Source organism: Aulonocara stuartgranti, assembly GCF_965226115.1.
Source record: "Aulonocara stuartgranti genome assembly, chromosome: 7".
Lineage (NCBI taxonomy): Eukaryota > Metazoa > Chordata > Actinopteri > Cichliformes > Cichlidae > Aulonocara > Aulonocara stuartgranti.
In genome coordinates this window covers 25395135-25680862 of record NC_138945.1, presented here as the reverse complement: position 1 = coordinate 25680862, position 285728 = coordinate 25395135, and the positions used below count along the sequence as shown (strand labels likewise).

General features: G+C 40.2%; 19 protein-coding genes and 1 pseudogene across 36 annotated transcripts in view; 6 read left to right on the top strand and 14 right to left on the bottom strand.

The window, feature by feature from the left end:
• The window catches only part of sftpba (surfactant protein Ba), a 6264-nt gene extending 3029 nt beyond the window's left edge, over window positions 1-3235 (top strand). The window contains exons 4-10 of the mRNA XM_082542746.1: window positions 1412-1534; window positions 1627-1737; window positions 1831-1911; window positions 2060-2243; window positions 2589-2647; window positions 2735-2800; window positions 2885-3235. Coding sequence (XP_082398872.1) covers window positions 1412-1534; window positions 1627-1737; window positions 1831-1911; window positions 2060-2243; window positions 2589-2647; window positions 2735-2791 — 615 coding nt within the window. The 3' untranslated portion in view covers window positions 2792-2800; window positions 2885-3235. The remainder of the gene's footprint in view (window positions 1-1411; window positions 1535-1626; window positions 1738-1830; window positions 1912-2059; window positions 2244-2588; window positions 2648-2734; window positions 2801-2884) is intronic.
• A 184-nt stretch (window positions 3236-3419) lies between these two features.
• mat2aa (methionine adenosyltransferase 2Aa) lies at window positions 3420-12656 on the bottom strand. The gene is made up of 9 exons (XM_082542745.1): window positions 12308-12656; window positions 10525-10602; window positions 10062-10184; window positions 9574-9686; window positions 9309-9452; window positions 7810-8028; window positions 7517-7699; window positions 6725-6858; window positions 3420-6153 (listed from the first exon to the last, which is right to left on the bottom strand). The coding sequence occupies exons 1-9, from the start codon at window positions 12405-12407 to the stop codon at window positions 6051-6053; spliced, it is 1197 nt and encodes a 398-aa protein (XP_082398871.1). The 5' UTR covers window positions 12408-12656; the 3' UTR covers window positions 3420-6050.
• A 5874-nt stretch (window positions 12657-18530) lies between these two features.
• LOC309711036 (serine protease FAM111A-like) lies at window positions 18531-19494 on the top strand. Its single transcript, XM_082541013.1, has one exon. It carries the CDS (start codon window positions 18731-18733, stop codon window positions 19430-19432), a length of 702 nt encoding a protein of 233 aa, XP_082397139.1. The 5' UTR covers window positions 18531-18730; the 3' UTR covers window positions 19433-19494.
• A 618-nt stretch (window positions 19495-20112) lies between these two features.
• On the bottom strand, window positions 20113-33910 carry inpp5ja (inositol polyphosphate-5-phosphatase Ja). The gene is given in 14 exon segments (XM_082541012.1): window positions 20113-21735; window positions 23309-23413; window positions 23489-23554; window positions 23626-23763; window positions 23875-24085; window positions 25405-25514; window positions 25706-25817; window positions 26156-26331; window positions 26755-26871; window positions 26978-27086; window positions 27256-27363; window positions 30794-30954; window positions 30957-31467; window positions 33385-33910. Coding segments are annotated over 14 exon segments (2418 nt in total). The 5' UTR covers window positions 33393-33910; the 3' UTR covers window positions 20113-21249.
• Window positions 33911-34377: 467 nt separating this feature from the next.
• On the bottom strand, window positions 34378-40280 carry smtna (smoothelin a). Of its 2 annotated transcripts, none has more exons than XM_082538774.1 (8): window positions 39922-40280; window positions 39295-39413; window positions 37759-37834; window positions 37515-37643; window positions 37367-37424; window positions 37079-37184; window positions 36814-36965; window positions 34378-36686 (listed from the first exon to the last, which is right to left on the bottom strand). In XM_082538774.1, exons 2-8 carry the CDS (start codon window positions 39376-39378, stop codon window positions 36539-36541), a joined length of 753 nt encoding a protein of 250 aa, XP_082394900.1. In that variant the 5' UTR covers window positions 39379-39413; window positions 39922-40280; the 3' UTR covers window positions 34378-36538. The 2 variants fall into 2 exon arrangements, with proteins under 2 accessions (XP_082394900.1, XP_082394899.1); XM_082538773.1 differs by having other exon boundaries at window positions 39295-39397; window positions 39922-40277.
• A 3537-nt stretch (window positions 40281-43817) lies between these two features.
• slc35e4 (solute carrier family 35 member E4) lies at window positions 43818-51523 on the bottom strand. Of its 5 annotated transcripts, none has more exons than XM_082542270.1 (3): window positions 51007-51523; window positions 49476-50092; window positions 43818-46711 (listed from the first exon to the last, which is right to left on the bottom strand). In XM_082542270.1, the coding sequence occupies exons 2-3, from the start codon at window positions 50071-50073 to the stop codon at window positions 46173-46175; spliced, it is 1137 nt and encodes a 378-aa protein (XP_082398396.1). In that variant the 5' UTR covers window positions 50074-50092; window positions 51007-51523; the 3' UTR covers window positions 43818-46172. The 5 variants fall into 5 exon arrangements, with proteins under 5 accessions (XP_082398396.1, XP_082398399.1, XP_082398398.1 ...); XM_082542273.1 differs by lacking the exon at window positions 51007-51523 and adding an exon at window positions 50777-50993; XM_082542272.1 differs by lacking the exon at window positions 51007-51523 and adding an exon at window positions 50306-50720.
• A 1429-nt stretch (window positions 51524-52952) lies between these two features.
• On the bottom strand, window positions 52953-67522 carry osbp2a (oxysterol binding protein 2a). Its single transcript, XM_082542268.1, has 14 exons — window positions 66261-67522; window positions 65124-65329; window positions 60885-61135; window positions 60580-60748; window positions 59730-59850; window positions 59573-59639; window positions 59353-59490; window positions 59008-59253; window positions 58754-58874; window positions 58520-58623; window positions 57862-57957; window positions 56104-56288; window positions 55776-55993; window positions 52953-55440 (listed from the first exon to the last, which is right to left on the bottom strand). Exons 1-14 carry the CDS (start codon window positions 66419-66421, stop codon window positions 55301-55303), a joined length of 2223 nt encoding a protein of 740 aa, XP_082398394.1. The 5' UTR covers window positions 66422-67522; the 3' UTR covers window positions 52953-55300.
• Window positions 67523-68368: 846 nt separating this feature from the next.
• atp6v0a2a (ATPase H+ transporting V0 subunit a2a) lies at window positions 68369-81362 on the bottom strand. 2 transcript variants are annotated; one of them, XM_082540765.1, is made up of 21 exons: window positions 80959-81362; window positions 80641-80847; window positions 80271-80349; window positions 79978-80075; window positions 77722-77859; window positions 77272-77369; window positions 77025-77151; window positions 76808-76890; window positions 76630-76723; window positions 76347-76559; window positions 75734-75884; window positions 75481-75620; window positions 75238-75395; window positions 75055-75145; window positions 74852-74970; window positions 73003-73213; window positions 72788-72907; window positions 72582-72704; window positions 72208-72325; window positions 71897-72068; window positions 68369-69416 (listed from the first exon to the last, which is right to left on the bottom strand). In XM_082540765.1, the coding sequence occupies exons 2-21, from the start codon at window positions 80749-80751 to the stop codon at window positions 69314-69316; spliced, it is 2547 nt and encodes an 848-aa protein (XP_082396891.1). In that variant the 5' UTR covers window positions 80752-80847; window positions 80959-81362; the 3' UTR covers window positions 68369-69313. The 2 variants fall into 2 exon arrangements, with proteins under 2 accessions (XP_082396891.1, XP_082396890.1); XM_082540764.1 differs by having other exon boundaries at window positions 80641-81362.
• A 1688-nt stretch (window positions 81363-83050) lies between these two features.
• nfkbil1 (nuclear factor of kappa light polypeptide gene enhancer in B-cells inhibitor-like 1) lies at window positions 83051-85540 on the bottom strand. The gene is made up of 4 exons (XM_082542845.1): window positions 85189-85540; window positions 84981-85093; window positions 84184-84295; window positions 83051-84104 (listed from the first exon to the last, which is right to left on the bottom strand). The coding sequence occupies exons 1-4, from the start codon at window positions 85460-85462 to the stop codon at window positions 83515-83517; spliced, it is 1089 nt and encodes a 362-aa protein (XP_082398971.1). The 5' UTR covers window positions 85463-85540; the 3' UTR covers window positions 83051-83514.
• A 10712-nt stretch (window positions 85541-96252) lies between these two features.
• LOC309709869 (apelin receptor B-like) lies at window positions 96253-99369 on the bottom strand. The gene is made up of 3 exons (XM_082538772.1): window positions 99330-99369; window positions 99027-99103; window positions 96253-98245 (listed from the first exon to the last, which is right to left on the bottom strand). The coding sequence occupies exon 3, from the start codon at window positions 98218-98220 to the stop codon at window positions 97156-97158; it is 1065 nt and encodes a 354-aa protein (XP_082394898.1). The 5' UTR covers window positions 98221-98245; window positions 99027-99103; window positions 99330-99369; the 3' UTR covers window positions 96253-97155.
• Window positions 99370-111983: 12614 nt separating this feature from the next.
• On the bottom strand, window positions 111984-127238 carry LOC309710905 (TBC1 domain family member 10A-like). The gene is made up of 9 exons (XM_082540762.1): window positions 126678-127238; window positions 120316-120415; window positions 120112-120219; window positions 118757-118863; window positions 118541-118655; window positions 118276-118341; window positions 117024-117213; window positions 114837-114991; window positions 111984-114661 (listed from the first exon to the last, which is right to left on the bottom strand). Exons 1-9 carry the CDS (start codon window positions 126857-126859, stop codon window positions 114257-114259), a joined length of 1428 nt encoding a protein of 475 aa, XP_082396888.1. The 5' UTR covers window positions 126860-127238; the 3' UTR covers window positions 111984-114256.
• Window positions 127239-129396: 2158 nt separating this feature from the next.
• Window positions 129397-138185, bottom strand: LOC309710906 (protein phosphatase PTC7 homolog). Its single transcript, XM_082540763.1, has 6 exons — window positions 137613-138185; window positions 135282-135461; window positions 134150-134348; window positions 132911-133034; window positions 132692-132821; window positions 129397-131523 (listed from the first exon to the last, which is right to left on the bottom strand). Exons 1-6 carry the CDS (start codon window positions 137812-137814, stop codon window positions 131465-131467), a joined length of 894 nt encoding a protein of 297 aa, XP_082396889.1. The 5' UTR covers window positions 137815-138185; the 3' UTR covers window positions 129397-131464.
• Window positions 138186-141082: 2897 nt separating this feature from the next.
• LOC309709868 (uncharacterized protein) lies at window positions 141083-146026 on the top strand. Its single transcript, XM_082538771.1, has 2 exons — window positions 141083-141216; window positions 141731-146026. Exon 2 carries the CDS (start codon window positions 141735-141737, stop codon window positions 143103-143105), a length of 1371 nt encoding a protein of 456 aa, XP_082394897.1. The 5' UTR covers window positions 141083-141216; window positions 141731-141734; the 3' UTR covers window positions 143106-146026.
• A 2837-nt stretch (window positions 146027-148863) lies between these two features.
• On the bottom strand, window positions 148864-169961 carry LOC309709561 (calsenilin-like). Of its 6 annotated transcripts, none has more exons than XM_082538254.1 (11): window positions 168895-169960; window positions 168572-168719; window positions 166950-167048; window positions 162856-163054; window positions 155057-155181; window positions 150962-151031; window positions 150630-150700; window positions 150439-150546; window positions 150260-150364; window positions 149472-149534; window positions 148864-149378 (listed from the first exon to the last, which is right to left on the bottom strand). In XM_082538254.1, the coding sequence occupies exons 3-11, from the start codon at window positions 166953-166955 to the stop codon at window positions 149331-149333; spliced, it is 795 nt and encodes a 264-aa protein (XP_082394380.1). In that variant the 5' UTR covers window positions 166956-167048; window positions 168572-168719; window positions 168895-169960; the 3' UTR covers window positions 148864-149330. The 6 variants fall into 6 exon arrangements, with proteins under 6 accessions (XP_082394380.1, XP_082394378.1, XP_082394379.1 ...); XM_082538252.1 differs by having other exon boundaries at window positions 168899-169960; XM_082538253.1 differs by having other exon boundaries at window positions 168572-169000; window positions 169706-169960.
• Window positions 169962-172901: 2940 nt separating this feature from the next.
• On the top strand, window positions 172902-180116 carry trim69 (tripartite motif containing 69). Its single transcript, XM_082540380.1, has 6 exons — window positions 172902-176872; window positions 177508-177603; window positions 177807-178040; window positions 178726-178748; window positions 178840-178955; window positions 179083-180116. The coding sequence occupies exons 1-6, from the start codon at window positions 176237-176239 to the stop codon at window positions 179625-179627; spliced, it is 1650 nt and encodes a 549-aa protein (XP_082396506.1). The 5' UTR covers window positions 172902-176236; the 3' UTR covers window positions 179628-180116.
• A 798-nt stretch (window positions 180117-180914) lies between these two features.
• Window positions 180915-208881, bottom strand: LOC309711790 (bone morphogenetic protein 1-like). 5 transcript variants are annotated; one of them, XM_082542247.1, is made up of 21 exons: window positions 208560-208881; window positions 200425-200817; window positions 196886-196987; window positions 196624-196773; window positions 196182-196299; window positions 195671-195849; window positions 195453-195558; window positions 194435-194559; window positions 192592-192707; window positions 189924-190026; window positions 189729-189845; window positions 189464-189609; window positions 188882-189077; window positions 188654-188779; window positions 186311-186474; window positions 185946-186126; window positions 184229-184354; window positions 183719-183846; window positions 183429-183642; window positions 182402-182652; window positions 180915-182311 (listed from the first exon to the last, which is right to left on the bottom strand). In XM_082542247.1, exons 2-21 carry the CDS (start codon window positions 200549-200551, stop codon window positions 182177-182179), a joined length of 2910 nt encoding a protein of 969 aa, XP_082398373.1. In that variant the 5' UTR covers window positions 200552-200817; window positions 208560-208881; the 3' UTR covers window positions 180915-182176. The 5 variants fall into 5 exon arrangements, with proteins under 5 accessions (XP_082398373.1, XP_082398374.1, XP_082398375.1 ...); XM_082542248.1 differs by lacking the exon at window positions 208560-208881 and having other exon boundaries at window positions 186311-186471; window positions 200425-201029; XM_082542249.1 differs by lacking the exon at window positions 208560-208881 and having other exon boundaries at window positions 188750-188779; window positions 200425-201029.
• antxr1b (ANTXR cell adhesion molecule 1b) lies at window positions 202378-220171 on the top strand. The gene is made up of 18 exons (XM_082542252.1): window positions 202378-202910; window positions 205594-205665; window positions 205763-205834; window positions 205941-206022; window positions 206141-206174; window positions 206414-206493; window positions 208345-208413; window positions 209378-209458; window positions 209541-209601; window positions 209960-210058; window positions 212241-212310; window positions 212496-212574; window positions 212837-212932; window positions 213056-213097; window positions 213193-213285; window positions 217072-217236; window positions 217946-218026; window positions 218734-220171. Exons 1-18 carry the CDS (start codon window positions 202711-202713, stop codon window positions 219109-219111), a joined length of 1854 nt encoding a protein of 617 aa, XP_082398378.1. The 5' UTR covers window positions 202378-202710; the 3' UTR covers window positions 219112-220171.
• Window positions 220172-222634: 2463 nt separating this feature from the next.
• LOC309711789 (AP2-associated protein kinase 1-like) lies at window positions 222635-243750 on the bottom strand. 2 transcript variants are annotated; one of them, XM_082542245.1, is made up of 20 exons: window positions 242688-243750; window positions 241320-241438; window positions 240002-240110; window positions 239609-239751; window positions 238380-238501; window positions 237992-238073; window positions 236600-236732; window positions 236394-236497; window positions 236006-236088; window positions 235692-235852; window positions 235080-235201; window positions 234627-234965; window positions 234211-234356; window positions 233939-234114; window positions 233767-233856; window positions 231801-231896; window positions 230760-230867; window positions 230203-230373; window positions 229000-229107; window positions 222635-224446 (listed from the first exon to the last, which is right to left on the bottom strand). In XM_082542245.1, the coding sequence occupies exons 1-20, from the start codon at window positions 242848-242850 to the stop codon at window positions 223767-223769; spliced, it is 3255 nt and encodes a 1084-aa protein (XP_082398371.1). In that variant the 5' UTR covers window positions 242851-243750; the 3' UTR covers window positions 222635-223766. The 2 variants fall into 2 exon arrangements, with proteins under 2 accessions (XP_082398371.1, XP_082398372.1); XM_082542246.1 differs by lacking the exon at window positions 222635-224446 and adding an exon at window positions 224455-228679.
• A 400-nt stretch (window positions 243751-244150) lies between these two features.
• anxa4 (annexin A4) lies at window positions 244151-254470 on the top strand. The gene is made up of 13 exons (XM_082542267.1): window positions 244151-244295; window positions 245336-245385; window positions 246042-246129; window positions 246838-246932; window positions 249098-249211; window positions 249672-249762; window positions 250581-250660; window positions 251440-251496; window positions 251596-251689; window positions 251889-251984; window positions 252342-252400; window positions 253912-254034; window positions 254258-254470. Exons 2-13 carry the CDS (start codon window positions 245377-245379, stop codon window positions 254312-254314), a joined length of 963 nt encoding a protein of 320 aa, XP_082398393.1. The 5' UTR covers window positions 244151-244295; window positions 245336-245376; the 3' UTR covers window positions 254315-254470.
• An 11762-nt stretch (window positions 254471-266232) lies between these two features.
• LOC309711795 (sterile alpha motif domain-containing protein 3-like) lies at window positions 266233-271942 on the bottom strand (annotated as a pseudogene). Its single transcript, XR_014280902.1, has 9 exons — window positions 271787-271942; window positions 269263-269458; window positions 268935-269093; window positions 268689-268776; window positions 268338-268493; window positions 267668-267874; window positions 267232-267403; window positions 267029-267108; window positions 266233-266924 (listed from the first exon to the last, which is right to left on the bottom strand). The product of XR_014280902.1 is annotated as a sterile alpha motif domain-containing protein 3-like (transcript).
• Window positions 271943-285728: the final 13786 nt, after the last annotated feature.

The window sequence follows — 285728 nt, the reverse complement described above, 5'->3', positions numbered from 1 at the left end:
TTTTGTTCTGCTCTCTGTCAAGATGATCCCACACTGCTTCAATAATGCTGAGCTCTGAGAGGCCCATCCATTACCATTAGAGGCAGGCACACTACTGGATAAAATGCATCCCCACACAACAGGAGATGCCAGATGGCTGTAAACACTCACTGTTGGATCGCTTTACTGAGCTCCTCTGAAAATGACTTAAACCCAAAATTTTTCAAATGATGATTCATCACTCCATAAGTCCTGTTGCCACTGATTTTCAGTGTAATTTGGTCAACCTTCTCTTGTTATTTCCCTTCCTTAAGAGTGGCTTCCTGACAACCACCCTGTCCACTCAGACTCAATCTCTTGTTAGGCAATGATGAACACTTATCCTCTATTTGTCCAGTTTCCTGAAACTTTTTACGGACACGCTGCACCTGTCTGCCAACCTTTGATTAGGTTGGTGCAAAAATACTACTAATACTAGGGTTTTGATGCTTGAATGCATCATAGGTCAGTATTAAGTGTCTTAACAAGAAAAGGGTTCCTCAAGACTTTTAAATAGTATTATATAGAGGAAAATATGAAAACATAAATAAAAAGTAACATATGCCTTGTTCTCAACCACTACCACATGACACCATAGTAAACAAGTCTGGGAAAAAAAAAACCCCTGCTACTGTTAGGCACAAATAGAAAACTGAATAGTATTCATTCAGTTCACTTGTTAACTCTGTGACTGTTAAGATTTTGTACTGAAGCTTTATATCCACAACACTGATTCTGGTTTAGGGCCTCACATAGTATTAGTAGGTGGTTAATGAACATGTTGTGATTGGATGAAAGCTAAAGGGGCAGAAGACAGGGGGGCGATCGTGATTGATTGAATCTTTATTTTGAACATGTTGAAAAAGTACAACAAAATAGAATTAAAAGAGACAAATGAACAAAGCAAAACAAAAGGAAAACGAGCAACCAGCGGGGCGATCGTGGCTCAAGAGTTGGGAGTTCGCCTTGTAATTGGAAGGTTGCCAGTTCGAGCCCCAGCTCAGACAGTCTCGGTCGTTGTGTCCTTGGGCAAGACACTTCACCTACCGCCCACTGGTGTTGGCCAGAAGGGCCGATGGCACGATATGGCAGCCTCGCTTCTGTCAGTCTGCCCCAGGGCAGCTGTGGCTACAACTGTAGCTTGCCTTGCCTTCCACTAGTGTGTGAATGGGTGGATGACTGGGTGTGTCAAGCGCTTTGGGGTCCCTAGGGGGGACTAGTAAAAGCACTATACAAATACAGGCCATTTAAATGCATTTTAATAAATCAACAAGTTTATTTATGTAATGTGAAAAAAAAAAAATGCCACACCTGCTCTGCTTACTTAGCTGAAGACAAATGGGGCTACCAGTCTTTAAGTCAATATTCTGACTCACCGCTTTATTCTGCACAGAAAAAGATCATGAATGGCATTGAAAGCGTGTGTGCACTCATGCACGGTCCAGCTGCCAATCTCTGCAAACAAGAGGTGGAGAAGATGTTCCCACTGGCCATCAATTTTGTTACTTCCATCTTGGTAAGTCTGAGAAGTCCAAAACCAGATGCATCCTTGAGTATGGCATTTCTGACACTGAGAAGTCAGTAAACATGTTTTCCTCTCTTCCACAGAAACCAGCGGAGGTGTGCAAAATCCTCGGGCTCTGCAGCTCTTGTGATAAAGAGCAGATGCTCAGCTATTTTGCCCAGGAGGCCCTTCAGGCTGCTGTGACAAGTGATAATGTGAGTATCTGAAGTTTAGAAAGACACATTGCGGGGAGAAAAAAAAAAAAAAAACATTGTGCTGAACTCTTGCCATTTATGTGCCTCAATCAGGTGAAGCCTTCAACCGAATGCTCCTTCTGCACCTTCCTCATCAAGACTTTGGAGGGTTTGCTTCCCAAAGAAAGAACAGAGGTGAAACACGGTTATACCGCACATAAAAACAGTACTTCCTTGTGCTGCACACAGACACTTAAAAGCAATCAGACCACACAGCTGAGAGTAATCACTGCCCGTGTTTTTTTTTTGTTTTGTTTTTTTTAACTCTGCTCCTCTTCTACAGGAAGCAGTGGTCAAGCTGCTGGAAGAGATCTGCCATATTCTGCCGGCCTCCTACCGCAACCAGTGTGAGACTGTGATCGACAAGGTCAGCAGGACAGTGCTGGATGCAATACTGGCTTATGCGACCCCGCAGGCCATCTGTCACCTCATGCACTTCTGTAAAGGGGAAGAATCTCTGCTTGTGGGTCAGTTTGTTCTCCCTTGCTTCTATTGCAGTGATTGTGATCGTTTACTTAATATGTCATATGTTGGACACAAAATCTCCAGAGACCAGGATGTCCAATAATTTGTCTTGTACATGCTTTATATTTAAAAAAAAAGTTTAAGTGCAGACCTAATATGGCATAATTATACATTAGTTACAACTGCATCATTCATGCATTACAGTACTTTTTAGGCCCAGGAACTGAGATTTAAATTTGATGCATCCGTCTAATCTGAAAGCACAAATCAAAGTATACAAAACGTCCCTTTAAAGAATTCTCAGTTAGCAAGTGAACTTTCTTCTATCTCCTGCTTTAAACCTGCAGATCCATGCACTCTGACAACATACAGATGCAGAGACGTCAAGACTGCTCTCAAGTGCGGAGTAAGTAAACCTCTATTACAATGAATTCACCCGTTCAGCTTTCAGACACTGCAGTATTACATGCGACGCATGTCTCACTTTGTGCAGACTCTGTTCTACTGCCACAAATTTGCCTGGAAGCCTCTGAACTACAACACAATCTGAAGGATTAAGGTGGGTGTACATTGATTTCACACAAACTGTAATCAAAGTAAAAAAAACATGCAGTCTCAATAACACAACTTCTTTTCAAAGCAGATCCAATAAGAGTCAGCGTGGTGGACGCAGCAGATATTTCATCGAGCACCAAATCTTCATCAGCAGCATTTTAACAGTATTTCACATCCCAATTTGATTTCTTACTGCATACTGTAATTTTTGCATTATATATTCAGCCTGCACAGAGTTATGAAATGCAGAAAACATTGTGTTTAAGTGTCATCTTTACTCCGCTACTGCTACTTCTTGTAGCAGAGTAAATATTACTGGCTCAGAGTTAGATTTCACTTATTGCCTTTGTGCTTTTTTTTTTTTTTTTAATATACCAACCATTTCTCAAGTTTCCTGTCTCTTCTTTAATAAAGTGTTTTTGTAGTGTTTCCCAGCTGACTTGACAACATATCCTTTGCTGTTAAATAGACTTATGTTTGAGATTTAGAAGTCAAATGAGGTAAAAGTGTTTGAGTCGACTGCTGAATGTAGGGTGGGCAGATATTTTAGTCTTTAGTCATCTTCCTACTTTCAAGTCAGCAGTTTGGAAGAAGTAATAAAGCACAAATAGAGACCGGAAGTGTTCGTCTTTACCACCTCGCAGACAGGATCACTTCTGCTTTATTTAAAAACATGAAAGTGTCATCTACAGCAGCACAGTTTAAAGATGTTGAAGTTAGCCCTTCACATAAAACAAGCACAGCCTGTAAGCACAAAGCAAGGGTGCATTTTATTTCAACAGTTTAAGAGAAAGTCAACAACAAATCACACTCGGAAACGCCAAAGACGGAAACTAGCCTTGGGGTTGTCAGGGTCAAAATGGTAAGTTGTGTACTTTGAGGTAGGGGAAGAGGAAATTTGCAAGAGGAGAAAAGGCACTTTTTTTTTTTTTTACCCCCCATGTTTAGCAACTGCTGGCAGACTTAAATGATTTTAAAAAACAAAAACTGAACAAGGGAGGGAGTGCTCCTCAAACACATCGTCCACAGGAGACATGTAAACAGGCTGGTTTCTCTGTACAACACCAACTACTATTTTCTCCATCTGTGGATGAGCGAGAGGAGACAAAGTTTAAAAAGTAGGTTCCTTAATTTAAATAACCAGTGTGACATTAGCCCGTCAGCCACAGCATCCTGTTATTGTGATTGCATCCTGATGCGTTTGCTGCATGCCTGAAGGAGCACGATGAAAAAATAAAATCTTACCAAACACTGCAACATTAATATATCACTTTAAGCATGCGCCAAGTCTGAATGAACGCAGTCACATAAATGCGACACCTGCATCTCTGTGGGTTGCTCAACTCACAAGACAGCAACCTAGAAATAAATACACTGGACATGGCAAGTTATCCCACCAACTCTTCCACTCGGCGGCAAGATTAAAACAGTCGTCTACAACTGATCTCTCCCTCCCTCTGTCAGAGGTTGTGTGTGAGGGTGCAGATGTCAATAAGCGCAAGTAGTCTTTTGCACAAATGCCAGATATAAAGCCTGCAGGATGACCGTAACTATTGTGGGAGTGTCTGAACAAAGGTGAGGGGAACATTAACCCTCTTTCAGACATGTTTGCCAGATTTGTAGGAGCAATTTAAATCTGTAGTACATGCAACGAGCCACAAGGTGGTGCTACAGGAGTCAGACTAAAAACCCTACTTCACTATAATTTTGGGGAACACAGCACCATCTAGCTGCATGATGCAGGCATATTTTAAACCTGCCAATAACCAACACAGGAACATCCAAATGCTGCAAGCCTGAGTTGAATCAGCATTTAGGTGAGAAGTGCAACAGGAAAAGCATTTAAAGGCAAAAACTCCATAAAAGCCTCAGGTTTGAATCTAGCCAGGGTCTGACAATCACACATACATGAACAATCTAGAGTTTTAGCAAAAAAGTGTATCAGTCTCTTTAAAAGAACAGCAGTTATCTCAGAACAGTTTCTCATGGAAACATTTGATTTGTCACAATCATAGCCCACAATGTATGGCATTAAATATGAATACATCGCTTTAAAAACAAATATTTTAAAAGAAAAGCTTCTTTTACAACTTCTGCATTCGATTAACAGCATCTGTACATGCAATATGCGTTTTAGGTAACCTTAAAACTACTAACTGAAGCTGTGCGGTGCTCACATCTTTGTGATGTAGCTTTACTCTTCATGTTCCACTTTCCCATTGAGTTCAGGCGGGACAAACCAGGATAGGCAACAAGATTGGGAAAAGTTTTCAGAATTTAAAAAATAAAATCGACTTGACAAACATTCAGTTGTCCCTCCTTGCTAGTCAAACTTAGGTCCCACATTCAAACACCATCATAAAATATTTAAGTACGGTGTTTCCATGAGATAAAGGCAGCCCCTGCTTAGAGGTGACGGAGCCCAGGTTTCTCTGTAATACACCCAGACTCTGTCTCGGTAATGCCAAGTACTGTGCCTTCATCTTGGTCAGCAGAACGTTGACACATTTAACATCATTTGTAACATTCACATGGTTTTAAAGCCTACAAAATAAATCGAGGTACAGCCCAACATAACCACGAGATCATAGCAGCTTCTGACTTCTCTGTAAAACGTCAGAAAACACTGGCCTGAAGGGACAGCACAAACAAAAATAGAAATAAATAGAAAACTGTAGCGTTTGACCCATCTTTGCCATCAAGAGGTTTATAAAAAAAAATATACATTTTTTTTTTTTTTAAAAAGGAGTGCAAGTGGAATAGAAGACGTTTCTGTACTGTGTAGTTACCGTCAAGTTAGACAAAACATTTCCACTGATCACTTCTAAAACTACACTGCAGTGAGATTCTGAATTTGAAGGTTGTGGAATACTAGAAGTGTTTTCATTACTGTATGCAAGTATGGTTTTAATATGGAGGTGTCAATAATACCAGATTTGCTGACATACAAATCGGTGCACTCTTTCCATAGGTGTGCCAGGAAACATGATCGCCATTAATTATGCAAAAGAAAAAGAAATGCACCAGAAATTATTTGAATCTGGCCGCAGCGCTTAAACTCTGGTCTTGGCAACTGAACTGAAATAGCCATTTTTTTTCTCTGCAGGGATGTGTACCAACATGTGGATAAAGGGCATTTTGTATGTAGCAAAGGCTGTCAAAGTGTGGCTGTTTGTGAGAGGACGAATTTTAAAAAGGGAGAAGACTGGAAGAAGGATGACAGATACAAGGCCCATTAAACAGGAGGGGGGTGTTCAGTACATCAGCTTCTTTGGCACCTCCCATGAAAAGACGTCACGACCAAAGTGACCGTAAGCTGCTGTGTGCTGGTAGATGGGCTTCTTCAGGTCAAGATCCCTGAAACAAGAATTAAATAGAGTGACTCGCCAGCTAAACATTTCTGCTCTTGGTAGTCGGCATCACAAATGCAGTTTGGTTAAAGGAACGGTTTTAACAACATACAATAGCTGAAACTTGTTGTTTAGAGATGTTAAAAACACAAGATTGTAGAGGAATGTTATATCATATAACTCAAATACACATGCCAATGTTTTACCTCATTAACAGACTAGGTTCCATTTTGAGAGTTTTCTGACATTTAGGCCCCAGACCCCAAGAGAGAGGGAATAACGTCTGATTGGGTGAATGCCAGTTTCACTGCTGAAATATAGAGAAGTAAAACCACCTACTTTGTGCCCAATTTCACCTACCAACTACTTGCCAGCTGGTCAAGGAATCCACATTTTTCTCCGTAGTAACCGTAGGCTGCCAGATGCTCAGACCAGTTTCTAGGCCTGTACAGCTAAGGGCTTAGACTACATGACTAGCTTTTTTATGCCTCTTGTTTAAAACCAAATGACAACGATCCTAATAAAACAGAACTAAAGTGCAGGTTTGGTAGCAAAGACCTGATACTGTCACAGAATACCTGACAATAACTCCTGGACGGAGGTCAAAGTTCTTGTTCACAATGTCCAGCAGCTCCCTTTCACTCTTCTGGGAGGTCCCGTAGTGGAAGATTGAGACAGAGAGGGGATGGGAAACACCAATGGCATAGGATACCTAAAACAATTGTTAATCATAAACACATCATTCAAAAATAATGACAGGAGAGACATTTTAACACCAAAGCACTCCACATGTGCTTTAGTACACTGATTATAGTCAAAAAGCTTCTCCAATTCAATTGTGAGTGTGATGATACAGAGCTGATCATTGCTGCAGTTAAGCCCAGGAATAGTGAGCTTACGGACAAGCTGCAGAGACCAGTTAGAACTGCTCACCACTTGATTTGCTTTCCCAATAGAGCAGCATTGAGAACTTTTTAACTGTAGAGTACATTTTACAACACATACTGTACACACTGATCAACAACTCAAGTCTAGGCAGTCACAGAAAATATTTTCTATGCTCTTAGAAAGCACAGGAATCCAATACCAGCAAATGAAAATCCAGAGCAAGATGCAATGATGCATGTACAATGGTAACAGGTTTTTGCAGACAAATTAAATATGAAAACATTAAAAGGTGATTAAACCAACAAGCAGAATTCAATAGATGACAAGCTGGTGCATGACTGTCTACGGGGAGCTGTAAACACTGCTTTTTGTGAGATGTAAAACCATGAATTTGAGTACCTTCAGTTCTAGAGGCAGCTGAGTTTTAAATCCCATTATATGCAGGTTTTAGATTGAGTAAAACTGATATACTGTGTACTCACCTGGACCAAGACACGCTTGCAGAGCCCAGCTTTTACTAGAGATTTGGCCACCCAACGGGCAGCGTAGGCTGCAGAGCGGTCTACCTTTGTGTAGTCCTTCCCAGAAAAAGCTCCACCGCCATGGGCTCCCCAACCCCCGTAAGTATCGACAATAATCTTACGCCCGGTCAGTCCAGCATCACCCTGCCAGAAGTAAAGGTGGAGGTATTAGTCCATTAAATCTCACTAGAAAGTTTAATGACCTTAGTGTGACAGCATGGCTGCCTTCAAAAGGTTTACAGCTTTTGTTTCACCTGTGGTCCTCCAATGACAAAGCGCCCACTGGGCTGCAGGTGGTAGATTGTCTCATCGTCAAGAAACCCGCTGGGAACCACGGCTTTCACCACCCGCTCCTTCAGAGAGCAACGCATCTCATCCAAACCTACGGCCTCATCGTGTTGCACAGAGATCACAATTGTGTGGACGCGCAGAGGTACCATGGCTCCTCTATCCTGCCTGTACAGAACAGTCACCTGAGGGAGAAAACAAAGACAGGTGATGGCTCCAGCTAGTATGATCACAGGCTTGAACAAACGTAAGCAAAACAGTTTGCAGGAACATCTGCAATAATAATGACATGCATCTGTATTTACCACAAATATTTTCACTGCCTGTGGCTAAAGCATTGATAGTTAATGTGAGGATGTCTTTTAGCTAACAGTATCTTTCCAAAAACAGCATAAAAACCCACAACACAAATCTTCATTTCTTGCAGAGCTCCCAAAATGTAGGACAGACAGTATTGTCCAATTTTATCTGAACTATAAATATAAATTGTATAAAGATGATGTAGCTTCTGTGTTTGAAAAGTGAAACCTGTGCACAAAAGCTTTAAATCTGCAATGTTTTTAAGGTCCACCAGGTGGAGATACCTGCAGCTGGCCTATGGGAGGACTGCTTTCTTTTTTCACATTGCTTTTCTGGTCTTTCTCCTTTAGATAACAGTAGTGGGGAAATGAGGGATTAGGGGGAAAGACATGCAGCAGTGAACCTTTGATTGGAGTTGAACTTGGGCTGTTGCGTTTAGCTTTTCAACACAGTCACCTGCTTACTATGCAAGATAAACTGGTGCACAGGAAAGACTAAGAGTCAACATGTTCAAGTGAGAATGTACTCTTTACAAGTCAGTTTTGTAAACTGTCTTAACACATCCCATCAGAAAGGAGGATAATCCATGGCATGACTTGTCTACCAAGTTGTTAGCCAATGAGTGTGCAGTTTCACAGTCAAACCCTCTCCTCACATCAGGTTTTACAAAAAAAAAAAAAAAAAATTATTTTGAGGCTTCAAAGCTGGACTTCCAGAACTAATGAGTGGCATCATGGTAGCTACATCCACCCATCCAACTTTTACACCGTCTGTGTGAGTGAAACTTTATAAACTGCATCAAAAATGTACAAGAGTCAACAGCAAATGCACCAAAACAGGAACAGAGGGCACCAAGCACTTTAAACACAGAATATAAAATATTACCATTCATTATTTATACACAGTATTAAGATTTCCCTTTTACAGCATGTCAAAGCAGGAACTCAACATTCAAACCACACTTAAATCTGCAAATACTGTCTAAATTATTCAGTACAGTCAGAAATAGGGTTACAGCCAATTACCAACTAACCATAAGTGTACAAACTGAAGAGGAGGAAAAACAAAAGCCGAACAAAGGAAGGAAATAAACAAACTTAGCTTCCACCTACACTTATAACTTAAAGAACTGGCTCCAAACTGTAAATATACTTTGACCACATACCTGAGTCTTGGAATCGGGGCGGAGCCAGGGCAGCTCTCCATTTCTGCGCAATTCAGCCATCTTGGCATTGAGCTTGTGAGCCAGGACAATGGTAAGCGGCATGCACTCCTCTGTCTCATCAGTGGCATACCCAAACATCAGACCCTGCCACAGTTGCAGTCATGTGTCAAATCATTAAATGATTTACCAAATCATTAAAGTACATTACTGCTACATTTCTGGCTTCAGTTACTTGGCTCTAGACAAAATGTAAGAATCAGCTGACCTGATCACCGGCTCCAACATCCTCCTCTTTGCGATCCAGGTGAACGCCCTGGGCAATGTCAGGGGACTGCTGCTCCAAAGCCACCAGCACATTGCAAGTCTTGTAATCAAAGCCTATAAATCCCCCAAAATAAGCCTCAGTAAAATGTTTCAGCTTATCATTATACGTCAAAATAAAGTAGTATTAGGACAAATTTTGCATCTACTGAATTTGTCACTATGTGCAAACAAGATCTGTAGACCAACTATAGTTGATAATAATTTTAAAAAAAAGTTCAAGAATCTTTCAGCCTACGTCCATGATATCAGTGGCATTAAGCCAGAGTGGTGGCACAAGTCTTTTTATGAAAGGGTAATAATCAGACTTCAAGATTTACTGTAATTTTCTCCAAGAGAGAAGAGAGTTACCATTACTTTTCTTTCTTTGGCCTTTTGGATACAACTGCACACATTTGAACCGGAGCTAAACTCACAGCTAGCTGATCTTACCTTTCGAAGAGTCGTTATAGCCAATATGTTTAATTGTGTCCCTGACAACCTTCTGGTAGTCCACATTAGCCCTGGAGGTGATTTCCCCAGCCAACAGGATCATCCCAGTCTTGGCAACAGTTTCTGAGGACAAAAAACAAAACCATATGCAGTGAAAGCAATGAAAATGGCCTGAAGAAAATGCAGTTCATTAACAACTGTTGCCATGTCTGCACCTAAACCCCACCCTAGGGCAGAACTCTGAAAGCACATGATAGATCATTTGAATACAAGCCCCTAAAAACAACATTTTAAGAAAGTACATTTTCAGACTGGTATTGTTTCAGAGATTTGTAACATGCCCAATTTTGCATAGATATGGTTCAACAGTGGATCATGTGCCATAGTTTAAAAAAAAAGAAAAAAGAAAAAAAAAGAAGAAAAAAAAAAAGCCTTTATGGTTGGCCCTGCCTCTTTGACTTACCACATGCTACTTTGGCATCAGGATCTTGTCTGAGGTGTGCATCCAACACGGCATCGCTGATTTGGTCACAGATTTTATCTGTGGAGCAAAATAAGCACAACAGTTTAATGCGATTCCTTAGTTTGGTTGGTAAAATGACGATAACAGCTGATATTTTACTTCATAATTAAATGAATGAAACATTAAATTATGCATATTATAAAAAGCCAAGTCTCAAATTAATAATTACGATCATTAAGAGAAGGTTTTACACTTCTTGCCACTTAAGACTGGATAATGACTAGTTTTCAATCAATTGTAACAAAAGCAAAAATCATTTCAATACAGAACAGATGCAAAGATATTTGTGCTTGCCCTTTCATGATGTAGTTTCCACATTTGATTGCTTGAATGCAAAGAAATTGAAACCCATAGCCTAAACTCCATATCCACATATTTGGAGGCCTTTAACTATAGTATAAGACCAACCATAGTGTGTTGGTCTTCAACTTCAACATTTCCAAAAAACAAATTTTAGAACCGGTGTGACAGGATTTACAAACAGACTATTCAGCTTTCAGGTTGTTGAAGCAGTTTTTCTTCCCTTCTAACTGCAAAGGCTGTAAACGGGACTACTTTGCCCTCAGAGTTGAGCACTAGCCCCTGCAGTGCCTGTATTTAGGAGTACTGGTAAGCCTATTATCTGTTGCAACAGAGCTGTCCCAGTATGAGACTGAGAACTGTAGCACACTGTGTCCCAAGCTGCTCAATAATTCTTCAATTAAAGCATGCAAGACCTCAGTTTTGGCTTCTTGTAAGTCTTTTCACTGAAAAGATTTAACTAGTCTTGTCACAGCGTTTTTAATGATGGCTTAAGTGCTCTAGTAAGCCCTTACAGTGAATTAGCCAACACAAAAGCAGTCCTGCCACAGGCCCGAGCCTCATTAAGCTTATTAAGTTAGGTTTTTGTTTGAGCTGTTTAGGAGAGGTGTCAGTGTGCGACTTGAAAAGTGGCGATAAAGCAGGACAAATCAACTCTCCGACAAATTAAGCATTATTATCTGTCTGAACTTATGATATGATGCAGTGCTAAAAGGTAGCCAAGGGTCCTAAATAAACACAAATTTGCGTGTATTGCCAACACCCCCAACGGGATAAAACATCTGACTGCTGACGGAGAGATGGGGTGGATGTGATTGACAAGCACCAACAGTCCGGGATAACGTGGTGTTAGCATACCAGCTAGCCGCCATGCAGCTAGCATGCAACAGTGACTTTGAGCTTTCAAATAAACTATTCCCTTAACTTCTAAGGAGTATAAATGATTACAGGTAGAGTCTGTAAGGTATGTGGGAAACTTTACATTTTGTATAAACTGTTTAACAGTCCACAAAACAGAAGCCGAGCAGGCCATTCTTTCATTCATGTTTTTTGAGTTAAAACGTTCTAAATATCAGTTTTATTCAGCTTTAGAGTTTAGCCGAAATTAGACTGCTCCAGCCAGTGTAACTTTTAGCCCTTTCCCTTTTAAAACAACCTTTACATTCACTTAAATCACGTCGTGTCCTCTTCTTTGTGTCCCTTTTACTTAATATTCCCTGACTTTACTGTTCAAAAGTAAATTAAACAAGCCACTGAAATTATTATTTCTAGCTTTTCCATAAACTCCACTCAGACATGCCAAGCTAGCAGCGGTACCCAACCTTGTTTGACAGGCTAACAGGATGCTAAGCTAATTATTATGGTCAAGGAGGAGGAGGGAGGAAACTACCTCACAGACAGGGAATGGCACGTTAAAACTTACCGGGGTGTCCTTCTCCAACTGACTCAGAAGAGAAGAGGAAGCAGTCTTCATCGTAAACCGAGCTGCTGTTGTTAATGAAACCGTTCATCTGGTAGTTCATTTTAGCCACTCTTAGCTTACAAGCTAGCCGACTATATACCCACTACACAGCTTTAATAGAAAACCGGGAGACACGTTTTACACCTTCACTAGGGTCACCTGCTTCTCTCACACATACACACGCACACACAAAGCGACAACCACAGTTAAAGTTCAGGGAAAACAGGACGGACCAGACAGCTGAATTTATGGTCTGCACGAATTTCCTCAGACCCCTCAAATCATTGCTCTGCAGCCAATGTTATTGTTGAGCACAGACCATGTGGTGCTCATGGGCGTGTTCATACCAAGAGCTAAACGCCAAATGGCGCTGAAGACAAATTGCTCAAGTGACTCAAGTGAACCCTGAGATCTGCTGCACGCTGTGTTTCGTTGTGTTTAGTATTTGGAAAGCAGTTTCCAACGTTTGTGACAAGATGTTATGGTCTAGAATGTGGAAATACAAAAATAAGAACCCTAATAAACCATGATTGCACTATTAAAATATGTGCCATGAGAGGGATTAATTTATAGCGCGATTGTAAATACGTAAAGGATAAATTTCCACTGTACTGTGTGCAAAGTGTTTTCATTTTTTTTTTATATTTGTACTGAAAACATTATGAGATGTGCAAAGAGAATAGGAAGATGTCAAACAGTTTTTTGGGAAAATTACAATTTTTGTAATACCCTCTGCACACCAGCACAATGGATTTAAATCAAACAATTAACATGTGATTCAAGTAGAGACTTTCAGATTTAATTAAAGGGGTTTAGCAAATGTATTGCATTAACTGTTTAGAAAGTACAGCCACTTTCAGAGGCTCAAATGCAACTGAGCAATTGACTGACAAGCAGTTTCATGGCCATGTGATGTCTTTCCCCCGATAATTCACAAAAAAATTAAGCAGATAAGTTGATTCTAAGCATCCAACCTTTGGTAGCTTTCCACTGGAACACTCAATAAGAGGTCCAAAGGGAAGAATGTGCAAATGAAGACTGAAAAACCAGAGAAACAGCAACAACTTTAGGAAGAAATTCAGTGAGCAGCTCAGCACCACCAAAAGGCCTAAAACATGACAGGAAACAGCTTAAGTGGATGATGACAGAATTGTTTCCATGGTCAAGAAAAACAGATAACAAAACATCTAACATAGTGAAGAAGGAGGAATGTAAATACAAATGGGTTTTAGAACAAGATGCAAACCACTGGTTACACCCAAAAATAGGAAAGTCAGATTAGACTTTGCCAGAAAACATCCAAAAGAGAGCACAGTTCTGGAAAAAACATTATACAGATGAAACCAAAACAAATTTGCACCATAATGATCGTGGAGAAGGAGAGAAACAGCTAATGATCTGAAGCATATCACATTATCTGTCAAACATGTTGGAGTCAATGTTATTGCATGGGCATGTATGGGTACCAGTGAAACTGGGTCACTAGCATTTATTGATAATGTGACCGCTGATAGAAGTAACAGCATGAACTGTGAAGTGTACAAGGCTATACTCGCTACGCATGTTCAGCCATATGCTGCAAAACTGATGACTCAAAGCGACCCAAGAGTTTCACAAGATAAAGAAATGTCTTCAGTGGTGACGCAGTCGCCTGATTTCTGTAATTCTTAATCATATTATGTAATACTATTGTTAAACCCACAAACTGCACTCCAGTCACATCTTGATCCACTTTTAAATCCACCATGTTGGTGTACATAGGCAAAACTACAAGAGATATGTCATTGACCAAAGATCTACTGTACTTTTGGAAGTCAAAGCTTTGCATCTATTTTTTCAATAAGGTGCCACATTTATTATTTGATGCTGAAGAAATTCAAAAGTAATGTTAATGTAATGAGATCACACTCCATGTTTTTGTAATCCCAACTTTAAAAAACGTTATTTGTGTTCTGGGATAGATAGAAGAACTAGAATTAGTGTCATAATCCATTAGATTAATTAATGAATTATTAAGGGACACCAAATAGCTCCAAAATGGTACAGCCACATGAGGGCATCTCACCTTCATTTAGGCAGAACCACATAAGTATATAATGGAAATATATCTTCTCCAATGGTAAAGTGAATTGGAATTAGAGTCCTGTTTTCTAACAATATGCTAACTGATTCAGGATCTGAGATGCAACTCTTATTTGTCTTATTTATTTATCCATTTATTTCAGTTTCACCGTTGTATGGTTAGTCCATCAAGTGCATTTGATCAGCAACATCTGGTTTATACTTACCCTCTTATTTACTATGGAAGCATTAAGTGTGTACTTATTTTTTCACATGACCACAGGTAAAGTTTCTTTTTCATGTGACTTGCTCAGATAAGGATTCCTTTTTTCTTATGCTTTTTCATCATCTTTGGTTTTGGATCTTGGATCTTGTTGGTTAGAGTTCTTAACATTGACTCAACATTGACTTCTTGTTGGACATTCAAAAGAAAGACTTTTTACCTTTTTGAAAACACCTTTTTAAGTCCAGCATGCACTCTACACATACATGCAAAAATATAAGTCGAGTCCACGTCTCTTATGTTTTCTGTTCATGACTGATGGATGGCCAACTACGTGAAAAAATAGGTACCCTGCTTGTGTCAAAATTTGATTGATGGCCCCAGCCTTGACCTTTTGACCCTACCGGAAGTACTCCGGAAGTGTCTTATCGATTCCATATGTGTGACTAATCGCATCCGGTGGAGGAAAAAAGGAGGGGTGGTTCCTGGGGGGATCAGAGAGGGAGGGTTCAGGGGGGTGACGCAGCAGATTTCTGTTGAGTCAGTGCAGTCCACAGACAAACTCATAGTTTGAATTCTGTTTAAATATTATGACAATGTGATCTTGATATCCTTTTTCTCAGAAAAGAACTATTTCTTTTTTTCAATAGTGGATGTATTTTACTTTCTTATATTACAGGCACAATAAAATAAAAACCTTTAAGATTATCTGACTAGTAACGGATTGCATTTTATTTATATATATATATATACATATATATCCAGTGCCTGGGTGGAGGTAAGCGCTTGTAATGACAAAAGAAGGACTTTCTATCTGCTTGTAACCTACAGGCTGCCCACCTCGTATGTGTAAAAAAACCATAAATAACCCTCATGAAAAAAGCGCAGCGCCCGTACTCAGAAATCGGCGCCAAATAATTTTATTAAAACACCCTCGGATGAGGTATTGTGCGGGAAAGACTTTTCTTTGTTTTAGAGTGACTTTTCCGACAGGTTTTCTCATTAGCAGAAACTCTCGACAGACAGAAACTCTAAAAGAAAAAGTTCTTGTTTTACGCACATCAAGGAGGAGTCAACAACCCCTCTAATCGTTATTAGTATTTCTTAATGCCTCCAGCCAAGAAAAGAATTTCATAAAGGCCCCAACTCCTTGTACGTGCAAAATAACCCAGATGACTACGCCAGATGGAAGTATAGCCGGAAGCGTGGCAGGGACTTTCCCTTTGACCTTCATCCTGCTCCATGATCAGCCGTTAAATCTTTCCTCAATATTGCTGTAATGTAACAACAAAGTTAGTTTTTTAAGATCAGACAGTTCCCAAAACATTCCTTACACACCCCCGCAGTCACTGAATTAGCATCTGTGGCACAAATAAGCTTCAGGGACTGACTTGTTTTTTAGAACCGACCTTTGACACTTGGATGTTGGCTTAATTTTTACCCAAAGAGAAATTTGACCCTAATAAAAAAAAAAACACGATACTGTGGTGAATACTTACCTCAACTTTGATGGGTTTTTTCACAGCTATTTATTTTGAAAAAAAGTAAACATGTCACAAGGACACAATGCACATTGCAGAGTACATGAATGGGAAGTAGGAATTCCTCCTCTCTATACTTACACTCCTCCCAAACAAATGTCAAGTCATCATTTCCATATTGTGTGTCCCACTTTTCGAGTTTCATTGAAGTGTATCCAAGTGCACAAGATGTAAAACAATGTATTCGTTTTTTAAGCCCTTCACCGAGTCCCCGTCAAGATGCCGTTCATTTAAGAGACTAATAATTTTTTGAATTTAAATTGTGCTAACTTCAACGCAGTAACATTAAAAATAAAACATATTAGAACTAATTTTTGTCGGACACAAGAACAACTCGAGCATCTTTCTTTCGGGAGCCGAACTAGGGCTTACAAGTTTGCCGTGGCCCTGGGGACCAGTGCGAGGTTGTGCGGCAGATCCTGGCGTGGAGGGTCCAGACACTCCCACAGCGCAGACTTTGCTATCCGCACAGAGCGTTTCTGGTGTGGCTTATGCAAAAGAGACAATACAGCTCCCTGTAAGCATGTCTGTTGTAGCCTGCCCTTTATAAATATCTCTTTGATTATTCAAACAGTGTTTAAATTGTGACTCGTTTGTTATCCAAAAACATTTTATCTATGTTAAAATATACAGATATATATATTTCAAGTTTTTTTTAGCTCAAACAGAGTCTTGAGCATATTCATATAGCAAATCCACATAACCAGTGTGCACCCTAATGTACATCTTTGAACTGTATGTTAATCAGTACATGAAGCGTACCTCTGAAAAGAGTCCATCATTTGGGAATTTACTGATTTGTTTTTTAAACTGCAGTTTTCACAAACTACGGATGATGAAATCCTCTGTATTGTAGAAAATGCCTTTAAACTATCGCTGTTCCTACTTACTGAGTTCCCTAGCTACTTCTTTACTATGTGAATAAACTATTTGAACAAGAAAGGATTTAAAGACACATTCAAGCAAAGGCAAAAAATTTGTAATGAAATTTATGTGACCATTCTTCTGAAATCACAAATTACCGTAGATCATTAATAGGGAACAAAAAAGGAGGATCACATCAGCAATGGGAGACAGAAGTCTTGACACGTGCTTATAACTTAAAACACAAAAAACCCAGTTACAGCTGGTAAGATTTATGGTATAAACCAGACTTTCACAGTCTGCATCTTTACAGGGTTTTTTTCTGCTTTTGTTCACTCCTAGTGTGATTAACATACAACAACCACAAACACAGAGCCCACTAACTATTAGCTGCTTTCCCCCCTAAACAGTCAGTTGACTGAGAGAAATGCAATCCATTATTGTTAACACTGAAGGAGATGTGCTCCATAGTCAGACTTATATTTCCTTAACTTACATCCTCTGTTTAATTCCAACATCCCTTTGATGGAAAATTGGTTAAACCATTGCTCAACTTATGTCTGAATGACGGCAGATAATTCTGATGAAAAGGAAACTGACCCCGTAAGCACTTTGCAGCTGAGTCAAGGGCTCGTGGAAATAAGGTCAGGAGGTGTCCGGTATGAGTGCGCATGCGGCCTGACATTCCATTTGGGGCATCTGACAGACACATTAGTGCAACTCAGGGTGTGAGCAGCAACTCCTGTATGCTAAACATAAGAAAAGTAATGTGTAGTGCTTCTTTTTTTTTTTTTTTTTTTTTTACAACCGAGATTCCAGGGCTCATGCTTGTATGGTTTTCTTTTATTCAAAAACAGGTTAGTTTAGCGATCGTGTAACTGTGTAATTGACCTTTTTACCGGTTTGAGGAGTTGGTTCCCTGGTCCAGATATTTGGGATGGTCAAATACCGAGTCTCCAAATGCAAACAAAAGGATATTTTCTACTTTATATCTTAAATGTGTATAAATGAGATCGGATGATGTCCGATAAAAGTAATAAACAAGAAATGTAAATCAGTTTTTTTAACTTTGCAGACTCATTTACCCACTCCAGTGAAAGCGGTAAAAAAAAAAACGATCATGACTTTAAAGAGATTATGAACAAAATGCAATACATTTTGTTTTTTGCTACATTAACAACTTTTCCAACTCTGATTCTCTGTAGGACCCACACGGACATCAGTTCAGACTGAAATCCAGTTCAGACGGCACACGCAACATGTTCAAGCTTGCACGGAGGCCTTTCAGTAAATATAAGAAGATGGTTAAGGCGAGAGATTGCTATTCTGTCTTTTACATCGGTACAAAGGGAGGACTAAATGCCAAAAAAGACAAAAGTTTTTTTTTTAAATGACGCTTTACAACAGTTCAAGTATCTTTGTGTTTACGGGGAGAAGGGAATAACTGCGGCCGAGGCTCTGAAAAGAGACGGTCGATGACCTGGGCTACTTTGAGCTGGTTAACGAACGTAAGACTGAGTGCACAGACATAATCGATTGTCTGGACAATAAGAAATTCTAGATATGTTTTCCACAGGGAGCAGATACGGAAATAAAAGATGTAGCCATCCCAGGGCAGCAGAAACCTCCACACGCATCAAATAATGCAAAGCGCAGCAGTGGAATGACATCAGTCTTAGATGTAGCACAGCAGAAATGGGCAGCAGCATTGACCGTAAGGAGGTTTACGATCTACTTTGCCAGCAGTATCCGCATCTGAAACGATGGATGGAGAGTAGATTCCCTAAAAATTCTTTTCTGGAAGCACTGAAATACAGGAAGGAGACCTTTGGAAAGAGCCGACAGTCTTTTACTGAAATTCGCAGTGTTATGTTGCTGCTCGAACTGAGCGAGTCAGTTTGTCTCATAACTGGTTCCTTCATAAAGCAAGGCACAGGCTTTGTGCTATTTGACAACTTTGTCTTGACCAACGCCCACTTATTCGACTACTGGGTTAAATCAAACACACCTAACTGGTGTGAATTTTTAAACGTTACTGTGGTCTTTAACTTTGAAGACCAAGAATCAGACAGGAACAACCTCAGCGCTAAGGTGTTCATCGGCAACGATAAGTTAGATTATGTCATACTTAAGCTGGAAACAGAGAAAGTGCCGCCAGGGCTCCTTAAGAGATTTGGACATGTGCCTTCAGGCGGTGAGGCCTGTGTCGTCGGACGCCCAGGAGGAGGAGTGAAAAAAAAAAGAGTCCTACGTGCGTCGTCAGAGAGGCGAGAGAACGCTGAGAATAATGAAAATGTAGAAGACTGCGAGGAATTTTGCAGTCTTTGTGAAATCAATCAGCAGATCAAAAATGACCCGTATGGAAATATCTACGTCACCTACAACACTCTCATGTAGCTACCACGGCTCTTCCGGCTCCCCGGTTTTCGATGCCGACGGACGAGTGTTTGGTCTGCACAGTGGCGGGTTTTTCTATGGGTTTCCGAATCTTAGTGAGAATGTGATTGCGTACGCCTTTCCTCTGCTCACTATATTTGAAAACTATGTGGACAATCTGAAGAAAGACGAGTATGTGGAGGTGTTGGAAAGAGTTGAGGAGGAGGCAAAGGGAAATCCTCACCTAGAAAACATTATAGCCTCTGTTGTGGGGTCAAAGAAAGGCAAACCTGACGCATTGTTGCAGGAAGTTGAAAGTAAAACAGATTCTGAGGAGATCAGTGATGGCTGTGTAGAGACAGAATGATCGCAGTAGTTTGTTTGCCTGTTTTGTACAGACAAGTGTCGAACTCTTTTTTACAAATTTACAAATTACAAATTTACAAATTCTTAGTTTTCACTCGTTATCATTATTATTACGACAAAGGGTATGGGGCTCTTGACAACCATTTTCACTGTTGGTCGATAAATGTTACCATTTTTAGAAAAAACAAGGACAATTTGTTTTGCCCCTACATAGAGACTACACCCGAAAGTCTCTACATGCGTTCTTCTTCCCCACTCTCGCCAAGTGCGAGATAGGTGATTATTGGATCATTGGGCTTCTCCATCTGTATTGTAAGATCTTTACCTTACAATATAAAGCATCTGGAAATGACTTCTTGTGAAGTGGTGTTTTATATATAGAACTGAACTGAATCCAATTAATCGCCAAATTTAAACCCCCAAGTTAAGTGGCAACTTGTATTGCATCTCCCTTTCCTGTGATCCATAATAGTTTGTAAATGACGTATCAAACACACCTTTCCTGTGACCCCGTGACTTTAGTAACATGTTTGGCTGTTAACATTTGCCAGGGGATTGAAGACGAATGCTAATTTTGACCTTTGGTCTTTCAAAGTCTCTCTGAATCAAAATATTGAAGTCCAAGTGGAGTCATGAGTTGTTGTTCACTTAAAGCAGGAATGCAATTAAGATATATCTGAACTGAGGGTTAAGTGAGTTCACACGAATGTACAAACGTATGCTTTTTCTTGACAGCATAATGTCATCCAATAATCTGCATTTGTTAGTTTGCATTTGCTCTTTTATTTGCACAATCGCATAGATGACACAACACAGTTTCCTGGGAGCCAAAGAAACACATTATTAGCCTAAACAGTCACTCAAGGTGCCCTATAGAACAGGGGCTGTATCCACAAAAAGCGATGTTCAAGTTTTCACAGTCACATGTAGATTTCAGATTTGGAATGATTTGGATGCATTGGATTTGTTTTATGAATACAGACCAAGACCTATAGAGTTAAACATTTAAACCATCATGTGTTCCAAAATGAAAGTTTGACATATTTATGGTTTAGCACAAAGGTCTACACAAAACCACTCACACACACACACACACACACACACACACACACACTCTGCTGTTAACTGTGATACCATCAATACTTGTGATCCAAGGTCCTTACTCTGATGCAGAACTGACATATTGACAGCAATATGGATCCATGTAAACATGGATCCATATTGCTGTCAATAACATCTGTTCATATCGGTCACAGGTTTGCTCCAACTTTAGCCTCATATTCTGTATGCTTGTTTACATAATGATATAGCTTATGAGTCTATAAAAGCACTGGGAAAGCAAAGGAATGTTTGCAAACTACATTAGGAGTCAATAAATGCCCTGTGACACTATGAGCACAGTGACACGGGGGTCAGATCAGACTCTGATTTGATGGATATTGCTTTTTTTCCCGCTCATACACAGTCTCATTTTAACTCTTGATCTTCATTTTCTTTGCAGTGTCTGTTTCCCCTGTCTTTCCTATCCGTTTCACCCCTGTGGGGCTAACCTGAGCTGGTCTGGGTTCACCTAGGATAGCAGCAACCAGGGCCTCTGGTGCAGTCACCACACTACCTGGAGACACAGGGCTGCGAGGACTGAGCGGGCTGATGGTGGGAGATGGCACGGCGTCGGGGGACATCAGCCGCTCCTTTTTAGAGCAGGGAGAGCGGCTTCGTGTCTGGCTCTCTTTGGAGCGAGGCCCGAGGCTGAGGCTCTGCAGAGAAGGGAGGGGATTAGATGAAAGAGCAGGAAGTGCAGGGCTGCGACTGCGCCGGTGACGGTGGTGGTGTTTGCCCGCTTTAGGGCTCGGGCTGCGGGAGTTTGGAGCCAGCAGAACAAGAGTGCTGTCATCTTCAGAGCTGACATCGGAGCTCTCGGAGCGACACACGGTGGGACTGTGAACTGGCATGTTGATCTGTTGAGGACAAGACGTATGTCGGCACAACGGTCAATATGCTTTACAAGTAAGTACAATAAGTGCAAGTGAATTAAAAATAATAATTAACTTAAAGATATCAGGCACTTCGTGTCTTTTGACAATCTGCATTTTTGAGCAGATTTTTAATGTTGTGGCCAGGTAAAGTGGGGGTAATTTCACTGCTTGCACAGTGGTAGCAGTTTAATCTCCATATTTTGACTCAGATAAATGAAAAGTAGCAGACATATTAAGAAGTTTTATGATAAAATATTCATGTTTTTCTCTTTGATAAGCCCAGCTGCCTTATTCATGCGTCCTGTTTTGTCAGTCAAACAGTTGGAAATTTGTCAGATATTACTTCACTCTCACAGAGGACAAACAGATCCTGGAAATATTCACATTTAGTGGATAGAATCGGATTTTTTTGCTATTATATTTGCATTTAAATGGCAAATATAATATACAGTTTACTTATATATACAGTATACACTAGCCATGCCATTTATACCTGTTCAACTGCTTATTGATGCAAATATCCAACTAGTCAATCATATGGTAGCAGCTCAGTGCATATAGACGTATAGATATGGTCAAGATGACCTGCTGAAGTTCAAACTGAACATCTGAACTAGGAGGAAAGGTGATTAAAGTTGGTTTGAACATGCTCGTTTCAGTATTTCTGAAACTGCTGATCTATTGGGATTATCCCACACAGCCAGTATGGACTGAAAAAGAGAAAATATCCATAGGAGAGCAACAATAATCCAAATATCCTCTGGTTATGACCAATGCATGTAAAAGATGATCACATATCAATAATGTGAGTGAAGTTGCCCCCCCCTTCTTCAAATCCAACAAAAGTGGTATCAAACGTTCGTGCTGGTTCGTGCTGCTATCATTTTAAAGATATTAATAAAAATTTCTAGAGGTCGTCAGAGGTCAACCAGCCCCCCCACATTAATGGAATCAAACAAAACTGGTATCATTCAACTGTGCTATGTTTGTGCTGGTTTGTGCTGCTGAAATTGTCGTTTGTGCTGCTTCCGTTTTAAAGATATTAACGAAAATGTAAAGGTCAAAAGGTCAACACAGAAAATTTCTTGAATATCTTTAAAATGATAGCAGCACAAACGAAAATCTTTGCAGCAGAAACCAAATTTTTGCAGCACAAACCAGCACAAATGTAGCACAAACGTTTGATACCACTTTTGTTGGATTTTTAGAAGGTGGGGGGGGGGGGCAACTTCACTCACATGTGCACAATATGTCAAACCTTGAAGCAGATGGGCTATGGCAGCAGAACACCACCCTGGGTGCCACTCCTGTCAGCTAAGAACAGGAAACTACGGCTATGTTTCATCAATCTTCAGCAACTGTGTGATTAACTGTGTGATCCTATAATGTCAATATGTACCCAGATTTCAGAGGAATGTTTTGCAGCACCTTGCCCTAACCCTGGTGCTAGGAAGACATACCTAATGAAGTGGCTGATGATTGTACCTGTGTACCTGGATCTGTTCTTGACTAACAGGAATGCATTTGCTTCACGTTGTTCTATAATTCGTGTTACCTGAATTGGTGATGACAATCCAACAATGCTGTTCATGTTATGACTGTAGTAACCCAGGATATATTCACAGTCATCTCTCGGCAAATCCTCCTCTGAGAATGTCACCTGTGGAGAGAAAACCAGACAGAGTATCTCTGAGTTCAGCTCAAAACATATTTGTGAATTTGTGCTAAGGCTCACCTGCGTTGCATGCTCCGCTTTGGCCCACACATACGCCTGATAATCTTTGTGATGTCTGAATCCAACCTGCAGGAAGATAATTGCAGGTGCTGACACTGTGGGAAATATGTGTAATAATTTATAAACTTAAGACTTACCTTGTATATTGCCACCCAGTCCCATGAGCTGCGCTGATAAGTTGATGCAACAGTGAATCTGACTGTAGCATCTGAGGCTTTGCACCATTCCTTGTTTACCTGCAGTTCCACCAGAGGCATATCCACCCTGAATGGGAACTAGGAGATAAGTTATAGATAGTTAGATAAAGCACAACCTAGCAATGTAACAACACAGAGATGTAATTATGGCATGCTTCATCTGAGGTCATATGATAATCATTGTCTCACATGTAGTGAAAACAGGGCAGAAACAGGTTTGTGGTCACTGATGGTGAAACTCATGTGACTGCGATACGCATGCTGTGTCACTTTAGTTGCCCCCCCCAACCACGAGGTCAGGCCACGCTGCAGTGCTGCATTGTGGGTAGGAACTGGTGAACCAGTGCGGCGAAGACGCCATAGGATGCGATCTGTCCAGGCAGGTTTCCTCTTTTTAGCACTGACAGAGAAACAGACACACGGTTATAAGCGGTGGAAACTTTGCTTTTAGACAATAAAATCAACAACCCTGTTTACACTTGGTTTTAAAATGCATTTCAGACATCTGAACACCAACTGGAGAGCTGATAATTCATCATCATTTATACTTGCTACTCCAACCCTAATGCTCACTTCTGTTTACGGCCAAGGTTGATAAGCTGAAGTTGAAAGAGCCCCTCAGTTATCACACACAATAGTTACAAAAATGTTCAGATCTGTTTCAAGAATAAATGCTGTTGTTCCCACAAGGGAAAACGATTGTTGGAAACAGCAAAAGGGTCAAAATTATTATGAAACTTGTGACAATTCTGCCTTATAGATGATTACTTTAAAGATGAGGACCAGGTTTGTGACCACTCACAGTTAATTGCTGTCTTCAAGGTGAGTCAAGATGGCAATACAACGGCATTAGGATGGAGTCAGTCTGTTAGTAGCTTGAGACTGAATGCGGTCAAGTTGGCAAATAGAAGCAGTCTGTTTGTGATGATACAGGAGCTAACTTTGATAAAACTGTGAAAATCACAAATCTGCTGCTTTCTACATGCACAGAAATTCACATTCACTACTTACATTTAGATCCTCATTTGAAACAGAAATTCCATAAATAGTTACATAGTTTCTGCAGGACAGCAACTTTACTGCAAAATGATACATACGCTCAGCTACCTTACTGTTATATAGAAGTCTAACCAGAATACAACCAGTTGAGTCCAGTCCCCCATTGCAAAGAGATCAGACTGATTCAGTTTGATTCTGTTGTGTTGTCAATCTGGTGACAAGTATTTGAAACCCTCCATCAATCTGTATGAGCCGGTCTGACTGGTTGACCGTGACAGTTTGGAGGCAGGTTGCCTCTGATCAGCTGATTTGTGTTATCACCTTGCAATTGAAACTGTTGTCCAGAGGTTAAAAGTGTTGCGTATTCAATCTTTGGACAATCAAATGGCAATCATTTACCAGATGGAACAATAATAATGCAATTACCAGGCAACCACCAATTTTTCCTATAGTCACAAGAAGGTTACAATCCTATTTCTATTCTGGTGTGACTGATTCATAATATGTGTCCGTGCTATTCCACCTGATGAGACTGAGTGGATGTCCTTCAAAGTCAAAGACGACTACACTGATGACACTTTGTGTTATGTCCTTATCAGAGAAACATCCTGACATATTAAAATTTAGGATCATAGTGTGTCTCCACTTGGGATCTGATTGCCCAAGATGCATTTTAAAACCAAGTGTAAACAGGGTCTAGATAGAGATGACTGAACCAACCTGGTATCGTAGGTATGAGTGCCTACATCAAACTTATAAGTAGGTGGGAATTTAAGTTGTCCCTCCATGAAGCCTTCCAGGATGAGCTCTGTGTTTTTAGCCATGTTGAGCTACAGAGTAGGGCAAACATTCCAGAATTATAATATTAGAAATAATTATTATTTAAACACAGGTTTTTGTGCTACAGCTCCCTCTGTTGGTTGTAGTGTCTGATTAAACAGGTGGCATGAAGCCTTCCAGAAAAATCCATCTGTCTCTGTGAATGTGTGAATGCTTTATTAAAATGCTGAAGGTGCCTCACCTGATCCCGCTCCCACAGAAGAGGCAGCTTATTGCTGTCAATGGCACATTTCACCACATGGATATCATAGTCTTCAATACGGAAATTTAAATCCCCAAACCAAAACACGACACTGGGAACAGAATAAAGAGGCCTTTACTTCAGGAAGAGAGCACAGATACAAAGAATAAAACAGTCAATTTACCACTGTAGTGCAGTGTGCCTATGTAGATTCAATTAAAAAAAAATTAACATAAATACATATCATTATTAGCTAAATTAAGCGTGCATGCTAAGGGTTCAAGAGGTTCGATCAAAGCAGGAAACATTTTTTAACAAATATATGTGTGGGATTTGTTCATTGTTATAACTTAATAATAACATCACTTTGTATGGGTGTGCAAAGCTTTTTTCAGTTAATTAGACCTTTTATTAAAAAAAAGAAAAAGAAAAAAAAGAAAAGTCACCCACTCATGGTCTAGTACACCAGTAGCAGCCCCTCCTTCAAACTGCTGCTGCTGCAGGATGCTTTCAAAGTCTTCCATCCTCTGTTCCAGGTTCCTCATGTGAGCTGGCAGGTGACAGTTGAGGAAGCACACGGGGTGGCCGAACATGGTCATCCTTGCACTGACACCGCCTTTATTCCCCTTAAAATGACAGGAAAGGGCGAAGCATGCAGCGTCAAAAGGACCTCTTATGCAGACAAGATTTAAAATTAAACAAACATCAGCGTATATCAACCAGATCTGTGCTCGGGAACAAGGTCGTGTTGTTTTTTTTCCCCAACACTCACAACACCAGAAAGCCAGACAGTCTGCTGCTGCTGCACTGACCTCAAAGAGAAGGAGACTGCACCAGCAGCAGCCAGGGGTGATGCTGACATCAACATGCACAGGAAGGTCACACACTGACATATGCACCCAGGCATGCATGCACCTGCTGGCAGGAGGGAGCACACACACACTATATCTTCCCTTGCTACCCCCAGTGACATGAGCCCACTTCAACTTTTGCAACATCATGAATCTCAGCTGGTTTCAAAGCAGCACTCTGTAATGTGTAGCACGTACCCAGTATCCCCCAAGTCCTGTGCGTGTACTCTGTGTCTGCACACCTCTGAGAAATGGAAGGTGGCAGAATTTAGAGAAAACCAGCAGCAGCACTCCCTGCATTCGCTGGGACGCCACCTGAACACATGAGATGGATGAAAAATAATATATCCATAGCAAAAGAAACTACAATTCTAATGGCACTAAAGGTTATGAAGGACAACAGATTTCACTCCTTACTGACCAAAACATATCCAAAAGGGCTGAGTGTGTCCATGCAAAGCTCACTCCACTGGTCTGAGAAAAGAACATCCTTCAGTCTTTTGTTTATCATGGAGTTGACTTCTTGGAGTCTGGATGGTGCCAGAAAGTAGAGAAATGTCAAAATGAAAATAATAATACTAAAAAAAAGGACAGTGATGGGTAACAGGAGGGGAAGAATCAAAATGAACACAGATGACTGAGTGGGCATTCACGGCTGTCTCTTTGGCACCGCTGAGCCGTGCAGAATTACTTGCTTACCCGATGATAAACATGTCAATGTTCCCATCGGAGACATTTGGTCCAAAGAGAGAAGTGATGTCATCTGGCGGCACAGCTGATCCCACGTTCCATGTGATGATGTACACCCTTTGAAAGGACAGAAACAGTGGAAAAATTGCATGAGTTCTATAGTTTAAGGTAAACAAGGACGTAATCCATGCTGTAATCCTCAGAGAAAGAGCTTTCATAAGGGTTTCTGTGTACAGAAAAAAAGATAAGCACAATTAAGCACCTCTGCATCCCCTGATGATGACTAAGTATTCTGCCTGCCTGTGTGTGTGTGTGTGTGTGTGTGTGTGTGTGTGTGTGTGTGTGTATGTGTGTGTGCATGTGTGATTGTGGATGAGTTATGGCAAAGATAAAAAGAAAGTATGGAGCTAATCATCCTTTGAATTACCAGTTTGATTATTTTGTGCTGAAATATCCAAAATAATTAATTAAGACTCCATCTAACCATCAGTTTCTTTGGTTTGTGATTTTCCTCGGTTAACAGAAACAGTGAGAACCACTGATTCACTTTGCTTTAACGTGAGATCAAGAAAAAGAAACACATCCTGTTTTTCGAACCGCTGGAACCAGCAAGTATTTGGCATTTTTTCCCCAGAAAAAAAAATATTTGAGGTTAAATGGACTCAGTGAATCAGCTTTACACCTCTGCACATTTTGCTTGTCATTATTTGGATATGCAATTTCTGCACTGACAAAATGGTTTTATTAGCAGAGACACACGTTCGGGGTCAAATAATTTATGTAAATAGACATCCTGTTGTTAGTTACAGTGCTTATTTACAGAAATAAAAGCACATCATTAGAGTTAATATTCTGCTCTGCCGATAGCCATTTATTCATAATTTAAAGTGTGCAGATATGATTTGTTGTGAGCTACATTACACCAAAAAAAAAAAAACAAAACAAAAAAACCAGGGAAAAAAAGTGCCTTTGGATGAATTTGAGAGCTGTTAAACTTGGTGTCATCTAAACAGCCTTTGACATCATTTTTTCATTCAGTCCAAAAGATCCAAATATCTCAACATTATTAGACCTTTTTCTTACAAATGTGCCCAACAAATATTAACAAATATTCATCTGTTGCAGAATTTTGTAATTATAACGTGCCATTGCTTGTTTAAGAAACTTAAAATCACCCAAGCTCAAACTGCATTATGTTTTTAAAAGGCGTTTTAAGACATCTGAAGCACAACCTTTAGTTTTACATGTACAATAGTGCTGTGCGATAATGCAAATTTTGACATCGATCTGATTCCAGAAAAATACAGGTGCAGTATTGCAGATACCAGTCCTGATACTTTTGACTTGTAAGGGTAGCTTAAGTAGGGAGATCAGTGTGTCCTAATTTATAATATAAATTATCATCAACCCATAAATTCTAAACACATTTTAATGAAAACTAAATCATTGTGATTTTTTTTTCACAATAATGAGTTAACACATCAAAACAGTGTTTTCAGCATTTCATGTATTTTGAAACTGTTTGGATTTTTTTGACCTGGAATGTAATTGTGGCTTTCTCTAAAGCACTCTAGGCCACCTTCTGTCCATTATTATTATTATTATTATTATTATTATTATTATTATTATTATTATTATTATTATTATTATCAATGGATCCATTTGTTTATAGAACCAATTCTGCTGCTGTAATCTGTAAAGCTTTGAAATCCATTCACCCCCCCAAAAGTGTCAACCACACCTGACGGTATGGATGCTTATCTTGTAAAGCTTGCAGCTGATTTTAATCCTGAGCTTATTAATTACATTTTTCCCATCTGAGTCTGTAGACTAATGTTGTTACTAAAATATGGAAAGCAGCCTGTGTTCTCCTCTTATATAAGACTGGGCACCAATTATTGCCAGTGATATATAAACTTTATACCCTGCCAAATTTCAAGAGTCTGAAATAAACACTCACCTGAAACAATATTTGTCTGACTTAAGTCCTAAGTCAAACTAGGTCTGTTCTCAAATTGGGTTTTAGTACCATAATAGCCAGTGTTTTGGTAACAAATGATATTATTAATTCCCTAAGTAGGACAGAGCATTGTGCTGCTATGTTTTTTTCTGATCTTTCAAATGCATTAGGTTCTGCTTACAATGAGTTGCTGTTAGGCAGATTCAGTGATACTGGTTTGAGTTACAGGGCTTCACTTTATATAGAACACAGTGCCAAACCAAGTTTCCTAAAGAACAGAATACCCCAAGGTTTAGTTTTGGGTCCTGTTTTATTTTCTATTTTTAATTGAGAACATTGGGAAGAATATGCCTCAAGCTAAAGAGCTAACGTGAACCTTTATGCAGATGACACCATCATTTCCTCTTTAGTCATTACGGTGATTTAGGCTGTTTGTGAGTTTCAAACAAGTGATGACTTTTAGGAATTGCGGGCATCACTGAAAGGTTATAATTCATTCACATGCCTAAAAAAACTGAGCTCATGTTGGTTTCTAGAAATCGCTTTCAAATCTTAGACAATGTCGGTCTTTGAACCGTAGGAGAGAAGTATTTGGTTGGATGCCAACTTTCCTTTAGTGCTGAATATTAAGCACTTGGCGAAAAAGCTGAAAGTCAGGCTTGGTTTTTATTATTGAAATAGGGCCTGTATTAATTGATCAATTAAGAAAACATTTGCATAGGCTACACTCTTAAATGTACTTGGTTATGGTGACATTATTTACATGCATGCTGCCACCTCTGCACTTCATTTTTTACATGATGTGTAGTATTTACACTTTATTGTCTGGTACACATCACTGTGTACTTTATAATCTGCTTCCCTGGCCTTCGTTAACCCAAAGGAGACAACCATAATTTATGTACAAAGCCATACTGGGTAAATTCCCTTCTTATCTGTGTAAACTCCTAACCCCTTTAAACAGCTGCTATGATTTGCGTTTCTCTTAGTGGCTCCTTTTTAGGGTACTCAGGATTTTTCTGAACTTGGTAGAACAGTATAGGATACAACAGTATCCCGTTTTGCACCTTGGTCTTGGAATAACCTTCAGAGGACAATTAAGCTGAAAGCTTTTATCTCCCTGGGAGACTTCAGAGCACTCATATATGTTCTTCTGTAACCAAAGACTGCAACTGCTATTCATAAACTGAACTTGATATTTTGTATTGCGTTACTTATTGACTTTGACTTGCTTTACTTTGTATAACATGTAAGCACTGATTTTATAATTTCTAATTTTATAATGGTGTGCCTCCTCAGCCAGGTCTCCTTGTTGAAAAAGATGTATTAATCTCAAGGGACCTTCTAATTAAATAAAGGTTAAATAAATAAATAAACACAACAGAAGTGCCTCTGGGAAATCTACCAACACAATGTGGGCGTTTCACTCTGTCAGTTCAAAAAGCTTTTAGTGAAATTTGCTGCTGTGATTTATGTGATGTGGTCTGGCACACATCAGCTCTCTTATCAGCCCTGACTGAAGGACAGCATCTGTAGCTGTGCTTCAACACAAAATGGGCAAACAGCCACACACATTGTTTCTCTCACCTGAAGTCATTGTTCTCTCCTCCTGGCTTCTCAGACTGAAGCTGGCTCTGTGCTGAGCTTCCAGGTGAGGGGGTCTTCTGGGGCTGAGGGCTGAGGCTGGGCTTGAAGCTTAGGCTGGAGGGCAGGTGAGGTGATGGCTGGCGAGGAGGGGGGGAGGGGGAGGAGGGGATGGTGGTGGTGGTGGTGGAGGAAGGCAGGGGGTGGGGTTCAGGTAAGGCTGGGGGCAATGGGGAGAATGAGGACTGTGAGGAGGCAATGAAGAATCTGTTGGGGAGTGCAGGAGTATGTTTGTACTCTGAGGTCCTGGGATGCAAATAGGGATCAAATCTATCTCGTTGGATGGCTCCACTGAAATTCTGGTTTGCCTTGGTTTATTTCCAAGAGCAGTTGGCCTTGGTCGGCTTATGCATGCCAGTGTTACTGGAGTGGACGCAGGCTTCGTCTGCCCTGACTGCATCTGCTCAGTCCCCCTTTTTGGCATAACGACCACCTGCATGGGATTCAATCCAGACGTTTTCTTGAGCTTTTCCGACTGGCTGCTTAGAGGTGCTTCCTGTGTTTGGAGTTGTGGAGGTAAATCCAGACCAGCTCCAATTAATGAACAGTTTCCAGGCTGTACTTTATGGCCACAAGGGTCCGTGCCAACTTGTTTCTGCGGCAGGCGATCCATCAACCTGTAACATCGTGTTTATGACATTTTTCTTAATGGTGTTTAAAGGAAAAAGAAATCACAGTGATTCTGCTTGCAGAATGTAAAAAAGGCACAAAATTGCAACATTGCTTGTCAGCACACAATTGGAAGAGCAAAAGAAGTGCCTGCAGTGAGTGGAAAATGAGAAAGAGTATTACATTATTTTGAGTACCTGTCCACATCATCCTCCCTTGGCATCACTGATGATGTTATCATGACTAGGCAACTGGGCTAAGGAACTAACTTTAGGCCTGCTGCGTCCTGGATTACACCCTAGCTGCTAAGCACAGTTAATTAGCCCCTGACCCTCTTACAAAGCAAAAGAAAAGATTGTTAGTAGTTATTTAGATAAGGAATAGGGCTGTAATGTGCTTTTAGAGCACACTGCTTTTTGTAATCTCTCACTTTAACATTTGAGTTCAGTCAGAAGGGAAGCAAAGGGGATCGGACACAGCTGCAGATAATGAAGCACATCAGGCAATGTCAACAGATGCTGTGGGTCACAAGCGTAGGTGTCAGTTCCGCTTGAATATTCAGGAGGAGACACATTAACCTGGGGTACGTGTTAGTCCCCTAGGAAATTTGAAGCATTGTACACTTCATTTCCTGCATTCTGGTCATTTTAATGCTCCAATTTGTTTCTTTCTGTTTAGAAATGTCAAAACTAACCCCACAAATAACAATTTACAACAGCCTCCTGGAATATAATGCAGTGAGTCTTTCAGGCTTTTTGTCTCAATTTTGTATATATATATATATATATATATATATATATATATATATATATATATATATATATATATATATATATATATACATTCATAGATAGATATGAGCTCATCTCTGGTGAGTGGACACATATAGGCTGATTTACTCTCCTGCACTCCACTCCTTTGTTTCTGCCTGGATGTTGATGCTTAACAAGTTGACAGTTTGTGCCTTTTCTTTGGAGTAAAGTAAATGCACACCTCTTATTTTTTCACAGATTCACTAATAAATCCACATTCAAAACTTCCTGCACATTTTATACAATCGTTTTTTTCTTGGCTATGTTATTGAGACTTACCGAAAATAACAAATGACACAAACTTAAGGTTATTTAATAAACTAACAACATTTTTAATGTCCTAACATTAAACCTCATCCTCATCATTTCTTTCTGTGCTCCGGCAAATTATCAGAAGTCAAGCTTTGCAGCTTCTGACTGACATCAAAACAGGGTGTGTGTTCGTGGGCTTAGTGGGATTAATTACATTTAGGAGAAAAGATCCAGTGTTGTGAGCTTTGGATATTGCAGGGATAAATAATATTTCCAGAGTAAAAGAATGAAGCATTGCTGAAAAAAAAAAGATTTTAGAAGCATTTTCTCTGATTTTATTTATGGAGTCAAATGTGTTCAACCCTAAAATCTACACCTGTGGTTACATGAAAGAGGATGCCTGACATAAGAAGGACAAGTGCCTCCCTCCATTTTGTTTAAAGTCCTTCCACTCATAAATTATACACCTCTGTTAATAATGAATGACGTTCAAATGAGGACATCTTTGTAACTGAGAAATTCACGTGATCACAGCAATAACCCGTGAAACAGAGCTGTGAGTAATAGCGATCACACAGGTTTGAAGTCAAGAGGAAACTTTTGGAGCTTAAAACCCGGTGCCGGTGGGCCTTTCACATATGCACCCCCCCATGAGGCTGCAAGTCTGAATGACAGCTCCGTTTTAAACAAAGGTAAGAGACTTATAGAAAACAACAACAACAAAAAACGCAGTTTTACAGGTGCAACCAAGACAAACACAAAGACAGCGGCTGTTTCTCCCCTCACACTGACGCTGTGAGGGGAGAAAATTACCTTTCATGCGTTGTTATATTTCCAAGGTGAACGAAAAGGTGAGCTCACACATTCATCAGTCCTCTTCTTCTTCTTTTCTTTTTCTCGCACACTTATGAACGTGAGCTGGCTGTCACAGAGTAAAATCGATGATGTCCGGAGACAGTCTCGTCCGGTCTGCAGGGCTGATGCGACCCGTCGGTACTGTGGATCGTCTTGTCACGGTGCAGCCTGCGCCGCCGCCGGGCTGTCAGGACAGAAAACGGTCACGGTTGATGCGCCCGGACTCTTGCATGTTGATGCCTGTGCCGTGATACAGCAGTTGATTATACCTCATCCTACTTACTATCGCTGCCTCTGGCTACCTCGCGCAGTTCGCCGGTGCAGCTGTGCACTTTGTAGTCAGCATCCCGCCTGCACCTCCTGCACAGCAGTCTTACACCGACCCAGCGCCTCTCTTTCCCTCTCTGTCTTCCCAGCACACAACCTCTCCTTCTCTCTCTCCATCACACATACACCCTAGATAAAAGCATGAACACCAGGGGGTGGGCAGAGCAGGACAGGCAAAACAAAATTCAGCTGCCAAAGTGCAGCCGGCCAGAAATAACTGAGCATCTGTCCTATCACTGACGCATTAATCTGACATTAGTGCGTCACTGATAGCACGAAATGATCCATATGTCAATATTTAAATTTCACTTTGGGCACTGGCAGCTGGTAATATTATGTAATATTATGTACATCACAACAATCCATTAAACGAACAAAATAATAAGCGTTAATAGCAACTGATGGTGTTTATGCCGAGCTTTTTTGTCGAGCCTATCAAGAAACAGAATTTTGATGTATAATGTTTGTGACTTTGCATTTTTTTTAACGTTTGTATTATATTCCTTAATACACACAAGCTTGCGCAGTAAACAACTGCAAAAAGCAACCGTGTCTCAACAGAAAACATATTACCTCAAAAGTACTGTTATTACTGTTTGGGCCAGTAGTAGGGCCAGTCTATACAGTGACAATGCATTCAAACCAAACTGACTACATACAACATTTTCTCTAAAAGAGCATTTAATAAAGCCTTTAATTTTGATTCTTTGCAAGGTATGAAAATTACTCTACAGATTTTGCTGGACTGCATTTAAATGCACATCAGAAAAACTCTTGTGAACATACAAGAGATTCCAGAAAATAAAGTGTGAGGCATCATAAGAAACATAACAGCAAGAAAAAGGGAACATTTGTGATCAGGAGTTTACATCCACGCAGCATGAGCATGAATGTCATGGTAATTTGGGGCTTTTAATGATTTCTTTGTACTGTTCTTTTTCCTGGATGGAAAAAGACTCTAAAAATCAAGAATTGGGTGCACAAGTTTGACTTAATTTTATATTTTTTCTGATCCACACAGATTTAAATATATACCCCACTAATATTTCGTACAGGGATTCTCAGCAAGCTGCTAAGCTTAAGCTTAACAAGCTTCTGCCACAGTTCTGGCTGGATATTTCATCACTCTTCTTGGCAGAACTGGTAGAGTTCATTTACATTAGTTGGTTTCCTTGACTGGACCCGGCTTTTAAGCATAGTCAACAAATTTTCAATAGGGTTGAGATCAGGGCTGTGGGAAAGCCGCTCCAGAAGCTTAGTATAAGCCTGCGTTATCCATTCAAAAACCTGTTTTGATGTGTTTGGGATCACTGTGCTGTTGGAACCATCAACTGTTCAATGATCCACCTGCTGATTTGAGGTGAAGGTGAAAAATTTGGAGGTTGTTCTTCTCCTTCAATATTCCATCCACTTTGTGCAACGTACCAGTACGACTGGCAGCAGAACAGCCTCAGAGCATTATGCTAACACCACCATGCTTAAAAGCTGGTAAGTGTGGAAGCTTTACCTTTACTCCAAACACACCCGTTGTCACTGTAGTCAAATAGCTCTATCTCGGTCTTGTCTGATAATACATTTTCTTCTTCATAAGGCATTTGCCTTGTCCATGTGGGGATCTGCAGACTTCAGTCAAGCTTGAAGGTGTTGATTTTGGAGCAGGGGCTTCTGTCTTGGTCAGCATCCTCTATCTCCATGGCGATGTAAAACACCCTTCAGTGTGGATAGTGATGCTGGTTTTCTCAGCAGTTTCCAGTTTATGGCTTGGCAGGCAGGCTGAGCCTCAGAGGTTCCTGGATTGTTCCTGAAAATGCTGACCAACTTCCTCTCATCTTCTTCCAGATCTATGCAAAGTGGTGACATATCAGAATAACTCGTATTTGTATACAGTTGTTTGAACTGATGATCTTGGAACCTGCAGTTGCTTAGAAATGGCTCAGAAAAACCTTCCTAACTTGTGCAAATTGGCAATTCTCCATCTTTAGACTTTCTCAATATTCTGAGTATTGATCCTATCAAATAAATCCTTTATGCTGCCAGACAAACTACCAGTCGTAGTCAATCATGATCACTAATGAGAAATTAACAGGCCTTGGACTTGTCAAGTTTAAAGACATTGTTGATCATTTGTGGCTTAGGGACAATCCAGAATAAATTCAAACTTGTGTACCCAATTCTGTTTTTTGAAGTTTGTAAAGATGTAGGCTGTACAATCATTCCCTTTCATGGCCCTAAAGTATATATATTAAGTTCTGATCACAAATTTTAAAGGTGAGATAGTCAGAGTTGCAGACAGCCCACGTCTTTTAAACTCCACGCCCCATGTCAAGGCAAATTGTAAACTGTTCATTAAAGTATCCAGCACACCACCAGCTGCTGGAGAAAATGGCATCAGGGAAATGCTTTAGTACCATTTTTATCAATATAACAGTAGGGGGTACAACGCATATAATGGAACTAATATTTATTAAATGGATCTGTAGTGCTTACACTCTCTGGCCCTTAACAGCATCATCATAAAAGTTGTTCCCAGAATCTCCCTGTGACTGTGGGATTAATACACATGTGTAATCTCACTGGAATGTACTGATCCAAAGCGCCAGCTGTCCACTGAGAGCACAGACACCCACAAGCCCCTGCTAACACACACAAACCAATATGAATACTACACATTTGGCACATTCAAGTGATACATGAGCCAGATGTGATCGGAGGCGAGATGTAAATATTTAGTTGAAAAAAAGCACACAACATTGTCCCTTTTGACATCAGCTTTCTGTAATGTGTGTAATATTTGTAAAAACTGTAATCACAGCAACTCCCGAAGTTTCTGAGTCTATGGCCGCTTCTTGGTTTTAACCAGGCCTTTTTCCACCAGACAGCGGTAAAACTCCTGGATATATGTGTACACGCATTTCCAGTCGGGCTCGTTCATCCGGACTAAGTCATCGGCATCCAGCAGAGGGGGGCAGCCTGCCAACCTCCTGCAGAAAGTGCAAATGTCAGTGAAAAATGACTTGAGAGAAACAATGTAAGTGTAAAGTTACTTTGTTATTTATAATTCAAAGCTCGAGTTTTTGCAGATAGGACATATAAGGAAGGAGAGCTCACTCCGCAGTGTTGAAAGCCAGCTGGAAGTTTTCCTTGGGCTTGTTGGGGTTGAGGATGGAGTACTCGAAAGCGTCAGGGAAGAAGCGGTGCACCAGGGCGCAAAAGGCAATGCCGTCTTTCCAGCTGGAGGAGAAGTTCTGAATGTCCACCCCCTGTTTCATACCAGAGCGGGATAAGTTTAGAGGGAAAAGTGGCAGCAAGAGGGACATAAGAGTCCCTCCACGGGGCAATAATTCATAGACAGAGTGAGGTAGGGCATATTTACCTCATATGGCTCTGTTTTGGCCCTGCACCAGTCCAGAAGCATCTGTTTGACATTCTTAGCGTTGGGTGCCGCAGCAGGAGGAGCAGCAGCAGCAGAACTGGCCTTGCTGAGGAGAGGAAACAAAGACACAAAAGTATGGGTCACCTCATCTTTTCACATGGCAAATGCTTTGAGCATTTTCCCGCTCATTGAGCTGAAGCATAATGTCTATATCAAAGAAGCAGATGATTGTTCTTTAATCCCCTTTTTGCAAAAATGTTCATCTACACCGCCTCGCATGTGACTCACCTGCCTCCTGTCCTGTTAAAGGGAGTAGCTGCTGATGGAGATGGCTGGCTGCTTGGTTCTAAAATGATGAAGAGAATTAAAGTGTCAAAATTATTAAAACTGAAGTGTAGGATGATGCATTAACAGACATTAGGGGGTTCACAGTTACTGTTTATTGGCGGCTGCTGGTTCATGGATGCCCTTCCTATGCTAACGGTCCCGCCTGTCGTTCCCGCTTTGCTCAGACCTTGCTGTCTTAGGTTTTGCTGCCTTAACCCTCGCTCCTGCTCCCGTTTTTCTGATGATAGGCAATTTAAAGAAAGAAAAAGGAAAGCAAAGGACCAAATGAGTCATGATTATAGCACTTCCCCTCACTATTTGACAGAGCTGTCAAAGTTTTCCTGAGATTTCACCTCTTTTTTTCTTCAGGAGATCCCTTAATGCAGAACGGATCATCCGTCTCTCTTCAAAATCTGAGGTGTTGTCGAGCTAAAAAGATAATTACAGGTACAGAAACAATATAAAGAAAAAATATTATAAACCACCTTGTAATCCGGTCTTTCAGAATATTTTTATATGACTGCAGGCATGTCTTGTAAATCTAGGCAAAACTGAGGTTACTTGGTCCTAAGTAATGTCATTACTTTGGCTTCCAGTAACACTGTGAGGAATCTTGGAGTCGTTTTTCTGACCAGGATATGTATTCAGCGCGCACATTAAACAAATATGTAGGACTGCTTTTTGTCATCTGTGCAATAATCCAGAGCGATGCTGAAAAACTAGCCCACACATTTGTTACCTCTCAGCTGGACTACTGTGATTCATTATTATCAGACTGTTTTGAAAGCTCCTTAAAAAGCCTTCAATTAATCCAAAGTGTTGCAGTTATTCTCTCAGGAGAGAGAGGGAGATCATATTTAATATTTTGCCCATATTAGCTTCTCATCATTGGCCCAGATTTAAACTAGAAATAAAAGAACTACTAAAAGAATTATTGAACTGAATTTAAAACCATTCTCCGCACATATAAGTGTTTTTGTGGTTCCCAAAAAAGATCATTGTTATGTCAACTGGTAACATGTGATTTAATTAAATTAAGTTAACAACTCAGATCAACCCAACAGATTTAAGTTACAGTTTAAGTTTAAGTTATACAATAAGTGAAACTTAGCATTGTCACTTAACAAAAAAAAAAAAACAAAACAAAAAAAAAGAAACAAGTTAACGAAACAGGTTTTAATTTCAACTTGAATTGAAAGTTGATAGAAATCCCCCCAAAATTTACTAAACTAAAGCAGAAAACTGAGTGAGAATCATTTAAAACATTGCATTACATCAAATACAGTGTAGAGTTTCTAAAAGTAGAGTGGAAGGCAGAGACTTCAGCTATCAGGCCCCTCGCCTGTGGAACCAGCTCCCAGTTTGGATTCAGGAGACAGACACCTTTTCTAGTTTTAAGATGAGGATCACAACAAGCTTATAATGGCAAGCTGGATCAGGTGATCCTTAATTATGTCATAGTTATGCTGCTATAGCCTCAGGATGTTGACTTCCCATGATGAGCACTGAGCGTTTCTTTTCCGCTCACCCGTTTTCATTCTCCTTCTGTTTATTCGCCGCTGCTTTATGTCGTTAAAATTGACCTTCTCGTTCCCATAGTTTGTGTTTTGTCCTGTCTCCCTTTCCTTTCCTTTCCTTTCAACACCCAGCTGGTCATGTCTCTTTGATACTGTAAGACATTTATCTTATAATATAAAGCATCTCGAGGTGACTGTTGTTGTGATTTGGTGCTGTATCAATAAAACTGAATTTAAATGTCAGAAATTACACAGTTTAGAACACACAGGATGGCAAAATGGAAACGAAACAACAATTATCTCACTGCTTTTTCTTTGCATAGATGTGATATGGATAATTTGATTGGCTGAAGCCACCTATAACTCACTCACCATCTTGTTGAGAACATCTTCATCCTCAATAGCAGCCAGTTCTTCGCTGGTTAGCGATGATTTGCCATCAGTTTTTGACTCCATGTCTGACAGGTGAACCTGGCTGTATGATAACAGAGCTGTCCTAACACATACTGACATAATTCTTGACTTTCTGGGTTTTTTAGTTGTTGTTTTTTTAGCAACAACTTCGCCTTAATAATCCAAAGTTAATCACTGACACAGGATTAAAAATACTTGAATTATTTCTGACCAACCAGGCCAGATAGTTCTCACTGTTTACAGTAAAATTAAAGCACAGGTTTTACAGATAGATCTGAAGAATTCGTCTGCATGCAGTCAGTAATTTTAATACAAACTACTCTGTGAGCCTTTGCCGACACAGAAGGACGTCTCAGTTTATCGCAGCAGATGCCTGACTACGGCACAGAGGTGGGAAAAACACGTACAAATATAGTAATGTAGCAAGCATTACTAAAAGAATCTGATAACAGCGTGCAACTATGTGCTGAGACACTGGAAAAATCTAGTACTCATTGACACAACATGGGAAGCACAAAGAAACAAGACTGTGAAAATTAGACTCAGATTAGGGGTTGGCAGCTGCTGAGGTTTGGTGTGACTCACCTGTTTCAGGGTGCGTTTTGTGGTGATCTTTAGGAGTCAGCACGCCTTGCTCCTCTCCCTGCTCCTCCTTTAAAGTTCTCTGGGGAGCTGTGGGAGCTCAGCCCTGCATCACACCTCACACTGCAGCGCTTCGTAAGGATGCATGTTTGGAGAGAGAGTGCAGATTGCTTACACGAACCACCCAAAAAGGGATGAAAGAGGAGGAGGAGGAGAAGAAGAAAGAAACACATCAGGTCCTGGTTCATCCATCTCTGTCACCTTCAGAAGAGTCCCTCCTCCTCTTGTTAGTGGATTCTGGATGATGCCATGTGAAAATTTATGGCGCATAACCTCATATAAACTTTGACCGTGGCTCTACTGGAGTGCTCCAGACGAATCATCGGGGTGGAAAATAAGGAGTTAACAGTGGCAAAAAAAAGTGAGGAGCATTGCCTTATTGAGGCAAAAGTATGACCACTGGACTTTGTTTACAGAAGTCAGAATGTCTTTAAAGGAGGACGGAGTGCAGACACACAGAGACGGATACAAACAAGCGTCTGGGAGAAAACAGCTTAAAAAAATATGCTCAACTTCAGCTGTGACTCTGTTAAGTGTTTGAAAAGTTTTAGAGCCTAAGATATGGTGCCATTAAATCACAAAGCACACAAAGTGCTCCATCCAGTGGTGAGCATGCATAACTGCTTCAAAATGTCCTCGAAGTGAGAAAGCACCAACATGAGGTGGATCTTGAATCAGAAATGAAAATTAGTTCCAACTCTATTCTATCTAAAGAGCTTGGAAAGAAAAGCGTCTGGACTTCTTTGAGTTGCTTGAAGACGTTTCACCTCTCATCCGAGAAGCTTCTTCAGTTCTAAGGGTCAAATGGTGGAGAGTCCCAGATTTAAACCCAGTGGGAGTTTCCCCCCAAAGAGGGACAAAGGACCCCCTGATGATCCTCTACCTAATCACATGAGCCATGAGCCAAGGAGGTACTGGTCCGTGTGTGTGGGCTTCCGGTAAACTGAGGTTGAAGTTTACCGTTTACCATTTGTCTTCTCTTTCTCCAGCTCCTTGGAAGACAGGACCAACTTCACACCCGATCAGATTTGCACACTGTTAGACCTCTGCCTCACCACTACATATTTCAAATACAACGAGGGTTTCTACAGACAAAAACATGGCTGTCACCTATTGTAGCCAACCTTTACATGGAGGAAGTGGAAAGAAAGGCTCTTGGCTCTTTTAAAGGGAGAGTACCCAGCCACTGGTACAGATATGTGGACGACACCTGGGTCAAAATCAAGACACAAGAAGTGGAATCCTTCACTGCTCACATTAACGCTGTGGATAAAAACATCAAGTTCACCAGGGAAGACACAAAGGACAATTGTTTGCCTTTCCTGGACTGCGCTGTGCACATTGAAGAGAATGGCAACCTCAACATCGAAGTTTACCGGAAGCCCACACACACAAGGTCACTCTTTCGAGGATGCCAACGTTCACATTTTGGACAGAGAGGACAGATGGTTTGAAAGAGGAGTGAAAGAAGCCATTTACGTCCACTGTGAGCGACCATCTTTGAACAGAGGCGGTGGTTTACGACACCAACTGTCTGCCATCTATAACCCAGTTTTGCGATCCCTTCCCAGACGCCTTAACGCCCACTCACATCCTGGGCCATCTGACCTCAGGAAATCACATGATAGGGTGGGACCAGGTTTCACAATGAGCTCACCCGAAACCCTGGCTGACTGGGACCCACACCCGCTTACACACCTTGGCTCATGTGATTAGGTAGAGGATCATCAGGGGGTCCTTTGTCCCTCTTTGGGGGGTTACTCCCACTGGGCTTAAATCTGGGACTCTCCACCATTGACCCTTAGAACTGAAGAAGCTTCTCGGATGAGAGGTGAAACGTCTTCAAGCAACTGAAAGAAGTCCAGACGCTTTTCTTTCCAAGCTCCTTAGACTACGATGACCTGGATGACTGAGAACCTTCACAGACTCTATTCTATGAACTGCACATATGTGAAAGTTTCTGAGGACCTTAATGATACTCACCCCCCACTTTGTTAGGTGCACCTCTTTAGCTGCTTATCAATGCAAATATCTAATCAGCCAATCACGTGATAGCAGTCCAGTGTCTTTAGACATGATGAAGACGACCTGCTGAAGTTCAAACCGAGCTTCAGAATCAGGAAGAAAGGCGATAAAAGTTGATATAAGAACATTGTTGGTGGCAGACAGACTAGTCTGAGTATTTCAGAAACTGCTGATCTGCTGGGATTTTCCCATAAATCCATCTCTAGGGTTTACAGAGAACAGTCCAAAAAAAGTAGAAAATATCCAGCGAGTGGCTGTTCTTGGGCAAAAATGCCTTGTGGGTGCCAGAGGAGGAGGGAGAATGGGCAGACTGTTTGAGCTGATAAGAAGGCAACTGTAACAAAAATAACCACTTGTTACAGCCAAGGTATGCAGCAAGGCACCTGTGACTACACATGACATATCAGATCTTTTATCAGATGGGCTACAACAGCAGAAGACCAAACAGGCTGCTACTACTGTGAGTTAAGAACAGGATACTGATGCCACGGCCTCGTCAAACATGGACAACAGCAAATATGGAAAGCGTTGCCTGGTCTGATGAGTCGTGGTTTTGTGTAAACAACATGAAAGCATAGATCTATCCTGACTTGTTTTAATGGTTCAGGCTGCTGCTGCTACCGGTATAACATTTTCTTGGCACATTTTGAGCCACTTCGCACCAACAACACAGCCTACCTGTGTATGGCTGATCACGGCCATCCCCTCATTCACATCATGGATGTTTAGATGACAAACCTGCAGTAACTCTGTTGACTGTCATATCGATAGGAACTAAAATCTCAGAGGAATGTTTACAGCACCTTGTTGAATCTATATCATGAAGAATTAATGCAGTTCTGAAAGGAAAAGGGAGTCTAACACAGTACTAGCAAGGTGTGGCTAATAAAGTATCCAATAAATGTATTTACAATAGTTAAAAATGCTAATGTCTTCTAAGATGTGTGTTAAGAATTCAGTTTAACCTTCCTGCCTTCTTGGGACCTTTTTGTGCCACTGCTATGTGTTAAATGGCTGCCATTTCCACTGTGTTCAGTGGAATATAACCAAACTTGCCACAGGATAGTTTTTACCTGTCAATGTTAATATTCCAGTGTGAATTCCTTAAATCAGCCTAAAATGGCTGAGCAGCAGAAATCCCCACACCCATCACCCTGGGGACCATTTTCTGCCCATTGACTTCCATTATAAACGCTATTTTTCATCCCCAAATTATCATTATATGATTTTATTTTTTCTTCTTTTCTTGGATGTCAATGAAGACTCAGGGCCTTGAAGTTTTAATTTTTAAATTGCAAAAAAAATGCAAAAAAATAATGGCAGGTCAAAATGTATGTTGGTGCCAATCTTTGGTCCATCTAAAGGCCTACTTATAATGACAATCACATATTACTTCAACTGGTTTTTTGTGGAAATATTTAGTTTCGTTTTTTGTTTTTTGGGGCTTATAACACAGGGCGCTCATGTAATAACACTGGGATTTGAAGGGTTAAAACAACGACAATATAATTAAAACTTTACATGAATATTTCAGGGAGAAGTAGTTTTACAAGGTTGGCTAATTTAAAGTGGAATAAAATATGGATATATGGTCTTTTTATGGCGTTTTTGGGCGTGGCTGAGAATGGTCCCTAGGGTAATGGGTGTGAGTTTTTTAAAGGATGGCAGGAGGGTTAAACTCAGTGACCCAACCTAAGCATATAATTACATCAATTACAAAGGATGTGGTTGGTCTCTCTAACCCCATAACAGGAAGGTGGTGTTGAATTCATTTCAGATATGAATGCAGTTTCAAGAACAAGGCAATTCAGAAATGAGGTGTTTGGTTTTGTTATTTTATTATACCAGTCCATTTTTTTTCTTTTCATACATTTGCAGGTCACGTGTACATGGATGAGCCGTATCTTTGCCCGTAAACAAGAAAAACACCTACAGCATTCATCAAAACTGCATTCTCATCTACAGTATGTCCAATTAAGGCATGAGGCAGACATTTCATTCCTGAACCAGTATAGTTTCAACCAGTCATATGACTATAAAATACATAACAAAATAAAATAACTATTTACATCCAACTAACTTTGCAAACAATCAAACACAGTATGCACACAGGAACTGTAGGCTTTTTTTTAAGCGGCGTCTTCGTACCGTGTCAATGCAACAATTGCTTTGTTTTTTTTATCTTCTCCAGACTCATAATCTTCTCAAACATGACAAGAACAAGTAGCCAAACCTGCCAAACAGAGCTGAGACTGTGAAATTAGATCATAAACCTGCAAACCAACTACAGCTTACCGATTATTAAATTGTCAAAATGTATATATGAACTATTTTATCTGTGAGCGATCTCCCTCGCTGTGGTTTCTTTATGACTATTGAAAAGCTGCTTGATCTCAGTCCTATGAACGCAAGGGGGCATAAGTCCTGTTTAAGAGTTGAGGTATTCAGTACAGTAGCCTAAAACCAGTGAAATGATCTGTTGAACATCACTTTTAAATGTGAGTGGTGTTATTAAGAAATATAAAACCAGTAAAACCATACACACTGCAAAAGAAATTAAATGCAACCATTTTCAACTAATCATGGAATTATAAAAGCATCTTACACGTTTTGAGTAATTTTCATGAATGACATCCTTGAAATGTTATTCAGCTGAATCAACATGCGGCGTTGTTTGCTGTTATTCTTACGGTGAAACATGCTGAAAAAACTGGTGTGTCATACTGAGCCTTTTTCCACGCAGGGCTTTGTTGTTTTCATCTTTTGAGAGCTCACACTGTACGTGAGCATTGGTCGTATCTGGTCACTGACAGAACAGGTTTCACAAGACAAAAAAAAAAAAAAAAGCAGAAAAAAAAAAGCTTTAAAGTAAACATTTGGCATACCGTGCATGTAGGAAGGTGTGCAACAAGCATCCGAGGACATTTTGGATGCTTTCTGGAGCAAAAGCATGCAAGCGTCTGCTTTAACACACTCAGACTTTACATGTACACAGCTGCAAGACACTTGAGGACCAAATTCCACAGCATTAAACCCCCTCTGATTATTGCTAAGGCCCTAAAAAATAAATATTTTCTTTCATATAAATATCAGAGGGGGGCTAAAATATGTCATAATAAGATGCTTTTTAAATACTGAGAGTGAAAACGGAACACTTTTTAAAAGAAGTCAGTTTCTCTAAGACGTGCTGGCTTAACAAAGGTTAGGATTTAAGAAGCGACCTTAAAGTACATCTCAAGTCTTTTTTTTTTTTTCCTCCTCAGGTCTTCCAGAGGGAAAAGCCAGCTAAGGTTGAGTGACACTCCTTAGAGACCTTGTGAACCTAATTATCAGTGCGCCGTTGTAAAAGTTGGAAATAATTGGACTAGCTCTACAGAGACCGTCTTTCCAGGTTGGAGCGAGAACAAAATTTAGGCCTGAAGTGGAAAGCCACACTGACATTCCTATAGTAGGACGAAACACAACCTCCTATTAAAAATGTGCTTCAGGAGAGGAAATGTTATGTGGCATTGCACAGAAGTGTCAGCTCTATCCATACTCGTAACTTACCAACACTCACAACAGCAGTGCCTTTGCCTTTATTTAACAAGCTACCCACATTACATGTCTACATAAAAAAGCTGCCAAAAACACCCAGTCCCTTACCACAATAGGGCCGGGAGAGTGTCAGGTAACAGTACCATAAATATAGCTTTTTATTACAAATTGTGCCCGCTCAGATCTGAGGCCCCCCCCCCCAATCTATGAGGCTTTACTGTAGCGGATAATATCCACAACAGACACCCAAAACGTTGATTAAAGCCCTCTGGATACGAGAACATTTTCACAGTGGAGTAGTAAGAGTGACAGTGTGAATACCTGATGAGGTATCAATGAGTTCAGTGTGCTCATGCATGCATATACCGCTATAGGCTATATGTGACACGGATAAGGGCAAAAAAGTTACCTTCATTGTAAACCAAAGAAATATAAATAAATAATAATAATAATAGTACTACTAATGCAAAAAGGCAACTTTTCCTCTCTGCAGACTCCAGTTCTGTGTGAATTGGAGATAAATAAAGTGGCACAGTGAGGAAGTCAAAAAAAATTTTAAAAAACATCTGTCACTGTTGGCGACACTATAGCTGTACAAAGTCACACACTAGGGTACGACTCCTCTTTTCTTTTCAGTCCATTTTGTCTTCCTGTTTTCTGTCTGCGCCCTGATGATGGGGATGATATGTTTTATCAGACGCACTAGCTTTAACCGAGTCTTCTCCACGTGCACTGTGAAAATCCACTCGTACGGAGCCTTTTGCTTTGGCCCTGCGTGCATCCAGGTAGCTAACGATAAATTCTGAGTTCTGATAGATGAGCATGCCAGACAACGTGAGCACTGCGCCGGCACAGCTCAGGGCCGACAGTTCGCTGCCGAAGAGCAGTTGAGACAACAGCAGGTTTCCCACCACGCTAAGGTTGCCGAGGATGTGCAGAGTGACCGCCGAGGTGAGCGTGATGACGCAGCAGCTGGCCAAGTTGTACATGACCGAGCCCAGGCAGCTGAGCAAGATGAAGACCCACAGGTGGCGGTCGTAATGAAGCGGCGACTCAAGCATAGCCCAGTTTTCCAAGGCGAGAGCAGCTATGGCCAAGATGCAAAAACTGGGAATGGACATCAGGTACAGCAGGAACACGGAGTTGATCTTTTCCTCCTGAAGTAAAATACCTATAAAAACAGACAAATGTACACAGCAGTTACAAACAGAACACACTACTTATTCCCATACAGAAAACAGAAAACTAAGCACTGCCCAGCTGTGTCAAAGTAAAGATACTGAGGCACAGCTAGCGGTGTCACAAGCTAAAAAACATGACAGCAGTTCTTTCAATTTAATAGTCCCACACATGCTGTAAGTGCTGGAGATGCTGCACAATAACACCAACGTGGAGCTGCAGGTGCATCAACGGTCTGATGAGACTGGGGACGACAAACCCCCACCCCAGCACATAAAGAGTTTCGTATACAGAAAAGACATGTATACAAATGAAAGTACGCAGAGGCTTTGCAATAGAAAGAGGAAACACTTCAAGCTTATCTAGTCACATCAATGTCCTGATCTGTATTCATTTAGGGAGAATTAGTTTATCTGGTTTACTTTATATTTACATCTGTAATCTCTCTGTGACAGCTACATCTGTTGTAACAGCAATGACACGCACATGCACACGCACACACACTTCAAATGGCTATTACCCTTCAGTCTGTCAAAATGTAATAATGTGTGTTTTAGGCAAGCTGGAAAAGGAAGTCAACACTGAAGTGAAGTTCCTTTAACGACCACTTAAAGCAGTACATTCCAATAGACTCTCATGCCAAAAGTTGCTGAAAATTACAACACTAAACCACATGTTTACAGCCTGATATAACCAGATACATTTCATAGTTTTTATTTTCATAACATCGCAGACAGGTGATGATTATCTGCTGTGCCTCACTGAGCCGGAGCTTTTACACCATGCTTGTGCTGTTCCTACTTTTTGGAACATGTTTAAAAGTCTATTAATGTTTTGGTTTGCTATGAGGTGCAGAGCATCCCAGAAGCTTGTGCATCAGCTGTGGTAATTAATTAGTGCTTTATTAGTCTAATTAGCAAATATCTCTATCAGTGTGTTGCAGCAGAATGCTGTATGGACATAGCATGCTAACAGAGCCTGCTAGCACTAACTGACAGGTTAATGCTCCACTCTCTCGTCCATATTTGGTCAGGTCTGGCTCACGTGACAGGGGCCAAATGCTAACCTAGAGCCTTTAAAATGAGTCCAGTGTGGTAGTTATGTCCAGCCTTTATATACAGTCTATGTAGTTACCATGATGTGTGAGAGCAGCTGCAACAGGCAAAAAAAAAAAAAAAAAAAAATCTGTATTACTGTAACATTCCCCATTACAAAAGATACTTTTGCTACCAATCGATTCAGACATATTTCCTAGCAAAAACACAGGGAGTACTTTCATAACAGCAGGTCCGTGTGATTTTATGTGCGTGTGTGTCCATCAAAAGGAGAGCGAAAAGCACGTCAGAGGTCATTATGCAAATCTCCTTTTTGGGAAATTTGTGTAATATGCCATGATGTCATGGAAAATCAAACACATTACTGTTAAACAACAAAACTCTAAATGCTGAATGTTTTTAAAAAAAAATGCCCTAACAAAGTGTGTCAGAGTACAAAAATAAACTGCTGCAACAACACGCGTAAGAGGCTTAAAATAGCTTCTTGAAACATGAGACAACATCTGAGGGCATAAAACTTTAGCCATGATTAAAAATAAAATGTTCAGGACATCGTTTACATATTACATCCCAAAAGCAAAAGCAGGACCTACATTTTCCTTCCAACATTTAAACAAAGCAACAAGCAAAAAACATCTGCAATTTGTTAAGAAGGGATTTAAAGTGATGACCCTTGAGGTTATGAGCGTGCCTGTACCTCTGCTCCACCAGGAACAGTGTGCAGCATTACATTCCTCTGAGCAACCTGCATGTCTGCTTCTGCAACAGACTAAAGACAGGGCCTCTCTTTATACGTGTGTTTAGAGACTCTTTTTGTCCCTCTCTGACAACCACATTCTTATGAAGACTGATGACGTTGCGGAAGCTAAGCTACCGATCTGTGGCGCAATCGGTTTGCAGCTTTAAAGCAATTTATGTAATGAAAGCTCCAGTGAGAGCTCAGAACATTAGGTGAATGAGTACACCGGACAAATGCAGCGAGGGCAAAAGTTAGTCCACATGACATCAATCTAAGAAAGGAATCTCTCGCATGTTTTTTTTCAACTGAAAGCCATTCATTTTTACCTCATTTAGATAATCCAATCACGAACTTTAAAGGTCTCTTAAGAATCATTTAAGATTTAACAAAGTCAAGCAACAATCTGGCCTTTATTATTATTTTGGGGGCATTTTAGGTCGTTATAGCTAGATAGGAAAGTTAGAGAGTGAGGGACACACAGGACTGCAGAGAAGAACCTGACTGATTTGCAATTCAAAAACTTCTCAGTTTGTGGTGGATTTTCTGAAATGTTGAGTGTACAAAAAGCTTATTCAGTAAATCAAAACCTGAGCAGCAAATGTAAAGAAGATAAAATCATCTTCATAATGAAATTAAAGTTTATATTAGAAACCAAAATAAACATACAACAGATCAGCCAGCCACTGGGGCATACCACAAAAACATGTGTTTATTTATCACGTTCCCCTAGCAACTGAAAAACCAGCCAATGTGCCATTCCGCCTTAATGCTAGGGTGCGTTTATGAACGGAGAAGTGAATCACCAAATTTCTAAGAAGTTCCAGGACCGCAGACGGCTGCAGTGTCTAAAATGCTCCCTGATGTCAATTGGGTTATTGTTTTCTTTAGCAACGGGACAAAACAACATGTCAGCTTCCCAGCATGGCAAAACGGGACAGTGATGCAGAGAAAGTGGTACTCACTCTGCTGGATGGACTTGACTCCTCTCAGCATGGTTGCTGCGAACACAAAGAAGCAGCCAGTTTGATCGAACTGGACCTCTCCCATAATGCTGAAAGAGGCTCCCAGGCAGATGGGCATCATGGCTGTGTATTTGATGATGTGATGCTGCTTGCCTAGGATCAGTGTGGAGATGGCCAGGGTAAAAAGCGGGGTGGTAGTGTATATCATTTGTGCAAATGACAGCTGGACATAGTTCAGACCCATGTTTCCAAAGGCGATGCTGGCACAAAACGTCAGGCTCAACAGGAACACCTTACATTTTGCGCTGGGGGTCAGGTCCTGCTCTCCGACCCCTCTGTGGCGGATCACCTGCAGCTTGATCAGGCCGTAATCCACCACTATGGCTGTCAGCATGTGCAGAGCTGACAGCAGCAGAGGGTACCTGAAGTTGTAAACGGCAAATATCCATTTGTTGAGACTGGAGATGGTGGTGCCGGTCACCAGCCAAACAATGACAGCTGACAGCAGATGGAGCATCTCTGCGGGTGGCCGCCTCCTCCTCCTCCCTGTCTCTTGCAGGGTCGCCTCGCATTTTGAGAAGCCATCGGCGCTGATCATGTTCTTATCATTGTCCTCTCTGCAAGGAAAACACATGTTCAGCTCGCACCTCTCATCTCAATCACAAATGGATGATAAAACCGGCTGAAAGCTGCGAAAATAACCGAGAGGCAGCTCTTTTTACCCACTCTGCGGTGTCAATGTTTCCCAGTAAAAAACAGAAGTGCGTTTTTCAGCACCGCCTATAGACACGTGTTTCTGTTTTACATGACGGCCTGATTGTGTAACACACCCCTGCGTTGGCAATATGACATTATCCAACAGTAAGACAGCCGGAGGAGAGGAGCTCGGGGCGGGCTGGAAAACCGTCCGCGCCTTCCAACACACGACGGGGAATGACTGGATTGGTTATTATTATCCCGACGTGTAGCAAAAGGACCGCAAGTGACGAGCCAGTGAGCTGTAAACACGATGAGGCATGCCGTGTGCCTGTCATTTAAAGCCAATAAGTATTAATCTACACATGAAATCAGGGGAATTATGTTTTTCCCGTTTATGCAGGCTACAAATAGCATCTTTTTCCCAGCTCTGGAGAAGCAGAGCGAGAACCTGACATCAGAAGCGACATATAACGCTAAGTGCAGCGCACTCTGACAACATTTCATTCATGGCCCTGAGCGCTTTAAATTTAACAGTTTTAGCCAAAACAGAGGGGTCGACAGCCTCACACAGTTTAACAGTAATGTGTCTGAAGTTATCTGACCTCTACTGTGGACTGGCACTTGACACCAGACGGCTAAATGCCATTATGCTCATGCTAACGCTAGCTAGTGACTCTAAACCGCAGTGTTAGCTAACAGCAGGTTGTTAGCTACAAGAATATTAAGGAAAAAAGGAAACACCCGTTTATCCTACAGGCTTTGCGACGAGTTAGAAACCAATTAGATACACCTCAGAGATACTTAATTAGAATAGGAGCTTCGCCGCTTTTACCTTGTTCTGACAGCATCCCCAAATCTCCGTCACTCGGTCACCAAACTGTCAGGTTTGTGTCATTGGACGGTTCACTTAAAGGGCAATGCTACTGTTTTTAACTGTGTTTGTGTAGTATGTCATAGACCGGGAGTGTCACGCTCATTTTTAGTTCACGAGCTCCGTCTAGCCCAGCCAGCTTAATCCTAAATGGGTCAGATTGGTTAAGAACTGAGTAATTGAATAAAAATAGTACAGCCTAGGATTAAAAAAAAACCTGTGCACGACAGTAGTGCAATAATAAGTAATATGTACTTTAACTATACCAATCTTAAAAACCGGCTGAAGGTGTATAACAAAAATAATTGTGTAATCTTATGCCTGACAGGAGTGCTCACCAGTCACAGAAAGAAGAGTTGTTGTACAGTTTTATAGAGAACAGTAGGAATGATTCTCACACCTCTCTCACTCTCTGATACCTTGATAGATGGGTATCAGTTCTTTTTGAGTTATTACTCTCGCTATATATGCATATATATAAAGTACAAAGGATAAAATTGAATAGAGTTCCTGTTTGAAAAGCAAATGTGTTTGGCACAGCAGTGCATTCAGACAATGATTGTGCTTGCTGAAGGTGCCGGACAGGATAAGTTAATTAATAAATAACTACAAATTCTGACCTTACGCCTCAAAAATCTGATGCCACCATCTCAATGTTGCAGCAGAAATCAATACCTAACGAAATTTTTTCAGAGCTCTACTGTAAAGTTTGGTGATCCTGTATAAACTGTAGCTTTATTTTCCTGGCTAACAGGAGTGCCACCTTGTGTGCTCTTTTTGCTTCTGTAGCCCATCTGCTCTAACATGTTGTACATTCAGAAATGCCCTTGGGTGCAGCAAGTGGTCATTTGACTTACTGCAGCCTTCCTTTCCCTTTGAAACAGCCTAGCCATTCCCCTCTGACCTCTGGAATTTAAAAGGCATTTTCACCCAGAGAACTGCTGCTAACTTTATATTTATCAGACCATTTTCTGTAAACCCCAGAGATGGCTGTGTGGGAAAGTCCCAGTAGATCAGCAGTTTCTCAAACACTCAGATCAGCTCAGACCAACAACCAGCCACATTCAGAGTCACTTAAAATGTCTTTCTTCCCCATTCTGATTCTTCACCGTGTCATCTTGACCATACATGCATTGAACTGCTGCCAGGGGCTTTAAACTTTAATGCACATGCAATTGCATGATAGTAAATACAGTGAGCATGGAAAAATGTTGAACACTGTTGCATCTGTCAATCACAGGCTGCCCATCATCTGGTTTGTAAAGGATTGCTGATGAAATGAGAAAAATAACTGAAATCAAAATACAAATTTATGTTATCTGCCAAATTTGTAAGAGAGCATCTTTCACTGGGGCTTATGGGTTCAGTTTTATTCTAAAAATCTTGGATCTTGGGTAAGTCTTCAGGATGTACTTGGAAGCATGTTTTTACACCTGTGCATTACTTCAGGTGCTGCTGAATGAGTGAAGGGTTAGTTTGCATGTGCACTTGTAAAATATGCAAATGTCTTTTCCATGACTCATCGTCACCATAGCATTGGTACAACAAAACAATCACACTTGCATGTTTAATATTTTTTTTCTAAAGAAGGTGGAGTTTAGAAATAATGCTTTCAGTTTGTAGGGTAAACCTCGTAAATCCATGTAGTTCATGTACGAGTGACGGCTGAGCACATGAGGAAATTCAGTTATTTACTTTTTATTTATTCTTTTTGAGTAAACAACATTAGTTAAACAACTAATACATTTTTTACATGTTTTTGTAGATCAGGACAGTTGCTTTGGACTCAAGAAAAGCTCCAGACAGAAATACCCACTTTAAAGCATTGTGACAAACTCTGTTTTCTTCTTTATTACCTGTGCTTTGTTTGACAGAAGATTATAAACCACTGGTGTGACAGTAAACGGTTGCACACTGGCAGCTTTAAGTCTTTATTTGAGCTCAAAAATGTAAAATTTCTGAGGCAGTCGGGCACAAAAGGTGTTTCAGTAACAATCCACAAACAGCTAGCTAGGTGAAGAGGCCTAGTGCACAAGCAGTCTAAAACCATGCATAGCTATACTTTGCTGTGGACTTTAAATTATAGAGCATGTCCTGTCAGGTAAACATGACATTGTGCTTTATTTGATCAACATTTCATTGCATCATTTATGTACGCTTATAAACATAAGATTCATTATTTAATTTACCCAACATCTCCTTAGCTGGTATACAATCATGACTTGTTATGTATACATAATAGAGATTAATATATGACAACATGGATGTTAAAGCACTGTATATCTTCTTCAAATGATACTACGATTTTATTTCTAGTATATTCTAGCTATTTACAGGCCAAAACCAAACAGGCAGCCATATTTGTGCATCATGCCCCGCTGTAATAATACACAGTAAACTATAAATAAACAGGTTATAGAGTGTATTTACTACCAATTTACACAAGTGCTTGCCTCCGCACAAAAACGTGAGCAAGTGTAATGTTTTTGAGTGATATGATGAAATAATGTTAATACAACTTAATATTTGGGCTGAATAAAACAATCCCCTGATTGGGGAGTGTTTTGTTTTTTTTAAATCACAAGTGACTGTGCAGGATTTCTTATTGCTAACATAATGCAAATGAACAATTTTTAACATACAAATAACTAATAGAGTCATTTGCAACCATTTTAAGCAAGGGAACAGGTTCATTGGTACTTGCCACAATGGTAAACCCTGATAATGGGTAAATTTAATTTTAAAAACAATTACTCAGTTGAATTTACCTGGAGGTATACCTGCAGAACCGTTTTAATCTGTACAAAATCTTTTTTGTTTCAATGAGGGGGTTACTGGGGAGTTGCTATTCTGTTACATAATTAAGGCTAAAATTGCCACCAGCAGCAATAATATCTCCTGCTGAGGAAAATCCCAAGATTAGCATATTTATACTTACGGTTTTGTTTAAAGATATTTGAAGGGGTACTCTAGGTGCCCTGGGCTGGTTGCCGGTCTGTTGCAGGGCTAACACATGGAAACAGATAACCAACACTCACATTCACCTGCAGCTATTTAACCTTTAATCATCATTTAAAAAGTTAAACTGATGCAGCAACATCCTAAATTTTAGTTCTTGGTAATGGCGGAGCTCCAAAAATCCTGGATCCTACACTGCAACTCGATTTTCCCCTACCTGGTAAACGTTTGCTGCTGGATCCAGACCTTAAAATCAGTCCATTGCAGTTGACTCATTAGGCATTTTGATGTGAAACAGCAGTTTCTCTGGAAGAAAAAGTTAAACCTGTCCAGATGACTGCTGTGGAAGAATGAGTGCGAGTGGGACTAACACTCCTTTCAAGCTGTTTACAAGTGTTAGCAATTGATGAGGGAAGCCCCTGGTGGCAATGAAAATAATATCATGCAATCTAATGAGCTGGCAGTTTTGTCTGATATGAGGCAAAAACCTTTCAGCATCTTCAGCTTAAGCAGACTTTTTTGAATATAGAGTTTTATATAGAGTCCAAGCTGAGATTACACAAATATGTTGTTTTAGTCATTTTCTCACACTCAGGCTCCTCCAGGGTCAGTGAAGACATTATTCAAGTGCTTTCAGTGGGTGTGTGCTGCTCTCTGCTACTGACTTAAATGTAACAGTGACGGAGGTGGACATACTGTAATTTCAAGATTATGGGAGACAAAGCAATTATCTGTAAAAAGATTTGGTGGAGTGACTGTTCTTTAGAGGCCAGTCAGACAATAACTGTTAATCCTTTCAAACTGCAGTTTGTGCAGTTTTGAGAAACAGATTAATAAAGAACACCAAGAAATCATAGGGATTGGTCTTGAAGTCTTCTAGCACAGAAGAAGGCTTTGTCCTGCTAAATTTCTTTTGAAACCCAGCATCACTGGGAGATCTCAGCATGTTGTGCCAGTTTTGAAGAAAATAAGACATCGGTCTTCAGCCTAGAATTATCCCCACACACCTGATCACGTGTACACTAAACTCCCTTTAGTGTACATATTATTCGCAGCTCTTAACTCTCTTATACTGAGGCCATGCATTTTTTTGAAATGCAGATATAACAGAGGAAGAGCAAGTAAATTAGGAACCAGATGTTTTTGTGCTTGAAAATCCCTGGAGAGATTAGCTGTCTCACTCACTCACACATGTACATCCAAACTCATACACACAACTCTCCATCCTTCAGAGTATCCTTAAACCACGAGGAAATGCTCAGCCTGGCTGATGCTGTGGAGCAAGAGGCATGTTGTCCTAAAAGATCTGAGGACACTGGCTCCAGTCTTGTCTTTCTTTGGCCTCCCAGTAGCCGCCTTTGTAGATAAAAATTTTATCGCCTGTCTCGTCTGTCCTCTTCTCAAACCACAGTGGCTGGTAACCCTCAATATCTTGCCCTAAAGACAGAACATATGTGCTCATTTTCAGGATATTGCAAAGTTCTTTCTTCATAGACTCTAAATATTGTAAAATTTGCCAATTACTGCAAGTTTTTGTCAGGTTTTGTCAGCTGTTGACCAAAGCTAAAGATCAATAGTCACTCATTTTATAACAACAGAGCTTTCATCTGTGCTCTTTGTTTCTAAATAAGGAAAAATCTGTTATTGCTATGAGCTCACTGCAAAATAAAGCTCTGAACAGCTGCTCGATATGTGCTGAAGGTTGGCACAAATGATGCAAAAGCCAGAAAAGTCTTTGTCATCACTGTTCTTGTTCATTTCCTTGCACTCACCCTCCTCCAGGGCCTGGTTAGCTTGCGCCCTTCTTTTCCTCTCCAGTCTCTGTCGTTCCTCTAGACGTTGCTTCTGACTGTTGGCTTCATCCCACAGACCAGCCTCCATCAGCCGCTGGTCTGGCCGCAAGCGACTGTCAGTGGGTGCGACGCCCTCTTCTGGCTCATTTAAGGTCAGTGCCAGAGAGGAGAAAAAGTGCATGTTCTCTGCATTTTCTCTGGAGGACGGATTAGAGAACTCAGTGTGACAAAAGATGCAGACCGAGAAGGAGAAATAGCACACCGACACACTCAATCATTAAGATAGAGCACAAAATGTATTACATACGGAAGGGGATATTTCTTCCACAGCAGTTTGGGCGGAAGAGTCTGATAAACCGTCTTTTGTTTCCCTTCGGAGCCTCCGCATCCTTGGCTGCTATCCACTATCTTGGCACTTTCGATTTTGTCATCCCAGGTTCCGGACAGGATGTAATGAGCTGTGCCCTCTCGGTCCTCTACCACTCCTGTCACCTAAAAATAACAAAGAACATAGCACACAAGAAGAGATCAGCCCTCATCGGGGTCTTTAGGTTTTTATTTACTTTCTTTTTTTAAAATCCATTTTAGTTTCAGTTTTTGCTGTTTGAAAATGTCCGACTATGAAACTGCATGTGCACTAGCTAATGACATGCGACTGGGAAGCCATATGAGAATGAGAGCGTGGTTGCATACCACAGAAACAGCATTACTGGGATTTATAAAATATACCTAATTAATATCATTGCCTGTGATAAGAATTTATTTTACCCATGCCCTTACATCCTGCCAGTACCTTAGATGAGCTCCGAAATCATGTGAAAAACAGGTGGACAGCCAGCTTTTCAGATGGGGTCTGCCCGAGTCTGACCCAGCTGATCCTCTTTTATTTCTTCTTCTTTTAATGATCCTGTTTTCCTATTCGTGTTAGTTACTTGTTCTATGTTCTATTATGCCGTGTGAGAGAATACTGATAAGCAGGTTATATAACCTTATTCACTTAAGTGTTTTAATTAAATATGTTTAATCATCTGTTTTGTGTATGACTGTGTTTTTCATATTTGTGATGGTTCGGGGTGTCTGGGGATATCAACGCCCTACCGAAGGGTAGACAGCCTAGAGTGACAGTTGAAGATATTTTCTTTCGGGAGTGATTCAGGAATTTTTTTTAGGAATAGAAAGAAGTTGTCATAACAAGGATGAAGCTGGTTTCTCTCTTTGTGCAAGCAGTCGTTTCCCTCTGATGCATCAGCTCTGGTTAAACCTGACAGCTCAGTCTACTGAGATGTAATTTCCACAACATAAAGTGAAGACACAAATCAGCACTGGAAATTAGTAGAGCTGTTGCTGCTGAACACTGCTGCTTTTCTCCATTAAGGGGGATTTTCGCTGCGTGTTACTGGTTTTAAGGCTGGCAGAAATAGAAAAATAACTCATGGAAAAAGAACCGTGAAAGGCAATTTGGCGTTCCAAAGGGAGATATGCTGCTAGATGGAGTTTTCAGCCATGTGTTTTGGCTCTATGTAACCTCTTGGGTTAGAAGAAAAGGCCTACAGGCCGACTGTAAGACTATATTTTACTTTAATCTCTTCCCAGCTTTCTGGCTGTTGGCTCTTGCTGAGAATATTAATAGAAATATTGCAATCTTTTACTTTTGATATTTCTTTCATCTTTTTTTTAAGCTGTTGTTTGGTTCAACGTACTTAAAATGTGCTTTAAATGTATTTAATTTATCACACATTTTTTGCCACCCCTCCTGAATTTTGCTGCCTTTATGATCTTTAGTGCTTCAACACATCATAGCCCTCAAAGAGAGGTTCTTGTTCTGTTAGTTTGACACTTTGTGCCCTCCTTTTTCTTATTTCTCCAGCTGTAAGGTTGGTAATCCTTGTTTTAAGTAGGTTATCCATTTTTTTCAATATTCAATATTAGTCAATATTAGGAGAAAGTTGTATCTGTTAAAACAGCATTACAGATTCTCTCTAAAGGGCTTGTGTAGCAGTAGACATTCGGCAAATGTAAGACTGAGTTAATGTTGTAGTTGTCTATTAGTTCATCAGAAACTTACTTTGCGTGGGACTTCCCTGGAAAAGTAGCTGTAGGGGGAGAATTTAAGACGACAGGTGTCCTTGGTTGTGGTGTTTACAATGTCAATGTCCCCAGACTGCCAACAAGAAAAAAAACAGATGTGACTTAAAAGTGTACAGTGACTAAAATGACTTTCCTTTATGCTTGGAAAAAAAAGAAAGAAGAAATTTTGCTTTTGTTTGCTGGATGCTTTCCTTATTTCTTAAGGAAATTACTTTCAAATCAGTTGCTGTGGATCCTGTTTAGGCTTACCACTTGTTCAGTTTCCCCAGATTTTTTTAAGGATATGCCAAGTTTCAGCTAATATTGTCACTGTTGGTCCAAAATTATTATTTTCTGCCTGTCGAACTGTGTTATCTATATATTTTTTAATATATTTGACTAAAGAGATTTAGCAAAAACAAATGGAGTACATAGAGATGCAATTTAAATCCCTTCATTCAGGTTGTTTTTTTATCCTGGAGTAATTCATAGGCCCATTTTAACGGAATAAACAAACAAGCATAAAAAATATTCCTCTGAACATGATAAGCTACAAAGACTAGTCCACAAATGAATGACAAAGAATCTAATACATAAAGAAAAAATGTAAAGGACCTTCAGAAAGCTTTGCGAACTGCTGTCCAAGAGGAACACACCTGATCAATCCAGAGCTTCCCTACAATAATATTGTGCACTGTGGAAGTCACTTTGCTCCACACATAGTGGTTTCCACTTGAGTGGAACTGCAGGTGAATGTTTCCTATGGTAAAAAAAAATGCATACAAAACATCACACAGACATTTCAGTGTATTTATAAATCAGATCTCAGATGTAGTAGCATTTGTGCTCATATAAAGTGACTGTCATCGTGAACACTGACTGCTTCTTACCTAACGGCACCACTGAAATATATTTCCCACGAAATTTGCTGTCTATAGTGATATGCTGCCACAGGGTCCATCCTCGCTGTGACGTCACATGGTGGGCAGCAGCTGGTGGGTGATGACTAACCTGAAAGTGAATTGTATCAGCTGGTGTCAGTAGAGCCAATATAAGCACAATATGTTGGGTGTTTGCTCTCCTCTCCATTGTTTATAAAATGTGATCAAAGACGCATAAACGCAGTAATTAAGTGATTCCTTGCCTGCTCACAGATGGAGCGATAACCATACTCATCCAGCCGATCCAGCTCATAAGTCTCCCCCAGCAGAGGGTTGAAAGGCTTGGCTGTGCGATGGACTGTGGTGGAGTAGGAAGAGACAGAAAAGGCAGCCACCAGGCACATCTGCTCCAGGGACGAGTCGCAGCGAGCGGCCCGGTCCAGAAGCTCACTGTACTCCAGATCCTCAGTCAGACGCTGGAGCATCGACAGCGGCTCGTTGAAGTTTACCTGCAATTGCACATTTCATACACATCTAATTAAGTTCCCGCCACATTAAGCTTTGACTAGAGCTCATTAGTGGAGAATGCAGATTTGTCCACTATTTACAGGCATGGGTATCTTCGATAGATCTTTCCCAATGCAATTTTTCATGATGCTCCACAGGTTAAGGGAGTAATTTGGTTTGTCAGGAATACGGCTGCGCCTTGTTCTTCGTAGCTGCATGTGGTTTGCGCCTGAGGTGTCCTGTAGAGAAAAGGACAAGCTAAGATGAATAGGGCTACTCAGTAAAGTGTTTTTCATTAATATCCGTATTCTTGTGACGTACATTCTCATTGTGAGTCCAGTCATTGGGCACGCCTCCACTCATCATACTCTGATTACTTCCTGAGCGCCTAAGTGAAAAAAACAAATATTAAAAACATTCACAAAAATAGCTCAGCGGGTTAGACATACAGTAACTGTGTAGAGATGATGCCTCTCACTTGTGCTCTATGTTACCAGTAGCAGTCACAGTTATGAACGCAGGTGAGTCCTCCATGGCATCGAAGAACTCTGCCTCGTCATTCTCGTCGCTCGCATCTCCCTCCTGGGATCGCGCCACGCCTACGGCAGCAAGCACAGGACAGGTCAGCTGAGAGTCCTGCACATCCTCTACATCCACACAGGAAGTAGCAAATAATGGAGACTAAAAAGACTTGTATGTTTGCTTCAGGTAATAGAACTTTCATTAATACTTGCCTCAAAGCGGTATGAAGAAGTTGTTTAACTATTAGTAGCTTCGTAATGTTTGCTTTGCAGGTTGCTTTTAATTGACATGAGGCATTTCACATAACTAACATATAAAGGTCTTATTTACCTTTATAAATGTTATTTACAGCAGTTAATGATTGTAGGTGTTCTGTGTTCACACTCTGTGCACTGCAAAAAGGCCTTCCATGCTCAGAGACACATACGCACAAGCCCAGGGACGATTAACAAACACTGAAGCTACACTTCAACATCAACATTGGCCGCTTTGTTACTTTTGTGCGCAAAGCTCAGGTTGTAACCATTAACCTGTTAGCATTAGTTATACCAAACAGAAAAAATGTGCTCCCAAAGACTAACATTGATCACAAAAACAGTAAAACATAACAAACTACATCAGAAAAAACAAAAATCACTAAAATAATAGTTTATTTGTTTACTGTAGTTTCTTATGCAGATTGTAGATAAATATGCTTAAAAAAAGGTTAAAGTCTAACTCAAGTAACCTGTCTGTGCACCACCCGTTGAAGAGGCCCATTTGCTCTTCGGTGACACAGGATGTCTGGGAGACAGACAGAGTCTCACCTGTATATGAGGTGGGATTCTCCCTCCAGGCTCTTTCTAAGCTGTTATGCTGTTTGGCTAACTGTTCGATGGTCTCCTCCAGATGGTGACGCTGTTCTCTCTCATGCTGCAGGGCCTTTTGCCACCTCCGACTGTGAGATTCTGCCACGTCCACAAAGTCACGACAAGCCTGAGGTGTGAACACAAAACACATCAAAGAATGCGGGCGGCACCCTCAAGCTCTATTCCCCCTTTGTTAAAAAAAAGCATTTCTGCTAGCCTCCCATTAGAGTGGCTACATACTGGGGGAGAACTGAATGGCTCACATTGATCATAGCATTGGAGGTGATGCGAAAGAGGGTGGCTCGCTCATTAACGGCTTTCACTTTGTCTGTGCTGTCAGTGGATCCACGCAGGTCCTCGAGTTCACTGAGGGAGCGCTGGAGGGCAGCACCATGCTTTCCTATCAGCTCATTACAGGTGCTCAGGTCATCTAGCTTGCTGGCCAGAGTCTTAAGCACCCCTTGGGTTAGAGTACGATCCTCCTGAGGTACTGGGACTTCATCCCCCGAGTCATCTTCAAACACACATGCACAAAAAAAAAAAAAAATAGAGCCAGGACAGAATTTTATTCATTTACTAAAATAGCATCATTAGAGGTTATTACATGTAAACAGAGTGGGTGTTTGTGATGGTGTAGTAAACAGCGCACTGGGATGTAATGGCAGATTGAGAAATGCATTTAAAATTTAGATCGAGACAAGCTGAGAGAGCATTAATGGGGACTGGCTAGAAGAAGATATTAACACTTCACACCCTGATCCACCACAAATCTTCCTCTCTACAACACTGGAAAGCTGTGAATGAACACTGTTGCCCTGGAAACGTAGGTCTGTGCAATCAGGAGGCAAGGCTATTTTTAGAGGAAGAAGGAGAAAAAAAAAGATGACGCACTACCCTTTTCTCCTCTGTCTCCCCCTCACTATCTCTCTCTGTACCCGTTTGCTGGAGTGAGACAAACCATCAGTCTGAAGCTTTAATGGAGGAGTGTAAAGAGACTGGGCTGATTACAAAGCATCATGGAGAGATTTATGACAATGCTTTTACCTGAAAGTATCTCATTTACAGTCCCATTTTCACTTATGGAAAGTTAGGCGTAACAGTTTTTTGTACCTCACTTTGCTTATTTATGTACACACACACACACACACACACACACACACACACACACACACACACACACACACATATATATATATATATATATATATATATATATATATATATATATATATATATATATATATATATATATATCATTGTCTCGTCCCAGGATGAGACAAGGAACATCCAAGAATACATTGGGAAGATGGCCCCAACTAACCGAGTGCTCAGTGAATACCTCAGACAGCAGAAACCCAAGAAAGAGGAGGGAGACGAGGAACCATCATGGAAGGACAGGCCCCTGCACGGTATGTACCACCGGCAGATAGAGGAGGTGGCTGATATCCAGAAATCCTACCAGTGGCTGGACAAAGCTGGACTGAAAGACAGCACAGAGGCACTAATCATGGCAGCACAAGAACAAGCTCTGAGTACAAGATCCATAGAGGCTGGGGTCTATCACACCAGGCAAGACCCCAGGTGCAGGCTGTGTAAAGATGCCCCAGAGACAATCCAGCACATAACAGCAGGGTGCAAGATGCTAGCAGGCAAGGCATACATGGAACGCCATAACCAAGTGGCCGGCATAGTGTACAGGAACATCTGTGCCGAGTATAACCTGGAAGTCCCGAGGTCAAAATGGGAGATGCCCCCAAGGGTGGTGGAGAATGACCGAGCTAAGATCCTGTGGGACTTCCAGATACAGACGGACAAAATGGTGGTGGCTAACCAACCGGACATAGTGGTGGTAGACAAACAGAAGAAGACGGCCGTAGTGATCGATGTAGCGGTTCTGAATGACAGCAATATCAGGAAGAAGGAACACGAGAAGCTGGAGAAATACCAAGGGCTCAGAGAAGAGCTTGAGAGGATGTGGAGGGTGAAGGTAACGGTGGTCCCCGTGGTAATCGGAGCACTAGGTGCGGTGACTCCCAAGCTAGGCGAGTGGCTCCAGCAGATCCCGGGAACAACATCGGAGATCTCTGTCCAGAAGAGCGCAGTCCTGGGAACAGCTAAGATACTGCGCAGGACCCTCAAGCTCCCAGGCCTCTGGTAGAGGACCCAAGCTTGAAGGATAAAACCGCCCCATATATATATATATTCATTTTCTTTGCATAAGCACTTTGAAGATTGAATGATGCACCTGCTCACAATTCTGTGCTCTATTAAAACTTCTTATGCAGTATAAAAACAGACCCATATCTATAGCGAGCAATAAATGCCAAAACAAACAACCCAGCTTTAAGTTCATGTAACTGCTTCCATCCTATGCAATGAAACTTTTCTAGGTCCTGCTGTGCTTGAAAGAAAGCCTTGCCTATGTACGGGACATAAACTACTTCAATCTAAAGGGGCAAAGAAATGAAAACAATCAGGGCAAAGTGGATTAAGAACGTCTCTGGAGGAGAAGATTAAAAATGAGAGGGTGAAAAATCCTTCAGGCATCTGTAATGGTTTCATGACCCACATATATATAGAGAGAGAATAATCGCACTCTGCTGGTGGAGCTCAAGGTGTTAAGACGCTATGAATCTGCGATCTGAGGCCATCTGCCATCCGATGTTTTTATATGGAAGTGCTCGGACATAGAATAACAGTATACATGTAGGGCAGAGGGATACTGGTCTAGTCTGTGCACTGACTGGTTATTTTCCACACAGGACTTTGGAGAGTTCAATTGGTGACTCATCGTTGAATCATTTAAAAAAGAAAAAAGAAAACACCCACAGGTGATAGCGGGAGCATCAATATGGACACAGTGTGGGAGGAGAGAGTTAAAAATCAGGGGATGCACTGTAAGCTTCCTCAGCATGGAAAAACCATTTAAAGTCTGACTGTGTGTGCTGAAAGCCGGCTCCAGGACAGGCTGTTTGGATTCATCCTCACGCTTTCATCTTGTCTTCAACACCAGCGGGAAACATTATTTTTTCACAACACACCTATTTATACATATTTCAGAGGAGCCTAAAGATTTTAGTAATAGCTATTATAAGACAGACAGATGCTGTTCGAATCGACTTTTAGCCAATTAATTTGTCCCGCTAATGAGCCCAGATGAAAAAGCTCACTCGATGATAATCTATAATCACATCACACCAAAAAACACAAGGCACTGTCTCTTCTTACACATGCACACAAGCACATCAGCCACAGCTGTGTGAACGACACATAATATATGGAACATAAACCTATGATGAAAATAATTACCCAAAAACATGGAGCAGCAGCACTTTAAGACCATTTCTGGAAGTCTTAAAATGCATAAAACAGTGTAAATGGGCTAAGCTCTATATTTGAACCAGTATTTCATGTACATCTCACACATCCGAGTTCGAACATTTTACACAACATTTTTGGGTGTTGCAGACATCAAATCGAACTAGGCAACGTACACAGAGACGGTTGACGACGGCTCTGCTGTGCATGTGCAGTAAATTAAAGGGACTGCCCAACTTACTGAACTCCATAAACATAAAGCTATGATTACTAATGCATACATGGATGCAAAAAAAGCATGCAAGCAAATGCACGGCGACTGTCTCACTTCTAATCCTGCCACTGGTAATATAATGAGCAGGCTACTTACAAGGTGACACAGTCACTGAAAAAGGCTGCCCTCGTGTCTTCCTATTGTCCACAGAGTGTATAGTGGAAAAATATTTTCAATGAAAATGCTCACACCCTCCTGCTCTCTCTTTTTTTTTTCTCTTACCCCTCCTGCTTTCAGAAAGGGGAGGAGGAGTCTACAGGAAGGTCATTTCATTCAGCACTCACTGTCGTCATAGTGAAGGAGACGGGGAGGGAGAAAGGAGACAGCGTGGTGGGGAGGGTAGGTGGCGGTAGCTGCATGTGTGATTCTGCATTTGTGTAAGACAGAAAGATGCTCTATTTGTCTGAAGGTAAAAAAAAAGGGAGTATTAGAATGATCATAGCTGAAGGTGAGGTGTAATTTAATATGACAAGATTAAATACAGCTTCCTCTTTTTACCTTTAATCACACCCCTTGCCCCCAACGGACTGTTCTCATAAGGACATACTGAATAACACTGCCACCTTGTGTCCTTCTGTTTACATAACTATAAAGTCAGCACAGAGAATGTGTAGAAATCTAATATGCATTTAGGTAAATGGGTCTTGGTTGTGTCAGCCTGCATTCATGTTACAGCTAAAATTAGTTTGACTGCTTCAGAGCTTCTCGGCTGAACCATGCTGTTCCTTTAAAGTGCAAATTCTGGTGTGGGTGTTTTTGTTTAAATCTCCCCCAAAAAACCCAAACCCCAAAACAACAACAAAAGAAACCCATAAAATAAAGGTACATGACAGAACAGTAACACTAACACTACACTAAAATTTACTGTCCAAAAACACGAATCACAAAGAGTATAAAATGCCTGTCTCACCTGAGTGATGCATGAGGAGAGTGGCGTTGGCTTTGGCCTGTTGCAGTGCTGACACCCATTTCTGGCACTCTCCCTCGGAGGTGGCCTTCAGGTGGTAACTCCGGCCTCCGCTGGTTAACACCAAGTGGCAGGTGTCGCCCACCTCGATGTGCGCCGTCGCCAGGGGAATTGTTCCCCGACAAGTGTGTGCCATCTCTGCCTGAGTCCTGAGGGGAATAACAGCAGCGTGTAACAGCAGAACAAAAAAAAAAAGGCAAGAATACACCAGCCTCTCTGCTCAGCTCCATGCTGATGTGCCCCATTTACAAAATGGAGCAGCTCCATTTTTGACTTATTTCAGTTTTAAAAGAGTCGCAATAAGTGTCATACCAAACAAGTTTAAGTTTCCCTCAGGAGACAACTCTGGACAATATGTACTGTAGGTTAACAATGACAGCTTTGCCTTGCATGACTTACAAGGCTAAATTTCTGTCCATTCGTCCGCCCGTTCGTCTATCTATCTATCTATCTATCTATCTATCTATCTATCTATCTATCTATCTATCTATCTATCTATCTATCTATCTATCCTCTCTGTCTGTCTGCCTATCTATCTACATAGAGACTACATATAAAATTATATGAATACTATGTTATATATTATTAGTTGTATTATGCTAGGGCCAGTCCCTCTAGAAAGACTAGATTGCTGTTCACTAGATAGATATTTATTACCTTATTATATATAATAATGTAATAATTAATATATCTAGCACTCTATTATAGAATATAATACTATAGAAGACTTTTATGATATGATATTTCAAGAAATATGAATTTCCTGTTGGGATCAATAAAGTTATTCTTAGAGACAGGCAGCATCTATCTATTTATAGATAGATAGACGTAATAAGTGCTATTAGACACCATGTTTAAACTTATATAGTTTTTAACATCGTTCACGGGTCATCTCATTGTAGTTATGACTCATGTGATTTTCATTTATTTATTTATTTAGGCTGCTGTTACTAAACCTCTTCCTCCAGATAAGGTATGCAAAAAAGTTTAATTTCCTTTTAAATAAAACTAATTTCTGACATGCTGCTAACAGCTTCCATTATTATTTCTGATATTATTAACTGAGTAAATCACCGTCACCTGTAGTAGGACAGCAGGCCGTTACTGAGCACGAACCACCGCCTCTGGTAGCCCTTCAGGTAGTTGGTCCATTTAAAGAGCCAGCCTTTGTGGGTATCCACGGACGGGAGGTGCAGCCCGGGCAGAGTCGGGGAGGGTAAACTCTTCACCAGCTCGTTCATTTGCCCCTGTCGGCCGGTGCTCCGGCGGGATGGACGGAGGAGAGTCGGTGCAGTTTCAGTGGACTTGCTGCCAGTCAACAGCTGTACCGATAAGCTAGCTGCGAGTGAGCCAGATTATTGCACTGCAACACTGTACCCTTCGCTTAAGCTACTGCCTGCTTGCAGCTGTGTGGTGATGAGGCAGTGTGCCCCTCCACCCGGAGACACTTTGAAAATGTCGGCTGTTTCAGGAGCCAGGGCGGAACAACAGAGCATACGAAACTACTCAGAGGTTGCACTTTGACTGCGTGCAGGGACAGAGGCAGAGGATGTGAAGGAGGGGGGGTGATGACGTCCTTCTCGCAGGGTTGTAGCATAAGGATGCGGGTTTGTGTGTGCGCGCGTGCGCGTGTGGCATATGGCATATTTCTACATCGCTGCAGAAAATCATTGCAAAACCACCGAATCACATTTACAGAAGTCTTAATTTAGAAATTGTTGTCGGGGTTGTGAGCTCAAACACACTCCGGAGGCAGAAGTTTTATAATTCAGAGTTAAAAGATTACTTCCTCTATGGGCCCTCAGGTGCACTGCGAGCGTGACGCCGAAAGAGGACACCGTTGCTTCTTTACGTGCCTGTCAGGGGCGTTTCCAGAGTTTATTAAATGGGGTGGGACTGCTTTAACAGATATTCAAGCTTATATGCAGTCCTCTTATTTTATATTGAGTATGTCAAGTAGCAGTTTTTGTTTTCTTCTTCTCTTCTGTTGTCACTTTCTGTCTTATGTTGCCTTCTTTGTGATTTGTCCTGTCTACTTTCATGCCACCTATATTGAATATAATCATAGACTTCCTTTATTCGCAGATCATCGTCTGCTTTTTGTAGTCCAGTGTTCTTTATATTCCTTCTGTGCTTCTGGATGTTTCATAGCATTTACATGTTGCTTGCTCCTCATTTGGATTGTTTGTTGATGGTGTCTGATTCCCTGTATGTAACCACTGCCTGTTTTTGATTAAACTTCTGGATTTTTGGACTCTTATTCTGTCTTAGAACAATAAGTGGGTGCTCTTGCTCCTGCAATGCTTACAGAATAACAGACCCTCTTATTTAAATACTAAGTAAATTCTACTAAAATGATAAATGCATGAAAATTATTTTTAAGATGAAGGTATTAATTTTTTGCATTTGCCTTCTAATTAAATACATACTCAGCAGCATTAGAACTGCCTTAATTCTTCACAGAATAGATTCAACACGTTGCTGGAAACATCCCACACAGATTTCGATCCATGTTGACATGTTGCTGCAGATTTGTTGCTCAGTTTTGATGCAGTTTTTATCTGAAGTCGCATCCAGTGTGGTCTTCTGCTGTCGTCCATCTGCTTCAAGGTTCAATATGCTGTACATCCAAAAGTGCTCTTGTGCATACCCTGACTGTAATAAGTGGTTACAAGTGTTTTCCTGTTAGTCTGAAGCAGTCTGGACATTCTCCTCTGACATTAAAAAAGGCATTTTCATTCAGAGAATGGGTGTTTTCTGTTTTTCAGTCCTGTATACCCTGGAGATGGTTGTTTGACAAAATCCCACAACCCAAAAAAATAAATGCAAATGCAGTGTGGTCTACACCCCTAAATGGAATAGTTTGCTGAAATTTGATTGGTTAGATTATTGTCTGTTGAAAAGGTGAGTGTATGTTTAAAGCTAGTCCTTTGTTTGTATTATTAGTATTACTATAATATACCACCAAAGTGACATATTATACACAAATAGATGCACATATTTGCATATATGCAAAATATTTCATTAAACATTAATTATTTTGATTTATAGCTTTATTTTTCATAAGCTTATTAATCACTTCAGATTTTGACTAAAAATGACCTGAAGCAGGTTTTTAGTGTAATTAAACTGACATTTTAAAAAATTCCAGTAAAATGTGTGCATCACAGAGCCAGTGAAATCACAACAAACATTTTTATTTTTGCTTGCATTTCTTGGAACCTTTATTTAACACGTCAAAATGGTAAAATATTCAACTATTATTGTACAGACGATAATTTAAATAAATACCATGATTAATTATCATTAACAAATGCAATAAGCGGTATCATCAAAGAAAGAAAGACCTAAGACTTTTTGTCTTTTTTTTCTGTAGTATTTCAGTGTTTTTTCTTCTTCTATAGATTATAGGGGAGGTTACATTTAAATAAATGCATTAATAAGTAAATAAGCAAACAGCAAAGTTGATTATTTTCATTTGGCATCATCGCAGTTATCTGTGAAAACTTTCAATTTGTACAATCATTTCTGCAAAGTGCGTTGTGACAGGGTTGCAATGGTTTAATTTGTCTTTAAATTTACTGCCTAAAAGTATTTCTTTCATCACAAGGAGAAGAAATTTAAAAAACAAACAAACCCATTATTAGATATCGTCATAAAAAAACAACAACAACAAAAAAAAAATCTCTATGGCACTACATCAGGATGCTTGATATGGTTTTTAGACGCTGCTGTAACATCTGAAACTTTACGTTGCACTGTATTAACTGTTTAAATACCATGTTGTAAGTAATGCAAAAACCAGTTTACACAGCACAGTGTAAATGAAATATTTAAATCAAACCCAACTGGTGCGATGAGTAGTGCTGAGCAATGTTTCACCTACAAAACCCAAATAGCAGAACAAGGACCGCGAGCCTCTGTATACTCAGACGTCTGCTGGGTGCAGTAGTAAGGCAGTCAGCACAGCCGATAACATTTAAAAACTGTCGTGGTGAAAAACACTGCTACAAGAATGACTTTTAAATCAATTGTCTTGAAGGTTTGTTTATCACAGTGCGAATTGTTCCAACTTCCAGTAACCTTCCGAACTGTAAAGTCTGTTTCCAGTCATATCCGGTAATTCAGAGGTTTCAAAGCAAGCCGTCTTGCTCAAAAACGGAGGGCAGCAGGGAGAAGTCGAAGGGCACAAACTTGACACCGGTCCCGTGGTAGAATTTGTTCTGAAACTCCACCCTGAGATCAAACAGAAAAGTGAGAGAGATCACTTTAACAAAGGTGGACTAATTAACGATGAAGGCACACTTGATTTTCAACTCAGTATTATCATAACTGATGCTTTTACTTTATAGCTAAATAACAGGCATGATTATATCATTCAACTTATCTGCTGCTTTAATAGTGAAGACACGTGAGCTTCCAGTTTAGCTACATGAAAATAAAAGAACTGAAGAAAATAATATTTGCATGTTTTCATGGGTAAACAGGTGAATACATTCACATGTGTTTCTAGCAGTCATAGCATTGATTACTGGTTTGATATTATTATATTTGTAGTCTTCCCACTGTCTCCCTGTCTTGTTTGTATGCTCTATGTTATTACGTTTAGGGCTAGTCTTGTCTCCAATGTTTTCTTTTGTTTATTTCCTGTCTGAAGCTTTCTTTCACCTCTTGCACTAGTTTAACTTCCTGCTTCATGATTATCTGCCCTAACTGTCTTCAGCTGTGTGTAATTGCTTTCATTTGTGTCTCATTTCTCTTGTTTACCATCCCAAATTAATCCTCTGTGTACACTCAGCCCTGTCTTCCTTATTATTTTCACTGGATTTTCCTCCTGTGAGCCTTTTGACTCCAGAACTATCTCGATTCACAGCTGATTTTTGGCTTTTTGCTGTTTAGTTTATGGCTTGTACTTATTTTAAATTGTGTTTTTAGTTTGTATTTGGGACCAAAAATGAAAGGATGACAGTTACAGTCTACAGCATCATAGTAAACTCAGTCTTACACTCAACATTAAGGAAACTGTAAGTTTGCCTCTTCTTTAAGGCTCAATGACTCAACAAAACAAAACAAAAAACAACAACAACAACAATTAAAAAAAGTCCCTGCATTAAGACTTCTTAGAGGTTATTTCATGCCGGAAAAAGTTTCCTGACATCTTCACGTGTAAGTTAATGTTTCAGCTCTTGTTCAAAACCAAAAGCTACATCAACCAAGCCTCTTATAATGATTCACAAATGAAAAGGAGATTAAAAATGTTAGACAATCATTATTTCAAAAGATTGTTGATCATAAACTCATCACGAAGCTACAGTTACTGAGCTTTTGCCACAGAGGCCCACAGACTGGAACTTTCTCTAATCTGAAATCTGTGGACTCTGTACTTTCTTTAAAAATGCAGATAAAAATGCGTCTTTTAAAACTTGCCTGGTAACTTTTTATTTTTGTACGTTTTTGTTGTTCATCATTTTTTGCTGTGAAGCACTTTGTGATATTTGTCTTGATAGGTGCTACATAAATACAATTTTTTACTTCCTTACATAATCAGGCTTATATGAGTTTTTAGCTCAAGAACACAAACAAACAGTACCACTACCTCTGCGCTCTTATACGAGATATTTAAACTCATTTGGGAAAACAGCCTTTTCTGTTGATTTATGACTTTAAGCTTGTACTGTTTTTGCTAATTGTGTTAATATTTGAGTATTTTAAACGCCTAGGCTTTAGGGCAGGAGTGCCAATCTCATTTAACATTGCAGACCACATTGATCTTAAGTGGGTCAGACCAATGAAACTCCCCTTTCTGTCAGTGTGAGGAAGTTTAACTACATATTGGATTGCTCAGATATCTTGATATATGAAAAAGAAGTGCAATTTTTACAGTCTATCACTGTTTTTTCTACATGATAACAAATGTTCATGTAGTAAATGAAAGACATCTGTCAGCAGAACTCTTTGGGATATAAATTAGAAATAAATGTGTTAAGTTATAAAAAAAAGTTCTGGTAGCTTATTGGTAATTAAATTGTTTATCTATACTTCATTACTTTGGTGTAGCATAAATGGACATAGGGGAAGACTTTGTCAGGCTCACTGAGAGGTTTTGGAAAATGTGAAGGGTCAAAATTTTTAAAACATCGCTTTGAGTGAGGTTGGAGTCTTTCAGGCCAATTCTGGCCCCAGGGCCTTATGTTTGACACTGCAGCTCTAGGGACTGGCACTGAAATGTAGCTATATTATGTATAAATATCCCATCAATGCTTTGGTTTGTGGTGTTGCTCATGCTAGGTTCATCAACATAAGTAGGGGCCAACCTACACATTACACCTACAGGAGCTGCTCAGTTGCGCATGCCATGAAGCTCCCAGTGCACAGTTTTTGTGCTGATGTTAATATCAGACGAAGTTTGGAACTCTGCAGTTACTGAGTCAGAGAGTGTCGGTGGTTCCACCGTTCCACTGTGAAGTAACACATCTTTCAGTTGATCGTGAAATTCAGCGAGCTCTGTAGAACGACCCATTCTTTCACACGTTTGCAAAAACAGACTGCATGATCATGGGACATGAATTTATACACCTGTGGCAGTGCGACAAAAAACATCTAAATTCAAAGGTTAAGAAGTATGGTCCACTTTTGTTTATATAGTTTATCTGTCTGTATGAAGAAAACTCACATACAGATTAGCCAGTGCAATAAAGAGGAGCACACAGCCTCACCAGTGAAGTCGGAGAGCGTGGAGGAACGCTGATAAGCCTTCCATGACGAGCAGGATAGACACCGTAAGCGTGGCGAAGAGGCCGAACACAGGGACCAAAAGCACTACACCGACTTTTGTGGTGATCCTGAAACCCAGGCGCATTACCATGTCCCACAGCACCTCCGACAGCTCTGAAGCCGACAGAAACAGCGCACAACAAACGAGATTTACAAAAATGAAGGCGTACCAAATGTCGAGAATTGCATAGTAAGCAGAAAGAAAGAGGCACAGGCAGCTCGTGGGAAGACGGCTTGACCTGAATGCACTTACGGGCATGAGCCAGGCTGAGTGCCCAGAGACGCAGGTAGGACGCAGTGTTGGAAATGCAGCCCAGGCAGTACTCTATGGTGTGAATGACCTGGTGCAGCAGCACATCTGCAAAGTCAAACTGCAAAACAGTTCAGATTATGTATAAAATATTAAGCCTAATTCCTACTGTTAAAAAAGGTTAGGATTTATTAACGTATGCTGTAATGCTGGTACTGAATTAGCTCCACTGGTGGCCCTGTTCTGCTGCCCTACTTTGTCTTGTCTAATGCTGAATACCACAAGTACAATTAGCAAGGTGGATAGAAAAATGAAGACACACTGAATCACACTTAAACTGACAGATTCCTTAATGTAAGAGATCATTTTTCTCTGACCTCTTTGGGAAGAGCTTCTCTGTTGGTCACTTCATCAAGTCCCTCCTCTTCATCATCATCATCATCATAGGATGGTGCTGTGGAGCCGTCATCCTCGCTTACGCGCCTCACCCTCTCATAACCCTGAGGTGTGGTAACAAATACTATTTTTAGGTACTGAATAAAGATCCAAAATAACAGACTGCGGTATTTTGGACTAGACTCACTCTGCGTCTGCGCAGCCCTTTGCCTCCACGGTAGAGCCAATACAAGTAGAGAGGTTTTCCGAACAGCAGCACAGGAACTGACAGCATCGCTATGACAAGTAGGAAGATTTGCAGGCCAATCTGTGGAAGCAAGGCGGCATGCTTAAACTCATGCTATAATGAGTATCCACCCGAATAGAAGCCGATCGACAGATTATTATTACCAGGACACATACCTGCCCTGGGTATAGACGAGCGATATCCTTCCCCTGCATGACAAACATGTTGATGAAGTGGATGAGGATGCTGGGCGCCTGGCTGGAGTAACGTGCATCAAACATCAACCACTTGTATAAAATCATGAAAACCAAATAGCCAAAGAGACACAGCAGGAAGAGCAGCTCAGGAAGAAACAGCAGGTAGACGTTGAACTTCTGTCGGAAGTGCCTGAAGGGAGAAAAAGTGTACAGGGATAAAAGAAAAAGTGTTATGACTTAATGTAAACAAAAAAATAAAGTAGTTTGTGAGTAATAAGACCATAGCAGGAATGCTATGTGTGTGTCACTGCCTGCACACGTGTGCTGATGTAATGCAAAACGGCAATACTGCAGCTTTTTATTGTATTCTACAGCTTAGTAATATTCTTTGGTTTCTGAGTTGCCACCACTTTAAATCTCAAAGATCGTCACTGGAATTCTTTTCTTTCAGTGCCTCCTGGGATGTGAATCTGAGTAGATTCACATCCCAGGAGGCACTGAAAGAAAAGAATTCCAGGTATGATTCCTAGCCATCATCTTCCAGCAGAACTGTGATCACCAAACTTCATTACTTCTTTGTCAACATAGCCTGGTAGCAGATGATGATGATGATGATGATGAGATAGCCTTTATTTTTCAGTTGCAGTTGCCCACAACCGAGATGACAGACCTTGCCAACCGTACATACAATACACAAACATCACATTGGGGAGACAGGTCAGGCTAGGGGGAAAAAAAACATTGAAATGTGTAACACAAAAGGATAATACAGGAATGCACAGATATCAACACACCATAGCACAATAAACACAGACAAGCAACATGGGAAAGTGTTCCAGTGTGTACAGCTGATCTGGGACCGCTGCAATCTTCGACTGCGCCTCCAGCTGATCCGGTGTCCACATTGGATGGGAGGTAAGCATGGGAGGAGGCGCTGGATTCGGGGTAGGGAGGGTGATAGTGAGGGCGTATCAGTGTATGTGTTTCGTGCGTGTACATGTGTGTCTGTGTGTGTGTGTGTATCCTGTGTTCAGCTGAGAGAAAGTGTCACCACGCCCGGTTAAGCGTCAGTCAACAGTCTCCAGTGGACTCAGGTGGCCTTGAAGGAGGTACAAAGAGTTCTGACAACAATCCTGTTATCATGGGAAGAATTTGTTGTTCCAGTCAGCTTCAACCTTGGCAGGACTTCAGCTGGCACCAGGGGGGCCGCATGAGTGAAGATGGTGAATGTTTGGGTTTCGTGCGAACAACTGCATCCAATTTTTACAGTTGGTCTAGTGTCCATCACTGGTCACCAGTTCTCTCAATTCCCCTTGTTCTTCTCCAAGATCTTATCCATATTGCGTTCAAAACAGTCTGAGTACTCACAGCCCAATCGTCTATCATGTCGGCCAGCCTTATGGGATTTTGAACAGCTGTAGACGCTTCTTGTTCTTCGATAAGCCAGGTCCAAGCCAGCTCCAATTAGCCCGAACTCTGCAATCATGGTTCCAAATTGGTAGGTGTCGTTTATTGTCCTCCATCGGGAGTGTCACCAGACACACGACGCAACCGACCATCGAGTATCCGGCAGCAAACGTCTCCGCAGGACAATCGGGCTCTCCCAAGCCCAGCAGGGTGTCAATTCCATTACGGGACCAGTTGATCAAATCCATAATTCTTTAGGTTTTAGAGAACAAGACTGAGAAACTCTTTGAGGGTTAGAGTTAGACGAGACTAGACAAACACATAGAAGCAGCAGCAGGCAAGATAAGGGAGGGAGAGGGGAAAGATGCGAGAGCCAAAGAGGGAGATATATGAAGTAAAAACAATTTTCTGAGTCACTTACAAATGGTTGAAGACACTCAGAACCACACCGAAGCTCATGTGAATGACTCCGATGACAACTGACATCTTCATCTTGTAAGAGTTGAGGAAGGACAGACGGTTCACTGCCAGGTTCCATATCTGATGGTGTATTAAAAAGCATTTCAGTGAAAATGACAGAAGGAGGTTGTATTTTGAGTATGATGCCTAAGTGCAGTTACTCACAGGATCGATGCCAAATGGGTACGGTCCATTAAAAACACCACTGACATTAGGGTCTAATGTGAGCAAAGCATTTGTTTGGAGCGTTTTGTTTCTACAGAGTAAAAAGACGAAAATAAATTAGAAACAAGTAAAAGGACTTCGTGCACTGATATGTTTAAGTGTGCGTTTGCACTGATAACTCACGTCCACTGACTATGAGTGAACATAGCCTTGACGCTCCAGCCAGAGCCAAATATATTAAGAGACTTGGAGAAACAGTCGTTGTAAATGAGGCCGGTGTAGATGGAAAAAAGCCCCATCATCAGGATGATGTAGCGACCGCTGAAAAACGTAGCCCATATCTGAGAGCAATGAAAATGATAAGCCTAAGCTGATTTACGATACTCCAGCTCTGCATTATAGATGATCATAACAGGTCATTCCCACCTCATTACTGGAGCGTTTCTTCTTCTGCTTTTTTTCCATCAGCACCATCCACAAGGCGAAGAGGCTCATCACCATCCCGTGGCCGAGGTCACCAAACATCACAGCAAACAGAAACGGGAATGTGATGATGGTGTAGGGAGCTGTTGATGATGGAAACATGATCAGCTTATTTATTCTGAGCTCCTTTCGAAAGAAAACAAAGAGATGCTTTTGCTGCTATTCACAAAAACACAGTATGACTACTTCTTCTTACCTGGGCTTACCTCGCGATAGTCCCCCACCCCATAGGCCTCCACAATGCTCTGAAAACCAGCAGTAAACTTGTTGGATCTTAAGAGGGTGGGCGGAGTGTCAGTGCTCGGGATGCGATTTACAAAAGACGGTACGGTGGCGTCACCTTTTCTCTGATGATAAAAGACGTACAACATCAACAGGGGCATTTTATAGACCTGTGATATTCTAAACCTTTCTAGCCCTTAACTTCATTATTATAGTCAGGTAATCACAGGAACATTTGTTCTTTTCTAGGTGAGAGATTTTATATTAAAGCAACCAAATAAGCTGAATAAAGCAGGAGGAATGGTACAAGAAGAGAAAAAAGTGCCTACTGAAGCAAAAACCTGGAAAAACAAATGCTGCAGATAATAATGCCAAGAGAAAAAAACAAGAAACATTTTGTTTTACAGTACAGTACGCAGAGTCCTCGGGGAAAACATTAGTGTGATTCAAACAATTCTAACTTATTAATTTAAATGCCAGACTAAGGATAAAATTGTAAAATCTTACAATTTGGGGAGCATTAAAATTATTTTGCTTGAATAATAGCAATAAATATTCAGCGTTTAAACTCAGAACGTTGTACTCACTGAGCCTTCTTCTAGCGCCCCCCTCAGGTTTGCGAGGTCACTGACGGGACACCACACCTCGGCAATCAGACACTTGTTGGTGACATCGAAGCTGCAGAGGTTGAGGATGTGATAGATGGCTTTCATCTTTTTCACCTGCACCACCCAGGTATAGACAGATTCTGAGGCCTTCTGCAGAACCTGCCTCAAGTAGTCTTCAGTGCGATGAAGCACCTGCAGGAAACAGCAGTTAACTACAAGCCAGCTCTGAACTTGCGATGATTAAAAAGGGCTTCAGTCCTACATTGTTAAGGTCTTGGATGCGCGTCCTTAAGCTGTCCAACACATCGGCTCGCTCCTCATCATTCTCAGGGTGTGGATAAAGGTGGCAGTGGTAACTGAGGGAAACAAAGGCAGATGTCCAGGCTGATAATGATGGAGAATATAGTGACTATTAAAGGGTAAAGCTGGCTAATTCTTACCAATCGCAGATTTTTTGCACTTTCTGTCCAATTTGGTCTCCCCAGAACGAGATGAGAAACACCACACTTTTGCTTATCTCACCCTGAAACAGCACAGTTCAGACCCGTTGACACTAAAGTGCTGAGCTCACGCTAACAGAACACGTCAGCTAATTCTTACCTGCAGTGTAATTATTAGATTTCCTCACAACATTAAGACGACATTCAAACGACTTACAGTGTCAAGATCGGCCAGGTTTTCGTCCACTTCTGCATAGCTGAGGATGGTGTAACCCTTACACACTCTCCACAACATCCGCTCAAAGGCCTCCACCTTCACCCGCTGGATCAGACCCGAAACAAACCTACACCCAGGACAGATCAGGTAAGGTTTTGCTTTTGTTTTTCTTTTTAAAAATGTCCGTGGAGGAACTTTACGACATCTGGTCGAGTGGCTGTGAATACATAAATAATACGGAGCTCACCCGAGCTTGGCGCCGAGCCTCTGCATGCCAGTGGATCCTGTGACCGAGTCTGTCTCCATGGTGGGGAACTCTTCATACTGGTTACCAAGAGCCTCATGCTAATTATAAAAAGGAACATGTTTCATTTATGACGGCTTCCATCGAGTGCTCCTCGCACACTTCTAGCACACAAAGCTGATGTAATGTTCACACACTGGACTGTAATGTTTACTCTCACAGCTGACTGTCTCACAGCCCGGGTGAGTCAGGTGGCGCTGGTAACAGCTGCACTGTGACCGTGTTATTAATTAAAGTCAGCATTAGTTCCAGCTCTGTCACTGAGGGAAATAAAACATGTCAGCGACAAGAAAACAAGATGCTGCCGGGGAGGCGAGGGTAGGCGCCTCGCCGAAGGAGCAAGGAGCAAGAAACTGATGCGAGAAAAGATCAAAGAGACGGAAACGCACTCACTCTGGAGCGGCTGTGGATGAAGGTCCGCGTGATCTTCAGCATGTGCGTGTATTCGGTGAGCTCGAGGAGGTTCCTCTGAAGCTTCTCTTTGTTCTTCGCCACCTCGCTCAGCTCCATCTCCAGCCTTTGAAGCTGCTCCTGAACATGACAAGGAACACGCCAAAAATCAATAAAAAATAAATGAATAAATCTACTCACAGTATTTTATTTCATTCAGGCAACCACGCCAGTGTGCAGGAAGCAGCGATGAGAGGCTTGTGCTTGTGAAAGAGTGACCCATATTTGACTGTCTGTCATTTTAGACAATCAGATATGGGTCAGCTGTGATTCGCTCCCAACTGCAACAATCAACAGCAGGCTCGGTCTGCTGCTGAGGCAGGAGGATTCGATTAAAGGCTGCAAGCCTTGACAGCATTTTAGTAGCAAAAGAAGCAGTTCTCACATGAAACTGCTCACAACCCTTGTGGATTTCCAAGTAACCGGGTCATGATTTGTGAAATGGCACATTGCTGCTTTTTAAAAAATATTGTGATCAATTTTGTCACGTTGTGCACCACAAAGCCAATGCTACCTAGTTTCTAGTTTATCTATGTGGAGAATATTTGCTTTTTGGGTGAGTGAACCTTTAGGTCTCAGTTCATCAGCTGAAAAACCTGTTCAGTTAAGTTGGTGAACCAGCAGATTCAAGTCAAAGTTTATTTCTAAGACTGCATTTGCATAATAAAAGAAAGGGTACTCTGCTCGACTGGACCCGAAAGGAAAATGAGAAAAGTAGGTTTTCAAAAGCGTTTTAAAATGACTGAGAAACTGGGCAGCTCACTGCAAAAAGGCAGGTTGTGCCAACACTGAAAAGACTCGATCGCCTCTGCTTTCAAACCCTGGCTCTAAGAGGAGCTGGCTCGTACACCTCTGTGCTCTGGCAGGATTGTAGGGTTTCAAAAGTTTAAACCACTGAGACTATTAAAAACAAGAAATAAAATTTTAACTGGTTTTGGTAAATGGAGAGCCTAAACTGGAATATTGGGACCAATTTTCTACCATTTCGCCGCCGTGTATGCAGACGCAACCTTCACTTGAGTTATGTATAACACAAAACCCAACAACAAACGACGTCATAATGGGCTACAGGCTGAAAATAAATGAAAACACGTTTGTCATCAGCTGCAGTTAAGTTCAAGAAGTGAATTCTATTCACTTCTATTGGTGGGATCGCTGAGACAAACTCGTGTGGTGCAGACAAACTTTATAGACTAGCTTAAATATGTCTGAAATATATCTACATCATGAGATGAACAAATCGTTTATCCAGCAATTGATAAGCGACGAGAAAAAACAAATTGCTTTACTACAGTAGGATCTTTTAAACAGAGATATGAATGTTTTATTTCTTTAACCCTCTCATGAGGCTAAAATGGGCCAATGGGGTCATTTGTGATAATCCTATGAGTAGTTCATGCCAGGCCTGAAGCTCTGGATCACATACAAAAAAAACCCCATAGGCATGTGTGTTAATTTTATCTTCATCATATCAATGCATACAGTAAGATAGAAAAAAATGAACAATAAGTACATGTATTAATTATTTTTCTTTTTTTACAAGCTCAGTTTTCATCGTATGAGAGAAAGTAATTACTTCCAGATACTTTTAGTGTCACACATTGCAATCACTAAACTAAAAATTGTTTAGAAAAATGTATTTACAAACAACAACGTACAGGTAACATCACTGTTTGTTTTATCATTTATAATTTGTTCTAAATGCTATTTAGAGCTTGATAATCCCGTTACTCTAGCTAGTTTATATAGCAAGTCTCATCCAGGTTGATTAGGGCATCTACGAGGAGTTAGAGAATAGATATTATAGTAAGAAGATACAGGAATACTGTTTGTCCATGACTCTATATGTGCTTGTCATACCTATACAGTTTCCTTTATATACAACAGGTATTCCAGTGTAATTAATTAATAATAGTTTTCAATCAAAAAACAAGAGGAATTCTGGCTCCTCACCATCACCTGAGCTATTTTCATCATCACCTCAAGTTTTCTGCAGCTCTGTTAGCCACTGTTCACAACAAAACATCACAATGTAGCGTTTAGAGGCAGAAAGTTACAACCCAATCAAAGCCTCTGATTAAAAAAACAAATGTCTAAATGCACTAGAGGGTCAAGTTCTGGAAAATCACTGAGTAGGGTATTAAAATGAATGTAAATCCTGCATTACCCCCACTTCCCAATATATTGGCATATACTCACCATGATCTCCAGGACCTGTCTTGGGGGTGGAGCAAGTGGACTCTCATCCTCCTGTGGAATGGCTATTTTAGCCTTCTGGATCTCCCTCAGGAGGTAGCCTGTGCACACAGATTTGCTGATTGTTTGTTTTTCATATTAATTACTACTTAGCCATCAGAGGAAGCGGTGAAGCCTAAATCTCTGAGGGCAAACTTTTTACAAAGCACAGTCAACCACGACTTTCTTGCTAAATTAACTGTACAGGTGCGTGCTCAGGGTTTGGAGCACGCATCCCAGGTGCTCTCCGTTCTTACCCAGAATCCTCTCCATCTCCTCGCATCTCTTGATTTCGCTGACGAAGCGCCGCTGGAATGAGCTGACACTCGGGTTGAGCTGAAACAAGAGGAGCATCACAAGTCAGACGGATGCAGATTACTGCATGATGCATAATAACATCATGGTGAGGTTCAGCAAAGTGATGTGGTTTTTTATATTATTAAAACTCTATCCTCCTCTTGCTGGCCAGGTATAGACACTGTATATCATCTAGATAGATGCCCCGTCTTGCTCCCCTCCCTTAAATATGCATGCATAATCAATTAAATCGGTTGACAAAATGCAAATACTCTTTAAACTGGTGACACACATCTTCCATTCACGCAGTGAAGTGTTTTGTCTACTTACATCTCGGAACTCGACCAGCCCCAGCTCTCCGAGCTCACTAATGCAGTCATATTCAGAGCCGGACTGCAGAAACAATTGCGCCAAGCACATCTCCTCACTCCTGAACACCATCTTTATCTGCCACACAGACAGATCCTCCTCCGCTGCCTCGTAATCTCCCCCCTGCCCCCCACGGTAGCCTACTGAACGCGGACGACGAGCCGTTCACTACAAGCGAAAACACGACATCGCAACAAATCAGCGAAATGAGCCCCTCAGCCAATTACCTCGCCCCCGGGATTAATTAATGCATCCATATTAATAATTACGAATAATTACGACAAGAGGGGGGGTGGGACTGTCCTCATACTGCGCCGGTTTGTTTTTCAGCGGGAGGGTCGCCGGGTATCTACTGAATAAAGAGCAGCAAAACAAAGGAAGAAAGCTCCCCGATGCACCTTTTACGCGGAGCGATCGCGGAGAAAGGCGTCATCCTGAGGAATCTTTACCTCTGACACCTGTCATCATCACAGCGCAAAAACACAGAAAGACAAAGAAAAAACCCGAAAAACGACACAACACAAATGGAAACGAGCAACAGGCAAGCTAGAGGATAAATTATCAACCCGTCACGCAGACAAACGGGGCTAAAGGCGGCCTCGCCGGTTAAAAATAAGCCACAGTCAGAAATAGGCTACGGCCTTTATTCGCGCTACGTCGCCCGGCAATTGACACAGATTGCGTCCCCCGGGTTGCCAGGTACGGTCGCATCCTCTGAAATAACCCGTCTTTCTCAGTTTATCTTTAAAAAAAAAGCTACCTCGGAGCTCAGTAGCAGCCGGGTGACCTCACTACATACCCACTGCAGTAGTTTACCAGGCACAGGTATGATTAAAAAAAAAACCTAATATCAAAAATACATAATCATGAAAATAAGCTTTAAATTAAAAAAAAAGTCTCCTCCTCTTCTCTTTTGCTTAAACCAGGAAGGAGTGACACAGCATACACGTAGCAGAAGGAAACAGAAAAATAATTACTATATATAATATTTATTGATCGTTTTGAATATATGTAATGTCCTGATGTATTAAAACGAATAAGCAAATTAATTAAGCTAATTATTTGCTGTATAGTGACTGTAAACTAACAGTGGGGAAATCATGCTCTGTGTCTGATTTGTATGAATGTGAAATATGAAGGAATATTACTCGGTCATTTTATCTGTGGTGATTGTGAACACCCCCATCACAATTAACGATTATATATATATATATATATATATATATATATATATATATATATATATAAACAAACCCCTTCATTCTTTTGTCTCTTGAATGGCAACTGTTTTTTTTTTTGTTTGTTTTTTAAAAAGGGGGGTTAGCTCACAAACCTGGCAACCAGCGCATCTTCTTATTCGGTTCCACCGCTGAAAACCGACCGACCATATGCTTTTCTTTGTATGTGAAAGTCTTTCTTTGGGCTGTTTTCGGGCGGTGATTTGAACGTTTTTAAAAATAGAGTTTTAGTTTTGATAACTTTTTCCAGAGGATTTGAATGCAGCCAATCACCTGCTGCAGCACATAATCGATGAGACACGCACAACGTGACTCAACACTAATGTCACCTGTGTGATGTTTTATAAGAAGTAAGAAATCATGGAGTTATCATCTTGCAAGCAGGGACTCACATATTACATTTACATGTCTTTGTTTTTGCACATTCTCATACAACCACTTTATAAACCAGAGGTCAGAGATTCATCCATTAGAACTTTCAGCATCGCACTCAAAATCTCAGAAATCCTCATAGATGGCGAGACAAGCCGTTTCCAGTAATTTGACAGATAGCTGTCAGATAGTGAGAAGAAAGGTGGTTTTGGCTGCTCCCTTAAACCCAAAAGATCACCATAGCGGATGGATCCGGGCGCTAAGCTTGTAACTGGGAGCAGCTAAGGTTGGATTTGTGTCTCCTGTTAGTGACAAACCAGGGACGTTCACAAATAACCACTATAATACAGATATAATACAATACAAAAGCTGTCATAACACAGTTCATCCGGTTGAGCAGAGCCACTGCTTACAAAACAGAGAACGCGGTGGTGTCGTAACAAGGTGTGGAGTGTTTTGTAAAGTAGATTGTGTCGGTCCATCCTCTGCAGCTATAACAGCTTCAGCTCTCTTGGAAGGCTTTCAACAAGGTTTAGGAGTGTGTTTATAGGAACTTTTGACCATTCTTCCAGAAGAGTATTTGTGAAATCAGACCCTAGGTCAGATTTATGGAAAAGAAAAGACAAGCTGCTTGGCTCTGATGACCCATATGACATGTTCTCATCAGTGGGGGAGGCAGAAAGACAATAAACAAGATCCAGGAAAACGTGCTAAACATTACGTGGCCGAGTGTGTCCATGTGTGTCTACTAAGGCACTCTATTGTACAGTAAAACAATATATTAAGTTTATTCTTTGATCAAATGGGCAGAAAAACAAACCAACCAACATGTCATGACTGTGCATCTTTTGATCTCCTCAGAGTCTTATGGACAGGTGTCTCCTGAGTCCTGGAGTTATGTTGTATGGAAAACTGAAAACTGGTAACTTAGTCTTTAGATACACATACAATTTACAATTACTGTATTTTTTTAGAGCTCCATTTTCCATATAGGATTGTTGCATCAGTCAATATGAATAAATGGCTCTTCTGAATGTTTGTAAATGCAGATATGAGCTCACAGCAGTTTTGCTTGTTTTCAGCAGAGCTCATTCACCTGCAAGATAAAAGCTGGTGCTTGCGTCCTCTGTTTGGTAGTGTTAGTACTACACAAATAGGTGACAGTGGTTCTTTTCACACATACAGGATTTCAAGAAGAGCACATATAACGTTCATGGTGTGATTTTCAAGTCTTCAAACTCTGAGCCAGTCTGTTGAGCTCCTGTGACAGAGCGGTGACTGTATCCAGGATCTTCTGTTTGTCCTTCTCCTCCAATCGAGCTTCACATCGCTGCGCGAATTTATCGGGGTGCCACAGCGCTTGCTGCTTTCGAAGCGCTTTGCGAAACGCCGGTACGTCCTTTCGGTCCACACCATGCAGCATGACCTCGATCATCTCCTGGACCGTACCTCTCGGAGCCGGCCAGGGGATGTCACCGAAGCTCAGCTTCGTGCTGCCTGCCGAGGCGCCACCCTGAAAGGTCGCCGCGCACCTCTCATCGTACTGCCGCTTCTTGCCACGCTGAGTCTCCTCCTCTTTGCGAGCTGCACGAGCCAGATATTCTTCGTGCTCCTTCTGCAGCCTTTTGTGCAGCTCCTTGCGGCTTCGCTCTTCTTCCTCCATCTCTCGTTTACTCTTGCTTCTTTTCCACCCAGAAGATGAGGCCGCGAGTCTCTGGGCCTGGGTGTGTTTTTTATCATAGTATTCCTTCCGGATGCGATCAGCCCAGTCCCCAAAGTCTTCCTCGTCATCATCAACGGGAAGAAAGTCATCAGCTGTGAAACAAATACAGCAGTGTTATCAAGCAGAGAGAGAGAGTTAAACTCAGATTCATCTGTGATGTTTAGGATTTACCATCATATACTCCAAAGGTTTCATAAAATTCATCCTCGCATTCGTCAAACAGCTTCTCCAGGAATTCCTTCTCAGGGTCTGCTTCACGTGGATGGCTCATGTTTTCTTCAGCCTGCGATAAATGTCAGGGGAAAAGTGTAAATATTACTGAAGACGCAGGAAATCAATGTGACATGGGTAATCCAACACAGCAAAGCTGAGCTCAGTTTATTCCAACTCATCACCAATTCATCAGTAATGAGGTCTGGCTGTGCTGAGCCAGAAACCCTCACACACTCACCCTGCATTTCCTCAAATCTAATCTTAGGGTAATGTTATGAACCATGTAGCTTTGAGCTATTTATAATCCCATGACTCAAACAAATTCCATGACAACACCTCCTCTGTGATCTTCTTTTCCTCCTGCATGGCAGCTCCATACTCAACATCTTTAGTCCAGTGTATCCACCATCTCTCCTCTGAACATGTCCAAAACATCTCAGCCATGCTTCTCTAACTTTGTCTCCAAATAGCTCAACCTGAGCTGTCCCTATGATGTTTCATGTCGACACTGGTTACTCTCAGTAAAAGCCTTCACATCCTCCACTCTGTCAGGCTTTGGATGTTTAAACACAGATATTTAAACTCATCCACTTTCACCACCTGTCCTCCTTGCATGTTACATGCTTCATATCTTTGCTGTCCCACCTCTGTGTCCCATGTTTAGTTTGATGGGATTTGGTTATTCCGGTTTCAGTTAATAGATTCAAAGACGCAGTGATAGACAAGTTTCAGTCATAGTTTCAGCTCACTTTTACCTCTGGATGTTTCATCCAGTTCAGCAGGTCTTGCGGTGTGACTCCGGCTCTGTTTTGGACGTTTAGGGCTTCAGGGCAGCGCTTTCTCAGAGGCACCACCAGGTCATCAAACGCTGAAAGAGCCCCCCAAAAAACACAAAGTTAACAATTAGCAGCGGATAAAGCTATTTATTTAATTATTAATGTTAATTCTCCAGGTCCTCCTCACCCGTTTTTCCGTGTTTAAGAGCTCTATTGGCCGCGACGTGTAGTGCCGTGTCCCCTTTGCGGTCCCTCTGGAGAACATCGGCTCCGTGTTTCAGCAGAAGCCGCAGAACAGCATCGTCCCCCTGACAGCAGGCCAGGTGCAGCGGGCTCCTCTGCCTCTTACCCTGGGAAAAGTTCACGTCCAGATCCGTGTGTTTCCGTAGGTATGATTTCAGTTTCATCAAACTGCCGTCGTTCACGTACTTCCACACCCGCGTCTGTTTGCGGGACACCATTACTACACACAAACAAAGGCGAAGCTAATGCTTAGCTTTCGCTAACAGGATTCGGTCCGTCTTTTTAATAGGTCCGTAGTTAGCAAGAGCACAGACACAGGTTCCGGGGACAGATAATGTCCTGTGTTACCACAAGATGGCAGCATTAACTATGAAAGTGAATGCCTGCCATTTAATGGGATTATTTTTAAATTATATTTATTATAACTTGCATTGCTGCTAAGAAGGTCGGATCGAGAATATGTTTGTCTGGGATTAAGGTAACGTAGTGTAACATGCAGATAAAAATAAATAAACTAAGCAGGTTACAGGTCTGCCCCTCATCATGTGAAGACAGATATATTGTATTGTATTTCAGTGCAATGTTTCCAGCTTCTTCACAAGGCAAATAATGAGCATTGTCATGCATTGGCCTTCATACATTTCTCTCCTTTTCCATTATCTGCTAGTCTGTCTGCCACAATCCTCTTTGCACTTGTGTTGAATAGGAACCAGACAGTCTCACGTGACACATAAGGAGGTCACCCCAATTACTGCCTTTTAAAAATGCGAAAAACAAATCTCAGGAGTCACTTTCAGGAACCACGTTGCAGGTTATATCAAGATGAACTAAGGCGCCACTCAGTATTCATCCCCCTTCTCTTTGGGTTTCTGTGCCTCAGCCTGCTTTCATCATGGCATCTGTCCGGAGGTACAGCGCTCAAACTCCACTGTGCCCTGATAAAAGCTTTGCCACATGACTTTGCACGTTGTTTTGAAGTTTGATTTTATGTCCATAACTATGACTAAACCTTGAGCAGAGAAACAACTGTTCCAGCTGCCTGAAAGCTGCCCGACTGTATCTCGCTGTAGAGCAGGGCCTGAAGCATGAATGAAGATTCTTTATTCAGAAGCACCACTTCAGTTTGTCAGCTGCAGACAGGATCACAGGGAAGTCATTTTACTGAGAGACTACACTGTAAAAAGAAATCACTCACAGTTTGGCTGACGTCAATAATCTTTTCTAGTTTGCCTTAAGTACACAGATTTCAAAGTGAATTGAGCTAAGCAGAAGAAATCTTCCTCAAAATGTACAGTTGTAAGTTTGCACAACTCATGAAATGAAGTTCATAAGAAACAAAACTGTCAACCTATAGCACTAACATTCCTTCCTTTTCCAAAAATGAAAGAATTATAAGTCACTAATAGCAGCCTCACAGGCCAACTTCATATCCGCTCTTGCATAAAATGACCTCACAGGCAGCGAACTGAAGAACCAATGCAAAAAAAACCCCAAATATATGTGGAACAATCGTCTTTATCACCCTTATTTCATTCAGTGTAACATCTTAAGTTGTTTTTATCAAATCTTAGTTGCAATCTTTCCAAAAGAAAGCATCTGCAACTGGCAGACAATGGGAAATGCCTGTGGGCACTTATTTTTGTAGTTATTTTGATGTTATACCCCCCACCCCCCAAATTATACTTTCTGCAGCAGATTTAAACTCAGGGCCATATCTTCATTTTCCTCTCTCATAACGTCTCTGATTCAGGTTATCTCAGCCAAATTTATGAAGACACAAATCAAAATTGACTTTTTGCTAATGAAGCCGCCATCACACTAACAATTTAAATTAAAACAGAAGTAGCAGCAGATCAATTAAACACTAAGAACATCAGGGGTTGATGCAATTTGATGCTTGTCCACAGACTAGATGCAGAGGCCCTTTATGCTCATATCAATCGCTTATCACAGAATCACAGCTTGACCCATAGAGTGTGATGAAATGAGGGAAACTTGTAACACAGGAAATGATCATTTATTTACAAAACATAATTAAATAAAGAGAACATGTTTGTCAGTAGGTCATTAGAGTAAAGCACGCATGGAAGTGTGGGAGTGTGCAGAGAGCAAAGGATATCCGAGAAATCACGTTGTAGCCAAGCTGGTCCGAGCCAAAATCTGGTGTGGGCTCCTCAGTGAGCCCCTGCAGAACAACAACCCAGAGACACCCAGTGCCTAAGGGGTCATCACACTTTGAAACGTATTACTAAGTTGCTGCATAGTTAAGTCAGAAGTGCCTTTTTAAAGACAGAACAGAGACTTCTGGCAAACTTCACCTACTATCGCCTCTGTCAGTGCGCCCCAGGGTGGCTGTGGCTACAGTGTAGCTTGCCATCACCAGTGTGTGAATGTGTGCGTGAATGGGTGGATGACTGGATATGTAAAGCACTTTGGGGTCCTTAGGGACTAGTAAAGCGCTATATAAATACAGGCCATTTACCATTTACCATTTACCATATCCAAACTGCATGGAGACAAACAAGGTCTGAAGAGGTTGAAGCTCCAGTAACACTTGTAGTATAAAGAGTATAAAGAAGTAACAAAACTGTTCTTTATACTATAAGTGTCGCTGGAGCTTTGACCTTTGACCTCAGATGTTTAAGCCTTGCCGGGCAAAATGATGCATGTGCAGAATTTAACCCAGCAATTCATCTGAAAGGAGAAAGTTTCACTGTGCTCACCTTAAATTTAAGCTCAACAACTGGATATGAAAGAAGGTGGTTCAATGTAAAAGTGCTGTGTGGAATCTTCTGTTAAAAACACACAAAAATCACAATGTTCACTCAATATTACTCAAAGTAGAGTATTTATTTTAGCCTTAAGACATGTCTGCACCCCAGAATCAGCCCTTAACTTATTTTAAGCCTTAGCTTAACCTTAAACCAAGTCTTCAACCTAAAATCGAATGATTTACAATAATCGACTGGCTTTTTTTGTCTCCAAAAGGAAGCAGGGTCGCGTCAGTGTGACTGCGTAAACAAAAACCTGTTTGTATAAACAGATTTATGTCCACACAACATGTAAAATGAGTCAGAACACACAGAAGCACAAACATACTGTGTGTGGTAGTGGATTGTTGGGAAAGAGTCGCTCCAGTGTGTGGCTACAACAACATGCGACAGCTGGAAACTCTGATTTTGTTTTCGCTCTACAAATGAATTTTTTGGGAGTATTAAAGGTTTGTGATCTTCACCTCATTAATGAAACAAATTAAAGCTGCAGCACATAGCCTCTCTGGATGTTGCTCTGATGTAAGTTCTTTTTCGATTTGATGCTCATCAACCGTTACCTGTAGCGCTTGTAATGCTCAAGTCAGTGCAGCTGAGCCTCTGAACTGGCTCAGTGCTGCACTGTGGGCGACAGTGCCTCCATTTAGGCCCGAGAGAGGGAAGGATGCACAATGGAGAGGATAGAGGAGAGAATGAAGGGACACTTTGTGCTCGTTGAAGAGGATGATCTCCTCTGAGACTCACATAACCCAAGATCCGGAGTCTCCCAAAGCTTGGGCACTTCCGCTCTTTCGGAAAAGACGTGTCTCCACTAGCGATAGCTGTCTTGTGTGAATGCTTTTGAAATGCCATCTCAGGAGAGACAGAGAAGAGGGACACGTCAGATTTGCCACTTCAAGTCTCACATCTGCAGCTTACTCTATTGTAAACTATGTTGCCTTCAATGTAGTACTGCTTTATTGTCACACATGCTATCAGAGAAAGTAACTTTTCACATTATGTGTCTGCTTCCTTAAAAATAAACTGCAGGAGAGTGTGTAAAGCAGGCAGGCCTCAGGTGGAGCTTTCAGGTCTTGCACAGGGCACTGAATGCAGAGAGATGCTTCTGAATGACAGGATATCCCAGTGCAGGAACTCCTACCTTGCCTACCCTCCCTTTACTCTTCCTGCTAGGCCTGCTGACTCCTATCCTGTCCATGGGGTCTGTTAATCTCTCGGGACAGTACAGGGAGGAGATCTGGAATACCGGGTGGCAGGAAGCTGAGGGTCTTCCAAGACTCTCCAGGGGTCAGCATCTCATCCTACCACACTATGGCAAGACCAGGCTCAAGGTCCGGTTTAGTGGCTGGGCTGCTAAGATGCTATTGTTAGGCTCAAGGAGAAATGTGTGCACACTTCCTTTGACTATTTTCTGCTTGACCTGAATTATTGGGTTCTGATTTATGACACTTGGACACGTGTTTGTAGCACACAGACTGTCTGATTTTTAAAGCAACACAATAGCTGTTTGTCACCCATTTATATGACAATGAATCGGTTGAAAATCTTCTTACTTTTCCATTAAGGAAGCAATTTGCATTTACTTGATAAAGAGCTGACCCAGTGTGCTGATGGACCGGGGTTGGATATTTTCACAGGGTTGTGTTTTCTCTGCATTTAGAGGTCGCCTCTAAGGTCAATGATGGTAAGGAAGAAAGAAAAAACCGTGAAGTGAATATTTGAACTATTGTGAAAAAAAAATGTTTATAATAATTATAAATTGTACACGCGGACACTATATAAGATACACCTTGCTAATAACAGCTTGGAGCCCTTTTTAGTAACAAAACTGATTTAATTCTTCATGGCACAGATTCAACAAGGTGATGGAAACATACCCTGATAGATTTTGGTCAACACTGACATGACAGGATCGCACAGTTCCTGCAAATTTGTCCGCTGCAGATCCATGATGGGAATCTCCAGTTCAATATCATTCCAAAGGTTCTCATTTGGATTGAGATCCGGTGACTGTGGAGGCCATTTGAGTAGAGTAAAATCATCGTCATGTTCAAGAAGCTAATTTGAGATTATTAGAACTTTGTAACATGGAATGTTACCCAGCTGGAAGCAGACATCCCAAGATGGGTGCAAGACACGATGGATCCATGCTTTAATTTTATTTATGCAAAATTTTGCTTATCATTCGAATATTGTAGCACAAATTGAGGTTCATGAGGCCAGGCAACATCTTTCTAACCTTTTGTTGTCCACTTTTGGTGACACACTGCAAACTGTAACCTCACTTTCCTGTTCTTAGGTGACAGGAGTGACACCCGGTGTGGTCTTGTTCATAGTTTGAGATGCTGTGTGTTTAGAGATGCTCTTCTGCATACCTTGGTTATAATGTACAGTTATTTGAGTTACTGTTGACTTCCTATCCGCATTGTAGCTCTCCTCTGATGTCTGACCTCACCCAAGTATTTTCAATCAGAGAATTGCCGTTTACTGGATAATTTCTCTTTTTTTTTGGACCATTTTCAGTAAACCCTAGAAATAGCTGTGTGGGGAAATTCCCAGTACATCAGCAGTTTCTGAAATACTCAGACCAGCCTATCTGACACCAAGAACTATGCCTCATTCAAAGTACTGAAATCATCTTTAGTCCCCATTTTGATGCTTGGTTGTCTTGACCAAGTACCAAAAGTACTGCCTACCTCTTATTCCTAACCTCATTTCCTTAACCTCAATGAAAATGCCATTGTAAAGAAAAGGAAAAGTGAGTAGGAGAATTGCTAAGGACTTAGGAAAAGAGAAGAGCCGTGTGCTAAGAATTGGAACAGCCATACTCTAGTCTCTCCTTAACAACATGAAGCCGGATGCTTTCCATGTTGAAACTAAAATATGCAGAACATGGACTACAAAACCTGCCAAAACGTGTTGACAGTATAGTTGTATGGAGGTCTTATAAACAAAAGCAGCCTTTAAAAAATATAATCATAACAAAGGCTGGCATTTTAAAGGAGGAGGGACATTTAGGACCAGATCTACTAACGTCAGCAGCTGCAAGCCTTCTTTCAACATTAAAAACGCTACTTAAGTTGATAAAGAGGAACAGCGTCTGTTTTGTGACTGACAGTTTTTAACAGTTTTTAACAGTCTTTAACTTCCACTTTCAGGGGAAGAATATTTAAAGATGCACACAAAATCCTGTGTTCATGCCTAATGTGGTTGTGATAGCTGCTGCTAGGAGAGTGTATTTTTAGAAGTGGGGAGATGATATCAGAACGAGTGTGTAATCAGCACTTTGCATGGGTGGCTCAAAGCTGTTGCGCAGTGCTAAAACTTTGGCTCTGTCATAAAACGCTTGACTGAGTCTTTACGTGGAGTGTTTAGAGCGAACCCCACTTATTGTTCCTCAATAACACTGTTTTCATAAAACAGCAGAAATGAATAAAATGAGCTTCTTTTTCTCAGCAGTGCATACGATGAGCAACTTCTTTCTGCTGAAGTTGTAACAAGTAAAAGTGTTACTGTGTTAGACTGATGCCTGAGTGTTGCAGTGTGCTATTAAAACTAAGTGATGCACACACTCATCCACAAGGAGCAGTAACATAGTAACTGGGACGGTAAATAATGTTTTGTCTTCTTCTGCACACCGTACAGATCAGCTGTTCCACACAGATTTCAGGTTTATAGGGTCGAACAATTTGTACTGATGCAGTACTGATTCCCTCCATCCACTGATCCCAACTGAAGTAAGGTACTGTGGGTGGAAATCAGAGTTCACCTGAATGACAGATTAGACTGGAGGACCAGCAGTGATGCTGTGCACAAGCTCTAAAGTAAGCAGGAGCAGCATCAGTGCCAGGGATGCCAAAAAGAAGAACAAATTAATCTGCAAGGTTAGAAGAAGCACTGGTGAGAATTTGGAGGCGTCTGAGTGAGTGAGGGTCAGAGGTCACTGAACAAACTGCTCTCCATCATGGACAACCCGTCACACCTGCTCCAATCCACCTTTGTGAAGCAGCAGAGCTCCTTCTCCCTCTAACTGATTCAACCACGAAGAACACTTAGAGAAACCTTTCTATGGTTCTCTCTGTAAAAGTGTATAATAACTTCATTATGTGACAGGATCAGTACAGTATCTGTCTATCTCTCTATGTATAATTTTCTGTGAAACCTTACAGTTCAGAGAGCTGTGAGCCGGAAGAGGAAGAGTGAGGGTGATCTAGAGTAAGAATCCAGTGAAATATTTGTGTCGCCTCTAACAGTTTCCTGTAATAACATTTTAAAAATACACAATATCAGAAATGCAGTACTGCAATTTTCTTTTAGTTGGGGATAAGGTCAGGTTGAATAGAAATGTACAGGATAGTGAGAAGACAATGCTTCAGAAATATATTGTCAACTCTTACAGAATTTGTAATTTTTATTTTTATTTTCAATGTGTAGTGAAAGAATTCTAAATGTATGAATTGCTAATATTTCGTACCGTAATATCCGTTAAAAAAACGTGCAACAACATGATTGTCACTGCATGACCCCAGTTATGACAAGATCGTTGTGGTTAAAACCAAACTGTGTGTTTGCAATATGGCTTTCCCCCGATCTCGACGCTGAAACTCTGCGCTCCTATCTGACTGAGAAGCTAGGTAAGTCCGTGACATGTCGGAAAATTGACACAACCCACAAATGATTAGCATCATTTCATGTTACTGCTGAATGTGATGACGTAAAGGATATGTATTTATGTCCGCCGCTATTTTGAGGCTCGTAGGCCTAAGAAGAGCAGAGGCAGCGGAGTCACTGCCACAGGGAGGATTGGGGTGCAGCGGCAGCGCACTGAGTCAAACACTGATTCTGAAGCAGCACAGGGCGGCAGCTTTCAGTGGGGTGCACATGACACGGTGAGATAAATGAGTATTAATATTGTCTCTTTTAATGGATAAACTCTTAGCGTCCTGTAATAGATTGTGTGCCCAGGAAACGTTTCTATCTAAGCAAGATCTGGAAAAAACGAATTGTTTGCACAAAGACTTTCATGGCGTTGGTGAATCTACCGCTGATCTGAGCTCCAGGGTGGTTCGTGGGGGTATCTCTATGCCATACAAGATGTATGATCAGCTGGTGAAATTTGATTGGGCTATAGGAATTGAGATTATTGGCCGAGATAGAAAGTTTACTATTCTTAATGTATATGTGCCCTATGAGTGTCCCCAGAATGAGGTTAGGTGTCCTAATAGACTGTCCTATGTCCTGAATGTCTTTCATTCAGGACATTGACTCCACTTGTGTATCCATTGAATGCAGATGTCTGATGATAGATCTTAATTTGCAAATCATTTACTGCAGTGCTGCTTGGATACTGGCTTGATTCTCTCTAGGAAAGTATTTTTGCCTGATAATAGCTACACATACAGTGGCTTGCAAAAGTATTCGGCCTCCTTGAACTTTTCCACATTTTGTCACATTACAGCCACAAACGTGAATCAATTTTATTGGAATTCCACGTGAAAGACCAACACAAAGTGGTGCACACGTGAGAAGTGGAACGAAAATCATACATGATTCCAAACATTTTTACAAATAATAACTGCAAAGCGGGGTGTGCGTAATAAAGTCATGGAAAGCAATTTTATAAGTTATACAACAGAGGGGTTCCTAAATCTTTGGTAAGAATTCTGTCCTTCTGGTATGCCCATCAGTCCATGCACATAAAATGGGGTTACTGTGTGTCTGCCCCCTTTTATGTGAGGAACGGGCTTAGACAGGGGAGTATTCTGCCTACTCTCTTGTTTAATGTTTATATGGGTGATTTGTGAAAGCTGTTAGATGACTGTGTAACAGGTTGTGTAGTTGGTAATACCGTATAGTGCTGGCCTTCAACAATTATTGAGGGCATGCTATGAATGTGGTCTAGAGTTTGATATTCATTATAATGGCAAGAAGAGGAATATTTTTATTGACAAAAGTAAGGAGGACCAGAATTGAGCCATTCCTGAATTCTCTCTTAAAGTGTGTACTCCAATTAAATATTTAGGTCATTACATGTCTGATGATTTGTCTGATGATATAGTCTGAAGTGAAACTAAACTAAATTCAGACTGCTTTCAGGACTTAAGGGCAAAGAAATTCTTCTCATTAAAACCGCTGAATGACTCATTGGCTGGTTTTCATCTTCTTGGTAGCACATAGGCATGTATGGTTATGGACATACATAATTAGTGGTAATTTATTTTATACACCACAGCTTTGATTGTTTTTTTCCCAGATAGGACAGCTACTGTCCATCTTTGCGCAGGCTTGACTGCACCTTTCAGCTGCAGAAGTTACCAACAGAAAGCCGTGCTAATTGTCAGGTTTTCTCTTTAAAACCCCCCAAATAACTCCATGTTTGTGTTTATCCTAGAACATACTGTCCTAGTTGTATATGATTCATTTGAGTGGGAACTGAAGGCTGTTTCTGCTCTCGGGATTCCCTGCGGCAAGCCTGCTTCCAGTCTAGACATGCTTAACTCACACTCATTGTAATTACAGGAGAATGAAAACATTGGTGTAAGTCCTGAATAGTCATGTCAGTCACCCAATCAAAGGGAGTAATTCTCTTTTCTCTGGTGTAGTTTAGCAAATCTGTAACATGAACATGTGAGCTTCATAAATCCTGGAAACCCATGAAAATAATCTGAGCAGATTATGTTTCACTTTGATGCTGTGGAGGATAATGTGACTGGCCATCTTGTTAAAAAAAAAAAAAAAGAAATAGCCATTGCATGGGATTTTGAAATTGTACGGCGTTTCACTTAGAAACATTTAGCTGCACTGGCTCGAGTACATAGTTTGTCCTTATTTAATTTGCACCTGAATGTTTGTCCCAGTTTGAAAATGTGAAAACTGAAAATTGACAAAAAGTTCAAGATGTTTATGTCCTCTAGACTAAATTCGGATAAAGATTTTTCTTGCATGTCTGTGTGTGTGTGTGTGTGTGTGTGTGTGTGTGTGTGTCGTGGCTCAGAAGAGATTAAAGAGAACTGAGACTGTGACTGAGAAGGCAGAGCGAGTGTGGCTGCAGCTGTTTAAGTTCCTTCTTTTTCATAACAAAGACTTTTTCGACTTTCCCAAACTGAATTCAAAGCTGAAGTTTTCCTCCTACAAGAAATTCAATTTGGTCACATTTAGCCAAAAAAAAAAATAGTCACATGTTTGTGACCGGAGAATTTTTACAGTGTAATATGGTATTTTACTTGTGATGAGTGCCAAAACTCATGGGAATGTAAATGTTTAAGTTAAAATCATTAATTTAGTGGTTTTGTAGCTGTATTTTATTATTTAATGTTTAGATATTGACTGGTGTGAATGCATCTGCAACTAATATAGCAATTAAGATCTGTCTCAGTTCCTCTCCAAAGGTTTTGCTGCAACAAAGCTGATATATTACCATAGTAAAGATTTTTAAAAAGGCAAGAAACTGAGTTTGGGGTTCATGCAGTTATATATGAGAGAAATATCACTACAAAGGTTGTACTGTGCTGTACTGTATGGGTTTCTGTGCTATATAGAAGAGTATAGTAGGTATATTTTGAAGTAAGAGCTCAAGGCTAAAGGAAATCCTGCTCCCAGTTTTTACTATAATTTCCAACAGTGTCACCTTTAAATGTGGTGTTCAGTCTTAACTGATTTAGACAAAGCTCTGCTTCATCTAAGGTTTTACAAAGAGACGGCAAGTCCACTGCAAATTAGTAACCCAGGATTAATCCAATCCCCAAGTCTAAGTCGCTGTCACTGAATTTATCCTGTAAAAAGCTCATTAGAGTCCGAATTGGTTATCTGAATTAAAGCTCAGTGTGCTATCACATTAATATTGATATCTACCAAAATAATTCAGATGCATTTGGGATACACAGCAGCGCGGATTACAAGTGAAGTTTTGGTAATTAACACTTACGACTCTGTCTGGGACAAAGCCGAATTCTGTGTGGTTGATCCCGTTTGTGCTCACTGATTAATTTGGGGGGAACTGTAAGAGAAGAAACAAACACGCCTGAAGAGGGAAACAGAAGTCCAACGTGCATTTCCTCCAGACATACTGTACGCTTTGATTTCGGCCCCCCGAAACACAATAGGAGGGAAGGCTGCCTCCTCTGAGCAACTCACCAAACAGGAAGACGCGTATTCACTGGATTGGAGAAAATACATTCCACAAGATATCACAGCAGGGTATAACAATGTGAGAGAGATCGAGAGAGACTGGGTTTTTTTCTCTTCAAAACACCGGCTTTTAATTACAAATCATAGACATGAATTCAAAAAATAGTGTATATTCAGAAAAATGGGTTTCATGTTGTTACCAGGGAACAAATTCATTCATATTCAAAGGCAGAAACATCAGAGGCTGTCGATACAGTCACCTTTTAATTGGGGCTTTCCGCAGCTAGAAAACATTTGTCAGCTGCCATCTGTCTGTCTGGTCTGTCCACCCCCCCAACCCACCCACCCACCCACCCACCCACACACACACACACACACACACACACACACACACACACACACACACCTCTTACGCTACTCTTATCAGACTCAAACACCTCTTACTGACTAACTTACACCCTTCTCACACACACACAGACGTAGTCCTGCTGGCTGTGGTGCAGATACTGATCAGTCAAGACAGATCTCAAGAGCACAGTTTCTAATATGTCACACCTCCACCTCAAGAGTTTATTAATAAAAAACAGTAATGAGAGAGGGAAATTGCATGATCATAATCAACCTAATAGTTTCCCATGACTTGAGGACATGATTTCAGACTTCATAGCTCAGTACTTTTGCAGAAAGTCCACAGGAGAAGACGAACTGATGAGTATATCAGTCTTAATAAAAGTACATTCCCCTTATTTTTAAATGAGTCTCTCTTATGTTTCCTTATGTAGCTCAGTTTCAGTGCCTGCTGAAAAAAAAAAAAGTCTGGGGTTTTGGTGCTGTCAGACACCAAAACCATAAGTCTTCAGTCAATAGTCCAGAGTGAAAAGCAAAGGTTACACCCCGAAACTGGCTGCTGCTGAACCATAAACAAGCACTCAGTACTGGAAACTTTTGATTCACCTACATTGTTCTGCAGTGTTCATTTTGACCCCAGCGTGCCTCTGGGTGTTAATCCATAGTCACACCTTTGTGGGTAGAGACTGAATCTCTGTCTTCTGCAAGGACAGGGAGCTGGCCGGGCTCGCATGCAGGAACTTCTTCAGATTAAGTAGGCACAAGCACTGGGATCTGAAGCGCAGGTCAAAGAAGGCGTAAAGGAAGGGGTTGAGGCAGCTGTTGACATAAGCGAGGCAGGTGGCGTAGGGATGAGCCAGCAGGAGGAAACGCAGGAAATCACAAGTGGCGGGAAACAAGTCCAGGTAGGAGAGTGCGTCAGCGCTCTTCAGGATGTGGAAGGGCATCCAGCAGGCAGCAAACACCACTACCAGTGTGGTGATGATCTTCAGCAGGCGTCTCTTGCGCTGGTCTTCTTTGCGCAGGGTGTTGAAGTGGCGGTTGATCGTGCAGCCGATGAAGCCGTAGCACACCATCATTGCCATGAAAGGTAGAAGAAAGCCCAGAGCGGAGGAGGAGATGCTGAGGCCGGCAATCCACAGGTTCTCCTGTTTCTGTGTCACCAAACTGAAGTCCATGGCACAGGATGTGCGGTTGGTTTCTGCATCGTACTTGGTGGTGCGGAAGACGAGAGTCGGAGCGGCCAGTATAACAGACAACAGCCAGATGGCTATCAGGGAGCCTTGCATCTGAGCCCGGCTGCGCAGCTGGTTGCTGGATAAGGAGTGGACGATGGCTAGGTAGCGATCAAAGCTCATGCAGGTGAGGCAGAAGACGCTGGCGTACATGTTGAGCAGCACCACGTAGCTGCTTATCTTGCACAGAGCCACTCCGAAGGGCCAGTGGTAACCCATGGCTGTGTAAACAGCCCAGAGAGGTAGCGAGACTACAAAGGTGAGGTCGGCCAGGGCCAGATTTCCGATGTAGACGTCGGCAGCTCGCCGTTTGCCTTGTGATCTCCACACGGTGAAGATGACCACTCCATTTCCAGAGAGGCCGAGGATGAAAATGAGCATGTAGAGTACTGGGATGACAGAGTACGATGGCGTCCACTCTGAGTAGTCACACATTGAGGAGTTGTCTGGCTCCTCGTAGTCCTCGTAGTACTCGTAGCCCACAGTTGTCTCCATATTCACCCTTTCCTCTTTTCTTATCCTTATGTTAAAAAAAATTTGAGAGCGGGGTGAAAAAAAAAAAAGACTTGGTTCACAGCAGCTGACAGCACTCTCAAGTCTGTTGCTGTATGTGAATTCTGCTTCCATTTATATACCCCCACCCAACTTGCACCCTCCCACTGCCCTCCTCCTCTGCATACACCCCCTTCTTTCCACTGACTGCCACACTAGATAATGCACTGTGAAGTAACTTCATTAAAGCCTGTCAAAGTTTTAATATATTTACAAGCAATTTCTGACTTTTATGCACAAAATATTTGCAACATGAACAAAATTCTGGAGGCAAACGTAAACTGTACAGACTCTCAGAGAAGTTGCAAACAAAACCACCAGAAAACTACAAATTTGACTCCCCCTGTAGTTTAAAAGTGCAAAAAATGTCTTAGAAAATTCTATACAGGAATTAAAAATGAAGTAACTATGAGCAACGAAAAACAAAGACAAACAAAAAAACTTGTAACATTAGCTGTTTGTGTTTTTTGTGCGTCTTTTTTTTCTAAAAAAAAAAACCCATTTAATTTCCCATATTTAGTTTGTAAAAACTAAAAAAATAATCCTAAAATCTAACTTACAAATATAACAGATACAGATTATTGATGAAAGTTCATTAAAGAAACAGACATGTTTGGACAGCAGCTCAGAGTTACGCCTGGGCACAGCAAGTTCCTTAAAGTGGCCAATTTTCATATCAATAGAGTCGTTCTGGTAGTGGACGATCCTGATTACCCGAAACCCGAATAAGAAAATGAAGGTTTTTTTACCTGGATTTTTTTGTTTTGTTTTGTTTTTATCTTGCCAGTACATGTTCAGACATGTGGAGCCACAAATTGGTTTTGGTCTGTTGAATTAAAGGACACAAAAACCATTAAAACAGGCAAAGATTTCCATTACAAATATTAGCTTTGAAGACAAACTAAAGATACATGCTGCAATTTGTTTGAGATGAATTTTTATTTTGTTGGAGATCTATATTTATATATGAAAAACATAAACACAATGGTAATAATAATCATCTATTTTAAAAATAAATGCTAAAAAGTGCCTCTGTAAGCAGCAAAACTTACAACCAGTGTGACACAAAAGACACAGTAGCCACCGTAGGTGTTACAGGTGCTGCTAATGACATTAATCAAAGTCCTGTTAGGTGCAGAGCTTTAATCAACACCATTAGTAACACCTGGGTTTACCTACAGTTTCATGTCTGAACGTCTTCCAATCCTAAATTTTAGAAACTTGGATATATATTTTTATAGGGTGACCACATCCCAATGTGGGACAAACAGTGTTTGTGTGGGACAAAGTGGGACACGTTTATATGGGGAAGCAGTCAAATGACATTTTTAAATGAAACTTTTTGCCAACTTTACATTAAGAACGATAAAAAAGCTCTCATTTGAAAGTCTTTATATATATTCACAGTATTCTCTGTGATTTCATGGTTACTTCAGCTGCTGCTCTGTCTTTGGGTTTCAGTAGAAATGCAGCCAGAAAATTGCTGCATATGTGAGTGCCTATGTTGCAGATTTATGCAAGAAAACAAACTTCCAAAGAGCTTTGCGCGAACAGAGAGATGTAACAAGCTGACCACATTTCTAACCACTGAAAGGGAAACAAAGGGGGGGGGGGGGCTCTAAAAGCAAATTAAAGCCTTCATCTCTTCTTTGCTGTTTTGTTGGTCCAGGTGGAACATCTCAGTCTTCAGCCGGCTCCGTCTCTCAGCACAGTGGCAGCAGTGGCGCCAGGGCACAGACCTTTAGACACAACTACTGTATCACTCAACAATCTTCCTCCACTGATCCCTTCCTCCACCACTCCACCATGTTTCTCCTGTCCCCTCCTTAGTCATCCCCCTCTCCCTCTGATTATGAAGATGAGGATATATTCCCATCTCCTGTCCTTTCACCAACATCATTTACTGTCACAGAGCTGCTTGTTGTTGCCAATTATTGTGATGTGTTGTTAGCCTGCGGTACTCGGTAATCACATTGATGTGACTGCATTTGTGTTGCCTCCACATTGTGAGCCTTGATTGTCCATCCAGCTCTGAGTTCATTGGGCAGAACAGGAAAACAGCAAAGCAAAGTGAATCAAAGCAAGCTTCCTTCTCGTACTCTGGTGGGACTGAAGTCTGTTTTTAGCTGTGTGTTGACAGAAATGTGAACATATAGTTGAATAAAACACCAGACCTTGATAATCAGCCTGCCACCCACTCACTTTTCCCAAAAATAAAACCCTTGTTATGTTTTGTAGAGGAGTTTTGGGAAGAAGAAAATTAACAAAAAGTCTCCTTTAAAACAAATCAAGACAGAATCTGTGAATCTTGTGTGATGCATTTCTTGAGACCACAAAATAAGTATTTTTTCCTTCTATTTTTATTCTTGAAGGCTGGAAACTGAGCTGGTAACTCCTTGCAGACCATCGACTGCTTCACTTAATCAGACCAGAGCCTGTTTCCACAATGTTCAGCTCTTGTTTTTCCTCTTTAATTGGCCACCTGTGTGTGTCATACTGTTTGTTGTTGTAGTCCACTCTCATGTGTGGCCTAGTGCTGTAAACCACATGCCATGAATGCACAAAGATGCTCCTTGTGTTTTGCCTTTTCTTCAAGCACTTTAAGGCATTTCACTCTTAATCCCAGCCCTTCGCTCAGCTGTCATCCGTCACAAAGACATAAACACACGCTACAGTGGAAGTGTGTCTGCAGGGCTGCAGAACGCCTCTCTGATCTTTTATCGCAGCCTCGTGTGTTTGCGTGTTTATGGACCTCTTTCAGTGATACTTATAGCGCTAGAGGAGCATGAGGTGTGTGTTCTCTCTGTTTAGGTGTGTGTGAGAGCTGGTGGGGGTCTGACAGTTGTTTGATGTGTGTTAAGTTGTCAGACCACATGCACACCAGCACCCCCGCCCTCCCCCACTTTACCAAGGCAACTGTCTCCGCAAAGGTTTTATTTGTGTTCTGACGAACTCTGAGTCAGACTCGTGTGGAAAAGTTATGATGTTGCCGATGGTAAAATAACCCTCGAGGAGATACTGATCAGCACAGGTGATATTAGCAATTCAATTACAGCCTGATATCCACTTTTAATTATGAGAAACTCATTAAAGCTAACACTTGAGTTGCTCCTGGAGAGCGAGACCATTTGGGTATCATTCTGGTCTTTTAAGCAGAGACGCTGGGGTGATTGACACCAAGTTGTTACCAACAGGGTGGAAGTTTATGCATAAATATTTCCGCAGAGACTACTGAGCTTTACAGCTTTACATTTGTTTGGCTGAACCAGCGTTGAGCTCATCTTTTAAGAAGTGATTACCTTGCATAGACTTGTGGCAGCTGGTGCCCAGTTGCCCTGCCAGACTGTGGGTGGGGAAAAAAGTTTTCATCTGTAGCTTTTCTCTTGCAGATGATACAGAGTAAAACGATCATACTCTTTTATTTGGGATGTTTCACTTGAGTTTTGGATAGCTCTACTTTAAGTTATTGTTATATTTTTGTTTTTTGTTTTTTTGTTTTTAAAAAGAGCAGCAGTTAACAGTTAACAGCAGGATGGCACAAAAGCTATGAGTACTGAATACATAGATTTCCTTATTTTCTCTTTGTCCTCCTCACATTTAGCACTGTTTCAGTTGTGTTTCACTTTCACAGCCATAATAAATAAATGACGTATAGTACTTCGAGAACAATTATATTAAATAAAAGGTCACAAAGGATCAGGAAATAGCCATGCCGCAGCAACCGAGCAGTGTAAATACTAATACTGCACTTTCTTGTTTCCTTGCAGCATACGTGCAAGAGGTCAGATAATTTTTTTCTTTGTGCACTTTTGACCTGATGACCCCACTGCACTGCGTGTCATTCAGATATCAAGAAGAACAGCAGCTAAGCTCAACAACAGGTCAACCCACTGCAGACTTGTTAGTGTTTTCTGTTTGTAGGTCATCTGGCCAGGACAGTCTGTTGATAGAAATCTTCCTGCTTTCCAAAGTGTTGCTGTCTTCTGAGCCAAGACAGAAATATTTATCAAATACAAATCCGAGGACAAGACAGGAAAATCCTGAATATTTTTTGTTTTTATAAATAACTCAGGCTTGGACTCCGGATCATTCGTGAAAATAGAATATTTACAGAGAGCGACTCCTCGTCTCTTAAGCTGAGTTGAGTTTTGATAATAAACAAAATGTGATGAGCTAATTCATGATTTATAGAAGCACTGTTGCATGGCAACAGCGGCTTGTTTACAGCCACAGAGCGCTGTATCAGTATGTTTTCATTTCCTGTCTGCTGCAGGATAATGACCTATAAGGAGGTTTGTTTGTTTGGTGATGGTAGGAAACAGATACAGCATATAATAGTGAGAGATGTACAGTAACTCGTACCGCCCTTGTTTACAAAGTCACAGCAGTATGAGATGCGACTGTGTCGTCTTCAGGTCACAGCCTTGGAGAGCAAACCTGCTTTGCTCAGACTATTTATTTATTTATTTATTTATTTATTTATTTATTTATTTAATAGAGTTGACTCTGTTTAGAAGATGTGAACGTGACGTATGTTTATTACTCAGTATTGGTTTGAGTGTTGCAGCCATTTGAAGCTACAGACTGGAGCTGTATTATGCACGCTGCGGGATTTAGCCTGCTCAGGGGTTTGTTACTAATATGGGGGGATGGGTGAGGACATGGGGGACTGGACTCCTTCTGAAAGTTTTTAAGGGATCACGTAGATAGGAATTACAGATTACAACTGCAGTTATTGAATATGCAGTGCTCAAATAGTAACAATACAGGAGTGATGAAAGATGAAGTAACTGATATTAGTTAGCGGCAGGTGCAAGCTGTATGTATACAACAAGTGTACATACAGCTATACTTGTTGTATACAAGGCTGTAGTTCATCTAGGAGGTGCAATGTACAGAAGTTTTCATGCAATCATCATTGGCACAAATGTCAATGGAAATTGTGAATGGTAATTTTACAGTTTATTAATTTCTTGTAATGTTCCTTTTTCCAGGGTAGAATGATTGTATAGCACACATCTGTTCTTAAGTTTGAAAGCCTCACCTTTACTCCTGTAAAGATACCTCTTGTCACTGTGAACAAAAAGTCTTTGTCTCACCAATCTTAAAAATACTTAAAAATTCTTATCAACATCACCCAAGATTATTCATTTTGGCGCTACCATTGTGGTCTCAGTGAATAAAAAAATAGCTAATGGGCTTGCCTTCTGGACATAGGCAATGTTAGACATGTCAGATAATTTAAAGAACCCGTCTTCCACTTGTGTTGGGCGTGCAGAAAAAGAAAAACATAGTGGATTTACTGATAGCAGACTTAGTGGCAACTGAATCTGTAGCTGTGTCATTAACTGGCAGTTATGCGTGTGAATGTTATGTGTTGAGGGAGAGGATGCATGCCGATTTGACGATCCAAACCGTTTGGGAACAATAGCGATAGGACCAGTGGTTCCCTGCAGTAAAACCCACAGTAACACATCCTTCTTCCTGCAGGGATCATCCAGCAGGCAGGAAAACTTTATCGTCTGCATTCCTTTGCCTTCTTTTTCTTCTTCTTCGTCTTCTCGTTGGAAGACCAATGTTGTCTGCAAGAGCACTAGGTAGCCTAACAACTGTGTGAACTATTCCAAATGCACCTCAAGGGTTTAGTAAGTGTTTGAGTCTTTTATCCCTCACATGTAACATGAACATTTTTATAGATTTTTATGGCTGTCCAAACTTCACAGAGTTTTTGAAACACAAGCCTCTGGTTTAGTTTCAAGGTTGAGAAATGGACACACACACACACACACACACACACACACACACACACACACACACACACACACACACACACACACACACACAAAATCCTGCATGTTCATAAAATAACACCCATGACTGCACTGGATGCAATACAATAAGCTATTGTAACCTCAAACCAGAGGTCTTGATGGACATGTGCTTTTGCCATTAGTTCAAAATTATAAAATGAGGTCACTTGCTGCTGTGTGTTAACACGTACATCCCTTGCTCTCTCTCTCTCTCTCTCTCTCTTGAGTGGACACACGTATACACACACAAAGCAAATATTAAGAAAAGAATATAGTCTCTCTTAGTGCCTGTTATTAGTTTATTTTTGACTTTTATTGAGAATTTCAGTATTTGAAGGTCGCTCCCATTAGTTCCCCACCACTGTATCCTATGTGCACAATGCACTTGTGTAGCATGAATTTCTACAGATTACTGTGGCCCCAAAACATTGTGAGAGAAATGATAACCACAGCATTTAGCTGTCTGACACTTTTATACACATAAAATGAAAATGTAAAATCAATGCTCCTTAGCTAACTACTGGTTGATGATGTATCCTCTTCTTACGCTGTGGTCAAATTGTCCACTTGTTCGCTCACTCATCCACTAGTGTTTGCTACATAGTGGGGAACATGTGCAGACAGCTGTTTGTAGATTTCAGACCCTACTTGGACGTACTACAGTTGCATAATTATCCACCTGATATTTCTAATTATTTCTGTTTCTGAAACACTGACAGACGATCTGCACCACATTTGAAGCTACAGAAGCCTGAAGATTATTTTTGAAACTATACATATTGTAAGTGACTTAAATCTCTCCACATTTATATAAAAATAATAACATATATATATGTGCACAGACATTTGTTACACTATATTGAAAATAAAGATGGTAACTGCTTGGGGTTGCTACTTTTTTAGGCGATGTCTTACATATTACTTGTCATTTTAGAAAAGTGTGTTACATAAAGCATTACATTACTTATTAGCTTCCTTTTGTACAGTACTGTGCAAAACTCTTGATGATGTGCTTTTGTGACAGCCTGCGAGTGCAGAAAGTAGTGAACTTAAATTGAAAAAGAAACAAGAAATCCTCTGAAACTGGTTAAGTACAAGGACTGGACTGAAAATGGGTGAAAATGCAACCATTGTCCAACAGAAAACACATCACATAATTAAGAGTATAAATGTTGGGCTACAGTCGCTCATACTGGCCACAATCTCTGCGCCAATGAGGACACATAGAACACCTATTATTTGGTTTCTAAGCATTAACTCAAAGCTGGTTTAAAGTTTTAAAACAACACAAAGAACACTTCACGGAAAATCCTGTAGCCACTGTAGCTACTGTACTACTACAAAAGAAGGTACAAATAGAAATGGAGGGTACAATCCCACAAGTGTGACTGCTGGGTTCTTAGCTTTGTATTAGCATGCTGTTTTTGTAGAAGCTTGTACTGCTGTGTTACTTTCTGGGAGGGTGCTAATTGCATATAAAAACTGTGTACAAGTACAGCTACAACAAGTATACTGCACTGAAGCTGAGCCAGAATACTGCTTTGTGTCTGAAAATAAGATCCATCTATTCATGCAGTCATTTAAAAATATTATAACTGCTTATCCAGTTTAGGGTCACAAACCCAGCTGTAACCCAGGAAACCCAGTAAAACAAGATCCACTATAATAAATCGAATGATATACATTTCTGATAGGAACTTTGATTCTCTGTATCTCTGAGTTATTCTGAAGGCAGGCCTAACTCACTAACCTCAATATTTTTTACACTTCTGCATGTCTTTGTTGATGTAAGGATCCGGCTGATGTTTCTGTTGGTGTTATCAAATGCTGGCAAGTGCTTCTGCTCACCAGTGGCTACGTTATCAGGGTCAGAGCAGACTCTGTCCCTCACACACAGACACATGCACGCCACAACTAACATATCCCAAGGTTTGACCTTCATATAATTAACACAGCTTCATCTTAATTTTTTGAATCACAGCCCTTGGAATTTTTTCTTATTATTGTTCTTTTTGTCCCCCTCACGTGCCTGTAAACAGATTAATGGCCCTAAAACATCAGTAATGCTTAAACACTCGCCTACGGCACTACCCCCCCATCCCCTTCTTTGTGTATCCTCTTCAAGCCCCCGGTTTCCTTGCCGGGGGAAAAGAGGACTAGATGGACAGGAAGAGAGGAGACAGTGGGGATGTGAAAAAACAATGGCAGGAAGTGGCTTTAGATCAATACAGATTAGTGGAAAACATCATCAACGCAGCAGAGCGGAGTCAACAAACATCCCCCGGTGAAGAGATAAACACGCCACACGAACAGTGCCAAAAACTCTTCACATGGGATGGGTCTTGTTATAGGATATTTTACACCATAAATCAGCAGAACATCTCCTACATAATACAAAATTAGCTGCTGAAACTTCACTCATGAGCTACGACATTTTCATTGTCACTGGCTTTTGATTTACAAAAAACAAAACAAAAAAAATGAGTAGTTGTTGCATGTTAGCACCCGTTATAGATTACAAGCAGCGCTGGATGACTTTAGCTAATTATAATAATCATATGTTAAAATTGGAATGGTTTAACCACAGTGAATTAGAGCTGTAGGCATTTTTAAGTTATGATGCATTCCTCTATGTTTTAAATATGCAAATAGATAAAGTATAATCATCCTCTGACAGCTTCAGTTGCAATGAATGTAATAAACATGCTGAGCAGTCCAGCCTGCAGGCTTCCATCAGCTTAAATGTACAGTGGGGCAAAAAAGTATTTAGTCAGCCACCGATTGTGCAAGTTCCCCCACCTAAAATGATGACAGAGGTCAGTAATTTGCACCAGAGGTACACTTCAACTGTGAGAGACAGAATGTGAAAAAAAAAAAAAAAATCCATGAATTCACATGGTGTCATGAATTGCTGTGTGGCAGGCAAGCAGGAGTGGTGGACCCAAAATGCAGAACTCAGACACGGAAGTGAAACTTAAGGCGCAGCTTTATTGCTGGGAAAAACCTCGTACAACTAAACTCACCAAAAGAAAACCAAAAGTCAGAACAGCGGAACCAAGGACTGAAACACTGGAAAGAAACACTAAACTGGAGCAGGAGACCAAACACTAGGCCCATAGAAGCAGAACACACAGCTAGTTGAGGGTACGACGCGACACTGACACAGAGAAACACAGGGCTTAAATACACAGACGGCAGTAATCAAGGGATGAGAGACAGAAGGGGAACACACCTGGGAGAAATCACAGCTGACGAGACAGGGGAAACGTAACTGAGCACACTCACATATGACACAAACCTTCACAATAAAACAGGAAACTCAGACACATGGAACCAGGCAAGACATTGAACTAAACAGACAGATTCACAAACAGATGGGGTGACACCATAGACAGAGACAGACTCAAAGGCAGACCAAATATAACACACAGAACTCAAACAATAATAATCATCATCATCATAAACTAGAAAATGATAACTAAAAGCGCTGGGTCACCGACCCAGGACCATGACACATGGTAGGATTTGTAAAGAATTTATTCGTAAATCAGGGTGGAAAATAAGTATTTGGTCAATAACAAAAATACAACTCAATACTTTGTAACATTGCCAACAAAGGTTATGTTACAAAGTATTGAGTTGTATTTTTGTTATTGACCAAATACTTATTTTCCACCCTGATTTATGAATAAATTCTTTACAAATCCTACCATGTGGATTCATGGATTTTTTTTTCACATTCTGTCTCTCACAGTTGAAGTGTACCTCTGGTGCAAATTACTGACCTCTGTCATCATTTTAAGTGGGGGAACTTGCACAATTGGTGGCTGACTAAATACTTTTTTGCCCCACTGTATATTGTCATACAGTGTTTGATATAGGTAGGTGGGTAGAGCCAAATATCTATGATATCGATACCAACCTTGGTATTGGAAAGACACTAGTGTGGTGGGATAGATATTGATTATTGCAGAAAGTTTACATCACAGTGATTTAGTCGTCATTAAAATGTGTCCAGAATTTGCAAGTTGATGATGATTCATGTCATAAATCATGGCACACTGCTCTCTCCTGCATAAGCTGCCTAAAAGTGTCAGTATAGGTATTGGCAATACTGGCCTTGTATTCACTTGGTATCAGATTGATACAAGTACTGCACGGCGCTAGTGTTTGAGTGACATCCCAAAAAGAAAACGTGCAAATTGAAACACAAAGGCTAATCAGGAGATTGTGACTGCGATGAAACGAAAACAACTTGAAACAGAGTGGGAGGTTCAGCAGGTCAGAGGTCACATGGAGGTTACTAAAACAGAAAACCTGATAGGAGTAGAGGCTGTTTATTGTGTAACCAAGAGCCTAGCCAACTTCAAACATACTGAAATCTGGTGGAAAATTGGCAAATTAACTGTCAATGCTGGTGCACAGAGCTGCAGTAACCAAAGAATATTATCATTTCACTGTATGACGTCTTTTTTTCTGTTAATGTATAAAACTTGACATGACCCAATAAATTTTAATTATATTTAGTCTATAAAGGGCAGCGATTTCTTTGCATCTTCTTGGATCTTTTGTATGAAGAGAATCTGTGGTCCTAGAACCTCAAGGCTTTGCTATCCTGCACTTCATGCTCTGCAGTACAGGCTACAAAGAGAGGAAATCATTCTTTCGGTGATTGCTTGCTTAGTTGTAACTTTTCTATAAAAGAGACTGGGGGGAACCCCGGGCTTAAACCAAACAGGTGTGTGCTATCATTTCCTATTACAAATCACAGAGTGTCAGAAAAAGCTGATGGAGCTGAGATCATCAGAGTTACATTCCCAACTACTGTTATCCTGAGGGAGAGTGATAAAGGGAACACACACACTTCCTGTTCACTGTCCATTCAATGAGCATCTGTCTGCCCCCCTGACACCTTCCACTCCTCTTCCTGTCCCACACGTGCTGCTCTGCTACTTGAAACTTCTCATCAAAGCCCCCCAAATACAGAGGGGTTACCAACTGGAATGTCCACAAGGTCTCAGACAACTAAGATGGATAATTTCCTAAATGCATGTTTCTCCCATAAAAAGTCAGCCTTCCTAAAGGAGTACTGGGTTGGATTAGTTTTACAAGAGCAGCTGTTTTGTCTGGCACTGTCCAGCAATAATTTGGTTTTGCACGCAAATGCAGACTTCAGAAAAATCATATCAGCAAATCATAATGGACCCACAAGAGCAGTGGAAGGCTCTTAATGAGATTGACGCAAGCGTGTGTGAGGAGATGACGTACGGCGAGGTGAAAGCCCCAGAAGAGTTTGCCCTGAGAGATGAAGATAAATAATAATACCACTACCCTGCTGAGGAATTCTACCAGGACCTTGTGGAGTGGGTGGTGCCAGTCATCATGGAGCTGGAGAGGCGAGAGAACATCGAGCGGCAGATAACCAGTATCTGCCTGGATAAGAGTCCAGATGAGATGACCTACCTGCTAAAATGCCCACTATGCACAGTTCTCAGAGATACACTCTTGTTGTATCTTGTCCTCACATGTTCCCTTCAGGGATTTTTATCAACCAGCTGGGCTGTGTTTATTGTCATTGCTATGCTGATGATACTCAGTTGTGTGTGTGTGTGTGTGTGTGTGTGTGTGTGTGTGCGCGCAACTTTGCAAACTGTTGCAGGGATCTCACATATTTCAGTGTAGTGATATCATAACCTCATCCCAAATGTAATCAGGAATAATTAAACAAATAATAATTTGTCTGACTTCAAGAGCACACGAGTCCATTGACTTATGAATCATCGACTTGCAGAAACTACATATTTCCCCCCACATCCTGGTATTTTCACTTTGGTAAACCATCCTTCCAACAGCTTGAACACATCACACTCTGTTTTATCTCATTGGGTATTGACAGCTGTAACACACTTAACTTTTTTTCTTTTTTTTAAGCCAAGATGCGATGTCGTTTCTACAGTTAGTCCAAAGAGTGACTTTCTGTTATCACTTTGGTGCTGGCTTTGGGACACTCGCCTTCTGTGAAATTTAAGATGGGTTCCTGCACATATCAGTAAGCTACTGATCCCCTTATAAGTACAGCAGGCCTCTCAGAAACTCCTGTTGGTGCTCAAAGTTCAAGACTTGACGGTAACAGTTGTGCTTTGAAGGCCACACCAGCAGACTCTGCTGAGTGTTTTAAATCCTGCAAGCTTTCTCTGTTGCAGGAATTTCATTTAAGCAATTGCTCTATCATAGTTAGCCACTGTAAAGCAGGTTTTTTTCAGAACGTTCCACAAATGTTCAGTTTACTTAAGGCTGCATTTCATTTTTGTTTGTTTTTTTAAAGTCACCCCTTCTAATTTGCCCATTGAGCAGGGATGGGGGGTGGCAGGTGGGGATAAAGCTTCAGACCCTCAGTCCTTGTTACCAAAAAGCTTTACAAGAGCTTTAGAGCTCACGAAGGCAGACTATAATCTCCCAGACGCTTCACACATATGGCATCGTGAGATCATCCACCTCACTCTGCTCACCCCCCCATAAACAGCTACAGTGTATAAACAGACATCACATGAGAGATATCTGCTTACATACACATATTGTATGTGCATGCTGTTGATGTGAATCTGCTGAAAGGAAAATGGTTAAATGACTGTGAGTAAATATTGTGGATTTCATCCTTATCCACCTCTGGGATGATTGTTTCACTTTCCCGGATCATCTTTTCTTCTCAGTGTGCGCACACACACCGCTATTAGCCTGCAAAAAGCTTCACCACTGGGAGAAATAGCATTTCCAATTTAGAGCACTTATTTTCTGAAGATGATTTCACTGTTATTAAAAGACTTGTTCAGGTCACTCTACTTTTAAAGCACTCAGGAGTAGGGGTGAAACATTTTAAAAGCTAAACAAAGTATAGTGATGTCCTTTCATGCAACCGAGGCCCAGCAACAGGCGATTACACTGCTAAAGCTCAAAATTCTCATCTGCACTTTACAGAGCGTGGTTATGGGATCACGTCTGGGTCACATCTCCTCCTCTGCAGATTAGCCATAAACACAAAGTCTCCCATTACACCCTCTCTGGTCTACGATCAGGTCTAACCAGTGTCACTGAGCACTAGCAGAGGGAGAAGGTCCACAGGTGGACGGCTGGGGGGCAGGGTGGGGTTAGATTGAGGTGAAGGGTGTCGCTGGATTGGAAATAGGCAGTTCAGCCTGCATTGTTACAGCTAGCGGAGACATACACAAAAATGCTCTAATGACAGGCATCCCCTTGACAAAAACACGCACAAAATCCTTCACATAAATAAAAGAAGCCACTGTGAAGGCTTCCTGTGCAGAATGTGACATGAGGAAGCTGGGCGTGCCAAATTAAATCCTAGTATCGCCTCTAATTCAAGAAGTGTACTATCAAATGACAGAAAATAAGAAAAACTGAGACCATACAACCATCTTTTACTTTTTAATGCAGTTTTGGCTTCTCACCAGTTTAGTAAATTAAAATGTAGCAGGAGAGATTCTTGGCTGTCATGTTCTTGGACTGCAGCTGAATCTTACTGAGGGAATGAGAAGAAGAAAAAGAAGGCCTGTGTGCACGCAGAAGACTCCATTCAGAGACCAAAGGCAAATGGCTGTGTGAGGCACTTTGGATGGTGGTGTGGGAATTCGCCCTATTTGACATGCAAATTCCTCCAAGAGCTGAAAGAGCCGGAGAAACAGGTGTCCAAGGAAGTGTGCTGCTGCGTGGGTGAGGGCGGGCGGGCGGACGGGTGGGTGTGAGGGCGTTGAACGATAACACAGGAGGCATTCAAATACTGCTCGTAACTTTGGTCCCGTCTGTGTGGCACTTTATCCCCTTGTGTTTGACAGTAAATGCAGACGTAAGAGAAAGTTATCATAAAACAAAAAACCCAGGAAATACATGTTCAAGTTTTATTGATTTAAATGGAATTTGGTGGAAAAAAAATACACATTTTAAATCAAATGAGGCAAAATATCAGAAATCTACATGCCCCTATCAAAATAAATGCTCTGTTGTTTCAAAATATAACTGTTGCAACGATTAATAATAAGCAGCATCTTATCAACTTAGTGGAGTGTGCATTTTCCAGTGGATGGAAAGCAAACTAAACGTTCTTACTCTTTAAAACGACCGGTTAACTTATTCAAATTCCTTCCCTGGACCAAAATTAACTCTTCAGGACAGCTTTTTGCAGAAACCGTTGAAGTATTGGTTAAAAAACAAAACAAAAACAAAAAACCCCACAAAAATCAAAGTTTTAAAATCTCCAATGTGACTTTAAAAAGCTCCACAGGGCATCACAAGTAAACAGTGCCTCAGAACAAATTTTTTAAAATGAACCCGTAGCATATGCTTTACAACATTTGAGTGTTTAAAAGTCAACACATACCCACAACCATTTTCCATTATAGAAATCATCGACTGAAAATAATCTCCAAAGGTATGGTGGTAACTCCAAATAAAGCCACATCTTTTGCTGGTAATGTTAAACGTTGCCTGTTTTTCCAGTTCATTTCGAATTTTTCTTCACTTGCAGCATCTCGGTTTTATACAAGTATTTACACGTCACCGTCAAAGGTTTACAGCTCCATCGGCTTTAGCCGCAGAGAACAACCCTCTAGTGCGCTCCTTTTCTTTTATTGTAATAATTATACAAATTTAAAGCAGATGAAACCTTTAAAGTGTAATTGTACAAAAACAGCTTATACTGTTTCATTTACAACATAAATAAAAACTCCACGCACTCCCAAACTGACAATACTGTCAGACACAACTGAATTACTTCCACGAATACATCTTAAAAAATAAAACTTTACAAATCTTTGGCTTAGTGGCACAAAATGTCCCTGAACTATCGTCCTTCATTTGAGTGTCAAACAGCTTGCGTCGGTTTTTTCCTCTCCTTTTTCCCCTGTAAGACAAAGGCTGCTGCTCACTGACGGAGGCTGAGAGATAATCTCAGGACGCCCTCTAGTGTTCAGTGACAGCAGAGACTGACTCACTGAGGCAGCACCACAGACTCTGCAGAGTGCACGTGTAAAAACTGTGCGTCTGCGATTTAGTGCGAATAACTGAGACTAACGATACAAATCTATCCGATGGCAACCTAGTGACTGTAGGCAAAAAGGAAGTCTGGGGAAAAAAGCAAAGAGCTCCTGGCAAAAAACTCAATAATTAAGACTCAATGTTTTAAAAGATGGGAGATAATCAGAGTGCTGCTTTTAAGAGGTAACTAGCAGGAGGTGTTAACAGTTAGCTACAAGCTTTTTTTCTCCAAAAGGGAGAGATCAGCAGCCTTTACCATCAAGAGAGCTGCTCTGAAGCAATTCTGTATGCAAATGTATGGAGCAACAAAACCTATTTGAACTTTATAATTTTCTACTTATGGAACTTCCCAACTCTGTGATAAATAAGAGAACATATACTTTATATATAAAGAATACGTTCTTCTCTTTTCAAGAAGGTGCACAGCGTAATAAGCATTAGTGACCCTGTCAACATTACCGACGGGTGTCATTAAAATCTTTTGCCACATGTGACTATTCTCCAGTGGGCTATTGCTAATTATTTAGTACTTTAACGTTGCATTGTGATTACACTCACAGAACTCCAGTAGTGGCTCAAGCATACTGGTGGCATTAGAGGTGAAAGCAGGCGAATTTGATCATGCACTCACTAATTCTTTTTTCTTCTTCATTGTTTATCTTTTAGAGTTTGAATTAAACTTGGGGGAATCAGGACTAGACATTTATGTGTTTACATGAGTGATTATGAGGTTCATCTTTTTTTGTTGTTAAAGCCCAATGGAGATGGGCAAAATAGCCCCAAGTTCAAACGCCTGCCTGCAGGAATAAAACCTAATTTATCGGCGTCACACATTGTCGTCATCTGCTGCTGGTCCCTGGAAATGACACCTCTGAGTTCCACTTTACAAATGTGGCTGTAGGATGTAGTTAAAAAGCATAGCAACCTGTGTGAGTGAAATGACTTCAGCAGCTGCTTAGCCTAGCTGCTTAGCTGGCGTTCAGTTTTACAAACTTATGTAAAAATTCACAAACATCTCAGTTTTATTTTTGCCCCAGACACACTGAAAGGTGTCGTCATGTCACTGCTTGGTTGGGCCTGTATGGACTTACTGCTGTTTGTAAACTGTGATAAATCTTCTCCTGCTACAGGTAGGTGTCTTGCTCTACACTGCTCAGACTCTCTTTGGACCCTTTTAGGGTTATATGTTCGAAGAGAGGTGAGGGGTCAGAGGAAGGAGCGTAAGGATTAATCAGCTCCTGTGAAGGGAATGCTGTCTTCATCTCATCTTCATCCTTAGTCTTTCTACTTCTTGTGGCTGCATTTTCTTCATTCACATCCGTCTTGGGTGCCAAGGGAGACTCCACGGTGATGGCAGGTCTTTGTTTCAGGTGTTGTTTGCTGTGTGGCTCAGAGGTCATGATGGCTTTAGCCCCGTGCATCCTGGGAGGGGATTTACAGTGCAGATCTCCGTGACTCTCCTTCCAGCGCCGGAGCTGAGCATTGTGCTCCTTCTCAATCTTTGTCTCGGATATCGTTAACTCGATAATCTGAAACACATAAATACAGGAGTGTGAGCCACACGTGATTTAATGTCTGAGCTTTTAGTTAAAGCATTTCCATTATTGGTGTTTTCACAATCTCAGCAGTTAAAGTCTCAGAAGGGTTTGCAGGGTCAAAATAAGAAAATGGATTGCAAAGGCTTAATGGTCTGTGTAGGTGTACCTCATGCACCAGGAAACTTTCTTGCATGTACTCTGGATTTATTGCTCGGAGCAGCTCCATTGTCTCATAGAGACTTTGGCAGTCCTTCAGTTTCTGCTGGGATCCCAACGTGCATTTGAGGAGGACCAGGCCCACTTTGAAGAGGATCTTCACTCCTGAGAACATACACGTCACACAAGACAACATGAGGCCAGATCAACTAACTTTCACATTTTATATTAGTAATTCATTTCTCCATAATAACCATGAGAAGTACTTTGAGTTGGGTTGGGTGACACAATGATTCAGTGCGGTGACACATTTGTATTATTTCAAAATAAAACAACAGGGAGGCTTCATGTTTTTAGTCTGTGGGTTGTTACTTGGATATTCTGATCACAGCTCACTGATCACTCTTTATCTCCGTTTTACCCCGATTAGTACCAGAGAAACCCTCCATCAGCGCATATACACTTGCCAGCCACTTCATTAGACACATCTGTTAAACTGTTCATTAACACAAACACATAAACAACCAATTACACGGCACATAAATGCAATTGGGCCTGTAGACATGGCTAAGATGACATGCTTTAAGTTAAACTCAGAAGAAAAGGTGACTTCAGTGACTTTGAATGTGGCAGATGGGCTGATGTGAGTATTTCACAAATGGGTGCGATTTTTCTGAACAATCATCTCAAAGGTTGACAGAAAATGGTCAGGTATGCAAGGTATGCAGAAAAGCATCTCTGAATGCACAACACAATAAACCTTAAAGCAGAGTGGCAGAAAACCACAGCAGGAGCCGCTCCTGTCAGCTAAGAACAGGAAACTGAGGCTACAATTTATAAGGCTTCACAACAAGTAGACATCTAAAGATTTGAAAAATGTTGCTTAATCTGGTTAGTCTTGACTTCTGCTGCAGATTCTCACTCTCTTGCTCTCCCTCACACACAGCAAAAAAATTTTTTTGTGTACCTCCCTTTGTTTTGTCTTTCAGGTGATAATAATATAAATAAGATAAACAACAAAATAAAAAGATTAACAAGAGGAGCCTACAGAGTCCATAGTGCTCCTCTTGGAAAACAAGTTGTGTTTGGCACAACAAAGCAGAGTGCCCCTTTGTGCCAACTGACCATCATTTAAATACCACTCTCTACCTGAGTATTATTACTGACCAACCCTTTATAACCACAACGTCACAAAGCTAGAATCATCTCAATCATGAGATGACATGACAATGAGTTCACTGTGCTCAAAACACAGTCACCAGAGCTCAAGAGCACCTTAGGTATGTTGTAGAACGGGAGGTTGCCATCATGGATGTGCATGAGTCTGTGATGCTATCATGTTATCAGCACCCTGTTGACTTTGTGCAACAACAATTTAAGACAGCCAGTCATTAAAAAAAGAGTTCCTAGCAAAGTGTCCTGTGCATGTAAATGGTAAATGTATTTATATAGTGCTTTTCTAGTTTTATCAACCCACTTAGATTCACGCACAAAAATAAAGGAAGGTTTGGGGGTTCAGCATCTTGCCCAAGAGCACTGATGTGCAGACTGGAAGAAGCCTGAATCGAACCACCGACCTTTCAATGGCTGAAAAACCGCCTCCCTCTCTGGAACCATCAGACCCAGCTCTTCAGGTTTTGTACTTTCTACTTGGTTTTGTTACAGTTATCTACCTTAAACTGTTACTGATTCCTGACATTAAAGTAAAATCAAAGAGGAGGATGATGGTCATATGATGGGTATTGGCGGACCGTTAAATGCTACCATTTTGTATTCATTTAATTGCTGTCTAGAGACTGATAACTTAAGCAACGGAGGGATACGTTTAAATGAAAAACCAAAAAGCACACAACTTTCAGCCAGGCCACTAATATTTCATCCTGTCTATCTCAACACTTCTCTTATTTGTCTGCACCAACTAACTCAATGCAAAGACAGGAAGTTCTTCTTAGGTGTGCCCCCAAACTCAAGTGTGGCATTTTCCACTACTGCACTGTGAACTCTCCACTCAGTCAAACAAAAATCAACCACAAGCCACATCAAACAAATCTTCCATCTGTGAGCTTAAAGTAAAACACTTCTGTTTACTAGCATTTGAATACACTATCGTATCTATCCCATCATCTCTGTAAGAGTAGCAATTCAATGCAATGCAATTATAAAAAAGAAGAAAATCTATCAGTGTGGGGCACTTCACCTTCACACAGGAACATGTCCCAGACGCGCAGCACCGAGGCCCACGGCAGAGTGCGAGAGAAGATGCACATGAACCACTCGGTCATGCACAGGGTGGGCTCCAGCTTCTGCTTCTTTAAGTGACGGTAGGCCACAGAGGAAACCTGCTGCAGCAGAGCGTACAGAATCTCCCCGTCGAGCTGGATCGCCTCCTGTGGAGACAACATGCAAAAACAGTCAGCAGAGAAAGAACAGACTGCTTTGTCTTTGCTTAATCTGATTGTCTGATTATCTTATCCTTCTAGCCTGGTCACCACCTCAGGTAATTAGGCTGTTAGCATATCAGCATGAGTGACAGAGACAACGGCCTAAAGAGCTGTAACACTAGAGCAGCCACACGTACCATCGAGCTGAAAAAGCGAAGTTCTGGCTTTAGAAAATTAGGCCAACAGACAAGCTGTAAATATCAAACTAAACTTTGAATGACTTCAAATCTTGAAGCTGAATTTGTTTTTCTACGGGTAAAAGTCACCTTAATTCCTGGGAAAAATATCCATAAATATCAAAACTGTAAAACAAAATGATTTTTGCCCATTATGGGGTGTGTTTGGAGTCCTTAAATGACTCATTTATTTACTTGTTGGTACAAAACACATGTTCATTTTGTGTACATAGATATACACTCACCAACCACTTTATTTAGTATTAACTTGTTACAACTTTCACTGACACCTTGTTATTACCAGGTTAGCCCCCTTTCGTCTCAGCCCATATTAAATCTTTTCATCACAAAATCAAAAAGGTGGTGGAAACATTCTTCAGAGATTTTGGTGTATATTAAAATGACACCACTGCACAGTTTCTACAGGTTTGTCGGCTTCACATCCATGATGTGAACCTCCGGTACAGCCACATTCCAAGGGTGCTTATTAGATTGTGATCTGCTGAGTGTGGAAGCTATTTGAGTACAGTGAACTCAAATAACACAAAAACCCCAGTGTAAGATGACATGGCACTTTCTTCTGCTGGAAGCGGCCACCAAACATGGGTACACAGACATAGACAAGGTCAGCAACAATGTTCTGACATGCTGTGGCATTTAAACATGCCCAGTTTGTCTAAGGGACAAATTATGCCAAGAAAATATCCACCTAAGAAATTTCCTGTTCTTAGGTGACAGGAACAGCGTGTGATTAGATATTTAGTGGCTGGTGAGTGTACAGATTACAGGTAGATGAATAACAGGCGGAACAATGACACTGACAGCAACATACCAGCCCTGCACTGTAGTATCCAGGAAGGTATTTTTCACAAATCTGAACAAGAACCCAGAAAGCATCCTAGGACCAAAGAAAGAGGGAGAGAGAATTAGAGGAATCACAAATTAAAGTAATAAAAAAAGTACTTTTTACATAAAGTAAAACGATGATGCCGTTGATAGAAAAATATACATTTGAAAAACAAACTTAGAAATTAACATTTTCGATTAGAACAGATGGCATCCAGTATTTTAGATTAGAAAAAGTATTAAATATTCACCTCAGCTGGCATATGCATCAGAAGTACAGCAGCGACGGGAGCCTGAGCCTGGCAGTAACCCTCATCAGGCCGATACAGAGTGTAAGCCTTCAGCACACGAAACAGGTCCTGCTGCCTATACATCAAAACAGCTGGTTTAGAAACAACGTTTGGCCTCATTAGGCGAAAAGTGGGACACATAAAAGGATTCTGGAAGCGAGGAATGGAAACGCATACCCGTGACCTCCTCTCGCTGCAAACATTTCATGGAAAGGGAACTGTCGATGAAGGTCCCGCTCAATGATATCAACCCATTTGGGATCTCCTTGCTCCTCGTCCAGTTTCTAAATAACACAATTTGGTTGGCATTTTTAACATTATGTTGTTTTGTAAAACATTCTAAGTATAGCTACAAGCCTTCTATTCCAAATAGCAACATCTGTTTGCAATTTAGTCTTTGCTAAACTATAGCAGTGTAGTTTTGGTTGCTGATCTTAACAATGCTTTTCGATGCAAAGTGCAACAGCACAGATAAAAATATTGTAACTAAAACTTTAAGTGTGTACCGTGTTTGGATGTTTACTGGCGTGCTATTGTTAAAACTGAAACAATAGACAATATCCTGGCATGCTGTCAGTGATGTGTACGTATCAGGACTCTTCCTGCACAGTTCCACCCAAAGATATTTTAGCCAGAGCTAAAACTAAAACTCTTCCTTTAACTGCATTCTTGCTTTAAGGATTTATTTAGTCGATCATTAACGACAGTTTCACATCTAAAATTGTCACAAATATGGTAAAAAATGTACAGCTGAAACTTTTTCTGTCAAAAAGTTCGTGGGGCGATCGTGGCTCAAGAGTTGGGAGTTCGCCTTGTAATCGGAAGGTTGCCGGTTCGAGCCCCGGCTTGGACAGTCTCGGTCGTTGTGTCCTTGGGCAAGACACTTCACCCGTTGCCTACTGGTGGTGGTCAGAGGGCCCGGTGGCGCCAGTGTCCGGCAGCCTCGCCTCTGTCAGTGCGCCCCAGGGTGGCTGTGGCTACAATGTAGCTTGCCATCACCAGCGTGTGAATGTGTGTGTGAATGGGTGGATGACAGGTTGTGTAAAGCGCTTTGGGGTCCTTAGGGACTAGAAAAGCGCCATTTACCATTTACCAAATACAGGAAGACAGACTCCCTAACTTATTTTACAAATGATTTTGCATCATATATCTTGTCCCAGGCCTGAAAAGAGTGCACTTTTTTCCCCAAATAGATAACTATATAATTACTCTAGGAAAACAATTCAGGGTGAATTTAAAGAAAAATTGATCCAAAGTGGAAAAACCCATCTCCATTCTTATGTTACAGAGCTTATGTTCTTCTCATCATACCTAGCATATACTCTGAACACATGCTAAGACTGCCTACCATGATTGGTACGTGCGACACATCTCATCACCTTCTTTTTGTAATATTTCTGTTTGTCTCTTCCTATGTTTAATGTGTAATTGTCTTTTTGTAATACGTCATCTAATATTGTCATATTAGGTTTTATTTATTTGAGAATTTTAAAAAAAAAAGTCCACTTTTTAAACAACTTCCTATGACTGACCTGGAACTTGCCCTGGTTTAGCTCCCTTTTCACTTTGCCTCCAGAAAGGTAGAGCCAAGCTCGGCCTCTCAGGGATGGAGGGATCCCCTTCTGACAGCGCTCTTTCACCTGTTATACAACACATGGACAGTTCAAGAAGAAGCTGTATATAACAACTGGACATAATTAATACATCTGATGTCATTTACAGCTTATAAAGCGGACCTTCTTGTGTCTTTTGGCCATCCACTTGTCCCAGCTGTTGAGCATCTCCAACCATTTTGCCTCCCGCTGTCTCAACACCTCAGTTGGGACCTCTTCAGCACTGTGGAGGAGGAAACAATTAAACTGATAGAGGCAAACAAATTATTCTCAGCCCTGACTGACAATGGTTTCACTCTTCTGTGCCATGTCCAGTAATCCTGTCATCATAGAGGGCAGGAATCTCTTCCTTGTACGTGTAGGAAACCTAACCTCAGGCTAAGCAGTTAAACACTGGCAATCAGCAAAGAAGTGGATGGAAAACAGGAAGCTGTGGGAGAACTTTCCCTTTGTTCAGCTTACTACACCCTCCTACTCAAAACATTTACTAATCTCTCACCTCACTGCAGAGCTGCTGAAGACCTGAGCTGTCACATTTGACACACACAAAAACAACCAAAGAAACCTGGTCTATTTATTTATATGATTAACTTTACAACTTACTGCAGTGCCGTTATTAAAGCAAGCTCAAACAATGCCACTTACACCAATGTTATCTAATAACCCCAAAGAACAAGATAAGGACAGACTGCATTGTGTCTTCAAAACAGTAAAAAACACTAAACATTTTGTTGTTGACAGGTCAGCCTGCTTGGCTGAATCTGTTTTTCTTCATTTATTTGAAAAATGAGTCATATTACTTGGTTTATAAGGAAAATTAAATTAAATGAATTAATTAAAGCAAACAAACAAACTTTCTGCCAAACTTTGCCTATGTTCAAGGCAAAGTCCAAGACTAGCTTTAAGAGCAAGGAAGATAGACAAACCAGGATGGTGTGCAGACCCAGAAGTGAAAGCTAGCTTTTGAGGAGGGCTTTATTAAAGGGGACTTACAGCATTATACACAAACATGTACAGTAACAAAGGTAGATATTTGTATGTCAGCTAACAAGGTCAGCATATGTGCAAGCAATCCTTGTGATCCAAAATGTCAGGATTTATATTGCACCAAACACACTTTTTCAGACCCTTTTTTTACTCTTAGGTCTGTATGATGACCACACAAAGGTGAGTGTGACAAAGGGAAAAAAACAAAAAAGCTACCTCCTATTCCTACCTTCTGTTTACAAGGGTCAACCAATCAGAAGAAACTTGTCTTAAAAGAACTGTGTGTCCTTAAAAAGAGAGGAGCTACCATGACTTCTTTTGAGGTTGAATTGAGGGGCTGCACCAAGTCCCAGTATAAGAGAAATATAATGATTTTGAACTGTGGATGATGGAAATGTGGCTCCTTTGGCTCCACAGGGATGGATGGTGAAGGTATAGAGAGCAAATTTAGCAGTGGAAGAAACTTTTCTCCCACTCCCACTTGTTATTACCAAACAATTCACAATTGAAATTCCTGTCTGATGTCATTTCTTTTGGAATATCTCAAATATTGTTCACTAGAATACATTTGTTTCCCCATTTTCAAGCCTTAATATTTTTAATACCATTCATGTCATTTGGGTAAATTGATGGTATAGAGCACACCTCATATATGGGAATCTGTGTAACAAATTTCAACCCCCTCTTTAAAACTGTTCTGTCTACAGGGTTTCTAAAACACTAGTGCAGGCTGTACTATCAGATTTTCAAGCAAATGCAAGAATTTGATGTTGAACTTCAGCTACATTTTTGAAATTCCACATTCATTAAATCATAGTAGCAGATATTTGGCCTAAAAAATGTGATTGACATAATTTAAGCAGCTCCCTAGGTATACCCGTTTAAAAATGGCTCCACAGAAACCCATCTTCATCACAATATGTTAGTTTACTTATTGAAAAACAACAGTAATCTGGGAGTTCTTCTACTAAGAAGTATAGATATCATCACCCAAGATCCCGCTGCTCCCCCATGGAAAGGTGGTTAGGCTGAAGGAACTTGGTCCGTTCACATGAAATGACCCTTATCTAATTCAGGGTCATTTCCCAGAGCCATAATGGGATGAAATGTGTGATACACCTATGGCCAATTAACCTAACAGGCATGTCTTGACTCTGGGAGGAAGCCAGAGTAGAGTGAACCCACCCAGCTGCAGACAGAACATGGAAACTTTGAACCAAGAAATGTCTTCCTGTGAAGTGACAGTGCCAAGTTACTGAATATTAATGCCAGTGAGAAAAATACAACAAAGAAGGAATCCGGTCTCTCTCATTTTGGTGCCAGAGAGCTGTTGAGCAAGAAAAGTAGGAACACAGAATACAGACTAACACAAATAGCTTGGGATGAATGGAGAGTAGGGCTGCCACGATTTGTCGACTAGTCACGATTACGTCGACTATCAAAATCGTCGACGACTGATTTAATAGTCGACGCGTCGTTTGAAGCTTTGTAAGATCACAAAAGACGCAGGAATAAGTAGTAGGATTTAAGAGTGTAATAACGGACTGAAACAGAAGATGGCAGCATTGCATGTACAAGGATGTCAGCTACCGTTAAACCCCGAAGAAGAAGCAGCTCTGTCCCAGAATTCATAGCGCGGCCCAGCGCAGTTTCAACAATGGCGGCAGCTAGTTAGTTTTAATGTTACTCTTATTATTCTTTCTGGGTCACAAAATAAACGTTTAACATATTTTCAGGCGAGAATGTAGCTGTGTAAACCTCAAATATCTGCTCAGTTTATCAGGACACCACATATTTTCAAAAGCGCTCCGACGTTTTCGGAGACGTCTGTTACCCACTAGCTCGTTAGCGAGCCGGGGGCTAGGCTCACTAGCGCCGTGAGAACACCGGACTCCCCGCAAATCGTTTTCAAACCCACCGCCGTCTTTCGCTACTCAGGTTAAATATATATGAGTCACTTAGATAACTTAAAATGTTATTGTTTGGCTTTTTTAGTATTTTTACTCAGTTGTATATAGTATTTGTATTTGTATTCTATTTTTATCTTATTGTATATTTATTTTATTTTATTCTACTGTATATAGTATTTTATTTTATTCTATTCTGTACAGTTGTGTACTGTATTTATTCTTATTGTATTCTAATTTTTGCCTCATAACTTTTGCACTGTCCACTTCCTGCTGTGACAAAACAAATTTCCCACGTGTGGGACTAATAAAGGTTATCTTATCTTTTATTTGTTCCTGAGTAAATCAGTTTGTCTGAGATTAAAGTTATAGTTTTTACACAGCTGAATAAATGTCAAGCAGACAGCTGATTATCAGAAGTGTGAGATGCTCCAGAATATACTCCAGTGTCCTGTTATATTTTAGATAGCAAGGAGTTTATTAAACTTCACCGAAACAATCTGCAAATTTCATTAAAATTTAATAAACTATCATCTTGTCTTTATTTTTAGTTAGCACAGACCTTAAACACTTAAAGCTGTAAGCTAATGATAGTTATATAAGAGCAGATGCTGCTGGTGCAATAAGCTGTAGTTTTACGTCCAATGGATGATGATCTGATTAGTCGACTAATCGCAAAAATAATCGGTGACTAGTCGACTATCAAAATAATCGTTTGTGGCAGCCCTAATGGAGAGCAGAGGCCCCAGTCCGCGAGATCTTCAACGCACACCTCCGGCAGAGCTTCAACAGCATTCCGAGGGAGACTGGGGACATTGAGTCCGAATGGACCATGTTCAGCGTCTCCATTGCCGAAGCTGCTGCATTGAGCTGCGGCCGCAAGGTGGTTGGTGCCTGCCGTGGTGGTAATCCCCGAACCAAATGGTGGACACCAGAGGTGAAGGGAGCCACTAGGCTGAAGAAGGAGTCCTATCGGGCTTGGTTAGCCTGTGGGACTCCGGAGGCAGCCGACAGGTATCGACAGGCCAAGCGGAATGCGGCTCGGGCAGTGGCTGAAGCAAAAACTCGGGTGTGGGATGAGTTCGGAGAGGCCATGGAAAAAGACTTTCGGACTGCCTCGAAGAGATTCTGGCAAACCGTCAGACGTCTCAGGAGGGGAAAGCGGTGCTCTACCTGCACTGTGTATAGTGCTGGTGGAGCGCTGCTGACGTCGACTGAGAAAATTGTCAGGCGGTGGAAGGAATACTTCGAGGACCTCCTTAATCCCACTGACACGTCTTCCGAGGAGGAAGCAGAGTCTGGGGATGAGGGGAATGACCCGCCAATTTCCGGGGGCAAGGTCACTGAGGCAGTTAAACAACTCCTTGGTGGCAGAGCCCCTGGTGTTGATGAGGTCCGCCCCGAGTTCCTGAAGGCTCTGGACGTTGTAGGGCTGTCCTGGTTGACACGCCTCTGCAATGTTGCGTGGAGATCAGGGGCAGTACCTGTGGACTGGCAGACCGGGGTGGTGGTCCCCATCTTTAAGAAAGGGGACCGGAGGGTGTGTTCCAACTACAGGGGGATCACACTCCTCAGCCTCCCTGGGAAAGTCTATGCCAGGGTGCTGGAAAGGAGAGTTCGTCCGTTAGTCGAACCTCGGATACAGGAGGAACAATGCGGTTTTCATCCTGGTCGCGGAACACTGGACCAGCTCTTTATCCTCTCCAGGATACTTGAGGGTGCATGGGAGTTTGCCCAACCAGTCTACATGTGTTTTGTGGACTTGGAGAAGGCATTCGACCGTGTCCCTCGGGGTGTCCTGTGGGAGGTGTTGCGGGAATATGGGGTGTCTGGCCCATTGCTACGGGCCATTCGATCCCTATACAACCGTTGCAAGAGCTTGGTTCGCATTGCCGGCAATAAGTCGGACTCGTTCCCGGTGGGTGATGGGCTCCGCCAGGGCTGCCCTTTGTCTCCGGTTCTGTTCATAATTTTTATGGACAGGATTTCTAGGCGCAGCCAAGTGGCGGAGGGCTTTCGCTTTGGTGGCCTCAGAATCTCATCTCTGATTTTTGCAGATGATGTGGTTCTGTTGGCTTCATCGGGTGAGGGCCTCCAGCTCGCACTGGAACGGTTCGCAGCCGAGTGTGAAGCAGCGGGAATGAGGATCAGCACCTCCAAATCTGAGGCCATGGTTCTCAGCCGGAAAAGGGTGGAGTGCCCACTCCGGGTCGGGGATGAGTTCCTGCCCCAAGTGGAGGAGTTCAAGTATCTCGGGGTCTTGTTCGCGAGTGATGGGAGAAGGGAGCTGGAGATCGACAGACGGATTGGGGCTGCAGCTGCAGTAATGCGGATGCTGCACCGGTCCGTCGTGGTGAAGAGGGAGCTGAGTGTAAAAGCGAAGCTCTCAATTTACCGGTCGATCTACGTCCCTACCCTCACCTATGGCCACGAGCTGTGGGTAGTGACCGAAAGAACGAGATCGCGGATACAAGCGGCAGAAATGAGCTTCCTCCGAAGGGTGGCTGGCCTCTCCCTTAGAGATAGGGTGAGAAGTTCGGCCATCCGGGAGGGGCTCAGAGTAGAGCAGCTGCTGCTCCACATCGAAAGGAGCCAGCTGAGGTGGTTCGGGCATCTGACAAGGATGCCCCCTGGGCGCCTCCTGGGTGAGGTGTTCCAGGCATGTCCCACCGGGAGGAGGCCCCGGGGCAGACCCAGGACACGCTGGAGAGATTATATCTCTCGGCTGGCCTGGGAACGCCTTGGTATTCCCCCGGATAAGCTGGAGGAGGTGGCTGGGGAGAGGGAGGTCTGGGCCTCTTTGCTTAGGCTGCTGCCCCCGCGACCCGGCCCCGGACAAAGCGGATGAAGATGGATGGATGGATGGGATGGATGAATGGAGAGCCAGTTCCATCAGAAACAAACTGACCAATCCACTGAATCGTAACCCTCCTTTTTAACAATGCGGCCATTTTTTTCCTGACAGTGATGCATTACAAAACAGTGACGTCAAACTCAGGGCAGTGTACACTATTGCACATACGGGCTTTATTTCTGCTGTTTCTACGCCGTGGTGTGAAATAGAGATGATACAGCAGCTGTGCTGATGCTGAAGAGCATGTAACAATGCACTGAAACCAAATCCAGTCTTATCACGGTGCATCTCAAAAGATTACAATGGTATAATATCCTTTTGCAACGAATAATTAAATAATTTTTACTAAAAAACTTTCACCCTGATGCACAAGTCATAAGGTCAAGGGATCATCAGCGCACTCTGGTTCACTTTGAGGCAAACAACAGTAACAATAAAAAGCAGTGAACCATTAAACCAGGTGGGGTTGGGTTAAACTGTAAAGCAATGTGTTTACCGTGTACAGTTTGAAGCCATCCAACCTTAACTTTTCTTCTTTTGACTATAAACAAACTCATTATTGATAAATATTACAGCGTCAGTGGGGGAAAGAAGCCATCTGAGCCGCAGAGAAGACTGAGTTTTATTCGCGTTTATCCATCTCAGTCAAAGAAGAAAAGGGACAAGGAAACCTTTATGAATTACTCCATTGATTTCGAGGGCTAAATAAAATATCAGTTATGTTAAACGACACTTACGAGTCTCCAGCGTATTGCTGGGCTCCTCCTGTGAATCCGTACTTGTCCACCTGGGTCTCTCCGGGGACGACATTGCCGTTTACCTCTGGGTCTAATCCGTGCGAGGAGCCCGTTCCATTTTCTGTCAGCTTCTCTGGGTTGTCTCGCAAATTAAGTCCATTGCTCAGCTCCGTTCTGGCCATTGAGCCAACATTTATCTTAGCGTAAGCCGCCTACAGGGTCTTCAGAAGAAAAGCTGCCACTTTAATGCCGTCCATGGGAGCCGCCTGCTAGCTACGGTTGCTACTGAGATAGCTGCTAGCTCGCTAACGCTACAACAGCCACTTGAGTTTTTTTTTTTTTTTATGTACATCCCCCTCTCCTCCACATAATTAACGCTCCACTCACACTCTAAATCGCACCTCGATGACCGCTTAATTAGCAGCAAAGTATCTGTTTGCTAATCGCCCAAAGTTACTGTGCTAGCATCACACAACTGTCAGCTGACACACACCTAGTTTCTGTGCTGTCAGCAGGAATGTGAGTTAGCTGCTGGCTACAAGGAAGAGAAAAGCTGTCTTGCCCCGAAGAGCGTAGTAAACAAAACATCCATGGAATCTTGTGACTCCCTGTTGCCACCTAATGCTGGAAATCACACATGCAGGTACGGTTAGCAATTTCACTTCACTGACAATTACCACAGGAAGTTATTTTTCTGCAACCAGCATAAGAGTGCTCCATTAAATCGTTATATCTGATCTTAATTACAAGTGAGGTGACATTGTCTTTCAAATAGTTCAGACAGAACTTGTATTGTAATAACTGCATTGCACTGAAGCAGCAAAATCTTAGTTGATGCAGAATACGGAGTAAAATAGCCGACATGCAAAAACGCCCTGCATTCACATCTTTAATCATTCACTTCTGCAAAAGTCATGAGTCATCCCTCATTTCTTCATATTTTGCTTTCAAGGAGTCAGACTTGAGCAATAGTTCTCTGGGCTTTCTGAAAGTCTTCCAAAGATAGCGGCTCAATTCCAGAGTGAAAACGTTTGTTTGTTTGTCAAACCACTTTACTGTAACCTATGAATATTTCAAGAATAAAAGAGTTAGGTGTGTATTTTATGTTTGCACATAGAAAGGAATTTAACTCAAGGGATGAACAGGATAAGACAATATAAATTTTTTTTTAAAATTGTATACTTATCTACTTTGTTATTAGGAAAATGTAATTTGTTCCAATTTCTAGAGATGAATTTATGAAAAATGAAAGAAATAACACAGTGTGACAGGCATAAAACAGTATTTTGGGATCGACAAGGTGATTCCTGAAGCGATATTAGTTGAAAACATGGCATGGTGCTTAAAGTGTTCTTAAACAATAGGGGCAAAAACAAAGATGCGTCAGGCCTAAAAACTATCTACAGCAGATGAATAGTAAAAGATGAAGATGAAAGATGAAATTAATATCCTTAAAAAACAGGAAAGAAATCCAGCAAAGACCTGACATAGGACCTGAGAAATGCATCTGAGCCCTTAGTTGAGCCATCTGCTGTTCACTGAAGCCTCTTCGGAAATGGTCTCAGTGGAAGGATGACTGTCAAGAAGCCAATTCTTAAGAAGAGAAACAGAGAAAGGGGAAGGTATGCCATATTACACAAGAACTGGACTGAATCTGTAGCAACAGGTCACTGTCAGTGTGTATGTGGGAGGTGACTGTCTATAGGTTTGGGACTGAATTTCAGTCAGTCAGAATCGATGGAATTAATAACCATCAGATTTTTATCCACCAGGCTGTACCATAGTGGATCAATCACACCACCAATGCAGTAAAATCATACCTGGCTAGAAAAACACACAAAGGACACCTATAAGTCACAAACAGATAAGCTGTGGCATTCAAATGACGCTCAGTTGGTACTAAGGAGCCCAAAGTGTGTCACTAAAATACCCCCCTGCACAATGTGTTATACATTCATATGTGTTCTCATACATAATACACTTGTTGACATGCAGTATCTTTTTTTTTTGCAGAACTGTATTTTATGTGTATTTATGCTACATTTAAAGTAAATCAAATCTCCTTCCCATTCTGGTGCTCAGTATGAACGTCTTGACCATGTCTACTTCCATTAACTTGCTGCCACGTGACTGGCCGATCAGGTATTTGGGTTTCAGGTTAAGTTATATTAGATTAGATGAAACTTTATTTATCCCTCAGGTGGGTTCCTCTGGGAAATTCTGTTTTTGTCCCTCTTGGGGACATAGGTAGGTTATTGTAATTGACTTATCCTGTTCATCCCTTGAGTTAAGTTACTACTTCAAACATGATATGCATAAAGAAGACACCTAAACAAGTTTAGTATAAATACTAGGTTCTTTATTTAAATATTGTACATATTTTAAAACATATTTACATAAATTAGACCTGCATTGTTTCACTGTAGACATAAGTTTATCTTTCATACGCTTGCTGGGAACAGGACAATCATACCATACAGACTGCAGAAGCACCTTTGAGAACGGCTTTATAAGAGAAAAAGACATGTCCACATTTCATTTACATCAAACACCGGGCAACACGGCAGGGACGACACAAGCTTGCAATGACAGGAAAGGCCTCTTGATTACAGGTCAAGCTATTGGTTAAGGCTGAAACTGTGCTCACCCTCATACTGCAAGTTCACACCCCCTCCTGCATAAGGTTTACGTCTCTCTGTCATTACATTTTTTTTGGGGGGGGGGGGGGTGTAACTAAAATAGAAACTACATAAAAAACAAAAACAACGATGACAGCAGGACAGATATGCAAATCATTACCCCCATTATGTTTATGAGGAAGAAAAACCTGCCCAATTTGATGTGAAATGCAATCATTGTAGCACAAACTGCTGCCAAATTGCACATATGAACTGCTCTCTAGTAATAAAATGCATGGTGGATCAGTGGATTCAAGTATGGCAGCAACAGTACAACTTCTACCGTGATTGTTAGATAAGCACCACAGTGACTGTTACCATTACAGTGGTGCTTCCAGAGCAGTGCCCTAATTGTGAACTATGGCTTCCCTTCTTTGGTTTTTCTTTTAAAAACCTGTCTTTATAGTTACTTACAGATAACCAGTTACATATAACTTAAAACCAGGAATATGATACAACTTTAGGAATAGAAAATACACTTTAATGTAATTCTGAACATTTCCACACAGACCTCTGGCCATCACACACACATAGAACAAGAAAATTAGAGTATTGCTGTATGATGTTTGTGTCGAAAAAAAAAAAAAGAGCATAATGAGATACACAAAGAAAATGTGTCTTTGGTGCACATGCTTTTAAATTGTAGAGTTTATCCACAACACTTAGGTGAAGTGTTAGACCCTCATAAGCAGAACGGTATCATCAGTGTCTTTGATTCGTGTAGTTTGGTGAAATCCAGAGCGCACGTTTACGCACTCGTCGCAATCACGGTCACAGCGTTTATGCAAATCAAGTCATACGTGACTAACAAAAGCAGCAGCAAACAAATGAAACAGGAAAATGAGGGACAGAGAAACAAAACATTTGAAGCAGACTCACACAATGCACATTTCTTCTTCTTTTTTTTAAGATACCTGGATCTTTTAGTCATCCACGGGACGTTTGTCACATCTGCATATGCTTCAGTCTGTAGCTTTTAAAACAAAATAAGGTTTAAAAAATACATCTTTCTCCTTTGAATTTGTTCCTGACCTATCACTGCAATTGTAAGCATTCCCAGATGCTAACTTGAGCTTTATAACAAATATAAACATTACATACAACAGCTTCTCAAATATGCATCACACAAACCAGTCATATGTTTTAGCGGCCTTTCGGCAACACGACTGCTTCAGAGATCAATCTCAGGAAGCGACTTTCAACTTTCAAACGGAAGTGTGGTATTGATGAAAATCACCTGGAGATTAGTATCTGTACAAGAAAGTATACGAGAGCATGTGTAGATCTTCCATAAAGTAACGAAACAGCTCTTCGCTTTAACAACCAATTCAAAGACAACAGAAAGGCCAGAACAAGTTTCTCAAAAAACAAAAATATTTACAACTCATCAGGAGATGCGGTTCCCTCGGCCAAGCGACAAAACCTGATTAACCTTCATGTGAAAGCTTTAATAAGTGTTAGTTTCTCATTACAGAGTTTTGATCTGAGAAAAGACACTTAATCCCAACTCGTACATTTCATACTCAAACAACATCCCAGCAGCAGCTTCCTCAGTCTAGTCTACATGCTTTGTTCAAACACATTTACCACATGGAACAGATTAACAACAGCGACCAATAGCCAGGTTTCGCCTGCTAAATCTGTTACTACGCTCTAAAGAATCCAAACCCATGGCTTACTCCTTAATCACATTTTTATTTTAGATTTTAAAGCCTACAGGCCGTCCATCTGTCCTGGGCTGTCACATCATTGAAAAAGATTTTGATGCTACAGGATGAGACATTGAAGAATGAAAGGCATCTTCCCGCCCGTCTCTCTCTCTCTCTGCTCCTCCTGCATCACGATCAACATGAAAGAAAAAAACAAAATGTTCTAGCTGCCTGCCTTCCCTCAGCCGCCCAAGCACCAAAACAAAACCAGCGGAAGAAAACTAAATGTTAACACGGGCCGTGCTGTAAGGAGTGTGTGCCGTGGTGTTGGCGGGCCTCCCCTGTCAGCTCCACAGGATGCAGTGCATTTCGGGAGGGCCGCAGGTGGAAGACTCAGGCAGGCGGCGAAGAAGGAACAGCCCCAGACGCGCACTCAAACACACGCACGCACACACACATTTTAGTCTGTGTATTCAGCCACGATAGAGAGCAGCACCGTGATGTCATCTGGCTTCCCTCCTGCAGGACAAGAAAACAAAGATAAAGTGAGGAAATGTAAGAACTAGTTCATGCAAAGTACTTTTTAATTATAAGACCTCCTGAATATATAGGAGAAGACTTTTCTATTTCATAATAGTGTTAAAGCCGCATATAACAATAATTGTAGTGATTTGTTTCGTATTAGCTGTAAAGCGGTGGTCAGCCATCATCAAGGTTAAACTTGCAAAAACTAAATGCTTGGGATTCCTACAGAGAAGAAAAACTGGTTGTGCCAGCAGGAGTTTCGTCTCATGTGTGTTATCATGACCACGCCAAGGACACAGCGGAGGAACTGCAGACGTCAGAGCCTCAATAGGTCTAGATAAACTGATTGAAAAAATGCTTTAACCAAGCTTATTACAAACGTGTCATGTAATGTGGCTTCAAATATAAAGTATAACTGCTGAAATCTTATTGTGTAAAGCAACTTTTAGTCAACACAAGGAGAATCACATTTAAAAGTCTGAGTGGTTTAAGGCCTGATTTGGACTTCTGTGAGCAATCTTTGTAGAGCCTATGACATACATCCCTTCAGATAGTTTCAGCAATCTCCCTCCAAAGATTTGCTGACATTTGTGAGAATTTCAATTCATGTTATGATTGTTATTTCTTAGATTGAGGTGATGAGTGTTATTCTCTCACTGACAAATTCAAAAACGCAGCTGGAAATGCACAGGAGGTATCGCCTGTAGTGAACCGGCAACAGTTTTGTGCCGTGTGTAGTTAGGTTTCTATGGAGATTCACATCAGGTTGCGATGTAGAGTTTCAGATGGGTTTGCGGTTACGACATAGTTACAGTGTAGATTTACTGCTGAAGTATAAAGCCCCAGCGAGACATCCTTAACTTGTGTCTTTTGTGGCCAACTACTAATATTAACAGTGTACAGTTTTATTAAGGACATCAAAAGTACTTTGGAGTATGTATGTTTGTATGCTCCTCATTATGCATCTAATAACACACAAATTATGTTTATTTCAATGTTTATTAATTAATTATTCAAAACATGATAAATAATAGTGCCATCTCCAAAATTTGTACAACCAAAACTTATTATTAATATTAATCAGGAAAAGGGGCGTGCTGTAAAAACATTATACTGCAGTTATGTGTATGGTGCTTTTAAAGGGAGCTAACAGTAACCTTACCTCTTACATTCAGGCCATTGTCACAGGCAAACTGTGCAAAAGGGGACATATAATTAGGGTCGTAGGCAAGATCATGAGCTTGCTTTGCAATGCTCTGTGCAGTCTGCAGGATGCTGTCATAGTTGGTAGTCTGAAACGAGATGCAATAATAAAAAAAGCATTAAAATTTGAATTTGTTTCCAACACATATAAGCATAAGCTGACATGTTGAAGTGATACCTTGAGTTTTTTGAGCTCCTGAAGAATCATGTAGTCTGGCATGTTGTCAAAGAGACCGTCTGTTGCGGTTAAGATGATGTCACCAAGCTGCACGTCGAAAGAGGAGCTGTCAGCCGCTTCGGGACTACAGGAAACAAGGAAGCACGGGAAGATCATGAAGTGAAACTAGAGCGCGAAGCACCTGAGCTGCTGGCAACAGTTTTAAGTGTGGAATTAAGCAGGTCAGAAGCCACTCTGCTAAATTTCGAAGATGGAGTGTGAGCGTTTAATGTGACAGCTGACGTAAAACCTGACTTCTCCGTTTACTTCTCCGTCCGTGCCGAATGCCGGCATGGCCTGTCACTTCCTACCACCATACACAAGTCTCAGACTGAGGTTTTATCACCTGGGAGCCTTATATTTCTGCTTGGTCTTAATTTATGATGACATTTAAACAGGTCTATAAATGTACTTTAATGGGAACGTTAACCCATTAAACCTGCCAAACCAGTGAGAAAAGTCAAACAAAACATCTAGACTGCTCCAAATGGATTACAGAGTTTCCCTCTTGTTTATCAGTTGCCATTGCCATGGCTTGCTAGTACTGAAAGCCTGTGTCCATGGAGGAACGGGCAATTTGAAAGTAACATTCCTGATGTCTGCAGAGAGCTGAAAGCACTAAGGAAAACTTCTAAAGAAGGACACTTTTTGTTGTTGCTACCAACTCTAGCCAAATCCAGGTAATCACTGACATCATCTGGCAATTCAGACATAAAAACAGATCATGTTACAAAAGCTTTATTAGTTGATGCCAGTCATAACAGATGTAAATTGGTTTGGCCAGCAAACCTGTGAAGGCCTGCACACACTTTAGTGTGTGAGGTGAAAAGCAGGTTCTGTTTACATGGCAAACAACAACATAAAGGCCTTTATGCTATGATATTTGCTTCCCACATGAGAGATGAGTCATGTTTTTGATAAGTTGGGCTAATTAAGCTGTCCACAAATTAGCTTGGCAGTCAAAATGACAGAGATCATGACCTGCACTTCTATTTTAAATCCTGCTTTGCATTACAAAGTGGCACGCAAACCCAATGACTGCAAGTAGGGATGCTCAGAATGGAATGATATGCCTTTACCATTTTATCCGAGCCTGCTGTAAGCAGGACATGTACAGTGCTGTACAACTACCAGCCCAGCATCTATCTAATATAGAGTTTTATTTATTTACAAAGATATATCTAACACTGAGCAACTGACCTGTCACTGAGCACAACTCCCTCGGCTCCCGGAGGAGCGATGGACAGCTGGAAGGGTGTATTGAAATAGTGCTGTTGCTCGTCCGAGCGATGAACCACCTCTCCACCACGTACCACTAAAAAGCCAGAGTCGCCAAGGTTACACGTATGTAGCCTGTGACTCTGCCGATCCAGAACTACGATGCAGGCCGTGCTGCTTCCTGAAAATAAAGCGGAGTAAAACAACACTAAGGTTATGTATACAAACAGATAATTTGATCAGGGCAAAAGAAAAGAGTTATGTTGCCCAACCAGTACAAAGTAGTCTTTGTGAGTGTCCTCATTGTGAATCTAATATATCCATGGAGAGTGGAAGAAATATAATACAGACGAAAAAAAAAAACAACCAAAAAGATTGCATTCCCAGTGACAGCTACTAGCAACAATTCAGGTAACCTTGAGCAGAGAAGGTCAAGAGCTGACCTTGCCATGACTTTCCAAAATAAAAGTATGCCAACTAAATTTAACGACAGCTAACCTGCGTCTGCACTAACTCTTGGCCAGGGACACTGAGCCAAGATATGAAACCTTGATCACGTGCTTGGTGTTAACCTACTTTTAAAATCTCACTGACCCTCCTGTAGTATCAGTTACAGACAGACTCATGACCTTTTGAAGCTCTGGCAGGGGGCAAAGTGTTTGGCCTGCGTAATAGGGTAAATTGTGGGGAGTCACAAGATCACTGAATTTCAACTGCCAAGTGTTAGCATAAGAAATCACTGCCCGATCAAAGATAGTTACCTCTCTGGTTTTAAATCACTCGGTGGGACAAAGGTTTGTGTCAAACAAAAGTCACATAATATATATACCTCGCCAACTAACACAATCGTTGAAGCAAAATTTGGTTCCCTCTTGATGAACTGATCACACACTTAAAGGCTGTATATTAGTAATTGCCAAGGTAGAAGAAGAGATTCCATATTAAACAGATAGTATAACTCAGGACAGAGCTTGTGTTCTGTGCTCGGTGAGCAGGGCCAATACTCACAGTGTGACTCATACTGCAGCTATGTTATTTATTTCTCTCAGCACGGCTGAGCTCGCTCCACCACTTGCTGTGTTTGTAACCAGGTGGATCATCTCTATGTACTCACCTAGCAAGGGAACTTTGTTCTGCAAGAGCTCGTAGTAGCCAGACGTCAGGATGCCCACTGGATTACTGGGTGTGAAGCGACCCTCCTTCACCAGTCGCTCACAGGTCTTCATTAAGGTTGCAGAGAACTGAGATGGGTCGACACCATAGTCCCGCCAACCACCTACGCCATCTGCTACGCCTGATGGGGAAAAAAAGGAATTAAAAACATTTGTTTTACTACTGAACCACTACCATACAATACCTTATTAACACCAGATTCGTGACAGAGGATTGATCAGGCATTTCAAAAGTGTAAATACCAAACATCTGCTGGTAGCAGTTTGGCTGATTTTAGTTGTTGAATTTTTATTAAGTTATCTTTATTTTTTACAGCAGACATGACTTTCTTTTCCTTCCAAGGTCAATGCATCATGTCTATATTTGCACAGCCACACTGCTCTTCTGATCTTTCTTTTCTAGGTGCTGATGCTTTATTGATTACTGAACTGCTTTTCTCTCTGGTGTCTGTATCCCTGCTAAACAGGAACACATTGGTTTATTATCTTTCCATTGTAACTTCTCATGTACTGCTTCATGTGTGCCTAATTTATCTAGTTTACCTGAAGTGTAAGAATTTTACCCCGGAAAATGTGTTACTTGCAGCTATGGAACAGAAATAATTGTATACTCTTTTAACATCTTGTGTGTAATTCATATTTATACACTGATACCTCATAATCTACTAGCTTCCTGTTTTATTTTACTTTTGATTCATTCTAGCTGCACACCATGAGTCAGAACAGCAAAGATACAAATTGACTTTAAAACCTCATCAGCAACCAAAGTCTCTTTAGCTCTAGACACCTTCAGCTTATACACACAAACAAACGTAATCTAATATCCTGTAATTTAGGTGCTACATGAATCATTCAAGTTTGTACTTGTAAGCACGCGGTTCCAAAATGCATATAATTTTTGTGGTATACCGGTTAGGTTACTTGCGTCCAAATGACTTCTAAATTCAGTTTAAATATATTTACACATTGTGGCTTCACATCAATCACCTCATAAATGCCTTCATTTGCACATTCATTTGAAAGCTGATGCAAAGCAATTTTTTTCCAAGACCAGATGATTTTACTTAAGTTCTGTTTAGTTCAATGGCCAAAGAGGACGGCAAGGGAATATCTGCACCAGTATTTTTTTTTTGTCAGAAGACAGTTGTAAAAGAAATATGTACATAACAATGAGAATAATCTAATAATGATGTATAACTTTTCTCCCCACCCCATGCTCATAGTATTTGACTTCCAGAGAATCTATGGGTTTCCTCTTAGTTTTTTGAAAGTATTTCTTTCTACAGCACACAGACTACTGGGAATATTGCTTCCATAGTTTATAAGGCTGTGACTTTGGAATTATTTTCCCTTTCTCACAGAGGTGAAAGTAACCTTTAAAAAGAAAGTGAAAATATTATACATGCTGGAAAACCCCACGCATTTTCTTCTGCACTGCTTGATCATCACTGTCAGCTACGCCCTTCACTACGATTTCCATCAGCCTGAATTAAAGCAAGGGACGTTTTCAACACTCTGACTTGAAGTCTCACAGATTCCACTTCTCCTTGCCGTGTATACACGTGTTGCCATGTGTTCCTCGGAGATGTCAATTTTATTTCTCTAACCAACCTAAACGTTTAACACTAAACAGACCTTGTAAACTATGAAATACACCTTGTGTGTGTGTGTGTCTAACCAACCACGTGGTAGTTTAAGTCTTTGGCAGTAGCAAGGTGGCGAGGACAAAGCAAGCTTAGCCTGCTAGCTAAGCTAATAGGCTAATGATGCTATTAGCAACATGGCTGCCTCCATGCTCAACCATTCTGACCTTTGCAAGACATTGTAGTGTTAAGTCTGATACGTTTTAATGAGCTCTATTTTTTGCCACGTCCGAATTAGATAAGGCCGATTTACGTCTTCTAATGTTGTGATTGCAACAGCCTACGTCATCGCAGTGTATCCCACAGTGGGGACACATGTAGGTGAAAGGTCATTTAGCGTTTCACCTCAAAACTACCCCCTAACAGTAAAATAAATGTCATTTATTAAAGTAATGACGTGAGTGCAGGTGCTATGTGCGTACAGATATGCTTTAAGCGTCTATCCGGGTTGGAGTCTTGTTTTATCCGGGTTAAAGTGCTGTCTTTTTTTTATGTGTGAGCGGGGAGGGGGGCTGGTGTGTTTTGATCCGACGGGTCGGCACACGTGCTGGCTAAACTCACTGAAGGTCACCCGAGCACAGAGGGCGTCTAACTTTCATGCAAGCCATTTGCAGAGCCCTGAATCCTTACCCAAGACATCAGCCGTCTTGTGCCGTGCAATGAAGCAAGCATCATCACCGTAGCACATCCCTTTTTTCAGGATCCCCTTGCGAAAGTCTTTACCGAAACCATAACTGGCGGTGATCAGACTGTAGTCCCGACCGTCCGTCTGAGAGAGTCCGCCCAGGACAGCCCTGGCTACCAGTCTGCCATAAGACAGTACGGATAACATCCCCTAGCAAGGAGAAACCCCGTTCTGATCCGAGACCGTACACGCTGTCCCCCCTCTCTCGCTCTTTCTCTCTAACCGGCTCGACCACCTGCCTGCGAGGCTAAGTCTTCAGATCAAGCCCCGGCTGTCTGTCTTTAGTCGTTCATCCGATCCCGACCGGCTCGCTTCTGTGACAGCGGAAGGCTGCAGTTGCTCCAAACTCGAACAAACACGCCGCCGTTTCCTTTCTGACTCTGTCGCTTTCGCTTTATGTCTCAGGTGAGCATTTGATAGACGAAGCAGTTCCTCCACTGGGCTCTCTCCTCCCCGACATGTTTCCACGGGACACAAAGATGTGAGTACATACGGGTGTTTACAACTGTGACGTCGCGTGCCGTAACGTGGCCCCGCCCACCAGGTTCACCGTGGGGGTGTCCAAATTCATCTTTTGTTGTTTTTAGCTAACTTATGTAATAAATATGGGCTTAACGTAGGTTGCACCCAATAATGCAGCCCTAGAACATTTAACATGTTCTAATTTTCTTTAAAATTTGGGGTCTATACATGATAACCTAAAACTAAAAGGGGAAATTTGGAGGTTTTATAGGGATTTAGAAGTATTATAAAGTGTAGGATAAATATTTTTAAGAAATGAGTACCTTCAAGTATTTTAAAATGAAACGGCCAACAAATATACTGTAAATAATTTTTAAGTAATTGAATTTTTTTTTTAGTATTTTAGATAAAGGAAATGCAAATTATACTTTTAATGCATGTGAAATTTCACTATAAGCTACTGCAGTGTTACAAAGTGCTAATGTAAAGACAAGAAAATTAAAAGAAGGGTTTGGTAAGCTCTCTAATATGTATCCCTCTTGTTTATAACATAATTGAGTACTTGGACAATTGCCTCTGAAGTTTCTCCAACATGTGTGGGCTATTTCATTGTTTTTGTTTTTGTTAGCTAATTAACCGAATAAATGCCTGGAGTTAATTCTAAATGTGGCATTTACATCCCCAGGCTGCAAAATTCAAAACAAAATTACCAGAAAGAATGCAGAAATATAACTGGTCAAAATAACCTTCTGGTATATTCTGCAGGAAGGGGGTGCACTGGAAACCTGAGCAGCATGAAAAGACTTGAGTTGTACAAGAAACAACAGTGGGGGAGGGGGGGGGGGAGATAATTGCAGGACCCTTTCTATGGTAATGAAAATCCCCTTGACAATACTGAGCCAAGTGAAGAGTGCATTGTGTATGATAGACTTCAAAGCATTTTTCAAGTCAACCATAATAAGGTCATGTTATAAGAGTGAATACAGAGGGTTTACCACAAGGTGTTAACCATTTAAAATCTCAATAATTAAAAGGTTGCCTTAAATATGGCCAAAAATAAATAAACAAACAAATAGCATTCTGCAGATGGATAAAAATAAGAAAAACATGGGTATAAGCATTTGATGATTTCATGCTTTCATGCATGGACGGATATGCAACATATATATATATATATATATATATATATATATATATATATATATATATATATATATATATATATATATATATATATATATATGTGGGACTTCCAGATACAGACGGACAAAATGGTGGTGGCTAACCATTCCGAATGACAGCAATATCAGGAAGAAGGAACACGAGAAGCTGGAGAAATACCAAGGGCTCAGAGAAGAGCTCGAGAGGATGTGGAGGGTGAAGGTAACGGTGGTCCCCGTGGTAATCGGAGCACTAGGTGCGGTGACTCCCAAGCTAGGCGAGTGGCTCCAGCAGATCCCGGGAACAACATCGGAGATCTCTGTCCAGAAGAGCGCAGTCCTGGGAACAGCTAAGATACTGCGCAGGACCCTCAAGCTCCCAGGCCTCTGGTAGAGGACCCGAGCTTGAAGGATAAACCGCCCGCAGGGGCGTGCTGGGTGAGTATATATATATATATATACAACTTGCATAGTTCCCATTTCTGTATAGCTGTATATCTCAGATTTCTGTAAAGTTATTTATTTCATATTCTGTATAGTTTTTCAAATTTATATCCTGTTCATATCCTGTACATAGCTTGTACTCACTACAGCCTGTACATACTTATAGTTATAGAATATTCACAACATACTTCATACCGTGTACGTTATAACATGCCATAATAGACCCATTTCTGTAATATACTCACATATCTATATTATTGCTAATATATATTGTAATATATCTATATCACTAAAGCACTTCTGGATGGATGCAAACTGCATTTCGTTGCCCTGTACCTGTGCATGTGCAATGACAATAAAGTTGAATTCTATTCTATTCTATGCTATATGATGTCGCAAAACAAATGTATATTTATATGTGTGTATAAGCTGAAGTTGGCTCAAGCTAAAGGGACTTGGGTTGCTGATGAGTTTTCAAATTTGTTCTATGTCTCTTCTTGAAAACAGCCGAAATTCCCTGTAGTATGTTATCCCAATTTAAATAATGGTACTGTTTAATCCTGTAGGACCAAAGCATAATTTGGATATGGTAATTTAATCCTTTTGTCCCGTTTTCCTCATTATGTCAATTTTCTTTGAATTTTATAGACCCACCTGCCAGTTCTTTCTTCTTACCACTGCTTCTTTCTGCCATCTTCCCTTGAGCTTTTATTTAATTACTGTTCCCTTTCAGTCGATCCACTCGGTACAACACATAAGTATGGGATATCATGCCCTCAAAGTTATCTATTTCAGCTGTTACTCATCATGTCAACCTCTATCATCAAAACTCCCAAAGCAAATGCATCCCTTTTAAAATTTAAAAGGGATTAATGGTTCACTGAAGCTGTAAATATTTTTGCATTTGCAGTGTTCCTTTTTTGTCATTTCAGATAAATAAAAAATCCACTTAAATTGATAGTATCATTTATTTATTTTATTATTTAATTGCATTGAACTGTGGTTGGAGGAGGTCTTGTCATTTTTGTTCGGTTTCACCAAAAAACCCTAGGCTCGCCACTGAAACTGTTATCAGGCTGTTGGTAAAGAGGCCTGACCGGAAATACATTCTATGTAGGGTACATATGTGCGCTTGTCGTGAATAACGGGACGTAGCTGACAGTCGTAACGGACGGTGCGGATATATAATTAATACTGTTTAGCCTCCCTTATAGGACACTTTCTGATATGGTCGCCATTAGTTTTACACTAAAAACTGGTATTCTAAGTAAGAATACCAGTTTTGCAGTTAAAAATAGTTTTAGTATACATGCTGTTGTTTCGCATCGTTGGAACATTTAATCCGGTGCTTCGTATGATAAAAACGAGCGCACCGCATTTGGAAGAAACCACCCTGGTCCCTTTAGGGAGCGGAGAGAAGACGGAGAGAGAACAACAAACGCACTCGAATTATCGACGCTTACACACAAAACACCAATTCCTGGTAAGATATTAGCCTTCATCACATTTCATTTAATTGTGATGCTATTATAAAACGCTTTGCTGATTGGTTCGGCGAGATAAAAAGACGACACACACATCCGTTATAATATGGCTCCGTTATGTTTTTCTAATGGAAGGGGAAGGATGATGCAGTGATAACAGCCTCACGTTTATGAACCCTAAATTTGTTCATTAATTATTATTATCATTATCATTATTATTGTTATCATCAAATGATAAGATAATAATGCGATTGACACCATTTCTAAATTTTAAATAGGACAAGGATTCAATGAGGGTGTTCTAGCTATACGCGTTATATAAATATATAAATAGATGTAGCCAGAATGATACATTGTTTCTTATTGATCGTTATCGAAAAAAAGTGCAGCTGACTCTTTTTAATCTTATGCCTATACAACACACTTAAAATGAAGAGATGTTTGTTTATTATATATATATATATATATATGTATATATATACGGGTGTTTACAACCATGACTTTTCCTTTTAGGGCCATGATGGGGAGGTTGTGTGAGATGGTTCTTGTGTCTCTTCTTATCATGTCGCTTTTGACCACTGAGCTGGCATGTGCTAAAAGAGGTGGCAGCAGCAGCAGCAGGGGAAAATCTTCATCCAGCAGCAACAAGGGTTGGACCAATTCAAAGACATCCAACTCTCAACCAGGAAACTACCCACGTCAGCCACAGAGTCCTAATCGAAACACCAATCCTTATCCTCCTGGTGGAAGTTACCCTTATCCCAAACAGAACCAGCCAAGTTATCCAGGTGCCGGTAGCAACCCAAATCAGTACCCTGGCAGAGGCAATCCTGCAGGTTATCCGAACCAGAACCCTGCAGGTGGATACCCAGCAGGAGGGTATCCTAATCAAAACCCAGCTCGAGGAAATTATCCAAATCAAAATCCAGCTGCCGGAGGCTACCCCAACCAATATCCAGGCAGAGCTGGTAGCAACCCCGGAGGTTATCCTAATCAGTACCCTGCTGGAGGTTATCCAAACCAGAATTATCCTAATCAGCATCCAGGTGGGGGTTTCCCAGCAGCGGGTGGTTATCCACAAAACCCAGGAAGGTATCCTTACCAGTATCCAGGTGGTTACCCCGTCCAAACTGGAAACACACGACCAGGTTGGAATGTGCCTGGTTCAAATCCAGGAGGTTATCCAGGAGGTTACCCTGGTGGAGCAGTTGGTGGCTACTCCAACTGGAACCCAAATAATAAGATTCTGAGTCCCCGCTTTGGTGGAGGAGGCTATGGCTATGGGGTGGCAGGGTCACCTTTTTCTCGTTCTGTGCAGAACATGGGGTATGCGCCCAAGTCACCAAGTTTTGCCAAAAAAGCCATGGTGGCTGCAGGCGTCGGTGCTTTGGCTGGAATGGCAGTTGGATATGGATTAGGACGCTTCCCCCGACCACATTTCACTTTCCGTAACCCTGAAGAAGAGTACTACTACAATAATTACATGCAGCGTCGTTATGGCACCCAGTCAACAGATCAAAAAGACTATGGTCGTGATTACGTCTACAGCCCTCCTCCACGTGCTGAGACCTACGAAAGCTTCATGAGTCGCTGCATGAATTCGACTGATATGTTTAAGGATCAAGGCTCTTCCACATCCAAGAGTGCAGCTGAGGACGCAGATGACGACACCGTCAGCATTGAGGAGATTGGATACCCAGCCCTGATTGAGCAAGTGAAGTCGCGGCAGTGTGTAGAGAAGTACATGAAGTACTCTGAGCAATTTCTGAAGGAACGTAAAACTGAACAACAATATCAGCTAAGTCGCTCTAGCCCTCTGAGCCAAGGGCTCATTCATCTTCTCACTTCCTCCGTGATGCTATTGTCCAGCATGCTCCTGCTCCAGTGAGAAAACACCTTCCACTTCACTTCAAATGGCTTTCTACTGCCTCCATCATATGCACACATTCATTTCCTGCTTATATTATAGTAGCTCCACATTGCAAACCACAGCTGCATACTTCCAGAGAGTACAGTCTTTTAATATCTATTATATAAAAATATTGACATGTACATACTGACTAAAAATGTCTATTTCAAGTGTGGCACTCAGTTTCAAGTGTTACAGTTAGATCTGTCTTAGATGTTCACTATACTTTATATTAATTTATTTTGGATCCATATTTTGCACTTTTTATCTCCAGATTGTTGGACACTGAATGCAGAGATTCATGATTAAAGAAAGAAAACAGGACAGGACAATTACTTTAGCAGTTTTTTCTTAGGAAGACTATCAGGGCAGTTTCTTTCATAGTTTGGATAAGAATGAAAAAATAATGAAAGCTCATAGTCCACATTATGGCTTATGGGGTACAAGTGGGATTTGGCAAGTGGGGTAACTCAGAGATTTGTTTGTATTGGTGCAGCATGGGGACAAGAATTACGTAGAAATAAGTCACATGATGACTTGCAGGCCAGATTTGTGCATACAGGCTGTGATCAGCTGAGCTGTGCTGCTTCTCCTGTATTCAGTATTCACTGCTTTTTTGTGGATTTAACCACGCTGAATTCAACAAGTTATAAGCAGGTCTATCCAAAGCTGCATGGCTGATGCATTGTATAAAAGATAGAATTAGCTTAGTGAATGTAATAATATTTGCTACTCTTGATCTAATCTAACATTGACCATGAACAGCCTGCTCCATACCCCTCCAGCAGAGTGAATCACTGTGAACTTCACCACAGTACTGCAAACATAACCAGTGCAGCCTGCACTAACTTGCCTGGTATTTTCATGCAACCTTTGAAGAATGCAAAATTAATATGCTTCCATTTATTTTGGGATAATTTGGCAACACATCACGTGTAGATCCATTTAAGAGCTCTAAAACGAACGAGGATATTGGAAGTTTTACATTTTCAGCTTATCAAACCTTGCGTGTTGCCATCCTTACCCTTGAAAATAATCTTCTTCTTTGGTTTCCTGTCTTTCATACATCTTTTTCTACATCTCTGATAGTGTTGCACGTCAATGCTTCTTTTCCCCTCTCCCTTCGGCTGGCAGACACATTTGTCAGATGTTTTCTGTTGATTGACAGACTGCACAGACACAGTTTGTGTATTTGGTGATATTTTAATGTCCTCGAGAAGTTGCATTTGAAATTACCGCCACTTAGAAAAAAACTTTGCTGCCTTGATGCTCACTCTTCCTCTGTTATGTTCTAGATGCTGAAGTACAGTAACCAGGATTATTTACCTTTACACCATGAACACATCACAGGGATGAGAAGGAAAAAGTTCACTTCAGGTTATAAGTGGGCTGTGGGATGTCATTTTTTTTTTGGCTTATTACCGGGCAAATATTTGCATGTAATAACTGGCAGCAGGATTGTGGCACATGAAAAATAAAGGCATTCAGCGATAATACTGATCAGTAATAATAAATCCAGCTCACTTTAACCCCTGTTTATTATCTGGGGTAATGTTAGGAGAAATCTCTTTGGAGGATTTAAGTTTTATGTGTGTGTTTTGGATTCCACTCAGTCTCACTCCACAGAGCACATGCACAGACTGAAGCAAACCCTGGTCACTAATAGTTTTTACAGATTGCTTGATGGTGATAAAGGATTCCTTGTAAATAATTCAGCCAAACTTCCCACATGAACTTTAAGCCATCGAGGTTTGCTGAACAGCAGAGACAGAAATAAAAATAAAAGTAGAAAGAATCGCCCTGGTTCATATTTAATAATTGCTACTTATGTTATTGCATGTAATAGCTTTTCACAGAGAGTAGACAGTAATCATGATGGGTTCATAAATGAGCAGTGAAGTTGCACAAATAGCACTTGTTGCTTTAATCTGTGCAGTCTGTTGAACGGATGCGGTCTTTTATCTGTATTTCCTTGTAGTATGTAAACTGTCCTTAGTTAAAATGGGTGTGGTAGCACTCAAACTGCATTCCTTTATCCCGTTGAACTCTGCCATTATGTGTGTGAGTCATTAGAACATTTATTCCCATAAAAGCCTTGGTTTTACATCCATATCCCCAGGCACATTTTAACTTTCCATAGCCACTTATTTTCCAGTCGTCTGCCCTGAAGTTGGTCATCGTTTCCGTGCGTCTTCCTCTAATCTCCTACATGTTATTGTAGCGTGGGGAAACAGTCTCATAGGACAGTTTTTCTCAGATATGTAAATACTACTGTTTATTTTCTTGCGCCGGTTGTCATGGTACAGTCTCTGCGATTATGACTACTAAAATCTGTTCTCCTTTTTTTTCTTCAAGAGTAGGTGTTGTTATTATTTTTATTTTTGTGGGTGTTTCATGTGATCATTTCACTTTTCTTTTTACCGTACTTTTTATGATCCTGTTTTATTTTTTCTCCATGCCTGAGTTTTGTAAAGGATTCTGGAAAAATGCTGTGTAAGTTAGGTGTGAAAATCTCAAAGTGATGGAATTCTCCTTCCCATACTGATGTTGTTCTTTGTGACCAGGCTTTCAAATTTCTTTTATTCTCTCCTGTTAATAAGCTTTTATATTCGACTGTTCCTGTTTTGCTTTTTTGGTTGATTCTGGCAAAACGACTTAATTTGATGGGAAATTCCACCTAAATCAAGGATGTGGAATATCTGTAAAGTGCACTTATTTCTCCTCAGTTGTGGATATTCTGTAACTTTGTAATTGAGGTCATGTTACCATTAGAGACATCGCTTGTTTTTGACTCAGAATTGCAAACATTTCGTGATACTCCTCAGATGTTATGACTAACACGGTGTAATATAGTTTGTCTTGGATGTTCATGTGTTAAATAAAATAAATCATGAAATCTTTTCTGTGGCCTGTGACATCTTCACGTCTAAAATGTTGCTGTATCTCTTCAAGGGATATCAAGAGAGGGGTTATTAGAAAAATGCACAAGTGCACAACTTGTGTATTTTTTTAACCAAACTCTCAGAAAAATCCTCCATGAGGATGACATGATGACATTTAATTCCAATAAAATGACACAGTAGAGATCATTTGTTCAAAAAAGCTTTAATTTACTTTGATAAATGACAGCTTTTTCATTAATTAGATGGTGGATCACACGTCTCTTATCCAAGCTGCTGTAAGAAAAGGCACCACATGTCCCAGCCTGAGAAAGAGGTGAGTCGCAGGAGCAGGGGCAGCGCCTTTAACGAAGGCTCTCCAGAGAGACTGGTTGCAGCATCTTTGGTCTTGCTGGTAGTAAAGCTGTCGATCTTGCTCAGAGGCGACTGCTTTGTGGCCATAGTTATTTCCGGACCCATGCTTTGGCTTTCCAAGGAACCCCAGCCCGTACCCGGTGCCTGTGCCTCCCAGCATCCCCGCTGCTGCTGCACCTGCCCACTTTACACCCTGCTTGGAGAGGCCTCGATTCTGAGAGGGAGGCGCTTTGTTACCAGTACCGCGACCTCTGAAGCTGCCTGCTCGCTTGCTGTATGCATACTGTGCACCTGGGCACAAAGCTGCAATAAGCAGCATCCAAACCCACAGTGAGGGAAGCTTTTGCTGGCCCGCCATCAGAGCAGAGCTGCAAAAACAGATTAGGTTGAGTTGAACTTTAGAAAGAAAAAAATGTTATTAAAATGATACTGCGCTTCATTAATTGTCATTTAGGACACGTGCAGAGGAGTTTTTTGAAAGTCTGTCAGCAGTCAGTTCAGCTGGCGATAAAGCTTTTGATTTCCTGCGACTCAGTAACAAAAGCTACATGCTCCCTAACCCTGACACAACAGACATCTAGAATGACCGATATGCTCTGTAAACACGAGGATTAGCTGGGCATTATGTGGCACATTTGTTCTTCCATTCACTAGGCATTTGCTTCTTTTATCTCTCATAAACAGTGCATATCATATCAATTGTTAAAAAAACATATCAGTGATGTATTTGGAACAGTAACCACATGTACATTATTGCAAAATATTTGGTAAGGGGCCTTTTAAAAAAAAAGTTAGAAAGTTGTTAAATAAAACTGATTAAATGTGTACATTATCTATAAAAAATAAATTTTTTAAGGAAACAAAATGGAATTTATTTACCTTTCTTAGGAGTTACTTAAAGAGGCTGTGATCCTGGAGCGGTTGTTTATCAAACCACAACACAGCAGGGCTGCGAGGTGGTTTTCATCTTCATTTACAGACTATCAACCCAACCAACACAGTCAGCACCAAGACCCCTCCCCCCCCACCCCAACACACATGCCCACCCACCCACAAAAAAAAAAAAAAAAAAAAAAATCCTGCTTTGCTATTGGTTCTACATCAATAATACAGAACAGGTTCAATGTTTTTGCTGACAGTGGATTTTCACACATGCAGTGTGAGTTTCTCTCATTACTCAGCAAATGGACATGAGTGCAAACAAATCAAAACATTACTGTCTCAACTAACATTTCATTTAGTATTTATTTATGTTTATGTCTACATAAAGTGTCTGACCACTAAAAAATGTTCTGGGCTTATAACATTTTTCAGAATCCTGAGAAAAAAAATGTTCAGAAATAAAATTGTAGTCAAATTCTAGGAAAAAGTTTGTAATTAATATTGTAATTAAAATCAGAAAAAAACAAACAAACAAATAAAAAAAACACCAACAAAAACAAAAAGTAAGAAAAGAGTCAGATTTCAATTTAAGAAGTCATACCTTCTGAGTTGAAAAGTCAGAATTTGGAAATGAGAATTTTGAGAATAAAATCTGAATGTTTGTATGTGGAATAAGAAATCTAAATTAAATTCAGACTTCTGCCCCAAAAAAGTAAAATTTAAAAAGTCAGAATTCATTAAGTAATATAAGAACTGTGCAAAATACTTTTTTCAGTAACTCCAATCGTCTTTCATGGCGATTCTAATGTTCAGCCAATGTTTGTGCACAGACATGGCGCATGCGCACAACACCAATGCTAAATTAACTTCTTTTTCTCTCACCCATCCGGAATATTTCTTAAGGTTATGGTTATGGTTAGGTTTAGTCGCAAGTCACCGTCAAATTATAATACGGGTAGGACATTTTGTCAGAGTAGGATGGTTTCTCAGAACACCGGCCCTTTGGATGGAAGCATGGCCTGCAGAATAAGGGGGCAGTCGAGCCAGTGACTGATTGTGTATGCATTTTTCTTTTTTAGTATTATTTTTTTAAGATTATAATTTAATGTCAGAACTCGAAAATGAAATTTCATTGTCAGACTTAGAGAATAAAACTATTTTTGCATGGAACAAAGAACAAACCAGTAATGGAGAGGATAAAGAGAACTCTGAGGATGTAGAGCATGAGAGATGACTGTCTGCCAAAGGCTAAAAGATCAGGAATAATCCCTCTTGGGACCATGACCATGAAGCACTGGTTTGGATCAGGAATTTAAAGAAGCCCCCCGAGGCTTCATCTTGCACAACTGCAGTATTGTTTGTCTGACCTTATACAGTGACTTAAGACTGTGAATGACTTGTTTTATAGCATTTTAAGAGCTTTACTATTACAAAATGCCAGATTCAGTGCAACAAATTTGATACAATCACTTACTCTATACTCTATTTTCTATAAGGACTGTTAAACATATGGAAACTGATAAAATGCACATGTGGAATTTCCTTTGCCTGTTGCATTTTTTTTTTATAAAAAGAAGGGATTCAGCAGGAGTATCAGTATGTGAGAGCAAATATTTATTTCAACTGGATTCTGGTAAGCACAACAATGTCTGGGTTTCATTTCTGCACAGTTGAATATAGTAACAGAGAATTCTCATTTGCACGTTTGTGGCAAAAAAATACAATAAAATGAATCATTTGTGTTTGAGGTGGTTTGCAGTACATGCTCTCTAATGTCAGGCGAACACTCATGCTCATCTGGTAATCACAGCACGTTGTTTCATGTGCAGAAATGAAAGTTGAAATATCATGCAAAGAAACATTGTTTTCTCAGGTGATTTTGGTGAATCCTGTACATTTCTCTGCATGAAACAGCTTGACTGGAAACTCAATAGTGTCCATCAGTTAGCAGTAGAAAGTGTCAAAACACCCAGTTTTTCCTTTTTAGGATAAATGAAATTGTTCAGGGACAGACGTTTGTAGTGGGAAGCTCTATACAGCATTATTGGTCCACCTTTCTCTGCAGAAACTAGATGACGTTCTCAAACAGCTGCATAGAAGCCATTATATTTTCATCCTGTTATGGAAACAATAGTTATACAAGTAATATAGTGTATAAATTTGGCCAATCATCATGTGGCAAAATCTTTAGATTTACATAAGGATTTACCTTTTGGCAGGTTTCTATGAATTCATCTATTGTCACCACTCCATCTCTGTTACGGTCCATTTTCTGATCCATATTAAAGAAACAAAGTGGATAACATGAGGTAAAATAACAGGTTCTTTCTTTCTTTCAGTTTATTTATCATTCATTTCTTTCATGAATGAGTAACTGAAAAAAAGTGTACACCCCTGTAGCCTGTCACAGTAACAAATAAAATGTGGCACTGGGTAGTAATTGGTAAATGGACTGGTTCTTATAGTACTTTTCTACTCGAGCACTCAGTGCTTCAATACAATATCTGGATGTACTAATGTACATTCACCGCATACTTTATTAGGTCCTCTGTTAAACTGCACACTAACACAAGGATCTGATCAGCCAGTTAAATGTCACAAACTCAATATAATTAAGTGACTTTGAGCATGGCAACTTTGTCGGTGCCAAATTTTAAAAACGGCTGATCAAACTGGGATTTTGCCCACACACTGATTTTTAGGGTTTACAGATAATGGTTGAAAAAAGTGAAACTATCCAGTGAGCAGCAGTTCTCTGGGAAAAAAGGACTTGTTGCTTTCAGAGGTCAGAAGAGAGTGGTTAGATACAAGGAAACAGCAACTGAAATAACTACTTATTACAACCAAGGTATGCAGAACAGCATCTCTGAATGGGAGATGAGGCCTGATTTCTTCTCTAGGGTGAAAATTGACTGAAGTAAACAACATGAGAGCATGGATCCCCCATCCTCCTGTGAGCAGTGGCGGTGGGAGTGTGGGGGTTTCTGGATTAAGTACCTGGAAGAACTTCTCCACATGTTCACCTGGGGAATCGTCTCGTACGCTGGGTAAAGTATACCTGCCCATCATGTCATAAATGGAGGTCATGATAGCCATCATTTCCTGCAGGAAAAAAGACAGACATCATAAAAGTGCAACAGATTTGGATTTTATTTATTTATTTTTTATCATTGTACCTCTTTTGTAATGTAGCCATCCTTGTTGATGTCATATAGATTAAATGCCCAGCGAAGTTTCTCCGTAACTGAGCCTCGAAGTAACACAGACAGACCTAGAACAAAGTCCTGTAAATGCAATCCATTGTTTAATTTCTTTTAAGCTTTTTATAAATGAAAACCTTTAAAATTGCAGCCCCTGCTGTACTCACCTCAAACCGGATGGAGCCATTTCTGTCCATGTCAAAAGCATTAAACAAGAAATGTGCATATGTAGTTGCATCTGAGAGAAAATAATGAAAAGCAAGAAATGACCATTGTTAATTGCAATGCATGTTTAGCACGGAATATTAACTGTAATCAACTGTGGTCTTTTTAAAAAAATTAATCTAGAGGGAGTGAGAAAAATTTACTTAATTACTTAATGTTGCTATGGCAACTTTACAAAGAAACAGCATCTAGCAAATATAAACTGCACCTTTAAAATATCCAGTATCAAGTATCATGCTTATTATAATTTTTATTATCAAGTTGCATAATGTACCTCCTTGAGGGAAGAACTGTGAGTAAATGCTCTTGAATGTTTCTTCATCCACTAGCCCACTGGGACACTCCTATTGAAAGGTAAACAATAGAAAAACAAGTCAGTGAAAGAAAAGAGTGTTTAACTCTGCTAATGAACAGTTAGGAGTCATTAACACATATGGACTTAGTGTATACCAGTTAAGAAGTACAGAATATTAACAACATTAAAGGTGAGACACTAAAAGTGAATCAGGAAATTGCTGGGACATCCAATCCTGGAAAGATTGGGACTTGTCTTGAATACTTCCCACTTATAGAAAATAGTTCTTACAGCTGAATAATCGACTTCAAATTGACTGTAATTAGTGATACAAGCCTTCACAGATTGATGGGCAGCAACACGGTTGTTGTAGAGACCCACCCTTTGGCACATCCCAGCACACCCACTCACTTCACCAGATGCACCTTGTTTAGTTCTCTCACCTTTGATTGGGTGTGGTGCTTGTCCTCGATTGCAATCACCTGTCACACATTATATGTCACACATTATATAAGGACTGCATTCACTTTTGGCTCACTCTTTCTTCACTTCCACACGGGGCGGCAGCTGAGGTGAGGTTCTATTTGGGTTTTATTTTTATGTATTGTTTAAGGGAATGAGTAACTTAAATCTGTTTCCCTGTTTTCTTTCAGCTGTGGCAGTCCATGTGTGTCTTTGTTTCCTTCCTTCTTTGCCTTATTTATTTGAGAATAACAGGAGAACCCTGAGAATAATTCTGAATTAGATGGCTGCTTTTTCTTATTCTAACCGGATGAGCCCATGATGCTGATTGCTTCAGCCCTGAACCTACCTTCCTTCAAAACAACGGTCCTTGGTCTAAGGAGCTTGGAAAGAACTGAAGAAACTTCTTCACTTCTAGAACTGAAGAAGTTTCTTGGTGAAACGTCTTTAAGCAACTTAAAGAAGTCCAGACGCTTTTTTTCCAAGCTCCTTAGACTATGATGACCTGGATAACAGAAAAACCTTCACAGACAACATGGCCCTTGCTTCTCTAAGATGATGATGTCATTCCTCATCGGCTTTGTGTCCCCTGTTGCATTGTCTTAAGGAAAAAACTTAAGGAAATCTTATTTGAGACCTTATAAGATCATCGTTTACTCAAAGAATTGATTTGTCATAAAACAACGCAACAATTGTAGTAACACTGATACATGTGTGGAAAATACCTTGCTTGTGCTGGGAAAAGAGAGTGCAATAAACTACACAGGAATGAAGCAAAAACTTTGATTTCATTTGGCAAAAAAAGTGTGGAAACCGGTTTTAGTGCGAAATGTAATAAAGCTGCAAAAACAACTAAAAAACTCAGATCGAACGATTAACTTTGGTGATTGCTCTGCTCGTTTAGTGTTACCTGGAATTCCAAAGCAAAGTGGAATACAGCACCGGGTATCAACTAATACTCTTGTACTTAATACTACTGTACTTATCCTGCTATGACAAGTCAGAACGTCTGCTGTGAAAACAAATCTGCTTGGTTAGTTAAAATCATCTTCTTGATATCATCATTAAAGATTTGTTTATGCTGGACATTTCTCTGCGCAACTCTTTATGTATCATTAATGCCTCTGAAGACTCTTAAAACATTTTCAGGCTTTTTTTTCTAAGTTTAAAGCTTCTTTGTTTACATCAGCTTGTGGTCTTCTCCTTCCCCTCTTTAATGGAGCTTTGCTTCCTATTACAACCACTTACTGTCGATATCTATTACCCCGTCCTGCAGTGGGTAAAAATATGTGTTAAGTCACTCCCAAGTTTATGCGTGCATGCCGTGGTTGACCAATACGATTTGAGCAATACATGCAGCGGCTCATAAAAAGAAAGAAATTTGCCATCAAAATAAAGATTTCTGCCCTTAGGCACTTGCATGCACACTTATTGTTTACACACACGCATGCACACTTATTGTTTACACACACACACACACACACACACACACACTCATTTTCAATAATCTTCTTGTTCAATTGTACATTTGGAGAGAAACTATTTTACATGATTACACATTTTTTTGTTTGAAAAAAGGGGAAAAATGGTAGTATCTGACTAGGATGCTTCCTCTGCATTCCTCATAGGTGAGTTGCTTTATAGCTGTCCTGCAGAGAGGAAACCCTACGCACACCCAGGAATCACTGGAGAGATTATGTTACTGGGCTGGGTTTCCCCCGTGAAGAGCCTGGGCGAGGGAGGTCTGAGCTTCTCTGCTTAGACAACCCAATAAGATGCAACAAATAGATAGAATTAGGGCTGCCACGATTTGTCGACTAGTCACGATTACGTCGACTATCGAAATCGTCGACGACTGATTTAATAGTCGACGCGTCGTTTGAAGCTTTGTAATATCACAAAAGACGCAGGAATAAGTGGCAGGATTTAAGAGTGCAATAACGGACTGAAACAGAAGATGGCAGCATTGCATGTACAAGGATGTCAGCTACCGCTAAACCCCGAAGAAGAAGAAGAAGAAGAAGCAGCTGTGTCCCAGAATTCATAGCGCGGCCAGCGCAGTTTCCAACAATGGCGGCAGCTAGTTAGTTTTAATGTTACTCTTATTATTCTTTCTGGGTCACAAAATAAACGTTTAACATATTTTCAGGCGAGAATGTAGCTGTGTAAACCTCAAATATCTGCTCAGTTTATCAGGACACCACATATTTTCAAAAGCGCTCCGACGTTTTCGGAGACATCTGTTACCCACTAGCTCGTTAGCGAGCCGGGGGCTAGGTCACTAGCGCCGTGAGAACACCGGACTCCCCGCAAATCGTTTTCAAACCCACCGCCGTCTTTCGCTACTCAGGTTAAATATATATGAGTCACTTAGATAACTTAAAATGTTATTGTTTGGCTTTTTTTTTTAGTATTTTATTTGTTCCTGAGTAAATCAGTTTGTCTGAGATTAAAGTTATAGTTCTTACACAGCTGAATAAATGTCAAGCAGACAACTGATTATCAGAAGTGTGAGATGCTCCAGAATATACTCCAGTGTCCTGTTATATTTTAGATAGCAAGGAGTTTATTAAACTTCACCGAAACAATCTGCAAATTTCATTAAAATTTAATAAACTATCATCTTGTCTTTATTTTTAGTTAGCACAGACCTTAAACACTTAAAGCTGTAAGCTAATGATAGTTATATAAGAGCAGATGCTGCTGGTGCAATAAGCTGTAGTTTTACGTCCAATGGATGATGATCTGATTAGTCGACTAATCGCAAAAATAATCGGTGACTAGTCGACTATCAAAATAATCGTTTGTGGCAGCCCTAGATAGAATATAAAAGTAATTTCCTGTAAGCCTGGGATTTTTAAAGTACCAAATGCGCACATAAAACACTATAATTCCAATCATATGTTTACAGTAGGCTACCTGAAAAGTGGCCTGAGCAACACAGGAGAACTTCTTAAATCACAACTTCTTAAAATGACGCAGTAGTCCCATAACGTGTTAAAAATAGATTCAGTATTCAGTCAGTCTGTGAAGTTTTATGGTTTTATTTGGTTTATTAGTGATTGTCATATCTCTGTTTAAAAGATGCCGGTTTATATTGTAACGGTCATTTTTGTGCCAGTTTCGAGTGCTCTTGTGGTCCAATCCTTGAAGCCAGGATTCAAAACTTTCTGGAAGTCCATGTTGTTGACATTTGATGATTAATAATTACACACAGTTTAGACATAAAAACCTGGTTGTCTATATATGTTTACATGAACTTTTCTTGTACTTTTCATTGTATTGAATATTTTTTTGTAGCATTTATATTCATTTTAATAGAAGGAATGGTTAGAGAGTGCTCCACAGGAAATTAAGTTAAATGGTGTCACTGATGCTTCTTTTTATACAAAGTACATTGAGTTTATGTGTAATGAAGTGTGCTTATATTTTATAATTAAGTAATTACTCTATAATTAATCAATCAAACTGCAACTCGCAATGTCACAAATACATAAAGGATAATAGCAAAACACGTGGTTAGGGAAAGATGCTCCTTTGTGCTAAAATACTGCCAAATAATAAAGAGTAAAACTAATGAATTGCTTCTAAGTATGCTGAGTGTTTTCTTACATTCTTAAAGCCTCTGTAAAGCGACTGCAGCTCCTTCCTGGTGAACTGCGTCTGGGCTTGGAGCTGTTCGAGACCCTCAGGTTGGTGACGCACCATGGAGAGTTCAAGGTCACTGTCACTGCTGTCTGTCACACGAAAAGAGACAAAAAGAGGAAACGAGAGGGTGGAAGGAAAGGGGGAAGAAACAGCAGTAAGACTAGAAAGACAGAAAAAGGAAATCATAGAGGCAAAACATTTACATTTACATCCTATAACTCAAAATGCTCACCATCTTCACAGAAACAGCACAAACATGGAGAGGTTTAAGAGGGAGAGGGACGACAAATAAATGGGTGGAAGCAACGGCGTAAGAAGAATGTTCAACATCGTACAAGTAAAAAAATAAGAAGATGAAACAGAAAGAAAGACGTGGGAGTTGTTTTGAGAGAAAGAGAGAAACTTGTAGCATTGAAGTATTATGCTAAAGTAACACAGCGAGCTCTTCCAGTTCTAGTTGAGCTATTTGGTGCAGTGCTACATTTTTATGAACATTGCATGAAGGAATATTTTTTGCTAAAGGCGTAACAGAAATAATCTTGATAGAAAAAGCTTTTTCTTCTTCATAATTTTGTTTATGAAGAATAACCAGGCAGAAAGTACATGCTGCCATGCTTTTTTTTGGGGCATTTTCAAGGTCGCTGTTGGCATCCTGACGCTTAAATGAAAAGATATTAGACAAGGGTGATTTAAAGCACATTTTTAGGGTTGCAAAAGCAAAAGGAGTTGCACATTTTTAGACAGCCACTGGCATTTAATGCAGTTACACCTGTGTTTGACAAGCTTAAATGCCAACTGTGAGAAAAAAAGCTTGCTTCGTCAGCCTTAAGGACCAAAAAATGTACATACTGCGATTACCAAAAACCAAGAATTTCCAAGAACAGCTGGAATGCAATTACAGTCACATGTAATAATGTGCAGAGGAATACCATTGTAGGTACTCACCATCTTCATGAGAATGCCACAGATATAGCAAGTTGAAGAGGTTGAGAAACAGGGAAGGAGAAATTGATATGACTGTTAAAAAATATTTAGATAGACCAAAATTTTTACCGATACAGAAAATTAAAAGGTAGGTTCAGGGTCGCTGTAAAAACAACACTGTAAGAATTTGTTCATGAAGAGGCCTCATGGTGTCTTTCAAAGTTACTCTTTTTTCATGGATGGACTTCGAGTTTTGTTCAAAAGTCCATGAATTTGTCCCAATAAACACAATAAGTTTTGTCATGAAAAGAGTTACAAGGGGATTAATTAACTGTCAGTACAGGAAAATTCAACTTACTGCATGTGCATGACTATTGTTAACTTTTCCATTTCTATTACGTATATAAAGAAAACCCTGTGAGATATTAAAGGCTATCCTACAAAGATCAATGTTTAATTTCTCTCTTTCTCTGTCTTACCTTCCAGTGACAAAGGGTCGCAAATCCCAAACTGTTTGAGGACAACAATACATAGTCCAATAACAACAATGATAGCAATTATTTCCATGCCCTCCAAAGCCATCGTTGCAATTCATTAGATATAGCTTCTGCAAAAGCCCTTTAAAAAAAAACCCTTTAAAATAACAACTGACATATAACACTTGCTATGGTGCAAGCTCCGCTAGTTGTTAGTTTTCATATGCAAATGGCCAGTGAATGGGGGAAAGAAATAAAAGTGACTGCAGAGCCTTCTTCATTAAAGAAACGGGTTCAAAGTCCATTTTTGCTCCTGCAGGTAGATAAAAAATTCACTGAATCTGAGTTCCCCCAAATTATCCAAAGTTATCCCCAGTTGCAGATGATTCAGTTCTGCTGCGGCTCAGCAGCGTTTCGCATCCTGCTGGATCTTTCCAACTGTCCCATCAACTCAGGGCTCCACCTCCACTTACACTGTCTTGAGCTGTGTGTTTGAGGTTTTGGGCGGATGGGTGGATCACTGTTACTGAAGGGATTCTTCTGCTAATAGTTTCTGATTGGCAATCTGCAATGTCTAAATATGCCCGGTCATGATAAAGATGCAAAATGATATACCAAGCATTGATTCACATCTTCTGATGTTTGGGATATTAACAGCACTCATAAAGAAAACTATTGTGTCCTGTGTGGTGCTGCCTGTGTCTACAGGACTGCTCAGCGATGCACGCACTCAATAATACAGATGAATTCACTCTGATCTCAAAAGCAGTTAGACCACTGTGATTGTAAAAACTGTCTTTTATGACATTGCAAAAAACAAAACAAAAGCTGAAATGAACTATTGCTATCCTGCAAAGCTAAACTGACAACACAGATATATATATTTTATAAATAATGTATGTAACAGTATTTATATATACTTTTTGAGTTTTTTATGATTATGCTCTATTGTAAAGATCATTGGGATAGTTCACAACTGATGAGTCTGCACAACATAATGGACTCAATGTAAGTAGGAAAGAGGGGTGGAAAGCAAATCAATTGTGCAGAGGAACAATATTGGTCTGTGAGCAGGCAGAGGATGTATGCCAGATATGCATTTCGATGGTCAGGGAGGGTTTATGTAAGTTAGAGAGTTTAAATGGACCTAATGAACGGGGATAGTTCCCTGCCAAAAATACAAGAAATATCAATAGTAGAGCTGCCGAGCTCCTCAAATGTACATTTGGAGGATGTAATTTAGACTGAGACCTGATGTCGTTGTGCATTATGAAAATGTATGGGTTTTTTGTAAAAAGGTGTCTATCAGCTCATTTTCTGAAAAAAAGGCTTCTGTTTATTTGATTAGGACATTATATATGGCATAATCAAATACATTGTATTCATTTATTTTAGTAAATTTAGACCTACTTCATAATATGTGTCTACACTGAAACAAATTGCTGTAAAAATACAATATATTTTGTACAGCAATACACCACTTTTTGTAAATACAGCCATATACTGCAAATGCTGATGTAGAAAATATTAACAGCAGTCATTTCTATTATTGTAGCAGCTCAAGAAGATGGTCTATGAAGGCAAACTTTTATGAGTTCAAACTCTGATTCCAAATTGAGTTCACACATGATGATTCCTATATTGGTCACCAGCATGACCTGTATTTTTTCCATAATTTTTTGGCTTTTTGCAGTGAAGAGTAACTAGGAAAGTGGGTAAACATGCCCATCAAAGGGCCTCAGGTCAGAGTCAAACCTGCGCTGTTGCATTTAGCTTTGAAGCATATGGTTGCCTGCTTAAACTATTAGCTAGGTTTTGCATCTTTTTTTGTTTACATTATTATCATCAAAAATAATATCTATGTTTAGCACAACAGCTCATTAAAACTTTAATTCTGATTGCCAATTGGGGTCTGTGTGATCCTTGCTGTTATTATTTTTTATTTCATAATAAAAGTCTCATGGTTGTGACACCCTGACATTTGAGAAGATACAAATTTCTGGACATTGACAAAAAAATAGTACTTTAAAATACTCTGCAGTATACTAAAAAGTGTATATTTTATACATTATAGCACTGTTATAGTTACTGTTACTGTTTTTCACAGTAAGAAACTGTTATTGTAGAGTACAGATGTAAAATGACCGTTTAATCCTGTAAAATCTCAGTGATTGTAGTTTCCTGTCATTTAACAATGAAATTTACTACATTGTGAGCTCAACTTGGGCTTTTAGTCAGCACTGTAAACTGTAACGTAGAGCAGATGTACTGCCCAGCTAACAAAATGCAGGAACTTGTTATTTCTTTTATGTGGATTTTTTGCAACCTGTCTTTTTTGTGAGATGGACTCAGCCATTATATAAAACATGCAAGATGCATGAGCTCATGAGGGAACCTTCCATAAAAATAATGCATCATTACATTGTTTAATGCACCTTAAGTGCTGATGTATTCCTGTTCTTCTATTAAATACAGACAAGAGTGAGGTGGCTTAAGCTCGCAGAGATGCCGACAGTGCAGCCATCAGTCCCATCATCAGGCTTTAATGACTACACTGAAAGCTACATTACAGCCTGGAGTCTAAGCCATCAATCAAAACTTCTTGTCAAACAATTAAATTAGCTAGCTAGGACATTTTTCCTTGATGCAGGCATGGAGGTCTGGTTTAAGGCACAGGTCTTAATATCTACGCATTCAAATGGTACATTTGGGCTTTCCATTCAGGTTACAGTTGTGTTGCTTTTGAAACTTGAGAGGTCACTTCTATGAATCAGCGGTTCCCAACCCCCGGGCCATGGGCCGGTACCGGTCCGTGAGTCGTTTGGTACTGGGCCGTGAGAGTTGGGGCTTGGGTGTGAAATTGATGGTTTTCAGGGTTTTAATCGGTTGTTAACGTTAATTTTTTTAAAATCGTTTTTAGCGTTAACTCGGTTTCCCTGGGTCTTTTCTAGCGTGTTATGAATGAATCTTCTTTTTCTGGTACCGGTACTGGTTTTATTTTGTTGTATTTATCCATGACACCTTAAAGGCCAGTCTGTGAAAATATTGTGGGACATAAACCGGTCTGTGGTGCAAAAAAGGTTGGAGACCGCTGCTATGAATCACCAAAGAAAACATGAACTATAAAGCTATCATTGTTAGTTCTGTATTTCCATAGTAGGGTATTTTAAGATGTCCTTACCTCATCCTTTTAGAGATGCTATGATTTGGAAAAAGAATAAATGCGTTCACTATTTATCGAGTTATAATGAAATTTGCTAGTTGCCCAATTTAGTTATTAAGCAGAAACAGGGCCAGCAACAGCAACAACGTGAACTATTTTAACTGTATTTTAAGAGTTTCTTCAGATCTTGTGTTTTCATTTTCTTTATTAACATCAAATACAGCAACAAGGAAAGAAAACTCTATACAGATACAGAATATCTGTATTATAAAGTAATGATTTCCAAGATATAATTGAGGGCATTTTTTATTTTAGACTAACAGATTTGTCCCCTCTGGATGGGTGTGATGTACAAGCTGGCCAAGAGCAGGAACAGTGAGCTTGCTGTAGAGTCTTTTCTAAAGGAACTTTCAGCTACTCCCTTATTCTGCAAGTGGATCTACGTGTTTGATTTGGCACAGATCCGCTTCCTGACACAATCCTCCCATTTATCAGGGATTTACACCACTACTAGGCGTACACTAGCTTGGCTGTCGTTTGTATTTCCTCCCAGAATTGAACTGAGGATCTTTCACATGTTGGGGCAGGTGTGTAAAGCTTTATACCATGGAGCCACTAAACTGAGCCTTGTCTAAATGTGACAAGTTATGATTTCATATAGATTTTACCCTGAGCATCATCAAAGTGGAAGACCTTCCAAGTCAGTGTTGCATTTGAAGTGCTCCCACTATAGCACAACAACAACAACAAGACAAACAAAGTCACAATCTCCAGGTTTTTAGTTGCTTTGGAGTTTTTTTGAATTCTTATTTTGAGTTTTCTTTTCATTTCCAATGTTATCCTAACACATTGAACCCTTAAGTGTATCATTTTTGATTTATTTTGACATTTTTTCTGGCTGTTATTTCATCGTTTAGGCTTTAAAGAGTTAAGTCTTTAATTACTGTTGAGATTTTGAGTCCTGTTTAGAGTTGATTATCATATATAGTAATTACTGGTTTTTATATACCTTCAGTTTCTATTGTGAGTTTCTTTCTAATGTGTTTAGTTCCCAAAGGCTTTCCTAGTTGTTCCTTTGTCTGTCTCGCCTTCTGTGTTTTCCCTTGAGTAAGCTAATTTGTGTTTCATTGTTTTCAGTACATTCCCTGTTTTATTCCTATAGTTAGCTTCGTGAGGTGGGTTTTACTTCCTGAATGTCTGCACTGATGTCTCATTCCAACTTTTGTCTAATCAGCCCTTTAATATGTGCAAAAACAGTCCAGTCTTCCCTGTGTCCTTTGTTAAGAGGTCTGCTATCCTCTGTACTTGTCCTCTTTCCTTGTATCCATTTAGATTTTGTTTTTGTTTTTTTCCTTCTGTTGATGTTTCACTATTTGTTTTATCATCAACCTAAAGAAAGTGTCTCCCCTTTTGTAAGTCAGCTTGCCTCCCGTGTTTGGGTCCTAACTTTACACAATATGACAAACAGACAAATTATAGATAATGCAAACATTAATTAAACATTAATTTAATGAAATACTTAATGACAGAATGATATCGATAAGTCTGTTAACTCACAGTTTGCATTTTTTCCAGCTTTCTTTCCGGTCTTCAAATAGGCTCAGTTTCATTAATATAGCAGCTCTGTTCCAGTCTTACAGGAAAATGTTTAAAGTGGACACACTTTATACTAAAAGTGTTGTTGAAGTGTGCACACTGCTTTTCCTCTCACACATGCTGCTTTGTCAGCAGTAGCTGTATTGCTTTCAGTCTGTATAATGTTTTCAACCGCTTCATATTTTCCCGGTGCTCAGTTCTATTATCTTTTGTGAAATCAACCACACTGCTGCCAGTTCACTTATCCTTAACTGTGATTCATTGGATGCTGCCAGGGACACTCCTTTCATGTAAGCATGCAGGGAAAACCCTGGAATAGGCTGATAACCAGTGTCCTGTTACTGCTTATCCTGATCGTCAGTCTTAAGGTAAGTGAGTCCAGATTACAGAAAGATTCCCTGGGTGGTGAATTGGCTGTGTAGTACAGACCTACATCGCATCTGTTTTTTAGTTCATTTTAATGCATTTCATTTGATGCAGATGAATCTCCTCTTTCATAGACTCTTCCATTCACTGTACAACCGCACAGTATGAATGTCAGTGCAGCCCATCAGCTACTGTAGACAGAGAGTGGTGTGTGTGAAATTCAGGTGCTGTAATCTCCACACGCCAGTAGATGGTGATAGTGTTGTAATAAAGTGCAGAGATTGTGGAGGAGCTTTAACAAACCTTTAAATTTCTCTGTATAACCGTTCAAAAAGCTAAAAATAATCTAATTCTAATTTTTGCTGTTCTCTGCTTTAGGTGCAAAATAGTGCTACCAGAAATATACTGGATGAGTTAAGATTAGCACACACATTCCCTTTCTGGTGTTAAACATGAGATGGAATGCATTATTATAGATAAAAACAATATTTACACAATAATGGTACTCTTATAAGTGCAAAATATTGTGTTTGCCAAAAAGTATTTGCCCTCTTGTCTTCCTGTCCAAGACATATTGCCATCTGTCTGCTGGCAGAGAGACAAGTCAGCAGAAAATGAGTCTGGATGACAGGAGCGGGTCGTTTCTAGAAACCGCAGAGGACAATTTCCATTAACCTCATTCTATATTTCTTCCGCTAAAACAAGTGAAATGTGAGAAATGGAAAGAAAATCAAGACAGAATGTGAAATTGTTCGGATGGATTGGGAAAAAAAATGTCTGCACTGAAGGTATATGTCAATAATTTACATAAACCAAGAAAAGAGGGCAGATGCTGGAAGACTCTGTGGCATTCATTTTTAAAAACGTGCCACTTTTCACTTCTCAGGGAGTCAGACAAAGAATGGCAACAGTCTGTCTGTGTGTGTTTGAGAGAGAACGAATGACAAAGGAGGGTAAAAATATAAAAACTCAAGAGTGAAAGCCTCCACAATGCACTCATTGACTGGTTTTTAGCTGAAAAAAGGTTTACATAATAAAGAATGTAATACTTATAAGGTAAATCTATACTGCACATATGAATATGTTTAAAATCAATGTATTGTGTAATACATGACAGCGGACATGCACTCTTCCTATATTAATCCTGCGTTTCTCTTCCTCCACCCTGCTGTCACAGACAATCAACAATTTCCACTGAGGGTATTAGCGTGGTGCTGCAGCCTTCTTTGTGCTTCTACCTGGGCCCTGCTGTGTGGTGCTGGCAATTATCCACTTCACAAGGCAGCACTTCATCAGAGATTTACGCGAGAGCCGTGGTCTCTGCCACTTTGAGCCCTCCGTCTGACCGCCCGGGTTTGGCTCTTTCCCATTGGCATCCGGCAGCAGACCGCCATCGACCGCCTTCTCATCTGCCTGAAGACAGAAAGAAACTGTCCTCTGAGAGAGAAAAGAGAAGCAGACACACCTGATTTTAAAGAACTAGCCACGCTTTAAATCAGGGGAATAAAACAAAAGCCCCTCTCTGTAAGTGGATGTAAATATACCAGGTGTAATTATTTCAGGCTGTAAAACAGAGTCACTGCTAACTGTGGCGTGTCTCTTTACACTGAATTAATTCTTTAATATTTTGGTATTTTAGTCACAAATTAGATTTTAGAGAAGGTATTTCTCATTGTTAATAAAATTACAGTTCTGCAGATCTTTTTTTTTTTTTTGATGTTGCATGGTTTAGCTCAGTAAGGCTGATTTAGTTCTCTTCAATGCCATTAACAGCTGAAAATGACTAAATCCATACAAACACAGTCAGCAATTAGCCAGTGAGAAATAGCTGAACATTTACCAGCTAACAAACCAGATTTTCCCCGTGGAGATGAACACCAAAGATTTTAAACAAAAATCAATATCTGACCCACATTTATCAAGTGGACACAAATGAATGTTAATGTGTTGCTTAAAGCAGGTTTAATGATTTTATCCACTTCACCAGAGCCTAAAAAACCTCACCAATATACTCAGAGCTCTTCTCTTTTGGAGTGTATTGTCTCGATGTCTAGGATGTTGTCTACAATGGTTAATATAGAAGCTGTAACCTAGAGAAATAACAAGCTGGGACTGGCACGTGGCTGAACAGACTTTGGCACACATAAGCAAAGAACTGCGCTGCAGAGAGTGAACAGTGTTAACGAGGAGTAGAACTGATGTGGATGTTTAATAGAATAATGGTGTAGAAATCACAAGCTGCATCCATATTTATATTGTGAAATGAGTCAAAGCAACATTTAGACATTGATTTAATTTGTAATTGATGATCATTTAGTCATTTTAGTCATCAATTAAAAAGACTATTAAAAAGTATTTCTTTATTTATCTGTCCTGTTGTGTGACCCATTTTCGGCCAAGCTTTAGCTATCAGACAGATTACCTCATTTGACTCTACAATGCTTTGGTATACAAAGGAGTTAATGGTCCACTCAATGTCTGCAAGGCGCCGAAATTCTTGTGGGTGCAAAGCAAGCCTGAATCATCATCCCTCCACCATCGTGCTTATAGCTGGTACGAGGTGTTTGTGCTGATGTGCATTATGGCCAAACATCGCCACTTGTTTCAGAAGTCTGGGGATTTGTTTTCAACTTCTCCTGGGAACCCTCTCAAACAAGCAAGACTTGTTCAGTCTTTTCCAAACTGTCAAGGTTAATATAGTAAGCAAAACTAAAACTAAATGTGAAAAAAAAAACTTTTGGTTAACTAAAATAAAAACTAGACTTTGAAAAAAAAAAACTATTTTGTGAACTTGGAAAACCAACTAAAATAAAAATAGAGTGGAAATGCCCTCACTTTTAGTACCTGCTAATTTGACCAAAATGTTATTATAACTTGCCTGATGAGGCTTTAATGGACGTGGTTATTGAGATTTTGGTTATTGAGATGTCTTTAAAAGTGTTTTTATTCTAATACCTGCACTGATTTTTCCTAAATCTGACCTCTGACATGTGCCCGCCATACAATAATAATTAAAATGTAACACAGAAACCAATAAAAACTGAACTGAACTGAAAACAAAAAGTCAAAAAGAAATAAAAAAAGAACAATTATATAGAAATTATAACATTATAATAACTCTGTTATCTGCACTCTCATGAACTTTTCACATGCTAAGTCCTGTAGAATCTGGGCGTCATGTCCAGATTTGATTCTTTTTTGCAGTTTCTTTGAGCATTGCACAGTCTGACCTGTCATCTTGAATGTTTTTCACTTGTGAATAATCTTTTTCACTGTATAAAGTTGGAATTCTGTGTTAATGGCCCCATAAGTCTTCCCAGATTGATGAGCAGTGACAGTTGCTTCTCCAAGGTCATAGCTGATGCACTGACATTAACACACCTGAATGCTTCAGGCCAGCAAACTGCAGACAATTTCTATGTTTTTAGAAGTGACCTTAACTTTTTTTCACATGATGGATTTAGAAATGTGCTTTCTGAAAGAAATGAAAAAGGTCTCCGGTGACAGGAGCGCTTCTGGGAACAATAGCACAAAAGCTCTCATGTTACCACCACATTATATCATCACGACTCACATATTCAGTGTTTCTGTATCAGCAATGTAATTCACATCTCTGATTTTAAGCAGCACAAATGATGTACTGTGAAACAATATAAGAGTAGTGCTTTTTTTTGGCTTTGTCTCTTTTGTTGCTTTTTATTCTGAATGAGGTCTTTGGGCACAATCTCCCAACCTATCAGTGCTACTGTACCACGTGATGTTTAGAAGTTTCTTCTCCTTTCCTTTTAACTCTCTGCACACTGCATGAATAATGCAGCCATTAGATCTTATTGTTTAGAGGATATTTAGATGAAAGTATTAAGAGTGTTGTAGGAAACAACTGTCTGGGGAGTTCCTCTGTCCCCTATTTGAATATGGAAGGATGCTAAATCATCTTAGCATCAATGCTGTTGCTCAATAATTCACACTGCTTAAAACTTCATCAATAAAAGATCAGAGTGGACAGCCGTGGTGAGGTGAAGGATGACTAAGAATATAAGGAGTGATAGTAGAATACACACATAGCCTACATACACACAGGCATGTTGTATGCATCTGTGCCAGTCACACGCTCACATTTAAAAATGCATGACTACACATTTAGCAGTCTCATACATAAATGCAGCGTATAGCCTTCAGGCGCGTCGAAAACGGTCTCCTCTGACCTGAAATCTGATTTTACTTCACCCGAATCAAAATAAATTCAACAATCAAATACATGTCATTGGAATTTATACATTTATTTACCTTTAAAGGGTAAATAAAACAAAATTAGACAAAATGATGTGTAAAGAACTCACATGCTGCTCTAGCAGATCCAAAAGGAGGTTATTTTGGGTCTTCACATGCGGGGAGCTGCATTATTAAAAGAGAGATGCTCCGTGCGATCTACCTCGTCGTGAACTCTCTGGGCACCCGACCCCCACTGAGCGTCACATATGTTACCTTTTTGCATGCACACACACCTGCATGCAGGCATGAGCTCACACATAGTGTTGTGTCGTGTTTTTGGTATCTTCAAGACTGCCTTGCAGTTCTGCTGCATGCATATGTTTTTGCCCTGTGTTTGAGCTCAGTCATGAACAACAAAGGAGTATTCCTGTTAGCATTCTCCTTGAGGGCAGGATAGTAAGCTTCTAAGTTTTAAATAGCCAGTTGGTGGAAGGAAACAAATCTCATTTAGAATGTACTTAAATAATGAAAGGTACTCTTTTCTAGTAAATTTACAATTCTAGGTGAACTACTTCGGGTTTTGCTCCACCAGAGTACTCCAAATCTCTAGATATAAAAATGATTAATAAATAAACAATAAGGAGCAAAAAAATAACATATAATCAGCTGCAACATGTTTGAGGAAACATAAAACATCTATAACTGAAGAAAAAATTTACATCTGCATAGTCTTATAATGCAGATGTGTTATAAGTTATGGTCGGTTACAGTTTCAAAGGGCTTATTTCACCTTTAATACTTCATGTGTGGTTTTCAGATAATACCAAGGTATTAGTTACTCCATAAGTTGGAATATTGATTTTGGAGTACTGTAAAAGGAGCATTGATGGATCTCTGTATCGTTAAAATATCACAAAATCATATGGTCCAGTCCTCTTTCTTTCAAATGTTCAGTTGTGAGACTTTTTAGCGCTGATAAATAACCAGAAGGTCAGAGCATGTGCGCTAGGGCAGGTAAGACACTGCAGGAGCGTTATTGTGATTAATCGTCTGTATTCTGGGTAAATCGTATTCAGCAATGACAGAAAGTAACAGTCAAAGTGATAAATGCTCATCCTACCTGCATTGCGTCTGGATTTCACTTGCTGTTTTGAGGAAAAAAAATCGCTGCAACCTTCGTCTGCGCTCCTCAGATGAGACCCCGGGCGAGCTGCAGCCGCTTGCAGACACAGAGAGACATCAGCTATTTAGAGGAGGAGGAGCAGAGCTGCTCAGAGTCCTGCGCTCACAAGCTGAGCCGAACATGAACACTATACAGTTGTGATCATCACATCCAGCGTCGCAGGACAACACCTCTGAAGAAAAATGACAGAGTCATTGATCTAAGGGAAGAGTCGTGATCTTCAGCAGATACTGAAAAGTGCCAGTGCTCGTCTCAACAAGTGAACAATTTATAGAGCTGCAGAGGCAGGGAGGTGTGGATGAGCTGTTTACATTGTGACAAATGTTATTAGAAGTACCAGACACATTATAACCTGCAGCACTGGCGTGCGAGTCCCGGCCCAGTCTGCGTGCCTCTCTGAGGAAATTAAAAAAATATTGCTGTGTTGTCTGTAAGCTCCTGCTCAGATATCATAATGAAAAGATTATTATATACAGACATTCATCTATAAGGGCTTCTAAGGATTTCTCACTTGTAATTAGAGTTTGGTTTTGGGGGAAATGTCTGCTGTATGAGGAAAAATATTTCACATTCAGTTTCAGAGGATGAAAGGAATCATAATGCACTATGTAGAAAAGAGCATCTACATCTGACATTGAATAATTATAATTTTAGTTACTTGGAGGGATCATTTTGATCATTCTAGACCTGTAAATAGAAATATTATGATATTTGAGTGCTCATTGATTACATTTCTTCTTGTCAAATGATGTCAGGTCATAGAAAAAAAGGCTGCAGACATTAATGCTCAGTGTGCAGGTTTCTAGCTGAAAACACATTATGGTAAAACATTCCTTAATTTTGACATTGAAATGTAAAATGATAGCTCCGTTCCCTGCACGAGTTTCTATCTATGGCATGGTATGAACTTGAAAGGTAAATGAATACAAGTACAGGAAGCTTCCTAAAATATACTCTGATACCGCATCTGTTAAAGTACTTCATCTGAAATTCTCTGAAAGTCAGACTGATGAACACACACACACACACACATACACACACACATGCACGCACGCACACACACACACACACACACACGCACGCACACATCTGCTGTTGTTTTTGGGGATTGCCTTATGCGCACCACCTTAAATTTTAAACTGAACAATTATTATGTGATTTAACTATGCGTGGAAATATATCATTGTCAAGGTCTACTATCAAGAAATGCCTTACATTTGCACAATGACGGGAACTAGCCCACTGAATCAATGAGCTTTGATTAGTGATTGTTGATCAGTGGTCATGACAATTTGCATGTTAATGATCAAGGAACTGACCTCCCAGCCCATTGTTCACTGGGCTTCATTGGACACATATGGCTACCAGTGGAACTCGGTCACTAGTGTTTATTGATGACACAATTGCTGATAGAAGTAACAGGATGAAGTCTGAAGTGTACTCTGCTATAAGCGGCTCAGATTCAACCAAATGTTGCAACAGCGACCCAAAGCAACCCAAGAGTTTCTCAAGGCAATGATCAGGTGGCAACCACCTGATCTCAACATGGTTTAACCTACCTTTTAGTTACTGAAGACAAAACTGAGGGCAGCAAGACCCGCAAAGAAGCAGCGACTGAAAGTGGCCTGGCAGAAGGTGACAAGGCCAGAAACACGGCAGTTGGTGATGTCCATGAGTTCTGGGTAGAATTCTGGTATTCCCTACACCCTGGAGATAAAGGAAGGGAAAGGCGGAGAGAGCAAGAGCAAAAAAGGGAAGACAATGACAGATTAGCCGGTTAGCTTTACAAATAACTGTTCATTCAGAACTGGAAGGTATGTTGATTTTAATGACACATGTCTTTGTTGTTGCAATTGAAGATAGAGCTGGTCAGTAATATTACAAACTGGAAACCACTAGCATTTAGTGGCGAGTGGGCAGGCGGGTGAGGGAAGGGCCTTTTGTCTTACAGGAAAACATCCCAGCCTGCATCCACACAGTTCATCACTCTGCAGGTAAGGAAAGGGGGAGAGACAGTGAGAGTGGAGAGAGACAGAAAGACAAGGCTAAAAGACAAGGCGTCTGGCAGCACCATAACATTTTTATACAGAGAATTAATGTTTTTAGAAGTCGGAGATTGTTCTCATGGTATCCAAAAACAATAAAAAAGTAAGTATACACCATGCGTCAAAGAAACACAGTTTATCAACGCACAGTGGGAAAACTATCTCATAAATCGTTTTGAACGCAGTGATTCTGTGGCTGCTGTTTCACGTTTTACATGCACAAGTAGTGATACGTCCAGTGAAGTAAACCCTGCAAAGAAAAACCCAGGTCGCATATGCTGCATGTGCTGCATTAGTTATGATGTTCAATGGCTGGAAAGAGAAGAAAGCCAGTATGATATGAAACTTTTATCTGCTCTATTCCACATTCATGATGAGGCTTTGGTGGAAAAAATAATAAAATGATGGCACTGAGTGTAATTAACCTTCAGGAGTCACTAATAAAAAAAATGTCCATGACAACATCTTTCAAGCTGCTCGGGGATGCCGGCACATAATTAACACAGGGGAGGGGTTAAGGGTTGTTGAGTTAATTAAGATGTTGAAATGCCTCAACGTTACGGTTCCTGGAAGACTCGTGGGTCAAAAAATTTGAGTGGGGTGAATGAAGAAGTTCTATACGGTGGCCCCTAGAGACAAAGCACGTACAAACTCCAAAACACTTGCAAACTCCAAAACACATGCAAATTCCAAAACACATGCAAACTCCAAAACACTTGCAAACTAAAGAACACATGCAAACTCCAAAACACTTGCAAACTAAAAAACACATGCAAATTCCAAAACACGTACAAACTGCAAAACACGTACAAACTCCAAAACACTTGCAAACTAAAAAACACATGCAAATTCCAAAACACGTACAAATTCCAAAACACTTGCAAACTAAAAAACACATGCAAATTCCAAAACACGTACAAATTCCAAAACACTTGCAAAATCCAAAACACATGCAAACTAAAAAACACATGCAAATTCCAAAACACGTACAAACTCCAAAACACTTGCAAACTAAAAAACACATGCAAATTCCAAAACACGTACAAATTCCAAAACACTTGCAAAATCCAAAACACTTGCAAACTTGAAAACACATGCAAATTCCAAAACACAACGGACGCTAGGGGCAGTGTTGAGCTCGATTTGCAAAATAAACGGCAAGTTTGTCTGTATGGGACGGTCTAGTCTCCGTCGCCCTTCCCAGGTTGCCTAGCAACCATGATACTAACCGCTGGAAACGTGTCATACAACTTGGTTTGACAGAAATGAGGGAGAACATATTTTGTTCATTTGTTTGTTTGTTTCTACAAGAGCTTTGTGTGATTTGATAAGTATCTGAGGCTGAGACCACAGGACAGTAAAACATGATTTTTGGGCTTCATTTCTGTACTGAACAGTCATTTAAGATTAGTTAGTAAATAAGAATTAGCTGATGTTGTTCATGAGACTAAAGTCATATCACTTTGGTAATGTAAATATAATATGGCCAATATTATAGTTATTATATTAATCATTATTAGCTATTACAGCAGTGAACATGAACTCTGTGTCAAATACTGAGCTTCAGTACAGATTCAAGTTGCAGTTATTTATATGTCTTATCACCTTAAATCTTCACTCAAAGACAAGTATCTTTGACAGTGCATATATAGGTGTATCATATATAAGAGACAAATGTTGTTCCTTCAGTATGTTGGCATTACTAAATTTGGCTCATTGCTTACATATATTTATAAAAAGAAAATGTACAAGCTGTGATAACTGTTTCTGATAAAATGAAGAGTAGACTGATATATGAAATATTCCTTTATTGGGTGAGAAAATCAGACCATGTCATAACTGCTTTCAGTCATACAGAATAGATATCAGAGCCTTAAACAGGCTGGCTTCTGCTAAATGGGTCAAACTGGGCAGAAAGTATACAAACACATAACATCCTTATAGAATATGATGTAACACTATAGATCAACTTACCTCAGAATATATAAAGCATATAAACAATTACAGCAATATGATGCAACAAACACAGCAGTGCTACTGATCCAAAATACTCAAAGCTTCATAGAACTGGAACAAACATTTATTTTTAGGTCCATTCTGCTGCTGATACATACTTTAGGTTTCTGAACATTAAACTTGTTGCTGCCTTTCATAGTGTGTAACTTGAAGGCCCTGAGTACTTTCTCCCACACTGAAAACACTGGAATGATAAAATTATTTGAACATTACCTAATAAGACTGATTCAGGACAGACAATTAGTTATTTTAAACTTTTCTAGCAGTCCTTCACAAACAGGGAACAGTCTGTCTATTCTCTCCATCTGTCAGCTGCTGCTGGCTCTTCCTCCTCCTCTTCCTCACACACTGCTGAGTTTGTCCTGGTGGATCATCAGATGATGTGCAGCAGTGGGTCCCTCAGTCTGTCCTCACTCTGGACACTTGCAGTTGTCACACATGGAAATCAAATGTGTGATAAGCTGCAGGATTCAAACACAAGTGTGACTTATAAACACATGTTCATACTTTTATTCCACAATCAGAGAGAAAGAAAAAGAGAGAGAGTGCAGGACAGACAGACAGGTGAAAGTCTCAGGTGTATACACTGCTACAAAACAGCACAAAAGAAGGAGGTTTTAGTGTTTGTGTTATTACGAAACAAGAGGAGTTCCCAGATGGTACAGTGGACACATGTGTGACTGCTGTGATTAAAGCATCTTTCTTTCAGCTTCACGAGTGAACCGTCAGCTGTTCAAACACACGTTAAAGTCCGTTTGGCTCGACACCACCAAACAGAGGCAGCAATATAACATAGCTAACATTAACAGTGCAGTGAATCCTGCTTGTGCTGTGATATTCAGGACTGCAAACCGAGCAGCATCACTGACTTTCAGCTTGTTGTGTTTGTGGATATATGACTGACTTTAATTATCCATAAAATCATCACATTCTCTGTAAGATTAAGGTCGACTATATATATATTTTTTAAAGTAAAGGCTTTAAAACCAAGTTAATTCTGAAAGTACAGACATCGCTAATGTCACATAACTTTCCCGACATGTGGCCAACAATAATGGTTTAATGTTCTTCATTAAAAAAAATATTTGCGCATAAATAAGTGACATAATATTCAGTACTTACTTCTGAAAGTTTACTCTTCCTCCGCTCCGCTTCCACCGTTTTTTTTCGGCAAAATTATCCACACCACCACCGCACTATGAAGTCTGGGATATGTTGGGCCATGAAGGCTACACCGACCCATCCTTAAAATTCAGGGAAATTATGGATGCATTTGAGGGCCGCATTTCGAGCAGCCTTTGAATTGGGAAAGCCTTCTCTTGTCGCTGTGACGTAATCGGCCTTAAAATGCGGCCTTTAAGGCTGCAGACCCCAAATCCGGTCATTGGTACTTCCTGGCTTGTGTAGTTACTAGGTAACAAAAGCTCAACACTGCCCCTAGCGTCCTGGAGCACTTCCGTTGTGTTTTGGAATTTGCATGTGTTTTTGAGTTTGCAAGTGTTTTGGATTTTGCAAGTGTTTTGGAGTTTGTACGTGTTTTGGATTTTGCAAGTGTTTTGGAGTTTGTACGTGTTTTGGAGTTTGTACGTGTTTTGGAGTTTGTACGTGTTTTGGATTTTGCAAGTGTTTTGGAGTTTGTACATGTTTTGGATTTTGCAAGTGTTTTGGAGTTTGTACGTGTTTTGGAGTTTGTACGTGTTTTGGAGTTTGCATGTGTTTTTTAGTTTGCAAGTGTTTTGGATTTTGCACGTGTTTTGGAGTTTGCATGTGTTCTTTAGTTTGCAAGTGTTTTGGATTTTGCAAGTGTTTTGGAGTTTGTACGTGTTTTGGAGTTTGTACGTGTTTTGGAGTTTGTACGTGTTTTGGAGTTTGCATGTGTTCTTTAGTTTGCAAGTGTTTTGGATTTTGCAAGTGTTTTGGAGTTTGCATGTGTTTTGGAATTTGCATGTGTTTTGGAGTTTGCAAGTGTTTTGGAGATTGTACGTGCTTTGTCTCTAGGGGCCACCGTAGGGTTCTAGTCTGACACGTCGCACTTGTTAAAAGCCATACAGCCATGCTGCAAAACTCCAGCGGCAATTTTGGTATTTCACTTAATAAAAGACAAATCAACAGAGAGGCTGTGGAAGTAAAAGGCAGAGGGGAAGAGGACAAAGACATCGTGGTGGAAGAAATCTTTGTATTCCTGGAAATGTTCCTCCTGCTGCTTAAAAAAAAAACAAAAAAACACAGTGCAGCGTCCAACATGGCCAAGATCCTGTGTCTAAACAGACACTGAAGAAAAACATGCCTGCAGCTTTTTAATAATAATGATAATAATAGCTTTTACAGGTTGTTTTGAACAGAATACTTGTGATTTATAAGTTGTTTATTATATGTATTAGCGCAAAAGACAGTATAAAGCAAGTCTTCAAAGGACAAGTATAATTTTTCTTTCAAAGGCTGTGATGATTTTAATATTGGTTCCTCTGTATTTTCATCCTGTTGAACCTTTGGGGAGAGTGTTTGAATGTGCTCATTCCTATGAGGCTGTAAACCTTATGCGCATCATGTGCACGTGTTTATCCTTCTTAGTCCATCTAAAGCTTTGGATATATGGTGTTGGCCAGAGGGGCCGATGGCAGCCTCACTTCTGTCAGTCTGCCCCAGGGCAGCTGTGGCTACAACTGCAGTTTGCCTCCACCAGTGTGTGAATGTGAGAGTGAATGAATAGTGGAATTGTAAAGCGCTATAAGGGTCTCGAAAAGCGCTATATAAATGCAATCCATTATTATTATATATTTTAATAATATTGCAGAAACAGGTAGGCTTGCCTCTTATGATATTTACAGACGAGTATCAGCAGATATTTGTGGCAGAGCTTGAGAACAAAAGGGCGGATATGTGCATAAATGCGTGCAGCCATGCATGTGAGTGTTTGTGGCAAATTTAGAGGGGACAAAAAATGCAACATTCATGAGGCGAGATAGAAAATAAAAGAAACTCCCACACGCACACATGAAGCACGTCCGCACTGAGCACACACCCTCAATTAAACTCGGAGCTCATGTGTAAGGCACCGGGGAAACTGGAGGCTCTCTGGAACTTGTGCTGCTAAAAATAACTTAAGTGTCTGTAGCAGTGAGGCAAACCTGTAGGAAGATAAGAGGCGCAAGGACAGCCGGTGTAAAAATACAGAGGAGAAGAAAGATGTGATATCATTTTACTTTAATTGGGATTCCTGACAATTACCTGACAACATTCATAAGGAAATGAAATATAACAAATTCATAAATAAATATTCGTAGCCTAGTATGACCTTGCTCGTACTAGGCTGGACTCTTTTTGGCTTCAGAGCTGCCTTAATTCTTTATGGTAAAGACGAAGTCTCTCTGGTTCCACCAGTAGTCATAAAGGGATGGACATGGTCAGCAACAACACCAACAATACTCAGGTAGATTGTAGCTTTTAACTTCTGTTCAGATGCTACTAATGGGCCCAGTGTGCCAAGAAAATATCCTGCACACCATCACTTCACCCCCATCTTCTGCTGCTTTAGCACATTTGCTTGAAAATCTAGTGTGTTCACAGATGCTCTTCTGCACACCTTGGTTGTAATTAGTGGTTATTTGTGTCACTGTTCCTATCAACTCGAAGCAGCCTGGCCATTCTCAACAAGGCGTTTTCACCAGAGAACTGAAGCTCACTGGGTATTTTCTCTTTTTTGGATGATTCTCTGGAAACCCTACAGATGGCTTTGTGGGAAAATCCCAGAATATCACTTAAGTCACCCTTTTCCATTCTGATGGTCAGTTTGAAGTCCAGCGGGTTTTCTTGATGTCTACATGATTAAGTGCATGTGATGCTGATACGAGCAGTGAAATAGATGTACTTAATAAGTTTCCATGAGTGTATTGCGATGCCTTTAATTTGCAGCACACTGATTTTACACTGTAATATTCCTACTTTGCAAGCACTTTGTTCACCTGTAAAACTCTGATTCAATGCAAAACAATTTTCTGAAATCCTTTAGGTGTTGGTTCCTGCTTTCCACCCTCAACTGGTACTACATTAAAAAAATGGGTTTACTTAATCATAGCTGTTGTTTACCCAGTTATATTATCAATTTGATGTTCATCATATTGATCTGTAATAAGTTTAGTTCTAGTTAAAGTTTCACTTTGGACACCAGATGTCCCTATTGCTCATAACACAGAGTACAGGCAGAGAAAAGGCAGAGAAACTGACTGAAAGGTTTTCTAAAAGAAAACAAGAACGTCTTCAGGTATATTCATGTCATTCATCATAGGAAAACACGGTTCTAAGTGTTATTTACAGAGAGTGCAGCAATCAGAATATTGGCACACACAAGACAGGCTGATTAAAACAAACAAACAGGCAAACAAATAAAACCTCTCACTCAGTATAAACATTTATGCAGTACTGCTGTGCTTTTACTCACCCGACCTGTGATTATGCACTAAATAATCACAGCATGCCTACATTTACAGTGTCATCAGCCTGATGTAACATCCTGTAATATTTAGTCGGCCCATGTGGTGCTGCTGATAGTCTTGGCAAGCGAAACACAAATTTCTCACTCAGCTTGGATTTTTAAATAAGCTTTACTGGACGTTATGTCTGGATAAAGAGTACTCTGTCTGTTGTGGAGCTTTCTATGCATACAGTTTTGAATGATACCCTTCTACCTTTTACTTACTTGGCAGAGATCGTGGCCATAATTAGAATGATGAAATCGCTATCTACTACTCACAGATGTTTTCCTGCTTTCTCCCTCTAACACACACTCACGGCAAGAGCTCACACAGTCACATCCACTGGATTTACATTTTTCTTTAATTATTCTTAGAGCAGATTAAGAGTTTAGTGAAGTCAGACTTTACTTGCGCAGACTTTACTAAACAAACATGCAAAGGAAAGAATATCCATGGTCCGCCTCAATTTCCTGACTGACGTCAGTCTAAGGGGGAAAGGGGGGCCTCTGAGATCCCCTCACTATCTGATCTGCATGTGAGAGGCTCATGCTGCCTCTGCACCACCCCCTTGTTTTCCCCACAGCAACAGGAAAGCTGGAGGCCAAAGAGAGCGGCCACACTCTGTAGGAGAGGAAGGACTCAGAAGTCCAGCAGTACAGCAAGAACAAAGAAGGACACTAAAGGCAAAGGAATGAGCAAGAATCAGAAAGAAGTGAAGAAAATCCAGTCAGTCTATCTGCAGAACCTGGAGAAAGTGAACCAGGGGATAAAGCCGGACAAAAAAAGTTGGAAACCTAAAGAAGGAGACTTTGCTGTGCAAACAGCAATGGAAAAGCCGCGGCAGCCTCCCATAGCTGGAAAAGTGGCTAAAAGCTCGGCTCACAGAATCAGCAGAGACCTGACTTGCTCCATCTGTTTGGATCTTTTCAAGCAGCCGGTATCCTTGCCCTGTGATCACACCTTTTGCCAGGGTTGCATTGAGGGTTACTGGGCAGGGCCACGGGGCACCGGGCAAGGTGGAGCCGGCTCCTGCCCTCAGTGCAGGAAGGTGTATCCCGGACCGAGCTACAGACCCAACCGTATAGTGGCCAACATAGTGGAGAGTTACTGTCAGGGTCTGGAGGAGAGCGGGACTGGACCCTGCCTGCCAGATGCCGGGGTGCCAGAGAGGGCTCCTGCACCGGTTGCACGCTGTAGCCGACACAGGGAGGAGCTGAAACTGTACTGTGAGGAGGACCAGGAGCTGGTGTGTCTGGTGTGTGGCATCTCCCAGGAGCACAGAAGTCACACCATGGTGTGTGTCCAGGAGGCAGAACAGAAGTATAGGGTGAGTTAAGCTTTAATGAAGTGCCTGTCAGCAGTTAAACGTTCAGCAGGGAAGTCAATATCACTGTTAATGGGGTTTAAACTGTTTTTGCTTTTATAGTTTTAGACTTGGCTGCATATTTTCCAAAAACAACTTCTTCTGGTATTGCAAACATGGATCCTCTTGTGTTGTTCATCAGTGTGGAGTCTCCCAGGTTAGGCTTAAAGCAAAAGTAAGCTCAAATTTATCACGCTTCCCATTGTGTTTTCAACAAATCACCCTGGACAAGACATTGACTTTGAGGGAGTCAGTATGTTTTGACGGGCTGCACAGTGGTGAGGCGGTTAGCACTGGTGCCTCAGAGTGAGAAGGTCTGGGGTTTGAATCCACCATCGTTTGCATGTTCTCCCTTTGAATGCGTGAATTCTCTCAAAGTACTGCCTTCCTGCCACAGTCCAAAGACATAGACAGGTGTGAATGTGAGTGTGAATGGTTGTCTCTGTGTTAGCTCTGCAGCAGATTGGCCATCTGTCCAGGGTGTACCCCGCCTCTCGCAGCTGGGATAGGCTAAAGCCCCCTGTGACCCTGAATTGGCTAAGCAGAAGAGAATGGATGGTTAAACAAAATGCTTTGATTTTGTGTTTCTGCCCTGACAGGCATCTCTGCACAGCTCAATGGACTCTTTAAAAGCTGAGCTCAACATAGCGCTGCAGTGTGACAGAGAAGCTGAAGACGAGGTCAAGAAGCTGAAGGTGAGAGGAAACACATCGGAATCAAAACCTCGCCACTGCGCATGCTACAATCACTATAAATATCCAGACTGACCCACTCGACCCACAGTTTCCTGTCTCATTCCCCTCATGGATTTCTAATGCTTTTGTGTATGTGCGCACAGACTGTTGTGCTTTTTGAAATAGACCGTCGCTCCCAGTAACAATGTGCATCTCCCACTCAGGAGCACACCGCTGATCTGAAGCAGCGCATCGAAGCCCAGTTCAGCGACCTGCACCAGTTCCTCTACCAGGAGGAGAAACTGCTGCAGGTGAAGCTGAAGACGGAGGAGCGAAGAGAGCTGATTCGCCTGGACGAGCACAAGGCCCTGCTGTGCGTGGAGATCTCGCGTCTGCAGAGGGCCGTCCATGAGATAGAGGACAAACTAAAAGAGCAGGACCCATTCACTCTGCTCCGGGTACGCTTAGCCTGTTTGTACATACAGCACAGTTCATCTGGAAGTTATTACCAGGATGATGAGTCAGCTCTGGGGATGATTAAGCCAAAAAATGCTGAACTCTTGATTTTAAATATGTTTTCAAAACATTTGTATCACTGTTTTAAAAGAAATGGAATCAGAAGCACAATATTTGGGAAGAAAATGAGGTGTTTTTCAATCTATTATGTAGCAGACATACATTTTTGTGCCAACAGGTTAAACAGGGTCCAACGTCAACATTCAAGATATAACTGAGCTGGGTGTGACCGCCTCGGCTTTCCTGTTAAGTCTGCAGAGTGGTCTTAGCAAGACGGTCGATTTGATTACATCATTATGAAAAAACTTCAAGGGTAAAGCGTGATAAATAACAACAACACTGTTGTAGTTTTTTGCCCAAACAAATATTTATGAGCTTAGACAGGATTCATGCCAACGACCTCAGTCGCTGAGCTCTAGAGAAATGAGTTCAGTTCAGGCACCGGGCCATACTCAGGCCAAGGCAGTGGGAATTTCCCCCGGCCACAGGGAGATCCCGCAGGGTGGGATAATGTGAGGTCAGACACTGATGTAATGTGGAAAAAGCTCTCTCTTCTTTCAAATACAGCAAAACTAATTACAGTCTTTTTGTCTCTTTTCCTGTGTTTATTCCCATGTCTCATTTCAGAGCATCAAAGCACTTCTCCAGAGGTGAGCGTGGGAAAGAGGCCGAATATTTTGTCCTTGAAAGGCTCTGTTTTTGTTCTTTGGTTTCATTGTTTGACTTTGCTTTCGTTGACAGGCCTCCACTTAAGTTTGAGAAACCCGTGTTTACACCGCCCAGTCTGTGTGAGGGCCGGTTTGCAGGGCCCCTACAGTACAGAGTGTGGAAATCTATGAAAGGAAGCATCTATCCAGGTACTTAAAAGTGACACTCAGACTCCTGAATCACTGCACTGCTCAGAAACCATCATCAAAATATCCAGCAAAGAAACATCTTTAGCCTTAAACTTCCTCTCTTGCCTTTGCTTTCTCCTCTTTTTAGTTCCAGCTTCCATTACATTTAACTCCAGCACGGCCAACCCCTGGCTCAGTCTGACTTCCTCCCTCACCTGCGTTCGATACCAGAACTTTAACCACACTGTGGAGGACAATCCCAACAGGTTTAATGCCGCCCTGTCACTGCTGGGTAGCCAGGGCTTCACCCATGGGCGTCACTACTGGGAGATTGAGGTCTACAGCAGCACAGTCTGGACTGTGGGGGTAGCCCGGGAGTCGGTACCCAGAAAGGGAGTCATCAAAGCCCTTCCAGCTAACGGTTTCTGGACTATCTCTCTCTCTTATGGGATTCAGTACATGGCAGGTACGTCCCCTCCAACTGTCCTGTCACTGGAGGAGCCACTGGCCAGGATCGGTGTGTACGTGGACTACAAGAGGGGCCTGGTGTCCTTCTACAATGCAGAGAGCATGACACACCTGTACACCTTCAGGGAGACCTTCACTGAAACACTGTATCCTTATTTCAACTTGGGCTTCCTGGACAAAGTGCATGAAAATGAGCCTCTCAAAGTTTTCTTGCCAAAGATTTAACTGCTGTGAAAAAAAAAGAAGACAAAGGGTCAAACAGTTACCGAAAATGACTAGATATGCAAAAAAACACATGTGAATAAAAAAGGTTCCTACTGTACAGATTTGAAACTGTGCAAATGCACTGTGCAGTTTATCTCATCAGAAATCAGAAACACGTGCATCTAAGCTTTGCTGAGTTTGCAGACTATGAATCTACTGTCAACCATTTCATTTCAGAGAAGCTGTGCTTCGGTGAAGAATGTGAAACTGTCTGGTTATCTGACTGTAGTGACATTATTGTAATGTGCTGTTATGTAATCTTCTTTATGCATGATTCATTAATTCATTCAGTACTTTGTTTTTTACTCTGTAAATAACTGACATCCTGAATTATACTGGAGTCACAAGACTTGATGATGTGATGCATTCAAGGACCATGGAGAAACTTTTTATTTCATCATAGCAAACATTAGGTTTGCACATACTTAAATAAAAATCAATTTAAATCGCCTTTTTGTATGTGTGCACATTTTTGTAACTGAGAAATCTTTGCACATATTGATCAAAAGCCTGCTACACTAAATGTGTGGTACCAAAGACGTAAAAAGATGTCCGTAATTATATGCACAAGTGTGTTATTTCCAGTATTAAAATGAACAGAACACCTCCATGATCAAACTCCTTAATTCTGCTTTCTATGACTACCTTATGGTACCCTTAAGAGTTCATTAATTAATTTATTCAACCACTTGCAGCGCTATGAATAAATGTTTTACACTAGGGGGTCACAAGCAAAGAACTGAAATGAACACGTTTGCAGCCTGGAACAAAAAACTGTCCCTTTAATGATGATTGATTGTGCAGGGGGGACAAAATGAAAATAAATAAATAAATAAATAAACAAATAACTAAAACATGGCCATTGTCACTGCCAGGTTACCCATTTGCTTTAGGCTTCATTTTGATGTTAGCATTATGTTAATGGCCATGTTGCTGTTTTGGAGCAAGAATGTCATATTTGGATTAGTAGGTGGATGCTTGGTTAACAAACTGGATTCATAGATTGTACATGTGCAATCCACACATATATTTGCTAATTAGTTCTAAGTAACTTCAGCACTTCTTGGGTGGCCTGAACCACACATCGAGGCATGCTAGTTCTATTTGTAACAGGTTCCAACAGTAATAACACAGCAGCTAGAGGTTCCCTAACTCCAGTATCCAGATAGATGAGTTAGCTATAAAAAAAGATTCACCCACCTGCAGTGATGCTGAAGGGGGAAACCGTGCACAGAGGCCAAAACCAATTTGGCCTCTGTGCTGTAAACATGATTCTTGCTTTTGGATGCAGCTTCAAGTGGCTGGTCGAAGAACTGCAGTGTCTTGCTCTTTCAAGTAGGTTTAATTTTATGTGACTGTGTGTCTCTGCAATACACTCAGTTCACCCAATTAGCGAGATTAGATCTGGCTCAGAAAACAAAAGGGGGGCATTAAGTCCCAAATAATCAGAGCAAAGCAGAGAAAGATTGTAGCCAAGAGAAAAATATGTGAAATCGATTTTGATTTAAAAGATGTCAGGCATGGCACAGGTGTGCAGAGGGTTTTTCGTACTAAACTACAAACAAAGCTGGATGCTACTTGTGAAAACATCTTTGCAGTCATAGATGGGAAACCATGAAAAGGCTCATCAAGGTGCAGACGTACACACATCTCTCAGTAATTTGAAATTGGGAAAGAAAGTTAGTTGGTTGATTCACCATCAGCTTTCATAAACGGAACTTTGTTCACAACAAAAATCAAACATTTGTCCAAGACATTAGCGTCCTCTCCGCACGCTCAGCATCAGTGATAATGCAGCTGTAACCACACGCAGCAGGTGATAATTTGCATGCATTTATGCCAAGTTCAGCAAAGGAAAAACTTCCCGATTAACAAGTAGTCCAGGAGTTTAAGGAATCGTTTTTGATCGGGTGAAAAAAAACTTAACTGCTGTGAAGCAACAACAAGAAGCTGTAGAGGATGGCTGACATACAAACTCAAAAACTAAACTAATTTAAAGCAAAGCCAGATAAGAATATAATCTTAAATAAGAGATTAGGTATGATTCAAGAATACAGTTTTGCTGATTTCCATACATATTAAGTTAATTTATCAAGTAATATAATACACGAAACTGCACTACATCCAACAGAAGTGATGAAGGTTTCAACCTCAGAGAGAAAAAAGTGACACAGTGGAAATTATGATTAAAATAAAAAGGCAAACTATTATCACAATATATACATTTTACATTTTAAAACAGCGCTCCAATCAGCTCATTACAAGTGGTGCGATTGTATATTTATATATGAAATCATTCAAACTGTTACGGTACAGGGCTATATGATGATGAAGAGTGAAGATGTAATGTCTCTGCATGGCTTCAGTCTGTCTAACAGAAGTCAATGTAAAGCGTTTGGGCTGTTGTTTGTGGTATCAACCCGTGCATTCACTCCTCGCCAGGAAATGGGTGTGACCAACCAAATGCTAGGGGTGAAGTCTCCATTTAGGTTTGGGGAAGGTTTGGAAAGTCACTTGCTTACGTGTAATGTGTCCTGGAACTTTGTGCTTATGTAGCGTACATGAAAGCCTTTTTTATTGATGCTGTCATCCGAGTGAAATTTTAGAACAATGGAGTCTCCAGCTGAGTACACGTCCTCTGGGGCCTGAGGAAAAGCAACCGATACAGACAAGTAAATAAACAAATAAATAAAAAATAGAAATTAGTGAGCGAGACTGATTTTATTCAGCCCTACCCCAGATCCGCAGTATCGTCCCAGCCTGGGAGACTTGGTGTCAGCGCCGTCATATAGCTCCACATAATCGTACCCGCAGTCAGCCTCCTCTTCAATTTCAAACACTTGGAAGATGATCTCGACACCGTAACCCTTCTCAGCAGTTACCACCCACAAACAGTCAGAGCCTCCAGGGTAGTTGTTATCTCCAAACTGGGCATGGGAGTACAGATCTTTTGTCTTGACCTCTGCTTTAAAGCTTCCTCCACATTCTGAGAATCCACAACCACAAAATTAGAGGGTCAAAAAGAGGAACTCATAAAAGTTAGGAAGGAATGCAGCTGAATTGTGACATTTTTGAGCTTTTATTCTGTCTTCAAAACACCATTTTACTCTATTTTTGCTTGGGGTTTTTTCTTCTTTTTCAGCAGAGCAGTATTTTATAGTCTGTTTACTACAGTGGCCCTGAGATGCAAAACAACTTAAGAAAACACAGACAAACAGAAAACACTGTAAAAGCAATCAAAACACAAAATAAGTTGAAGAAAATCTTACAAAACATAAGGTGAATTGAATAAAATACAAAGGAAACTGAACAAAGCAAAATAGAAGCTGAATAAAACACAATAGAAGTTGACTAGAACACAAAGACAACTGAAAAAAACAAAATCTCTCAAAACACAATGGAAGTTGGAAATGGAAACTGAATCCAACACAAAGGATTCAAAGATTCAAGTGTTTTTGAGGAGACATTAACAGCTGTGGAGCTGATGGAGACCAAAACATGGGAAGGCTTTCACTGAGACGTGTTCAAAGGATTCATGGAGTGTTATGATTCATATAACACCGTACACACATGTTTGCTGTTAGCAAAGCAACTGTTAGCTTGTCACTTCTGCAGCTGTTCACTCACATTGGTGTTTTTCCAAAAACGCGTTTGTGTTTGTTATCGTGTTTTTTCTGTTGTCCTTTATTTAACCTTTGTTGTGTTTTCAGTGCTTTTGTAGCATTTTTCTATTTGCGTTTTGTGCCACTGTAGTTTGCTCACCTGCTCTGTACGAAGCCTCAAACCCTCTCTTCTGCACAGAGTTGTCGGAGAAGAAACGCAGGAACATTTTGTTGGCGCTGGAGATGACCGGAGAAGGTTTTTTGGTGCCACAAAAGCGTCCCAGAGTCGCGGCGCGATTGTCTCTTCCGTCATAAATCTCCAGATGATCATAAGCGCACTCCAGATGAGCCTCCATGTCGACCTCATTAAAAATCTGGAAATTGTTTCGAGTTAAACTTAAAACGATATAAATGGTTTTGAACAGTTTTAATTTTGGCATCGTGACATACGAGTTTGATTCGATGGCCCGGGGTTGTAGAAAGAGACCAGGTGCAAGCCTTCTTGCTGGGATATTTGTCAGGCCAGTTGGGGCTGGCGATGGTGCCGGACACACTGTTTATCACATGATCACATCCCGCTGTAAAAAAAATAAACAAAAACAAAGCAGGATGCAAAACAATGACAGCTGCACATCATTTCCTTTTCTCCAGCACAAGCATCCTCTGAGGTCATGCTGTGGAAAACAGGCCGAACATATTAACTGTCAAAATGAAAGCAAAACTAAAGCTGCCCTTAAGCAATCCTACTTTCCCACTCAGGCTATTAATAAATAGTCCTAAGGTCAAACTTTTGTCTGTAAATATGCAGCAGCTGGTAAAGGGTGTGTTCCCTCTAGGAGACTACTTCATCTTTAGATAGTAAGTGAATCACAAACGATAGCTTCATGTGTCCACTAGAGAAAAGTAAGGATATATAAGGCCATACATCACACTGATGAGTGAACAGTGGACATACTGCACCTTCCTTGCAGTCATGCCTGTTGTCGTGCAGCATGAAGCCCCTGCGGCACTGACAGCTGTAGCTCCCGAAGGTGTTTACACATTCATGCTGGCAGCCTCCATTACCTTTGGAGCACTCATCTATATCTGCGGACATAGAATAGAGTAGAATAGAATACAATAGAAACTTTATTGTCACTAGCAACAAATTCCAGTGACAAACAGTAACATTGAGATATTGTAGAAGTAATTTGTAATTTTGCTTTTTATTTTGACACTACTACACATAGTATATATCATTTATAAGGATTTGACTGATGTAAAAATAATTCCCAAAAGTTATATAGAGCTTGCTGATCCTGGTACTCTAGGCAGTTTACATAATACATTTCAGAATAATCTGAAATAATCAGAATATAATTTTTCCCACACTCTAATGTGTGAAAGCAGGCATCAGAACTTATTGGGTCAGACTGAGATTAAGCCTTTCCTCAAGAAGGAAATGTCTGCTACATTAGGCACAGGATTTTAGGATTACATGGCTGCTAGAAATCATACATTGTCGTACTGTACAGAGTTTTAACGTGCTTTTTAGTGTTGCTGAGGAAAAGTAAATAACTTCAGGTAGCTGTTTATCTGATGATATTGCATAAAAACATGTAATCTGATCATTAGCCAGACTTTAAAAGGGGAACTATTATGATCATTTTCAGTTCCATATTCTGGAAAATCTTTCGATTTTGATTGTATTATGATTTAAGCCGTACAGTCCAATGGTGAGTAAATGCACCAAATGTTTTTTTCTAATGTGCACAAACTTGTCTGTGTTCTGAATCACAATAAAGTAGCTATTCTATTCTGTTCTATTGAAATTTTGTGCTTTGATTTTATTGTTATATTATTTGACTAGCTTGATTAAAGGGGCAAAAATAAAGAACTGTAAAAGAAGAGAAAATCCTCAGATTTTGATGTGAATAATAAAAATACACAAGAGGAAGAATGTGTTTACACACGAAGACTAAGCATTCTGGGTAAGGTTGTGTAAGATTATATCTCTGTGATACATTATATCTCATTGTGAAGTCAGCGGACTGCATCTTTCTGGTTTTGCCGTTTTCCCTGCACCATACTGTTATTGTCACCGTCCAGCAGATCCGCCTGAGAAATTCTGTGTTGTTTTCTCTTTTTTCTCTCTCCCTCTGTCGCCTGGGTGGAGTTCATTGTGGGCTCCCGCCTTTGGCCTACATACCTGTGAGATGAACACCTGCGTCTCATTAACTGGCCTCTACTAAAGGGAAGAAGCAAGACTGCTCTTCGCTGGCTCGATGCTTGACCTGTGTTAGTGAAATCCTGGCTAGGACACTGCAGTCTAGTTCCTGTGGTTTTGCTTCTTGCATTAACGCATTGTTTCCTGTGTACAGACACCGTGGACCTGCCCTTGTTGCCTACAGAGATTCTGGTGCGAGAGAGGAGTGAGAGACTGGTGAGACACCAAGAGAGACTGAAGAGGAGTGAGAGTGTTCCCCTGCTTTTCCCTGTGGATTCCCTGGAGCCCTGATCCCCGCACCCTTGTATATAGCACTTTGTCACTGTTGCACATTTCACCTGGTGTTTGTGAATAAACCCTCTGTTCTTCCTTTGAGCCAAGGAGTCCTGTGTTTGAGTCCCTCCAGTTACCATAACAGATACATTTACTCTGCAGTTCCTTCTATGCTTCCTAAATCATCAGTCAACTCACCAGAGAAGAAATGAGCCTTGAAGCCTCTCTTGGAGACGGTGTTATCAGACTTAAACTCAATTCTCATGTTGTTCTGCTGGGAGGTGATGACCTCTGGTTTCTCTGCTCCACAGAATTTGCCGTGAAGCTTTGAGTCTGAGCTCAACCCACTGCGCACTTCCACAAAGTCATATTTACACACCTGATGGGAAACACACAGAAATGATCCCTGTTAATAAATGTATTGATGTACATCATTCACTTGATGTATTTTTTACAGATATATTTTAGCACCAGAGATTTTTATCAGGTATTTATTCCTGCTGAATGCTCTTTAACCATGTGTACAAGCACTTTCCTAGCAAATCACAAAAAACCCCACTAACATCATTCCCTTCGGTTTCAAACACATCAAACACCAGGGTGATGCGATACTGAATGGGTGCCACTAGCTGCCAGACACAGTTCTTGTTGGGTGGGTATTCTTTGGGCCAGCCGGGGGTGATGATGGAGCCATTCAGCATGGTGATGAATCCACCACAGGCAGCTGCTGGTGGGGCAAAAACACAGATTTAAGTGGTAAAAGTAAAAAAAACAAAAAACAAAACAAAACCCCAAATTCCCAGAAACAACAAAAGAAAACAAAAACAAAATTTGAAACTGAATGTTATTTTAAAAATAATCTAAATAATTAAACTGATGGATTTGAAATTGTGGTACTGGAAATAGAAAAAGACATCCTTAAATTTAACACCATTAGTTAGATTATTTGTTATTTTTTTAAAATGAGAGTAAACGTCAGCTCCTACTGCTATTTGTGTCTGCAAACACTTTTAAAACGATGAATCAAGATCTAAGTTCTTTGTGAAGATACAACAGGGGAGCGCTGCCCTCATGTGGTAGAAACAGGAAGCTTCCTTGGAATCAAGACTCAACAAGGTAAAAATCTCATTCTAGTAACACCTGCGAGTCCCAAATACTCAGGATTATTATCAGAAATCATATATATATGGCCTATATAACTTTAGGTTTACATCTATCTATTTATAGCACAGGGAAAAAGCTGTGGGATTTAACTGTAGGCATAATAGAGCTGACAGCTTAGGCGCACTACTGTAAAATTAAGCATGACATGGCAGAAATTCTAAACTACAGAATTTACAAACAGATTTGTCAGCTGCACAATAACAATGTGAATCTGCCGTTTCACCACATCTGAAAGGTGGTGTATTGGACCGGTCACTGTGAAGGCCATTTGAGTACAGTGAAGTCACTGTCCTGGCCAAGAAGCCGTTCTGAGATCATCTGAGCTTTGTGACATTATACTGTTGGAAGCAGTCATCACACACTGGACTCATTTGTTAACCAGAGACTGTTTTACGAGGTGGTTTAAATATCTTTTATTTTGAAAATCTGAACCCTTACCTAAACTCAACTTTATTATGTGTCTTGATTCTCCCTCTAAAGTCAGTACCTGCAGGGATTATGGAATTATTATTGTGCACATGTGTGTTTCCCATAGTGAGTGGGGCCTCTCTAAACATCAGTATCCAAGAAAATATGACATGAGGTAGCTTCATAAATAATGAATTTCTCATATAAACTATTAGAATTATTATTATTATGCTGTGGGGCTTTAGGTTTTACAAAATACAAAAAGGTCTCAGCCGCTGAGCTCTTTAAAGGGCCACTTTATCCAAAAGACCAGAGCTACATATACAAGAGATGCTGTCAGGCTTCAAATTTATGCATCATTCCCCTCCAAAGCTAACGACCCAGTGTTTTAACCCCTAAGACACCTCATCAACCTCATCAGTGCAGGTTGGAATTTCCATCTTTCTTTTCTGAATCATCAGTCACCATTTGTATTAATTTTTCACAGCAGTGAACTAGGGAAGCTATAGCCTAGTATATTTATATACATATTAATATACTACACTATAATAATACATAAAGTATAGAATAGTGTAGTGTAAAATAAATAAATAGTGTTTAGTTTACAACATGAAACTTGCATGAAGTGTTTCCATGGTGACCTGCAGAGACATACAGCAACAACACTTCAGCAGAGTCACTGATGGAGGCAGAGGAATCTGCAAAGTTTTTGTTTTTTCTATAGTTTAAGGATTTAAAGAAGTTGGTGTATTTTAAAAGCTTAGAAACTGAGAGTCAAGTTAGTCAAGAGTAAATTCTTATTTCTTCGACAAGTGTCGGGCAACTACACGGCCATGCACATCTGCTACCATCTTCAAGGCTACAAGACTCAGATAAGACCCACTATTCATCCAAGCCAAAGCTAACATTAAATATCTGGTAAAGTCTGATAAACCGAGAGTGGTCATGCTTAAATGTTAAATGCTTGCTGCTTGCTGGTTATTTTTACTTATTTGGACCATTCTCTGTAAATACTAAAGATGGATGTGTGGGAAAATCACAGAAAATCACTAGGAACAGTCCGTCTGATAAGTTCAGCGTCACATTTCTTCCCAATTCTGATGCTCAAGTTTGAACTTCAGCAGATCATTTGACCATTTCTTCATGCCTAAATATACTGTCTTGCTGACATGTTTCGATGATTTGATATTTGGTTAATGAGCAGTTAAAGGTGTACATAGTGAGTATATATCATGTAGAGGGAATATACTCGTCAGAGTGTACTTCATATCGTGAAGCAGTGGCATTCTGAAGTTGACAGTAATTTAATATGAGCAGTCAGGCTGTAAACTCACTCTCACAGGTGTGTTTGTCAGCTGCCAGCTCATACCCCGGGTCACAAGCACATCTGTAGCTACCCAGTGTGTTCAGACAGCGCTGCTTGCAATTACCATTGTCAGGTCTGGAGCACTCATCCATCTCTAACAAAAGGAAATGGCAATTACTAGTTTTCTGTGCCAGACAAATGCATCAAACAGGTCTCACTGCCGCCAGATTGTTTGCTGCTAAAATGACCTTCTGACCTTTAAAAAAGTTGGCCGCAAACCCAGCTTTGTTGACCGATCCGTCAGATGCAAACTTGAGCCAGAGCTGGTTGGAGGTGCTTTTGATGTCGTCTGGTTTGTCGTACCCGCAGAAACGTCCGAGCAGCGGGCTGCTCTCTGAAGCGCCGTCTCTCACTTCCACGTAGTCGTAGGTACAACTGTCGTGTTTCTCAATCTGCACAGCGCGGACACAAAAGTCTGCTAATAGACATTACAGCAGAGGATTGTGAAGTCTGTCCAAAGCGTCATCCTCGCCATCCACAAACAATAAAAGTGAGATGTTTTTTTTCTGCTGACACTCTGTAGACTTTTCAAAGTTTAAAAAAGTTGCTATAGTACTATAGTATAGTAGGTAATTATTTAACAAGTTTAATAAAACAAGTTCCAACATAGCAGCACATTAAAATCTTTGCAAATTAGCTAAGACTGTTTTAAATCTTTCCAGGTTGGCCATTCCTCTCTATATGCCAACTGCACCATTCACTGCAGGGACCACCTTTTAATTTTATTTGCTAGCACGTTGCCAGAATGCAGGAATAACAACAAAAGAGGTAATTTTACCTCAAATGACTGAAAGGAGAGGCCAACATTAAACCCCTCTGCCACTGTGATTTTCCACACACACTCTTTGTTGGACTGGTATTCATCAGGATAATTAGGCGACTGGATCTGGCCGCTCTCCCGCTTCACCTCTCCTCCACAGATGGCTGCACAGGAGGTGAGAAGTGACATAAGCACCAGTTGATTACAGTCACAGACTTGCTTTCATATGGCCAAATTCACATCTGTACCAAAAGGAGATGCATGGGAAAACTGAGCATTGTACCTTCATAAACAGCTGAAAATCCTTTGCCCACCCAGCTGCTGCTGCTCCTGAATTCAATCCACAGTCGGCTGTCGGTCGAGATAATCTGAGCTGGAAGTGTGTCTCCACAAAAGCGCCCTGCAAAAGTGCAAAAAAACCCAAACTGTCATTTCTTCTCAGTAAGAACTTCACATTAGAGACGCAAGTAAAACAGACCTTTTAGAGGAGCCTTCCTCCAGAAGCCGTCCCGGACTTCGACATGGTCGTACCAGCACAAGTGACTCCTGAAGAGGTCCATGGACGTAAAATTGAGAACAATCTAAGATGCAGAGGAGACAGAAGGACACCAGGGTGTTAGCAAATGATCTGGCATCAAGATTCGACATCTGTGTCGTCCCAAAAGAGGTAAAAAAGGTGGAAGGTGATACAAATTCATTTGGGTTGTGCTAGAAAAAATCTGCCAAATCAAAATGTGTAATCCGATTACTTTTTTCAGGTAACAAGTAAAGTAAAGGATTACTATTGCAAAAAGGTCATTAGATTACTGTTACTAAAGCACGCTGCATTTCTGTGTTACTAAAACCGTGATTTTTTTGCGAGAGTGTCTCATGACAATGATGTAAGTGAGTGCAGATCAACAATGGATAATATATCGAGTGCGGGAGAGAGTATGAGCGTGTAGGGTTTAAAGCGTGGAAGTACTGACCTTACTTTGAGTTTGATTCCGTAAAAAGTGACAAAAACATTAGCGTCTGCTGCACACTACATGGGAAGAAAACTTATTTTTAGAGCAAAAAAACCCCTAAACTTCAGAGTAAGCACCGAGTGCGCTACGACGGGAATGTGAAACTCCCAGATCCTTCCACTGACCGCTACGACACACCTGCACCAGGGCAAACCTCCGCCTGCCCCACTCCTGCTTTACGGTGAAAATAGAGCAACAGGACCGCTGAGTCTTTGATTTTATTTATTTTCTGCTGTCTTATACGTGCATCTATTTGAAAGACTGAGTGTAAACACAACAAACTTTTAATTTATGTGCTGGAATGTGCAGAAAATAGGTTTAAATGTTAAACAATTTTCTTCCAGTCAGAGAATGTTGCATATAATTTAATTTTTGCTTCATGCGTAAAGTTAAAATATTAAAACTAAAAAAACTACTTTCAAAATGAGACTTTTTCATTTGATTACATTTTATATGATGGATTATGCAGAAACAATAGAACTGGGCTGAAAGATCTCTTGCTTTATCACCTATTCAGGTTGTAAATCATCTTTTAAAAAAGTAACTAAGTTACTAATTACTTTTGAAAATAAGTAACCAGTAAAGTAAACTAGCAAGATTACTTTTGGGGGGAAGTAATCAGTAACTAATTACTGATTACTTTTTTCAAGTAACTTGACTAACACTGGTGTTGGCCCTGAGAGGCCAAACGGACTGCAGCTTAAGAAAACACCAGCAATAAGAAAAACGCTGCAAAAGTACACAAAACACAACGTATATATGAAAAATGACAACAGAAATAGGAAAAAACAAAACAGAAATGGAGAAAAACAGATTTCCAAAAGCACAAGGGAAGTGTTTCTGGGGAGACAATAACCCGACGGACCAGTTGCAGGAGCCCAAAACATGGTAGGCATATTTTATCATGATTCATTTAATACTGATGACGGATTTTCAGGCTAATAGTTAGGCTAACACACTTAACTCTCATCTTTTCCTTTCTCACAAAACCGATAGATCCTCCACTTCTTTTAAGTGTCTCCCAGCAAAATTCTTAGCATATTTTGGTTGCAACTGGTCCGTCGGGTTATTGTCCCCCCAGAAACACTTCCCTTGTGCTTTTGGAAATCTGTTTCTTCCTGTTTCTGTTTTTGTTTTTCCTATTTCTGTTTCGTTTTTTCCTATTTCCGTTGTTGTTTTTCCTATTTCCGTTGTGTTTCGTGTGCTTTTGCAGCATTTTTCTTATTGCTGGTGTTTTCTTAAGTTGCAGTACGTTTGGCCTCTCAGGGCCACCGTAGTACGACTCATTGTGGTGACGCCTTGTGAATAAGAGCAACCAAAAGTAGCTATTATATGAATGAAATAACTAGACTGACTTAGCCATATTCACCTCCGCATCCATGTGGCTAAATTAGAAACACCAATCAGCCCAAACAAATGAGAAAAAAACAAAAACATATGTCTTGGTCACTAATTTATTTGAGAAAATTCTTTCAATATTATACATCTGCGATTGGGAAACTTGTTAACTTAGCAGAAGAAGTAAAGATGATGGTTGCAGTCCATGTGCTGTGAATGCTTGCTAACTAATATGGAGCATTAATACAACACTTAATGGACCTCATTTGAACTTTACTCAAGTCCTCCTTGCAGAACAGCTTCGACTGTAATGCGTGCGTTATAGTTTCTGCATCTGCTGAAGTTCAAGTGGCATGAATTTCTTCTTCAGATGGCGAGGCTCCGCGCAGATGTCTGCATGCCTGCCAAGTTTTCCCACGCTAAGTTTTTCCTTATGACTTGAGGAGTCACTTGAAGAAACTACATAACAATCCACTAACTACTCATGGGCTCTTATGCATAAATAAGCATAAATAAGAATGACTGCTCGTTTGTGGTATCTGCAGCTATCTGTGTCTGTATTCCCTGGAAAGATGTTAGTGGATTTCCTCACATTAACTGCTAACATCAGGGCTTTGAATTGGCAGTTTGAAAAATAAATTATGATTCTATGATGTGTTTAAGATCATTATTTTGTTGCACTACCACTTTATCTTTTGATTTAGCTCATGATCACTATGGATAAAGACTTTATAAATTCATTAGGTGAGTAACCATGCTGATCATGCCCTTATGGAGCTAATGCATCCACATATTGAGTACCTTTTCTCCAGGAGTGACAGAAATCCTCCAGACACAGTGGGTGTATGCCGAGTATCCGTTAGGGAAACCAGGGGAAGAGAAGTTTCCACAACTGTCCTGCAGACTTTCCCCACATTCTGTCACAATAGGAGATTATTTAAAATATATTTAACTAAGAACTGAAAACAGAAAGATGTGAGGAAAGAAACATTGCAAAGCCTTGACTGATCATCTGATTGGTGTTCAGGTAAAAAAAAAACAGTTCACAAAGGACTTCATTTTAGGGAGAACTAATATCATTTTTTAATCAATTTATTTAAACCAGTGATGATTAACTCTCAGTCATGAGTGCCTCACAAGCACAGAATTAGTAGAAATGATAAGCGAGTTCCATGTCTTGCTTCAAATAGGGTGTACAATGGGGATAAAAACATATAGTCTCCTCTGATTTTTAACACATCTTGAATCTATGCAAGACGATTAGGGCCACTGATGAAAAAAGTGGACACACCTTTTTTTTTCTTTTCCAGAATTCTGAGAAAAAAAGTCAGAATTCTGACTGTAACTGCAATCGAGAAATGGAAAGCTGCTCACTCTTCAGGGGGAAAAAGTCGGAATTCTGACTTTTTTTCCTGAGATTAAAGTCTGAATTCTGGAAAAGAAAAGAAAAAGATGTGCCCACTTTTTGTTCCAGTGACTCTAATCATCTTCTGTATGAAACAGTCCATGGTGCATATAATAATAAAAGCACTTTTACTTTTAACCTGTGACAGTAGAGATGAGACTTTTCATTATGCTGCCATCAGGTTGAAACTGCTGTTTCAACTTGAAAACTACCACTAACTAAATAAAACAGAAATGAAAAGGATCCAGGAGTGTTAGAGTTTTTAGGAGTCTTAAACCACATGCCTTACCTATATCAGAATTGCCTAAAGAGTGAGCAGCTTTTCATTTCTCGATTGCAGTTACAGTACGCAACACAGTTGCTGTCTGCACTGTCCTGCAGTTAGAAACCATCAGTGTGAAGAGCGTCTCTAAACAAAACATAAAAGCTACTCTCCAGACTATCCAGCTACGTGGATAGTCTGTTGGCTTTGCAAGTAGCAGCTGCTATAATTGGTTCGATAGAGACGAGGAGCGACACTCCTGTGTGTCTAAAGATCAACCTTAACCTGACCATCGTTCACTGCGTCATTCTCGGCTAGAACATGAGGCCCATGAGTCTGTGAAACATATTAGTGAGCCGAGTAATTTTCACATATTCATTGACGCAGGAACTCCAAAGGTCTGCTGTTGATCTCAGTAAATGGATCAACAGCAGACGTCTGCCTGGAAATGTGGGTAAATGAGTGTGACGCACTCCAGAAGACACTCTGCAAGAAAGCAGATAAAATACGGCATCAAGACTGTTTTCTTAGAAATGTACTGCAGTGAAATATTTATTTATTCTTTCTTTAAACTGACAGCATTTGGTGTTGCTGTATTTTGACAAGATTTCATATTAGATATTGAAGTCGGCACAGCTGTCCAAATAGCATGAAGCGAACGGGGGATTTAATTTTGGCATCTTAAACCGTTTGTGTTGTTGTGTTTGATCGTAGAAGAATTTTATCAAAGAGTAAAATTTTATTATTTCTCCTGAATATGGAGGTTTTTGTTCCATGGTTTTCTGCTCTATTTAATATCAAGCAAGAATTCCTGAACCTTTTTTGTTAACCCTTTGTTTTGTTTGACAAGGGTAGAGGAGTTTTATCTTCAGTTAGACCAGTTACTTTTAAATTAATGAATAATAAAAGTATAAAGGCCACATGGGATTTCATTATATAGTTTGGTGAGTAGCCTCTCTACATCAAATGTAGCTTACTTGCGCATTTGTAGAGTTTGCAGGCCTGTGCAATGTCTCCTTTACTGAGCTTGGTCCTCTGCCCAATAGACGGCCTGACTCCATTGACATCATAACGGGGCAAGATTGTGTCTAAGAAGATGCCTCTGTTTCAAAAAAACCACAGCAAAGAATCCAGTGACAACACTTAAAGCCTGAAGAGAAAAAAAACATCTTCTAACTTCTAACTTTTACTGATGTGCAAGAAGATCTGAGTTTCAGAGGTTTTAAACTGAAGGATCGATGAAATCTACATGATTTTTCTGATGTACCTCCTGTTCAGGACCTTGATTTATTGATTGTGATAATCTTTCACTGAGTTCGGAGCTCCCACCCTGCAGTTCCCATGGTGATGCACCCATGAATGACAAGCATGTGCAAACAGAGCGCTCTGAATGGGGCCTTTCGCCGGTGCCAGCCGGCTCAGTGGAGCCCGCTCCTGAATGCCAGAGTAAAAGGCCACTCCACCCCAAATTGTTTGACAAAGACTGAACTGCCGGGCCTTTTTTTAGCTTGGCATGCCTCCATGACCCAGACCTGCAATGTGGTTATGGGGGTAAAAAACCAAAAAAAACCCAGAAACTGAAAGGGGCAACGACATGCATGGGAGAGAAACAAAAAAGGAGACTAGTGTGGAATCGCTTCTGTAACAATACAGGACAAATCCCCCAGAGGTTTCCTGTGAGGCATGCTAAGCAGAGCTGACTCAAGGGACAAACACCAGGTCAGGGTATAGCCCTGTTAGATAATCAGAAACAAGCTTGGTAACGATGACACGTGGGGCTAGTCAGGCTAGTGTGTTCGCAGTTTGGAGGTAGGCAGAGAAAATCATGAATTTAAGAGATATTTAACTTCCGTAAGAAAGGTTTTTAATTGCCTGTTAATGTAAATATGGTAAAGCTAAAAGTGTAAATGTTCAGAAAAAAACACAAAAACAAAAGAAAAAAACCTTACATTTCTGTTGAGAATATACTAACATGAAGCAAAAAAAGATGCCAACCTGGAAAATGTATTCCTTGCATAATGCATGATGCTGCCAAAGTCGTATACCTCTCCCAGTGAGTCGACCTCCCCTGGTTCCATCTTCAGGAAGTTATACTCCTGCCCTTTTGATGGACAAACAGACAAAGAACTAAATGCAGAGACAAACATCTGCAGCATCAGTATCCATTCCCACATATTTATTTCATCCTCAACGCACGCATGCAGTAAGAGTACCTTGTTGAATGTTGTCTCTGATGATGCTTACATGCTCATCACGGTCCGGACGTGTGTGTTCATGCCAGAAGCCAATCACGTGGCCGAGTTCATGCACAACGATGCCAAACTTATCACAGTTTTTTCCTATAGAGATGGCCTGAGGGCCGCCACCTCTCCTCCCCACATAGGAGCAACACCTGCCGGTCAGCGACACTATTCAGGTCCACATCCTGCTTTTATTCCCCCCCATGTTTTTAACAGGTTAACTATAAAGAGAGGTATATGCCCACTTTTAAAGAAAATATTCAGTCTGAGCTTTCCATCTTTTATATACAGTCTATGGTTTCTGAATAGAAAACAGTGGAAACAATAAATCTGGTCAAATAAATAAATAAATGAATGAATAAGAGCTCCAATAATTTTAGTTTAGATCATTGTGCGGTTTTTTTTCTAAGCCAATAAGCTGAGACAAACACTTCTGTTAAAAAACCGATGACATCATAAAAATGTTGACATGCTCCCAACTTACCCACAAGGTCTGTAAGTGAAAACAATGTAGCTTTCTTCAGTCGCCCTCTCTGTGAACGTTACACAAATGTGTTTCTCCCAGTGACGCATCGCCTGACGGAAAATGGCTCGCTGACTGCCTGAAAGGAAACTCTGAATTAGACGTTGACAGTTTCAGGATGTCCAAGCTGCACATGGCAACAAAGACTCCTTAAAGCAGTGGTTTTTAAATGTTTTTGTGCTCAATGCACACTACAGGGCAAGCCGAAGAGTTCGAGGCCCAGCAAGTCTGCAGAAAATAACCTCTATGCCGTCTGGTATGTTGTCAGTTCTTTTTGGTTGAATTGTCAGGTGGATGCACTGTTAAGCATTACACCTAAAATTCATTTGCTTTTTGATATCCTGCAACCATCCTATCATGGTGAAATCAGATGTAAGACTTATTGTTGTCCACCAAAGCTCACCACTGAAATTTCCGCTGATCACGTAGGGGATGATACCATCAGGCCATACTCGCTCAGGTCTGGCGGTGGCTGCTCTCCTCTGTCGACGGAGGCTGTGTCTGTCAGCAGCCCTCTCACTCCTTCTGTTTTCACTGGAAGTGGAACTGTTAGCTGTAAAAGATAGATAGGACGTTCAGGGGAGTTTGTTTTGATTATGATCCCCTTATTTGCACATTCAGTTTGAATTCCTAACATATTAGTTGGGTTTTCTCTGTTTTGACACCTGAGTTTGTGTGGTTGCTCTGGACAGCGTGCTGTGCATCATCAGCTCCTTTGAATAAGCGGAGGTCGTCTTCATCCAGTGCGATGTCTCCCAAAAAGGCAGCTATGAGGATAAAAGTTCTCCGATAAATTGAAGATATATAACTTTGTGTTAAAGTGACAGGGAGGAGAATTTTAGAAAGCACCTCTTAAAGAGCAGTCGCACAACAACATGAGCATAAAGTCGCTGATATCAAAAGTCTCTGTGTTTTTGTCCTCATTCGATTACATGTTTTTTTAGAGCTGCTATTTCTTCTTGTGGTTTGCTCATGTTCACCTCTTCCTGCTGCCTTATTTTGTCTTTTATGTTTTGACTCTTCTTATTAGTTTGTCCTTCAGTGGGACTTTTATTGGATTGTCTCATCTACTTTAACAAGCTTATTAAAGTCATCTCTTTTTGCAACCTGCCCTTGGCTCACAAACTAAAACATATCTGAGGACTGTTTGTGTCCTTTTAAAGGAAGGAAGGAAGATGTGAACTGAATACATTACAGGACTGTGACCGTGCTGATGCACCATGTCTAACTAAACTAAGTAAACTGCACAAGTGGAAGAAAAACAAAGAGTGGAAGGCCAAAAACCTATCTACAACAGATGAACAGCAACTGAAAGTCATGTCCTTAAGAAATAGGAAAAAACGTCTAGAAAGGCCCTGACAGAGGATCTGAGAGACGCATCTGGCTCATCTACTGTTCACTGAAGCTTCATCAGAAATGGTCTCAGTGGAAGGACGGCTGTCAATAAGCCATTATTAGGAAAGAGAAACAGAAAGGAAAAACTGAGGTATACCAAATTACACAAGAACTAGACTGATGGAGTGATGAATCCAAATTGTTGATTTAAATCATTATCAAGATATATGGAGGAGGTCAGAAGGCGAGGGAACGGTGTGTCCACAGCTGTCTGTAAAACACAGTGGACGCTCTGTCATGGTTTGGAGTTGCATTTTAGTCAGTGGTGATGGAGATCTTGTCAAAATTTGTGGAATTATGAACATAGAAAAATACCACTAGATTCTGATCCGCTATGCAGTATCACCTGTAAAGTGTTTGATAAATTTTTATTAAGGAGACCAATCCACGAGTCTCATGGATTGGTCTCCCCAAAGCCTGGACCTCAACATTACTGATGCAGTGTGGGATCATATTTGATAGAACAGAACAAAGAGCAGCCAAAGAAGAGCTTTGAATGTCCTTCAAGAAGCCTCTAGAACTATTCCTGAAGACTACATAAAGACATTACAAAAAACCTGACTCAGACTCAGACTGTGTTAAAGAATAAAGATGGTCAGAGCAAATATTGAAATTCAAACTTATTAAAATTGCACTCATTTTTTTTTTTTACCTTATATACTGGCTCTCCATGTATTCTTGCTTCAATAAACCACTACACATATTTTCTATACCACAACATAAAGAAATGAGCATTGGCTCTTTCATCCAGGTCTGTATATAAAATGCTAACAGCAGATAAAATGGACTGAATTTGCACTTTGACACAGAAAACGAGTAAACTCCACAAATTCACAGAGGTAAATGCCCCAGAGGTAGATTTGTAAAGGTCTCATCAACTTTTCTGCAATACCTTAAAAAAAAACAAAAAAGAAAAAAACAAGTTGCGTCACTACAGGATTTCTTACAAAGTCAGCAGTGCAGCAAACACAGTAGAAGACAAAAGTGGTGAAACAGCTTCAAGATATGGCATAGCTCAGTGTCAGCTGCAGAGAACTGTTAAAGAAGAGTCTGACAGAAAACTGGGCTCTAATAGGCCGTGGGGAAGTGAACAAAGAAACCATAAACTTCTATGCTGAACTACAAGATTAGCTACACAACATCTTCCAGTGGCCAACAAAGGTGAGAGTGAGGAACACAATTAAGGGTTGTAGATAACTTTCAAAACTCAAGGATGACATGAAACGCTCTTTGAAAAATAATATCCGTCATATTGGCCAAGCAGAGCTGCTCACTTGAGTCTTTCCCTCTAAATACCTCATTTAACAGTGTGTGTAACAACCGTTGAAAGTACAAACGAAAAGAGGTAGTGGGCCCTGTGTCAGCCTTTGAAGTAAACTCACTCAAGCAAAGGGTGACTGTAAATGACTGTCACCCCTGCAGTGTGCACCCCATGCTCTGGAGCTTGAGGGATTTCACCACAGTCCAGCTGAGGGTTGTGCTGGCACGGCCTCAGTGACCTCAAGTCTCCAGGCAACTCCCTCAGAGTGGAAGAGTGGTCTGTTTTGAAAGCTTCAGAAGTCACAAGTGAAAAAGGAACCCCAACCTGCTGGAGGCCCAGGATAACCGCAGTGAACTGTTTGTTTTATATATATATATATATATATATATATCTGTGCCATTGCCTAAACTTTTAGTTATGACAGTACAACCTATTTATATTAAAAACACAGACATGTACCATGTACCACTGCACTTATGTTAATTGAAAGTTATGGTATTGTCTTGACTGCAGGTATTTAAAGTTACTCTTCATTGCATTTAAAAAACAACTACTGTACTTTAACACATTAATTTCAACAGATGCAGTTTCTTGCATCTTGCTCACAATACTCTGTCATTATATTAAGGAAATATGACATTACTTTATTTTGGAGCATGTATTTATTTTAACTCTACCAGAGTGCTAATGTTAATATTACTGTTATTTTACATGACAGACCTTTGAAGTGTAACAAAATTTACACTGTTAAACACTAAAATTGAAAAAATTGAAAATACAGTAATAGTTTTTTTTAAAGTATAACATGATTAAAAGAACAATTATTTCACTAAATAAATTAATTTGGGGTACATACTGTGCTGTGTCTATAGCATCACTGTCACCTCTACATCTCTTTCTTACAGCTGAGTAAAGATAAAAACATGCTTGCTTTACTTTGAAAAAACCCCCACATATTAATAAGTGTAAACAAAAAAATAATTGGTTGAACTTTTTCAGTACAGAAAGTCTACATTTGACTTTAAAAGTAGTCCTTTTTGTAAATACCACTGCAGTTTGCAATGGCACAATCGTTTTGTTTGTCTTTTAAAACTGCATTTACACCATTTTCATGTCGTTTAACAGTTTTTTTTCTTCTTATTAAACTTGATTTAATAGCTTTAGGTTAAAAAAAAATCACTTTTAGTTCCAGAGGATGTGAAACATTTACACTTTTTGTATTTAAACATATTGTGTAACATCCTCACAATCGATTAGCTGCTATTCTACATATTTTCAAACAACAATAAAATGTAAAAAATAAAAATATGTAAATATTATTTTTGGACTGAAAATATTTTCCCTGGTTTAAAGTTTATTTACATCCAGTCTTCACACCTATTAAGCTGAGAGCATCATTTTTTCTTCTTTTAAAGGGTTATCCTTTAATAAACATCTAGCTCTTCTCACAGGGATTGGAGCCTTCAAGACTTCGAGCTGTTAGCCAAAAATACACCAATAACACACAACAAGAGAAGGAGGTATCATGTACAGTAATATGGACAGTACCTGCTTTACATGGATCCTTGTAGTCGATTTCGTCCCCGAGGTCAGTAAAAGTTGCGTCCACAGTCTCCCAATCAGCCGCCAGAGGAACGCAAAGACAAACAAACAAAAATCTAGGGACGACTTCCATTGCTTTTGATCAAATATGCAGAGGAGGTAAAGTTTGTAATTGTGCTGCAGTAAGAGAAAAAGGCGCTGAAAAGACTCTCCTGCCCAGCGGCGCTGTTTCCTCACGTCTCCATGCTGCTGCAGTGATTTCGCTGGCATCCAGCCCCGAGCGCACAGCAACGCACACACCCATGCCTCTGAAGCCAGAGAGGTGCTTCACCTGCTGTCAGGTGACTTAGGGGGCTTTACATCGGACGTAAGCGCGGGTAAAATCCGTGTCATTTCTTTCTGTGTTAATAAACATGTTAGAAAGATTTAAAATTAAAGGGCAAAAACACCTATAGCAGGAACACAAAGCTGACATGTAGCCCATCCTGTATTTGTGCACTACAACTGTTTCTCGACAACCTACATCTGTTAAATAAGAGAGACTGGGTCTTGTTTGTGTAACAGAATCCCGATACTGTTTATGCCTCAGAGACTATCACAGGGTGCTGATTCCTGACCCGCTACACCACCTGCAGGCTACAAGGTCCACTCACACGTTAGCTCTGAAATGCGGGAATACTGACTCAGCAGTTAAGAGAGGAGCTGACTCATAACTGAAGCTAAGGGAAATAAAAAATAAAAAAAAAGAAAGAAAGAAAAAAGAAAAAGAAAAAAAGTTTATTTAATTATTTTTTGCCAAAAGACTTACTATCCGTCTTATCTAATTTCCAAAAACAAACGAAAGAACTGTTTATTTATCTATATTTATTTACATAACGTACAGTAAGATTTCCCATCAAAAGAAATTATGAAAGTAATGTGTGATGAGGTTTTGAAACTTTCTGAAAGGTTTACTGTAGTGATACTGATAGAAGGGGACTTCTATCGTGAGTGATTTAACATAAAATAATAATAATAATAATAATAATAATAATAATAATAATAATAGTAATAATAGTAATAATAATAATCTGGCACATTAATCCTGTAAGACACTTAGGAGCAGCTGGAAAAGGCATCCACCTGCTCCAGAAGACTGAGGGATGAGACTGGAAATCAGACCAAGGGCACCTGGTGGAAAGGTGGGAGATGAAATACACTCAAGAAAGCATGTGAAATGATATAAACCAGAGCTTACTAAATATAATAAAATCCAGCAATCATGTTTTTGAAATTCCTACATAACAGAAATATAAAATTCGTTTTTTATTGTTAATGACTGCTAATTGTTGAGTGTGGAGCATTAAATTGATTTGGCTTCTGAAGTGGAACATACAGTATCAGACAGCATGTGACTCATCCTGTGTTATTCTTTAACCATTTGGTTTACTGATTGTTAATCAGCTAAAAGAGTTCATTTCAGTTCAGTTCCACTGAGGTTTATTTATATAGACCAAATCAAAGCAACACTATACAAGCGGCACTTAGTGAGCAAGCAGTTTGTGACAGTGGGAAGGAAAAACTCCCTTTTACCAGGAAGAAGCCTCGAGCAAGGAAATGAGTAATGAAAAGAGGTGAGTGGAGGAGTGCTCAGTGCATCACGGTGTATTGCAGGGTTCCCTGCAGCAGTCTCAGCCTATAGCAGCATAACCAAGAAATGGTTCAGCCTCAAAGAGAAAATCCTTCATGTGGACACTTTATATTAACCCTGTATAGTATTTATCTTGTGAATCATCTGGCATTCAGTTCCACTAAAATATTAAAAGGAGTGTGGAAAAAAAGTGTTTAATGTTTATTTGCAGTAACAGCTTTGCACAGTGCATATGTTTACCACTGAGTGGCACTGATGGGTAAGTTGTAGATTCAAGTGAACTACCAAAAGAAGTCAAGGAAAAAAAGAAGAAAAAACAAAACAAGGAAAAGTATGAGTGAAAACAAATACCTGGACAAAGCTGTGGAGTCATTCAGAGAAACACTCTGAGAAGAGAGGAAGCACCTATGCGTGAGAGTTTTGTTTTGTTGTGCAAACTCTTAGCAAAGTTTTCTACAAGTGTGATGTGAGTGGGAGTCAAAGACTCAGTCCCACAAGCCTCACTCCTCCTCTGCCACCACACATCTGCTCCTGAGGAGATGGGACCCTGATCAGGAGGAGAGCTCTCTTCATCCCTCAGTCTGTATGGCTGAAACCTCCAGAGCACTGTAAGGAGAGGAGCCACCAGGAAAAGAAAAATCCTTCATCCTGAGACAATATTTATGTTTACCATCTCCCAGGCTGATTGCTCTCCTAAATTTGGAGTGATGCCCCAGTGCTGGTGCAGGCGGGTCGTGCTTTGTGTGGAACTGGGTGTACTGGTGGCAGTCCTGGCGGCTGGCAGCACAGCTCAGCTATTTGAGAGGAGACAAGCCGGGTCATCGTGCTATGGAGGATTTGACCTCTACTTTGTTTTGGACAAGTGAGTGCTTTTATTTTTACTTGATCACAGAAGAGATCTGTGTGACTCATCGGTGCTTTTTGAAGGCACAGGTGCACGCATCATTCAAGCTGTCATCCAGTGGCAATGATGGGCTGCTAATTGCCTGACAAAAATATGCTAATATGATGTAACTAGCATGTTTTAGCCTACTGAAATATTAAGGCCTTTATAAAGCTGAAGGTAGGGTCTGAAATAGAAACTGAATCGAATGTGACCGTAAGTGACATGCATATAATGCATTTTTAATTTTGAAATGTCACCAGCTTGAGAATTTCTGATCACACCAGTAGAAGCCTGATTTAAAAAGAACAGACTCAGTCATCAGATTTGCTAATTTCCTAACGATGTACCTGCCACAACAGTTCAAAACTCCAAGTCATGATATGGCATTTGCATTGTGAGATACAAACTCATTGCTGCTGTGACCTACACCATCAACTTAAAACTGAATGAGTTATCAACTGATTTTCTAGGTGATCAGTAGCTTTGAATCACTGTGCAAACAGCTTAGGAGGTAAAGTGGCCCCTGTTGCCACAATCTGTGTCAGTATGTTTGACGTATGCATTGAAGAAAAAGCACTATATGAATATCTGTGAATGAATGAGTGTGGGTTGCAGGGTAAAGAGCATTCAGTGGTTAATAAGATTAGAAATGCTGTATATAAAGGCCAACATGGTGAAAAACACCAATTGGAGTTTTGGAGTCTAAAATAAAGCCTTTAAATGTGTTATTTTGTACAATGTGAAACCCCAAAATATTTCTATTCATATAAAAAATGTTGTTTTTTGTCTTAAATGGCTTAAGTGATATTATAGTACTTATCTTAGAATACTTATTGTTCTCAGCTGCTATTGCGGTATCGTCCCATTTTATTCAAGGAAACAGTCGCAGGTTATAAGAGACTCAAATGCCATAAGCTCACATAAGGGTTCAATTAAATGTCATGAGGCTAACATGACACTGTTGAACAGGTCAAGTCACATCAGTGTGCTGTTTCATAAATTCTCTCTTAAAAGAGCTGTGCATACATAAATCAAAAACACGCATATCGTTTTCTTTTTGCAAATCACCTCAAAGTTGTAAGAACTGACATGAAGTATGTTTACACGGTGACATCTTCATGCATTCATCAGCGGATGATAAACTGCCCTGCAGGGATTCCTGTTTTCCAAAAGCGGCCGCTCTTCGCTGACAGGCGCTGCCCACATCCAGACCCAATTTCATCTCTCTGCGCTTCGGTCTGCAGAACCCTTTCTCCATTAGAGCCAGATGTTCCAAAGATCCCGAGTGTTTGGCTGTCTCTGCACTGCGACTCACATCACAGGATAAATGAAAACATAAGGGAGGAGGTGAAGGGAGAGTGCAGAGAGAGAAAGGGGCCACAAGAAGTTGTGCACATTTGCTCCACGAGTCTCTTTAATTACAGCCTTCCACTTAGAGAAATCAGCTGGTTGTTTGTGTTGGTCTGCACCTGTTGCAAAACCTGGACCCAGGAGGAAGCCATGTAAGGATCAAGTGGAACTATAACTTTGGCTTGGAGTAAAAGTGGGCAATAAAGTCACATAAAAAAGTGAGATTTTTTTTATGAATAATATACCAAGAATAGCATACCAGTCCCATCCAACCTTATTTAGCATAACAACATAGCTGAACAAAGTGCTTTCTAGTTAAAAAAAAAAAAAAAAAAAAAAGAGCAATAAAAAACTAAAACAAACATATACTAAAAGGAAAATAAATAACAGCAAGACATACAAAATGGAAATAAATAGACAATAAAATGTATAAGAAATAAAATGGGAAAAAATGAATAAAAAAATAAGGAGGTTAAAAAATGATTGAAACTGGCAAGACCTCTGGTACTAAACTTAAAATGTCTTGGAGAATATTTATGATTCTAGAAGCTGTTTAAAAATATCAGTTGTTCACACTGATTCCATAATTTGGTGTCCACAACAGCTAAAGCTCAGTTGAGTGGACAGGGGACAAGCGGACAGGGGACTGTCCCCACTACAGGTTAAATACCTGGACTCTTAGACAGCTGTTTTAGAACTGAAGAAGCCTTGTGGATGAAAAGTTAAAAACATCTTCACGAGCCAAAAAGAAGTCCAGTCACCTTCTTTTAAAGCACTCAACACCAGTAATTTCCTCTTTTTTCTAAAATATTTTTACACAAAAAGATTCAGGTGATAGCCGATAATCACAATAAGAATACTCTTTAACTAAAACTCCTTTAATAAGTGTCCACCTTGTTCTCCATCACTGCTGCTCACTGTCAGTGAGAATAGACTCCAGTCCTTCTTTCTGCCATTATATTGTATGCAGTGCAAAAACAATCTTTAATTACATCACATTACAGGGTTATAAGGAGATCTAGACTTTAAAGGCAGTTTCCACAATTTCACAGATATTCAGTGTTTCTGTCTTTCAGCTTTTAATGTCACGCTTTTCTTGTCTGTTTTGATGACTCCCTTTTTATTCTTCCTAATTCTGGAAGCGAAGAAGCTAAACAACAGTATAACAGCATTAAGTTGTTCACTATTAGAGTATTTCTAAGTTCTTTCTTAGTCAATTGTGTTGCATGTCTTTTTCAGTCAATTGTGAATTGACTTTTTTGTGCCAAAGCTCCTGTGTGTCACTGAAACCGCTGAATCTTTGTTTCAGGTCTGGCAGTGTGCAGCATTACTGGAATGAGATCTATTACTTTGTCGATCATCTGGCTCACAAGTTTATCAGGTACAGTTACGCACAAGCCGTGGCACTATAAGAGTAAAGGGGGGGAAGAGAACATAAAAACATGTAACAATCATCTCCGGTGTTTTTGTTTTCCCAGTCCTCAGCTGCGGATGTCTTTTATTGTATTTTCAACAGAAGGAAGGATTCTCATGCCTCTAACAGAAGACAGGTGGCACATATACTAACACACCTAAATTTAATAATTCTTTTTATTTTTGTTGTATCATCCCCTTCTGATCAGTAGTTTTTGTCCTTTTTCACGTGTCAATAATAAGAGATCAGATTCGGGCGGGACTGGAGGAGTTACGTATGGTGCAGCCAGGCGGAGACACCTTCATGCACAGAGGATTTCAAAGGGTAAGTCATCTGTAAAGTCAATGAAAAACTGACCCTACCCAACAGTATGGCATCTGAGCCTTTAAATGAGGCCTTTTTAAAGTTTATAGCCACTGACGCCTCAAAACTTCCCTCTCAGGCCAGCGAGCAAATATACTACGGGACTGGAGATGGTAAGTAGATTTTTTCTTTCTTTTCTTTTTTTTAACACTTAATCATAGTAAAGTCTTTGACCCAAACATTAAAATGAATTTCACTCCTAATTCAGACACGTTAGAATCACTCTATAAGGAAACAATAGAAACACAGCTGCTCTTCACATCACAAATATGTTCAAAATACTTAGAGATTGTGCTCTCAAAGATTTTTTTTTCTTTTTAGCGTTTTAACAGCGCTTCCTTCTGTGCTGTAGGTTACCGGACAGCCAGTGTCATCATTGCCCTGACGGACGGTGAACTGAGAGAAAATCAGTTTGACCTGGCTCAAAGAGAGGTAGAAGAATCCGTGTGAAAAGAAACTTACTAACACTTAATTAAGAAGTTTATGAACAACTATTAACTTAAATAGAAATTTAAAGCCTGTTTTAGTACAAAGCATAAGATAATGTAAATACAGCGTACTGCGTATTTTCTTCTCACTATATTGCTCAAAACACTATTAGAACATTAGAGAACCTAAAGTGTGAATGCATGCTGAACTACTGTACAGGGAATGCAGAATTATTAGGCAAGTTGTATTTTTGAGGAATAATTTTATTATTGAACAACAACCATGTTCTCAATGAACCCAAAAAACTCATTAATATCAAAGCTGAATGTTTTTGGAAGTAGTTTTTAGTTTGAGCTATTTTAGGGGGATATCTGTGTGTGCAGGTGACTATTACTGTGCATAATTATTAGGCAACTTAACAAAAAACAAATATATACCCATTTCAATTATTTATTTTTACCAGTGAAACCAATATAACATCTCCACATTCACAAATATACATTTCTGACATTCAAAAACAAAACAAAAACAAATCAGCGACCAATATAGCCACCTTTCTTTGCAAGGACACTCAAAAGCCTGCCATCCATGGATTCTGTCAGTGTTTTGATCTGTTCACCGTCAACATTGTGTGCAGCAGCAACCACAGCCTCCCAGACACTGTTCAGAGAGGTGTACTGTTGTCCCTCCTTGTAAATCTCACATTTGATGATGGACCACAGGTTCTCAATGGGGTTCAGATCAGGTGAACAAGGAGGCCATGTCATTAGTTTTTCTTCTTTTATACCCTTTCTTGCCAGCCACGCTGTGGAGTACTTGGACGCGTGTGATGGAGCATTGTCCTGCATGAAAATCATGTTTTTCTTGAAGGATGCAGACTTCTTCCTGTACCACTGCTTGAAGAAGGTGTCTTCCAGAAACTGGCAGTAGGACTGGGAGTTGAGCTTGACTCCATCCTCAACCCGAAAAGGCCCCACAAGCTCATCTTTGATGATACCAGCCCAAACCAGTACTCCACCTCCACCTTGCTGGCGTCTGAGTCGGACTGGAGCTCTCTGCCCTTTACCAATCCAGCCACAGGCCCATCCATCTGGCCCATCAAGACTCACTCTCATTTCATCAGTCCATAAAACCTTAGAAAAACCAGTCTTGAGATATTTCTTGGCCCAGTCTTGACGTTTCAGCTTGTGTGTCTTGTTCAGTGGTGGTCGTCTTTCAGCCTTTCTTACCTTGGCCATGTCTCTGAGTATTGCACACCTTGTGCTTTTGGGCACTCCAGTGATGTTGCAGCTCTGAAATATGGCCAAACTGGTGGCAAGTGGCATCTTGGCAGCTGCACGCTTGACTTTTCTCAGTTCATGGGCAGTTATTTTGCGCCTTGGTTTTTCCACACGCTTCTTGCGACCCTGTTGACTGTTTTAATAATTATGCACACCTGATATAGGGTGTTGATGTCATTAGACCACACCCCTTCTCATTACAGAGATGCACATCACCTAATATGCTTAATTGTTAGTAGGCTTTCGAGCCTATACAGCTTGGAGTAAGACAACATGCATGAAGAGGATGATGTGGACAAAATACTCATTTGCCTAATAATTCTGCACTCCCTGCAGCAATAGCCACGGGTGATGTCACAGTGGCTATGTACATCTTTCATATACTGTCGATAACAGAAACCTCTTGTGCATAACTTCCAGATGTTCCCAGCAGTTGTCAGTGACATGAGAATAACTACAATATAGCTGATGGAGCTTTTAAGTTTCAGCCCAACCAAATTCTAATGTGATTCAGTGAGCGTTCACCATTTCACTGTAGCTTGTTTATTCTGTTTAATGTCTCACTTTCTCTCAGGCTGGCAGAGCACGGCAACTGGGTGCCACTGTGTACTGTGTGGGAGTAAAAGACTTTAATGAAACCCAGGTAAATCTAACAGTTAACCCTTTAAAGCCGGTCGGAGCGGGCGCGCTCTGTTTTGCTTAACTATTTTTAAATCCCAGTAGCACTGCAACCACGTGAGCTAGCGCAATAATTTTTTTTGCATATGAAACCGGAGGAGTTGTACTTACATCTTATGCCATCAGCTTGTCCTAGGTCACAGTTTCCTTCCACATATAGCTTTGCAAAAACTTCATAAAAAGCACTTGCAGGAACAAAAACACAATATTCCAGAAACACGCTTTGCTGATCCAATCAGCTGTTTGTAATACTTCCTACGTCCATCAGCACGAACTATCGCATGTCCACCATGACCTGCCCGAAGCTGGAAGTGACGCCATTTTGCGGAAATGTAGTTTTTTACCATCAGGGCCTAGCGAGCCTGTACTGGTGTTTTTAAAAGTTATGTTTGACTTTATGACTTTCTGTGTCATTTCTGGGATGCTTAGGACTCATATTGCACTGCTGGAAATAGTTTACTTTGATGCATGTGCTGTTTTTTTGCAAATTTGCAGTATAATATTTATTTTAGTTTTTCCTGCATTATATAAAAATTGGTGTATTTCAAAAATAAAACTATGAAGACACTCAAAATAAATTTCCTGTGGTGAGAAACTATTTTGTGCAACTTTTTTGTATTTACAGTTTTGAGGGATAAGCCTCTTAAATTTCTCTAACTAGAAATATATGTTAAAAAAAACAAAAACGATCTTCAATTGTTTTGTAGTTTATTGCACTTTTTTGCAATTTATGTAATTACTATAAATGTACTGCATACATATTATTAAAATTTGGGCTATAATGGTTGTATTGATGTATATCAACTATGATATGATATAAGCACTGGCGGACTTGGTTCTATGGTAGGTCTTAAAGGGTTAACAGTTAGAAGATCAATTAATCAGTCAGCTAAAGAACAATTTAACCATGTAGACATTTTTCTCCACAGCTTTCAACGATAGCTGACAGCAAGGATCACGTCTTCCCTGTGAATGATGGATTTCAAGCACTGCAAGGCGTCATAGACTCGGTACTAAAACACAATAAGATCGCATTATATCAGTGGAAGGTCCTGCACTAAGTTAAGCTTCTGATATTATTTTCTCTTTCAGATCCTAAAGAGATCATGTATTGAAATCCTAGCTGTCGAGCCCTCCAGCATCTGTGAAGGAGGTGAAGAAACTTGAACTCAAAATACTGTCTCAAAATGCAAAAGCTTGATGTATACATACACCTTTCTACTTACACTTGATCGTTACTTTTGATATATACTCCAAATTATACACAGACAATTACTAAAATCACACTTTAGCAACCAAACTTGGCACACAGGTACATCTTAGGCCCATAAAAGTTTTCATCATCTATATCAGATATTATGACATTATACTATGACATAACAGTACTGTAGCATCGGTATGGACCAGTAGTCCTACTGAGAGCACTTCCCTCCCTAAAACTCACTCTATAGTATTCCAAATTTACCACAAAGACAAAAGTTGATTAAATGATCAATTTAATCCCACTTCAGAATCCTTCCAGGTGGTGGTGAGTGGAAATGGTTTCCTTCATGCCCGAGATGTACAGAAAGTTCTCTGCAGCTTCTGGATCAACGACACTGTTACTTTGAGTAAGTACCACTTGCAAAGTTTTTCATTTTAATTCATTCTTAGCTGTAATTTCACCTCTCCCATGCAGACTTTATTTATTTAAACCATCACACCATTATGTTACCCAGCTCTCCAGCCCTCTCATTTTTCATAGAGCTTCATTGCAGCTTTCTCTCTCATTGATTTGTTTTGACTAATTACTAATGTTACTGAGGCAGTGATACATGCTGAGGGCTAAACAGCAGACTGGCAAGACTGGCAACCAGTTGGTGAATGTGATGAGGCTACAGAGCCAAATACTTCTATGAGTAGTTGCTAAAGACCAAAACACAAAGCAAAACTAGAGTGAATATAGGCTTACTGATCTTACTTTGTGCCTGTAACTATTTGCTAAAACTTTTGCGAAATCATATTTTGAAGTGTATAATATCTTACACGTGTGAGCTAATTATGGAGCTCTGCCCCAACAAGACTAAAACTCTTCTGTTTATATTCAGTCATTGCTTTGGACAATGAAATCCACCTCCACCCAGTCAGTGTGCACAAACTCAAACAGATGCCTTCTATAACTTCTTTATTAATGCTGTAAAAACACAAGTGATGAGGGTTATAACTATATCTTGATGCTTGCATCTGGATGTAGCAATGCTATGTTTTCAGAAATCCACTTTTTTGGGTTATAACTATACCTAAATGAATAGTTTCTCACTTTGAAATATTCTTTCAAAGACACACTTTGTTGCAGAAAGTCAGACACTCTGATGTATTTAACTATTTCAATCAGGAGAGATCATTTGGCAGTATTAAGCATGCTTATTGAAGTCAATAAACAGAATCCATTGCAATTAGAACAGGATTTCCTGAAGTTGAGATGCTGGTGTGATGAAGACAGAGGCTTGGGTGGAGGTCTGAGTGACCAGGCTGAAGTGGTTATGGAGAGAAGGCAGATGCACAAATGAGATCCAAAAGGCAGAAGGACAGAAGAGCACCGAGATATAAAGAAAATGATTGGACTACAGCAATGATGTCAGCATGGAGTTTGACAGTGTGAGAAAGTGGAATTGACGTAAAGAATAGCCGAGCAGTCAAGCACCCAGGAAAGCAGCTAGATGAGGGATTAGAGATTCTCCTTATTGAACTAAAACATAAGCTTCTTAACGTAGAGTGGAGTTAGCTTTGCTCTTTATATAGATTGGAAACAGAGGAAGAAAATGAGTTTGTTTAAAGTTTGCAGGTAAAATACTTTTATTGCAGGATAGCATGTTTCTGCTTTTTGCCCCTCAGCACTCAGGGACCCTGCTCTGTAATTTTACACCACCACTTACAGCTGAATAGTCAGGGGGAAGAAATTGGAAACTGGAACCATTTTTTATCTTAATTTTTTATTTAGCATGTTTTGAAACTAGTGATTGATGATTGAGGAGATAAAATTATTAGGAAAATGTTTACTGGGGCAAATGAGCAATACAATCATTTACCTGTCGAGAGTTGTCAGAGTGGTCTCTGATACCCAGAGGGGTCTGGTTATTAGGATTAATACAGAGTCAAGGACCTTCTGCAAATACTTCACTTTCCAGAGCTGGGAGTAACAGCCATCTTTTATATACAGTTTGTGGTTGGTGTTTGCAGAAAGAAAAATGTGTGAATCGGTTCAGCCAACAATTATCCTTTAAATGATCAGCAGAATGTATTATTTAGGGATTGCCCTCAGCATTTTCTTCATTGTGCTAAATTTACTTTGGCCAGCGTGGGAGTACGATGGGTGGGGGACAGCAGCTCTTTGTTGGCGATGTAAATCCTCGCCCTCATGAAAAGCCATCAGCGCACTCTTCCTCTCCTTTTAATCAGCTGGTATAGCGCTTTACGCATCTCAGATGTCTAAAGGGGAATGTGGATCTCATCAGAGACGAGCACTGTCTTTGCACACTCCAGACACTCGCTCAGCCAGGGTAAATAAACCACAGCCCTCCCTCATTTGCTTCATTTTCCATAAGAGCAGGAAGTCCAGGAATTCAAAAAAAAGAAGATATTTTGAGGTTTGAATCTCCTAAAGTTACAGGACTGCAAGAGGAAAGTGAAGTAAATTTTTCCTTTGCATCACTCACAGCTTTCTCTTTCATCATGGATACTCACGTAATGTGTAGTTTACTTTGCTGTGTGCAGTGCTAAATATAAATTTTCACATTATTTCATTTTGCACAGTGAAAAGACCTTTGGTGGTGAGAGATACCTACCTTTTGTGCCCAGCTCCTGTTCTGGAAAAACAGGGAACGTAAGTAATCGCTGCTGCAGGAAACTTTAATGAGCTTCATTACTTCTTATCAAAGTGTAAGCAGTATACACAGCTTGACAGCATGAAAGTGTTTTCATCTGTATCGCTATTTATAATTGCAGTAAACATCTATGAGCACTAAGTATGCAAACCGAGTCCTAGTTACGCTCTTACCTTTTCTACAGGTCTGCCACTCTCCACGTCAGCATGAATAATGGCCTGAGCTTCATATCAAGCTCTGTCACAATCACTGCAGTAGCTTGTGTAAGTATAATGGAAACCAGGAGGGGACAAAAACAATCCCCACACATTACCTCATGGCTAAAAGTATGTGAGGAACTTTATTGACTTAGAAGGAGAATTTGCACATAATGACATAACGTCACAGAAATTTGTCATCTCGCACGCACATTATGCAGGTTAAACCGCTCGACCCACTGCCACAGTGTTCTGCAGTTCATTAGTGGATGAATATAAATAGTGTATCTATGAGCAACATATCCTCAATATGTCCTTTTGTTTGTAGTCTAACGGGACCTTTGTGGCCATCGCGCTTCTGATCCTGCTGCTCCTGTTGACCATCGCTCTGCTGTGGTGGTTTTGGCCTCTCTGCTGCACTGTGGTATGATCATGAAAAACTTACATCCCAACTAAATTAGCGATGCTTATTTTCACAATTACATGATTCCGGTTGTTGCTCTTTGGTGCGATAACAAAAATCAGGCACTGTCTTTTTGGTTTGCAGGTCATCCATGAGGCACCTCCACCAGTAATAGAGGACATTTCTGTAAGTGGAGTGTTTCTTTTTTCTATTCTTTTTTTTAAAGTTCCTTCCTAAATTTCCCTTTCTTAGAAATAACGTATGCTTATTTTTTTCTTTAGGATGATGAAGATGGTTTTCCAAAGAAGAGGTGGCCCACGGTAGATGCGTCATACTACGGAGGCCGTGGAGTCGGGGGTATCAAGAGAATGGAGGTAATCCAGAAAGCAAACTGTAAATAGATCAGTACTGCATATGTATAATAACTATCGTGCATATTTCCCATTAACAACAAGTATCGACCAGTTGCTCATGCTGGCTAATAGAAATCAAATTCTTGGCTGTACAGTTTAAATTAATCAACCAGCCAAAAAATGTGATTTTCTTTGTTTTCTTTTATTTAACTGAATTATCTCCAGGATTAAACTCTATTTATTTAATGCGATTAAACTCTATCATGGAGCTATGTCCTAATGGGGATTGTTGAGAGGAGATTTAGGATCCAAAAGTGTGGGAAGCAGAAGAACGAATGTTTAATGAGGGGTGATCCGTTTCATTGTAGCTTATTCCAGAATCCAAAATAAACAGTCCAAAAGGAGGATACAAAGAGGAATATGAGGAATACTAAAGAATCTAAGGAGTGCAGCCAGAGGTCTGTACTGCGGAGCAGGATCTGGGCTTATCTCTGTAATTGTTAACCCTGGGTTTTCTGGACTACAAATACAGTTCACTTCTTTATTGGGTTGTATCACCATGGTAACTTCTACTGTAGAAGCACCATGAAGTCACGACCTACTGACCAATCAGTTCTCTGGAAAATAGCATCAGTATTCCTGGAAGAGCCCTCACACCCTCTGTTTTTCAGTAGCATTTAAAGTTTCAAATCTGACTCATTGACTTCCCTTGTTGGTTGCAAAGAATTGTTTCTGTTTATAAGCATTATTATATAATACAGGACATCTGTTTGCATTTGTGGATTTTAAGTCAAACTGTCATCATTTAGCATAAACGGGGCTGCAGCTGAAAGAATTGAAACTTGAACTGTCTGTATTGTATGTTTAACATCGTCATATTTTTCTAATATTATAGTTTCATTTTCACTGGTAAAATCAGCTGCTTGTCACGCTGTACACTACACTGTTTGTGATTAGTCAGATGCTCCTTTAATGTGTACCATTTGGTTAAATTAACAAGCTGATAATCAGCTTCCTGTGACCGCTCATCCTGAGTGCCGACATTAGGGTAAGCAAACAGAAGATGATGGAAAGATATTGTTTCTTCACAGTATGAGGGCAATATGTAGATGCACACATAAACGAAGGGCTGACTGGGGTTTAGACGCAGGAGGAGAATGAGGTGGAAACAAAGAGGGAAACAGGAAGTCATACAGGAAGCAAAATTAACACAGAAAACAAAAAAAACTCACGTTGAAAGTAAAACAGGACCAAAAAAAACCCAGACAAGAATACTAAGACTTAACAAGGCAACACAGAGGGGCATGAGAACATGAAAATATGAAAGCACTCGGGCGACTATTACAACTAATACTACTATGTCGGTCAAAAACCCTGTGACTATATATTTATATAGTTACCAGTCTGCTTGTGTGCTAGATTGCATGCTATTTGAGTTTTTAAGTTGCTTGGCAACCTAAAAACATCGGGCTCTTGTTGAATCTTACACAAGTGAAAATGAAATTAAAATGTTCTAATGTGATTGTACATTTTATTTGGTGCTGCTGACTAGGGCTGGGCCATATCATACCGTTCACGGTAATACCGGTGTAATGTTGGGCAACGATAAGAAAATGAAATATCGCTATAGAATATGGGTAAAACGCGCATGCGCAGTGCTTTGTTTACATACGCACATGGCGGCGACGCAGAATGAGAAGAGCGAAAGTGGATCGTTGAATGAAACCGATGAACCAGAATTGGTTTGTAAAAATGCAGCAACTTCAGTGGTGTGGCACTGGTTTAGCTTTCGTCCGTCAGATACACAACAAAGCACTATTTTTGGTAGCGCATGCTAGTGGGCCGCCGTTATTACCGTGTTTTTTGGAAAATACGGCACACTTAAAATCAATCCTTTGATTTTCTGACAATCGACAGTGTTATAATCCCGTGTGCCTTATGTTTGAATTCTGGTTGTGTTTACTGACCTCGAAACGATTTTATGTCGTACACGGCGCTCGAAAATTTGTCAAATGTTTTAGTACGACTTTGCTAAGCTACGAAGCCGCACCGCTTGATGGATTGTCGGAGCATCGTAGGCAGGAGCCTCACGGAGTGATACATACTGTGCTTCAGCATAATGTTACCGTATTGTGTGTGTATAACCTCTTTTTAAGTTTTGTGGATATTATACATGGTTATGCTGAGGATATGTCGGCCAATTTCCACTGGAAATGCCTTTTGGTTTAACTGTCAGCAAGGAATTTGCATTTGCACTGTAAGCTGCTTGTTTAAGTGAAAATACATTGATGTTTGTTTGTTTTTTGCACGTTGGGGAGTTGTAAAGTATTTTGTCTACTTTCAATTATATCGTCAGTTATATCGTTATTGCAAATTTTCAAATGTATATCGTGATAAATATTTTTGGTCATATCGCCCTGCTCTACTGCTGACTGGTTTCAGCCTCACTGATATACACGTGGCAAGCTTCACTCTGGCATTCAGCTGAAAGTAAATGCTCAAAGACGGGAATGAGATCAAACAGTAGTACAGCAAGCATACACAAGAAAACAGGAAGCAAGTCAGCCTTTGAAAGAGATGAGTATGCGACTCTGTGCTGGACGGCACTGAGTCACTTTGTTGTCGTAATTAGCTCTGAGAAACAGAAAGAGTTAAGATGAGGCCCTGTGCACAATAAACTGCGAAGTCGGCATAAGTGCTCCAAAGAGTGGAGCAGTTTGGTTCATGGTGTTGAGATAAGAGCAAGCAAGCTGTTCCCAGTGTACGCTGAAATGCGAGAGGAGGAGGAGGAAGGCAACAGAATCTTCAGACCAGAGAGGACCAGATGTGTGCGTGGTTTGGGAGGATAAGGTCAAGGAGACAGTTGTCACCCAGTCAGTGTGAAGTTTTGGGTTTTTTTTTTAACAGACTGGTTGTGAAGTCTGAAGAGTCTTTGCTGTGAACACTTCCAAAACCAGCTACGGAAAGTATGCACAGCTTCATTTATGTGCCTTTTCTGCCAAGTTAAAGCCTTGGTGGCTTGTCTGGTGCAGCTGAAAGGGAGTGAATTTGAGTAATGAACTTTCAAGGCTGCTTTGACAGAAATGCTTTCACTCTTACTGTGCCGGGTTCCTTTTTTAGCTTTATTGGTGACTCTGAGAATCGAGATATTTGCATTAGAGAAAAACCCAGTCGGGCTCTTGTTGAATCTTAAGATTTCTTAGTGAATATGGTTTGAGACTTAATGCTCTATATCCTCTTGAAGGTTTAGAAATAAAACCTAAATGTAAAACGCAAATTGAAACAATTCAAGTCAGAGCCAAAGGAGCTACTTTTGTGTGTGTGTGTTTTGAGATCTTGTGGACTTCAGTGGACTGGCTTTAATTAAAACCCACACAGGAATGCTTCAAAACATGTTAACGTACAAGGAAAGAGATTTTTTTGTTTCTTTGAGTAAAAGGAAATGCGGCACATTGTGTCAAACACAAACCTCATTTACAGCAGTCACATTCAGGCACCCTGACACACGTGCAGAGGCAGTGGTAAAACTAGAACCCACTGGATGTGATTTTATTGGCTCAGATCTTGTCAGTTCTCCAGAATCACAACTTTGGTCCAACTTTTCACTTTTTTCTGGCTTCATATTTTTCCTCTTGGACTCTACTAGAGAAGCTTTGCATGACTGATGACAAAATCCTTATTTATCTTCTATCACCCCTTCATCCATTCTCTGTCTGAGTTGTGGAGCTTTTTTACCACCGTTGGAGACCACTGGAGGCTCCATACTAACGTGGCTGTCTGAAACACAAAGCTTTTCTTTCTTTTCAGGTTCGATGGGGAGATAAAGGATCGACTGAAGAAGGAGCCAAACTGGAAAAGGCTAAAAACGCTCGCGTTGTGATGCCCGCGCAGGAGTACGATCCTGCTCCACTGCGGCATTACTACAACTCACACAAATCTTCCCAACCCCACAAGTGGTACTCGCCCATCAAGGTGCTCCAGTATTTCACTTTTCATGTCCATCTGTTTGGCAGTTTGTTCATGGCCCTTCTGTGCACTGTGTTCTACAGTAGACTTGCTTGCCATAAATAAAACGTGCTATTTTGGTCTAATACACTCTCCCGACAGAGATTCTTAATGGTTAAATAAGGGTTAAATAAATCCAAAGTATTACTGTAGCTTTCCTGTTTTGAAAAAAAATTTCATCTCAGCTCTACTTGCTGGCTTTTCCTAGAGTTTTAAATCTCATGGCCATGACACAGAAATGTATTACTGCCATAAAATGTATTCTAAGGCATGGATCACATATGTAATATATAGATAATAGTGTTTCCAGATGCTCTTCTTTGACATGTAGGACCCTTCCTTACATATGTCTTCCAACACAGAAAAAAAAGACTTTATGTATGACCAGGAAACAGTTAATACAATTGGTTTCCTCACATATTAGTCAGCTGGATGGATGGTAATAGGAACCAGACATGCACTGAGCTAACCCCTGAATATGGAATTTGTTGCGCGGGTGTTATTTCAAACAAAATACATTCTTTGTTTATCTGTCTCTTTGTCATATTAAAGCCTCCTGAGATACATCTGGAGCAAAAGTGCTCCAGAGCCAGGCTGGCAATTAACTGTGGATAAGGGATTGTTGGTATTTTTATTTATTTATGCTGTTTTGTTTTTTTTATTCGTCCTCCTTTAGGGCAAACTGGATGCTCTGTGTGTATTTCTGAGAAAAGGCTACGACAGAGTGTCTGTAATGCGACCTTATCCCGGAGACAAGGTGAGGCATGAGAAAATAAAAGGTAACATTTTAACCTCCTCTGCAAGGTAACACAACTGGATATTTCACGCTTGTAAGATGAGCACACGTTGAAATAATAAAAGGATTGCGAACCAGCTATTTCAGCTTGTGGCAGGAAGACATTTAAGAGTCTGAATTTATTATCTTTGGAAAATAGGAATGTTTGAAGTTCAGGATCAAACAAGGAAAAAAAGAAAAGTGGAGTGGATGGAAAATAACCTTGAATCTTATCTGCATGACATTAACTTCACTTATCCAATAAACTAAACATTTTTAAGTCAAAGCCGCTTCAAATCCCAGGAGTATTTACTTCAAGGAAACCCTCAAGTGGCACAGCGAGTAGACAAAAGTGAAAACAACTGCAGCATTGTCTGGAGCATTGCTTTCATCATCTGCAGAAATCATTAAGAGTAGATGTTGCCTGCCTTCCTAAACTCCCAGCATCAGCACGGCTGGCCTGTCAGGAATGCTGTTTTCTTCCACAGCACAAAGTAATGGTGGAATTTTCTCTTTCCATCTGAGAGCTGTATCTCTCCAAACCTGCTAACTGCTGTGCCACAGGAGATGTTGGACTTTTCTTGTCTTAATTGCCCTTTTTCTTCATGTCTCTCACTGTACAGTTGAAGTACTTAACAAAAGCAAACTTCTGTATTGAGCCGTGAACACTTCCTGTGCTCTAATTACAGGGCAGGTGCATAAACTTCACCCGGAGTAAATCCTATCCTGCTCCTCGCTACCCCATCTACAAACACCCTGCCACACCTGTCTACACTTTGCCCCACAGCTACCAGCGCCGTCTGTCGGAGGGCAACGAGCTCTCCCACTTGCCCCCCTCTCCAACTTCAACCCTTCCTCCTCTGCCATCCACTCCTCCGCCATCCTCCTCCAGCTCGCCCATGTACACGCCACCTCCAAACAGAGCCCTGCCCTCAACCAGCAACAGCTCTCTCTCTGCTCCTCCGTCTCCTACCGGCTCTCTGCCGCCTCCACCTCAGGGTCCACCTCCGTGTAGAGCACCACCTCCATCGCGGCCCCCTCCACGCCCCAATCATGACAACCACTGATAACTAAAAACTGAAATACTGGAGGATCCCAGCTCCGAACGGGAACCTAAAAAAGGGCTTTTCACTGTGTCTTTTCACCTGGTGATCACCCACTCGTGGCCCACACCTGCCATGATATGAACTGTGACTTTGTTTTTTTAAGTTTAAAAAGTGAAATTTTTTGGTGTAAATGAGCACAGCTTTGGCTAATGGAGTTAGCATTCATTTCTTTTTTTTAAAGAAGTTTTGCTCTTCAAATCAGATAATTTGGTCAAACATTTCAAATTACCAATGAAAATTGTAACCTTTGTCTTTAAACTGTCACGAGTTTGAACAGCAGAAAACCCAGTGCTTCATCAAAGGTATCATGTGTTTTATACATGAGAGTTGGTCCAGGAAGCAATATTTTGTGAATGAATGTTCTTTGAATCACAAAAACATACATGTACACACATTGTATTTAATGGAAGTTGGTTGTTTTTAATACTATGAGTATTTTTGAGGTTTTTTGGGTTAATTTTTTTTAAAGTAAGCAGAGCTGGGCAAGCTGTTTTGCTACAAGTGTTTATGCTAAGCTAAGCTAACTGCACCCTAGCTTCACATTCATCGTACAGGCACGAGAGTGGCTTTGATATCCTCACCTAGCTTTTGGCAAGAAAACAAATAAGCATATTTACCACAGTTAAGATTTACACATTGCTGACACAAACATTGTTTGCTGCAGAGAAACTGGTCCACTCGCCTCATCAGTGTGGAAATAAATTCTTTCGCAGACCGGAGATGTTCGAGTATTCAGACACTGAGTTTGGCAGCGTGTGACGCTGTTTAAGTTCTGTCACAAATGTGACCTCTGGAAAGTCACTGTGCGACTGATTCAGCTGGCAGAACGGCAGACTCAGATTTATGTTACGTCTGATTTGTTCACACCACTATGATGTGCAATAAATCATTTTAAAGATAACTTTCCTTTCCTTCTTTTGCCCCGTGTCAGAGATTTTTATCAGAAATTTGTACACTACAGGCACCTCTGCAAATGTTTCCGTTCATTTTGAATGAATAAACTCCTCTCAAGTGTGTAGTAGATGTGTGTAATGTTCAGTATCACCACGTAACCCGATAAATGTGTGCACTTGTTAAGCCTAAACAGATTTTGGCTTGTCACAGTGGAGAGAAGACAGCTACTAGTATCATAGCATATATATATTAAAAGAAAGTCATCTTATGAATCGCTTGTTATGACTCAGCGAGATCCCCAAATCCACACCTGAAATATGTGCCTTCAAAACTACCTGTATATTACATGCAATTTTATTAGGGACACTCGAATAAAAAACAAAAATGAATTAAAAATATCAATTATCTTTTATCTACTGTCACTTCAGAGGACAAAACTATACTCATTTGCTCAGGACTGCAAGACTGAAAAAGTGGAAAAGATCAAAATAAGGTTTCTTTTCTGAGTGGCTCCATGAGCTTTGAAGCGGAGGAAGTGAGCTGCCTGAAGTGATTCTTAATCCTTGTAAAAAAAAAAGAAAAAAGAAAGAAAGAAAGAAAAAAAAAGAAAATGCCCAATTTTTCCATGTATGGAAGTCAGTGGGAATGGGGAAGTAAAAGAGGCAGATGGACTTTACTGCTGTGCTTCAGTGGGAAAACACCTACAGCTGAAATGTGGACATATACATACATGCATATATAAGTTACTGAAAGGATTTATAATAAACTACAAAACCAGAACATATAATCACAACCACTTTATTAGGGTACAGCTTGCTAGTACTGGGTTGGACCCCCATTAATTTTTTCTGGCATAGATTCACAAGCTGCTGGAAACACTCCTCATGATTTTGGTCCATACTGACACGATAGCATCACACGGCTTGTTGACTGCACATCCACCCTATTGGAAGAAGCCATCAGAAGATGGATATACTGTGATCATAAAGGGATGGAGTCAGCAGCATTACTCAAAAAGGCTGTGGTGTTTTTTAAATATGCCTGATTTTTACTACGGTGCCCAACGTGGTCCAAGAAAATATTACCAACACCATCACATCACCACCACCAGCTTGAAGTAATGATACAGGCAGGATGCACGGATGCATTGATGCACGCGTTCATGTTATTTACATAAACCTCTAACCCTACCGTATGAATGTTGCAGAAGAAATGAAGACTCGTCAGGGTGGCAACATTTTGCTGTCCAATTTTGGTGAATTTTTGTGGTTAGTGTGAACTGTATAGCCTCAGTTTCCTGTTCTTAGTTGACAGGAGTGGCACGCAGTGTGTTCAGAGGTGCTCTTCTGCATACCTTGATTCTAAAGTGATTATTTGAGTTATAGTGGCGGGGAACTGCTAGATATTTAGTCTTTTTTGGACTGTTCTCTGTAAACCCTAGAGATGGTTGTGTGGGAAAATCCCAGCAGATCAGCACTTTCTGAAATACTCAGACCAGCCTGTCTGGAACCAACAACCATGCCACGTTCAAAGTCACTTACATCACTCTGCTCTGCTCACTTTGAACATCAGCAGATCATCTTAATCATGTCTACGTGCCTAAATGCGTTGGGCTGCTGCCACGTGATTGGCTGACTTTTGTTTATTCAGTGTGCCTAATAAAATGGCAAGTTCGTGTATATCGTTGCGATAGGTTAAACCATATTACAACACATTTTCAGCGATATGCTTTTCGGGTGAGATGTGGCTCTCTATAACAAAAGACAGGGGAAAATGCATTATGTAACAATCCAGAGCAGCCGGTCAGCTGATTTTCATTAAACTCAGATCTCCTAAAATAAATCCTAATGTAACTTTTCCATGTGTTTTTGTTCAGTTTTTTTCACCAGTAGGAAATGCTTTCGCAGACACGCGCAGGCGGACTTGCAGTCCTGTGAGCGGTGAGCTCATGGAGGCGTGTCAAAGAAAACTTCCAGAAGCAGAGGCAGCAGTGGGATTAAAGGCAGCAAACTGCCGAAGTGAAAGCAAAATATAACCATTATGACCTGGAGATGTGGAAGAAGGTGTTTATGTATCCTAATGCTGGCAAAGAATTCACATGAAAGCAAGAAAAAGATTCATTCAGTTTGCAGCTATACAGGGGAGAGTGTTTGTCTTCTTTTATTAACCTACGCCATCAATGCGAGAAGGAGCAGCAGTGTTTGTGCAGCTCTTTCTCCCCCATACCTTTAAAAACAGTCAAAATAAATGGAGTACTATGCTTTTGCTGAGGTTTGCTAGTGCTACTGTTTACCTTGGCTGCACAAACAATGGCAGTGAGTGTCTTCAGGCAGCTTAATCACCCCCAGTCATGCAGATTTATGAGCCACGGTGCAGCTTACACACAGCCTTGAGCTAATTTATAATAAATCTCTCGTGCTTATCTATTTCCCTTCAGCTATATAAATCTTTAGAGGTTAATCTTCAAAATCTGGACGATCCAAACAGAGTCAGACAAAAAACTTAATAGTTTCAGCTTATGTCTCTTACAACACATTCAGAACAGAAATGTGACCATTGTTTGTCAAAGCAGTGAATAAAAAGATCTCCATTGTGTTCATAATTCATTTATTTTCACTGGTGATATTTCCTAAAGTCCAGTATTAATAATCAGATAGTATAGATTCAAAAAAATACTACGCATGAACAAAATACTTTTCCAGCAAAGGCAGTATGGTTTATAAAAAAGTCCACATCTTTGCCAAAGTGTGAAGCAAAACTGGAAACAAATTCTTGTAAACCATAAAAAAAAAACTCACTGAAGTAGCAGTTTATTGGAAATGAACTTGGTTTTTCTAAGAGTTTCTACAAACACATAAAACGCCAATGATTTAAACTAACAGATATGATATATAACTTCTTTAAAGATCATTATAAGGAGCTTGTAAAATTGGCTGTGCTATAATGACAGCAGTTAGTGGGAACTAACTGGGAACAACAGGGGTAGCTTGTGAGTAATCAATTCATTCTTTGGGAACTTTATTCTGAATAACGTACAGCTGCAGGTTTAGTAAATCTACAATGCTTTAACTCGGTTCATTTGAAAGCAGCAAATATGAAGAAACATTTAGTTTTGTAGAATTTCTTTGGTTTATAGCAAAAGATTTGGTGTCAGTGGGAACACTAAGTCAGTTTGTCGACCAGCTTTGAGTCATTTTGGAAAACAAAGGCACAATCTGTATTCTAAATGTGAACTAAGGAGGAAACCGCAACAACATTATAAACACAACTACTCACAATTACAGCACCTACTGTATTAGATCGAAGTTGTTTGTGTTTTCTATAATGCTAGAATGCTCATGATTTTCTTTCCTTTCAAAATGTGACACATGGAGGGATTTCCTTAAAAAACTTAAATTAACTTTTGTCAGTGACAGATCCATGAACGATGACCATTTTAGCCAAAGCTCAAACTATTTGTAAAGTGCTGATGTGATGCACTGCGGTTCTCAGACTGAAGACGGATCTCATGGCTGAGGTAGAACATCAAGTTTTAACATGAACTGGTTTAAGGATTACTTCAATTATTTTAAATAGCCAACAATAATCTCAAAAGTAAAATTACACCAGAGATTTAAGTAATACTGCCACTGAACTATATGTTGGCTTCTTCATTACTTGCAAAAAAAAAAGAAAAAAGCTCCTAATTGTTTTTTTTGTTTTTTTTAAAGATGATTATATAATCAGGGTTTCTCCTGAGAACATCTTGGTTGAAATGGTGCAGCGGTAAACGGGTCATCAAGAGCTCTACCCCCTATGGTCCAGGAATGTAACGGCCCCACAGCTACTGAGCCTACGGCGGCTTGCTGACCGATCCTGGAGACGACCCGGTGCACGGCCACCGGCTGCTGAAGCAAAGGCGTCTCTGGAGCCGCTCGTCTACTCTGAAAAACGTGAGAAAATGGCGTTCTAGCTGAATGACGCGGTTTGCTGGCTTGGATTTGCTGTGCACCAGACTTAAATACACAAGTGTTGATAGGAACTTCTTTGGTGGTTTCCTGCCTCTTTCCAAACGGGGCCTGGAGGAAAACATCAGACACCTCAACAGGTTTATGAGACGCCACCTTAGTTTCTTTTGCTGGAGTCTTAAAAGGGGCCAGCTGGAAGACATCAGAGGTAAACTGGCTGTCTGGAGGCTGGAATTGGGATTCTTGGTCTAATAGTGTGAAATGAAGACTGGTGCGAGGAGTTTGTCTGGTATGGTGTTGACTGTACCATTCATCTGTCAGCAACATGTGTTTATCATAGACACATGATGCAGTCCTCTGCTGGACTCTCAGCTTTTGTTTTTCCTCTGCGAGCTGCACAGAAGCTGCTGTCCAGGCGGCTCGCAGCTCATTGCTGTTCGGCTCCCTCTGCAGGTCTGTATGAGGAAGAGACACGAGAAAGGTCACCTAGGGAGAATGATGCACGAGAGCTTTTCAACACAGTGACATTTCTTTTCTTATTATTTTTATATTGAAAAGAAATTGATGCTTAATTTAAAAAGAATCAAGTAAACTGCTCCTTGTGACAAAAATCATAGTATTGTCAAAATGGTGCAACATACACTGAGAAAAAAAAAAAAAAAAAATCAAGGAAACGGTTGATCATTAGTTTAACACAAACTTTAGTTAAACTTCAAGGATATCTTTTCACCTGCTTTGGTGCAAATCACAGTGGCCAGGCATTCATAAAATGAATTCTAATTCAAAGTTTTTTTTATTAAATGAATGTACACTGAGTTATCTGATGCATGTTAAAAGTCAAAAACTTGTTAGGAAAATGTGCTGGGGCACAAAAATGTTCAGCTATGCCAGCGTGATCTGTCAGACCTGTATCACGAATAACTGGAATTATGTAATACAGTGTATGAAGGAGTAACTGTTGCTGTTTAATTGCTCCTTTAAAATTCATTATTGATTAAAGATGGATGATTACATTAATAATTATGTAATTGAAAACCTCCATGATGATGTTAGACTAAAAAAAAAAAAAAAAAAAAGTTTCCTTTAAAAGCATGCATATAAAAATATTAACTGAAAAAACAAATAATGGAGCTATTAAACTGCCTCAATACCAACACAGAAAACGTGGCGTAAGAAAAAAAAAATTCAAAAAAATAGACAAATTAAATTAAATTAGAATTAAATCGAGCATGAAGCTGCTGTTTCGGCTTACCTGAGTAGAGGTAAGGTGTTTCCCAGGGAGATTCTTATTAATGCTTTAAACCTATCCTCCTACATAATAACATCACATTTAATAGATTATTTACATACAAAATCCTATTCGAAGCCTTTACTTCAGGTAGATATCATTATAGCAAACAAAAAAAAGTTGAGCAAAAATAGAAATATCAGGATAAATAAACAATGTAGTCTTTATAAACCACTTACACAATTAGCATAGAATCAATACTCGACAAGCTGACATTCACATTTGTACTTTATTTGCCATCCCTTTATAATTCTTTAGTTATCTCACAAAAATAGAAGGAGCACACAATATCACAGCTCTGACGCGGGATTGGGCCCTAATGACAGGAGGCGTCTCAAAACACTCAGTAATATCAGGTAATGGGCAGTGGCCACTTTTGGCAAAAACAAGAGAGGAGAAAACAAACAAATGACCAAAAAAAGAAGAACAAAATAAAAGAGGGGCTTCTGTTTCACATCAAGGAATCGTCTCGATTGGCTTTTTTTTTGTGTCTTCCCACTGATTTCAACGGCACACTGGCAGCTACAGGGAGAAAGCTCGGGAGTTGCATAGGTTCAAACAGTGACTGCAAAAGACTGAGCTGTTCAGTGGAAGGATCGTAAAGAGGATGCTCAAAAACACAAGCTGACCTGCAGTCATTACGCCTGCTTTTAAAACAGCTTCCTCCACCTCTTTTTTCCTGCAGATTTATGAGGACCAAAAATTTGATGTACTCAAAACACTTCCAATTTTGGGGGCAGAGACAGATAAACTGAAATAACACAGGAGCCGATATAGTGTACGTAATTAAACCTGCTAGCATGAAACTTCTGGTCTTCTTATTAGATCTTGCACAAACATATCAGGACATTTAGAGTGTCCTTTACAAAATAACTTTTTAACGAGTAAAAGGTACACGGAAGCAAGTATCTTCATCGGATCCTACGGACACATCAATATTGCTGACTACAGAGCTGATCCTTTCTAACTCATGACAGCGATGCTGTCTGATAATTGAACCACAGCTACAGCAGGAGTGCAGTATGTTCACTGAAAGACTGGCAGACTGGCAGAGTAGACCTCTCCACACTTCACAGAGCCCCTCACACGTTTCACATCTGTAATTCAATAACTGCAATACGGAGAGCAGACCTCGAGAGGACAACGAGACAGGGAGCAGTAAGCCAATACTGTACATTTCCAGCTCTCGGAGAGAGCAATGTAGCTCTGACTACCTGAGAGAATTTAGAATGGGAGGAGGGTCGGGGCCTGTGCTTTCAGAGGAGACGTGACCGTCGTCATATTTGCAGCAAACATCAACACAAACAGGCTACTGGAAAAAACACAGCCAACAATTTGGACTCCACGCACACACACACGTCATAACACTGTATACCAACACACATGAACGTAACATTCAACAACACTGCCATGCTTTTTGATATGAATCCTGTGACCACTAAAACCGGCTAAGCAACAAAAACAAAAAGAAAAAAAGAAAAGAAAAAGAAACGACTTTAAAAGCACAATTTCAAATGAAGCGCATCAACTCCCGCTCTGAAGAAGACTGTTCTGAATAAAAATATAATCCTTCATCAGTTCATGTAAACAAACAGAACACAGGCTCACTTTCATTTCACGAAGATAGAATAAGACATAGGATTCAGTCTGGCCTTTCAGACTGAACAGACTAGGGTTATCATCTATACATTTTCAATGTACTGACAATTATTGAGTAGATAGAACCAAGAAAGAAAGAAAAAAACTTCCTTAACACATAATTCCACAAAGAGGAATGAGATATTTATATATATTCTTCAATATTATTGAATGATTATGGTGTTAAGAATCATAGATATATTTTGTATTATAGACTAATATTTATTTCTTACATTCATTCTCTAACACGCTATAATATTAACATGTATTAACAGGGAGAGAGAGATTTCACAAGTAAAGCAATATGTTTTCCACAAGTAAAGCTTTATGACAATGACTTCATATAATATACGGTCTGGATAGGAGCCTGCAGGGATTTGCAGATATCTATTTACACAAATTAGGAGTAAACAAACATAAGGAATGCAGAAGGAATTGCACAATGTGGAATGAATATGCTAATGTGAAAATAATTTGTGAAATGATGCGTTAGTGCCAAGAAATGATATGAATAGTCATGTATGCTCTGCCTATATATAACTGCTACTTTATATCCTATTACTGCTGATTTTTCAAATTATTGTCATGCATTACTATCGATATGGCACGCTGCTATTAACACAGATAAATGACCCCGTTTCATCATTTTTAATTCCAACCCTATCTATTGCCTGCCTTGAGGACGAAAGTAAAAAAAAAAAAAGAAATACGAAGAAGCTCAAAATAAGAGCATAAAAGAAAGCGTGCTGGCTCTCACTGCGTGGTTGGACATACTGTATTTTGCTAGTAGTTCAGTTTTGTGGTGACGTTGTCATTTTGCTTTCAGAAATCCAGCAGTTTGCTTCTTTTATTATTATTATTATTATTATTATTATTATTATTTTATGGCACTTCACTGAGGTTATGGCTGTCTGGTTTCCAGATTGTAACACCGTTTAATGTTTCTCAGCCTAATCTATAGCAGCTTTAAATTTTTAAGCTATTCCTTCCTACAGCTCTGACAGAGGTAACGTTTCTGCAACTGTGCAAATCAGGCTACATGACTAAGTTTCAAAGAAGTTTGGCTTTTACAGGAATAAACCTCATTTGAATAAATGGTCACTCAATTTTTTTTCTGCATGTTTTTTTTCATTAAAATGTGCAAATAAATCTGGGGAGGAGAATTTAAAAAGGCAAACGACGACAAATTCACTTGCGCACGATTATAACTACAACCACTTAGAACTATGCTTATTATACATTACAACAATGATCTTCTATAGTTTGCTATAAGGAATAATGCAGTGTTTTTCAGACAAACTGGACAGCTGTATTATATCCTGATTGACAGAAATGGTGTAATGGTTCATCTTTAGAAAGTATGATGATGATACGTTTGCGTATTGGCCACTCTTCCAGAATGCACAATACATGATGCAAGGAGATAAAACATGACGGTGAAGGTGAGAGATGAGAAGTCAAGATAGGCCAGATGATTGGATCGATATGGTGGAAAGGACAGGAATGGAAAAAAGCACTGAAAGGTGATTTCTACTGCAGCAACTACAATGCTGATGACAGCCAAGGGGTGCAGGAAGCTAGCTATGACAACAGTGTTGATCGCTGTTATGCTATGCCAGTCTATAATCCAGTGTTACAGCTTCTATGGGGGGGGAGAGTGCCTACAAGTCGATGAGCTGGTCCACCAGCAGCAGGGAGCGGGCCAAGCTGGGAAGGCTGGATTCAGAGCCGCCACTGTTACTGCGCGAGTGGCCTCCTGAAACTGGCCGAGAGACAAAAAAGGAGGGGAGGGAGGCAAAGGGGTCGAGACGGATACAAGCAAACAGAGGTGAGGAGGGGCGCAGGAGCGGGAGTCACATAAAGCAATCAAAGCAAGGGGGAGAGAGGTCAAGAAAGAGAAAAGAGAAAGAGAGGGCTGAATTTACCCATTTCCTTCTACAGGTTTTCAAACATTACTTTGACTGAGCATGTAGAATAATACAGCTAGCTGGTCTGCGTCTCAGTAAATATCACTGCGATTCATTTTTTTCTGGAACCATCTTTCCCATCCAGTGCTTCCTAGAGGAGAGTATAAAGACATACCTTGGGAATTCTTTCGGCCTGTGACGGGAATAGGGTCAAACTCATCCTCTGTACCAGCCTCTGCGCTGGGTTGCTGGGACTCAAAGTCTGAGATCAGGAGAGACGAGTCTGCACAAAATAAAAGCCAAATAATCCCAAAAAAGAAAACCTTTGAAGTGAAACTAGAGGTAGCTCTAAGGAAAACAATTTTATAAGGGCTTTATAGTGTAGCTGCTGCTTATTGTTCCTCATTACAATAAAAATGTTCTAAAAAAGACAAAAAAACCCAGCCATTACTCCAAAAACGTATCTGCTGCACAAAGCCTGTTTGATAAGATGCTATGAGGAGAGGCCTGTAGTTATTGTTTTCATGCAGCTGGTGCACAGTCAGGCTGTGATTTGAAGCTGGCACTGTCAACGACAGTCAAAGACTTTTGTTCACCAGCCGAGAAGCGAAAAACTAAACCACAGCTGTACAGCTCTCACTTTGTGACATAGAGAACACTTCCACAGATTAATTACTTTGCCTTCATTTTTAACTTTTAAAGATTAAGTGAAACACAAGACACACAAACAGGAAAAAAACTAAACAAAACAAAAAACACATGAGGCCAGTCGAGAACATTTTGAATGAAAATGGTTTTGTTAAGCCGTGCTTCTGATGCCACTCAGTGGTGAAAATGTCTTTTTTCTGAATGGTGAATCAGAAAACCAACTCCACTTGGTGAGGATTTCTTTGATCATTTGGTTTCAATGCCTCCCCTTTTTCCACACAGAGGCACAGCAGAAGGCTACATGGAGCCAGACAACAGCCTGCTGCAACATCCACATTAGCTTTTCTGCTAAAGTGTCATTCTTAATTAGCCAACAAAAATAAGACCAAACATGCACCTTTGTGGTAATTCCAAAGCTTGCAGGATAATTAACTGAAGAGGCTGCAGCACTGAACTACAACTGCACATCTCACTTTCACTGGTTAGGTGCTGATATTGTCTTCAGTCTTCAAAACTGTAGCTGACAACAGATGTCGGTTTCTGCTCCCCAGCTAGTGTTCGACAGCAGAGCTCAGTCTGCTGCATGACTGAGATGGTAAAGAACATCGTTGGTGCTATGTCTCTAAGGAAAACACCGCTACCCACAATACAGGAAAGTTTCTGTCAAAGATCACGGTAGGCAGGTCATAGGTAATGCTGCTTTCAGTTCAGCCCTGGCAGAGTTCCTTACCTGCTTTAGGCTGTATGGAGTCTCCAGACAACAGGCTGAAATCATCCAAAGCAGAGGCAGCAGAAGTGGGAGCAGAAGACACAGAGGAAGTTGCACTGCTTGCTGCCAGGGGGGCAGATGGACCAGAGATCAGAGAGCAGCCCAGGAGAGAGTCGTCTGCCGTGAGAGGATCTGAGACAAGTCAGGACAGGTGGACAAAGGAAGAGGTCTTCTTATGGTTGAATTTTCACTGACAACAAGTAAACAGATGAATGCACAGCCTGTCAGTGAGGTTTCTTCTACTACTTTCAAACATTAAAAGAGCCAAGTGTGAAGTTATACACAAAGGTAAATATAAATAAACTTCTCTCTTCTTATTTATAGGGTTTTTTAAATAATGGAAAGGAAAACTATAAATAGCGTTACACTATAATATCTGAAACGCCTTAATTGCTTTTTTTTTTTTTTTTTTTAAACCTTTCCATGTATTTGATGCATTTTTAAACACAGAAACTTGAACACACACACACACACACACACACACACACACACACACACACACACACACACACACACACCTTTTGCAGACTCTTCCACATTCCCACCAAAAGGATCGGATAATGACAGGAGGTCAGGAAGCATGAGTGAAGATGTGTCTGGAGATTTGAGTCCTTCAATCAGTTTCTCTAAAACCCAGTGGAAAGATAAGAGGGAGACAAATGAGACATATTTAAGCACAACTGTGTCAAAAATGTAAAGATGTTAAGTCACAGGCATTCACACAAAGCTCAAAACATTGCCCGGAGTTCAATGTTGTCTAAACTGAAGAATTTACTGATAAAAGAAGCTTGCATACCTTCACCAAGTAGCCTGCTCGAACTTAAAACTTTCAAGGATTCCATTCAGTTCCAGTTTGTAATTTCTGTCTGGGGGTATAGCTCTGTTCTGCAACCTTCTTACCCTGTCCTTACATTCAAAAGCAGTAGGTTGGGCTAACAACAGTCGGAGTCCAGTACAGGGCTAAGCAGGCAGGCTAGAAATCGCTGCCCTAAGTAAATAACTGTAATTTGGCATCTTAATCAAAAAATAATAATGGACTATTTTTTTCTCTTTTTGTGTAAAACAATAAATTTGTAAATTCATACTAACATCAATAAATACATTTAGGCATATATTAGTGAGCTTGTATATATACTGGTGTAACTATTACAGAAACATAAAAGATGATTTGGTAATTACCAATACTGCTAATTTAGGGCAGCTGGGGCATAAACCTTTCCTGTGGTGGTGGTCTAATAATTTTGTTAAACAATATATTTGGATAATATAATGCTAAAGTGTTTTGTTGTGCAAAAATTAAAAACCATTTCCTGTTACTGGGTTCAGGAGAAGGGCATAGATGGACACACAACCTGAGAACATCATGCCTAGCAAGAACTATTGCTGGAACGTATGCTACCAGGTAAGCCTGATGCTGATCTGATTTTCTTTAATATTGCAAAAGGCATCGGCATGTGTGGCGAAGAATGGGCTCGCTACTTAAAACAAATCAGGAAATTTAGAAATAACAGTTCACACATATGCAAGCAGTATACTAATCCACAAAGACAGGCATTTACCTGGTGCATCTGACAGCTCAAGGGTATGGAAAGGATCAGGGACAGCCAGCAGCGAGGCTCCTGATTCCACATCAAGAATGGATGTTGGTCTTTCAACTAGAAAGCAGAGGAGGTGTAGAGAGGTGTCATAAAGGACAGATTTATAATCCATGACATAAGGTTGGAAAATTACACTAAAAATACAAAAGGAAAACAGCCTGATTATGCTCCAGTGCAAATTTGATTCAAAAGCAGATCCAACAACCATGCTTTAAAACTGAGGCTAATGAACTTACCTAACCTCACTAAGTGCAATACCTGTTTATTCGTTTCACAATTAAAAAACAATTGACTTGTCTCATGAAGTAAAAGTGTCCTTTAGATGATCAGCGGTGCTTTAGAAAACTATTTCATAATAAAATAAATATTTGTTTCAGGTCAGGTCTGAACATCTCATCGATGAATGAGTCGTCTTTACATCGTTTTGATTCTGTTATTTTGTTGTTTATCCCATAATGAAGGACATGTGGAAATCATGACAGTTGTTGGTGATATTAATTCACAGCTATTTCTCTTTCATAAATACCACCTGACTAATCAGTTATCTAATCTGTGATGTTTATTTTCAAACATAGTTTGCAACAGACTTTCAGACAAAATACAACAACACTTATACATTTTCCACATCATCAGCTGAACGCTTTCCCGTAGCGAAGTGACAGTTACACAGTTCATGTAACTGTAACGGCCAAGGTATTTATATACAACATATTCTATCAGCTGGAAATCTATATAAAAGAAAAAAAAGAATATCACCAGGGACGATTTAGTGAAGACGTTGAAATAAAATGAGCACAGCTGATTTTAAAACCAAAACTCTGCACTGGAGCTGGTCAGGTTTGCAGGATAGTTAACTACAGTGATTGAGCCAAGTTAAAAGAGAGCCAGCATAGCTTAGTTACCAGTTTAACACACACTACAGTGCAGCCCTGTTGTTTTCCAAAGCTCATTAAAGCTATCAGATTATAGGATTAGGCGCATTAAGAGGTTTACTTTTAAAGTTTCTCCTCCAGATTTTATAGTGCTGAGCTTCATGTGGAACAAAAGGAGGGAAAAAAACATAGTATAGATAACAGTAAATATCATCTACAGCGGTCTTAATAAACTCATGCTAGTGTTAGATGATATGATAACAATCATAAGATTAATTATCAAGATTCATTTATTCACACTAGCTCTTCTCCTCAGTGTCTCTTTTGTCCTGTCTCCCTCCCCTCACCCCTTACTGAGTGGCAGTAGATGGCTGCCTCTCCCTGAGGCTGGCTCTGCTGGAGGTTTCTTCCTGTTAAAAGGAAGTTTTTCCTTCCCACTGTCTCTAAGTTAAGGCTTATATGGGGTTTTCTGATTGTTGGGGTTTTCTCTGTATTATTGTAGAGTCTCTTGTTCCTAAACTTCCTGATACTGTTATATTTATTAAGGATAGCATTAAAGTACAATGAGATCATTTTAGTTTGACAAGATCACCTTCATATTTTGTATCTACTTGTTTCATTAGTTTATTACATGCTTATATTTTTTGCATTTTTATAATCACAGTTTCGATTATAATAGTAAATGTAATCAATCAAGGATCACTTAGACCAGCTTTCCCCAACCCCCGGGGTCACGGACCAGTACCGGCTGCGAGAGTTGAGGCTCGGGTATGAAATTCATGGTTTTCAGGCGTTAATTTTTTTTTTATTGTTTTTATCGTTAACTTGGTTTCCCTGGGTCTTTTCCCGTGTGTTATGAATAAATCTTTTTTTTTGGTACCGGCATTGGTTTTATTTTGTTGTATCTATCCGCGACACCTTAAAGACCAGTCCATGAAAATATTGTCGGACATAAACCAGTCAGTGGCGCAAAAAAGGTTGGGGACCGTTGACTTAGACCACACAGAAGAAAAACTATGTGAATTATCCTATCCTATGTGTAAAAACTCACATACCAGTTTCCTGTGGGGTGGTATCAACAGCTGAGGCCTGAAGGCCTGGTATCAACTCTTCTGAAGCAGTTGTTTCAGTATCTGGGGTTAGGTCTGATAAAAGGAGAGTCTCTGTCATTCACTGTTTATCCTATTTTAAAAATACTGCACATGAACATTAGCATGCAGATGTTACCATTAGCCTTTTTGGCATCACTTGTAAACTCCTCAGCAGTGAGATTGGAGAAGTTGTCATCATCAAAGGGGTTCCACGCTGGCTGTGTAGGGGTGTTTGTGGTGGCACCAGAAGCAGGAACATTTTTACTTTGGTCCTGTACTGCATCACTAAGATTTGGCTGAGACGGAAGTGATCTGAAAGTAAACATCAACAACAGCAGCAAAACCTCATAAATAAACCAAATAGGAGAAGCTGTAGTTGAATATTATTGAAGAAAATGTGACACTTACTGATTGAGAGCTGCTTCTTCATTAGCTCCCTGTGGCTGCTGTGAGGAGTCGCTCTCTGGAACTGCAGAAACAGCAGGAGCTGTGGCGTCACTCGGTGTGCGTTGGTGGTTTAGTTCTTCAGTTGTCTTTGGAGTAGCAGGTGGGGTCTGATCAAAAGAGGCAAAGGAAGCCAAAATATCAAAAATCAACAACTATTTAATTTAGAAAGACAGCTAATTGTGTTCACAAGAGGAAGAATATAAAAAAACAACACATTTGTTCACATTTTGAACTGACTCTGGTTGATGAGACAGAGAAACACTTTAGATCAGGACATGCCACACGTAGATTAAGGGGAAAAGGATGACGTTGACAGCTCTGCAGTGCTGGTATTTAGGCATTGTTTGAAGCTAGATGTTTGCCAGCAAGCCACTTACTGTCTCAGCTGGTTTTTGGCTGCTCTCAGTAGCGCCAGGCTGAGCCTGGGTAGCTGACGGTTGAGTTATCTGCTGCTGAGATACTGCAGGCTTGCTGGGGGAAGGCTGCGCCTCTGGCTGTTGAGCCAGGCTGGCCTGCTTACGACGAGCTGGGCGCTGAGGCGGGGCTGGGCTGGATGGGGTCTGTGCTCCTTGTTGGGAGGCTGAGCTCACAACAGAGGTGGGTGTAGTCTGTTGCTGTACTGTTGGCTGTGCTTGTGGTTGGATGTCAGCTTTGGTCACCGGTGATGCCACTGCTGCTGGTGCTGCTGTCTCTGCAGCTGGAGCTGGCTGCACAGCCTAACATGCAAAGATTTTAACATTTGAAAGGAACTGTCACTCAAAAACAGTAGATCTGCAAATAAAAGCAACTTATAATCTGTTTTGTTAAAGAAGACACAATGGTCAGTGAACCTGCTTCTGTAGAGCTGCAGTCTGATTTGAATTATTTTGTGACTGAATGAGAGGCAGAGCTGAAGCCTGAGCCTTCTGTGACTGAAGAGCTGCAGCTGGCTGAGAGAGATCTAAACTGACTCCTGCAGACAAAAACACAAAAGAGCGCATTACTCTACAGTCAGTGGAGACAATTTGATCTGAATACTTGCACAGATGCTCAAAAGACCTAATGTGAAGCAACACAAACAAGTTTATTTGAATTTAAAAACAACAACAACAAAAAAACGATATAACGCTCATCAAAATGCATTAAAGTGAATTAAACAGTCTATTAAACGCAAACACATCAAAGTGATTCATCACACAAAAAAGAACCTACAGTACCTGAAGCATTGTTATAAGTGAAAGCAGAGAAATTCATTTCATAATCACTTTGGGGTTTTGGTTAGATAACTTTAATTTGCATGAGTCTTCACCTGTTTATTTGAGCTGTTCTTGTTGAGAATTGAGGTATTCAACGTGCACACAAAGGATTAGAGACATCCCTGTATTTATTCTCATCCTTATTCAAAAGACTGGTTTTCTTTTCCTGTGACAGACAGGAAAATAAGGACAGAGTGCTGTACGTACCCACAGGCTGTGCTGCACCAACAGGGAGATTAGCCCGCTTGCGAGGGGTCAGAGCAGCAGGCTGGATGGGTAAGATGCCAGCAGCAGGCTGGGTGTGGACTGCTTTGGGCCTCTGGCGAGGGGTGATGGAGGTTTCAGTGGTGGGAATTGGATCTGTCAGTCTGGCAACAAAGGGAGGATGTTGGCCTTCTTGTTAATCATGGCAAACAGTGTTAACATAATTTTTTAATGAGTATCAGAATACAGATGATACCTAATTACTTCTACGTTACTACAGCTTTAATGGTAACACAGTGAAAGCAGGTCATGCTTGCCTGGGCTTAGCCTGGCTCTTCTTTGCTGCCGCAGCCTCGCTAGCTTTGACTGGCTCAGGAAGTTTGGAAGGAATCGGAGAATTCTTGTTTATGAAAAAAAAGGAAAGGCTTTACAATGAAGTCTGCACAGATTTTACAAAGAGATCTGCAATGAGAAAATCAATGTTTCACACACAAAAAAGTTTTTTTTAACTAAAATATCATCAGGACTAACAAGTATTTTACACTCTATGAAAATAAAGAATCCAAGCTTATCTTCCTCCCACAGCGTGACAACTGGCCTGTATCCATATGTAGGTCAGGCAGAGAACCCATAGCAGAGTCTCGATGAGACAAAGTCAAGCAAATCCAAATATTTTGACTACTTCTGGTGCCAAGAGGCACTGACCTTCACATTTTGAACAGGGCACGTCCGCTGAGCTAGTTTGAAAGCAAAATAGGACACCTGGTAGATATCTGGTCTCTTGTCTGGATCTGGCTCCAGCGTGTACCCTGAAACATACCGTGTACATAAAAATGAAAGTCTCAACAAGGTAGACACCAGTCTGTTAGTAGATATGAAATTTATGCTTCTGAAATGTAAGCGGTACTAACGAATGAGGCAGTGAAGATCATAAGAGTAACGGGAATTATCTGGAATAGTGAAACTGCCATCACAGATGGCCACCTGGCTTTCACCAAAGGGCAAAGTGAAGAAGCACAGCTTGTACAGCAAACAGCCCAGTGCCTGGAGAAGACAACCACATGCATGCCCGAGAAGAGAGGAGGATAATTCATCAAATATGGTGATAAGAAAGTATTTCCCATCCAAACACCAGTTGAGATAGCACTATAAATTTGTGTATTAACATCATAGCTATTTCACAAACCTAGAGATTTTATATTTCTGTTTTTAAGACGTGTTTAATCTTTGGCTATAATGTCAAACTTGCAGTACTGTGCAAAGGTCTTGAGCACCCCTTTATTTCTTTAAAATTTTGCTAGGAAAATGAGAAATATGTGCGATGCTTTATTGAAACTGCAAACATACACAGAAATATAGTATATAAGGAAAAAACACAAGCCTCAAACCAAAGGTGGTCATATTTGGTATGACCAGCTTTACACTTGAACACAGTCTGAAGTCAAGTTCTTTAAGTAATCTTCAGGAACAGTTCTCCAGGCTTCTTGAAGGACATTCAAAGCTCTTCTGTGGATGCTGGCTGCCTTTTTTTTGTTCTCTGTCAGATAGATCTCACATTGCTTCAATTATGTTGAGGTCTGTGATCTGGGGAGGCCAATCCATGACTGATAGTGTTGCATTGTGTTTTTAACCAGATATGCTTTTACTACGTTGGCAGTGAGGTTGGAATCACTGTCATGCTGAGAAACTTAAGCAGTTGAAATTGGACTAAACTCAGATGGTATTGAAAATATGATGGTATTTTTCTGCATTTTACAATTCCATCAATTTTGACAAGATCTCCATCACCACTGGCAGAAATTCAACCCCAAACACATTCTCCACTGTGCTTTACGGATGGCTGTAGACATTCACTGTTGTACCTCTCTCTTGACCTCTTCCATACTTTTTGTAAATAATTTCAACTAAAACTTTTTTCCCTATTTCTTAAGAACACGTCTTTCAGATACTGTTCCTCTTCTCTAGTTAGTTTTTTTAGACCTGCAGGAATCATAAACTACTCTTTTATGCCTGTGAAACTGCGTTATTTTCGGTAGTTTTGCAAACAAACGTGTTTTCTGTGACAGGCTGCTAGTAAAAAAACGATTAAATGATTCACACACAAAGAAAAAAGTCTGGCTCCTTGGAAGCAAAATAGAAATAAATGAGAGGTTGGCTCAAGACTTTTGCACAATATTGTAGTTTAAGCCAAACATTACATTTAAGTTGAGATTTATACCAGGTACCAGTATATGCTGCATGTATTAACTCATCACGACTACCATGCATCATGAATATCACAGCAGTCTGCAATCTTCACTCACCCAGATGTCTGCCTTCGTGGTGATGATCTTATTGTTGTAGAGGTTCACCATTTCTGGAGCACGATATGATAAGGTGGTATACCTGCAATAAGGGACAGCTACAGATTTTTAGTGAGGTATTGAAAAAAGATAACTTGCTTAGCACAATGTGCTTATAAATGCAAACAAATGAGTTTTGCTTTCAGATATCACAAATTAAACCTAAAAACAGAACCTTTCAATTCCACACAACGGTGAAATATTGAGAAAGTTCAAAAACATAATAAAATAAAGAAAAAAACAAAACAATGAAGCTGCTTAGGAATTTAAAAATGCAGTCAGTTTCTGTGCCACATTACCTAGAAAATGTGCAAATGAATGAAAGTTGAGGATGAAAAGAGGCACAAACTTTTTGATCTCTTCCTCCACAGCAGCCACTCCTTCAGTCTGAGGGCTCTGGAACTTGTCAGTGGCGCTACCAAAGTCGCACAGCACATAATGACCCTTATCGTGCAGGAGGATGTTCTCCACCTGCAGACATACAAGACGTAACTCACACAGTGACGTGCAGGGCTGCTTGCTTTGAGGACAATACAGGGTTTTTATCGTGAAAGGAATAATTTTGGCAGTAAGCGATGAGCCACACTGCCAAGTCAAATAACGGCCTTTGTTTCTTGCAAGATCTGAGATTGAAATAATAATAAAGGTGCACTGCATCTATAATCTACACCTTCACATTATGACTTTCAGATTGTAGCCACATTCAAAACTTGCACGTTCCTCTCGATATGCTCTAAAGACTCTGTCACACATTATTTTTGAGGTTTTATCACTAAAAAACAACAACAACAACAACAACAACAACAACAAAAAATAAATCAAAAGCAAATCTGTAATACACTGAAGTCCATATAATTCTATATAATTACTGAGTGACAGTAACCAGAGACTAATGAGACAGCTGCTGACTGAGTGGAAGTTATTTGAAGTATTTTTAAAACTACCTTTTTCTTCTCTTTATCAATCAACTCACAGCATAGTGCTTAAAAACGGAGTAAAATATTAATAGCTCTATATATTTGTGCATGTTCTCTTGTGTACCAATGATTGAATCAATCAATATTTGTATTAAAACAAACAGCCACTTTGAAATCTTTTATACTTTGTTCTAGGCCATTTTCTCACATTAATGCCAAATTCTTTTGAGTCAGGGAACATTTTCCACATTTTCCTCTGACATGTCGCACACTCCACAAAATAATCTGCCTGCACTAGTGTGGTTTATATAAGGACGGTGCCAGGATGGGAGTATCTTGACAGTAGGTGTTGGCCAACTGTTCTTTCTTAAAGCAGAGGGTACATAGCAGTGAATTACTGGCTGTTCACATATGACTTCAAAAAGCTGGGACAGAGCCTAAACTGACTTTGCTTCTGTGCACCCAACCCTGAGCTTTAAAGGTTCAAAAACTTAAAGGTTAAAAAAAACTGCATAAAACTTTATGCAAAAGCCAATAGCAGTTATCCTGACTCCAGTTGAGACTGGAAGTTGTTAATTTGTGGAAAAAAAATATCAAACAAACCAGAGAAAAAGATAACTGCTGCAGTTTTAGAGTGAGTGTCAGTGGCAAAATGTGTCACCTTAAGGTCTCTGTGGATGATAGGTGTCTTGCGTTGGTGCAAACGAGAAACAGCGTCACAGGTGTCACAGAAGATCTGCAGCACCTCAGCTTCAGTGAAACCAGTCTGCAGCCTCTGATTCATCAAATTGACCACCTGACCTCCTGCAAAATACCATCCAATTAGGCAGCACATTGAAAAACAGAGGAAATTAACTAAAGAAGTATTTGATTTTACCTTAACTTCTGCATGTTCTATCACAATTTTTTTCAGACTTATCGTGTAATCGTGTTTTGATTCATTTAATAGCACAACTGCACTTTAACAAATCCATCCTGAAATTGAAAGGCCAACAGAAATTTAAATTCTTTCAATAATCAAGGCATGAGGTTTCACTTCGCTTTCAGCACTCACCCTTGCAGTAATCCATTAGTATAAGCACCTCCCATACGTCCCTCGATCCCATAGCTGTGATACTGGAGTCCAGATAACCAACAATATTCTTGTGACCAACTAGATCTTTCTGCAAGAACACAAACACAAAATGTTTCCATTTCTTTCTATAAAAGAAAGTAACCCATTCATTCGATAAGGTCAGCGTTTTGAGATGTAGTATGAGACGTTCATCTGCAGGGGCAGTGTCAATGGAGAGCTGAAATCTAAACTCTATTATGTAATAAAAAAAAATGTCAAGTAGTACAGCCCAGGTGAAGCACCATCTGCTTGTGTATGAGTGTGTTTGTGTGTCTCAATGAGAGTGTGCGAGACACAAAGCGAGAAAGACTGAGATGTGACGAAATCCCTGAATGCTGGGGAAGCCCCATCTTCACAGCGAATACTGGAGTCAGTTAATTGATTAATTGATTGATCGATCATACTTTATTCATCCCGAAGGAAATTGGATTAAGGCTGCCAGCCGTGCCAGCGCCGTCTTACCCTTCCGACCATACATGCATTACACAAACATCACATGGGGAAGACAGGTCAGTTGGCTTCAGAAGCAAAATAAAGCCAACGATGAAAATAATTCTATGAAGTGTTTGTTTAATTATACAATCTGCCATGTTTTAATAATTTGAACACCTGTTGCCATATATTTCTTCCTTGGTTCTTTCTGGAGTGCTGCCTTGAACGGAAAACTATACAGACTCTAACATCAAAGACAAATACAGGATAGCCATCAAAAATGCTGTCAAACTTTCCAAGACCCATAATAGACTATTCATATTTTGTGGTAGGCTACCATGGCATTAATATCTGTTTATATACTAAATATATATATTCCCTAGAAATCTTTACTTTAGAGTAATGTAAACATCTTTATGTATAACATATTTATAGCAGATATATGCAGATCAATGTTATTTCATGTGATCAGAGATGTGTCAAACACCCATCCTTTTTTTAATATACCTTACCAATAATAAATGCTTAGAAAATAACAATTCATTAAGGAATAAACAGCCCATTAATCTGGTTATTTATATCAAACCATGAAAGGCAAACGAAAAACAGCACACTAAGTACTAGGATGGCAAATGTGGTAGAACAATCCAAACAAGCCTGCTGCAGGGTGTGCATTGCTCTTACTTATTCTGGACAGAATGAGGCATCTGTGGATTTCTTCTGAAGGACTTTTTTGTGCTTGCCTTACGTGATTTTACCCAGCATGCCAAACCACGACAGCTTAAAGGGAAAGTCTGTGGAGAAATGTTTAGTCTCAGTCACTCACCATTATTTGAATCTCACGCTTGCAGACCTGGAGATCGTGTTCGTTGTTGACGTACATCCTCTTCAGAGCACAACGAACCCCTTGGTTTGTCTTCACGAGGAACACGATTGCAAAGCCACCTGCATGATGCAGAGAAACGACACATTTAAAATGTGCATTCAAAATAAAATCAAAACATCAATCTTATGAACCTTATCAGGATACCATGATTTTGAACATTTAGCAGACGTGCTCATTTTTAAGCCTCAATTCTTCAGCAACTGTCGAGCTTTCTATCCATGTATATTCTCACATCAAAAAGCACAATCAGCACCAAATGGCACCGCCTTATAGCATAATATCTATTAGTCATGTCATTGCTGCGGGGTTTACGTAGAGGCCTACATTGAGGCCTAACCATCTGGTATAGCTCAGACCACAAATTTGCTGTGCAGAGTTTAGCTGTGGAGTCATCAATTTCAGGCAGACATCACAGCTTACATTGCATCCTTCGCTCATCATGTGTAATGGCAGTATGGTACTATACATCTGCAAGAGCATCAGTCTAGTTTGAGGGTTTAGAGCCACGTCTGGAGCGTCTATGTGACTACAGTAAAAGCTGACATCGCGATGAGCTGTCCTGCACTGTTTTCTTGTATTATATGCAGACTGGGCACTCGCCGTGTAGCTGGCAGCCTAACAGAACTGATTAAAAGCATAGATACTGTGCAGTCTTTGGTTCAGAGAGCTCCTGGTAGAATAAAGGGGTGTCTAAGTTAGACAAGAGACTTTAAGAATAGATTAATGCAAGCATTACAACAGAATATACACAGCTAATGTTCACACAAGCCTATTCACTTGCTACTGGACATTAGAAATGCACACTCAGACTAAATGTATTGGTTTAACATAACTGTTAAAACTACTTTTTAGTGGTCAGGTTTCAGGCTTCTTATACAGCACCCATTATATTATCCTGATGTTCCACGTTTTCCTGCCAATGGCTGTTCTTACAAAAACCTTGAATACAGAATCTCTTTGACAGTAAACCTTTCATTTCAAAGAAATCACACATATGCCTGACATCAGGTACATCTCCACCTGCTTGAATCACTCATCTGATTCACAAGAGCTAAAAGAAAATTGTATGCATGTGTGTTAGTCAGAGTACAGTTTGGATGAAGTAGCTTGCCTATGTTTAGCATTTATGTACCTGAAATACATAGATTCACAGCTCCATTATCCCTGTGGGAATGATACAAGGTTGCATCTCTGTTATGCGACCCATGCACTGGGCATGCAGGACACATATCATATATCAGGAGACAAGAGAACGGGCAAAAACAAACAAACAAATGGCATCATCTGGTCTTTGCAACTCTTTCTTACCTTCAGCAATTATCTCTTCAACAGTGACTTGGTGTCGCCCGACAGTAAAGGCTCGTCCAATGAAATTGCCGCCTGCGTGGCTGGACCCCGAGCTGCTCCCTCCTCCTCCAGAACCAGGCCCGGAGCTGACTAACTCCCGACGGGAATCAAAGAACTTCCTCATGGTGTCAAAATGACAGGGGTATTTGCGGATTCAGATGAGCTGTAGGTCCTTGTATGCACAATTATTGCAGTGATATAGATAATAAAGCAGCTCAGACTGTAACCCTAACGAGTCTATGTGGAGCCTGTAGTGATGCCTTTATGATATATAATATTGTGAGAACTCAGGTTTCTGGTGGCAAATTTCCCATTTGCTTGCCAGATCAAGACAGTTGGTGATAGCTAGAGCCGTTGCGACTAACTGTTATGTAAGTGAATTACACCACCCAGGAGGCTAAAGCATCTCCGGAGAAAGTATTTCTTTAGCTATCAATCCAGCTGTTCACGGTCGGCTGCTGCTGACGGCGATAACATTCGGTCCATCTCCATCTCGTCCAGCCATTTTTAGGCTAGCTCAATGCTAGCTACTTACGCGCTATGACATTTCGTGTACGTTAAGGTTATCCAGGTTATCCTCTGAAGATAATGTCTTCGGGTGCGATGTAACCGACGTGTAACTTGTCTGACAGCGTTGCCAGCAAAAATATTTCCATCCTCAGCCAAGTGGAGCGACCGTTTGTTGCCACATAGCTAGCTGACCGTGTCGCTATTTAATTGCTTCCATTTACAATAAATAAATAAATAAAAACTATGATTTTAGTTGGCTAACGCATTAGCGCGATGAAGCCTCTCATCAACACAAACAAGCGTCGAATCGACAGTAGACTGAAGACTCCGCCTGTCGCAGTTATAGCTGCGAATATGTAATCACAGACTCTGACATCTACCAAAACAGTAGACAGAGGTTTCAGCCCAGCGGTATAATCTCTGCAACCACAGCAATCTTTGGCTTCCACCGTTATCGCAACATCCTAGCTGTTGCTGTTGACGAGCGGACGGAATTATGGGTATTGTAGTTCAGAGCGCAGCTGCAGCCTCCCCCTAGCTTATGTGATCATGTGACGCGATTACGTCACGTCGCTCGCACGCGTGCATCCAAATGATAAAATAAAATTCAATTATATAAAGACATATTCTGCATTTATGTTTTACTTTCGATTTTATAGGTTTAATTAAAAAACAATGGAGACAAAAATAATGTCATTTTATGTTACAATTTACGTTGTGTATGTTCAATTTCATGGAATAAAGTGATTGAAAATTAAAAAAAACATTAGAATATATTTATAATTTACAATAGATTTTACAAGACATAAAATGTACCTGCATATCTCAAAATTTTGACTCTGAGTTATAAGGTAATTTTTTTTTCTGCAGTGGAACAAAGCAATGCCTTGGCCGACATTCCGCGAACGCACCTCAAAACGCGAACGACCCTGCAAAAAACTGACGTCCGTGGGAGGCGCAAGAAAAACAGCTGGTAGTTATAAGCTGTAGAGTTCGCTGTACTGTGACGATCTACCTTCGTGTCTGACTTCAGGCTCAGTAGTTTTGTCTCCGGGACAGGTAAGCTATACTTTAGCACCGGTCAGTCATTTATTTACGCTGTTTTGCGGTGTGACTTTGTCAGCGTGGAGATTAGGCGGGAGCTCCTCTGTCTATCTGTCTGTAGGGTGTGCCCACTGAGTTTAAGACAAGTTAACTGTAAAGTCTTCTGTTTCCTGACTTTTTAATCGACGCGATGTACTCTTTATATTTCGTATCTAACCACGTCTGAACCATAGATCTATAAGGCATCGATCAATAAGTTTCAGTTTCAAGAATGTCTTTGGCACTATGAGTCGATTTCGTTTTTGAGCTTCAGCTTTTAGTTTATCCTTGTATGTGAATTCACTGACAATTCGCTTGCTCGCTTTCGGAGAATCAGAATGAGCGTGAGCAGCCCAAACAGGTTTACTAACAGGAAAACTATAATCCAGCAGTTGTTAGAACTTTTCCCCTCCATGCACGATCAAGTGCAAGAGTTTACCCTGAAAAGCAAGGCATTGGTTTGTTCACGCAAATGAGGATTTCTACATTAGGTTGCACTATTGCGCTTTGGCAACAGCAAGAATCGCATGCCTCATATTTACATTACACACCGCTAAGGTGTGGCCCTAACCCTAAGTGCAGAGTTTAGGCTCCCGTGTTTGAATATCAAATATCTCCACAGACAAATACTGGGAGATTAGTCATGTTATGTATAATTTATGGTAAAAACATTTAATGTGCCGGATCATAAGTGGATGGAAGTGAACAGGGTAAGTTGATCTCCACAGGGATAAAACCAGGTGGGAGTGTACTAGGTTTCCTCTCAGTGAAGTAATTACAGGTGTATCCAAACAAACACGTTTAATGAGATAAGCTCCCGGGAAACCACCACAGATGTAGGACACATGAGAACCTGTGACGAAACGTCGTGTGGTGGAAACCCTCTGTGAGATGATGACCTGTATACAATATTGATCAAAGGTTAACGAAGGCCACATTAAAACCTGTAACATCTTCCTGCCCCTGCAACGTAATAAAGTACTCATTGTGCATTTTTTAAATCTGTTCTTTTGTAGCTTTCAGGACTTCCAGTTTGAAAATCTACACTCTTCCTACAATGGCAGCAGTAAGTCTCTCTCAGCTGCACGTTCATGTGTGAATTTGCATCACCGGTAGGGAGTCACTGCACTTTCGACACAGCATTCAAATTAAAGACAAGTTAAAGGTTCAGCAACCCGTGATAAAGGTAGTTTATTAAATAGTTTTGTTTTGCTTAATTTTTTTGTTTTTATGTTCAATGCAAGTCCCCTAAACAAGATTATAGAGCCCTTACAATTCAATCCTGCTTTTTAAAACTGTAAAATAATCTAACACTCATGAATAGAAGAATAATTATGCATTGTAGCACATATGCCTTTGACTTTAGCATAAATGATCAATAATCAGACATACTTTATTACACATATATTTTTAATTAATTCTGTAAAATGTTTACAAATGCTCATCTGCATATCTTTATTTTTCTACTTATTGAAAAAGATAAAATTTGCGATAGGCAGATAAGCTTCTGAGAAATGGATACTGGCTTTAAAATTGGCTCTTACACAGATGTGTTAAACTAGTTCAAACAAATTGATGTCAAACCCTTCACGTGTACATAGTGAGATTATTTAAAAATGGCATGAATGGGAAAAATGATTGAGTTGTACTTTAAGCTTTGTGTTTACTTATTTAATTTCTGTTTAATAGATTAATAATTGTATTTTTGTCATTTGTAATCAGATCGGAAACCGTGGAACCGTGACTGAAGCTGCTAATTTTAATCCCGACGCAGATGCCCAGAAGCTTAGAGAATCCATGAAAGGAGCTGGTGAGTGATCCAACACCATTGTCACCCACTGACCATCAGCTAAAGATATCCTTAGCCCTCTATGGAGAAAATAAATTCTCCTTGGTCTCGCCCTTCTTCTGAAGGAAAGTTTGAAAACGAATTTCAACATTGCGCAGTGCTCACGCAGTCATGGGGTATCATAGTGTTTCCTTTATAGTCCATTTGATTGGTAATCTTTTACTCTGACAGTGACTAATCTTTAACCTTTGTGTTTTGCAACATTTTCACTCCTGATAAGGAAGGAAATGAGTCTTGCTTATCATGCAGGTTGTAGTAGTAGACTAGCTTTGTCATGGATTATGCTGTTTTAAAGCCAAGCAGGGAGATACTGTGTAGGTGCTATGTAGATCCCCTCTAACATTCAGCATTTGGTAGTGTTAACAAATTCAGCAAATTCATGGAGAGGAATGTTCAAGCTGTTCGGGTTTGATACTCTAATAATCTTCTCCTGACTCTTGTTTGAGCTCCATTGGAAACAGATGGTTTCTATGGCCATGGGAACAAACAACCTTGTGTTAGGATAATCTCCAGGCCTGCAGCAGTGTCGCCCGACTCTACGGCCTACATAAAATGACCAAACCTATGCTTTTAAATGCATTTCCAGCAAAAGAAATAAATATGGTCCTTTTATTTCAAGATTGACAGCATTTAAGATTACATAACCTGAGTCTATGAAATTTCTTTCAGGCACTAATGAGGCAGCTATCACTGAGATCCTGGCCCACCGTACTATTGCCCAGAGGCAGCGCATCAAAATTGCCTACAAACAAACAGTGGGGAAGGTGAGATGCAGCAAAAGTAGTCCATTCATAACTGAAGATGTGCCTTTGCATCTTAAATACAGTAATAATATATAAATGAGTTTGATGAATGCTGTTGGCAATAACAGCAGATGTGTTGCCTCTTACTCCGCTGTGTACTCTCACTGTCCTTATTTTAGGTGGGGTAAAGTGATAAGGTGCAAGTTAACCTTTAACTACAAAGCAGAAATGAATAACACTTGCAAATAAAGGCTAATACGGAGAGGGGCTTGTGAGTTTTCTAGAAGAGGAAGGTCTGAGTCAATAAAAAACACAGACTGAACCCACATAGGTGTGTTACCCACTGTCACTTCGGTTGTTTCCTGATTATGGGGCTCAATATATTAACAAAACGGGAAGCTTGAGATCTTTATTGTATTGACATATTAAGATAATATTTATCTCCCTGCACACTGTACACACTGCACATCTGGTACAAAGTCATTAAAAGCAACTGAAAGTTCACTGAGGGGAGCTATGGGAAGAGTTGTTGCAGTCAGGAAAAGTGAGTCATGTTGCACACGCGGACACCCACACGGGGAGGGGGTGGGGCTGAGTGGAACAAGCTCCTCTTTTCACCAAAACTCTTTCCAAGAACCACACCCTCTAGCGGAGACCCAAATGCTGTTGGAATGAGTGAAGTCATGGTCAACATAAATCCATTTCACTCAAGTGAATGTTGTAGAGAGTCTGTGTTTGTTACACTGACACAGCCTAATAAATTCACTTAAATGGCCTGCATTTGTATAGCGCTTTTCTAGTCCATACACTACATTTACACATTCACCCATTCACACACTGGCGATAGCAAGCTACATTGTAGCCACAGCTGCCCTGCCCTCTGCGCTGACAGAGGTGAGGCTGCCGGATACAGGCGCCACCGGGCCCTCTGACCACCACCAGTAGGCAAACATAGGGTTAGTATCTTGCCCAAGGATATTTGGCATGCAGCCAGGATGCAGCCTGGGATCGAACCACCGACCTTCTGATTAGTGGCTGACCTGCTCTGCCACCCGAGCTACAGCCACCCCAAATATTCAACTTGAGTTTTTTTATATCACGACAAATCACAACAACAGTCATCTCAAGGTGATTTATATTCTACTTCCATAGTCAAAGCCCCTATAATAATATGGAGAAAACCTGAGCAATTAGGCGACCCCCTATGAGCAACCACTTGGCAACAGTGGGAAGGGAAAACTCCCTTTTAACAGGAAGAAACCTCGGGCAGAACCAGGTTTAGGGAGGGGCAGCCATCTGCCATGACCGGTTTGGGGTGAGGGGAGGGACAAAAAGACAAAAACACACTGTGGAGGGCAAGAGATTAATAATAATAATGGATACTTTATTGATCCCCATGGGGAAATTACTTGTTTTTCTCTGCATTTGACCCATTCACTCAGTGAAGCAGTGGGCAGCCCACTAAGCAGGCGCCCGGGGAGCAGTGTGTAGGGACGGTACCTTGCTCAGGGGTACCTCAGGGTAGCCGTTAAGTGGATTCGAACCGCCGACCTTCCGATCATGGGGCGACCACTTTACCTACTGAGCTATCCCTGCCCCCATATCAATAATACCTAATGATTAAACAGAGAGTGAAAAGAGGTGTGTAAAGCTGTCCAGCAGCCTAGTCCTATTGCAGGATAACTAAGGAAGGATTAGATTCACCTGTTCCAACATAACTACATGCTTTATCAAAAAGGAGGTTTTTAACCTAATCTTAAAAGTAGAGACGCTGTAGAGACCTGCATCCAAACTGGAAGCTGGTTCCACAGAAGCAAGACCTGAAAGCTTAAAGCTCTGCCTCCCGGTTTACTTTAAATATCCTGAGAGTGAAGCGCTCTATCGGGATGATACAGTACATAAGCTAGACTCTAATTATTCAACACATTGTATGTGAGGAGAAGGATTTTAAAGTTGATTCTGGATTTAACAGGGAGCCAATGACAAGGAGCCAATATGGGAGAAATGTGCTCTCTTTGTAGACTGTCAGTATTCTTGCTGCAGCATTTTCAATCATTTGAAGGCTTTTCAGAGGGTTTTTAGGACATCATGACAATACTGAATTACAGTAGTCCAGGCTAGAAGTAATAAATGCAGGACTAACTTTAAAACAATAAGAACATTCATCTGTTTCCATCCCCCTTCAGGACCTGGCTGATGATCTGTCCTCAGAGCTGAGTGGGAACTTCAGGAGTGTTGTTCTGGGTCTGCTGATGCTGGCGCCTGTATACGATGCCTACGAGCTGAGAAATGCAATGAAGGTGATTGAAGAGGTTTTTGATAGAGCTGCTAGTCTTTTAGTAATGCGCCTGTATATTTTCCTATTGTCCCCAAGGTCAACATGTATTATCTGTGTATGCCAAGTCTGTTATTTTTATGTCACACAAATTATCATTTATGTTCACAGTCTTTGAATGACACACCTCGGTTGCTGTTATTTACATACTGTAGTTTATTTTGAGCTAATCCTGCACACAGTATCAGCCCTCTGCTGTTTTACAAATATGTATTAATCCGTAGCTCAACTTATATACATGTATACTTAAACAGTTGCACTGTTTATAACAGTGTGAAGTGATTTGGGGAAAATATTGAAGAAATTTGCTTGGGACTGGCAACCTCAGGAAGTGGTATTATGTGACAATAACAAATATATTGAATACCGCCAGCCTTTTCCTTTAATTCCCAATGTGCAGCTTACGGAATACTGATTTATTACAGGGGGCTGGAACCGAAGAGGCTTGTCTCATCGATATCCTCGCCTCAAGGTCAAACGAGGAAGTAAAAGTCATCAACGACGTCTACAAGAAAGGTAACAGTGTCACCTCGTCAGGTCTCCCTACCAGCTGGTACCAATGATATATGATATTATGTAGCACCAACAAAACTCTGTGTTTTGTTAGGAGTTGCAATGACCTCCTTTATTAGAAAACACTGGATGCTGTAAATTATTCATAAAAGCCACTGCTGCTCTCTGTGTGGCGGTTTATTGTTGCTGAATTGTTCCTCTGTGGGTGAAATGAGAGTAGCTGGAAAGTATTTATAAAGTGGTTTTCAGTAACCTTGCCTTGAGTGATTTGTCTGCTTTGTTGTGTTTTTCTATAGAGCATAACAGTTGGAAATTTTAGATTAAAAAGAATGAATATTAACTGAACGTGAATGTCAATATTTGGCTTCCGAATCTGTTTTTTATTTTTGTTTTGTTTGAATCTCATAGAAATCTGGATTATGGCTCCCTTTTAAGCCTGCAGTAAATATTATTCTTCCCACGAGCTGTTGTTCATAATGTAGAAATCTGAGAATCTACTATATTACTTATGTCTAACACGCCTCCTGCGGTATAAGCCATCGACAAGAATCCTCCAGAGTGCTCAGTCTTGATCTACTGTATGGCTAATATTTACATGAGAAGCTGTTATTAGTGCTGACGGTAGTTTGACACATTTAATGACTGACTGAACTAGTTGAGCAAGTAGCAACTTAACAGCATCTTTCCTACGAGTACTAACAACCAACAGAGCCTAATGTACATTTAGTGAACTGCATGTTTAGTGGTAAGTGTAATTTTAAAATAAAAACTAAAAGAGTACAATGTCACATGATTTTATGTCTTTTTTTTATTAATGGCAGAATATGAGAAGAAACTGGAAGATGCTGTAACTGGGGATACATCTGGAATGTTTCAAAGGGTTTTGGTCTCTTTACTCACGGTGAGCAAACTTTGACCCACAACCTTTTTTATAGTGTTATTCAGTGTGCGAAACACTGGCCAGAGACGCAAAAGTAGACAAGCAATTATACCGTCCAGACCAACTGAAGTTTCTAATATTTCTAATGCTTATCTGAACTTCACTGTATCTCCAAACCGTGTTACAAAAAAACAAAACAAAAAAAAAGTCATTTGTTGAACATTTTCTGATGTAAGTGCCCTAAATCCTCATCCAGCAAACCGCTGTTCTATTCCAGTTTGTTTACAAAGCTTTAATCAGACGTCTGATCATTTACAAAGCTGACATAAGTGAATATTTATCTATTTTGCATTTTTATTAAACTGTGTTAATCCAAAGAACGGACACTGTTTGACAGCTTTAAGTTAAAATTCATAGAAAATAAACAACAGAAAAATAAATTCGGCTTGTTTTAAAATTTAGAACCTTTAGCATCTTAGCAATCAAAAAAGTAAGGAAACCCAAACATTTTGGACTTTAGTGTGATATTTGCATGCAGCATCGCAAATACTACCATTGTCAAATGGAACAAAGTCAAGCTGTGTAGATTATAAGTATGAAGTATTAACCTCCTGGTATTTACTAGCAGGTTCAGCCGTACTTGTAAAATGTCAGTTGGACCTTTATCGAATATCTATTCTTCAGGGAAGAGGAAGAATGAGCCACTTCTGCATAATAAAATAACCAGTTAATATTACTTTTTTCTGTTGCTTAATCTTGTACGCACGTTCTCTTGAGCTGACGCATCTCCTGTTTTGCAGGCTGGACGGGATGAAAGCACCAATGTGGACGAGGCCCAGGCTATTCAAGATGCCAAGGTAAAGGTTCAGGTCATAAGGGAAAAATGGTGTATTTAACTCGCCTGTTACACAGGCGTAGAGACTGGTTGATAAACAATTTTATGTCTGTGATTATAGGAAATCTATGAGGCTGGTGAGGCTCGATGGGGCACAGATGAGGTTAAATTCCTCACAGTGCTTTGTGTGAGGAACCGAAACCATCTGCTGCGAGGTACTATAAGTGCTTGGTGTCATGTGAAAATACTTTGCATTGCCTTACTTCCTTAAATTGGCCACCAAAGGAATTTCAGTTAATGATTATATCAAATTTATGACCAAAATCACTTGTTAAATCACATAATCTTTTAATTAGTGAGTCATCAGGTCACTATTGGCAACTTCCTTATGAATCACGTTATGTCCCACTCCAGTGTTTCAGGAGTATCAGAAGATTTCTGGGAGAGACATTGAGGAGAGCATCAAGAGGGAGATGTCTGGCTGCCTGGAAGACGTCTTTCTGGCTATAGGTGTGTCTTTTCAGTTACGTGATCCTTCAGATGAAGTCTAAGATACACGTGGGTTCACAGAAAATAAATAAATAAGCAAGCTTACAATATTTGCTGCTGATTTACCAGGTGGTCTGTATAAAGTTTATTGCAGAAACACAAAAATACACTGATCAGTTGACACTAAATATTTAAAAATGCACAAAATGAGGAATTGCAGGTCGACTTAAGGCCTACTCTTCAGTCACAAGAGATCAAATAAATGCTGCTGTTCACAATATTTTTTTTAATATATTAACCAAGTAGAATAAATTGTTTTTCTGCATCATACACTACGATTTGCATCTCATGTGCAGTGATTTGTTTTCTACTTTGCAGTGAAATGCATCAGGAACAAGCCGGCTTTTTTTGCTGAGCGATTATACAAATCAATGAAGGTAAATATTTCATGCAGTAATACATAGCTACTTTTCTTTCTTCCACTTCCAGTTCTATCATAAAACAACCACAAATATAAAGAATTACTTCCATTAAGTGCTACTGTATGCAAAAGCCTCCTGTCACCCCTCATTTCTGTATATTTTGCTAGGAAAATGGGAAATGGATTCAGAGATTTATTCAAATGTGTTCAAACATACATGGAAATACAGCATATAAGGCAAAAACAGAGCTTGTGCAATTATAATGAGCCTGCAAATTCAATATTTGGTATGACAACCTTTATGCTTCAACACAGCCTGAACTCTCTCAGACAGTTTTTCTTGTAATTTCTTTAAAAAGTCTGCAAGTATAGTTCAACTCTGGATGTTGGCTGTCTTTTTTCCTGTTCTCTGCTTCATTAATGTTGAAGTTGGACCTCACCATTAATGGCTTCTTGACAGCTATTGAGCTCATTTCTGATGAAGGTATGGCAGACAATAGATTGATCAGCTGAAGGGCGGGATGTATCTTTCAGGTCCTGTGGCACATGGCCCACTATGGTATATAAAACACTTTTGTTTACCTATGTACCTATGTTTTTCCTTCTTCAAACAGCACTTGTCTAACATTCACACACTCTAAAGAATGCATCAGGGGAAACTTGGAGTTCAATATCTTTCCCAAAAATATTTAGCCATACAGACATGCATCAAACCACCGACCACTCAGTTGGTAGACGACACCCTCTACTTCCTGAGATGCAGCCAGCCTTGCATCAGGTCTTTGTTGGATTTTTTTTTTTAAATTTCTTAAGGACATGACTTTCAGATACTGTTGATCTGATGTAGATGGTTTCTTAAGCGTGCCACTTTTTCTTTTGTTCTCACAGTTTCTTCCAAATTTTTAAGGACACGCTGCACGGCATGCTGAGATTTGCCCAGGTTTCAGCTAATAGCACCTTGTTGGTACAAAAATACAATTTCACGCCTGTCAAACGTTGTTATTTTTGACATTACTATTATTATTATGTTTTTGTAGGTTCAAATAAAAGAAAAGGAGCAAATTGTGTTTTTTGGAACAAACACATTTTTTGTGACAGGCTGTTACTGTAGCCTGTCACAAAATGCCTAAAGACAACAATTTAAACTTGGTTCTTTGCTAAGCTTCCCTTAGATTTTTTTTATGCTTCTATAATTCATAATTTAGTGTTAAATGGTTTGAACAAACAAGCAAACAAAAAACATCCCTGTGAAAGTGGAAATGAGTGGAAAAATCAACCATTGTCCAAAGGAAAAAATCTGAAAGACCTTCAGAGAGCCTGAATAATGATTGCTCAAAACTACTTTGTACAAGGAAGTCAGGCTTCTTGTAGGTAGATATAAAAATAAAAGTGGCTCAAGATTTTTGCACAGCACTGTATGCCATAATATATTATGAATTAGGCCAAAAAGAAATCAGTCCGAGGCTGTTATAGTCTGCGGCAGAGTCCAGTGCAGTACAAATACAGTTTTTGTTTCTCTCTTTCCAGGGCCTGGGCACTACAGACAGTGTCCTTATCCGGATAATGGTAGCCAGGGCTGAGATTGACATGTTGGACATTAAAGCACAGTTCCTGAAGATGTATGGAAAAACTCTACACTCCTTCATCAAGGTGAGGCACCAAAGAAAGGAGACGGTAACGCCCTTTCGTCAGCAAAAGCTTTGCAATACATCAGCTGGGGTGTAATATATGCACTTCTGACTTTATGTAATGTCCTTATGTTGTTTTGAAATGTTGCAAGACAATATTTAAGATAATTTTGGGGGGGTTCAGAAGCCTTGAAGTTGTAAAAATATGTTCTAATTTTTCCTTTTTACCCCCCACCCCCCCGTAGGGAGACACATCTGGTGACTACCGCAAAATCCTGCTCGAGCTCTGTGGAGGCGAGTAAAGAAAATCTCACTCCAACATTCAGCCATGCGTTTACTCTGGAATCTACAATATTGGCTTTTTTTTATTACAGTTTGTTCATCTGTGCTTTTTACATTTCACTGTGCCTTATTTGACGCTTTCTAAAAACAATTAAACCAAAGATCAGTGACCTGTGCAGAGATTTCTGTTTTTTCTTTTCCTTGTTGTTGATGCTGTGTTAAGGATTTATTAATTGCATTATAGAGGGTGAAATTTATATGCTTTCCACATAAAAGCAACACAAAGATGGATGTTGTTGGCATCTAGCTGTTTTTACAGTGCAGCATTTTCATTACCATCTAGTCAATGAAGTCCATTTGTTTAATTGGTAGCAGTTCCTCATTTGCTAAGTCAGCCCTTTATCATTTGATTCAATTACTTAACAAGATGCTATCTTGATTTGGGAGGCAGTACATGCTCTAATCAGGTTATCGGGAATGTCACATAAAGTATAAACTTACAGCTCAGTGTCTGAACAATAGGCCCAGGTAATGCTGTAGTGTGCAGTGGTCAAGGTGAACACTAGGTGGAACCAAAACAACTCCAAATAGGAGCTGTGGGCCCATAAAAGTCAAGCCAATGAAGAGGCCTCTTTAAACTTCCATTCTCAGCTGCAAAAAGAAAAATGCCTGAAAAATGCCCCATTGCTTACTTCATTTATGACCTCATGGTCTCAGTCACTAGTTTCAGTTCTTCTTCAGTGAAGCAAGACGTTCATTTTCTTACATTTTGGTCACTTCTAATGCAAAATGGATGAAAAAGCAGAGTATGCTTTATGGCGGTCCTAGTGAGTGATCAGTGTACAAAACGAGAATGCACTGGTCTCCAGATCCATGACATCCTGACATCCATATTTTCTGTAATGTTTGTTTGCTCCCTGGACAATCTGGTGGCATGTTCAACCGTATAAGTGGGCTCCTTGCTATTTTATCTGGCCTGTTTTTATAGCTTGAAACCATTTTGAAACCAAGAAGGAATAAACAAGGCGTTTTCAAGGCTGTCTTGAAGTTTTAGAGGCCCCAAAAGGCTGCTGTGTTGTTTAGCCCTGCATAGTTATCGTGCAGTTATCGAGTTTGTGCCCCTTTATTGATCTCGGTCTTATTACAGGTGTGTAAATTCTTTAAAACATTTTAAATTTGTAATGTCATTTTCTGCCTTATCGCATTGTTATATATATTGTGATGCAAAAGCTTTCAAAGAAATCATTTTGTTTTATTGCGTTCAGTTTAATCCTTTTTACAAGCACCTTTGGTAAATTCTATTCACAAGACAGAAAGAGGATTTGGTATTTCACTGTGTACTGTAATATATGAGCTAATCAAGGTAAACATTATAAAAGACCTCTTAGAAAGAATGACTCGACAGGACATATGTTACTACAGCAAAAAACAACTAGACAAGGTGACAATAAGTCGATACAGCAAACACAAGCGACGACATTTTATATCTCGAGGAATGCACCGATAGCAAGGTCACACACGGAGGTCATTTCTTTATATTTACTTCAACACATTAAGAATTATCCTTAAATAGTCCTGTGTAAGGTGAATGAACACAGCACTGCAGATGTACCAGACAGCACAAGAGAAATAGCAGCAAAGCAAGAAAACCTCCAGCAAACCGTATGTAATGCATACTGTGCACTCAGCCCTCTGCTGACATAAGTGGGCGGTAAGCTGAGACAGAAGATCATTATCAACAATATGGATTTGGCAACAAGTAAAAAGGTATGCTGCTTTGGCTTCAGGACCAATGTGGCTGTCATGTTACCGTAAAAGGTGGAAATATAGAAAAGTGTTTCAAGTTCACAGTAACTTATGCAAGACTGGGAAAATGAATGTATATGTGTGTTTCTTAAGGTGAATTGGCATCACAAACCACAACTTTTTTTTTCTTTTTTTCTTTACATTCAGTTTTAGATTTGCTTTGTTTGTGATTCAAGCCTCATTCAGTACACATGCAGGAAGTAAAAGACAGCACTGGTTTAAAGAGGACTTGACTTACATGTACATGAGCTTAAACTACCAACATGCCACTGCAGTCAACAACATGCTGAATGAAAGAAGTGGATGAGTAAACAAATATGCATAATGTTCTCCTTGATTCCTGCTGTGGCATGACAGTTCAGTGGCACGGTGGTTAGCCCTGTTACCTCACAGCAAGAAGGTCCTGATTTCAAATCTACTAACTGCCTGGGGCCTTTTCTGTGTTGTTCTCTCTGGGTCCTCAGCCTTCCTCCCACAATCCAATTAACTGATGATTAACTGAGGCAACAAGTCAGGTTTTTGCAGTGTACTTGTTTCATTGTTTCCTGAAAAAACCTGACTAGTTGCTCGGAAAATGCACAGAAGTACAGGGTACTTACAGTGTAATTGTTTCATTGTTTTGAGGGTCTTGCATGTGACTCTATAATATGGCTCGCATTCCAGAAAACCTGATCTGTGGCCTGCAAAATGCACATAAGTACAGGGTACTTGCGCCTTATTTGCTAGTCGTGTTATAATGTTTTACCAAACAAAATATAATAAATGACTTTATATTAGCATTAAATACTTTGTTATACTAACGTAATTTGCGTGGGTTGGATTAACTCAATTAAATCAAGTTGATTAGTCATTAATTACGTTGGTCCAACTCAAATAAGTGAAGTTGAAATAACAGAATTGCCTAATGCTAAAATAAAGCAATTTAATAACATGGAAATCCTTTCCATGATTTTTTTCATGGCCTTTCAAAATAGCCAAGCAAAAATGTACTGACCCTCACCAAGTGCTTACAGCATCATTGTTGTACAAAGATAAAACAGAAGTGACTGCAGAAACTCACATCAGCCACAGGTCACTAATGGGCTGCAGAGTGAGGGTCAAACACCTGAGCCGCCTAATGGTGGGTGTATACAATAGAGAGAGTGTTGTTAATATATTTTTTACATATATAATCTATTTCTGTTTAACTTTTAATTTGGCTTAGTTTCCCGAAGGCCACATTACCCACCTTCTTCTGCTTCTAACAAAATTGTACTTCAAAAATGGCAGGGCAAAATTATGCAGGAAATATGTTATATGTTGCTTGGTGCTGATGTGCAGCTGCATTTTTTTTACAAGATTTTCACACATGGCCACCTGCTGGGACAAAGAAATGACACTAAATACCTCTTTCCAGCAGTGTGCCAGTGCAAAGCCAGTTCTGTGTTTCTGTTTGAGCACCAGCCCAGATATCAGTGGATCTGAGAACTACTTATTATTATGTATAGTATTATAATTTCCCTCGGGATGAATAAAGTATTCTGATTCTGATTCCGATTACCAGCAGAAGCTGGGGTCAGCTGAATTTTTTTGACTTTCAAAGTTAAGGTTCACAGCTGAAATCTGAAGCTATTTGTTTAGGTTTTTATTTATTATTTATAAAGCTAAACAGATATTCATCCCTCATTTTTGCTTTACTTCAAAGGGACACCTTAATTACCTTTAAAGAAATACAGATTTAAATATTTTCAGTGACATGAAAGCTGAGCAAATGGGCCCATTAATGAATTTCACAGAAATTCATTAAGCAAAAATAGAGGGTATTATGTGATCTGAAATTTGCTCCATAACATGATCATTATTCATTGCTTTCCTGCTCAGTATTGATCCATTACTTCATTCTCATCTAGTGGGATTAAAGTAATTTATTACCATCGAAAGGAGCCAGCTGAGGTGGTTCGGGCATCTGACAAGGATGCCCCCTGGGCGCCTCCTGGGTGAGGTATTCCAGGCATGTCCCACCGGGAGGAGGCCCCGGGGCAGACCCAGGACACGCTGGAGAGATTATATCTCTCGGCTGGCCTGGGAACGCCTTGGTATTCCCCCGGATAAGCTGGAGGAGGTGGCTGGGGAGAGGGAGGTCTGGGCCTCTTTGCTTAGGCTGCTGCCCCCGCGACCCGGCCCCGGACAAAGCGGATGAAGATGGATGGATGGATGGATATTACCATTCCTCGGTGAAAATCCTGAGCACATATACTTAGTCTGACCAACTTTGTGCTCTTTTACTTGAAACATTTGCTTGCTTCATGAGGGAAAAACACATTACGCAAATGTGTTCGCATACACAAACATGTTGTGTAAATTAAAGCAAATGCCGGAGGAGCAGGCGAGATGCAAATGCTTGCAGCGTAATTTAGCTCCCAATTTACACAAGCAAACAAACAAAATGCTCACCGTGTTCAATCGCTGAGAGATTAGGAAGAAATTTGCATAACACAAATCAGTTTCTATGTAAATAAGTTCATGTCTGTGGATCAAATCTGATCCTCATTTGCAAAATAATGGACATTTCACATCATCTTCAGCCTGATTGTCGATACTGAGTGCATAAAAAATGCAAATTGCTAAAAATATTTATTCACATTTACTTCTTATAAGTCAGATGATAATTTAGTGCACAGTCATTTTCTAGGTGGTCCATTGTGAAGGCTGTGAGTGCAGTAGATGGGCAATGCAGAAAATCTTAATTAATTAAGGTCATTTCCTTCAGGGAATAAAACGAAAACTGATGTACAGCTGCTCTGCTTGTGACTGACTGAGGACCACCAAAGTTCTGATAATACACACACACACACACACACACACACACACACACACACACACACACACACAGTCACAAACACAGTCACACAAGCATTAATATGGACTAAATTCTGGCAAAGTCACAGGGGAAGACTTAAGCTGTTGTTGTGGTTGAATGCATTGAAAACAAATGTGTTATTTGCACACGTAGCTGCAGGTGCAATGAACTGGAATTTAACACATCAAATATTAGGTTTTTCCAGACAACCAGAATATGAAGGAGATTTGTTCAAAATCCGACAAATCCACACAGATCTTTTTAGAGACTGCACCAAATCTAAGGCACATGAAAGCCATTATACATTTGCATACACGTTCTTTTGTCCTACACTGATTTTTGTGTTTTGTTGTTCGTTGTTTTTACTGAAAGCTTCAGATACCCGTCACAATGATCTCTCTGTGTTATCCAGAAAGTCAAACGCACAGACAGCCAAGTAGCTACAATTTTCTCCTTATTTTTCTTTTAAGCCTCGGATCCTTGGATTGTAGACTTGTGCTGTATAACACCACTTAAAAAAACCAACTATGTGTGTTCCCTGTTAATTAAATAGTAAATATATAAAGATAAAGATAAAAGATTCAATCTGCTTGTTAAAAAAATTCCCAGGGTATTATTTGGATTGACGTCTTGGATTCCTGCTTTGATTTCATTATTATTCCAGTCATGTTACGCTTCAGTTCTTTGGTTCAGTTCTCATTCGTATTTTGATTTACTTGCCACTGTAGTGCTAGTTTTATTTTTTGTGATTCTGAGTCTTTGTTCTTGTGAAATTGATTTCTGGTTTCTATTCATTTTGTTATTCCAGCCTCGTTGGGGCCTCGCTGTCTGCGCTCTTAACACACTCAGGCCCAAATTAAGTTTTTTGTTGCTAATGCACAACCAAGTCCTGCAGTGGTACTTCTGAGTAAAAAAAAACAACTCATAAAATATGTATGTGGGGTAATCATGTTGTTAGTTCTTAACTGTTGCAAATCTGCAACGTCTGCCTGGAGAGGGTTAATGTCACGTTCATGTACTTGTGCCCTTTGTGCTTCACTGTCTTTTGTTTGTTTACTGATGACTAATGACCCACACCCTTTTTCACACCTTGGCTCATGTGATAAGGCACATGATCAATGGTGGGTCAACAACCCTCTTAACTCCCACTTAAATACACCTGACTCTCCACCATTGGTCTTAGAACTGAAGAAGCGTCTCAGATGAGAGGTGAAACATCCTCAAGAAACTTAAATCCAGTCATCCAGTTTCTTTCCAAGCTCCTTAGATTACCATGACCTGGATGACTGAGAACCTACACAGACATATTCCTGCTTTGCTTTGTTGCGTATGTCATATCCTTTTGTTCTATACTTTCTGTCGTGCTGCTTATGGTCTTGGCCTTAAATTGGATTTCAGGCTCATGGGTTTGATTTTGCACTGCAATAGACTGGTGACCTGTCCATAATGTAACCCTCCTTTCATCCTATGACAGTGGGGATAGGCTTGAACTCTATATTGGATCTATTTTGTATCAGGCAATAATCTGATATTTGTACAACTACATGCTAACATTCTGACTAAATATGGAGGTCTCTCACATTCAGCATTTTTGATTTATGGCCCAAACTGTCTTAAAAATGTATCTTTACATCCATGATACAAACAGTGGCGTGGAAATCCCAGTACATCAGCAATCCATCTGACAAAAACAACTTATCACCTTTCCCATTCTGATGCTCAGTTTGAACTTTAGCAGGTGGTCTTGATGACGTCTACATGCCTAAATGCACTGAGCTGCTGAAATGTGATGGGATGACTTCAACACGTGTACCTAATAACCAACTGGCTACTTATCTTCTGCATATTTGGACACAAAATCTTTAATATGAGCCTTTTTAATCAGAAGCAGGAACATTTGTTGGGATTTTTTAATGAGTGCTAAAAATCATCGCCAAAAAACTTTTCTTTCTTTTTTTTTTTTTAAATTATAGCATAATTAAAGGCTTTAATTTAGCTTCTCTCAATGTTATAAATCTGTGTTCACTTTAATTTTCATTAACTTTGTGTTCCCATGTCTATCCAGAATTCAAAATGGTTTAATGTTGCCTAATTGCAAATACTGCTCTAACAATGAGAACAATAATGTTCAACTCTGGTCCTGGAAGGAACTAAAATATCATCAACACAGCACCCATGTCTCTGCGGGACCAGCTGAAACTTAGAGCGACTTGTGGTCCTTTATTTGGACAAGTTAAAGCACAGATTAATGTTTTACTCTGCATCATTATTTATTATACAAGTCCTAGAACTGCAGCCATGAGTAGGTTTTGCATCATTAGCCTCCCTAAAAACTGTGTTTTGATAGTAAGTAAGGAAGTTGTATATTAATTATGATCTTTACATGTTTCACTTAGTATGATACTTTCTGGCATTAATTGAGTTGAAAACCAGATGTTTATTAGGCATTTCACATTTATTATACTTGCTAATTAGTTGAACACATCTGTTGCTGGGAGGCACAATAACTAAATCATACAGTACTGTATGGTATTTTACAGTCCTATTAATCAGTATATTCATAAAAATTAATGGTTTCAGAGAAAATTCAAAGATAATGCTGCCTATTTTGAAAGGGCAGAGAGAAGACTGAAGTACTGTAGCAGTCTAAGGGTCCATACAAAAAGCTTTCCATGCCACAGATGGTAAAAATTAATATAATTTAGATATAGTCTACAAAATTAAGCAGCAACAACTATGGTAAGAAGTGGCATCAACCCCTGGCGGTGCCAAACAGCTACATTAGGTTGAGGCGTCACCCCAAAACAGCAGCACTCGCCTCTGTAACGCTCTGGCTTCTGGAGGGAGCCAGTGGTGCCGCAGCTAGCTGCTGCTGCTGTGATTTAAGCCCCTGCTATGATTATTCTACATTCACCAGCTGTCGTTTATCTGTCATTTGGTGATGGGCAAGAAACGGCTTTTTAAACCCTTTTCTCTCCCCCCCTTTTTAAAACCTCAAACAGCTGCCTCCTATTGCCAAAAAGGCATAAGTTTGATGAGAGGGATGAAAAATCACTTTGAGTGAACCCTTTCTCATCCAAGTAGGCATGTGCTCCATTGTCAGAATGAAATTATTGATCACCGTTGCTTTAAGTCACCAGCTGAAGCTGAGCTACCCTGAAGAGATCATTATGGTTATTTTGTCGAAGCTATGAGAGCTCCTTCAAGAGCCACAGTACGATCATGTCTTAAAAAAGTGCATCGCCCCTTTAACATTGAGCAGATTCCATGGAAGGCAAAGAAAGAAAATGTGGTGATAAAATCCTTCAAATAAAAGAAATAAACCTCTCATTTAATATTTTCTTCTTTACTACACCAGTATTCTTCCACATGTCCCTCACAAACTGTGCGGGTTGTTTACATCAGGGTGTGATGCAGCATTTGAAGTGATTTTTATCCTGATGAAGTGAACACAGAGTCTGTGCGTCTTATGAGTCAGATAAAGGTGTTTTGAGACCCCATCAACTGAGAACATAACAAGTCACGAGTGCTGTGATACTTCACCTTCTGTAAGATCAATGATGATGACCTCAGCAATCATATGAGTCACTTCACATCAGAACCGACGTGAGCTGGGTGTCAGCAAAGCCCTTAGTTTTCCTCCTGTGAGTTTCACACTTGTTCTCAGTTCTTCTGAAGTACATATGTCCCCTTGTACTTATATTTTAAATTCCTTTTAAAATGTTTCTATAGGTCTCTTTTTCTCATTTTGCAGTCACACATTGTAGAGAGATACTTTAGAAAATATATAGATTATGATTCTTTAAGGGCTGTTTCTTTTTCATTTGTATAAAATAAAATAAAACACACATTTTAAATGTCTCTATATAAACCTCATCACACATGCAGGTATGTTCAAAATCCAACAATCTGGAAACTCACCAGCCACTCTATTAGGGACTCTTTAGCACTGGGTTTGACAGTGCTAAAGAGTCCCTACTAGAGTGGCTGGTGAGTTTCCAGATTCTTCCTGTTTTCCTTCCCACTTTCACCAAGGGATTGGTCATATGGGGTTGTCTGATTGTTGGGGTTAGTGTCCATATTATTGTAGAGTGTTACATTGCAATTAGAGCAGGGCGATATGGCCAAAAATATTTATCACGATATATATTTGAAAATTTGCGATAACGATATAACCGACGATATAATTGATGCGAGACAAAATACAACTCCACAACATTACTAGCGCAAAAAGACAACCTATCATTTATTTTCACTTAAACAAGAAGCTGGTTCTTATGTACATTAAAGCTTTATAAAAATGTAACAGTGCAAATGCAAATTCCTTGCTGAAAGTTTAACCAAAAGGCATTTCCAGTAGAAATGGGATGACATATCCTGAGCATAACCATGTATAATATCCACTGAAGTTAAAAAGAGGTGCTTTGCAACATTAAACTGCAGTGTGCAGTACGTATTTTTCGGACCATAAAATGCACGGGATTATAAGGCACATTAAGCGAAACAAAGCAGTCAGATAAATCAAACTTTATTAAACTCATTCTTCTTGCTTCCTCCACTTCTGTACCATTGATTCATTAATGTTGAATTCTCTGGCAGCTGCTCTATTCCCATGTTGTTGCAGTATATTAATGACTAACCTTGTATTGTGGATGGATTATCTCAGTTGTTCTCCTGACTGAAGTTTGGTCCGTTTACAGCACCCTGCCATGCGATTGCATTTGTCTCTAACCATGAGGAACCTTCACGTTAACTTTTATAAGTGGAAAAGTGTTAGTGTTCGTCCTCCAGCTTCACTGTTTATGTTATGCTAACATAGCTGTGCCGCTAGCGATCACGTAGCACATCATTATATACCAGCTAGCCCAACTTCAGTAACCCTACAAACGTCAATGCTGTTTAGTTTCCTGTCTTCATTTATGTTGGAAGTGATAGCAGAGCTGTACGTTTGATTTTTTTCAGAAATCTCTCAGTCAGAACATGCAATATCATGCTTGGGTAACTAGCGAAACTAGCGAGCTAACTTCCGCTAGCTTCCTGCTAACTTCTAACTCCGTTAAATGTAATACATTTTGTTTTCATGGATGCCTGGAAGTTAAACTTCATAGTTACACCTGGTAAAGCAGCAATGCTGATCGTTTTATTAAAGATGAAAGAATTTAGACAGTTTTTAAGTCTCAGTGATGCTGCAGTGTTCGTTTGACCTGAAGCTTACGGAGTTTAGGACCCAGATTACTCCCAGATTTAAGGGCATCTTAGTCCGACGGCCGCTTGCATGTTCTGCAAAAAAATGTGCTTTGTCGTGTATCTGACGGACAAACACCAAACCAGTTCCACATCACTGAAGTTGCACCATTTTTACAAACCAATTCTGGTTCATCTGTTTCACTCAACAATCGGCCATGTGCGTACGAAAACAAAGGCACTGCGCATGCGCGTTTTACTCATCCCGATATTTCATTTTCCTATCGTTGCCTAACATTATACCGGTATTACCGTGAACGTTATAATATGGCCCAGCCCTAATTGCAATATAAAGAACCTTGAGATGACTGCTATTGTAATTTGGGGATCATTAAATAAATCTGACTTGAATTGATTTGGTCACTCTAATCTGACATCTGGCATCAACAAGGTATTTTCTCCCAGAGTTTCTGAAATGCTGTGAAATACTGAACGTAAACCTGTGTGGTACCAACAGCATTCAAAGTCACTTAAATTGTTTTTCCTTCCCCATTTTGATGCTCAGTTTGAACTTCATCAGGTGGGCTTGACAATGTCTACGTTGGCAGACAGCCACTGTGGCGCCATGACCAGGTTCTTATGGCAGTGGCTAGACTTATCTATTAATAGCAGCAAACAGCATCATGATTCAAAGAAGACAATATCAACTGTCAAAGCCTCAGAGAAACCAACAAACAAATATAGGCCATTTCACACAGCCTTGGACTGGCAGTTGGAAGTATATCGTGAAAAGCAGTTCCCAGAGCTCACTGTTAAAACTTCAGTCAGACCATACTTGATAATTACCTCTGAAGTTTCAAAACATTTGATCACAATGGAACTCACGGTGCCTTGGAAAGAGTATTTCAAACAATACCTTGAGAAGAAAACGCACAAGGTACCAAGACCTGCAGGAAAAGTGTAGGAACAGGGACAGGAGGACTGTCTGTGAGCCAAGAGAAGGAGGATGCAGAAGCTTTGCAGGATGCTCATTTTGCAAAGTTGAGCATTACAGGAGCTGCTGGAGGGCCATTCAATCTTTGACTGAAGCTGCAAGGAAAGCCCATCCATGGGCTGCCGGTGGGTCACAACTTTCCTACATTTAAGCAACAAAACTTGCAGCTAAAACCTAAGTTAACATTAACAACACGCAAGCAATACTAATTTATTAATGTTTATAATTTCTTAATAAACCTGTAACAACTAATTTCGGCCGCGTAGGTGTAGGATTACAAACTGCAACCTCATTATAGTCACTTGAGGTCAAAAGAAATGCATTGGCATTGTTTTGTCCCTTTTGTGTTTCCAAATTGTGTGAACACTGCTTGCAGTCTATAATTCCTGAGAGAAAATGTCTTGCCCTTTAGGTGCTTTATGTTCTGTGTGTTTAGAAAAGCAGAGGCTGTAAACGATGCACTGTATCACTGGTGGGAGACCATTACAGTAAAGTTGTGGGCCAGACATCTGAACAATGAGCTGAATTGTGAAAGTTCGTTGCAGGAGGGAGCAGCAGACTCAGATAATGATGGTCTGTCGGTTTGTCACTGACAACACTGAGTGGGTCTCTTGCTATATAAAAATATTGATTATAGCTGCTTTAATAAAATTTGGATTCAGCTCTGCAGCTGTTTCCAAGAAAGTCAGGGCTTAAATGCTCCATTGGAGCTTTTTTCAAATGAAGAAAAAAGTAATCATGTGGTTGGACTGACTCCAGCAAAAGAGACTTTTCAAAACTACACACTCAGAAATTAAAGTACAGAAATGTACCTATAGGGGTACAATGGCTTGTCACTGGGGTGGTACCCTCTAAGGTACCGTTCTGTACCCTAAACTGTGGGTACTGATTGTACCCTTGTAATTTGTACCTTTTACACGTCAAACCTGTACTTTAAAGGGCAAAATTGTACGCTTAGTATAAAGTACAAAAAAGAACCCTTAAAAGGAGTACAAAAATGTCTTTCTAAAGGTTCAGTATCTACACACAGATTTCCTATATTTTTCCTCTCAAGATTTGAAAAATTGAAGATACAAAGTCAAAAATACTTGTCACATTTATTACCTTCCTAAATACATTGCTTAACTGTTACATACAAACTGTTATCAACAGAGTATGTGTCATAAGCTGCAACATCAATTTCCTGTCCAGGTTTTAGCAACGTCCATTCACTATCAACTCTAACACTGTATGAATGAAAATGGTTGTCATATAACAGAGGAATGAGAATTTTTCCACAAAAGACCCACATTGTGTCAATATTAACACAACACCTGTTCTCTGTGTTTCCTATACACATGTCGTCTGAAAGATTCATATTTTTTGAAGGAAGAACAGCAGTCACTGAGTCCACAGGTTATATCAAAATTGGCATCATGGGAATGAATAAGTCCTATGTGCTGCATAAGCTTTGTCAAACTAAAGGTTCTTCTGCCACATTTGGAGCACTGATATGGCTGAGGCATGGTGGTCAATACAGAAGATTTATTTGTCTGGTGACTGTGATTGGCAGAGGCCGGTCCTCACCCTCATCTATTTTCACAATGTACTTTTGGAGAAAAATCAGGGTGTTCTTCAGATGTTTTGGATAAGCAAGGTTGAAGACAAAATACAAGCAGAAAGAAGAGATGATTCCTTCAAAAATACACGAGCTTCTGCACACTTCACTGCCATCCAACTTCACAATGTTTGGAGCGCTTCTGGAGAACACTGGTTTCCAGTCTTCATGAAGTAGCTGAACAGTTGGATAGGGGGTTTTAGGATGAACCTTTGAAGTCAAAAAAGAAGGTAGAGGAAAGCAATATATTAGTCTCTTAACAAAAGATACATTTGTTTTCCTTTTATATAGACTAAATATTTTAATACACACACCTCTCCAAGTATGACAAAGAGATCCAGTTTCTCCTTGAAGACGTATGGCAGGAATAAAAGTGCAGCCCTTGTGTCAAGATCTGCCAAAAAACAACAAAACACAAGATCACCCATGCATTTTATCTGGCATTTCCAGTTACCTATAAAAATTATATAAAATGGAAGCCTTGAAGTTAAAAAAAAAAAAAAAAAAAAGCAAATACCCGGTAGGTCATCAGTGAGAGCCTCCTCTCTTGCATCAAGGTAGAGCTGGTAGAGTGGGGTTTTCCCTTGTGTAAGGTCAATCACCTTTGCTGCAACACATGAGAGCCCTTCACGAAATCGCTGGCTTACATTACCCGTTGTTGGTTGGATCCACCCGAGTTCGTTGCACAGCTACAAGTAAAAAATTCATTTTCAGTACAAAATAACAGTGTATGAAAATGAAATAATCTAAAGTTGATATTAATTATGTATGGTGCTGCATAATTATTTTTTTTATAGAATTTAACAACAATACTGTAAGAAGTTACATGAACATACAAAAAAAGGAAAGAGGGACAGATGAAGAAAACAAGGTCAAGGGCAAATAAAATTTACTACTATAAACATGTTAAATGTGACAGCTATTTCCAAGTTCAATTCAGCTTTCTGACTTACACCAGTAGGCATCCCTAAGAAGGGGTACTTCTTCAACACATCCTCCACAGGCATACCATTTGCAATTTCTTTCTGCCGCCAAGCAAACGTTTGCTGCACACGGTTATGAACCACCATGGTATCTGGTTGCATCTTCTGATATTGGCACTGTAAGACCTTTAAGTGGGCATCTATGGATAATAAATCCTCTCCTTGGACGCATGGTCCCTTGAAAGAAAGCAAGAGTGAGAAGAGAAAGTCAAAACAGATTAGAAACCCAACATAAGACTAAATATACAATTAGAGCTGACACGATCTGTGCATCACAAAGAACTCGTATCGGTTAAAGTTAACCGATACCATGAACCAATATTTAAAATATGGAAACTCTGAAATAATTTCACATAAAATCTTAATTGTTAACTTGAAATTTTAGTTTTGGAGTCATATTTAAAAAAAATTTTTTTTTTTTTTAATCTAGTTCACCCTCTTTTAGCGCCTTCTAATTAATAATATTTTGTGAGGTAGAAGTATTAGCATTGGTACTTTGTATTAGCAAGTGCTCTAATCCAAGTATTGGTATTGTTTCGGTTTGAAAAAAAAGGGGTACAGTTGCATCCCTAATCCTTAGTTTTAGATGTAATAACAGAGGCAAGAACATTTTATAGCTCAAGATGTCCCTCACACCAACCTGACAAACATTTCTCTGACTTGTTCATTGACATTTATTAGGCTGCCCTCTCCTCGTAGAACCAAACTTCTCCTTACAACGCCTCACTGCCTCACTGTCGACTAGTGGTGCCCGCTCTGATTTGAATTTACGTCTCAAAGACATATGCCATGTGTGCTTGTTGAACAGAAACATAAGTTACTGTAAAAACAATCTACACAAAATACACCCAACAAAGAATCAGTAAACATACTTCATACAAACCTACTGAGAGGCTACAGATTGTCTTACTAACAAAACAAGATTGAAAAAAGCTTCACTTTTACTTTGTAATCTTGAAGGAACCTTATGCAAATTTTAAATTTAACTTACATAACCATTTCCCTCACGATCCTTGAGGAAAGGATACTTCATTACCAGCGTCTTCACAGCTTGCACATATTCAGAATTTGTGGGATACCTGTAATATCAGAAGAAACATAAGTGTTAGAGCAACTGCTGACAAACAAACTTTATCAAGTGTCAGTTATTGTTTCTTAGTAATGTAGCGTTTATTTTCAATATGACAGATTCAGCTTTTTCTAAAGCAACAAGCTAACATTACCCTGATTAACTTACATAGTATACTGTGCCACAGCTTCATATAGAACTCTGATTATTGTGTGTCTGTCCCTTGGATTTTTATGGCACGGTTCTTTGTTGTCCAGTTTTAGTTGGAGATTTTTGGGAAATCTTGGAATTTCAAAAGAGGCTGGTAGTCTCAAAGTATTTTCATTGCTGTGAAAACAGTTAAGCGTTTGTTTTTATTGCATGAATTGAAGTATAAAACACTACAGTAACAATACATATGGTAGAAACAATGATCATATTAACTAAATCCTAAAAGTGCATAACGGCCAACATGTATGTTTCAGACATACTAACTTCATTATAAATAAGAAAATACCTTATTGAAGTTGACGAAGTAGATGGTTGCCAGTCTTCTGGAGAGACAGTCTGTAGAGTCAGCGTCACTGAAGATTCCTTCATCCTTGACACAAATTGGTTGAATTTAACCTGCTTTTTGAAGGATCCTTGGAAAAGGTATGCAACCATAGTCTCAGTAAGACCGCAGTCAACTGTGTCACCATCAACCTCATTGTCTGCAAGATAAATGGTAGTACAAACTCTAAATTCCATGTAAGAATATTTATCACCACATTTTTACATGGGTAAAAACCGTATATCACACACATTAAAACCTTTTGTACAACTTCTTTCAGTTCAAAGAAATATTCATTTAAAAAAATCAGTAAATTAAATAAAATAAAGCAAATCTTTAGAGTGAATCCTCTTGATATGCAAAGTTTTCATTTTTAAATTTAGATGTTTGTTTGGGACTACTGGACACAGGAGAGCAGAGTCTGAGCATGCTTTTGTGCCCTTTCAAGTTTGGAAGAAAAAAAAAGACTAGAATGCTGTAATTTGTTAATATTCACTACTAAGGTGACTCCTTTCTCCAGATTTCCGACAGTTTCTGCCGTCTGTTCTTTCAGACCGATTACTTATAGCAATAACACCCGCAGGACCGTATTACAAGCTCAGATTACATGCTGAAAAAGTTCCCACATTGCTTAAAACGCGACTATCAAACCCCAGCTGCGACACCCTTGTTATATTTTAAACAAGTGCGGTGTTAAGATATTTCCTTTAGACGTTATATTCAGCCGCCCATGTGTGTTGATGGCCTTGGAATGGATGTAAAAACGTGATTTTATTAAACCATTAATTAGAGCTGGGCGATAGAACGATAACGATATGTATCGCGATATAACTTTTACTCGATAGAGAAATTAAGCTATCGCGATAGACCTCGCCGCTCTTGTCCTCTTAAAAAAAAAAAAAAAGATCAGCCAATCCAAATTAAGTAGCGCAGAGCCGAACCAATCACAGCCGCAGCGTCACGTCGCGTGACTTGTAACGTACAGCACAAGTGCCAAGCACGTGTGTTTGTTTGGGAAGCAGCCAGCGGGTAATGGAGGAAATGAGTGTGCCGACTAGAAAAATCAACCGAGCGTGACCGAAGAGAAAACAGATGATGGTTCCAACGCCGAAGAGATTGTCGAACGGAAGAGCCATAGAAGTTCCGTAGTGTGAAGGTATTTCGGCTATTTCAAGTCTGACAAAAAACAGAGTAGCGTGCACTGTAAATTGTGCCGAAAGCAAGTCTGGAAATACAATGAACTGGTGCATGCGTCACACTGTGCGCCACGTTATTGTTTCGGTGAAATGAATTTCTACAATACTGTTACTGTTAATTCTACTCTCTGCAGTGTTTAAATGCTTACATATACACACAGTTACTGTCCCTCCACACATACGACTCGGTTCTGCTTCTATGCCCCAGCTTTGTTTACTTTTTCCCACCGAGGCTTCTAGACTTCTGATTGGCCAATATTTCTGCACGGTTAGGAATCTAGCGCCACCTGCTGCTTTGGCATGTTCATAGCAGCGTTTTCCTTTATTTCTGCCTTTATGTGTGGACGGGATTATTTTTTAAAACGAAAACGGAAAATCTCCGTTTTCAAAAATACCCGTGTACGTGTGGACGTAGCCTCAGTCTCTGACTGGAAGCGCTAATTCGTCATTCGGCTTTTGTTAGACTAAAGTAACTGTTAAAACTGTTTGAAAAGCTCAGCTATACAACAAGGAGAGATTGAGAATTTCCTTTTAGTTCTCAGTTTATTTGATATTGACAAAAGTTAGTCAGTTTTGTCTGTTCTTCTGTAAAACAAACTAAGATTTATTTTTAGAATTAATATTTTGTTTCTAAGTGGAATTGACAATTTAGTAGTCTGTTTCGTTTGTTCTATTTTGAAACTTAAACGCTTTAGCGGCTGCCTTTTGTGTAGTTTGCAATATTTGCCTTTATTTATCTGAAAAAGTCTCATGTTCCTTAAGTACATCTACCCTGTTGAACTTATTATGGGAAATAAATATTTAAATAAAAACAAGCTGCTGATTATTTCACATTTTACTTGTGAGCAACGGCACATTTAAATCTTACAAATATAGTTATTTGGCTTATATCGTGATAGATATCGTTATCGCCTGAAATGAAAAAAACATATCGTGATATGAAAAAATCTCATATCGCCCAGCTCTACCATTAATACACTAACGGTAAACTGCATTCAGCTACCAGGGAATCAAATTTCGCGCCATTCCGCTGCGCAGGGGTTACCGAACCCATAGACTGTGGCCGAACCACATATATAAGTTCAAACTTATACAAATACTATGTGTACACATTTTTCATTTTTCAGAACTGTGACCTCAACTTTACACATGAAACGTTTGTAAAAACGTTTGTAAAAAGACATAATTTGAGCTAAGAGAATGCCGAAACTAGCTAAATTGCTAATATACGTTAAGCTAGGCTAAACCAATAATTAGTAATTACGCTACATTTTTCTTTAAATAAAACTTACCTCTGAAATGCTGAGCTTCAGCTTCGGTGACATCTAAGCCCCACTCTTGTATTTTTGTTAAGAGTTCCTGGGTTGAAAGTGAACAGAGCACACCAGGACTTGCAAGTTCATAATCCATCTCCCTCCGTTGATAAAACAAAATGGCACCTGCTGCATTTACAGAAAATTCTAGAATCCACCAGCTATTCGTTGAGTTTCTTCTTCTACTTTTCGTTTGATGTTGTGAGGATGGGCTCAACTCGCACTCCGAGTTCAATAAGGGTGCTTTTTTGCAATTCATCCAAATAGTTATACTTTAAAAAAAAACACTCTCTTAAAAAAATTTTTAAATGCATTTTTACTTTTTTTTCTTTCAAATAAATTCATTGTTCTTAAAGCAGCTTAAAAATAAGGGGGGGGGGAGGGGTTCAGGGAATACAAAAACAACAGCAATGAAAATAATAAAAAATAAAAACACTAAAATATATGCTTATATCAATACAGTTGCAAATAAATTACTGTCAAAAAGAATAAAAAACAAAAAACCTCTAATCAAAAAGAGCTTAATCAACCTGTACTTTATCTTTTGAAAGAATTGGTACAAATAAGTACTTTTCACAATTAAGGAACATGTATGTACCTTTCAGACGCTAAAAAAGGTACAGATAGTTACCCCGAGGTCCAATATTTGTCCTTAGACTGTATTAATGTCATTTTTGTACCTTGGGGCACAGTAATGTACCCCTTCCGTACCACTATTTCTGACTGTGTAAGAAACCCAAAACGTGCAACTTTTAAAGGTGTATGAGTGATAAATCCAATACTCTAATGAAGCCTTAATTAACTGCCGCTTATGTATCAGCCATAACAGTGTTTGAACAAAGTTCCTGTGGAAACATCTGTCAGCAGACTTGAACTCAAATTTAATGAGCTGCACATTCGATTAGTTGCACTCTCTAAATATGTAATTTCCTTCCTGCTAAAGGGACAAGAGCTCTTCTACTAAGTTAAGTTCAAGACGATTACAGGAAAACACTAAAGGTCACACAATTAATCGTAATCTGTTTTGTGAAATCACTCTGAGAGATATATTGAGCATTTTTGAAAATATTTTAATATTATTTATAATAAAGGAACCTTGTTGGGGGACCTGACACCAGATGGTTCATCGATTCGCACGGGATTCATTTGCATCAACATCACAGCAACACATTTTTGCATCATTAAATGGGCACTTTCATCTTTTCTTTAAAAAAATGCTTCTGCTTATACAGAATAAACATGATTTGCATATGTTATGAACTTTGCAGCCACAGGCCCGCCCTTTCCTGTGAGTCCTTACAACACCAGGTAAAAATTCCTTCCTACAGTACTAGACCTCTAAATCTGCGAAAATGACATGAAAAGATAGACTTCTAGCATCTGGGGATCAAACTAATTCAGTTTATTTTTGTTTTTTCTGTCTATGCCAGTAATATCATTATTATGTGTATATGCAGTGTGATATACAGTTTATGTATTTATTTTCTTTTTCTTTTTTTTAATGAGAAATGGCACAAGACACTGTGTCTTGCTAGCCTTGTTTATGTCTTTTACAAAGATTCATGCTTTCATATGTGGCTTCCTCTGAAATTTGGAGCAAATTTCTGCCTCATACACAAAGGTAAGGCAAGGCAAGGCAAGTTTATTTATATAGCACAATTCAACAACAAGGTGATTCAAAGTGCTTTACAGAGACATTAGAAACAAAAACAAATAAAAAGCATGATTTAAAATTGATTAAAACAAACAAACAAACAAACTAATTAACAAACAAACAAAACAGTATATAAAATCAAAACAGATAAAATCAGAACAATAGATAAAATCAGTAGTTAAAATGTACGTTTTGAAATTTAAGCTTAAAAGTGTGGATTTGGTGCTTTATTCAAATGCAGCTGAGAATAGGTGAGTCTTCAGCCTGGATTTAAATAAACTGAGTGTTTCAGCTGATCTGAGGCTTTCTGGAAGTTTGTTCCAGATATAAGGAGCATAAAAGCTGAATGCAGCTTCTCCATGTCTGGTTCTGACTCTGGGAACTGATAAAAAAAACGGATCCAGATGACCTGAGGGATCTGGAAGGTTCAGGAGGTCACTGATGTGTTTTGGTCCTAAACCATTCAGAGCTTTATAGACCAGCATCAGAACTTTAAAGTCTATCCTCTGACAGACAGGCAGCCAGTGTAAAGACCTCAGAGCTGGACTGATGTGGTCAACTTTTTTGGTCTTAGTGAGGACTCGAGCAGCAGAGTTCTGAATGAGCTGTAGTTGTCTGACTGATGTTTTAGGTAGACTTGTAAAGATGCTACAGTAATCAAGCCTACTAAAGATGAATGCATGGACTAGTTTTTCCAGGTCCTGTTGAGACATCAGATCTTTTATCCATGAAATATTCTTGAGGTGATAGGAAGCTGATTTTGTTATTGTCTTAATGTGTTTTTCCAAGTTTAGGTCTGCATCCATCACTACACCCAAATTTCTCGCCTGTTTTTTAGGTGTATAGATTGAAGTTCTCTGGTGACCTGTAATCGTTTTTCTTTGGCACCAAAGACTATTACCTCAGTTTTGTTTTTGTTTAGCTGGAGAAAATTGTGGCACAGCCAGTCATTAATTTCCTCAATGCATTTACCAAGAGCCTGTACAGGGCCTCGGTCTCCTGGTGACATTGTGATATATATTTGTGTGTCATCTGCATAGCTATGATAGTTAATTTTGTTGTTCTTTATAATCTGTGCCAGTGGGCGCATGTAAATGTTAAACAGAAGGGGTCCCAAGATGGAACCTTGGGGAACTCCACATGTGATACTTGTCTGCTCAGATGTGAAGTTGCCTATTGATACAAAGTATTTCCTGTTTTCTAAGTATGTTTTGAACCAGTTTAGTACAGTTCCTGAAAGACCTGTCCAGTTCTCCAGTCGTTTGAGTAATATGTTGTGGTCAACTGTATCAAATGCTGCACTGAGATCCAGCAAAACCAAGACTGACATTTTTCCACTGTCTGTATTCAGACATATGTCATTAAACACTTTGGTCAGAGCGGTTTCAGTGCTGGGGTTCTGTCTAAAACCTGACTGGAAGGCATCATAGCAGTTATTCTGTTTTAAGAAGTAATTGAGCTGTTGAGAAACTGCTTTTTCAATGATCTTACTTAAAAATGGGAGATTTGAGATCGGCCTGTAGTTGTTCATTTGTGTCATGTCAAGATTGTCCTTTTTCAGTATAGGTTTTATTACAGCTTTATTATTACAGTTTTTAGTGGTTCTGGAAACACACCTGATATTAAAGAACAGTTGACGATCTGTAACAGGTCTGACTCCAAAGTCTTTGAGACCTTTTTGAAAAAACTTGTTGGCAGGACATCTAAACAGCAGAGGAGTTCAGTGACCTAAGATGTCCTCCAGGTCTTTGCTGTTAATAGGGGGAAACTGTTTCATGGTGTTTAAACAGTTTTTCAGTGGACACAGTATATATCCTGAATATGCTGTTTATGTACCAATTGCTTGTCTAATCTTTTGGATTTTGTCTGTGAAGAATTTGGCGAAGTCATTGCAGGCCATGGTAGAATGAAGTTCAGCTGCCACTGACACAGGAGGGTTTGTTAGCCTGTCAACTGTAGAAATTAAGACCCGAGCATTATGACTGTTTTTGGTGATGATGTCAGAGAAGTAGGACCTCCTTGCACTCTTCAGTTGTAAATTATAATTGTGAAGTTTCTCTTTATGATGTCATAATGAACCTGGAGGTTTGTTTTTCTCCATCTGCGCTCAGCTTTCCTACACTCTCTTTTTTCATTTTTCACCAGTTTGGAGTTTCTCCATGGAGACTTTTTCCTTCCAGAGATAACCTTCACCTTAATGGGAGCAATAGTGTCCATTACATTTAACATGCTAGCATTGAAGCTATTGACGAGCTCATTGACTGAACCTCTGGACAGGTCAGGTGTTAATGGGAAGACCTGGTTAAATATCTCACTACTGTGTTCAGTTATACACCGTTTTGTGATCACTGCTGTTGATATATTTGTGTGAGCTGAAATTTTACTTTCAAAGAAAACACAGTAATGATCAGACAGGCCCACATCAGACATAGTAACCTTCAAAATGCTCAGGCCCTTGGAGATCAGTAGGTCAAGAGTGTGTCCTCTATCATGTGTGGCCTCTGTTACATGCTGAGTCAGCCCAACGTTGCCCAGAGTGTTACTCAGGTCTTTAGTCCCTTTGTCCTGAGGGTTGTCCACATGGATGTTAAAATCCCCAACAATAATTACACAGTTGAAATCAACACAGATCACAGACAACAGTTCACTGAGATCATTAAAAAAAGTCTGTGCAGTATTTGGGAGGCCTGTAAACATTAAGAACACAACACAACAAAAAGGGGCGCTGCTCTTGTGGCGACCTGCAGCAGGTGTTTACTGGTGTTCTTTTTGTTTTTAACTTTGTTTTAACTCTGTTCTTAACTGTGGTTTTAACTTTTTATGAAGTTTTTTTTTTTGCCGAGATGGAGATCTTCTACACCTTAGTTTTATTGTTGGCGATATTCACCTGGAGTAATTCACTCTCACTGACAATCACTTATACATGCAAGGAACTACTTGGATTACAGTGGTCCTGTTTGTCTATGTACGACTCTTCTAATGCTCGGACAGATGTGATTCTTGGTGAGGATTTATTTGCCCGGTCAAAGACTAATTTTGGAAAGCCCCGCCGCTTGAGAAAACGCAGAAAGAAAGGCGGCGTGGGTCAGCATGTAAGAAAACTTCGGAGGAAGAATCGTGTTCCTCTGCCTTCTATGATTCTGGCCAATGTCCAATCTCTTAGGAACAAAACGGATGAATTACAAGGAAATGTGCTTCATCTACGGGAATACAGGGAGGATTGTCTGATGGCACTTACCGAGACGTGGCTAACTTGTCCTACAAGGCATAACAAAACGCTGGATTTGTGTTATGGACCAATTAAGGGGGCATATAAGTCTGTGGCCGGACCTGCGCTAGGTTCTTCGGATCACAATGTTATTCATCTCCTCCCTGCTTACAGATCTGTGATTAGGAGGGAGAAGGCCTGTGTGAAGCGGACTAATGTCTGGACAAAAGACAGTTGTGTTGCCCTTCTGGGGTGTTTTGATTGCACTGATTGGTCCTTGTTTCAAAAGAGCACTTCTGATTTGGATGAACTCACTGATGTGGTGTGTAGCAAAGACTCTGTGATTCCAGTCAGAGAATTTAAGACTTTCCCTAATAACAAACCGTGGCTCTCTAAAGATATTAAGGATCTGATTCTTAAAAGGAAAATTGCTTTTAACGAGGGAGACGTTCCCACTATGAGAATATTGAGGAAGGAGGTGAGGGCTGCAATAAAGATTGCCAAGATGAGGTATAGAAGTAAGATTGAGACAGAACTCAGCAGTAAAAACCTCAAAAGAGCTTGGCTTGGTATGAAAACAATGGCAGGGCTACAGACGAAAGGTAAAAGTAATATTACCTTAGAGGGGTTTACCGCTGACAAACATCTGGCAGACAGTCTTAACAGTTTTTACCTTCGTTTTGAGAACTTTGACTGTTCTAGGCAGACCAGCACACTGAGGGAAAAGACTATCACTCCCCCATCAATTTGTATTGATGAGAGGGGGGTAGCTAATCTTTTTAGACACACTAAAAGCAAGAGTCTGGACCTGACAACATCTGTGGACAGGTACTGATCAGCTGAGTGGGATTTTTCACCATATCTTCTCACTTTCTTTAGAGCTACAGACAGTACCTAAGATTTGGAAACATGCTGTCATTGTTCCTGTTGCTAAGGGCAGTTCTCCTAAGGTGCTGAATGATTATAGGCCTGTGGCTCTAACTTCTTTAGTGATGAAGTCATTTGAGAAGATAATTAAGAAGGAGATTTTAATGCATGTTGAACACCATCTTGACCCCTTGCAGTTCGCCTATAGAGCAGGGAGAGGTGTGGAGGACGCTGTTGTCACACTCCTGCATCTCTTGTATAAGCATCTTGAGGCCCCCCACACCCATGCAAGATTATTATTTGCTGACTTTCATTCAATACAATTCAACCCTTCTTACTTGCTGACAGGCTTTACAATCATTTCAAGCTTGACACTAGTCTGGTCGGCTGGGTGACAGACTTTCTGACTAATAGGTCACAATGCGTGAGGGTGAATCATGTATTTTCTGATGTGCTCTCCTCTACTGGATCACCCCAGGGTTGCTGCCTCTCTCCCCTTCTGTCCATTCTGTACACGAATGAGTGTCGCAGCAATTTCACGAACAGACACATCCTGAAGTTTGCTGACGACACAGTGATCGTCAGTCTTCTAGTGGGGGACGAGTCAGGCCATGGACAGGTTGTAGATGATTTTGTGAATTAGTGTGATGAGTCCTTCCTTTCACTTAATGCAGGGGTGTCAAACTCAAATACACAGTGGGCCAAAATTCAAAACTGGAACAAAGTCGCGGGCTAACGTTAATATTTATTGAAAAAAAATCTTGCTCCAGATTTAAGAATGAATCTTTTCTTATGGACTCAAATAACTTTTGCTGGAAAACTGAATATGAAACAAGCAATGCTTAATACTAAACAATATATATATTAGCTGTATAATACCAGTAGGCCAGCTCTAATAGTAATTTGGTATGGCTTCGCGGGCCAAATGTAATTAGGCTGCGGGCCAAATTTGGCCCGCGGGCCAGAGTTTGACACCTATGACTTAATGTGTCAAAAACTAAAGACATGATTACTGATTTTAGGAAGTCCTCTTATAGCTCATCACCCACTATCATTAAAACTGCTGATATTGGGATCGTTGAGAGTTATAAATATCTAGGTGTGGTACTTGACCATAAACTGTGTTTTGAATCTCATGCTGATGCCACTACTAAAAAAGTTCAACAAAGACTGTTCTTTTTAAGGAAAATGAGATCTTTTAATGTCTCATCTGAGATGTTGTCTTTGTTTTATAGAAGTTTTATCGAATCTGTGATGTCCTTTTGTATCGCTGCCTGGTTTGGTAACCTGACGGTGAAGAATAAGAATTGGTTGGGCTTCTGGTAAAAACTGCTAGCAAAATTTCAGGGCGCTGGCAAGATGGACTTTTGGCCATTTACAATAGAAATGTGCTTAGAAAGGCTCATTCTATTATTAATTGTTTGAACCATTCACTTCACAGTGAGTTTGAGTTGTTGCCTTCCGGCCGCCGTTTTAGCGTACCTGTGAGGAAGACTAAAAGACTCCAGGTCTGTCCTTGGACTTTCTATCACTATTATTGTCATTATTATTTTATAGTATTGTTCTGTTTATTTATATCCTGCTGCTAAACTAATTTCCCCTTGTGGGACAATAAAGAAATTGAATTGAATTGAATTGAACTTTGGATGGGGCCTTCAGCTGTAAAGCCACATATTCAAAAGACTGAAAACTTCCAGGAGATAGCTGCTTACATTGAAATGATTCATTAAATAAGACAGCAACCCCTCCTCCTCTCCTGCTCACCCTGGCCTCACTGATAAAACTGTAGTTAGGAAGGGTCGTCTCAATGAGAACAGCTCCACTATTACTTTGGTCCAACCAAGTTTCTGTTAAAAACATAAAATCAGTGATTAAATCATTAATTAAAAATGTTTTCCCAGCTAAAGATCTAACGTTTAATAAAGCCAACTTAAGTGTTTTAGAGGTATTATTTGCCCCCTCGTGTTTGGGAGCAGTCTGTGGCACACAAGGTATGTTTACTATATTTAAAGATCATTTAGAGTGCAGCTCTCTGTGTTTTGACCAGGCCACATGTCTCCTTCTGTCACCCAAAAGTACAGAAATTTTAAAACCTTCTAGTAAACAGGGTCCCAGCTGTAAACAGGGTCCCAGCTGTAAACAGGGTCCCAGCTGTCACAAAACTGAAATGACAGCCTTGTTTTCCTCTAAAAAGTCAAAAAATTTATAGCAGAAGAATTGCTGAGGCATAACTGCTGCTGGATTTACATCATTCCTCTGTGCAGGCTCTGGGAGCTGTGTTCTGTAAGCAAGCACTTGTACAGGCTTTAGCGGGACAATGCTCTAAATGGAAACATTTGAAAAGCAATTCTTCTTTAAAGACAGGAAGCTTTGTTGACCATCTCATCGCCCTAAGTCAGTTTCCGTCATGATGAATCCCTCAGTGAGAGAAGTGCAGTTAATTCAATTTCCTTTTTGCCTGGCATCGGCGTTCATTCATTTTCAGTGGATCCATTCATTACATCTGAGCAATCCACAGTTTTTCTTTTGGCTATATTAATGTAGTGTATGGGATTCCTTAGTGGGTGTGCTAGTGGGAGGTGCTTGGGCAACAAGCGACCATGCATCAGGTGTAACAGTCACTTTTTTTGTTGCCCAAACAAAAACTCAACACGGCCCTCCAAGATTGATGTGTTTCCCCAAGAAAGACTCATTTTAAAGACGTTCCAAAACATGTAGGTGCCTGGACTATGCGGACTTGTCATTAATTGTTATCCAGTTGCGTTTTAATTATCCTGTAATTTTAATACATAGATTGTTTTATGTCTTTTGGCATTGAAAGATACTGTGCTGGTGATTGTACCACGCTCTTCTTCGGTGTGCACACTTGGGGCGGTGTAGTTTAAGTTTGCATCTGGATTTGTAGTGGAACTGTGGTGTGATCGCTTAGTTAGCGTGAGTGGTAAATTAAATTGAGCCCCACACCGTGCTGCAGCCTCTGGCTGTTCTCGCTTTTCCTAACTTGACCTTTTGCGGGTCCATTGGGTATGTTTTTTTTTTTTTTATTAACATATTTGCATTTTCCAGCCATCCACCCATCTATTTCCTTCTGCTTATTCAATGCAGGGTAGCAGTTGAATGGGATCCTCTCTCAGCTGTCACAGGAGGAGGGGGGGTTACTCCCTGGACAGGTTGCCAGTCTACTGCAGTGCTAACCATTCACACTAGCATTCACAACCAATTTAGAATCACCAGTTAACCCACATGCATTTTTTTGATAGGACGCACCCACACACACACACACACACTGAAAGAACATGTAAACTCCACACAGAAAGCCCATGGCCAGCTTTTGGATTTTAATCCCAGACCTTTTTGCCAAGAGGTAATGGTAGTAGCCACTATTAACCATCTGCATTTTTACATATATAATTATGATATATCTCTAATTATATATATATATATATATATATATATATATATATATAAGATAAGATAAGATAAGATAGAACTTTATTAATCCCTCGGGTGGGTTCCTCTGGGAAACTCGACTTCCAAAAAGCACAGCAACGACCGAAGTTACAGTTACAGAATTGTTATATATATATATACACACACACACACACACACACACACACACACACACACACACACACACACACACACACACACACACACACACATATAAATACAGAGACAAATATAAATAAAATATACAAAGGGGATAAATAGAATAAATAGGAATAAAAAATAAAAATACAAGTGAATTGCACATTTCAAGTATTGAGTCTATTGCACCGTTGACTATTTACAAAAAGTATTGCACAAAAGGTATTGCACAGTGAGGTGAAGAGGCACTACAGCTTAGTTGTTCCCTCCTTTGTCCTCCTGTTTCCCCTCCCTCTCCCCTCCAGAGAGGAGTTAAACAGTTTGATGGCGTGTGGGACAAAGGAGTTTTTAAGTCTGTTAGTTCTTGTCTTGGGGAGAAGCAACCTGTCACTGAACAGACTCTTCTGATTGTTTATGGCCGTGTGCAGAGGATGCCTGGCATTGTTCATAATGTCCATCAGTTTCTTTAATGTCCTTTTCTCTGCCACTGTCACCAGAGTGTCCAGCTTCATGCCGACCACAGAGCTAGCCTTCCTGATCAGTTTCTCCAGCCTGGATGAGTCCTTCTTTGCTGTGCTGCTCCCCCAGCACACCACAGCATAGAAAAGTACTCCAGCAACCACCGACTGGTAAAACATCCTCAGGAGCTTCCTGCAGATGTTAAAAGACCTCAGCCTCCTGAGGAAGTACAGTCGGCTTTGGGCTTTTTTATACAGGTACTCTGTGTTGCATGACCAGTCCAGTTTATTGTCCACCCACAGCCCGAGGTACTTGTACTTGTTGACCACCTCCACCTCCTCCCCCTCTATCTGAACCGGCAGTGGACCTGCTCTAGACCTCCCGAAGTCCACAACCAGTTCCTTAGTCTTTGAGGTGTTGAGTTGCAGGTGGTTTGTGTGACTCCATGCGACAAAGTTCCTCACCAGACTTCTGTACTCCTCTTCCTGATCATCCCAGATACACCCCATGATGGCCGTGTCATCTGCAAACTTCTGAATATGGCATAATTCAGAGTTGTAGCAGAAGTCAGAGGTGTACAGGGTGAAGAGAAGAGGGGACAGCACAGTTCCCTGTGGTGCTCCTGTGCTGCTGACCACAGTGTCAGACGTGATGTCCTTCAGCCTGACGTACTGTGGTCTGTCGGTGAGGTAGTCGGAGATCCAAGCCACCAGGCAGGGGTCCACCTCCATCCTGTTCAGTTTTTCCTGAAGCATACAGGGCCGGATGGTATTAAAGGCACTGGAAAAGAAACAGTATCCTGACCGTGCCTTTTCCCCCATCCAGGTGTGAGTGGGCTCTGTGTAGGAGGTACAGGATGGCATCCTCCACTCCGACACCCGCCTTGTATGCAAACTGTAGTGGGTCCTGGGCATGTTGTACCTGTGGTCGGAGGAAGTTGAGGAAGAGCCGCTCTAGAGTCTTCATAAGATGTGACGTCAGTGCCACCGGTTGGAAGTCATTCAGCTCATTGGGCCGGTTCTTTTTGGGGACCGGGACGATGCAGGATGTCTTCCATAGGGCGGGCACTCTCCCCAGTCGCAGACTGAGGTTGAAGACTCGTTGTAGCGGCTCCCCAAGTTCAGCAGCACACGCCTTTAGCATCCTAGGACACACCTTGTCTGGGCCTGCTGCCTTTCTGGGGCGAATATATATTATATTATATATTAATTATATATATATATATATATATATATATAAAAACTGCAACAGCACTTGTGCAGTGTTTACTTAATTTCAGTACAGTGGTAACCCTTCTCGTGAGCCACATTAATATGAGTGTAAGTCACGATCTTCATTCCTCTATTTCACCCTTAACTGTTCATTCATATATTTCATGGTAATTAATAACTCATTTTTACATGAGATACTTCATATACTGCTGACATGCAGACCTGCATGTGTAGCAGCCAACATGCGTTGCTGTTGTCTTACGTGGGCTTTTGTAGACCCCTTTCCAGCAGGATTGGAAGGAATCCAGCTTCAGCTTCCATTTTTCTGATCTTTTTGACAATCAGCACTTTGATTGTGTGTTAAGTCAGAAGGTTACTGGTAACGCAACCGTGTAAACAAACAGTTCAGCAAGCAATTAATTAAACTACTGTCATAGCGAGTCCTGCACATGCCTGTGAACACAGCTCTAATTATCTTAACTGTCACCATTCCCAGATCTCTCAGTCAGACCGCTAACTAACGTGTTGAAGATCAAAAGTCTGTGGCAAGTCCAACCTAGACTTGGAACTAAACTATCTTATTGGCATTTCTCTCACCCACTCTCTCTCCCCCCGTTTTCTCCTCCTCTCTCGCGCACTCTCTCTTCCTGTCTTTATAAAACTGCATTCAGCCCGAGCTCACTCACCGTGGAGAAGCACACAAGGAAGGTCTGCTCTTCACACTCCTCACACACTCAACTCGTCATTGCACTGAGAAACAGCAGCACAGGTGGGTTATCAGCTGATTGTTTTTTAAGGAATTTTCATGTTATTGTATTCTTTTTTATTTTATTTTATTTTCAGCTGCACCTTAAGCAGTAGTAGTAACATTTTTCTTTTTCCAAGTGCATAAAAATATGTAATTAGAACAGAAACGAGTGTTTCCTGTTTTTCAAGCTTTTCCAGTCACATGTAACACAAGCCTCACAGGTAGGGGCTTATGTTAGGTAATTTCAGAATATTATATATATATATATGGCAATTGCATGCTTATCCACATTTTTTTTCAATTAATGCATATAAAGGTATACATTGTTGTGAGCTAATAGCTTTGCATGCCAGACCTCTTTTATGATGCTTCTTGGCATTTTCATCCAAGGGCCTACAGCTGGATTTCTAACATAAAATCAGATTGCAAATAAGTGCTGGCATGGACATGTGAAGCTTTGTATTGTTGAAGGGTGAGTGTGTGAACACAAAGGAACCAAAAAGACCTGTGTATGTCATCTAACGCTAAAAAAAAGTATATTGGAACAGTGATATGAAATATCTATTAGTCTGTCAAAAAGTTTAGATTTGTAATCATGTAAATTGCAAATATCTGAATGAGAAGAAATTGGCATCTTTTTAGATAGAGAGTGAGATAGTTAGATAAATAGAAATCATATATATATATATATATATATATATATATATATATATATATATATATATATTTTTTTTTTTTTTTTTTTTTTTTTTAAATTATCATTTTTTTAAATTAATTTTTTTTAAATAAATAACAAAACACTAGTAAATGAGAAGTGCTGGAAGGGTGTACAAACCTGTATCTGGGATGGACATATGAGAAAGATGAGGCTGCTGGAGAGCTGGCGGGTTATCTGAAATCTTACACAATGAAAAACATCAGCATAGCAACAGGACACAAGGTGGTGGTCACCCTGCATTAGCGAAGACTCTCACGGGCAGAAATTCTGCAGCAGGCAGATGTTTCTAGATATCAGAATCAGAAAGGGTTTTATTGCCAAATGTTGAGCGGGTTTACAACATTAGGAAATTGCTGCGGTGCTTCAGTGCAAACATACTGTTATAAATTAATCTTAAATAGACATGAAAATAAAAATGAGAATAAGAATTAAAAGTGCTAAGTAGACAGATAGATATATACATGATATATACACGAGTGCAGGTGGTGATCAGTGCCAAACATGGAATGATGCAGTGAACACAGCGTAGGGTCATGTGTTAGTGGTGGGAACAGTCATACGGTTATTGTTATATTGTTATATCCGGGCTCTTCTGCAGATGTACAACATAATGAGCTTTGGACACGAAACAAAAATAGGTAGCAGATGAAAGAGACATAAAGCCTTATTTTGAGAAGTATTTGGAAGAACTCCAACAGCATCATCAGCTGAGAATCACCAAAAACCTGTGAAACCCTGATACCCAGTACAATACACAGAATTCTGTCAGAAGTGATCTTTCTGAAAGATGAGAGCTTATTTGCCCATCTGTAAAGCAAGACAAGCTCCTCACCTGAGATCAGAGCTTTGTAGGAACCCTGCAGCAGGTTCTGGGTTCCTACAAAGCTCTGATGTAAAATAAACCCAAACAAATCAATGCATTAATATTGGGTTAGATATAGAGACAATAACATTAAACCTTCATCCACATAAGAGCTGTTGAAAGTTCTCTAAAATGCTTTTATTAAACATAAAAAAATGCATATAATAGCAGTTTAATTTGTTGTTGTTTACCTTTTTTCACTTATACAACGTTTATTGATAGCACTTTATATTTTGTCCCTTTGGAGCTCTTTTGGTGCACAAGACTCCATCATTTTTTCTCCTTATTCACATTCAGGTTACTATGTCATTTGGGTTGAGCCTCATTTGTGTGGAAAGTAATTTGGGGGAGCAAAGTACTTTTTATTTGTGCAGATCTGGGCCCGTATCCCTAAAGAATCTTTGTGCAAAAAGTGGCTCCTAGCGGCCAAATTCTAAGAAAATTCTCAGAGTCATGACGTTTTCTTAGAATTTCCCCTAAAAGTGACACGACAATCCCAGTTAATATAAAAGCTATTCCTCAAGATTCCTAGCGCTTAAAAGGGCTCCTAAGGCGAGATCTGCTAAGAGCAGGGAAGAGGACTTTTAGTGGCTTAGGAGTTCCCCT

Excerpts from the sequence above, each read along its gene's own strand:
- atp6v0a2a (XM_082540764.1), bottom strand. The coding sequence starts at position 80,751 with ATGGTGTTCAGGAGTGAGGAGATGTGCTTGGCGCAATTGTTTCTGCAG. Across the intron at positions 75,621-75,733 it reads CTATCGCGAGGTAAGCCCAG|CTCCCTACACCATCATCACA; the intron begins GTAAGAAGAAGT and ends CATCATCAACAG. Across the intron at positions 75,146-75,237 it reads TTCACTCATAGTCAGTGGAC|AAACAAAACGCTCCAAACAA; the intron begins GTGAGTTATCAG and ends TTTACTCTGTAG.
- antxr1b (XM_082542252.1), top strand. The coding sequence starts at position 202,711 with ATGTTTACCATCTCCCAGGCTGATTGCTCTCCTAAATTTGGAGTGATG. Across the intron at positions 202,911-205,593 it reads CTCTACTTTGTTTTGGACAA|GTCTGGCAGTGTGCAGCATT; the intron begins GTGAGTGCTTTT and ends TCTTTGTTTCAG. Across the intron at positions 212,933-213,055 it reads GGCCTCTCTGCTGCACTGTG|GTCATCCATGAGGCACCTCC; the intron begins GTATGATCATGA and ends TTTGGTTTGCAG.
- LOC309710906 (XM_082540763.1), bottom strand. The coding sequence starts at position 137,814 with ATGTTATCCGTACTGTCTTATGGCAGACTGGTAGCCAGGGCTGTCCTG. Across the intron at positions 133,035-134,149 it reads GGAGTTGTGCTCAGTGACAG|TCCCGAAGCGGCTGACAGCT; the intron begins GTCAGTTGCTCA and ends TGTTTCCTGTAG. Across the intron at positions 131,524-132,691 it reads CAATGGCCTGAATGTAAGAG|GAGGGAAGCCAGATGACATC; the intron begins GTAAGGTTACTG and ends CTTGTCCTGCAG.
- osbp2a (XM_082542268.1), bottom strand. The coding sequence starts at position 66,421 with ATGAACGAGCTGGTGAAGAGTTTACCCTCCCCGACTCTGCCCGGGCTG. Across the intron at positions 61,136-65,123 it reads TCTCCTCATGCATCACTCAG|ATGACTCGGGGGATGAAGTC; the intron begins GTGAGACAGGCA and ends GTGTGTTTGAAG. Across the intron at positions 58,875-59,007 it reads ATCGCTCCATCTGTGAGCAG|GTTAGTCATCACCCACCAGC; the intron begins GCAAGGAATCAC and ends ATTCACTTTCAG.
- smtna (XM_082538774.1), bottom strand. The coding sequence starts at position 39,378 with ATGGAGTCAAAAACTGATGGCAAATCATCGCTAACCAGCGAAGAACTG. Across the intron at positions 36,966-37,078 it reads CCAAAACAGAGCCATATGAG|GGGGTGGACATTCAGAACTT; the intron begins GTAAATATGCCC and ends GGTATGAAACAG. Across the intron at positions 36,687-36,813 it reads CTGGCTTTCAACACTGCGGA|GAGGTTGGCAGGCTGCCCCC; the intron begins GTGAGCTCTCCT and ends CACTTTCTGCAG.
- LOC309709868 (XM_082538771.1), top strand. The coding sequence starts at position 141,735 with ATGATGGGGAGGTTGTGTGAGATGGTTCTTGTGTCTCTTCTTATCATG.
- LOC309711790 (XM_082542247.1), bottom strand. The coding sequence starts at position 200,551 with ATGGAAGTCGTCCCTAGATTTTTGTTTGTTTGTCTTTGCGTTCCTCTG. Across the intron at positions 183,643-183,718 it reads CGGGCCATCGAATCAAACTC|ATTTTTAATGAGGTCGACAT; the intron begins GTATGTCACGAT and ends AACAATTTCCAG. Across the intron at positions 182,653-183,428 it reads TGAGGCTTCGTACAGAGCAG|AATGTGGAGGAAGCTTTAAA; the intron begins GTGAGCAAACTA and ends GTGGATTCTCAG.
- slc35e4 (XM_082542269.1), bottom strand. The coding sequence starts at position 50,109 with ATGTGTTTTCCTTGCAGAGAGGACAATGATAAGAACATGATCAGCGCC. Across the intron at positions 46,712-49,475 it reads AGTCAAGTCCATCCAGCAGA|GTATTTTACTTCAGGAGGAA; the intron begins GTGAGTACCACT and ends CTGTTTTTATAG.
- trim69 (XM_082540380.1), top strand. The coding sequence starts at position 176,237 with ATGAGCAAGAATCAGAAAGAAGTGAAGAAAATCCAGTCAGTCTATCTG. Across the intron at positions 178,041-178,725 it reads ACCCATTCACTCTGCTCCGG|AGCATCAAAGCACTTCTCCA; the intron begins GTACGCTTAGCC and ends GTCTCATTTCAG. Across the intron at positions 178,956-179,082 it reads GAAAGGAAGCATCTATCCAG|TTCCAGCTTCCATTACATTT; the intron begins GTACTTAAAAGT and ends TCCTCTTTTTAG.
- LOC309709561 (XM_082538254.1), bottom strand. Across the intron at positions 151,032-155,056 it reads TTTACAGAGGCTTTAAGAAT|GAGTGTCCCAGTGGGCTAGT; the intron begins GTAAGAAAACAC and ends ACCTTTCAATAG. Across the intron at positions 149,379-149,471 it reads TCATAGAAACCTGCCAAAAG|GATGAAAATATAATGGCTTC; the intron begins GTAAATCCTTAT and ends TTTCCATAACAG.
- mat2aa (XM_082542745.1), bottom strand. The coding sequence starts at position 12,407 with ATGAACTACCAGATGAACGGTTTCATTAACAACAGCAGCTCGGTTTAC. Across the intron at positions 10,603-12,307 it reads AGTTGGAGAAGGACACCCCG|ATAAAATCTGTGACCAAATC; the intron begins GTAAGTTTTAAC and ends TTTGCTCCACAG. Across the intron at positions 6,859-7,516 it reads GCAAGCGTGTCTTGGTCCAG|GTATCCTATGCCATTGGTGT; the intron begins GTGAGTACACAG and ends CAATTGTTTTAG.
- LOC309711789 (XM_082542245.1), bottom strand. The coding sequence starts at position 242,850 with ATGAGGAAGTTCTTTGATTCCCGTCGGGAGTTAGTCAGCTCCGGGCCT. Across the intron at positions 233,857-233,938 it reads TGATGCCAAAAAGGCTAATG|ACCTAACCCCAGATACTGAA; the intron begins GTAACATCTGCA and ends TCCTTTTATCAG. Across the intron at positions 230,374-230,759 it reads TGTGGAAGAGTCTGCAAAAG|ATCCTCTCACGGCAGACGAC; the intron begins GTGTGTGTGTGT and ends GACTTGTCTCAG.
- LOC309709869 (XM_082538772.1), bottom strand. The coding sequence starts at position 98,220 with ATGGAGACAACTGTGGGCTACGAGTACTACGAGGACTACGAGGAGCCA.
- nfkbil1 (XM_082542845.1), bottom strand. The coding sequence starts at position 85,462 with ATGGTGTCCCGCAAACAGACGCGGGTGTGGAAGTACGTGAACGACGGC. Across the intron at positions 84,296-84,980 it reads ACTGGATGAAACATCCAGAG|GCTGAAGAAAACATGAGCCA; the intron begins GTAAAAGTGAGC and ends CATTTATCGCAG. Across the intron at positions 84,105-84,183 it reads AACCTTTGGAGTATATGATG|CTGATGACTTTCTTCCCGTT; the intron begins GTAAATCCTAAA and ends TTTGTTTCACAG.
- LOC309711036 (XM_082541013.1), top strand. The coding sequence starts at position 18,731 with ATGGGCAGCAGCATTGACCGTAAGGAGGTTTACGATCTACTTTGCCAG.
- LOC309710905 (XM_082540762.1), bottom strand. The coding sequence starts at position 126,859 with ATGGCCAGAACGGAGCTGAGCAATGGACTTAATTTGCGAGACAACCCA. Across the intron at positions 120,416-126,677 it reads CAGCAATACGCTGGAGACTC|TGCTGAAGAGGTCCCAACTG; the intron begins GTAAGTGTCGTT and ends CCTCCTCCACAG. Across the intron at positions 114,992-117,023 it reads GGACATGTTCCTGTGTGAAG|GAGTGAAGATCCTCTTCAAA; the intron begins GTGAAGTGCCCC and ends GTATGTTCTCAG.
- anxa4 (XM_082542267.1), top strand. Across the intron at positions 249,763-250,580 it reads CAACGACGTCTACAAGAAAG|AATATGAGAAGAAACTGGAA; the intron begins GTAACAGTGTCA and ends TATTAATGGCAG. Across the intron at positions 251,497-251,595 it reads AGGCTATTCAAGATGCCAAG|GAAATCTATGAGGCTGGTGA; the intron begins GTAAAGGTTCAG and ends CTGTGATTATAG.